Source organism: Drosophila ficusphila, unplaced genomic scaffold, assembly GCF_018152265.1.
Source record: "Drosophila ficusphila isolate 14025-0441.05 unplaced genomic scaffold, ASM1815226v1 contig_414, whole genome shotgun sequence".
Classification (NCBI taxonomy): Eukaryota; Metazoa; Arthropoda; class Insecta; order Diptera; family Drosophilidae; genus Drosophila; species Drosophila ficusphila.
In genome coordinates this window covers 13,700,513-13,973,906 of record NW_025064328.1, presented here as the reverse complement: position 1 = coordinate 13,973,906, position 273,394 = coordinate 13,700,513, and the positions used below count along the sequence as shown (strand labels likewise).

The following is a 273,394-nucleotide window of genomic DNA, read 5'->3' as shown; positions in this document are numbered from 1 at the left end:
TGTTGCGGCAGATTGAGCAACAAAGGCCCATAATTGTGGCAGCCACACAATGCGACACATTCGAGGGTGAGTCCCTGCCTTCTCCTTTGTGGAGGAGGAGAGGCTCTAGTCAGCTGGCTGCTGGCCAGGCTAATGAGTGGCCGCAAACAAACCGTAAACCAGTCGGCGATTTAGCGCGGTCCTTCCTCAGGCGGCAACTCGCTTTAATACCACTTGACACTTGGCCAGGATCGAGGATCGAGGATCGAGGATGCCCGCTCCAGCTCCAGAATTTATGTTCGACAATATTTGTGAAATTAAATCATTGCCGCTGACAGTTTTATGGTGCGGGGCGTGGCGGGGATGGGGGTTCGTTCCCACAATGACCTCTCCCCCCCGCGTTAACCCTTGAGCCCTTAACCCTCGACTGCCGAACGGCACGAATGAGCAAATTGGAAAAATGTCAATTATGCGCAATTTTGCCCAAGCAATTGACATTCGTTGTTTGTGCGATTGCACGCATACTTGGGCAAATAAATTGACAAATAGGATTTGCGTTTCCCTCTCCGGCTTTCTGCCGCTGGCCATTTTGAATTAATAAATTGCCGCCAATTTGCCGCTAGCCTTGCCGGCGTGGAAAAGTCGACAGAAATCGAAAAGCACAAATCTGGAAAATACCTATCAGAAGGCAATTCTACTGCGTACTTCTGTACTTCTGGCCTTCTCGTACTCCTGTACAGTGTGCCCTCTCGCCTCGGATCGGAGTTTGTGCCGTGTTATCATTTGATTGCCGGCCAGTAATTGGTTTAATTGCCCCGATCCGCGGTGAGACTCGGCCATTACATAAACCCTCAGCCGACTGATTGATTTCGCTTTGATCTCTGCTTTTCTTCTGAATGAATCCGCAGCTGGTGGAATTTTGTATACTAATATGAGAGGAACTTGTTTTGCCAGCGCTTGTTTCGATGGAAGTTTGCCAGTTGAGTCATGGAAAACCTCGATTGCTTGTTTTCCCCGCTGAAATAACTGAGTTCTATATGCTAAGCAGTTGGGATGGAGCCTATTTTTAGGGGCAGCTGAGATTACTGAGTTTAATTGTACGAGTAGTGTAACTATTTTAATCAGTCCAAACTTCACCCTTTTGGATCCCACTCGACTGCAGTAGATTAAAGATCGAGCGGATCCACCGCACCACTCGCTCCCCAGCCATCCGTGGAATCCATTCATGAGTGACCTCGGCCAGACCAAATCAGACCGAAACCCAAACCCAAACCCAAACCGAAACCCAATTCCAAGCCCAAACCAAAGACCTTTATCGCGAGCGCGCAATCAAACGGAAGTTGCGTTCAATTTATGGGTGAAATTATCCAGCGGCCGGGAGAATCGGCTCGTGAAGATTTGCTGAGCTGTGGAAATAAATGGAGATCGGAGTTTGGAGTTCGGCGATCGTAGATCGGAGATCGGAGATACCTTTCCCGGTCGCCATTGGTTGGCAATTGAATTAGAAGCGCTGGCCAGCAGGACTCATGAATGGTGAATGGGAATGGGAACGGGAACGGGAAGGGGAGTGGAGAGCTGGAGCTCAAGACGACGGGGCATGAGATCAGCAACTAACCAACCAACCAAGAAACTAAGAAACCAAGAAACCACTGAGCCCATTTTCTCACCTGTTAAGGCTGTAAAGACTCGAAAACAACAATTTATCGCTGTCGAGATCGTCGCCTGCCGCTCCTCGAGAGGCGAAGCCTCTTCGATTGACTTGGGTAACCGGACCATGCGACTCTCCTCCTCATGGGCTCTCCTCATCGGACTTCGATTGCATTTGGGATTGGGCAGCGTCATACGATTTAATTGCTGCGATTGTGTCAGCAGTTTTCCGTAGCAGCAGCACCACCAGCACCAGCACCAGCAGCAGCGGACACATGTGTCCAAGTGGATGTGGTCCACGTCTTCATCAGCGGGCATTTCGCTGCGGAAGGGGGCGTTTTGTGCCAGCTCCGCTCATGGGCGCTCAATAATTTGACGATCATAATCAATGCCCCTTGACTGACATTCGCTGCCCGCTTACCGCTTCCCGCTCGACTCTGGATTCTTTTCGGCACCTCCGCGCCTAACAAAAGGCTTACAAGCCTTCGTTGAAAGCCGTTTGATCCTTTGACGAGTTCAGGAGGCGCTGCTCCATTGATCCCGGCGCAGATGATTTGGCCGAAAGTCAAGTGTTTGTGCAGCCGCTTGAAAGGAGGCCGCCAATTTGTCCTTTCCCATTCCCCCTTTCCCTCTGGCGATCAGGATAACGAGCGTGGGAGTGCCTGGCCTTGCCTTTCCTTCCATTCCATTCCCCTCCAATCCAATCCAATCCAATCCTCCTCTTCGATGGCTGAAAGGTCTGGTTCGCTTCTCCTACAATTCGATTTCTGTGATTTCCACTCCGCGGTGGACGCTTCTCCAACTCTAATGCTCGAATCGCATGCGTAGGTTTTCTATGACGATTAAAACCCTCATGTGTCAACCCATTCGGCCCATTCATCATCTCGGCCAGACGGAGGTAGCAAACAGTCGCCAGACACTTGGCTGATGAGCTCAAATCTCGTCAAGAAGTGTCTGGCTGGCGGTTCGCAGGCATGTATCTCTGTCTGTCTGTCTGACTGTCTCTATTTTGGGGAACTTGCAGCACCTACTTCACTCGAGCTCAGCCCGACGTGATGGCTTAATTCTCGCTGCCCCTCTGCACTGAGAGAAACCACTGGAGCTCGAGTGGGGAATGCCGGTGCCAGTGGCTCCGCTGGGAGCCCCGCTTTCTGGCGGTGCCTTCGGGCACCTCTAACCCCCGATCGGATCAGGTGCCCGAGCTCGGAGCTCTGAGCTCAGAGCCAGTCGCTCTTGAGCGTCACCGCAGTGACACACGCAAGTGCTGGCCTGTCCCCTCTCCACTCCTGGAGCACCCTGCTCCAGCTCCATCTGCAGCCGGAACCCTCGTCATGATGCAGCACTTTTCGGAGGAGCTGCCAGCGGAGTGAAGACGTTGCCCGCCGAGTACTTGCCTCGATCCGAGCGGTAGCGCCTGCGCAGCGGATGATAAATCTATCTTTTATTAGCATTTCAAACACTCCAACGAGTTGCACGTGTTGCGCTGCGCTGAGTGAGCTGTTTGCTGTTTGCCCTCCTAATCCCAATTAAAACCACATTTTTCATCGATCCGATCCGAGCCAGATTCAACCGAAATCGTTAATGAGTCTTGGCCCGATTTGTGGGGCTCGTTTCCTGGGTGTCTGCTCTGCTACATATTATATTATATATTCGTACATAAATCGCGTGCTGCACTGGAGGTCTTCAAAACGCTTACGAGTTGCAGCCCGCGGCGGCCACAACCCATCTCCAACTCCAACTCCAAGTCCGATTCTGATTCCGATTCGGATTCGGATTCCAAGTCCGAGCATCCGATTGGACCTGGGTGTTGACCAGTCTCGGACTTCGCCCGGGGTCATCTGGCAGCTCCTGTCTTCCCGCCAGAGTCCGAGGGCCCTGGACTAATGACGAGCACGGCCCTCCGCTTGCGGAGTTGCCTTAGTTGGTGCGAGTGTTTGGCCAAAACAAGATTGATTTCCTGAAATCGAAACCTTGGAACGAGACGAGCGGCGAAGCCAGAGACACGCAAGGGGCCCAGATCGCAGTGATAATGATGTCCAAGCCAGTTTTTCTCGCTGCTTATTTTTTTTTGTTTTGGTCTGGGGTGGCGGCCATATCATGGTCGGGGTTCTGTGTTCGGTGTTCGGGGTTCGGGGTTCGGGGTCCGCGTCCCCTTCAGCGAAATGCAAAAACAAATTGTTTGTGGGTCAGCCTGTGCGGAGGGAGGGCCTAACGAGGGGGGAACGGAGGGGGTAAAGGGGAGGGCGACTCCACTGGCCATGGGGGCGTTCCGTTGTTTCAAGGAATTCAAGGGAAACAGAAACAGAAAAAGGAAGAGGAAAGAGGAAAGGAAGAAGGATGAGGACGAGGAGCCTGCCCGGAGGCGGGGAACGACCTCGTCTGCGGCTCTGGACTCGCATCTCTTCCAGGAGACCAGGAGACAGCACACGGAAGCCTAATGCCGCCATGTGATTTGTGATTCGCGATTTGTGCTCTCGGGGTGGATCTTCTGGATCTGTTTGGCCGCGGATTCCCTGGAAAGCGCGCCGTTCTAGGCCCAACTCCTGGCAATGACAAAGCGCTGCTCGCTGACTGGAGCAGCAACAACAGCAGCAGCAGCAACAGCAGCATGCTAATTTATGAAGTAGCAACTTGCAGCGACATGGATGCAGTAATTATAGCTTGGCAACTTGTTGCCAGCCAGGCCCAACTGCATGAATGGAAAGAAAGCCAGGCCAGCCCGCTGTTTTCCATGCTAAACAGAAGCCGTTCTACTGCAGCAGCAACACAGCAGCAGCAGCAGCAGCAGCAGCAGCAGCAGCAGCGGCATCAGGTGAACATGGTTGTGGATGTGGACGTGAACGCGCCCACTCGGTTAGTCCGCCGGCCTGCCAAGCGAACACCGAACAGCTAAGAAAGCAGGGGAAATACTTTGTGAAGTCGAAGCACCAAACACTCTATCTAAACCTTAATCAATAATATGGCAGATAAACCAATCCCCCTTTAAGCTAAACTTTGGGAGAAGTACGATATCAAGGGGATATATTCTTTAGGGGAATTAATTTGAACAGGCTTTTCCTCGATCCAAGATTTCTCCCTAGCTGCAGTAGTACCTGATCGCAAGAACTCTTTGCTAGAGTAGCCAAATAACTGGCTCAAAAAGCTAAGAAAAAGGTCCTACCCCGTGGCGTTTTGGCTGTTGATGGGTTGGCTCTGCTGACTGCTCGCCAGCGACAACAGCAACATGCAGCAACAGCAACAGCAACATGGGGCAGCGGCAACATAGTTTACACACCTACCGGGGAAGCAGTCGAAGGCGAAGTCGGAGTCGAAGTTGGGGGCTGGGCTCCGTCTGCCGAACCCTCTGGCCAGCAACATGCACTTAACTGGTAGCCACAATGCACTTTATAATGCCCGGGAACATGGCTCGCAACTTGCAACTCGCATCTTGCAACTCGCATCCCGCATCTGGCAACTGGCAACTCGCAGTTCGCATTTCGCATCTCGCATCTGCCCCTCCTCGCAGTTGATAGATGCTGCTGCTTCGTTGGACTCCCGGAGCGATCTACCAGGGGGCGTTGCTGCCGTGCTGCAGTGCAGCATTGCAGCAGTGCAACATTGGAGAATGAAGGGGGAGGGGGAGGGGGAGAAGCTGCCGCTGCACCGTTAGCCAACTCGCGAGATTGGGCCTCATTTGCATCGGGCCACAAACTCGGTGGCCCAGTTCTCTGCGCACTAACCCGAATCCACATCCGAATCCGAATTCGAATCTCAATCCGTCATGGGAATCCTCATCCGGATCCGAGCGCGAATCCAATTGAGGAGAACTTTAAGCCGGCGCTAGGCAGTGACCTTGGATTAGCCAAATCCGTTCGGCGTCCGTTCCGCTGAGACTCGGTTAATCCTTCCATCCTGCGGGGCGGCTCGTTAGCCACCACCACCCACCCACACAACCAGGCACCCAGGTAACCCGGGACAAAGGACGAGGGCCGAGGTGTTTGCGCCGTGCACCAAAATATAATTAGCGAGCCGGCAAATCTCTTTTTAATGCCGGCCAGTCAGCGGGGTGTTCTGGTGTTCCGATTGAAATTGGAGCGTAGCCGAGGCAAGTGTGAAAAGTCGATGCGAATTTCCGAAAAACTGGAAACGGGAAACGGGGAACTGGAAACAGAGAGCGGGTCGACGAGGCTGGAATTAAAAGCGCAGCCGCCTCTCATCATCATCAGCATCAGCTTCGGCATCGTCTTTGCTTGGTCCCAGTGGCGGATCCAGAGACGATTCTTGGGGGGGGAAATTTAACTTATTCTTCGATTTGAGGTTCAAACTTATTATTGCGAGAAATAAAGTACAAATTATAAAACAAAAATTATCCATCCCAATTTTTTGGTAAACAAAGTGGTTATATTTGAAAAGTCAACCATAGCAAACAAGCAAAAATTTCAGGTTCTGTGGTTCCAAGGGGGGGAAATTTCCCTAATTTCCCCCCCGTGGATCCGCCACTGTTGGTCCTCGCAACACTCACGCACACAGGGAATTAGTTGGGTTGCCACTTCTCAGTTCTGAGTTCTCAGTTCTCAGTTCTGAGTTCTGAATGTTCGGTTGCGAGACATTAAAGACACCGCCCGTCCGAGGATTCTGGATGTGGCGCCGGCCAGGGAGACAGTATAAATCATATCACTCGCACACAAAAGAGCGGAGGAGCGGAGGAGCAGGCCATCCCCTCCCGCGACCGCTGCCTTTGTTAATTAATTGTGCAGCACCGATATGGACACCTTTTCGGGTCTGAGTTTCCCTAGGGTTCGAAAGTCAAAGCAAACTTTGCATTTTTCGGAGGAGGGTCCAAACTCTACAATATTTTCTACTCAACTGAGGGGTCTGCTGTTCATGGGGTGTATTTCTCAAGGATCTGAAACAGTGCTGATGCTCATGGAAAGGAGTGATCGGGGGGAAGGTGGCGCCGAACTGGAGGAGGGCCTCCTCTCCGCCAAGGGTCCGCCCCACCACCCCCTGCAGAGTGTCACCGCCAAGCAGCCGCACCTGCCCTGGTGGTTCACCCTCCTGGAGAGCCTCTTCCTCTTCTTCCTGGTGAAGCTGCTCCAGCTGTAGCTCCAGCTGTAGGTGAGCCAACAGTCAGCAGTCAGCAGAAAGCAGCTCGCGGTAATTGCCGCTGATGTAAGCCAACAATGGAGGCGACAAATGTCACACATGCTGGCCATAAATCGCGTCGGAAACCGTTTTCCCCGCTGCTCTTGCCACACATGATAATTTCCCGGGCCTAGGTGCTTCTAATTAAATTGTTCAAATGTTTTCCAGCGCGCTTTTGGGCCTGGCGCTGGAAAATCGCTGACAAATGTTTCCGTCAAAACACAGAAAAAGTTTTCATTTTGTTTTGTTAGAGTCCAGGCCGAATAAAACTAAAAGGTGGCACAGTGGTATCGAAATGTATAGAAAATTATGGCAGTAATAGCTAAAAATTCAAAAGAATTACATTTTTGTTCAAGCAGTTTTTTATTGAATTAAAATACATAATAAATATTATATGTGAAGTAGCATTTCAGAACTATTTTTTGTATTGTGGCCACTGTTCACCTGTTCGAACGGGTCGAAATCAGCACCCCCACCGTGCCATTCCATGGCAAATTAAACTTTGCCTTCGAGGAGCCAACGAGCTCTTCCGTTCGACTAAAACCGAAACAAAACGAAAAAAAAACCGCGGCCACGAAATAATTTAAAACGAATTAAAAGCGCAACCGTTTGAAACCTCCCGAACCCAAACATCCGAACCGAAGGCATCCAATTGAAAATAGCAACAAGTTAATTTGGGCAGTGCCCTCCCCCATTTGTTCGCTCCTTTTGGAAAGTCATTAGAAAAAATGTCGAGTCGCGTCGAGCAATTTGAGTACTCCCCCTCCGATCCGATGGCAATGTACGCCACTCCGGATTCCAGTGCGACTCCGACTCCGCCGGTTAATTTAAGGTGATAATTGCTTTTTAATGTGACACAACTAAATTTTTCCCATTTACATACTGCGCCCGCTCCTGTTGTTCTTCTTGTTGTTGTTGTTGTGCCGGAAGTTTTTCGGGCCTGCGCATGTGCAGCCAAGAGTTTGAGGAGGAGAAGGAGGAGGGGGAGGAGGAGGGGGAGGGGTTCGGGAGCAGACACTTGTTACTCCGCTAGCACAACAACTACAGCAACAATAATAAAGTGTCAACAATTATTTTCAAATTTCCAAACATTTCATTTCGTTTTTGTTCGGTGTTAAGTTTTTTGATGTTTTCGGGGTTTTGTTGATGCTCCGCGGCTCCGTGGCTGTTCCCTCCGAGTGACGCTGCTTAAAAGGTTCCCAAAGTGTGAAATTGCCGATTCGAGCGGTTTCTGGGGTAACATCCGAGCGGCCAAAAGTCGTAGCCTCCATGAAATGGGTCTATGTGGTAAGGTAATATTACCTAATGTCAGCGTACAAATATTCACCACTAACCAATAAGTCAAAACATTGTAAATGCAACAAAGGTGATTAAAGTTAGCAAAATAGAACTAAATTAGTAGCCTGACCATCAATTTTTTTGCTTAAGTCTTTCGTTTTGGTTGGTGTTTCTTTGACGTTAATTTTTCCAATTTAAGAGATTTAAGTTGAACACTGCAGGAATCAATATTAAGGTGTTATTTTAAAAACTGATTCCAATTAATTTTTGAAAACGTGCTATTTCCCCAATCTCAGATGAATGAAGCCATCACCATTCAAATGACTGAAAACCCAATCGAAATTCCAGGCCGTCGGGGCAACCAGTTTTGCACTGGAGCCATTTTCCGGCAATTGTCTTTCGGTGGCTAATTGGCGCGGCTGGAGTCCGTGCTGCGTCCAGTGGCAGCTGGAGGATCCAAGATGGAATCGAGCCCAAACGAGTCACGCGTGGTCCGCCGCCGCTCCCCAGGAAAAGAGCCACAAATCCTAGAGCTCAATGAATACATCAACACTCGTTCGGCGCTGCCGATGGCCTGGAAATTTATTGGCCGGCAGTGTCGGTGCTGCCAATTAACGCCAGGATGAGAGCCAACTGTCGAGAGCGGAGCCTAAGCCATCGCCACCAGCGTCGAGCTTTGAAGGCTGCCGCCTGGAAGCGACTGTGGAAGAGTGGGGCGATGAAGTCGTTGGCTCCGCTGGAGTCGTAAACCCTGATTTATTTCGAATTGAATGTCAATACACACAGCCCCAGTTGGCTCCATGTGGGTCCGCCGAGCAGCGGCGAAACGGAGCTCCGACTCTGGCGAACCGCAGGCGGTCCTGACCCAATTTGGCGCCTGCTGCGGCGCTTTCATTAGCCTCCTCGTACATCATAAACAGATTCATAAACCTTCTCCCCCTACTGCCCCCTGCCCCCTACCTTTCCACCGCATGTTGCACTTGGCGGGGCTCCACGTTCGCGGCGTTGAAAGGCGCATCGAATGGGCAGCGCTCCTTTTGGGCCTTTCGCTCCCCCGTTTCCGAGGTGAGGTCAGCCTGCAGTTTGATTTTCGCTAGCCGGGAATCGAGCGACCAACCGACCAACCGCTCACCCTCCGCCGATCCGGACTCATTAAAATGTAATTTGAGCGCTCGCCTCGCATTTCATTTGACTGAAGCGGAGGAGAACGCGGAGATGGAGACGGAGACGGAGGCGGTCAAGTGAGCAGGCCATCGAATGTGGCCCGGAGTCAGTTTCCATTTCATTGAGTTGGCCAACTGCTCGCCAGCAACCCCCCAGAAGCTAGCCCTCTCTGTCTGATTTATGCCCTCTCGCTCGCACAAGGGTTCAGCTCACTCGTCCCGTCATTTGTGGCACATTATTATTTAAATGATAAATTGTGCTCGGCCGGGAACCAAAGTTCTCTTGGCTCGGAGTTTCGTGGGTGTTTCCGTGCGCTTTCCCCCTTCTCTCCTCTCCTCTCCTCTCCTCGATTCCTTTGCCTTTTCCTTTGCTTTTCCTTTGCCTTTTCCGACTTGTGGGCGTTCTGGCCGCTCGTTCGAGTTTTCCGTTGGTTTTCCTTGAGCGGTTCTTCTCCTTCGGCTTTCTGTGCCGGAAAATTAATCGTCTCATTTGTCCAAATGCCCTCTTGGCTTTAATTTGGGAATTAATGTTGTTTGGTAACAAAATCGATTTGGCTTCCGTATTTGCTCGCTTCTGGATTTCTCGTGATTTCTCGCCCGAGTGAGATATCAGAATGGGAAAAGCTTAGAGGCCTGCTTTCTTCCTGTTTGTGTATGGCATTCAATTTAATCAAGTGGCGTAATGTTAAGTTCTTTGGCCACGAGGAAGGCTAATTGACGAGTAAGGTCAAATAGCCGGGCAGCGAGGGGAAGTGGACTAGGTCACAAGGAATGTTGGCGAGATAATAGTTCATTAGCCTAATCTATTTGTGTGGTCCTAATAAAATATATACTCGTATTGCTCTCTTATAAGTTTGCTTTCAATAAGGTGAACAATAAGGTGAATATATTGATTTTACTGGCACAAACCCTCTTATGTAAACAGCAAACGAATTTATTTTCCCAAGTGTGGGGATTACTTCGGTCAACAGAACCCGCAAACACAAAAGTTACTACAACACATTTTGAATGTAAGGAAGGGACTCTGAAGTAATATTTGATAATCTCACAACCACTTAAACCTAAACTGCCTTTAAGAACATTTAAAGTTAAGAACATTGATTAGTTTACTCGACTTCTTGATTGCGGTAATCCATGTTAACGATGATCAATATCTGCTGATTGATCTGGCGCGGGTTCATCTGCGACAAGTTGATAAATTAATTCGCGCGGCTGATTGACTTGCAAACGTGTTTGTTTGACATATTTGCACGTGTCTCGTGTGGCGGTAATTTGATTTTGATTTATGGCCAATTAATCGCGGCCCAAGAGGGGCACTGTTACACACACAATTGCCCGAGCGACACACACAGTTCGGGCGCCTTAGTGGGAAAAGGAACAGTAGCTGCCCCTGAGCCCGGTCTAATCATAATTTGCATTTAATAAATATTTCATTAAGTAATTGCAACAATTACGTGCAGTTGAACTGTTCCCTTTGAATTAGTGCACCGCGGCCGTGCCGACCAGGTCAGAACAGCAGAAGGTGGAAGGTGGAAGGCGGAAGGTGGAAGGTAGAAGCAGATCCGGACGAGGGGATTAGCATTTCAGTCAGCGGATCAGGCTGTCTGCCCGGCGTACAATTACCGCTGGATGCTCGATATATGTATTTATTTTTATAAATAAACTTCATTCGGTTTTTTGTGGCACTCGCTGGCCGGGTTAATTGCGCCGCTCCGACTCATGAATATGCATATTTTCCACTTCTAGCGGAAATCCTTCTCAGGTGACAACTGCCCCGCTTGTGGAAGGGAAGGGAGGCGGCGGGCGGCCGAAGGGAGCCCGCTGTGCCGCCGCTCCAACTCCCAGATAACTCCAACTCGAAAAGGTGGAAATTCCGCGTTCTCTCCGGTCTGCGACTTTGTCTTGTGAATGAAAAACTCCGCTCGAATGAATGGCCTGTGTCGCTTGGCCAAAGCCACAAAGCGACATTGTGCTGTGAAAGGACGCCATTTTGAATCGGACCTGCGCGCGCTCTCCGCTATCTCTCTCTCCCGAGTGCTGGGGCGGGGCGAGAGTGCTTCCGCTCTCAGCAGGGGGCGTGCTGGTGCGCAGGTATGTGTGTGCCCGTGCGAGGCTGTGTGTGTGTGTCTGACAGGTGAGCAGGTTGGCCCGTTAGACTGGTTTGCAGCTGCCAAAGACGGACACTAGGTGGCGCCAAGCTTACCAATCTTTAAGGACTCGAAAATTAAAGCTAAGCCTAGAGGGCTATAAAACATTCAATAGCCAGGTTGTAGCCCGAGTAACCCACGCACCAAGTCTCCTTTTCTCGTGCAAACAAGCACGGTCAGCAGTTGTAAAACGTAAACAAATCATTAACTTAATTCGTCTGTTGTCCGCAACTGTTGATTAGCCTTCGAAATGCGTGCGCCAGTTTCGATTGAGCCAAAAATAAAAGCCGAAACGGGCAGCGGTTAACGAAGAAGTCAAATTACAGGTTCAACAATCAATTTAATAATTGAGACCTTTGCATTTAATCAACATTATTTAAAACGTCAAAATATTTGCACTTTCCATGGGCAGTCCCCCCTGGTATTTGCATATAAATGCTGTAAGTCCCCGAAAATCCCTGGGGTGGCGGGGATTGGAGCGGGCAGCGGGGAGCGGGGCTCCAGGCCACGCCTCAATCTCGATGCGGCCCTAGACCTAGACAAGGCTGACGAGAGCTGCAAACGGGCCCAGAACCCAGCCCACCCCACCCCCGCTCGCCCCTCCGCAGGCAGATTTATGGTATTGGTGCGGTCCGAGCACCACCACACAGAGACACCACCGAGCAGCCGGGAAAACCGGTTGCGAACCACCCGATTGGCGACGCTCCGCGAGAGCGCCTGCCAGAGGTCCGGGCCACAGCAGCCGTCCCGCTCCGACGCACGCGTATCAGGCGGCAGCCGCACCGCTCGCACACCTCGGCTACAGAGCGGCAAAGCAGCGCGGCGGCAAAGCGACAGCGCAGCAGTCGAAGTCTCGCGCAACCGCGCCGCTGAAACCTCACCTAGTCGTATACGCACTTTGTTCGTGGGCAGTCGTCGCCGCTGTTGTTGCCGCTGAATTGCCGTCGATTCCGATTCCGTAGTTCCGTCGATTCGTTGCGTTGTTCCGTTGTTGTGACCTGCGACTTGCGACTTGCGACTTGCTACTTGCGATCTGCGTCGAGTGCTGGAGATCCGTCGCGACTCGAAAGTGATTCCCGTTCGATCCCGGATCGCAGTTGATTGAAACCGTGTTACAGTTGTTACAATTACAGTTGCAGTTACAGTTACAGTTACACAGTTACAGTTACATGAATATGCACACCCACAAATCCAAGTGATAAGAAAGCCGAGCTAGCGGGCTGCGGAGAAAGCATTCCAAAGGAAGTGCTATCAAGTTGAGTGCCAGTGCCGAGAAAAGTGCCTCCTCCCCGCCAGCCGAAAGGATTTACGCGCTCGTTTTCCTCAAATCCCAACAACAATCCGAACTGAACTAAGCCAAGACTTTGCCTGCGAGCCAACTGCCGCCACCCGAAGTGGACTCCCATAGCTGATCATTGCCACCGGATCTGCGAACCTTCCCTCCGCGCGCATCCCCCGGAAAAGCCGTCAACATTCTTGATAAAGTGGCCTCAATAGGCGCCAACACGCTCAATTTCACGGACCTAGGGAGCCCCTACGAGGGGCCTCCCAGCACCCCCCAGTCGGGCATGGACGCCCCCGACGCCCCCCACACGCCCAAGTACATGGACGGCGGGAACACGGCGGCCAGCGTCACGCCCGGGATCAACATCCCCGGCAAGTCCGCCTTCGTGGAGCTGCAGCAGCACGCCGCCGCCGGGTGAGTGTCACCGAGACCGCTGGAGCGGCCACAGACTCTGGGGCTCAGCTCCTCTCGCCCGACTTATCCGAACCCAATCTCGTTGAGGAGCACTCGCCGCACCCGAGCGAAAACAAAGGAGTTGTTGCCAGGGCGTTCCCCGAACTCCAATTCGAATCTTTTTAATGAATCTGGAGAGAGATATATACACTTAAGCATATTGGAGTTGCGGTTCAACTCCTATTTGAATAGCTTTTAATATTGGATACAAAGATATGAGACAAATGTGTTATATTCTTTTTTTTTATTTAAATCCTTTAGTTCCTTGACAAACAATATCACCAAGTGCTTAAGGAATATATAACTTACTTCCAAAAACAACTTGTTCATAAAATAAGTCAATAACCAACTTTTAGCTGTTCCATAAATATATTCTAGTGCAAAAAGATTACAAATAGGTATTGTTAAGCATTTTTGCTTTACTTTAGAAAAAGGTTTAACTGAAAGTGTGTTATGTTTCTCTCCCAATCAATGAGTTCCTATTAAACCATTAGGTATCCAAGTATTAAATACTCAGCCTCACCCTCAGCCACTTCCAACTTCATTTACTCCAGTGGAGTCCGCTCCAGCTCTGGTGATATTCTTTGGATCGAACCCGTGTTGGGGACCCGCGTTATTATTTTTGATTAAGAAAATCACTTCAGCCGCATTTTCCGGCTTGCAGTTCATGCTGGTGCCTGGCCGGCAAACGGAAGCCAAAAATAAATTCAATTAAGTTTAGTTGCTCCCGTCCGAGTGCCAAATGCCAAATAAAGCGCTCTTTCGGAGGGTTCTGTTTCGGTCCGATCCGCGTTCTGAGTTCCCTGTTCAATGGGGGTAGAAGGAAGGGAAGGTGCAGCGGTCTTGTACCGCTCACTCGACGAACTGTTGGCTGCCGCAAATGGTTTCCAACGCACGATTCGATTTTTTCATTATGCGAGTACATATTTCATTGCATTCTCGACTTGCGGTTTTCCTCCACACCGAGCTCTGCGTTCTGCTGCCCTGTCACTTGTGCGTGTTGGGCTCTTGGCTCGGAATGCTTCGCTGCGCCGGCCCAGCCCTCCCAGGAGTTGTCTTTCCCGTCACCGGACTGTACTGGCTGCCATCTTGTCCGCTGTCCGTCGCCCACTGTCCGTTGTCCGTTGTCCGTTGTCCGTTGGCCGCTGTCCGTTGCGGTTTCTGCTGCTTCCGTTTCCGTGTTCGCGGGGCCAAGAGAGCATTGAATATTTCATGCAGTTCGCCGGACCGGGCCGAACATAATGCATGGGAACTTGCTCAACTGTTTCGCCCGCAAAGTGTTAACAAAATATTTACCGCAAGCGAGCGGGACTTTGAACGGAACCCAAGTCGGAGCCCAAGTCGAAACCAAAACAGAGCACTCCGCTCCGACATTCGTATTGATTTTCCTTTGATATATCAAGCCGCATCAAGTTCGGGCTCTGGTTCTGGTTCTGGGTTGGTCTTGGTCTCCGTTCGGTTCTGTCCTATTCAGTTCTGTTGTGTTCAGTTCTGTTCTGTTTCTGGCCTGGTAAATGAAGTCATGGCAAAAGTTTCCTGCCTCTCCGCCAGCCTAATTTTTTGTTGTGAGAGAAAAAGTTTTCGTTTCGACGCTTTCTGCATTAAACATGAAACATTTTGGGCTCACTTTTCGATATTCTCCTGGCCGTCCGTTTGAATTTCACAGTAGTTAGTGAATAGTATATAGTGTATATAGTGTATAGTGTATAGTGTATAGTGAAAAGTGTAGACAAAACACGCAAGGAGCAAAAGTTGTGTCCCCGGCACGATTCATTCACAGCCGGAGTACTCCATTTCCATTTCCACCTCTCCCCGCATTTTCACATTTTCACATTTCCACTTCCACTGGCATTATTGATTATTTTCCTGCTTGTGCGGCATTCCAGGTACGGCGGCATTCGGAGCACCTATCAGCATTTCGGACCGCAGGGCGGCCAGGACTCCGGCTTCCCGAGTCCGCGCAGTGCCCTCGGCTACCCGTTCCCGCCCATGCACCAGAACTCCTACTCCGGCTACCACCTGGGCAGCTACGCCCCGCCCTGCGCCAGTCCGCCGAAGGATGGTAAGTACTCCGTACTAAGTTTCTTTTCCGATACTGTTCCTGCTCCCTTAACTGCTCCCTAATCCCCGCGTGGATCGCCAAGGCCACAACCCCTCGAAGATCTCGCTGGCGGCTTCCTTGTCTCTTTTTGGCGACACTCGAACTCGAGGGCCCAGCGCTCGTCGAGCACCATTGTCACGGCTTTGTTTGCTCGTCGACTTCAAGTTTGACTCGTCTCAATTAGGCTCGCGAATTCATTGTTTTTCACTTTTATTATGTTTTCGTTCGAGGCGGCTATTGAGTTTGCTGGTCGTCGGATCGCGAACATCCAAATATTATAGCTTCATTTGGCATTAAAAACCTACTCCGAACTCTTAAGTACCTCTGCGTTCCAACTGTGTTTGTGTAACCATTTCTAATATCTGCTTTTCATTTCAATTTGTTTCGTATGACAACTTCATTTATTTTCCAAAATTCGTTTGGTTCTTGCACCTTAAAAATAATTACACTTTCAGTTGGATTGTGAGTGCAACACTTACGGTAAAGCTAAAGCCGAGTTTTGCATATTAAATTTCCCCCATTGGTTACTATTTTATTTGGCTTGCATTTTTGTTAACGTTTAAGTCGCTTTTTGCTTCCCATAAAACGGATTCTATTGAAGCTGTGGGAGCCTCTTTGTTGCCCATCCACGTACGGGCAATTTTCCCATTTTATTTATTTTCACATCTCCGCTTTTCGTGAGTTCTTTATGTTTTTGCTTTTTTGGAACATTTTTCCCAGTCTCTGGCATAATTGCGCGCTTGACTGTGACAATTCGCCGCTGCTGCTGCTAATGCGGCAGTCTCTCGATTTTGTTGAACGACTTTGTTGCTCTTCCGATGCGTTTCGGTTGAGCAGCTTCGCTTTTCGGCGAGTGAAAAGCAATTCATTTGAGCCATTGTCGCGGGATGTGAACAACGTCAGCACAGCAGAAACAACGGCAAAAACAACGCTAACGCGAATGCGAATGCGAACGCCAACGCTTACGCTCCAGCCAGATTCAGCTAGACGCAGCCTCGATTCGCTGTCTTTGACTCTCGTCACTCATACGCAACGTGGGCCAATTAACCTTGGTGCACTTGCTCTTGAATCGGGCTCCGCTCGCAGCTGGGCGATCTGCAAAGCAGCTGATCGTTAGAAGGAATCCCCAGATGGCTGCCCAACTGTAATTGCAGTAATTTGGCTTTCGTTTGCCGTAATTAATTGCTGCGATGGCCAAATGGACAGGACACAGTGACCAACACATTCAGTGACTAATGGCAGCCGTTCGCCTTCTCTGTCGCTCTGTAATGGCCATTTTGTCACCGGAGTGTGCAGCACGTGCTGTCCAAAAATACACGGCGAGTGCAGCACTCGGAAGGCGGCCAAACACACACCTGTGGCCATATTTGGCACTCGATAATAGTTCGTGGGGCTGCGAGTGCTGGTCGGAACAATTAGTTTCTGTCGCCGCTCATTGAACTCGAGCGGCATTCGATCATCACCTTTATGAGCTCCATGGGCTTCAACTCCGAGTGGAGAGCTCTGAACTTTCGGTTCGCAATTAACGCTAATTCGCTGACATTTACAAGTTACTTAACGAATCGATATCCGATCCGAGGGGGCCGGCCCGCCGATTTCTAAGCGATGCGGCTGCAATTAATTCAGTCCATAAACGCAGCAGTTCATGCATTCCAGCTGCCGCGGGAATGTCCTCATAAATATGCATTTGGTGCACGCTCGCCCGCAAAAAAGGGCCGTTCTGGCCATAATTTCATAGCCCGATTATAAATTCATCGTTGCCCGCTGGCCCGCCATTTACAGCGATGCAGAGAGTCTCCGCCGCTCCTTCCATCTCATCATTCCCACTCCATCTCCATCTGATCTCTGCTGATTCCCTTCTCTCTCTCTCTCTGCAGACTTCTCCATCTCGGACAAGTGCGAGGACTCCGGCCTGCGCGTCAACGGAAAGGGCAAGAAGATGCGCAAGCCCCGCACCATCTACAGCTCGCTGCAGCTCCAGCAGCTCAACCGCCGCTTCCAGCGCACCCAGTACCTGGCCCTGCCCGAGCGGGCCGAGCTGGCGGCGAGTCTGGGCCTCACGCAAACGCAGGTGAGTCTGGTGCTCCACTGAGGGATGCTCCTCTAAGGAGAGGTCACCAAATATTGGGGATGAATATCCAAAAGGGGATTCGACACTCGAACAGTTTTATTTGGTGTGATAAGCTTAACTGACTTGAGGGAATACAGAAGCAGCTAAAACTAATCTTATTTTAATTGCATAAATTGTGAGTAACGTTCATCCTTCTTCAAATGAGTTACATTACCTCTTTAAACAAATAGTTTTGGCATATCCATCCAATTTGCGTCATGTTGGCTTGTTTCGCAGTCAGGAGTTGAGGTATTCATTATGCAGGGTGCACGCGGCAAGGGTGCCCTCCCACTCCCCACAGATCCTTCGGGCCTCTTCCGCGGGTAGTTAGCATATCCCAATTGAATTGCTGACATGTCTCTAATGCTGACTGACAAACGAGCCAAGACAACGGCCGCAGCGACGTAACAATAGCAACAACGCGAAAATAGTGAACATAGTGAACCTCCTACGCCTGTGACCCTCTCACTCGACAACACGCCACTCGGGCGTATGTGCAATATGGCAGTGTTCAGTGTTCAGTGTTCAGTGCTTTGTTGCTCCTCCACGTGTGTCAATGTCAGTTTTGTGAAAAGTTTTTCAGTCGCCGTTCGGTTTTTGTCCCCGCCACTGCACGCGCTGCTGGCCACGGAAGGGGGTTCCCCACTGGGGGAGGGAACTGCTGAGGGAACTGGTGAGGGGGGCATTGTCACTGGCAACACCCACCCAGGCCAAGTACTCGAACCCGAACCCAGTCTAGTTGCCACTGCTCTACTTAATGGCTTTCCAGATGAGCCGCACAAACAGTCGCAAAACAGAGCCGTGAATGAGTCTCGTGTTTTGAGAAATTTATTGATAGTGGGCGTGGGCTTCCTAATTGAATTAGTGTGCCACGAAAGTTCATGAGCTCCGCGAAAAACGAGGCGGTAAGGCGACAGAGGGGGAGAGGGGGAGAGCGGCAAGGCGGGGGAGTCGCTGCTAGTAGTGAAACTAGTAAAACGAGTTGAGGACCCTGCAACGCGACTCTGTGGTTGCAATTGTGGTTGTGGCTGGCGGGCCTTCGCATTCGTATTGGTGGCGTGGGTGTCGCTCCGCCGCGAGTTGTTTATCAAGATACACATTTGAATATCGGCGGGGCAGGGCCAGAACGGGCCTCAACGGGCGTGCCGCACGGCGGCTGTGCCATAAATTCTCCCGGCAAAGACGGAGCCATGTTGGCCGCCCCGCGGAATCGGGCAGCCCTGATTTCCCGAGTCTCGAGCCCGCGACTCTGGCAGCTGTCAATCGAGGCGGCTAAGCAAATAGCCACGCCCCTGCCCCCGGCGACACAATCAACGGGCGCTATCGCCTCCAAGGGTTAAGCGGTTGGCCAGGAGCCGAATTTATGGCTGCACTTGGGGTGCAACTCGCCCGCTTTCGCTTTTCCGCCTGCTTTTGGCTTTTTGCTCTTGGCTTTCGGCTTTCGGCCGGGCGTTAATTAAAACCGCCCTCGCCGCTGGGGCAACGGCAACGGAAGTTTTTTATTGATTTGGCCAGGTTCAGGACCCGGCCCGCTGGACGGGCTAGTCTCTGGAAGTCGCTACACGCCAATGTTTGGGACGTGCAAACAAGCCATTGTGCGGCCCTAAGATTTATGCGTTGCACAAACACCAGGCCCGCTTAATGGCCTTCAGCCCGCTCGGCTGGGGGGCGGTGGGCGGTAAGGTGGTCTCTCTGTTTTTTTCGGGGCGTGTTGTACAATTTGGCTTTGCTTTTGGTTTGGCGTCTTGCAGAACTCTCAACTCTCGCAGCTGACAGCAACTTGTCCGTTCCAACACCTGCTGGCCAACAGCGGTTACCAGCGGCCAATAGCTGTTCCCCCCTCCCCCTCTTCACCCCCCTTTCCACCCCCCTTTACCCCCCTGTTTGCAAAGCGAGTGCAGCAGGCCGAAGTCGAGAATATTAGCGGTGGAAAACTGTGGCATACTGCTTGCTGTTTTACAGCTTTTTTTATAATTATGGTAATTTTATTATGATTTAGCCGCTGCCGCCAGTGCCGCTGGGTCTTCAGCGCAAAAACTCGTTTGCCAGTTGCATCTTTCACTCGGCCACTTGCTGTTCGCCCGATTTGAAAGTGCATCCGGTGACTGTTAATGAGCTCGCCTGCCCGTGTGCCGCACACTCGTACGGCCACAGCATTCGGAAAGTAATTAAGTTTCAATTAGAGCAAAATCTCAGCTACTGTTTCCCCAGCAAGCTCCCTGCTCCCTGCTCCCCCGCTCCCCTGTTCCCCGCCTAATTGAATAATTACATAGAACGCCGAGTGGCGGACTGCCGAAAGTTCCGCTGCCCGAAAATCAAGAACCGAACTCAGCTGACATGTATAGTACAGTCCGTGCGAACCCCTTTCAGCGATCCGCGATCCCAAATCCCCGATCCGCCATCCGCACTCCCGAAAATCGAAAAGCGAACCAAACCCGGCGAGCCAAAGTGGAATAAAATAATAAAAATACTTTTAAACTGCGTGTTTATGAGCTCGTATCGGCGCATTTTGATCTGGTTCCTCCGAGAAGGGCGCAACAACAACAACTGAAACAACAACAGCAACAACAACAACAACAACGACAACGGCCACAAAGCCACGAAATTTGTAGGAGGCCACGCTGGCTGAAAACAAAGGATTTGGCAGACGAACTGCCAAAACGGCGCTTGTGGGAGCAAAAGGCGAAAAAAGGGAAAAGGCGAATAGGGCCAACACAAAATGTTGGTAGTGCATTGTTCATAATGGAATGGATTGTATATTAATTAAATATTTTAATAGTTAAATAAGACACATTTAAGAATCAGTTGTTGCTCTATCAGTTCGTTATAGAATGCCTCAAGAGCAAAGAGCTCACTTAAAATGTTGTTGATATCTGAGGTGTTCGGTGGCTCCTTGTTGTTCCACTAACATTTTGCCGTGGGTCTTCGGTTCTGCCCCGGTCTGTCTTCAAAAATCAACAACGCCTGCTTTATGAGTTCGCCCGCGAGAGTGTGTGTGCTGTGTGTGGTGTGTGTTGTGCCTGAGTGTGTTGTCTTGAACCGCTGCTGCTGCTGCTGATGTTGCTGCTGCTGATGTTGCTGTTGTTGCTGTTGTTTCTGCGATCGCAGGCAGACTTGCTCTGATGACGACGCAGACGCATCGCCCACGGTGCACACCTTCGCTCGGCGGCGGGTTGGGGCTCCTCTGCCGGCTCCTCGGGAACGATAAGTCTGCTGCTCCACCCCTAACGTGAGACGTGGCCAACTCTGTGGCTGTGGCTCCGCGCAGAGGTCATGGACTTCGCGGAGAAACCCACTGAAACAGCCACAGCCGAAAAGCCAAAACCCAAAATGATACTTCGCTGGAATTCCAGGCCAAACAAAATACTTGTAACGAAATTAAATTAATTTCCACATCAAATAGTACACACAGCGACGGCGGCAAAAAATGCGCGCGTTTTTATTGTATTAAGAAAAAAACTAGCACAACTTGATTTAAATAATACAAGTGTCTAGTTAGTATCAACGGCTAGGCGAGAAAAAATGAAAAACTGGCTGACCGCATTTAAATGCTCAGCTCACGTTGTTCGTTTATGCTGCGGTCAGCTTCGCAGCAGCAGCAGCAACAACAACATTAGCAGCAACAACAACATTAGCAGCAGCAACAACAACAACATGAGCAGCAGCAGCAACAACAACATCAGCAGCAGCAGCAACACATCGTATATCAGTTCGGTGATTGCCTGATTTACGCGAGCAATGTCAATTAAATTATGGCACATAATACGATGTAACTAAGCAGCCGCAGCAGTCGCGTCTTAATCGCACGCATATTGCAGCAACATAGCCGGCTATCCTCCCCCCTTACCCACCCCCCCTTGCCCCTTCCCCTTCGCCATCCCACTCCCCCTTTTCCCCTCCCGCTTCTCAAGCGTTTCGAAATTCGCAGCGCTGCTCGCGCAACAGGAACTTTGAATTAAGTTTGATCAGTGGCGATGCTGCTGGTGACTCTGCTGCTGGTGATTCTGCTGGTGATTCTGCTGGTGATTCCGATGGTGATGCTGGTGGTGGTGGCGCAGTGGAAGCGGCAGCATCGGCGCAACACAACAAGTTGCCATTAACAATGATGCATTGCCCGGCGAGCTGGATGCCAGGCGGGCTCGTTTCTCAATTTCTCGCCAGCGGTTCTCCGTCTCCCTCCCTCTCTCTCCTTCCCTCTCGAACCTCCTCCTTCTCCGCTGACCGCATTTGCATTTGAAGAGAGCCAATCTAACGCCAGTCGAGAGCTCCGAGATGGATTCGTCTGCGATGAGCGCTTACGTTTACGTGTGGTTGTGCAATCTCGATTGCAGTTGACACAATTCGCCGCGGCAGGTAGCGATCCGAGCCACGAGATGACCCACAAAGCGTGCGAGAAGAGCTTCGCAGTTGGCTGAAAGGCTCGTGCCAAAAGGTACACATAAGAGCCAAAAGGTCTAGTTACAGTTTGCTAAAAACATTGCCATGGAAAACTAAGGCCAGTGCCTTAGGAAAACCCCAATGACTCCAGCTTCCTCTCGCTTCCACTTGCTTTCCAGCCAGCCAGCAAACAGCGAATGGAGGTCCCTCCGGCGAGAGCCAGTTTCGCGTTTCATTCACAACATTGGCAGCTTTCAAAATGCCCAAACTGGCTCCGACTCCAGTTGCTGCCCCATCCGTCAGCGCCTCGATCAAAATCGTACGCAACGCTCAGGAAATTACAAAATGCCTTGGCCAGCGGGGCAGCTGGCAAATGGGGGAAGGGGGAGGAGGGGGGCCAGTTATTGGCCTGGCCAAGTGAGAGTATTCAAATAAATAAAGTTTTACGACTATTGCGCATAGCTGGAGTGCCGGGCATACTGGCTGGGTATCTATCTGACTGAATGGATAACCGGGTAGCTGGCCAGCTATCTATCTATCTGGCTGGATGGATGGATGGATGGATAACTGGCTGTTGGCCAAGAGCACGGGGGTTAATTACGGTCTCATTTGTTGACACACGGCGGAAAGGCAAACAAGCCTGGCCAGATGGGCCGTGTGGGGCCAAGGATGCCCCTGGTTGGCCTGCCCGATCTCTCCGATGCGATAATAATAATAATTATTGTTTTATTGCCGCGACTCGGCGGCGGAGGCTGCGGCCAACTGGTTTGGTTTGGGCCGCGCCAGGAGATGCCTCCGCCAGATAGCCACATAGCCACATAGCCAGATATCCAGTTAGCCAGTGTATCTGCTTAGCTGCTCCGGTGGGTGGCTCCTTGACGGAGCGGTTTCATATTTTAATTGGCTCTCGAATTTGCAGATGATGCAGGGATGAGCTGAACTAAGCCAAACAGAGTCGCAACCCTTCTGCACTTGCTGGCCTCGTAAACGCGATGCCAATTAGCCGGGCTCGAATGTCCTGCCGTCGGCCGCCCACCCAAAAATGGCCTGTACTCCGACACCAATTAAAGCGGGATTTTCCTACGAACTACGGACTGCAAACTGGGGGGTGGGGGTTGGGGGGTTGGGGGAGTGGTGGGAGATCGGAAATCAACGTGGCTTAAATTCTCCTTGGAGGTTTTCCCCCGAAACGACAACAATAGCGAGACAACAAACTTTTAACGCTTGGTTAACCCTCGGCTCTTTTTCTTTTTTCCACTCTTTTGTTGTTGCTGGGGGACTGGCGTACAACAACAACAACAACACAGCACTATCATGATCGGGCTGTGAAAATGCATAGGAAAACTGTGTGTAAGCGACAAATAATAGTCAGTTGACCATGATTTCATTTTGCCGACTCAGAAAACAAAAAACGAAATACAGAAAACAAAAAACAAAAAACGAAAAACAGAAAACGAATAATATTTAAATTACGAGCCCCGTCGAACGGACAAAAACGAAGCCACTGAAAAGAATGCGCTTATATTATATAAATTGCACAATTAGCCGCCACACTTTTTTGTTAGCGTTTTCCCCCGGTCGGTTTTGTTTGTCATTATCTGGCCGATGGATCTGACCACAGAAGCGATTTGCTTCCAGCCGACGGGGGTCAGACTCTCGACTGTCCACTGTCCACTGTCTCCTCACTTCATTTCGCCCCGAATCTGGTTAGCCGTGCGGAAAATGCCCCTTCGAGTGCACTTCTCATTCGCTTTCGGCGTTCGGCATTCGGCTTTCCACGGCTACTTGGCCACTGGTCGCTCATAATTGGGCCATCTAATTGGGGCTGATGGCTGGGCTGGTTAAAGGGTGCTCCTTTCCCAAGCTCCCAGCTCCCATTTCCCAGTTCCCAGTTTCCAGTTCCGATGGGACTTCCCGAATCGAACGTATGCACCTCTATTGTTCGCCTCCAGAACTTTGTCCAAGCGATTCCGATTCCGATTCAGGGGAATCGCATTAATATTAAACGGGCTTGGGGTTTTGGGGGTTTCCCCCGCCTGCAGCTCTGGCCGAAAAAGTTAGTTGATAGTTGGTGACTGGCCAAATTACCTCCACTGCCACTTGCTACAAGCCAGAAACCGAATTAGACGTGACTAACATTTTGCAGTGACTGTAAGGCAAAAACGCTTTAGACTGGCAGAAAGTCTGAAAGACTGAGTAAGCGAGTCTTGCTCGAAAGGCGGCTATTCTATATACTATATCTTTGCCGAAGTATGTATAAACTTATTTTCGAACACGCCCCTCTTCCGCCCCTCGAGCGACTACTTGGAATTGCACTTGTTGTTGTTGTTGTCGTGATTGCTGTTATTGTTTTTGTATCTGCTTAGAATCTCACCTTGACAATTGCTGATCAAATGCTGCCGCCGATTTATTGTTGAACAATTTTCGTACGTCAGCTGCGAGTCAGTCGAACTCTAGTGTTTCTGTTTCTCCTGCTGCTGCTGCTGCTTATTTTTTTTCCATCATAATTTCAACTCTGCTGCTGCCGCTGCTGCTGCGGCTGATGGATTACAAAAGCCAAACTGAGTCAGTGTTCCAGCGCGAATTAGAATTACAAAATTTCAAGGCTTTGCAGGTGAATCAAAAAAGCAAAGTTCTCATTCGCGTTCGCATTCGAGTTCGCATTTGAGTTCGCATTGCATGCCAGTCAGTCAGAACCGCTTTGAGCTTGGCTTTGCCTCGCTTTGCTTCGGCTTTGCCTTTGCTTTGGGGCGTTTTTCAGCGATCAGCAGTTGTTGGCTTTTAGCCTTTCCCATTCGCGGCGAACATGGGAACAGTTTCCGGATTTGACAACAGCACTTTGTTGCACAATGCTGCCGGATGAGCGTCATGCAGACGCTGCCCATCCAGATTCAAATACAGAATCAGCTCCAGAATCAACTCAAGATTGAGATCCACATCCCAGTTGGCCAACTGCCAGCTGATGGCGATCGATCGGTAATCGATTCCCTGAACGCCGGCTCCCCAAATGGCGGGCAGGCATTCTCCCGGCCCGGCTAAGCACTAATTGAGTTAGTATAATGCTCGATTTGTCCTTGGCCGCTCCTCAGTTTGGCAGTTGGCATGCGGCTGCACTTGTCGCTCCACTTAGCCAGAATCCCAGCTCCAAGGCAGCCAAGGCAGCTGATGAGCCAAGAGGCCCGGACAACATAATCAATATGATCCGAGCGAGTTGGGGTCGAAAGCTCGACGCAAAGCTGGTGAAATGCTGCGACCGGCGATTGAGCAATCATGGCTATATAGAAATTAGATCGATATCTTTATTTATATACACGCGGCCGTCTATAAATTGTTCCACTCGTCGCTGCGCGATTCTCATTAGCAGCCGCCGATGGCTCCACTCCATCCATCCGTCCATCCCTCCATCCATCCATCCATCCATCCATCGATCCATGGATCCATCCAAGTGCACGAGTGCAAGTCCAAGTTGGAGTCGGAGTCGCAGTTAATTGCTGTTAGAGTGGCTTTGGAGCAGGAGGGACGTCCTCTTGCAGCGCCTCGTCTGCCTTGCTTAATTGCATATTTATTGTTTATTAAGCAGACTCTGCCACCGCCGGCGGAGCTCATAACCGGCAAGGAGCCAGCCCCCCCATCCCCTTCATCTGGTATCCCCCTTCCCCTTCCCCTCCTCTGCTCTCACTAACTTTTACGCGCCGCACTGCCTATATATGCATAAATTAATGAATCTAGCCACGATGGCCGGGCTCGGAGCTTCATTCATGGCAACTCCAGCAGCTCCATCTCCTTGTCCGGCTCCATTGATAAAGATCAATGGCATAGCTGGGACAACTCGCGCTGCCCCCGGGGAAAAGCGCAGTGGCGGTGACCCAAAAATGGTCAGTCGACCGCATGCTTTGCATCCCAATGCCCGATGCCCATTGAAACCCACTGGAACCCACTGAGTCCCACTGAGCCCCAGTGGAGCCCACTGAACTTTGGAGCGCTGCACTAATAGGAAATTAATTCGTCTGTGGCACGGCCACAGTAGCTGCCCCACGTGCGTGCCGCCAACGAGCTGCCGCGAGTTCACAACTTGCTGCGGGTCAGCGGTGCAGCGGTGCAGTGGTGCAGTGGTGCAGCCACGTGTTTCAACTTTGAACGTGGCATCGATTTGCTTTCAATTTGCTTGGCCGCATCTTAGGCTTCAGCTTGGGTTCGGACCAGGCCAGGTTAGAGCAGACCGGATCGGCCGGTGTTAACTTGCGCTCATTTGCTGCCAGCGATTCAGAGTTGGTCCAGAGTGGAGTGGAGTGGAGCTGGGGAGCTGGGGAGCTGGGGAGCTGGGGAGCTGCGGAGCCGATTCAAGGCGTTGTTGCGTTGCGTTGCGCTGCGTTGTTGGCCTTGAAGCCTTCGAGCGTTTTTTGTTGAAACTCTGTTGCTGCCGCTTTCCTTTCTACTGTTTCGGCTCCGGCTTTCGGTTTTCGTTTTTTCGGGAAGGCGTTGCCCAAAACAGCCCGCAACGATTTTATTTGGAAATCACTTTGGTTGCACGTCTTCGCAACGGCGAGCCACTCTGTTTGCTCTGCCACAGATACACAGATACAGTCGCTGCCACACTCTACAGCTACAGCAACAACAACAACAGCTTAAGCCATCGCTATCGCTATCGTATCGCCGTCCCTTTCCCCCGCTCTCCTGCTAACAAGAACGAAAGACTTAGGCAGCGAACTTGAACTGGCTTTAATGAGCTGAAAGTTGAGGCTGCGACTGGGGATGGATGGAGCATGAGGCATCGAGCATGGAGCACGGAGCTTGGAGCATGGAGTGTGCGTGACACTTGACTCTAGGGCAGGTCCGACACACGGGAAACACAAAAACCTTTTCAAAGAAAACTTTTTGTAGCGTTTTTTCCATTTTTTGCCACGACATGGCATTGTTGTATGTTTCGAAGTCATTGCCTGCCAGCGGCGGTTGTTGTTGCTGCTGCTGCTGTTGTTGTTGTTGCTCCTGCTGCATTCAAAATTATAAACAAATTTTTTGCTGAGCTGCTGTTGCTGCTTGTGGTGTTGTTGCTGTTGCTGCTGCCGCGGAGCGTATAACAACAAACAATCGCATGCAATGTACAAATTTTCCAAGCACAATGAAAACGCCACCGACAATGCGGAGAGTTTATAATAACAATAATAAAATGAAAATGCTACGGCCGGCAAGTTGCGTAATCCGTCAACCATGGCAGTCAAAAGAGCATGCAGAGGAGGAGAAGGAGGAGGAGGAGGAGGTGGAGAAGGGGTTTGGGCCAAGAAGCAGCAGTGGCGGTGGAAGAAATATGCTGATGTGTCTCTGGTCGGGAGGGTGAGGGGGGGAGGGGTCTTCCGACTCTTCTGCCGCTTTTGGGGGTGTTCCCAACCCAGCCAGTTGCCTTCAGCACACGCAATAGTTGCCGTTGTCGCTGCAACAGCAACATAAGCAGCAGCAGCAGCAGCAGCAACATAAGCAGCAGCAACAGCAACAGCAACAATCGCTCCCGATCGCGCGTTTGCAATCGTTTCGGGCTGAGGGAAATATATATTAAGTGCGTTTTGTTGGCTTTTACTTTTTCGCTTTTTACTGCTCGCAGATAAAAATCAGGCATGAACATGGGTTTACCGAAATACAGACACAGTGAACAGCAACAACAACGACAACAACAACGACAACGACAACGGCAACAAAATCAAAAGTGCCACGCGGCCGCTGCTTTTATGAATGACTGACTGACCGACCGACGGCGAGTGAGTTATACTGGCCGAAAGCACTTGTTGCGCCAACAAACTTGTACAGCAGCTTCAGCAGTCCGGACAGCAACAACAACAACAACAGCAACAACAACAACGAGAACAACAAACACGCTACTTGCCGTCGCCGGCTGTTGACGAACAACTTCAGCGACAAGATCATAAATCAAAATTTTATTTCGCGCAGCAGCTCAGATTTACCTGTCCCTCTCCCTCTCGCTCTCGGCCTCTCGCTCTATCGCCTATTTAAATTTTTATGGTTCCTGTGTTTTTTACGATTTTTCTCTTGTGCATAAATTAAAAATTGCCGCGCGCGCGGGTTGTGCGCGTTTCGCTGGCGATTGCAGCGCGATTAAAACCGTTTGGCCAGGTGGCGCGTGCTGCCGCGGCCCGGAGGAAAGTGGTTGACCATAAAGCGGCCATCAGGCTGGGTCGCAGCGAACGAAAGTGATCCGGCTGATCCGGAAAGTGATCCTCGGCGGCTGCGACCCACCGGGCGTATGCGCAATGGCCCGTTTGGCCAGCGAATTGGGAGCAGATCTCGAGTTCCGCCAGATTTGGCGCCTGCAAACGCCGATCGGAAATCGACAATCGGCCGGGCGGGCAATCGCTGGCGGCCATTAATCAGCGGCTAAGACAATGCCCCCGGTTTGGGACGTAATTCAAAGCCACCGCTGAAAGAAGCCGCCGAAAAGTGTTTTCATGTTAACCGCTTTGGCCAGCAAATTGAAATTTCTCGCACCAAAAATGTGCTGCAAAAATGCTAAAATCTTGTTGCACGGAATTTATGAATGAAAACCAGAGCCGCAGCAACATCAGCGAACATAACAAGCAACAAGCTGAGAACAATGAGGGGAAAACTCCGCTCGGTAGCCATAAATTTGTGGCAACAAAACTGAGACCATTTCATGCCTTGCCAATTGTTGTTGCCGTCGCCTTTGTTGCTGCTATTGCTCCTGCTGTTGCTGCTGCTGTTGCTGCTGATGTTGCTGCTGCTGCTGGTGCTGCTGCTGCTGCTGGCGGGGAAAAGCCATAAACATTTTTGTTGCTTTTTAGTCAGACGTCGTTGGCGGGTCGAGTGGAAATGCATTTGCAATACTGGAATAGTCGGCCATCAAAGGAGGAAGCCCAGATACTCTATCGAATCGGAGGAGGTTCGAGTGCGTTCAGGGGAGAAACTCATCTCAAAGCCAAGAAAACCGGGATACCATTGGCAAACTCTCTTTGCTCTTTCTAAAAAAACGAAGTTTAAGACCTTCCACATGCCCAGGAATCCCCAGAAGAAGAGGGTGTCGAGCCCCATAAGCATCTCTTCCTTCGGAGAGCTCCTCCCTCCATTTTGGGGGCGGGGTCGGTGCCATTAAGCCGAGGCATCCGTGTCCGCCGTCTTCACTATTTACTTAGCCCAGCGCCCTGGTCGCTCGGCTAATAAAGCCGTAAGTTTCGGCAGTGGAGTGGGGTCAAAGGGGGCTGCTCCTCCGGCTTTGGGTTTATGGCTTGGCAGGGGGGCGGTCGGCTCGTTGCGGCGTGATTTATCAGGGAAAATACGCACGAAAAGCGGCGGTGACGTGAAGTGTTTCCGCGGAAAGCGGAAAAGCTCGCGGTCGGGGCTCCCACACAAATCAATCGATGGATTGGCCGGCGGGCAGGGACTGGCTTATCTTTTCCCACGTTTTAAATGCTCACCTGTCAAATGAATTAGAGTCTGTCTGGGGCCCGGGACACATTTGGCAATGCCCCGCGGAACCAGTTGCCAGTTGCCAGTTAACAGTTGGCGGGGCACGCAGGTGTCTCTGTGGCCGGCTTTTATCGCTCCAACGGCAAGTGCTCGCAATTAGAAAGCTCCTTCTCTTTCGATCTCTCGATCTCCGGTTCTCCAGATCACAAGATCTCTGGATCCCCAGATCACTGCTCTCCAGGCAGCAGGAGGAGCGCATTGGCGTCGTCATAAAAGCCATCTGTAATCTGCCTCCGACTCGCAGCCACAGACTCAAACGCAGACTGGAACTCAGACTGAAACTCAGACTGCTGGCGAGCCATCAATTGTGCGTTCGACTGCATAAATTATATGCCAAGTGACACGTTGCGGAAGCGATCAAGCAAGTGCTGCTGCTGCTGCTGCGGACCGGCCATCTGACCACCGCTCGCAGAAGTGGGTTAAAAGGATAATGCCGGGCAGACAGCTCCGCTCCGCTCCGATCGGTTGTGGTTGCCGGGAGTTGGCACAGTGACATGCTAATTCCTCCTCGTTTTTGCCATATTTGCTCATGCGAAAGTGGTACAAATTTAGAAGGAGATGGTTGGGGATGGATGGGGGGGGGGGGAAACATGGCATAGCATAAGGCTGATTGACATTTGACAGTCTGTCGGTCGATGCGAAAGACACTTTTACTCTCATGCGAACTTTTGTCGTCGTCGTTTTTAAGAGGGGAACTTGTTGAGTTGATACCACGCTATCTGCTGGGGCATTTATTTGTTTATATGTATAAAGAGGCTCACTCGTCTCAAAGCTGACAATTGAGAGGCTGCTGACCATTAGTTTTGACACTCGCTGGCTTTGCGATTTGGCAAATGACACAGAAAAGTGTTTGATTAAATGTTTCCAAAAGAGTGACTATTTGTTCGAGACCTCGGCAGCGTTTACCATTGAGCGCAGATTTCTCGCTTGGCCTGCCTTGCGTAACATTCAAACAAAAAAAAAAACACACGAACACATTGAGCACTGGGCACCGAATGCGATTCCTAGGACTATTCCTCTCGATCTCTTCTTGAGTTCAAAGCCGAATTTTGCATTTCGAAAGGTATTCCCCGAGAGCAGCTCTGTGGAGTGACATAACTATTCGCGCTTGATTGAGCAGCAAAGCGAAATGAAATGGAAATCGCTCGTGTTTTCGGCTACCGAAGCTCGTTTGCCAATGTCAATGATCCGACAATGGATCCCAATGGGAATGAGATTGGGATTTTGATCGGGATTGGGATTGCCGACAGTAGTAGCTATCGCCTAATTGAAATCGATGGGTGGAATGCTCATTAAAGCCGAGTCTCCTCCGCCTGCTGCTTTATGTTTTATGGGCAAAAACCGAAAAGCCAAGCGCAAAGTCAGTGAAATTCGCCAAAACACAAAAAGCGAGCTGCGCGGCGCTACAAAAATCCAGCCAACCGCGAAGAACGACCTTGGGCGAGTCTGGCCGGGTTTATATAGTTAATACCTGTATATATAGTATCTATAACGCCGAGTGCGAGTGCGAGTGCTAGTGCTGGTACAAGTACATGTGCATAAGCCCCTTGGCGGCGGCTCTACGTGGACGCCATGGCGGAGTCAACGTGCAGATTGCAGGCGCAGATACTCGCGAGCGGCATTAGATACGCGCCGTTACTGCCAGTACGAGTATCTGGAGCCACACTTCTGACTCACTCGCGGATCGGAGTGCGGATCCAGCTGCTGGCTTTCAAAAGTGAAGTGCCAGCTCAAAACTCACAGCTCACAGCTCAGCGCACAATTAGTTCTAGAAGCGCCGGAGCTTCGAATGGAAATCGAAAGTATCTGCGGATAGTTTTTTCGGCCGCGGATTCGAGTTCGTTTCGCAACTGATGAAACACATCTCGGCACTCGTATGTGTCGCACGCTGCCAAAATCCAAAGTTTATAGAGCCATTTTCCTGCCAGCCGCTTTTCACGAGCGCTCACTCTTAATTTCAGCTGAAAGGCTGTTTGAAAAGCTGCCAACGCAGCCGCAGTCCGTGTATCTCATGGATGCACTGGTACTGGTAGATGCAAATGAATCTGTTAGCGGGTTGTGCCCCGGTTAAGGATGCTGTCGCTATGGATTAGCCGAGTGACTTGCTCTCAGTCCGATTCCCACGATAATGCCCACACTAATCGAACGATCTCTGCTTGCAGGTGAAAATCTGGTTCCAGAACCGGCGCTCCAAGTACAAAAAGATGATGAAGGCGGCCCAGGGCCCGGGCACCAACAGCGGCATGCCCCTGGGCGGTGGAGGGCCCAATCCCGGCCAGCACAGCCCCAGCCAGATGCACAGTGGTGAGTTCCATCCATCCATCGGGAGAGCAGTTAGAGATAACCCCAGAGCTAACCCCATTCCCCGATTCTGTTCGGATCTCTCTCAATTCGCAGGCGGTAACAACGGCGGCGGCTCGAACAGCGGCTCGCCCTCGCACTACCTACCTCCCGGACACAGTCCCACGCCATCGAGTACGCCCGTGTCCGAGCTTTCCCCCGGTGAGTTTGCCTCCGCCTGCCGCCCGGCCACCCCCACCCAGAGTACCCATCATCATCCGCCGAATTTGTGCCCACAGAGTTCCCACCCACGGGCCTCAGTCCGCCGACGCAAGCGCCCTGGGACCAGAAGCCCCACTGGATCGACCACAAGCCGCCGCCCCAGATGACGCCGCAGCCCCCGCACCCCGCGGCGGCGCTCCATCCGCAGTCGCACCACCACAACCCGGCGCCCCAGATGGGTGGCTACGTGCCGCAGTACTGGTACCAGCCGGAGACGAATCCCTCCCTGGTGACGTGAGTACTCCAGCTCCCAGCTTTCACTGCCCACCACTCACCTTTAACCTCTCGCCTCCCCCTTCCATCCACAGAGTCTGGCCGGCGGTCTAACAGCATCCCCACCAGCTGCCCGGAGGGGCTGCCTGGACGCAGCACCACCACCAGCAGCACCACCACCACCACCATCACCTCCATCAGCAGCAGCAGCACTCCTGCCCCGTCCAGCTGGAGCTGGACCAGTTGGAGCAGCTGGAGCAGCTGGAGCAGGCGGAGGCGGAAGCGGAGGCCCGGCACATCCTGCAGCGGCAGGACCTCGCCGGCGGGGGCGGGGCCTTCGGCGGGGGCATGGACGGGGGCGTGGCGGGGCGGGGCGTGCAGCACACGATATCTTAGCCAATAACCCATGATAGCAACCTGTAAAATATCCATGAATATGAAACGCCGATGAAGAAGCGCGATCACTGGCAAGTTAAGCGTGAATTTGTACATTTTAAACGTAATCGAATATGTTTACCAACGTGAATACAGTCGTTCTACAGTGTAGTCTAGCTAAGAAGGAAACGCAAACACAAACACAAACACAAACAAAAAGAAAACAAAAAATACTTAAGCAGAAGAAACATTCCTCAATCACAGAAGAAGCGCGGAGAGAGTATGAAACGTGTCCTTTATTTTGTTTAATTTAGCGAATTAACTATGTATAAACCTATCTATATGAACGTAAACTATATGTAGTGAGCAACAACAACAAAGCATAAAGCGTAAAGTACATCGTAAATAAATGAAATCAAACAAACGAAATCAGCTGTTGATCTTCAGAGTTTCTTTCGAGTGTTCGAGCGTTTTGTTCTTGAGTAGCAACAGAAATCAGTAAAATCAGATCTCAAATGCAGGTGATCCCAGGTGATCCCCGAACGTATTCCATTTCCATTGTATGTCTCATTGCACCTTTGTAGAAGAGGAGCCCATTTCGTTCTTTTTTTGATTGTGCAATATAGTCTCTCGTTGAAATCAGTTAGTTGCTTCAAGTGTACATTTTGTATAGACCGCATTTTAGACCGGGGAAGAACCCTTTTTACCCTTCTTACCCTTCTTACCATTTTTACCCTTTTTACAACCGAAACCCAGGCGAATTCAGAGACTCGAAATCCGACTCGCTGCTGTAGCCGTAATTATGGATTAACGTAATCTAGTTTAAGCGGTAATTAGTGCGTGTGTTTCACTCTAGTTTAATTCAGCCACTGCAAGTAATTGATAGTTTTACACCTAAAGTGCGAGTCTGTGCGTGGAACGAGTGTCTGGGTGCGCGATTGTTAGTACGTAATATGGTACATATGGTACACAGAACTCAAGATACAACCCAAGCAAATCAAACTTACGAGCGACACAGGAGGCGAAGGCGTAAGAACAAAACATTATGTGCTAGCATTTAAACAATTAGTTTTAATCTAGAAAATGGCAACAAAAAATCACGAAAGAAGCCTAGCGACTCCCCCTCCCCCTCTCAGTCCCCAGACATTTATTTCTAGTAATTAATGTAATTTTTAAATCAAATCAAACAAAGGAAAAAGCGAGAAAAAAAAAACAATAAAAATAAAGAAAATTTAATACAAAACCGAGCTGTGTTCGAGTATGAGAGGAGTAGAAGGCCACTTCCAGGGACATTGGCTGTCCTTTCGGATGGCTAAAGGGGAGGGGGAGGTAAGGGGGTGGGGGAAGGATGCCGACGGCACATTAATGCATCACACTTGAACGAGTTAAGTGGCAAGTGCGTGTCTGTGTGCGCCGGCGGATCTGAGTGTGTGTATCTGTGTGGCGGGCGGAAGGAAGCTGGAAAATCTGTTCCATTAATCATGAAAGAGCGCAACAGGATATGCTTGAGTCGGGCTTAACGGGCTTTTACAGGCCCCATGAATGGTTCCATTATGTCCTCGACGCGACATCGTTTTCTGGGGAGGAGGCCCACTGTGCCATTTGCCCACAAAGTGGGGAAAACACTGATTTACTCGCCTCGCATCTTCGCAGCGCGAGTGTTTCGAGTGTTTCATTCGCTGCCAATTAATTAGCTGGAAAAAGGCTTCCCAGTCAGGGTTCCAGCCGGGGAGGGGGGCCTCGCAAGTATTCCGAAATATCCCAGCCATGTCAATCACCGCCGCATCCGACCGCTCAAGCCCAAGATTCTGAGGATTCACTCAGCTCCCTGCACTTTGGGGGAACGAACTCGCAACATCGCAACATCGAAGCATTGGATCATTCGAACATAGGAGCTTGGGAGCATGGGAGCATCGGACAGGCCTCAAGAGCCCTGAGTTCTGCGGTCGCCTGCCTGGCCCTCATTAAATCAACACCTTTGCGACCCAACGGCCAACGGCCAACGGAAGACAATGGCCGGCGAAGGAATTCCAGCGAGAAGCGGAGAACTTTGCATTTGCGAGCGCTTTTTGCGATTTCAATTTAAAACTTCGGCCGGAATTCGCGGGGTCCGCGTGCTCGCTCAATGGGCTCTAATTGAGGGGGCGGCGGGGGGTGGGAGGGGGTTGCGAAAGGGGGAGTGAAGTGCAGCTAGGACTGTACTTAGCGTGTTTACATAAATTAGCAGCAGGAGCGGACTGCTCTGGCCAGAGTCGGAGTGGACTCGGACCGGAGTCGCAAACTCAGAGGAATTTCCTTGTAAAAATGACGCATACCAAACTTAGACACAACGGGGACATCCAACGTCCGACGTCCAATGTCCAGTGTCCAGAGTCCAGCATCCAGCATCCAGAATCCAGCAGCCAGCATCCAGCATCCAACGTTGTTGCTGTCATTCGCCGGCCTGCGTTCCGAAACTCAACAAGGTTTCGTGTCAATGCCAAGTCCAGGCTGCAGGCTGCAGGCTGCGTTTCCAGCTTCAGCTCCAAAACGAGTGCACTGCGAGAAACGCAGCTCTTAGTTCCATCATTTCGTAATAATTTTATAGTTAGGAAGAGCAGCCAGTAAGCCACATTTTAAGGAGAAGATAAATACTTATGAGTATTCTCCTCCAAAAGAGATTTACAAGAAGGTAGTTGGGTTGTTTATGTTTTCACCAACTTTATGATACATTCAATAGAAGCCCTTCCACACCCTTTTTTCCCGAGTGTAGTGGTTTGTTTGCGAGTCCAGGCCAAATACTCGTACAATAAATAACGCAGGCAGCAGCCGCTAAATAAAAACAGAAGAGCTGCACTGCAGCAGCAGTTGAAGTTATTTGTGAAATTCATCCGTCAAAGTCGCGGCCTGGCCCTGGGATCCTCATCCTCGGCCGCTCCATCCAGCCTCATCCTCGGCAGCTCAAGTCCAAGCCCAAGCCCAAACCCAAACTCGAGTTCGAAGCCGAAGCCGAAGCTGAAGCGAAGTCCCAGCCGCAGACATTGGGTCTTTGGCGTAAAACTTGAAAAGCGTTCCTTTCATGGCTTTGGCCCATTGTCTTGAACTCGGCTACTGGTCATGCATAGCTCCTCCACTCCGCTCCACTCCTCCGCTCCTCCTGCTCACCCCGCTGCATTCCTGCGCACCGTCCGCCTGGAATGATGAACGATGTGTCGCTGATGACCTGATCAAAGTGGAGCATCTGCACGCATATCGATTGCAGAGCAGTGAGCAGTGTCCAGTGTCCAGTTCCCCAGTTCGCCAGTTCATCGGGGACGTCGCAGGATGCTCGCTGGCTGCCCTGTTGCAATGCTCGGGGACATGACATTTTTTGTCGTACCGTTTGCTAAAATAACTTTGTTAAGATTTTTGCAACTCGCTTTGGGCCCGGCCTCCGGTTGCCCGCTTCTCACAGGGCAGACAACAAACGGGCAAATGGCCAAAAAAAGGAAGGGAAAAGGGAGGCGAGGCTCCCGCGAAAAAGGGACAAATTTGATGTGGCAGGCAGGCAGGCCCTTCTTGAATTGCATTCCCAATGAGGCACATAAATCTTGGCCCGAACGAGTGACCAACCGACCGACCGACCGACCGGCTGAGCAGTAGTCGCTGTCTCTGACCGATTTTATGACAAATGTATTTTATGAACTGTCAAAATAGGTGTTGAAAATGAATTAATTTGCCCGCTCACCCGCTCCACTCGCTGACATTTGGCGGCGAACATCAGACCCGTTGTGCGTAAGGTCGCCTGACATTTGTAACGGAGTGGGCTTGTGTAACGAGACCCGGCGGCACCTCGGCCAAGGGAGGCGGGGGGCGGGGTTTCAGCTGCGCCTGCGCGGTATACGAAATCCGAAAGCCGAAATCCGAAACTGGCAATTAGACGCAACTGCAGCTCGCTTTTTACCTCCGCCAAGCCTAGATATGAATGTCTGGCGATTGTCGCCGGAGCACACAATCCGCTAATTTAATCAGCCGGGGCGTGCCACGTGAGGCACGTGAAAAGCGGCCTTTGATCTGGCCCACTCAGCGGAGGCGAAGCGCAGCTGCCCGACTCAATCTGGATTTCGGGGGAAGCACATCCTTCTAGTGCGGATCTAATCGCCCGATCCTATATTGCCTATTTTCTCGGGCTTTAATTTGCTAACTACTCAAGACACTTTTCGAAATATGTTAAATCCAAAACTTGAAATCAGGATTTTTGGTTGAGTAATACGAACATTCCCCGCTCGTTCTTGGTCGTATCTTGGTCAAAACATGTCCCAAAACTGAAGACTCCACTTTTTTATATAGCTGACATCCAGAACTAACAACCCCAATCACTCTTCTGCCTATTTCAAAAAATACATTTTGGGCTAATTCTCGCATTTTTGGTAAGGGGTAACATCATCATTTTTTGCGAAAAATTACCAAAATTAAATTTTTCAGATTTGAATGCCAGTCGATGAAGAATGGTAATAGGAGCTTAACAAGGTATAACATTCCAAAATATGACAATTTTTGTGGTTTTTAGAGCAAAATTAGAACTACATTTTTGATAAGGGGTGACATCATCATTTTTTTGCAAAAAATGGCCAAAAATAAAATTTTTTGATTTGAATGCCAATTGATTGCAAATGTTTTTACGAGCTCAGAAATATGTTACATTCCTGAACCATTTTTTCAACTAATATGGCCTAAATACAGATTTTTCCAACTAATAAACCGCAAAAATACGATTTTTTTTTGAGGGTTTTTCGTTGATAAAATGGTCAAAAAGTGTACTACAATTAGCCAGACCCCAATTTATTCAGACCACTTTTCGATACAAACAGTCATGTGGGTATAACATGGTTTTCAATTGAAATGCCAAAAACAATATTTTTAACCAGTAAAAAAATGATTTTCTCGGGTATTCCCTGACGTATCTTGGCCAAATAGGATGGCTAAACAAGAAGAATTACTGATTTTTACAGCTGATGATCTAAGCTAACCAATTTTCGAATTTTTTTGTAACATCATCATTTTTTGCTAAAAATAAAATTTTTCAGATTTGAATGCCAGTCGATGGGAAATGTCATAACGAGCTGAAAATGGTACAATACTTCATAATATGTCTTTTATGGATTTTAGAGCAAAGTTACGGCTATTTTCGTCGCTATTTTCGGATAACGCAAAACTGTATTTTTGTTAATCATTTTTTGCAAAAATTGGACAAAAATAAAATTTTTCAAATTTGAATGCCAGTCGATGAGAAATGTCATTACGAGTTCGAAAAGGCATAACATTCCAAAATATGTCAGTTTTTGTGGTTTCTGGACCAAAATTGCCAATTTTCCCGTTGGAAATAAGGATTTTTTAAATAGCTGACGACGAAAGTTAACGACCACAATCATTTTCCTGCTAAATTGTAAAATATCGGGATCTGATAGACCTTCCTTGGAGGCTTCCGGCGATTTCCCCAATATCGGGACAAACAATTCAGAACTTTATTGCGACACATGTTAGATGCGAGCAACTGGCGAAATGTTTATTCCGCAAAAGCTAATCTTTTATTTATGGAGTTGGCATTAGGGCGGGTGTAAGCGGGGCGGGGGGCTGGCCAGTGGCCAGCCAGCATACGATTACCGCTGATCCGCGAGATCGCATGACGTTTTCATAAATACATAAATAAATGTTAAGGAGCAGCCCAAGTGCAACCAGTCGCTTTCCCAAGCTTCTGGCCAGGCGTGAAACGCGTTTTGTGTCCCCTGGCCGGGGTCCACTTGGCCAGCCTCATGTTTAATGCGAAAGTGGCGAGCCGAGCGGATCAAGAGCAGGCCGGATCGAATGTGTTGGCCGCGACACCTAACACAAGTCCGCAGCTCCAGTCCGACTGCATCTCCATCTCCATCTGCGGACGAGCTCTGTCCGGTCCCAGCTGAGACTGAGAGGCAAGGCTCTGGGGACATCGGGCATACGCAATAAACACATTAACGTGTTATTTAGTTGTCAACATGGTCAGGAAGCTGGCCTCGCCTGGCTTTGATTCGGACCGCTGGCCATCGGGAGAAGGGCAGGGGCTTCTCCTCCGATCTCCCGATCTGCGGATCTCCCGATCTGCGGATCACGGACATGCTATGCTAAATTAACTAAATCCCAGCCCAGCCCGCATGGAAACGTTTGAAATTCTCGCCAATTGTGGGTGCCCCCTGCCCGCTGATCCCGCCGAGCCCTCTGATTGGAGACAAAGGAGCTCCACGCGAAACAATGCTCTGTGCTGCAGACACTGTACAGCCGGAGCAGTGGTTCCCAGGTTCCCAGCTCTCCAGCTCTCCATCTCCCCAGCTCGGAAAGTGCCGCATCATCCGCCCGGCTTGAGATCGGTCGAGTTCGGGTCTCGAGCGGCTGAGGCTGAGGCTGAGGCTGAGCTGGGGATATGTCATAAATTGATTGACCCAAGTGCCCAAGTTCGCCCGGCTTTGGGAGCTGGGCCCTCGCTCCGACGCTCAGAAAACTGATTTATGATTATTTCGCAGACAATTAAGACAAATAAAACGCAGCAACAAGCCAAATTCAATTAAATCCATTAACAGGGAAGAGGCTCGCTCGTCCATCTCTTTGTCAGCTTGCTGCTGCGGATCCCAGACTCCCATAAAGATTGCGATTGGGGATCGGATGAAAGAAAGCGTTCCATGGGGGTGCCAGCCAAGCCAGCCACAGCGACAAAAGGGAACAGCTTGACCTCTGGAGGTCAATTAAATTGACTCGGCTGCGGACAACTGCCGAGCGGCGCTGAAACAATTCGATTACCACAACTGCCAGGGGAGGCAACAACAATGCGAGCCGAGAGTGTTTGGGCTAATCAAGATGTGGCTCATGCAAACAACTTGAACCTAAGGTCGCCCGGCAATCGGTGGGTGCCAGCCGAATCGGTTGACAAATCAAAGTGTTTGGGTATCGTGGCGCACTGGCAGTTTACCATCCAGACAACCCAATTTAATAATGATTTTCCGGAGAGCCTCGACGGCCACCATAACCTCATGACTGGCAAAGCCAATTACAAGTTTCGGTAATGAATGCTCGTCCCAAACTAGTTGCCCAATCGGTAGATGTTTGCCTGCAATTAAGCCATTTTAATTTTAGAGGGCTTAAAAGCCCGTGTAAATGTGACAGAATAGTTTGCTGCTAATCCGCTTTAAAGCAGCCCCTGCTGGCCATCGGATTTGATATGGCCATTAAATTCCATTGCCTAACCGCACTCGCTATCGATGACATTTCCTCCCCCTCCCGCGGCGGTGACCTCCGACCTCCACTGGCCGACCGCAAAAGTTTGTGCAAACAATAATGGCAAATCCATTGAATGCCGCTCATCGATCCCCCCTCGCCCTCCCCTTCGCCGCCACTGTTCTCTTTGACGCACAGGAAGGAAGTCCGTTTGCCAGGCGATGTGTTTGAAATGAAAACTTTTGCATTTCGCAGCCAGAAGGAGAACGCTGCTTTGCGCAGCGAGTAAATTAAACTACGTGATGGCATTGACAATAAATAACATTAACAGTAACAAACAACAGCAGGCGCGGTAAATAAAGAATAAAGAGGTGTCGCCGACTGTCAATCAAACTGAGCAAACTGAGCGGGACTGCCAAGGTGCGGGGCGCCCCCTGCCGGGCGGACTGGTAAACACAGGTCGGATAATGCGAGTGCATCTGGATTTGGAGAGCGGCGACCACGCCCCCGGATCGCGCATCCTTTGTCCGGGGCATGTGCACTTTTGCAGCGGATTATCGATGTCGCACTTTTTTTGCTAATGGATCAATTTTCAATCAATATGCATTGGCGCAGCGGGCAGTCAATGGATCGAGGGATCGAGGGTTAAGGGAGGGGAGGGGAGGGACAGATACCGGGCCGAACCGCAACTGCAGTCTCCCACAGAGAGCGGGCCCATCTAATTGCCGCTTCAAGAAGCTGCAGAAATCGATTAAGAGCCCACTGGAGTCGCCGAGTGAGGAGAACCTGTCCAGCTTCAGCTCCATCTCCAGCTCTAGCTCCATCTCCATCTCCAGCTCCAGCTCCACATTCACATCCACATCCACGTCCACATCCACGTCTAAGTCCACATCTACAGCCACGACCACGCGGTCAAGCCCATTCAGCCGTTGCTGCTGCCGTTGTTTTATTATTATTACTACTATCTATTGATGGCGATCGGGAGATCGGCGATCGGCAACCTGTTGCTGCGATCGCATTTTGTAATTTAATGCTCGGCTTCTGGTTAATTGCCACTTTCATTGTTCAGCGGACGTTTGAGTTGTGCCAGCGCGCCACACACAGCAGGCACTTCATTGATTCGGCGCAGATTAACCCATGGCTGCCCCAGCTGCCCCAGTTGCCCCATCTGATGTGTGAATGGGTTCGAGCTTTGGCCCGGCTTAGTTTTGATTAACTTGGCCCGCTGTGCGGTGCCCGGCCTTCCTCACCTTTCGTGGCAATGGGGAAGCTTCTGATGCGGCTCTCGCATTCGATTATCCACGCTTTATATTCTTATGTTCTGGTGGACCCATTTTGGATCCAGAGTGCCTCTGTGACAGACGCTCTAATCGAATTCGCCATGCTAGCCCAACTTCCAGGAAACAATAATAGGTTTTTCGATTTCACTCACTCGCTTTTGTGGGGCAAGGCTAAAGATGTGGTTCCTTCATGGGTAGCAAAACAGTCAAATGGTTAAGATTATGTGAAAGCTGGCTTCACAGCTTCTTTTAATCAAGGTCAGTTCTGGTGTGAAGGGATTAACAAGCTTATCGTTTCCCTTCCCATCCAGAAAGTTGAATCCATAGTTACACCACCTACGCTGGAGTTTGCAACCTCCGAAGGTCACCAGACACGCGAAGTCCAACGAGCTGAATCCTGCAGCTGCTCAGCTCCGTTAGGTCCTCCGCCAGATGCAGGAGTTGCCATTGTAAGAGCACCCGGGGAGTGAGCCGGCAATCCGAGCAGTTGATCGAGTTGGGGCGGGCAGGATAGCGAAGGGAGAGGGGGTTACTCCAGCAAGGGGTAACCAGTGAATTGCAAGCACCCTTGAGCACCCTCGAGAGGGCGCAACAAATGTGGCAGTGGCAAGTTCAAGGCTTTGTTTCGAGCGCTTCCGGGTAGTCGCAATAGCAGTCGCAATCGCAGAACGGGCATTGACAATTCAAATTGGATTCCGCAGTCTCAAGACTGTCGGCGGCACAGGAATCGTGCACCACGGCGCTGGGCGGAACTCGCCACTCGCCTGCTGCTCGCTGCCTCCTGCCTCCTGCCACCAGTTGGTCCGTCCAGGCTGCTCCTCTGCGGAGCCGGGGCACTGAACAAGTAAAATCCGCTCACCTTTCGCTCGCTGCTGCTGGCATTGTGTAATCCAAAACGCGCCGGAAATCAGCTCGGCAGCAACGCAAGCAGGCAGGCAAAAAAAAAAATAAAAAAATAAATAAAACACAAAACTCGAGAAGAAAGCGGCGGCAGTATTTTCGGTTCACGCCCATTCGAATGTTTTGAACAAAAAGCCGGGCGGGAAAAAGCGAGAGAGGAGCCGAACAATTGCATAAAAAGCGGTGAGTGGCGAAGGTGCAGCGGCGCATGAGAGGAAAATGTGTATCCGCGTATCTGCAAGATACATGCGCAGCAGCGGCAGCAGCGGCAGCAGCGAAACTCTAGAAGGGACCTTTGTGACCGTCCCGCCCTCCCCCGCAGGATTGCCATCTCCTGGCTCGGATTTGCGGATGCTCGCAGCCCTAAGCTGGCAGGGTGCACTGGAAAAAAGCAGATTAACTGATTTGCATTTCAAAATCCTTTGAGAAAATACAAACGACTCCGAATTGGAATAGCTTGTGCGTTAAGTTACCCCAAATGCTGCCAGTGGGCGAGGAAGGTAATAGCTTATCGATCGGATCGATTTTCTCTCGGTGTAGCAGTGTACCTCTGAAGTAGTAGTCGAAGTAGTAGTAGCACCCCGTGTGTTCTGGCATCCCAGTACGCAGTTGAGTGTCTGTCAATTGTTTGCTCTTTGTTCGCCGCTGTGTCGGATCAGTCAATTACGCAATTAGAGCGGCCACTCTGCTCGCGGAGTAACTAATTTCTGGCCACCAGTCCTGGCACCTTCCCCGCTCCTCCGCCCGCCGCCCGCCGCCCGGCTGACGCGATCTACCCCGCTAGACGGATTGGGGCATTTCACTTTCAAGGTCACCAGACAGTCTATAATTTGCTTTTTTCGGCCGCTCGGTCCGCCGCGTGTGTGCGCGTGTGTGTGTGTGTATCTGTGTGTGTCCCGTTCACCCATTTGGCAAACATTAAATTATCGTGTTGCTGTGGCCCGCGTTGTGCTGCGGCTTGTTGTTTTTATTTTCGGGCCAATTTGCAATTATGTTGTTGCTGCACGGCGTGTATTATTATTATTACTTTCAGCAGACTCGTTGTCGGAACTGCGGAACATCGAACCTTCAGTTGGGATCGAATCCCCCGAATCGCCGAGGCAGAGGGCCGCCAAGTGATTGACTTCTGATTGACTTGTTGAAATGCGGAACAGGTTAGCTCGTCCGCTTGTCCGCTTCTCCCTGGGAACGAGAACCGGAGACCTTAACCTCGTAATTAGCCCAACACTTGTCCGTCAATTTCTATTGCAATTAGCCCGCACATCGGAGAGCCTTGCCCCAGTGGCCAGGTGTATAATTTGGCAGAGCTGCCGAGAGATAGCCAAAATTATGGCGGGTTGGCCGGGGCAAGAGAAGCGCTTAGCTGGTAATGGATGGGAAATCGAAAACATGAATCGGTGCTACAATGTAACTTTAGGTGATAGCCAAGATTCTCAATACTGTGACTTTACAGCCAACAGATTCATCTGCTATTGCAACTTTAAAAACACATTTTCCCGAGGACCCTCGACGCCAAGTGGCATCCACTACGCACCGACGTGGCATCTGTCGGAAACTGTTAAACTCTGGAACGTGGAAAAGCGGTTTGCATCTGGCGGACTGTCGGACTGGCGCCCAAATTGAAATCAAGTCACGTATTTGATTAAACATGGCGACCGGCCATGTTAGACGCTGCAAATTTGCTGGCCGGCTAACGAGGCGAGGCGACAGTTGCAGGAGCGTTGGGATCCGACACGATTCACTCCACTCCACTCCAGAGCAGCTTCCAGCTCAGCTCCACATCCGCTGGAGCTGGAGAGCGGACGGAGTCGCCGTGGAGCTGGCGGACCATCAATGGCCTAATTGCACTTATTACGGACTCACGGGGCTAAGAAGTCATTACGAAATTTCTCATCACACTTTCAGTGGCGGCCGTTACTCGCTGCTCCGCTCAGCAGTTGGCAGTCGGCAGTCGGCAGCCAGAGGTTCGGGCTTTAAATTGAAACTTGGAAATTAATTGAAAACTTCATGCAGCTAATTTGAAATAGTTCAAAAGCCTGAGAGCCTCGAAATTAGCTTTATTAATCACAATCTTTCTGGGGCTTTTGCGTAGGCTTCAATAGCTCTGCAGCTCTACAGCTCGGCAACTCAGCAACTCGGTAAGTCAGCAACTCAGCACCTCGGTGCAGCTTATCCAGGGTATAATTTGTGGGACTTTGTTGCACCCAGGTCTCCGCCCCCCGGGGGTTTCTTTTCCACCCGAAGACCCCTCCGCTCCCCGTTCCCCGCTCTTCGCTCTCCACTCCGGCTTCTTCTCAACCGCAAAGCCAGCCAAGTAAGTTGTATGCGGTCTTGCCTCGCCATCTTCACTTGCACATGAAGAAAAAACACGCGATACGTGTTTAATCTTCGGCCATTAGAGTAAGTAGAGTTTCAGAGGTATATTAAAACTTAATAGGATCCACATTGTAGGACATCCTTAGAACAAAAATCTTTGGGGATCCGTGGTGCTCCTGTTTCTCGTAAGTGGCACTTGGACACGCAATTCTAAAACAATCTTTTAAATACTATTTTTATTGTGAAGTTGGGAAACCTTAATACACATTTGACAGCGTACTTGAATTGGTTTTTCGGAGTGTCCGATTTCGGGGCTTTGCTCGGGTGGCTGCCACGCAAAGCAGCAACGTGAGCAGTGGAGGGGGAAGCCAGGAAAAGAGCCACATGGCCGCACTGCCAGATAGCCATGTATGTTGGCCGCAAGCGTTCGCGTCGGCCATAATGCGAAATGCGAATGCGAATGCGAATGCGTTACGTGCCTACATACATAAGTACGTATGTATGCAACTTCTGCTATATGCATGCAGCTGTACATATACATACATACATACACGTATGTACAGGCGAGTATGCATGTTTCTGCACGCGTACTGCACGCAACATGGCGTCGCCTCTGCACACACACTCGTGCAGAAGGAGAGAAAGAAAGAGGAAGCGGGGAAGAGAGAGGAAGGGAAGGAAGGAGGGCGGGACGGAAGACGCAAGACGCAGCAGCGCTTTCATCGGAATTTGGTTGCTGCATTTTTGTTATTGTTTTTGTTTTTGTTTCTGTTTTTCGTTGCGGCATCACGCTCTCTTCTTCTTCTTCTTCTTTGCGGTTTGGGGCTTAGCGTTTTGTAAGCACTCGGCATTGTTTTCGTTTTTGCGATTTCTGTACCTTGGGGCATTTAGCAGCCTGCATACTTGATGCAAATTTTTAATCCAGAATAAGGGGTTAAATGGGCGGAGGAGGAGGGGAGTGAACATAAAGTATACGCAAGCCTGCAAAAGCACATCAAGTATACGCCGCCTTGAACGTCAAATAGCTTGATTACCCACTGATAATATTGTTGAAAGTTCCAAATTCGCTTATGAGTCCTTTCTCTTTTCCCCCAAACGCTGGCAATCACTTAAAGCAGTTAGAAGAGATGAATAATAGAGTTATTTGATTTAGCCCAAAACAGTGTTTGCATTATCTACCAAAGCATACTGGTCATCAGTGATTATAGGCATTTCAATCTGTATAATCTTGTCCAGCCTCCCCTGCTATTCCATCGCCAAAGTCGGACTTCACTCACACATGAACCAGCCATTAGGCCAATCGCATGGTGGCTTTCAGCCCCTCCCTCCCACTTCCACTTCCACCTCCACTTCCAATTCCATTTCCAATTCCATGGCCAATCCCCAACCCTCAATCCCCAATCCCCAATCCCAGGTTTGGCTCGCTCGTATTGCCAACTGTGGCAAGTTTGCGACGATGAGCGTATTGATGGTGCAGCTGTCTGCGGCGGATTCGGATTCAGGCTGTGATTCAGATTCCAATTCCCACTCTGATTCTGATTCTGATTCGGATTTCGATTGCGACTCCTCGTCCGCCTGCTGACGGAATGCCATGTTAGATGGCAGCAAACACGCCGCTCGATGGCAGAGTCGGCCGGGCGACTTAATTGCATATTTGCATAGGAGCAGAGCAGAAAAACACACGGAGTGCACACACACACACACACACACACACACACACACCAGCGCACTCGGCGCACTCGCTCCGTAAGTAGAACACGACTAAAAAACCAAAAACAGCGACGCTGGGGCGCCTGCCTCTTGCCTCTTGATGAGGCAGGGGAGGGGATGGGGAGGGGAAGGGGGAGGGGGACTCGAGGGTGTGGCCCGTGGAGCCGACTGGGGAGCCCATTTGCATGCTGCGGCGGCGGGGGAACGCTGCAACGCAACTGCAGCGGCAAAGAAATGTGCCACCTATTTCTGCCTCTCCCCCCTCGCTTCCCTCGCATCCCTCTTACCTTCCCTGGCTGGCCGTCTTGTTGGGAAACCAATACCAATCCCATTTGGCCAACCAGCCAGGCAGCCAGGCAGCCAACCAGCCGTGTATCCATCAATCCGGCCTGCATCTATCAATGCAGCCAGCAAGGCATTCGCCAATCCATTCATTTCCATAGAAATGTGCGAAGATTATATGTTTCGTCAAACGCGAAATTGCGCACGAATATGCCAGCCCCCTCCCCCTCCCCCTCCGGCTTCGAGGAACTCCCCCGCTCCTTGGTGTCATGGTTGCTGGTCGGTGCCCGAGTTTGCTTTCGAGCTGCACTCGCATTCGCACACATGGCCCGCTCGTTTGGCTGCCATTGTGGTTGCTGCAGCAAAACGGGGCGTATGAGTGCTTTCGGCCATCTTCCCGCCTTCCCGCCAGCCAGCCAGACACTCTCTCTCCCTCCCATGGAAAACCCGCTGAGCTCTCACATTTTTGGGCTTGGTTTGATTTCTACTGGAGTGCATTTACAGATTTACAGGCGGGCGAGTTAGGGGATCCCATTATGTGTAAGTACTGCCAGAAAAACTCATTTGTACATCAGCCCTCTCTTACAATTGCAACTTCTGTTTAAATATCTTGAATCTGAAAATTGCAGTTGACTGCCCACAATTAGTGCGAGACTCAGAATCGCTTAAGAGCTGAATACTTATGAATTTGTGTGCTCCAATCGATGGGAAGATGAGACCATGGAGGCGTCACATCACATGGCCTTTGTTAATACTGCAAGCCAATTTATTTTCAAATTGCAGACACACACTGTGCAAAATTCTCATGTTTCTTTGCCTCCGGTTGCTTTGCATTGTTGCATCCCCCCTCCCCCTCCGGATGCTACGACCTTTGGAGTGTCTCCCTTCGCAAGCAGCAACACCTCCCCCGCCCCTCCCCCTCGCCCATTCCATTGTGCCATGTGCTCCTCTAGTTTTTGCTCCACTTCTGCTGCTGCTGCTGCTCCTTAGTTATGGGTTTCGCTGCTGTTTTTTAGAGCAACAATTATTCCTTAACTGCACTTTAGCAGCACAAAATGTCAGGCCCCCTGGATGTTCATTATAAAATTCCATCGGCAGTTCCTTCAGCTTCGCTTTTCCGAACCCGAAGGTTGCAAATTGAAATGGGAATGGGGAGGCGGAGGGGGGAGGGGGAAAAGCGTTCGATACCGAGGTGGCTTAGAAATGGAGAAGGGGCGGCGGCGCTGAACGTATGCAAAGAATAGAAAATGTATGACTGCGGCGAGGGCATTACGTGTCTGTCAAACATTTCCGCCAGAGCCAGAGGTTCCCGCTCTCTGTGTGATGTTCGCCATCACGGAATTCGAGCCAAATACAACAGCGCGCCGCATTACAAAAACACAAAAACACAAAAAGCACAGAAACACAAAAGCACAAAAAGTAGAAAAAGGCACAAAATCGCTCTTATCTCGCGCACAAGAAAAAGGAGTGCATGGCCGGGCCGAAGCCCAAACGTGGCCCAAAGGGACGGACTGGGGATAGAGAGGGGGGTGGGAGAGGGGAGGGGGGATGACGTTAACCCTCCATGGCCGCCATCATCGAACCGCACGAAGCGTTCGCGACTCACGTCCAATGCGCAGCGCGTTCTGATTCGCTTCGCTTTTTGCATGACTTGAGATCGTAAAAAATTCATATTTTTTCTCTCTCTCGGTTTCCGTACTTTCGGTTGTTGTTTTTGTTTTTGGTTTCCCCGCTGTTTGTTGTTGTTGTTGGCGTTGCGTATGGGGCAAGCCGTGGTGCAAAAAGCGGGCCTTTCAGACCTGGTCATAATATTTAACTCGCCGCTCTCCCTCGCGGGGTTGCTTTTCATTAGGTTTCCGCCATGTTGCCACGTTGCCTGCCGCAGGAGCAAGAAGCAAGGAGCAGAGAGTAGGGAGCGGAGGGGGGACATCCACCATCTTGGCTCGCCTCATTTGGTTCGTTATTGCTCATTTCTTTTCCCGGCCTGCCAGATTAATGGGTGCGATAAGGTCGCCGGCCGCCAGGAGGTGTAGCCCGGCCCAGACGCCCTGCTTTCAGCCAAGTCCGGACGCCAGGAGGCCTCCAAGTCAGCCGAGTCGGCCGACTCCAACCCAATGTGGTAGCCCTTCTTCTGGTGGGGCTTCCCTCCGCGGCGCGGAATGCGCTGTTTTTGGCCAAGCGAAGCCAAAGGGCACTGCCATCTCCCTGACTTTGACTTCGAGTTCGACTCTGCGAAGTCGCATTCTTATCTGCCGCCAGAAATCTCCAGCCAATCCGCCCCGTTTTATGACTCACAACGAGCAGACGCGGGCTCCATTTGGGTTTTTGTGGGGATCTAAAGGTGCTGATGGCGGATAAGGAGCTGGACTGCGGCTCATGGGCTCTGGAATGCGTCGACTTCAAGGGAAATTTCTTGTGGTAAGAAAGTTGGTTTCCCTGGCTTTACTTGTATCACTATCTGCTTCAAACTACTCGTATGATAAATAGAATTTTTATATTATATGTAATTTTATAATTAAAAAAATAATATAAAAATATATATATATAGATATATATTCTCGTATAATAAATAGTATCACTATCTGCTTCAAACTACTCGTATATTAAATAGTATTTTTATATTATATGTACTTGTATAATTAAAAAAATAATATAAATATATATATATATAGATATACATTCTCGTTTAATAAATAGTAGCACTATCTGCTTCAAACTACTCGTATTTTAAATAGTATTTTGATATTATACTTGTATAATATGGCTGATCCCCGTCTAAAGTTAAAGTTTGCAACTTTTGAGTATAGAGAAAAATAAATAAATAAAATATGTAAATATTACTATTTATTTCAAGCTACTCGTATAATAAGTAGTATTTTATTTAACTGAGCCATTCATATATTTTGCTGTTTGTTTATTTAATTGTTTTCGCCACTGCTTTCAGAACCAGCATCTTGAACTCCATCACCACCTGACCTTTCCCAGTTGTGCGTGTTGCTCTCGCCTGATCTAGATCTACCCAAATCGAATATCTGTTTTTGCCAACACCTCAAGGTCATTGCGCACATGTTGCCACCTCGCGACTGTGACCCACTCCCACTCCCACTCCCACTTCCAGTGGAAAGAAAGGTGTTTGCTCAGCTGAAAGTTCTGCCTCCCCAAGAGCGTTTCCCCAGCGATAAAAGCAGCAGAGCCACCCGCCGGGCGACCAGATGCCTCCACCATGTGGCGCCCTCTGCTGCCGCTCCTTCTGCTGATCCTCCAACTGCTCCTCGGCCTGGTTGGCGGGCAGATCCAGCCCAGGATCGTGGGCGGCACCGCCACCTCGCTGTCCGCGGTGGGCGGCTTCGTGGTGAACCTGCGCTACGACGGGGCCTTCTACTGCGGCGGCTCCCTGGTGAGCGGCAGGCACGTGGTCACGGCGGCGCACTGCCTCAAGGGCTACCAGCCGGGCAGGATGACCGTGCAGGGCGGGGTCAGCAAGCTGAGCCAGGCGGGGGTGGTGCGGCGCGTGGCGCGCTACTTCATACCGAGTGGCTTCAGCAGCTCCAGCCTCAACTGGGATGTGGGCGTGGTGCGGCTGCAGAGCGCGCTGACCGGCAGCGGGATCAGCACGGTGCCGCTCTGCCGGGTGCAGTGGAACGTGGGCGACTACATGCGCGTCTCCGGCTGGGGCACCACCCGCTACGGCAACTCGAGCCCCTCCAACCAGCTGCGCACCGCCACCATCCAGCTGATCCGCAAGCGGGAGTGCCAGCGCGCCTACCAGAACCGCGACTCCCTCTCCGCCTCCTCCTTCTGCGCCCGCTCCGGCGGCAAGGACAGCTGCTCCGGCGACTCGGGCGGCGGGGCGATCTTCCAGAACCAGCTCTGCGGCATCGTCTCCTGGGGCCTGGGCTGCGCCGACGCCCGCTACCCCGGCGTCTACACCAGCGTCCACCGGGCGCGCGCCTTCATCCTCCGATCCATGAAGAAGTAGTGGCAAGTGGCCAATGGCAAGTGGGAAGTGGGTGGCGGAGGTAGAGGAGCTGCGCCGGATGCCTCCGCTATTAATAGTTAGTTAAAATATTAATTAAAATCGTTAGGAGCAAGTGCTGCCGTCGCTGGCCGCCAGGAAGCCCTTGGCCCGGCCCAAACCGGATGACCGATGGCTGATGGCTGATGGCTGATGGGCGATGAAGATATCAGCTATTGCTTTGTGGCCGCCGCATGTAAATTGGCAGATAATTCACAGTGCTCAGTGGGTTGGGAAAAGTGTGGAAAATACATCTACTTTAGTTTACTCTTAGGCTTGTTTAATATTTTCAATGGAACCTACTCTCTTGGACAGAACACAAAAGTAATGATAATTTTTACCCTACGTGATTAATTTGGTTTTAAGATTTCAAATAATTCCTATACATTCATTCAACTGTATAGATACAAGAATTGAACTGCTGCTGAATCTATGGGACCCACTGTGCGTTGGAGAGCGGTAAAGGGCCCGCGATCGATGAGCGGCCACTTCCGACTGTTGACTTTGTTGTCGCGCGCTAATTCCAGGGCGATTGCCTTCCGATTTGCATTGATTGGCCATCAACAGAACGGGAGGCAGGAAGGTTCCTGAACCCAGCGATCGGCGGAAGGAAGCTAAGCCCCATCCACCGATCAACGATCACTGGGCGCTGACCACCGCGGTGGCACAGGTGAGACAGGTGGCACGGGTGGCACGGGTCACCTCGGCCAGGCAAGCTTTCATATCCCGTCGCACTGATTGCCGCCATTCGAGGCAAATTAAGTGCAGTTAAAGCGCCACTTAACACGTGCTGCGGCGCCGAGTGACCAGCTATCTGGTGACAGCGGCGGATCGAGCGGACCGAGCGGACGGCTCATTTCTGTAATTGCGCTCTGACCGCTCGCCGCCCTGGATGCGTTTAGATAAAGTGCTTATTAATGAGCTAAACAGCCCGATTTCCATAACGGTAGAGCACCGCAAGTGCGGCCAATCAACGGGCTATCAATCGGTGATTGGAGCGATTGCCAGTGCATTTCTTGCGCCTAATGAGCTCCCGTTTGATTGAGCACTTAATGGGTTCGCAGTTAATGCTGCCCCATTCGACACATCCCATGCGAGCGGACACCTTTCCGCCGCACCAGTTCGCCTGAAAGGCCTGAAAGTCCGGGGTCAACGGCGGTGTGTCACCCGAGTCCAATTCAATTTGCGCTAAGTGCTCCGAAAATAAGGTGCTAATAACTCTGCGCTGCGATTGGCGGCCGAAAGATCTCCCATCCGATTCCACATCATCGACAGATTGACAGCCACAAATACTCGAATTAGCCAAGGCCCGAATGGCTGTGAATGGGCCTAAGTGGGCTGAATGGAACTGAATGGGTGGAAACGAGCCGAGTGGCACGGCTAATCAGCTGGCCAAATTATTATTATTAAACTCGTTCGCTCATGCCGGCCAATTAGCATTCCTACTAGCAGCGTGGCTTCCCCTCCAGAACCGCCGGCAGAACCAATAAAAGATTGAACAAAACTTTTGCCGCGGCCACCGACAATTGAATTGCAATTAAGGTGCAGCCAGGTGGGGCAGCCCGCCGCGGTGCTTATTAGTTTATTACATCAACAACAAATCTCAACGAACGCTAATTAAGACACAAATAATCGAACGTGCCAACACCGAAGCCAACTGAGGCCGACAATAAGCCATGTTCCCTGTTCTACGGCGGTTTGGGGTGGCTCAACTTTTTGGGGTGGTTCTCGCCAGCGGCTTCTAATGGCCGGTGGGGCGGTGTCGGCCGTCCAATAAAGTTGTCCCGGCCAAAGGACCCCGTGCAACTCGACAAAGGACTGTGCAAACGTCTGGGGCTCGATGAGCGATGAGAAACCGGCTTCAAGGAAGCCGAAACTAAACTAACTAAAGTATTTCATATAGTTTAATAGATTAATAGACTAATAAATCAGTTATAGTCAAAACCTTAACTATTTAATGATCGATTTCATTAAAACAATAGAATAAGATACAATCGAGTTTAAGAGGTCTTTCCAAGATCTCCTTGTTTTAGAGTTAAGTTTGAATCAAGTAACTTTTTAGCCTTATAAGCCAGTCCTTTTTGGCTATCCTACCTACCATCCTGTTTCGGGCAGCACTACTGTCTGCTGTCTGCTGTTTGCTGTCGAGTCCCCTGGGTTTTGGACTCTTTCAAGCTTGCGTGAGCAGTCGGCGAGGAAGCGGAGGATTCGGGAACGGCAGGGGGTGGGGGAGGGGGAATGGACGGAGTTGGGCCACCCACGGGCTGCGGTATTTGAACGACACGCCCAAATTGTACAACTTGCACTGGCGCGGCAAACTAAAACATGGAAAAGGTTCGCGACGCGGGAAGGGTGTTTACTGTACAGGGGCCACCCTGTCGGAGGGAAACCAACCACCGCGCAGCGCGCAGAGCGACCGCAGCCGCAACCTGTAAAAAGTAAACAGCAGCGGAGTGGTGGCCGAGGGGGTGAGGTGGTAGTGGGGTGGGGTGGGGGGTGGGTGGCAGGTCATAGGTCCTTGCAGCTCCTGCACCGGTGTGCGTGCGTGTCTGTGTGCCTGTGTGGCTGTGTGGCAATGGCGCGCAGTGGCATGAAAACGTAACCGCAAATGTGGCGGCGGTGGAAGCAGGAGCGGTTTTCCGTCCGGAGGAAGCGGGAGGGGAGATGAGAGAGGGAGAGGTGGAAAAGGGGACGGGGGGAGGGGGAGGGAGAGGGGTAGCGGTGACAGGAACAGGCGTTTGCTTATGTAGTCCGGCTGTCTCTGCGTTTGTGTGTGTATAGGTGTGTTGGTGTATAGGTGTGTTGGTGTGTAGGTGTGTGTCCTCACAAAAAGGTCCTTCGCCGGGAGCGGGAGGAGGAGGAGGAGGAGGTGGAGGGGGGAGGGGCGGAATCTTTGCCGTTCTTTGGGGACTCCGCCGGAACGGAAGTGAGTGGCACATTATGCTGCGCTGCTCGACGTGGCCGTGTTGTCGGACTGCTGTCGTCATCCGGCCGGGTTCGCCAGCCGTGCTGCGGGGGTTAATTGGGCGGGCAGGCGGAGATGGAAAGGGGGAGGGGTTCCTGGCCATTATGTACTTGTACGCACTAGGGCGACATAATGCGGCTCTCCTCGGGACGGGCGGCATTCAAACTGTTTAAGAACAAGTCGAGGCACTCCAGTGCGGTTAAAGTTCCCCGACGGATCCCAGAGGATGGACTCCTTTTTCGTGGAGCGGCATTTCGACAGAAAACATGCAGAGTGGATGGTCGAAGAGGGGGTGGTGGTGGGGGAAGGGGAAGGGGACAACGGCAACATTGTCATCATCAAAATCCCATTAGCAACGTATTCAAATGCGCTCGAGTGTAAAACAAGCCACATTCAATGCACGCACACCACAAACACACACACACACACCCTCACACACACACGGAGCAGAGTTGAACTCATTCATTTGCAGAGGCGACATTACGCATCCGTTTGTCCGATTCCATCAGAGCAAGGACCCTCCCCTCGCACTCGTCCAATTTGCAGGACTCGGGCGAAGCGAGATCCTTTAAGCAATGCTAGCCTACTTATAGGCCCGGTCGGTCCACCCGCCCAGGCCACCCGACACCAGCAAACCCTTTGGAGCACCGAGTGCCCCGTCCAATCAGGCGTCCCTTGAATCCAATTACAAATCCAAATCCAAATCCGAATCCAGGCTCCCCGCCCGCTCCCCTTGGAAATGTGGAGCACTCAAATTAGCATTTGGCAGAAGGTGGAGTGGGAGCGGGAGGATCGGGTGTTGGGTGGGGGGTGTGCGTCCCGGCCGAGTGTCCAATATTTCACCACTCCCGTACTGGATTTCAAGTGGCGGCATAGAGGACTCTCTAATTTGTAAATTCGGTTATTATGCTCTCCCAAATGCGATGATTGGCGATCTTGTTTCGGGGCAGCCAGTAGTCGCCCGGAGCAGGAGGCCACGGAAGTCTGCTGTGGGTGGGAAAGTAATAACAGATAACAACATAATTAGAATCTAGTCCTACCTCCACATTCTTTTCAGCTACCTTTCTAAGTATGTAGACAAATAAAACCAGATGATTTTACCTAATCTTAAACTACCTACATTTGTTTCTTAGAACCACACACTCATATCAGCACATGTATTTATTTTTTCCAACTTATACTTGATAGACATAATAGTTTTTTTTCCCCCAAAACAAAATAAAGTTGCCCAGAAAACCCGGTTTTTTTTTAGCAATATCTGAGCAAGTACTCTTCCAAATAAGGAATGGCTTCAATCGTTGAAATCGTAATAAAATTTCGAATCTGATGGAATTCACACCTGAAATTTTTGAAATTTGACCATTTTTATATATTTAATTTAATGATAATTAGGTTCTTTTGGACCTAAGAACACCAATTCCTGCGTTTTTTGTTATTATAGCTTTATATTTTTGTTTCTGAAACATATAATACATATTATTACCGTTATAGGCAAATGCTATTTAAGGCCTTTGCTAACATTCAATTGATTAAAATAACAACTTTAAAAGGAAAATTAAAAATTTAGGCACAAAGTTTGGAGGGAATCTCAATGGTTGTTCCATCGACGTTCGTAGTTGGTGATGGGTGGCAGCTACTGTTCCTCAGCATTTTCGTCGTTAAACACTTGTATGTTACGACCAGCATTACGCATACAACTCGAGCTTGGAGCATCCGTCTAAAAGATAGAAGTCGAGTTATTTAGAACAGTATAACTGCCATTGGAAACATCGAATACAATCCCTTGGTTGTAAATATGCTCGTAGCCCTCGATCTGATCCTGATCCGTTTACTCCTCCATCTACCAACCACCGAGATAAGGTGTTTGGTTATGCCGACCTCCCCTCAAAATGTAACAAGAATCTTACGAGTTTGATAAAGAGCTTGATGAACCTCCTGTCCTGCCTCTACCGCTCATCGTCCTGGAATCGCGCAACTTTGCTGGCGACGATCCCCTTGAACCATGGTATAAGTACATCTGCTGGATCGAACAGAGTTATCCGGTGCGGGCAGGTTCAAGGTTCCTTCGCATTGTCAAAATCCATCCATCCACTTTAAAATGGATGTTGACAATGTAAAAGAGAACACCCAGAATTATTATTGAAACAATTAACCAACAATTCGCGCCGAAGGAAATGCTAAAGATGAACGAACTGATCTGTTAGGGAGTCTGTATTAGAGATGCCACGAATGTAAATCTAGTCTGTGCAATTTCTATGTTAATCTCGGGAATTAACTTTATATCAGTTCATATATATTTCTAACTATTGTAAAATTATTCAATTATAAACGAAAAGTTCAATTCAATTTTACCGCCCTGCAAATGCAAACCAGCAGATGTCGACTGCGTTCTTTTTTGGGTTTTTTTGTTTTTTTTTTGGGAGTACCTAATCGGCCACTTTGTTTGGTATTCGGTATTCGGGCGAAGGGGAGATTTTATTTACCGGGGCGGCAAAATAAACACTTTCTAATAAATACAGATGTTTGGAGCAGACCGCCAGTACCTAATCTTGTGAGCATAGGTGTACCGCTGCAGTTAGATATCTCTAGTCCGCTCTTCAAGCTACTCTAACGTTTTCTTGTTATCTCATATATCAGCTTTATTATCTATGTCGCCAAGCTTCTCTTGCAAACTTCTTTATAAAGTAGCCACCCCAGAAAAAGCATACCACTTATCTCGCCTACATTGTTCACATATTTCGAAAAAACATAAAACGAAGAGTTGCAGCTCCAAAAAATATATACTTAAATTAACTAAACCTTATTGTGCGTTCGGCATATTCATATGTCTTCCCCACAAACAAGAAAAAAAAATTTCATAAGATTTGGACAATTATTTCTTTAAGCTGCCATAGAAAAGATCGAAACATATACATAAATAACGGAAAAAAATTATAACGTTGTTGTTTTTAATCCCATGAATCGAGGAAAATTTTCATTAAAATCCGACAACGTTATCATATAGCTGCCATAGGAAAGATCGAAAAATCTATATAGAGATAACGGAAATAATCAGACGTGCATGACTTTTGGAATATAGAGTTTTCTAAGGATTCTTGAATTACGAATTATATTTTATCAAAATCGGACGACTATATCATATAGCTGCCTTATGAACAAAAGTCGAAAATATTTAAAATGTTGTTTAGCCTTTATACACTTTGATTGACATATTTGATGACTGCAAGGGTATATAACTTCTTAATACCGAAGTTAGCTTCCTTTATAGTTTTCCATCAATTTTGTATGGGTTTTATGTGTTATGTATTTATGTATTTTGTTCGACATATTGGATCACTGCAAGGGTATATAAGCTTCGGCTTGCCAAACTCCCAATGTCACAGGATATTGCACGATTATTATTTAATAATAAGTACAATTAATAAATCATAGCTTCGCCCGTTTTTATTGGCTCTTTATCATAATTTCGAATGGATTGGAAACCATTTGGAAACCGCTTAGATATTGAATTAAACATCGTAATCTAGCAACAACCTTTTGGCCAGAGGATTACGACGCTGATAGCAATGATTACGTATTTGTGTGGAGGAACATAATGGATATATCTGAGTCCCTCTGCCGGAACAATACAATCATTATTGTGGAGGCAGAGAGCGCGGAAAGTGCGAGTGAGCGAATCAATGGAGCGAATTACTTAACGATGTCATTGACGAGGCTGTGTGTGTCAACAAGGACGCACTATCGCGGCGACTTCCAGCCAGCGACCCTGAAAGGCTTTAAAGCGAGTTAGCGGACCACACGCGTCCGCCCATCTCCCATCTCCCACCTCCCACCATCCACCTCCCACATGCCACCCACTGGCAACCCACTGCACACGCCCACCACCTTCCATCCACTGACGAGCAGTCGCTGATTGCAGGGACACAGGAGCAGCTTGGTCGAGCGAAAGGGGGAAGCAGCAGGAGCATATGCCGAAGGTCCTTGAGCGCCGCCTGCCATCCCGCTCACTCCTGTGAACGGCTATCGCCGCTCTCCTCGCTCCCGCGGCGCTCGGCATATGCGTGCGATTTTGATTTTTATTTGATTTGATTGCGGCGTCAACTTAATTAAGCGACCAACTACCAACAATGGGCAGCAAATTGAAACAGCAGTCGCCGGCGTTTGAACTCCGGAGGGGAGGGGGCCATACCCCCCACCCCCCGCCCCCCGTAAGACATTTGTAATTCCTTTTGTTGCCTTTATTCGCTGCCGCCGAGAGCCATTGAAACGTGTAATCTGCAGCACGTGCGCAGCGAGGCAGGATCTTGGGAAGCTGCTCCGTCGGAGCGCCTTTAGAGGATGTCCTGCGGGGGCGGGGCGGGGGCGCAATTAGCCGGCGGCACAGGTTGCCTTCGCCTCCTCCGGATGAGCGCGCAGGCGGGGATGCCCAGGACCTCCACTGACGTCGCCGCCGCCGCCGCCGCTGCCGCCGCCTCCGTGTAATTAGTGTCAGTTGCGAAGTCACATTTGGCTGCCCTCTGCCTTGCCAGTCGCCGTGCCGGTGAGTCGGTGCTGCATCGCCACGCCCCCAAAGGCCGGCTGGGCGACCGGGAACAAGATGGACGACGAGGACCGGGATGCGGATGTGCCGCAAGGACAGGCCGCAGGACCTGCCCGCCCTCCTCTCCCCTGCTCATTCATGCATCCCTCCGGATAATTATTATAATTACCTGCGTGAGTGCAGGTTTCCATAGACCAAAAAAGGACCCGAAATGTGCGAGGCCAGGCAACTCCCGCAGCAGCAGGAGAGCAGTACAGTGGCACAGATCGTGGGAATGCGAGGACTTCACAATAAGTCACTCTAAATTGTTTATCTGGATATTGTAGCTCTTCGTGTAGGGACAATCTCTTCATATCGCACTTCTTTCACAATTGATAGTAATTAAATATATATATTATATGTCAGAAAGTGATGTTTGTGTTTATGCAATGTAATAATTATTTATTTATATATATTTATTAGAAATTTATGAACCATAAAATGAAAGCACAAGTAAATATTATATATAGGAAAATGGATTAGATTTGAAATATCAATCTCACAGCTTGATTTGGATGATTACAGTGCGTTACTGAGCTCACAAAGGCTTCCCTTTTCCGGATCAATCGAGCGATCGCACACTCGAACGATTTGCTAAATGCAATCCTGGGCAATCTTAAGTAGCATCTCTGCCGAGGGAAACCCTGGCCGATCTGGATAGATTTTATCTGCCTTGTGACCACTGTGCCTGCCGGCCGGTAAACAAAGGTCCAGTTCCGAGGAGCGACCCATTTCCATGTCATTCCCCCTCTCCTTCCTATCTCCCCCTCCTCTTTCCTCTGCTCTCCGCTTCTCTCATCTGCCGCGCTGCCTGCGTTCACTTGGCGTTTCGCCTCGCCTGACCCACTGTGCGTGTGTGCGTGGGTGCGTGTATGTGTGTGTGGGAGTGCGTGTCCATAATTATCGGCCGCTAATAATATTCAAATGCTCCTAAATATATCCGGGCTTAGTGGCTAAGCGCAGCCATTGTGTCTAATTGCGGAGGTCGAAAGATAAAACGGAACGGCGATCGGAACTCGGTCAGAGGCCAGACTGCTCTGGCCAGATGAAGATGGCCGATAGGCAGTGGACCCTGGAGGCCGGAATCCGGTGCCCGATCGCCAAAAAGGTTAACAAACCCGGCGGTCGACTGCGGGGAAGCCCTGGCAGCTTGGTCAGCAGTTCGTCAGGCCGAGAAGCTGGCCGGGAGATGGGAACTTGCAACTGGGAACTGAAGCTGAGTAGCTGAGTGGCAAGAAGGAACCGCTAACAAACCGCGCGGGCACGAGAAATTCTTATCGTGCCACGGCACTGAGAAACGCCAGCGGAGTCGTCCGCGTTCGCAGTCGAATGTGGCTTTGAAGTGCTGCCGCCAGTGCAGAGATGAGATGTCAACGTGGCCAGGCCTGGTCTTCTGGACTTCTTTGCCCTCGTCCTCGACTCGCCCGACTCGCTTGACTCGCCCGACTGGCCGAAATTATTGGATGCCCCCTCCCATTGCTGCCCGCGCTCCTTCGCTGCAACTGAAAGTTTGCATTCCACTTGTTTGTTGTTAACAAAACGCCGTCCGCCGGCCACAAAGGAAATTCTCACCATTCCCCTCGGCAGCGACGTTTGATTGGGATTTGAAGTTGAGCGGCAGCTGGAGAGGAGTCCAACTGGTTGCAGCCAGTCGCAGAGGCAGCCGCGATCCCCTCAATGAGGACCGCGTCCAGCTGGAGGACGAGCTGAATGAATGCTGGCCAAATAGCTTTCGACAGGCGTGAGTACATGCGGTGGAGCCGCCAGAACACGACCGATCATCTCGTCGCGGACGCGGATTGGCTTTCAGCCGGCATTGTGACACCATTGACGGCTCGGTGCCGAATTGTTGCCCCTGCTCGCCATCACTCATAAAAAACTACCAGCAGAACTGGCAGGTCTCGTCCAACTATGGAGCGCAGGAGCAGCACCACTTCAACTAATTCGCGAAAGCGGGGAGTCACTTCTTGTGTTTATGAACATTTATTGCGAAGGGGAAAAGCGTTCCTATTGGTAAATCATTGCTACTTTAACTAATCGTAGGTAAACGCCATGCAATGCCATGAAAATGAACCATCCCCACTCTCATTTGATTCAAAATTCACCTATTATTTTTACAAGTGCAGTGGCGGGTTGGATTACCACTGTTCCACTGTTCCATCGGCATTGCGACACGTTTCTTGCGGAGCGGGGAGCGGGGAGGGGGAGAGGGGGATGGGGAAGACGCACAAGGCCAGCTGTAACCGTACTCTTCCTTGTTCCTCCGGCGGGGGCATTTGAAAAATGTCACATAGTTCGGCGGCTGAAAGAACTGGGATCGCCTGCCGGCGGAGCAGCCCCATCCCGCCCAGCTTGGCGGCTAATGACTTGTTTTTGCCCCAACACCTGGCTGATTCCAAGTTGCTCTCCGCTCCTCAGATGGCCGACTGACTGACCAGCTAATTTGTTCACACGCCAAATCGCGTCCACCGTTGTCGGGCATCAATTAACGAGCATAATTAATTTATTAGCCACTGAAAGTGTCGCAAGTTGGCGACTCTAGGAGTCATTGCGGTGCTCAATTACGAATTTCTGTTCTTTTAGAAGAGTCACACAAAGTGAGCACTAACTGAAAACCGATAGCTTACCATGGACATTTCTTAAGACTTTTTAATATTCCTCAGGAAATAAAATGTGGCCTCGGGCAGACTTCACAAATTTAAGAACAGAGTAAAAGTGCGTTTTTCCCGTTTGTAACCGTTTCACTGCTTCGACTGCTTGATAACTGCTTGCCAACTGCTTAACACAGGACATCTGGCAAGCGGTGCACGCATTGGCGGGAACTTTGAATTGAAAGGCATTAAAAGAACAGCAAATCTAAATAAGTTTAGAGGGGAAGGGGTTTTAAAGAACATTTATGTCAGGACAAAAATGTCTCTCATTACTTTTTACGGCCAAAACCTTTCAAGCTAATAATATTGGCGAGCCTTTAAAGTGGAATCGAACATCAAAGGAAGGCACTTTCCTAGAATCAAAACCGAAGGCAATACCTGGTATTTCCCAGAAACCAGGGGGAAGCCAAGCACGTTGCACATGGTTTTTATTATGAAAATTATCCATAAGCAATGCGGACTGGACAATGCAAATTGCTATAATTGGGCGTCAATATTTGAACAAGTTTATGACTTCCCCGTATTATGAAATCCAATGGGGGGCCACCTCCGACTGGATTGAAATGGGAATGGAAATGGCAACGGGGACGGGGACGGGGATGGGGACGGGGGCAAGACGGTGGACACACACAATTGTTTTAATAATTTAAGCAAATTGAATTCTAGTCCGAATGGAATACGCACTGTCGCGACTCGGGAAAAGCAGCACCAGTCGCAGATCTCCTGCCAATGTTACGTCCAGCGGCCTGAATTATTCAAAGTTCCCCTGAGCGGGGACACCTGTCCAGATGTCATGCGAATCCAAGAACGCAGAAGTACAGAGGGGAACTTGTATCCACATTTTGTTGACATATTTTGGGAAGAATTAGTTGGGATTAGTTGGGAGTTCAGGTAATGCAACCTAAAATATATGGTAGAATCGATCGATTCAGCGAGAGCTAAGTATGTTGGACGAGATTTGGGATATATCATTTCTGACTGATGGCTTGACTTGTGCCACGATTCCAGCCAAGTCAGGGCAATTTACCAAATCGTCGTCAGCGAAATTTCGTTGACATTCTAATGAGTCAGAGAGCAAGTCGAACCGAACGATTGGCTTCGATTCGCTGATGGCTGATGTCTGATGGCTGATGGCCTCGCTGTGACAGTTGTACCGCAATAATTTCAGCAATTTCATGGCCCGAAAAGTTGCTCCGTGGGTCCGGGATGCGTATGCAAACGCTAACCATGAAATGATTGCCGAATCGAAGCCCGAGAGCCGGGGAGCGATCTTCAAGATCAGCCACTGCGACTGCGACCACAGCCCACTTTGCGGAGCGAAAGAAACCCGGCCAGAATCCAAATCGCCGGCCACTCCACTTAAGTGCAATCAGAGTCCCTCCTCGCGGGTCGTGTGGCACACTCCACAATCCACTCTGCACACTCCACACTCCAAAGCGCAGCAATTGCAGCTCATTACGGTCGTCATCGTCATCATCGTCGGAGCATTATCATTACATCTTATTCGATCTTAAGCGGTTGGCAGGCGGGAAGGAGCCGCAACTGGAACGGGTCCTCAAATTTGTAACACCAATAGAGAGCGGTGGGGCTCTGGACGGGGGAGGCATTCAAATTGCTCTCGAACTGGTCGCCGGACCACCTCAATTGGCACTTGGCGCCAAACGCGGCTCGGATTTCACTTTCCTCGCTTTCCTTGATGGCCATCGATTTTCGTAGGCTCATTTGGGGAATGTCCGACGGGTGAGTCAGCGGAATGGAGAGCTCCCCGAAGAGTCACAACCTCTTGGCCCTCCGTTCGCTACACCCACACAATCCTGAGATCCGCATTCCCTTGCCCCGAATCCCCGAATCCCCGAACCCCAACGAGCGATCCCAGCTGCATCTTCGCAAATCAACACCTCGCCGAGATCTGAGGCGGAGGCGCAACCAAATGGTTCCGCACATCAATTTCTCACGCACTAAGTGAGCCACTTAGCGCACATCAAAAATCAATAATCGATTAAATAATTAGAAAATTGTGAAAATTACTGTAATTTTGAAATCAATTCGATGCATGCGACCGCAGCGATCGTCGGGTGTCAAACATCCGTCTCGGCCGGAGCATAAATAATCACATTATAATAAAATAATGCAATGCCCTCGCAGGAAGGCATAGGCGTCCCTCATTCCAGGCTCCACCTTCCAAGCTCCAAGCTCTCGAGCTCCAGCTACGGATTCAATTTAAATGGAAAACACTTTCCTACGGAGCCGCTCCAATTAATATTCGCGGCGTGCCGCGATCACCGCGAGCTGATAAAGTGCGGCTCATATATTTTGTCATAAATTTCAAACGCGCTCGACAGCTGCTCGACTCATCAATCAGCCCCAGTCCACTCCACTCCATTCTTGGTCGGATCGGATCGGATCGGTTCGGATCGTGGAGCGTGCGGACTTTGGCAAACACTCGATTAAAATCAACTTCAATTTGTAATAAATCAAAAGTCCTATCAAAACGAATCCGCGGAATACCACGGGCCGATCGGGGCTCCCAAAGGGCTGCGATTGAGGAGGAGGTCCGCCAGAGTCCGATGAAGAAATTTGCAGCGGCCTGCATCCCGAGCAGGCCATCCGTCCATGATGGATGGTTATTGATTCGAGGGAACCGCTGAGCTCCCAGCTGAGTAGCAAGTTCCCCAGCTCGCAGGAATCCCTGTTCTTGTAGGCGGATCCTTTTTAAGGCTCGCAGATTTAAGTATTTACATGCCATTACTGGACTTATCCACTCTTGTGAATCCAGTAGATGGCAACGAATCCCAATCCACTCCTGGCTATTTGCAGGTATTTTGTAATCCTCAAAATGGATATCCACATAATTTGTAATAAGGTTTATTACAACGTTTAGCAGTTTATAGTGCTATCATTTGAATCCTCTGAATCTTTAGCAGCTTCCCACAAGATGATTGCTTTGCCGAAGTGGTAAGTAATTGCAACACAGTTTGTGCAGCAATAACCACTTAGCATTTGAATAGAATGCGCATTCCCCCGCCTCTGACTTCTGACTTCTGACATGTGTAATGAACTAAGACGCCTCGGGATCTGTCATTTCTTGCATTCCGCGCTGACTTATGATTGGATCAACACGCTCTGCTGGCGGCTCTAGGAATTAACTCTAGAATCGAATCGGAAACTCAATCAGAAACAGAAACCGAAACTAAAACCAAAACCTGTCGTGGCGAGCAACTCATCAAACAGACACTCAATAAAAATGTCAGAAGCAGTTATTGTTATTGTTATTGTTATTGTTACTGCTGTTGCTGTTGATATTGCTGTTGCTGTTGCTATTGCTATTAAGTGTTGCCTTTGGAGTGCCGTAGCTGAATCCCAATCCACGGGTGCACCAGGCAACACACATGGCTCCACCACCGCCAGAGTGTTGGCGCTGATTTGCGGACTTTGCATTCGCATGACTCATGGGCTGCGGCTGTCGAGATGTCGTGAGTTATTTGCCGTTTTTCAGTTTTTCCGTTTTCCCGCTTGCAACTCGCCGAAGGAGAGCCGTGCGGCAGTTGGTTATCTTGGCACGAAACGTGGCTGCGACTCTGGGCTGTCGAATGCCAATTTCAATGTGAAATGTTGCCTTACAAAATGCCGCGCGTCAATATGCAAAATACATGCCACGAGAATCGACGGCGATGGCGAATTGAATTGCAACCTCGGGCAGTGGCTGCAGATGTGAGTGAGTGTGCATGTGGATGTGGCCAGCACGTTGGGTAGATGGAAGCGATGGAAACAACCAACCAGGCCAGGGCGTTCTGGCCGCAGTTAGCTAACCGAAAGTGAAAAATAAAGCAGGGGAGTTCCTCGGAAAGCGGATAAGCTGGTGGCAGGGAGAGGGGGTGGGAGAGGGGAAGGGGGAGGGGGAAAAGCTGGCACGATTCCGTGTGATTTCTTTCCTTGAGCGATTGCGGCAACGGCAATCGAAGACGCCAACGTCATCTCCATTGAGCTTAACCCTTTAAGCTCTCGGGAAATAAATCAGGAATCAGAATGGGTTCTTAGGCGGAGATAAGCCCCTTTGCAGTTAAAGCTTCTTGTTTGGATAAGTTAATAAAGAAAGACAGCTTCTTCTGAGTCTTAACTCGTATTGAAAAATGGCTGAGAATGAGAATAGTTCGGCTAAAAACCGAAGCACCCATCACAATTCCATTGGGAGCCATTGCCATTGCCTTTGCTTTAGTGGGTTAAGGTTTCCGCGGGCGCTTTTCCTCGAATTTTCCAACACCCCGTGGATCATGATTCGCCGCTTAACGCCAAATCGCCGAAAATATCGGCAACGCAAATCGAGCTCCGCAATTAGCCGATGCAAAGCGGCTTCGATTGGAACTGCATCAGATCGCAGATCGCATTGGATCGATTGGATCGCAGGCTTTGTCGTGATGTGATTTACTTCGTGCCCTGAGCCCAGTCCAAAGCCACAGCCACAGCCACAGCCGCAGCCAAAACCCAAAGCCAAAACCCAGGCCGAAGGCCCAAAAGCCAGAGAACCTAGGACTGTGCACGCAGGATGGCGGATCGGCTGGCCATGCCCAAATTAAAGTGTCTGCAGACCGCAAAACGTCCATCAAAGCCGCAGGAAGGGCGAAGCGGCAGGGCCCCAGAAATAAGCCAATAAAATTGTCATGCATTGACAAATAACATGGCCGGCCGAGCGGGCTTAGAAAACTAGAGTCGCAGTCGCAGTCGAAGTCTGGGTTCTCTGGCCAAAAGCAAACGAAGACGAAGTCAAGGGGAAAATGGCGTTTGCCGCAGACAAAGGCAGAAACTTTAAAACGTTTTCCTCCCCCTGCTCTTCTTCCTCCCTATCCTCCTCCTCCTCCTCTTCATCCTCCTCCCTCCCCAACTTGCGACCAGAGTCTGGGTCTTGGCCCGAACCTCGGCTGCAATGCGGCTCCCACGCCTTCAAAACACTGTATGTTAACAAACACGCTGCCAAGTGGCTGACAGCTTGCGGGGGCGGGGTTAGCCGGGTTTGCCGAGGTTTCTTGTGAAGCGCAGACCAACTGCAGTGCGGCCAAGATGGAGGAGAGCCCGCTGCGTCGTATCTCTTTTGGGTCTTCAAGGGCTGCTGCCCCTTCTCCTTACCATTCCCCCTGCCACCGAAAGATACAAAGCCAAGCCATCCAAGCAAAGGCGCGCATAATAACCTGGCCAAAACGTGCGCAGATTTGCAGCCGACGATAAAGCACAACGAGAGGCAGGCTCGGCCAGGCCAGAAAACGAGCAAAATAAGATGAAAAATAAGCGGGACAGGACCAGAGCCATGGCATCCATGGCCGCCTCGACTGGGGTCTGAGATTGGGATTGGGATTGGGATTGGGATTGGGTCCATGGCTGTGGCAGCCATTTTATCAGCTCTTTCCATTTTTTCCGTCTGTGGCATTCAACCGAACCCGAACCCGCAGCTGCACTCGCATGCAAAGCTGTGAGCTGTGAGCTGTGAGCTGTAAGCTGAATGCTGAATGCTGAAAACTGAAAGCAGCGGCAGCCCGGCCAATTTGGAGTTTCAAGAACACACAGACAGCTGGATGGACAGACAGATTCTCCGCTGGTGCTGTTGCTGGTGCTGGTGCTCCGAGTCTGCCGGATGGATGTGCCGCATCTGCCTCGCCGCGTTTCCTCCTCCGCAGCTCCTCAGTTCGCATCGATCAATGTTTGCTTGAATTCGCTTTGAAGGCCTTTGTCTCCGACTCCTCCTCCCGACATTGAGGGACACCGACACCTCTCGACTCCTCAGCTTGAACTTTGACTGGCCGACTGGCAGTTGGGCATTCCGAGCGACTCCCCTGAACATTCGGCTCACTGAGGCAAAAGCCAGGCCTACACGAAGTGAATAAAGAATCCAATGAGTTCCTGCGTGAGTCTCTATTGACACTTGAATTGGGTTTAGTCCAGGTGGGTTCCTCCTCCAATCTGTAGTTGGGCATTAGTCGTAATAAGGAAGTTATGAGATGGGGCAATAAAGGGCGCATTCAGCCCAGCGAGGCACACGTGCTGCAATTCAATCTGCGATTCCCAATCACTGCAATCGGCAGCACGAGCTATTAGCCAAAGTATCTCGGGGATGTGAGTGAAATGACAAGCCCGGCTAATGGCTAATGGTCAATGGCTAATGGCACTGTCATCCGAGCAGGCTCCTTCGAGGCTCGAGCTATTATACGTACAGTGGCAGGCTGCAGGTCCGCAGCTATTACCTAATGGGCGAGGAGCGAGGATCGAGGAGCGGTGGAGTCCGCATCCTAGGCCTTGGGCTTCTGGCCGTGGGCCGCTCCTTTCGGCCACTAGCGAAATGCGTGTAATTAGCCGGGCCATTTCAAATTGCAAACTGCAACCTGCAACCTGCAAACTGAAAACTGCAAACTTCGGCGGCAACCAGATTGCACTCGCTCGTATAATTTCCGCTGGCGAGTCCAGCGCGGCGTGGAGCACCTCAGCTGGAGCCCGGCTTTTGCGTCTAATGATCGGCCTCTCGGTGTCTCAGTGCACACAGTACACACACAGTCTGGAAACAAGTTGGCCGATACATCAATTAAATTTGCATTTTAATTTGACGTTTCGTTTTGTTTGGCTCGGCGGGCTTCGATTTATATGTATGGGAGCGGGACTGGAGCAAAAAGCGGTTGATCTTGTCGCGGGGTTACGATCGCCGATTGCTAGATCGCTTGATCGGTCGATATCTGGGCAGCCCGTCTGACGAGAAATTGGCTTACTCGCCTAACCCAGCTGCAATGCCATGAGCTGTCAGCATTTCCGCCGCCGCTCGAGTGCGAAATTCGGGGTGGAATGGCGCCCGCCGCTGAAATTCGGGGCTGGGCGGTGGTTGCCTGGTTTGGGGTCACAGACGCATGCAATTTGAGCCACGGCGGCACAAATTGTTGCATGTTAAAAGGAAGTTAGCCCACAGCCCATAAACATTTGCTCGGGCAAAACAAAAACTCCTAGCTGCTGAAACCACAAATGGAGGCGCGCAAAGACGTTTACATAACGGGTTAGCTGGGCAACCCCTCCCCCTCCTCCCCTCCCCTCCTCATTGCACAACTCCCACCGAAATGGCAGGCGGGCAGCCAACCAACGGAGCCCTCAGTCAACCGCAGACAGGTCCCGAAAACAGCGAAAACAGCGAACACCGCCTACAATCCGCCAGAGATGGGCCACTTGGACTCCCAATAAAATGGATTTAGAAATATAAGCAAATAGTGACTCCCTGTAAAGTTACTATTTCATTGAAATGCTCTCTAAAAGAGAGTTGCATTCATCAAATACATTAGCATGAACATTTACCCTATAAAACTTACTGCTTTAGATTTACGTATATCGATGGTTTTGGATTGTGCTAACTAGAAAGCAAACACCACAACCTTTGGTCCGACCGCTCATCACTGGCAGCTCCGACTTTAACCTCGACACCTCGATCGCAAGGGGCATGCATCTCTGTCAAAATGCAAGGCGCGAATTGTAAATTTGCAAATGCCGGAAACGCAAATTTTCCAAACTTGTTACCAGCTCCGCCGCGGCGGCAGTCGGCCGACAACGACGGCCAACTTTTGGCCAAATATCAAGCCGCAGAAAGAGTCGAATCCGAAATTGGCCAGGGAGCACTGCGTTGGCGTTGCAAGTCGGCATGGAGAACTTTGCATTACAATTGGCCGCCGCTTTGGGTGATGGCCTCCTGGCACGCAACTCCTGCTGCTCCGCTGTCCTATGGCCGTTCTGTTCCCAATCCGGGTTGTCTGCCACCCAAAACGACGTTTGCTGGAACTGAGGGAACCGACGGAACCGACGGATGCATAAATTTCGACTTCCAAAATAAGCTGGACAATTAAAAGGCTAAGTCTAAGCCGACGCCTCCCAGTGGACAGGCGACCTATCATTATGGCCGGCTCGCGGATGATGCACTACATCCGCCGCGGAGTTCACCATAACTCTTAACCCCGATCAGCAACCGATCATTAGCCATTAGCCTACGCACGAAGACGACCCCTGATCCGGGCAGACGCATATATCACCTCTGACAACCGAGGGAGAATTACGAGTTGCGACTCTTTGCGCCGAGGGAATTCCAGCACGTATCAATCTGGAAATGGCGAGGAACCTTTGCATACCCGCGAATCCCCGGCTGTTTCTGGATCTGCTTATCCCCATCCCGATCCGATCCCGATGTAGGCCATAAATCAGATATCCTAGTGCCGCGGGCGCTGCCTGCCAATGATGTGCATATTCATGAGTTTGATTGAGCTTATAAATCAGGGCCGATCCATTGGAACTTGGGGAGAAGGCAGCCGGGGATTCGGCAGATGCTCCGATCCGCGATCAGCGGTCAGCGGTCACCTGCTCCGTTGACCCCTCGCAACAGAACAGAACAGAACGGTTGTGCCAGAAAACTTAATTAATTTGACATACAATATATGAAGAGCCCTAGACCCTCGGCTTTTTGCCACCAAGGAAGAAATGCGCTAATGAAGCAAGCTGGGAAATATGTTTTGACTGCGACTGTCGAGAGGCCGCCAAAAAGTCGCCGGGCCATAATTAATCATGCAACAACATTCTTTCTGGCCCGGAGTTCCGCTGTGTGTTACCTTTTTCTGCGGCTCTTTCGGCCGGGCTAACTGAACTAAAACGCAGTTAGCCAGAGCGCAAAAACAAAAGCAGAATGGCCATAGCTGCGAGTGATATTAACATATCATTATGATAGCCATTAGCACTTTTAATTGATGACTTTTGCTGCCGTTCCAGGCCGCCCGTCCCGTCCCCGACCCCCTGGTTGCCAATCATTTGTCAATGGCTTTGGTTCTGGCTCAAAGGCAGAGCCCGACGGAGAGTCGAGATCGAAGCGAAATGGCCGCGGGTCGCAAGTTGGTTTCGTGATCTGCGTATTTCGTGGTCTTCGGGTGCGTAGAATCCGCCTTGGGATCTCTGAATGGGGTGAGTGCGATGGAGTTGTCCAGGCGGCTCTTCAGCTCAGAACAAAAGCTTAGAGAAGGTGTCAAGCAAGCATCACAATTAAATAAAACGAGCGATCAGCTAGTATTTGATTCGAATTGTATTTCCCTGAAAATCAAATGCGAGTAAGTCATAATTTAGGTGTAGCCCTTTTAATACCCTGTAACTACTGTCACTGTAATTTGGCTGTTGAGCAGCACAGGAAGTGTATATCACATCATAGGTATCAGTGATATGATAAAGTTGTTGCCTCAAGATGTTAAAACATTTCAATTATGGCTGGCAAGGTTTTCACAATAACAGACGGATAAGGCCGCAAAATCTTGCCTGTTTGCCGATCATAAATACACCTTCTATATGGGGTCAACACGAAGCTACTTAAATTGCACTAACATGAATTCATTATACCTCGTAGGCCAAGACTAACGAGTGTAGAAGAACTCTATGAAATTCATTGATGAAATCTGGCTGAATTCGAGTTAATGGGTTGGCTCAGTTTGTAGTCATTATGACTGCGGCCATCAATTAGTGAATGAGGGTGAAAATAGTTTGGCCATTTAGCAGATAGTTACACCTCTCACCTACTGGAGCCGCGGACTCAGTTGGCTCTTGTTTGCCTGCCTCTGTGATTCACCTCCGCGATTTGGTGGCATGTTGCCTGTGCCTTGCGAGGTTCGCAATTCCGATGAAGTTGCCCTGCAACTGGCAATTAAACAAATGTCTAAGTTGGAGTACCGTTAGCGCTGGTCCCCAAAAGGTCCAAATGCCCCAGAGCCAATTCCCAATCCCTTTTGAAGGGTTCGTTCCTTGGCGGCTTTAGTTGCAGGCTTTCTTCGGAGCAGAATGTGCCGGGCACATGTTGGACACAAGTCTCGGGCCCGCGGACCCGCCCCAGACGCCAATTATGCCTGCCAAAAGCAGCCAAAGGATGCGTCTCCTGGCCACAAACTGGGCAGGATGCTAGAAGCCGTCGGCGGCCGAGGAGCGCGGAAAAACCCGAGGAGGCGGCAAAAGCGAAAGTCCGACCAACTCTTTTCGCCAGCGGCCTTAACGGAAATGGAAATGGCGGAGGGGTGCCGGGGGGATCGGAATCGGGATCGAGATTGGGACCGGGCTGGAGATCGGGATATCGGGACGGGCTGGGCAATTAGGCAGCGCCCCGCCGACGTGAGCATTCAACTTGGAGCCGAAAGTGGCAGATACATCAAAAGTGAACGCAATCCATCATCCAGCGAATCACGGCGCGATGAGAGCAGCGCCGACAAGGCCCCATCCTTTGGCTGACGAGCGGGAATGGAGATGGAAATGGTGGACGGAACGGCGCGTTCGCAGCACGAGCTAATGGCTCCCCCGTTAGATAATCGCTGGAGGGGCTGGGGGCTGGGGGTTGGGGGCTGCTCCAAGGTCACGTTTAATTGGGCCGGTTCAAGACAGCTCCACCACAGCCTCCGCCTCTTTCTAATGCCGCCTGGTCTACTTTCGCAGCTCCAGTGCGACCTGCAGAGGGCAATTAAAACAATTACAGGGACTCGGAATCGGAATTGGAATCGGATTCGGACGCGGACGCGGACTAAGACTTGGACTTGGACTGGCCCAGAAAGCACTGAAAGGCGGCGAAGAGGGCTTTTCGCTGGAACCGCACGCCCATTAGCGACAATCAATCTCGGCCACGCTGGAGCGCAACCAAACTCCGGCTCTTCGTAGTTTCTTGCCGCTTGGGTTTTATTATTTACGAATGCCACTTGCCAGATAACCCATAATTATGAAATTATTATTGGAGCGCCGAGCAGCGGCGGCAGCGAAATCTGTCTGTGTATCTGCAGCTCGGAGCCGCGATTCTGTGTGTGCCGTCGGAAAAGCAGAAATCATTTCGGGCCGCGGCGGCGGCACAGGAAGTCTCATTCGGGCCCCGGGCCATGGAAGTTGTCCAAAACACAGCCACCAACCGCCGAAGCAGCCACCCCTTTTCGGGCCTTTAAAAGCGATCGGTGTCCATTTCTTGGCTCTTTCACTCGATGTAGAAATTGAGATACCAGCGGGAAATAAATAAAACTGTTTGCTCCCCGTCTCCTGCCCCGCTGCTCCTGCGAAAAGGCTCAAATGAGGCAGGCGAACTCGAATAAATTATATGCAAAACTGCCCCTGGGGAAATGGCAAACAAACAATGTGTCCAAAAGGCAGCGGGAAAGTGAACTTGGGCAGGAGAAAACAAATGTTGGGCGTTCTAGGAACTCCAGCGAAGGGGCATTCGGTTTTTGAATATTCATAAAAAAATGAAGATCCCCTGACTGGCGGACCGGCAGGATCTCGAGTCCTGCACATGCCGTTGTGAGCGGTCCTTGCTCCTCGCTAACGATGTCCTGCGGCAGGCAACCTGCCTGCTCGCCAAGTTGGCCAAATTGATACGGTCAAACGTTTATCGACTGAAAGTGAAGGAGAATGATTATCACACCAGCAGTTAGACGAACTTCAAGGGAAGTTTCAGCAACTCCAAATTAGAACCATCCTTTATAGCAACAGGTTAGGCAACGGGCAATGCAAAAAGTTGAATGGATAGAGAAATGCTGATGGGTCTCTAGAATGTGAAAACGAAAGTTATGGACCCGAGTTTGGGTTAACTCCAACTTCAACTTCAACCACAACTTCAATAAAACACTAGGAAACAATTTGAGATTGCAAATGCTGGGCTCTAAGCGAAGAAACTGTGAGACTTGGCTGTATCTGTATCTGAATCTGAATCCCCCCTTGGACAGCTCGATCCACTCGATTCCGACCAGAGGACCGACGGACGGCAAGAAAAATGGCGATGCTGCAGGGAGATGGTGGCGAGGAGCGGACGGCGGGCGGCGGCGATGATGGAACCGGGGTTGGGGATGATACTTTGAATGCGAGCAGGAGAGAGATGTTCGTCGGAACGCATGTTCTTTGAAAATTGCCCATAATTATGCGAACGAACTTCAAACTGATTGTTTCTACCGGCAGCGGCGCAGTCCCCGAACCGAGAACCCAGAACCCAGAACTCAGAACCCAGAACGAAGAGCCGAGAAGTGAGTTCCGAGAGCCGAGGACCTAGGAGCCAGACTCGGCAGACTCGGTCCCTGGCAGGAACCCAACTCCATGGACCAGGTTGTCCGAAAAACGCGCCTCTGCTGCATGCAACCACGGGCATGGGCATGGGCATGCCATGGGTAGAGCTGTGTGGAATAGCTGCAGTGAAAGAGAATGACTGTAATTACGCATCACTTTTTCTTAATTTCGTGCTGTGCATCTTGGGCCCTTCCTCCTCGGAATCGGCGGGGGATGGCTGGGGAGGCGAGGGGGCCTCCATCTTGTCGCCTGGGAACGATTTGAGCACTGAACTTGACCCACAAGACGAGTTTGCCGCTTTCTGTGGGGCTGAGTTTTAGAAAATTGCCCGTTTCGTTGCGTGCAAGTTTCCCGAAATGCGAGCGACTCGAAAACATTTTGCGTGTTGTGTGCTTGGCTGTCTGTTTTATGCTGCTTCCTTCAATGAGAAATCTAATTTAAAAGATACAAATTTTAAATTATGGGGTTTTCTTGGCTGCCAAAAATGTTTTCGTTGTTTTTCAGCCTTTTCTCCCCCTCTTCACATATGATTGCTGCTACGTGCTGCGAAAGACTCGCGGCATTTGGGATGCGATGGCAGATACGCAATTTCGTGGCGGAAATGCTGGATGTCAAAAGTGGCTGCCTTAGATAGAGTTGCATAACAACAAAAAGGGCAGTTGCGGCCCAGAACGACAGACTGTAAGAGACATCAGGCATCGTGTTACCGCGGAGATGGCTGAAGCTGAACGTGCTGTGTTTATGTTTTAAAAATTCGCGGGCTTCGACACAGAGTTGCTCTGTGGCAACACGGAATCGATAACACTTACTAGCTATTAGTGATGCTAGTCTAGGGCGAAAACTGGGTTTCTTATATCGGATTTGACAGCACTGAAGCTAGTCTATTTACTTGTTTTTGATCCAACTCCCGGCCATGGACACCTCCACGGACATGGAGGACCTAGCCAGCGTTTCTTTCGCCGACTTTGAGCCGAAATCCACCGAGGCGGACATTTCCTGCTACCAGAGCTTCCAGCCACAAGGGAAACACGACATCTCGCTGGACCTTTCGCTCGGCCAAAAGTCGGAGAACTTATTCGTCGCCGACCAGACGCCCACGCCCACGCGCCTGATCAAGAACTGCGACGAGGTGGGTCTCTTCGAGGACCTGCAACACGTGAATCCCTTTGACATCGGCTTCCAGCGGGCGGCGGAGCAGAACGTCAGCGGCACTCCCAATCGTCCAGAGGGTCCTCCCCTCGATGGAGAGTCCCTGCACACGCCGCAGGTTTACCCACTGGAGACCAGCGTGTCAGCAGTACAGCCTGCCAATCCCGTCAGTCGGAGCGACAGCTGCGGCACCGTGGATGTAGATCAGCTGCTGGCCTCCACTGGAGACACTGCCCCCGCCGTCTGTGGAGCGGGTCCTCCTCCCCCTGCAGCTGATCCAGCCGCAGGTAATCACGTGGGTGCTGCCTGCCCAGTCGGTTCCCGTTCCCCTGGCAGCAAATGACTGTCCGAGAGGGAAGTCCACTGGCGCCAATCGCCCCTACATACTGCCCAAGCCGAGTGCCCAGGGATCGGGCTGCGTAAGCAGAAGGCCTGAGCCCATTCTGGTCGGCTCCAACCCACCACCCGAGCCCAGCAGCGCCAGCCTAACGCCCACCTCACAACTGCCCATCAAAGAGCGATTAAAAGCCATCCTGCACAACAACAACAAGAGACGTCACTTCTCCACGCCGCCTAAGGCATCAAAGCCAAAGGATCGCAGTCGGGACGAGGACTGCATGGAGCGGCGAAGGGCGGCTGCCTGTCGATACCGCACCAAAATGCGAAACGAGCACAAGGATCTGCTTAAACAGAACTCCCAACTGCAGCAGGAGAACCAAGAGCTGCTTGAAAGAATCGCGCGACTGGAAAAAGAGCTGCAACAACACAAATCCCACAGCTTAGCTGGTGGTAAGCCCAGAACATCCTCCACTGAACACATTCGTTAAACTGTCTATATTTCAGTGGTGGCCAACCAGCTGCAGATTACTCCATCCAGCATACACCTTCTAATTAACGTACCCAGCATGTTAGTGCCCGCGTCTGCCAGCAGCAGCGTTGCGGACAAAAAGTAGCCAGTATGCCTTATTCATTTATTTATTTTTCGGTGCCATGTAAATAATCCTAGCTTTATATGTACATATGTCTGTACAAAAGGCATCAATTTGTTATGCTAGTTGTTAGTTAAGAATATTGCTCTTGCATCCCCTAGCTGTCGTCTCAGTAGTTATAATTTCGGTAAACTCGCGCTGGATTTCGAGAATGGAGTTCTCGATATCCACAAGATGGGGCTGAAATTGCACGGAAGTGGCGGGAGTTTGCAGGTGCTCCATTGTCATCTGTCGGAAAAAAAAACAATCAAGATTACAAGATCACATATTCGCCAAACACATACATCACGCAGGTTCTTTTGCAGCTGATCGCGTTGGTTGCACAGCTTTTGGATGTTATCGAAGTACTTCTGGGCCAACGGAGCCCCTGCCGTCTCCGAGTAGTAGCGCTGGGCGAGGAGCTCCATCTCCTGGTTGCGAATTTCATCCTCGGCCAGCTGCATTTGTTGGTTCTGTCGACGACGCTCGCGTTCGATGCTGTGCATCAGCAGGTCGATTTCCTTCTCCATCTCGAGAACCTTTCGCCGCTGCTCCGACTCTTGCAACTTGGTGATGACCTCGCTCTTCCGGCGGCGCACCTCCATTTGGTAGGTGAGAAGCATCTTGCGCTGGCAGGTGATCCGCTCCTCTTCACGGTAAATAGTGTCCTGGTAGAGCTTCTCCATTTCCTTGAGGCGACGAGCGTGCTCCTCCTGCTTAAGTCCGTTTTCTAGGCGCTCCATGATCTGTACCTCCTCCAGCTCGAGGTGGCGTATACGGGCATCAATCTCCTGGTTGTGCTTTATCAGCGAGATTGCCTGATCCTCCTGCTGTTCGATCCACTCGCTGGGATACTTCAGGAACTTGGGATACACTCCCTTAGGAATGCCACTAAAGCGATGCATAAAACGCTGTGGATGTAACGCGAGCTCACACCTAGCCATCAGTCTGCGGGCTTTGGATAGAAGTTTGCCGACGTCCACCGGATTCTGCTCGTGGAAGAAGGAGAGCACTGATCGCTTGTCCGGCAGGCGTATAATGACTTCTCGATTAACTAAATTGTAGGCAACCACCAGGAACACGGGGAACCAAGGCTGTTCCGAAATTATGTTGTCCCACAGCGAAAGCCACTGCTGTTCTTCGAGGACCTCCGAAAAGGCTGTACTCAGAAGGGACCAAGCGAAATCCTTGGCTAAGATCTCCTGAGATTTGTAAAACCTGCATAGCTTCCCGTCGCAGTCCTGCAGGATATTTTCGCACATAGCGAGATAATTTGAAGGCGGCAGGGGATGAAACTCAAACCACAATTCAAAGTGATTGAGAACTAAAGTAGCAATCACCTCAAAGGAAACCAGCCCGTTCTTGGGCAGCTGCTTCACAAAGGGGTAAATGATATGCGGCATAAAGTCAGCGTGAGCCAGTACCTTGCACCACTGGGCTAGGCAGCTCCAGATCTTAATAACGCCACGCCGCTGGGCTTCGTTCTTAATCTTAAGTTTCTTGGCCTGGTTTCTGACCATGGGCGGTGGGCCCAGTTTGATGAGCGCCTGAAACTGCGTCCCGTTGCAGGGAAGCTCTAAGAGGGATGTCCATATGAGGAACCTGTACTTCTCCGGATAGCAACCATATTCCTTGAGCATGGCTCTAAGCCGCTCTGGCTTGAGCAGGTGACGTACTTCCTGGTTCACTCCTCGGCTAACACTGCAGGGCGGCAGAGGCTTTAATTGCTTAAACGTCGATTTCATCTGGCCAAGGCATCGGACCTGGGCTTGCAAGGCGTTGAACAGTCGGCAGGTAGACCACACATTCACCTCTCCGCAGCGAGAGGTTACACTCAGCAGCTTGCCATCCCGGCTAAGAGTCAGATCGATCGCGTTTTCACGCTGCACGATAAGCTTGTAGTCTGTATTGGTCAGATCTAGCATGACCGCTTGGTTCCTGGCCGTTATCCCAAATACTATGCGCTCCTTGGGCTGCGCGAGGAAGGCCATTTGGCGTAGAGTAAAGTCGGTTAAGCGGTAGAGCTTCTCCAGATCAAAGGATGCCACGTTTAGCAACAGGAGGTATCCATCCAAGGTGCTTAGACACATCTTGTTGCCGTCAGGGGTGAAGCAGTAGCTGACTAGCAATCCATCGGCATAGTCGTGGTCTTGGCAATCGAAAGTCAAGTCGTCCTCCATGTCGCTGTTGTCAGAGCCTCGAAGAACAAATTCCGGAACAGATTCCCCTGATGGCATCAGTCTCAGCTTGCGGTTCCTGGCCTTAATAGGTTGAGCCATCCGCAACGTGCACAAGGAATGGGAAGACCACACATGCAGCGAGTCGTTAGAGAATCCTATAAGGAACTGGTCAGAGTTGGGTAGGAAGGCGGCAAACTTCAGGGTGTAGCGCGACTCATCGAAGTCCAGCTGATGGGAGACCTCCAGTGTACGGAGATTCACCAGTACAGCGTCACTGCCAAAGCGCATCAGAGCGTTCGAGGTGCATGGATTCAGAAAACGATTGCTCCAGCTTAACTCTTCCAACGATGCGTTGCCAACCTCTCCGCGGGGGCCGAGAACCGAGTTATCCACGTCTATAATGAACACTTGGCCCACTTTATTGCCTACGATGTAGTCACTCATGTGCAAGGGCGATGGACGAACCAATTTGGCTCTGGCTATCCGGAATCCCAGGCGCCAGTAGCGTTTATTAACAAAATCAAACACGAAGACGTTGCCACTGAATAATGTAAAAATCGCATAAATAAGTGGATTCCTATATCAGTCGCAGAGATGCTTACCGCTTGTCGATTATCACCAGTTTGTTGCTAAGTTCGTTGAAGCAGCAAGCGGCGATCTGAATGCGCAGTTGCTGACCCCCTTCGTTAACAGTGTGATGTACGGTTAGGATATTGCTGGAAAATAGGAATATTTAGCCTTCTGGGATGTTCTGAAATCGCGCACACTCACCCGCTATCGTTTTGCTTCAACTTGAAAGGATACTTGCGCATGGGAGTATTGCTCAAGGGCAGGCTGCGCACACTTTTGGCCTGCGTAATGGTTGCATCTGAGTCCTCCGTGGGGACATCCTGATAACTGGACTCCAGCTCCAGGTGCTCCTCCGTGAAATCCTCTTCTATGTCCGCTTCGGAATCAGTGTAGTCTGCCTGCTTGAATTCATGCAGGGTCACAGAAGGAATTCCTGTGACATCCTCCTTTTTAATAGGTCCTACAATACCATCCATTTTAACGGCAAAAAATAAGGCTAATCTAATTCTCCATATGTCAATAATAGTGTACTCTAGGCATTGAAAAAAGTATCGACCGACAGATCTTGGGCGTAGTTAAATTACTAAAGGGACAAGGATGCAATACCCCCTCCCTTCGTTCCTTTTTTTGAACCACTGGCTATCGAGGAGCGGTTTGGTTATCGAACCACCAAGGAACCGGAACGCAGCCGACTTTTATTTACTAAGTTTGTTTATTTCGTTTGTGTTTATGTTTTCTGGATACACTTGATAATATGAGATTGAGTGATGACTGCGAAAAAAGCGTTCAGCATGAGTGCTTATGGGTAAAGCCAGTAACCTCAGAGTGTAAATGCTTTCCGTTCTAATTCGGCTGCGTCGATTACTGGTCATATACATAAGCCTTTAGACGGCGGGTTCTCTTTAAAACATACTGCCGTAGGGTTCGTCATCGCGCATGGCGTACCCAAGGATGGTACCATAGTTGATGATGTTGCTAATTATCGTAAGGATAGACGCAGTCCACGAGATCTTTAAGGGAGAGCAGGGTAAATAACACTCCATGTAATTCCATTTATTAGCTACAAATATCAACTCACCACCGATGCGTGGGCAAGGACGATGGGCAGGGCAAAGGCGCTTAGAACCATGCCTGCAGTGAGGAAGAGGGCCAACTCAGACTTCGGATTGGTCTCGTTGCCCGGAGTCGTCCGCTTTGCAATAAACACCGGCAGCACGGACAGTGCGTAGAAGAGCAGCACGAAGAAGGGGTAAAAGATTTTAGGATTGGGAATGGCGCAGGCCAGGATCAGGAAGGTCAGACCCATGCACGTGAGAAATGCGCAGATGAAGAGGCTGCAAGATAAAGGAAGTCATTTGAGAGGTTGGCCTGGAGGGGTGGGCGTAGACTTACGCTGCACGGTGATTTTTGAACAGGTGGTGCGGGTTTCGGGCAATGGCGGAGGAAAAAGGCAGTGTTAGTCATTTGTTGTGGGATAATAGCACCTTGTATAACTACCTTTCAAAGTGGCCATTGTGTTTGTTTATAATTTTTCCTTTGTCGTTACCAAAAATGACTCAGATGCGTAGCTCCTAATGAACCAGTTCATCAGTGGGACCGCAGCTAAACCGCTTGTCTATTTGGTACTCAAGAAAATATACCAAAAATACCGTATTGAGTAAACTGTGTATATTCCGTTAAAAGAGAATCGAATTAAATTCGAATTGGACTCGGTAGCTATTTATTTTACCATGAGATCCGCCTGTGTATTCACTTTATTATTTATAAAACTAATATTTTACGCTACTTCCCTTGAGGTTCAGGATTAAGCTAAGCTTACAGAGCTTTCTCAAGACCTCTTTAATAGAAGCTTTTGTAATAAGTAGGGTGTATTGCACCCTTTTATGAATGGCTAATCCATTAAAATACTGGAACAAAATTAAGATAATCGACAGGACTTACAAGTTGTATTCTAATAGTTCGCGATCCATTTTAAAGTTTATTCCTAGTATTAACCATTTAACTTCCTTTTTTCCCGTTAAGGACCGTCCATAACTCCCACATTCATTTCCCGAGAAAAAAGCTCTGCTCTGGCAATTCATTGATAAAAATAAAGCGCGCCCTACCCCAAGCGAAAAGCTACGGGAAAGGGAAGACTCCTTGCAGGAGGAAGACGGATAAGGGGTCAAGAGGGTCTTGGGGACTTGCGAGTGGCAGCCACCTGCTAGCTGGCCGAGAGCTGGCTTGGCTCGGCTTTTAATGAATGCCCGTGTTTACTCAACGAGCCGCGGACGTGCCGAGCTTTCCACCTCCATTATGCGCAGGCGCCTCTCACACTGTGTGCCCCCTCTTATTGTTGTTGCTGCGGGGCCTGCCCTAAAAGCTGCCCGCAACATTTAACAGCGCGGGGGCGGACATAACATTTGCGTCACAGCTTCTGCTTCTTCTCGGGCCCAGTGCTTCGTGTTGCTACTTTTTGCCGCCGCCAGGCTCATTCAGTTTCTTCAGTATAACGGTATACGTCGATGGCACAGCAACGCATTCCCAGAAGTCGAGTCCCCATCCGTATTTGTCCACACATCCATATGTCCATCTAAGGGTTTTCGCTTGCAATCTGTGAAAAACTGCAGCGTTTGACATTTTCACCAGTCGGTACCAGTGCATAGTGCCCCCCTCTTAGGACTTAAATAACCAAAGGACTCGAAAAGTGCCGTTAAACAAGTGGAATTGCAAGAAATATTGCACGCCCACGCGAAAAGTGCAAAAGACAGTAGGGGAGGCGAAAAGTTCGGAGAGCAACCACCAGCAGCTGCGAGTGTGGGAGTCGAAAATCAATAAAAACGTCGACGTCGTCGTTTTGGCCAGATCCCCATTAACCGGCCATATGGCAGCAGTGGTCGTGCAGTGCTAGACAGATTCCATTCGCAATTTCCGAACAAGGGCCATAGTGCAAAGAAATTTCGCAAGTGCAACCGTTCGCCAAGTGCAAAATGGCGGCCCGCCTGGAAATCACCGTTAGCTTCGCACTCGCTGCAGCGCTGCTCTGCTGCATATTGGGTCAATGCGAAATGTCCGTTTATCCAGGTAAGCCGAAAATAGCACACTTCACCCATAGACCAAGCCGTGGTGTCGGATTGGAGAACGGTGGATGGCGCAAGAGGGGCGAATGGGGGTCACCTCGTTTTGTGTATCCCCTGCACTAGATACATGCATAGTGTGCGTCTAAGCGAGGTATATGTCCTGCGAAGTGTTTCCGAACCGAACCAAAACACCCACGCTCTCCGCTTCGGGGAAATTAAAAATCAAGTAAATTGCAGCGTCACAAACACACAAAGCGCTTTCACCCTTACAGGTGGAATTTCGTAGAGCTCGATGAGGAGTATCAGAAATCTCAAGAGGCCCAAATCCCAAAAATAGGTGTCCGAAAATCAACTAACTATTTTTTATAGCCTCTTTTTAATAGATTTAAACCTGCTGGAAGTTCCTTGATTTGATGTGCTCAACAGTCCACAACAAAAACAACCAAGCACGATAAAGTTTCCGAGCACGTCACAGGCCTCAGTTCCCAGACCACCGATTGTATATTGGTCTCCCTCACTCTACCGCGATTGGCCGCTTTGACCTGGGCGCGTGTGTAATTGGTCTATTTTTAGCCTCTGGCAATAAAACGGACCTTTGTTTGTCTATTTCGAATCCTTTCTTGCGCTTCGGGGTTACCTCCATTCGTGCGGCGCTATTTTCAACCTGGCTCTATTTTTCGACTGCTGACACGCAGGCCGGGCTCATTAGCATTTACCTAATCACCTCGCCCGCGCCCACAAATCAATTGATCCAATCCCAATCCTTGCAGGACTGCGCCGCCGACCCATTCAGGCGCCCGTGATGGATCCGCAGAGCGAACAGGAGTACGCCTTCCTGTCCCAGATGATGGAGCAGTACGCCCGGCGTCGGCTCCAGCAGCAGTTCGACCAGCAGTTGCAAGAGATCAACCTGAAGATGGACCGCCAGCGGGAGCTGCTGGAGCGGGAGCGCTACCGCCAACGACAGCAGGAGCTGGAGGTACAGCGAGAGGCGGAGGAGGACTACGAGAGCAACAGAAACAGCCTCAATCAACAGTACGACCAATACGACAACGCAGAAGCCGAGGCCAGCTACGGCAGTCCGCTAGAAGGGGTGCCGGATGTCCAGAGTCCACCGCTGTACCTGCCCCGCCTGCCCAATCTGCCACCGCTGCCCAGTCTGCCCAATCACCCCGGCTTGGGAACTCCCCGAATCGCAACAGCGTGCTCCGCGAGCGCATTCCCTTCGCCGTGGGCCCCAACGATGCCCGCTTCTTCGATAACCCTAACGACCCTTCGGGGGAGCTGGATTCCCGGGCGCTGGATGACTACGAGGAGTACGCTCCCATTGAGCCCACGCCCGAGGTGGCCACTACCGCCAGCAAGACCAAGGTAGCTACGCCAGTGCCAGCTCCCGTACCCGTCGATCCCCCAAAACATCTGGACGCCGCCAACGCCAACTTCCACCGCATCAAGCCACAGTCTGTGGCCGCCGCAGCCGTGGCGGGAGTTAATCTGCCCCAGACCAAGGACCAAACGCCGCACGAACTCAATGCGCTGATCAACAAACTGCAAAAGCAGAGCAAGTCGCCAACCCATCTCAACCTAGTTAATGCCGGCGATTCCGCCCAGGAGCAGATTGTGCTTCGTCAGCACTTGGGCATGAACAGTGAGATGGGGGTGTACATAGTGGCACTGATCGCGGGCGTTAGTGCGGCAGTGACCGTTGGGCTGCTGGCCCTCGGAGTGACTTGGTGAGTAAACTTAAAACGCATAACAGTCTCGGCAGAGGTAACAAATTCTTTATCGACAGGTTCCACAATCGTCACAAGGCGGCTGCAGACGTGGAGTATCCCGCCTACGGAGTCACTGGTCCCAACAAGGACGTCTCGCCGTCTGGCGACAGGAAGCTGGCACAGAGCGCCCAGATGTACCACTACCAGCACCAGAAGCAGCAAATCATCGCAATGGAGAACCAGGCCACGGATGGCAGCTGTGGCATGTCGGACGTCGAGAGCGACGATGACAACGAGGAGGGCGACTACACGGTGTACGAGTGCCCGGGTCTGGCGCCCACCGGCGAAATGGAGGTAAAGAATCCGCTCTTCCTGGATGAGACGCCGGCCACGCCAGCCAACAACTTGTCGTCGAAGTCCGCTGGAGCTGCAAATGCGACAGCCGCCACAAACAACAACATCACGCAGGCCACTCCCCAGCAGCCGGCTACCCAGAAGAAGGGTACGGTCAAGCCGAACATGAACCTCCAGCTCGTGAACGCCGCCGCCACCGCTGCAGCAGCCTCATCGGCATCAGCAACGGCCGGAAGCGAGGAGCCGAAGCAGAAGCGCAAGAGCAAGAAGTAAGGTGGCTGGTCTTTGATTTCCCTCATGGGGCAATTGGTAAAGTTTGACTGATCCATTGTCAGCCAACAGACACATCCTCTCACACAGATTCAGAAACAGATCGGACTAGGTGTAGAAGCATGTATTCCTAAAAGATAGTCCAGGGAATCTAATTCCAGGAGCGGAGCCAATCACATACACGACACGCAGTCCACTGTCTCTAATCTTCCCTAAATGCATAAGTCCTGTATTGTAATGTAACCGCATCGCTATGCCGTAATAAGAGCTCCCAGCACGCCTAAGCCACTGGACCGTAAATCCCGTGTGTCCCATATCCATCCACCCACTTTCCGCCCGCTGTCAGTTGCACAACGCTGCTGATTCCATAACGATCCGAGATGTGTATTTTCACTTGTGCGGAGCAGCGGGAAGAGTTATTGTATATCAACCTTTTTTGGACTCTGCGATTTGTTGGAATACTTTAAGGTGTGGAGAAAAAAGCTGAGGAGAAGCGGAAACCAACCAAAGCTAACTAACATATTATATTATTATAAATATATGTATACACACACATACATATTTATATATAGATATATATTCATGTAATTATTGTATCATATACACGAAGGCGGACCGGACACCTTTTTACTAACCTGTCTGAGTGGTGTACTATCTTTTTCTCATTTTTACTACGCTTTGTGATCAATCCTAAATTATCTGTGTCAATTTAGAAATACAATTCTGGTAACCAACCTGTATGCAAGCAAACATATTTAGTGGAGAAGGAGACGCGACTGGAGGAGAAGAGGATTATTTACAAGTAAAACTTACAATAATTTCCCTGCACATTCATGTAAAGTAAATGAAAAACGACTGATAACACACAAAGAAAACACGCGTCTATTGTACAAAAAGAAACGAAACGAAAGAAACAATTTATTTACTGATTAGTGAGAGATTAGCAAAGAAAACTATCAACGGAAAAAATTCCCAGACCCCAAGTCAACTATAGGAAACTGTAGCGAACATTTAACTATATTATATTCTCAATTGCTGTAAATAAACATGAAACATTGGGCGAAGAATGAACGTTAGGAACCATTACGGCCGAAACAATACACTGAATACAACAGAATTGAAGAACTTGCGAGTTCAAAAACTAGCTAAACAAAACAGAACACGAATTATATTACTATTGACTAGTCGAAAATGCAAAGCATCATGGAGCATTGAAAATTGAATTTGAAAATCGAAACTGACTTGCCACAATAAAATGCGCGTAGCATACGAATGTACGTTAAGCGTAATGTTGAGTTTGAAATATATATTTTATGGTGTTTTCCACAGACACAAGAATATAGTCCGAACTCAATCGAGAACTTGATACGCGAAATTGCGAGCGGAGCAGCAGAGAACCCACATATATTGTGAATAAAAACCATAATTTAATTTATTTATGTATGATAACCGTAACAACACAAATTATACAATATGCATACATAATAAACTAAACTAACCGAAAAAACTGCGCTGTCCTTTTTTTGCAATGGCTTCTTAGAAATAAAATAAGGTAATCAATAGTCAGTAAATTTGAATCGCGCGCCACTTAGTTGCCTTGTTTGTCAGTATTCTGGGTTTTATGGATGGGGTCTGCTAAACTATTGGTTGTGTTGACTGCTGGGAAGTTATGATATTTGTAGGCTGATAGATAACAGTTAAAACATTTTTGTCGAAATGAACTAGATAATTGTCATATTAGAAATTTTTATATGAACATTCTTGATGTCTGAGTTTCAATAAACGTTTTTATTTAATTTTCAATCTTTACTCGGCAAGTATAAATTCAATTATTTGAATATCTGGTACGATTGTTTGGTATTTTTTGATGCACTGCCGTATCTCGAAGTATTTTTCCACGACCCAGACACGGTCACTCCTCTTAGTTTTCAATTGTTTTTTTCCCGTTTCGTTCGCGCACTTGTCCTGTACGTAAGTTATTAATTTCCAAAACTATTAAACGTCGTGTCTTTGTATTATGTAAAGTGAACTGGGCTAGATATCGGCTCAAAACTAATGGAAAGTTAACGCATATTCTTTGGCCCATCGAGTTTATGTGTTAGTCAGTGGAATGTGCGGTGGTCAGTGCCTCTGTGTGCGTGTGTGAGTGGGGCTTCCGTGTCGCAAGCGGAAAACAAATGGAAATGAGTTTTGTGTTTGAGTCATATTCCAGTGACAAACAAAGCGCGTCATGCGTTGCCCATTGAATTACTGTTTAATTTGATTACCGGGTACAAGTGAGTCTTCTTCCAATCGCTGATCGCTTATGTGGGGCCACAAATAGACATGGCGTAATGGAGATGCGGGAGCTTCTCTGGCTGCGCTGCTGTGTCTGTGTGCTAATTAATTAATTGCTCATACTTGACCTGGACACTAAGCAGACGCTGTTGAAATCGACAATATATGAACGCCTAAATGGAATGGGCGAAAAAGTGCGTGTTTGGTTTAAGTTACGTGAGCCCCTCGGTCAGATTGTGTTTGTAGTGGTAGGGAGAATTATCGTGCACAAGTGTGCGTGAGCAGCAATGTTGAGATTGGAGGTGCCTATGTACCTAATAAAATAAAGAAAAGCATTTCTCCCTACGACTAGCCTTATATTGCCTTAAACCGAATATAGGATTTTGCTTTTTTTTGCAACTTCCCTGTAATTGATTCACTTGGGTACTTGCAAACTGGTAACTTTCCCAGCACTGACTGGCCAAAGTTAATCTTGGTAACGCGGTTCGTTTTTTTAATTTCTCTTTATTTACTCTCGGTTCACACAGATCAGGTTTTGTTCGGTGCAGCTGCATTCTTTCTCGCTCCCACCCCTGCCCCTGAAAACCTGCACCTGCGTTCTTAAGGAGCGAACGAGAGGCAGAGATCCAGTGCGGCACTTGCCACGCTTGACTTGCAGCAGGTCTGCAGGCAAGGCGGAAATGCCACAAGGAGCCAACGCTACTGCCGCCGATAGCCACAAGTTCCAGTCCCGATAAGGCGACGATAGACTGGAATACGCAGCTAGCTGGAAAGCAGATAGCGAGGGGAGAGCAGAATTATTTGTTATTCTAATTTTGAATGAAATGACGATGTGATGGGCTCGTGCTCGTGTACGCGGCGGCACTTTTTGCTGTCAATATGCTTCCTGCAAGTGGTGAGTATCGGCGATTCGGTCTGATAAGACCAATTCTAAAACCGACTCCCCATCGATCCACAGATAACAATAATCGAGCGCCAGGTATTCGACTTCCTCGGGTACATGTGGGCGCCCATCTTGGTGAACTTTTTCCACATATTGTTCATCATATTCGGGTTCTACGGCGCCTACCATTTTCGCGTTAAATACATCATAACCGTAAGTGGCCTGATTACCATATCTCTGCGATAACCCCAATTTTTCCGTGTGTCCGCCTGCAGTATCTAATATGGAACTTCCTGTGGATCGGCTGGAACGCGTTCCTCATTTGCTTCTACTTGAATGTGGGACAGTTGGACAAGGTGAGTTAAATTACCTATCAAAACGTGTCCAGACTTACCTGATCCAAATTCCACATCTTAGAACAGCGACCTGCTCAATCTGGGCACCGGGAGCGTCTCCTGGTTTGAGGCGAACGGATACGGCTGTAAGCCCACCTTTAACATGACCGCAGAGGATCCGTTCCGGCCCCAGCGGCCAGAGAATGTTGAGGGTTGCCTGCTGGACTACCCCCTGGTAGAGATCATACACTCGGGGGTGCAATGCGCCCTGGCGGTGAGTACCCCTCTAGCTTAAGTGCCCCGAATTGTGTAAATTGTCTCGTCCAATCCCACAGATGCTCGGCATACTCGGTGCGATTCTGATCAGTTGCATATTTCTTGATGAGGACGACAGATGTAAGTGGCGCTTTCTGATTACGAACCATGCTCGTTTGTCATGAACCCCACTAACCGGGATCGGTCATTGCTAACCCCTTTCCTCCTCATAATCTTTCACTTTTGGGTATCACTGTGCACTGTGTCTGGTAAATTGTATCCCTTCCCATCTTGACTTCATAATTTCCCCTATGTGTAATGAATTCTTATGATGGCATGAATTGACATTGAGAAGCCCGTCGAATGTTTATTGTTATTGTCGAAATATCAGGTTGTCGATATGTAAGCTCTAGCCTCCCCACCCAAAACCCGCACCCTGGAATGCGATTGTACCCATATAAAATGACTCTGATTTAAACATATTATATGTTGTGCCCTATATTAACCACCATTGTGAATTTTTCTTGTGAATTGTGAGAAAATCTACATACGCCTAAACAATATACATACATGCCATATACTAGTGTTGTAATCCATGTTATGTCTAAGTCATTTACTCATAATCAAGAAAACAACAACATTGTATTTGCTTATCGACAGCGACACTGTGCAGCGAAAAACAAAGTAGAACAACATCAGGACGGGTGCTCCGAAAAATATCACTTTAAATTTCATTTGTAATTGGAAAATTCGTGAAGTCAAATAAAACGTGATGGCTATGCACACATACATTTAATGTATGCATATACGACCAACAATTGTTCGCTCAACAGAGCGAGCGACCACTGGCCGTTTTGGGTTTGACCTGCATTTAGTTCAAAACTTGTGACCCCTGCACAGTGTCCTGCGGTATTCGACGTATTCTTCTGGTTATTGTTAAAGCATCTTAATCAATTTCTGGTTTACAGTCGATTTCATGAACGGCGACGCGAAGAGTCCACAGCACACCGTGGTGCACCCAATGTACGTGAGCTATACAAGTATACCCACAACATCCGCAAGCGCCACCATGCAATCAAACAAGCATCTGCAACTGCAGCAGCAGCAGCCGCAGCAGAACTCACTGAAACTCTATTATCATCAGCAACAACAGCAACCCAAACTACACCACTTCAACAAGAACTACCAGCTGAGCGGCAGCAACAATAATACACTCAACAATAATGTACACCCGCGCGCGTCCTCGCTGCTGCCGCCAGACACGACAAATAACCACAGCGCATCATTCCAATTTCATAGTCACCCTTCGAGCAACCATCTAACCCAGCGCACAGGCGGTGAGGGGAGCAACTGCAGCAGTCTACGTCGCCACCGGCACCACCATTCCAAGGCACCCATCAGTCCCAGTCCCATGTCCGCCCAGACCACACCCTCGCTGTCGTACGCTTCGCTGCAGAACTCCAATCCCTACCTGGCCGGCAATTCGCTGAGCAACAGCAACTACAGCATCTTCCAGAGCCCCGAATCGCTCCAGGGCACGACTCACTTCGCCCGCATCCACCACAAGCCCAAGCCGCCCAAGTCTGGCGTCCCTGTTTTGGGAGAAGTAGACTCCCATCCGACTCCCGGCCTGGGAATGGCCTCGCCCGTCCGTCCGCTCGAGCGCCTGTCACGCAATCTCGAGGAGGACGAGGACAACTTTTCGCTGCAGCAGTTCGCTCCAGGCGAGCACGGCGTGACCTACGTCCCCTTCCAGAGCCCCACTCCGAACAGCCTATTCCTGGGCGAGAACAACAACGCCCAGCCCCATCTCGTCTTCCGCTCCAACTCTCGCCCCAGTCCCAACAACAACGCCTTTCCCTATGACCAGAACGGCCTGCCCTCCCCGATTCGGCTTGGACCCAACTCAAATTCGCGACGGCCCACGCACATTCCCCTGCCCACGGTGCCCCTGCACAGCTGCCTGGAAATGCAGGACGACGAGGATGCGGACGGCGATGCGGAGCTAAATCAAGACCAGATGCTAACGCCCCCGCCTCCACCGGTGGCACGGCCGCACATCCATCAGCGTTTGGGCCAGGCGCCCTATCTCGATCTCTCGCCGGAGGTGGCGGAGCGCTACGCCATGCCCAGCAAGCTAGGATCCGTCCCGTCGGCTGTCCAGATGCCCCTTCCCGTCCCACATGGCTCCCCCATGGTGCGTCGCAGTAACCGTCGGCCAAGGCCCCCGATTCCCGTGAACTTTTGCGATCAAATCCGCGCTCCTCCGCCGGGATACGTGGTGCGGGCACAGAGCGACGATCGCCTGGTAGAACAGGCGGAAGTTGAGGCCGCACCCCACGTGAATCGCCGGAGTGGTCGCACTGCCAACGGACAGAAGTCACGTCCCCGCTCCTTTTGTAACTCGATCGTGGGCGTGCAGGCCTAAAGAACTAAAGAACTCCCATGACTTAAGTACGTCCCGCTGCACTTGCTCCTCGTCTCTCTCTTGCTCAAGCTCTCTGCCTAGGCAGGATGCCTGTTACTAACTGTATCAGGATCACTCGGTCCCGACACACCCTTCATACATACATACACATAGATGTTGCTGTTTCTTTGTTGTGCCTAACCAGCCTGCTAACGTGGCCAGGAATAGGGCCTAACCCTAGCTTCCCGAGCGTGCGTTTAACGATTCGGATAATGCCTGATGCTGACTTGAATTATGTAAAACTTAGTAACCATTCAAACACGTGCAAACAGTTTTAAGAGACTTTTCCCGAATTGTGATAGAAGGCGTGAAAAGTCGCAGCAGAATGAAAGTCTAACAATTTTATGTTGATCTGTGATAACTGAAAACAAACATGAGCGAAAAACGATTATTTAAAAACGAAAATGTCACAAAATCATTATCAAGCGAATGATATGAAAATTTGTTGAGAACGCAAGCGAGATAAATGAAATTTAGCGCCAATTGCAACGAAATGCCTTCGGTGAATGACGGAATAGAGATTAGAGTATACAACACATATATAATATATACCGATGTTATGTGCGGGAGAGCGCAGCCTCCCCAAGAGCTGCCTTTTGTTGTTTACTAATATACGATCTATACATACATACATATTTACGATAAATGGCGAAATGCCATTGCACTACGATGCAAACGTTAGTTGTCGGACACAAACAAAAGTTGCCTATTGAGTTAAGTGCGAGATTCGTTATACAAACGTAAAGAAACAAATTTATAGAACTGTTAAGTCTAGTATTAAGCTTTAAGCCACACATGCATTAGCAGAGCAGATCCAAATCCAAATCGAAATCCATGTAGCGTAGGCACTATTAACTGTTTAGATAGATCCACGGTCTTGATCTTTAGCCATGCGAATTTCGCTGATTGGTGCCAATTCCCGACGAGATTCGAAGCGTTTCCAATAAAATGTTCATTTACACCAAACTGCGGGATCTCTATATGTATAACTCGGAACTCCTTTTCGTAGCCGCCTATCTTTCTTAGTTCCTCACTGGTAGCTGGTAGCTGGTAGCTGGCTTTCGTAGCATTTGTGGCTCTAACCAACCGCTAACTCTCGTCTCTCTCCGAACGTAGCTAATCCAACTTGTTTAACAGCTCCCAATCATAAGCACAAACTCAATGCTAACCCCAGGTAACTCCAAACGTTCTTTCCCACGGCTAAGTGCTCCTGCCTTTCACCTACTGATCCAATATTGTTCTCCCCGGCGCAGTGAAGCATATTAACAAGCAGTCCAAGCACCGCCAGTCGCTCTACTCCATTGAGTTCGGCAGCAGCAGCGACACCATCCGGCACGGCGCCCACTCCATGGGACTGGGCTTGGGCGATCCCCGAAGCGACCAGGACGGCGGCGAGCTGAGTCCCAAGCCGATGACACCCCGGCGCGTCAAGCGGCGGTCCGTGATGGCGCGCGGCACCCAAGGAAGACAGTCCAGCGGAGGAGGCAGCAGCACCAGGCGTTCGCACCACGGTTCCAGCGGCACCCTGCGATCCAAGCACGGACACGGCGGAGGAGCGGACAGCAGCAGCGGAAGCTACGTGCGCAGCAGTACCCGCAGTTCCCGTCGGAAGAGCCACCAGAGCCCGGTGACCAAGATCATCGACCAGCAGCTGCAGCAGTCGCAGCCGCACCTGGGCTCCTTCCACCGCCAAGACAAGCTCTCTCTGACCGCCTCGAACCTGCACTCGCTTAACAACGACATTCTGAACAACACAAACGCGTCCGGCAGCCAGCTGGGCAGCTTGGGCAAGAGCAACCGGCACTACTACCACAGCTACCGCAAGAACATTCCGCTGGACCCCATCTACTACAACACCAACGGCCAGGGGGCGCTGGAGGAGCCGGGCTCGCCCACTCTTCCGCCGCCCCCGCCATTGCCGTCCGCTGCCGCAGCCTCCACCCTGCAGGCGGGTGGCGGGGGCCACTACAACCCCAGTTACCAGCACTCCACCACCCACCTGAACGACGTGGGACACGCGCCCGACGAGCTGTACAACAACCGGCCGCCCTCTGTGCGCTCCAGCTACTCGAACTTCCACGGCTCGCGACCGCTCTCCACCGCCTACGGAAACGCCGCTGGCGAGAACGTCTTCGCCGGACTGAACGGGGCCAGCGCCAGCCCGCCGCAGCCTCCCTGCACGCCGCCCCTCTACCAGCAACACCCGATGCACCTGCAGCAGCAACACCAGCAGCAGCAGTACCTTCCGCCCCCGCCGATGGACCCCGCGCCTGCCTACGTCAGCGCCATGTCCTTCTCCAAGCGGACCGCCTCGCGGGAGAGCATTCGCTCGATGGCCTTCCTCAACAACGGGCCGCCCGCCTACAACCTCAACTACCACACGCCGCCCGACTCGGAGACAACGATGTGAAGTGTAGGTGCGTGTGTGTGTGTGGTGTTTGCTCAGTCCGTCCTCCGCCTTCACCCTCGAGCATCAACCTTCATCCCCATGGATCTCGGAGTCTTACAAAACCATCATCACGGCCATCGCTATCGCCCAACCGTATTTATTTTTGAGCAACTAGCCACATGGATAGTTTAAACTTCATCCGTAATGTAATGATAGGTGTAGTGCTTACTGTATTCTTAAGTTTCTGTCGTTTTACCAAAGTGCCTTTGTAAATAAATATCTAAAATATGCGATCGATTGTTTACTAATTGATTGAATTGAATGTTCTTATATATTTGATTATTCTGAGGTTATCGCTTTACGGTTAGATAAAAGTAAATTATGTGCTGCACTTGGCACTTTAGTCCTTGCGGCACACTGAAAAGAAATAAGCGAACGTCAGTTAATCCAGAGCTTATGGTTTCTGCTCCAATCTCACATTCGTCGGCATCCCAGCCCGGCTCGATGTCCAACTGCTTGTTGCGCTCCTTCAGCCAAGTGAAGAGTGGGGCAAAGTACTCCAGGATTCCGCGTCCCGTCAACTTCCGTTCTCCAGTGGCGATCTCCATGACATCCCGCCAGTGTCGAGTGGCCCCCAGCTGCATCATGTCGCGCATCTTCTTGCCCGCCTCCTTGCTGTCGTAGAAGTCGCAGTTGTGCAGCGGGAAATCCGGATCGCCCGGCTTGTACTGGCCGCTCGTGAGGCAGAAGGAGCGATAGAACTGGAATCCCAGGATCTCGGCCAGGAATTTCCTGTGGGGGAATCAGGGGGATAGAATATCCTAGGCTAACTATAAAAAAGAATGCGAGCAGACTTTGTGTTGGAGGTTTCCGGGTTCATGCCGCGGTAAAACTTAAAGTCCATATCGAAGTCCTTGTTGTAGCGCTGCGAAGGCGGCTGAACACCGGCGAACTTATCCTGGAGGTCCCAGTAGGCGCAGTTGTAGTCCTTTGCTCCGATTCGACCATCCATCACGTCCACCAGGAACTTGTCGTTGATGAAGTACTGCGGCACGGCGATCAGTGTGTGAACGCCCATGCGAAAGAGTCGGTTCAGGGACTGCTCCTCCGTTAGGCTGTCGTTCAGCAGGATGTGCAAGTGGTGCAGATGGCGCGGTGTGCCTGAGGCCAGGACTACCGTTTCGGCCAGGGCGGCGCCGAACCCAGGACACGGCTCCGAGTCGAGTCCGAAGGGCAGCTGCACCTTGTAGAGGTTGTACTGCAGTTCGGCCATTGTGCCGTGGATCTGCATCATCTTCTTGTAGTCCAGTTTTGGGCAGTAGCGCAGCGCCACGTCCGGCGGGAAGTAGTACACCTGCGACTTGCAGTCCGCCCCTCCCTCGTCGTCTTTCATCCGGCGAGAGAAGCGATCGTAGAAGTTACTGTAAAATAGTTTAATTTGTAGTCTTTAAGGATAATGACAAGGCGAAGTCTTCAGAATAAGTTATCTAAAGGATTTTTCAGCTAAATAAATCTTCTTTTCTAAACATCAAGTAAAAGCTTATACGATCTCAGAAACCTTTAACAGCTTTTAAAAGGACTTCGACTTCGACTCACTCTGACATTATGTTGAGGCCTAGCGACTCAAAGAACTCTGCGGCCTTGCGGTTGATCTTGACGGGCGTGACCAGAACCTCCTCCAGACGGCGATGGACCGAGGGCAGCTGGTGCTGCTTGCCTTGGTGGGGCGTGCGGAAGAACTGGTGCGGGTACCAGGCCTGCGACAAAATCTGGTCCATGATGGGCGCGGAGATGGCGCCGTCGCTCTTGGTGTCCGCCTTCGGGTAAGCCGCCTGCACCTCGTGGCGCAGGTAGGCGTGGAGCTCCCGGTAGAGCGGCATAATCTCCCACAAGACCGCCTCCAGCTCCGCCTGGAAGTTCTCCGTGTCGTAGTTGAGGTACCAGGTGCGCGAGGGCGTCACGTGGCCGTTGTAGGTCGCCGCTATCCTCAGCAGGCGCACGTACTCGATGAACGTGTTCTTGGCCGTCTCCTTCTCGTTGATGGCCTTGCGCCAGGCGACCCAGTTGGAGAAGAGCTCCTCGTACAGCTTGCTGCGCATGTTCTTGTTCACGATCTGCGGGAACATGGTCAGCGGGCCGTGGGCGGAACAGTCCTCCTGCAGGCAGACCAGGGGCCCGCTGACAAAGTTGTGTGTTTGCCGCAGAAGGTCCTTGGCCTGCTCGTAGTCTTTCGGTCGCAGGCCCTGCAGCTGTAGCTTAGCCATTCGCTGAACGCGCCTGCGCAGGAGCGGATCGTCCAGGTTGGCCACTGGCACCACGCTCAAGTTGGCCGCCAGCTCGTAGAGCAGTCGATAGGTCTCGGCATCCACCTCCTGCTTGACGTTGACAACCTGTCCGCCCAGCGGCGACTTCCCCTTGTCCGTGAGCTGCATGAAGATCCTGCGCTGCAGGCCCCACACGTTGCGCATGCGGGCGGTGGCCCTGTCGAAGATCAGCTTGGTGGCCAACTCATATCCGGACGAGTGGTTGGTTCGGGGGTTGCAGTGCCCGAACGAGACGGTCAGCAGGATGACCAGAAGAGGTACTCCGAGCAGGGGCCGCATTTTGGCCCTGGACTGGCTTCCGTTTCGCCGCGATAAGCTTATCTGTGTGTGTGTTATAATCCGACTTCGGCTTTGCTTCCGACTCTGGCGGAATCTAAACTCTTACTGCGCGGCTAGTCAAGCTACGGGCTTATCGCTTTAGGGCCGGCGCTCTGAGCTTGTCTGCAGTTGCGAAAGAAAGAACCCCAGTCGCGATCTCCCCGAGCAAACGTTGCGTATACGTCACGTGCTGATGCTGACATTACGTATACGCTGTGTGTGCCAGCCAGTAGGCGGGTCATCCCTACACGATTTTCCACCGACGAACGTCCGCATGCGGCTGGCTTTGTTAGCCAGTGGCCCATATTCAAGCTTAATCATTTTGACATTTTCTGTGCGGGGAGAGCGCAGCAGCGGTGGAGGTCCTATTGCCCGCGGTGCAGCAGCAAAGGATTCGGAATGGAAATCAGAATTTGAATCGGAGGAATAGGGGGAAGTTCGCCAGAGCGTGTAGTCGGTTCTCGGTCCTCGTGTGGCATGTGGCATGTGGCACGGCATTTGTTTATGCCGGCTGACCTGCAAGAAATCGCGAGGGCGCAGGGGAAGTACCTCGCGAACGGAGCGAGAGAGCATTTCCCCGACGAGTCCTTTTTCGCCAGAATACTGGGGAAATTGCTTTGTGTGTTTTTTCATCGCTCTGCATCGCGGTCGCCCTGCAGATTACGTCAAACGGAAAGGAAAACCCGTTAGCCGAGCTCAGTCGCCGACGAACCTTAGAACCGAGCAGTCGCCATGCGAGCGCACGTGTCCCAGTGGCCCAGTGTCCCAGTGTGAAGTGAAAAAGCCAAGGAAAATGGTGAAAAGCAGTGAAAAGCCTGAAAAGGCCTGAAAAGTAACGCAGAAAGGACCCACTCAAACACACAGCCGTACGCGTTACCAGCACAAGTGCATTCAGTGCGAGGAAAATTCTTCAGCGCCCAAAAATAGAGTGAAATGTGTGCTGCATGTTGTTGTTGCTGCTGCTGCTGAGGGGCGGGGGGAGGGGCCACGGTTGAAACTAACCTACATTTTCGCGCTCTTTCGCACGCTTTTGCGCACACACACACGCGGGCAGGGAGGGCACTCGGCTGTCTCGCTCGCACTCACTATTTGGACAGCGAAAGAAATCAACAGTAAATTGTAATAACACTTCTCAGTCCGCTGGTGTGTGTTTGTGTGTGTGTGTCGAACAATGTGCGTGCCCGAAGTTTTTGCTTTGCGTTGTTTCTGTTTCTGTTTTTGTTGCTGGTGCCGTTGGCCCACCCCCATTCCACCCACATTGTTGCACAGTTGCGACTAAATAAAAATGTAATTAATGTAAAATAAAATCAAATAAAACAGCAGCTTGAACAGAAGCAGCAACAACAGGATCGGGAATAGAGTAGGTGTGCCAGTGTTGAGAAGTGGAAGTGTAAGAGTGGTTGGCGAAAGGAAAGTGAAGTGCAATAGTGTGTGTGTGCGTGTGTTGCAGGCCCAAGAAAGTGAAATACGAAAATAGAAATAGAAATAGAAATAGCCGTAGTGCAAGCACACAAGCGATTACATAAAGCCCTGCTATCATCCCGGAACATCCACCAGCAAGGACAAGAACTGCAGCCAGCGGAGAGTAAACAACCTACGGCTAATGTTTAAAGGTAAAATCGAACATGGAAATGCGTGTGGGTGTGTGTGTGGGGGAGGGTCAACACAACCACAAGGCTTATGCCATAAATTAGCTCTTGATGTGCACTTAACTAGGCGGCCACACTTTTGCTTCGTTTCGTATCGCTTCGTTCGCGTTGCTGTCGTGCGAGCGCTAAAAACGGCGGTGGGGAATCGAGGACCAAAATTTGTAGCACAACTTTAGGGGCCAACTGGTAAAGCTCTGCCAGCCGCACTTTTATGGGCCAACTTTAAACCCAACCACTGGTCACGCCCTGAAACAGAAACAGAAACTGGAACTGAAACTGAAACAGTACCACAAACAGAAACGGAGCTCGACCCCAAGGGGAAGAACCCTCCGTAAAATTGTAAGCCAACAACACATTGTTTAATGTCTCCAGCGCAGCTCTTATTGTTGTAATAAAAGTGTTTCTGCCGATTTGTGTGTACTGGCGCGCACCTGCAAATGCAGGTGGATCTTCTACGGGGGCCCAGCCTCCGGGCCTAATGGCACATCCCTGCCAGCGAATTTCCGCCAGCAAACATCACTTGCCATAACGGGGAGGTGGAAACTTGATATTGAATATTTTATGGGTGCCTTCATCTAACGCTTTTCCATTTTCGCTGCCAGTAGCTTGCAGACGTGTCAAGAAGTTTGCGAAAAACACAACAGGAAGCACAGGCCTACACAGACAGCTACCCGCACTCATATATGTGGGGGAGGCGCAACAATGCCGGGAGCACCAGCAACAAAGCGCTGAGCAGTGAGCAGCATCATCCTGCCACGCCCCCTCCCTTTCGCCACTGCCCACGCAACCTCATTGCTTTTTGTTGGGCGCCCATTTATCAATTCTTGTATCTTACTTTGGGTGTGTTCGTGTTCGGAAAGATGCTAGATTGTGTGTGTGCCCATAATGTTAATTAACTTTATCTCGCTCAAGCTTTAAGACTTAAAGCAGTGCTCATTTCCCGCCTCTCGTCTCAGGCCCTCTGCCATCCTTCCTCTCAGGTGTTTATCTCTTCCGTTACGCACATTAGTCGAGTAAGTCGTTACGGTTCATATACTTAGTGCACTCGGGAAAAATGATTTTCAAAATCTTAAGATAATCTGTTATGAGGTAAGTGATTGAGTTAGGGATAACCATCACAAAAGTATTCAAAAACTATTGAGTTCAAAAACAGTAAAGAAACAAGTTGGCCCATAATCTAACTTCCCAAATAAAATCTATTTAGAACTGCTTCAATTTAGCAAATGATTTCAAAAATTTTTAATAATGGGCACTTTTGTTTATATTTCAAAGATATTTTTTTGATTATTTATTAAATAAATCTTTTAAGTCAGGCCAAAAATTACAGTCAGTTTTTTAGTGTAACGTGTGTGAGTGGGTGTGGGCGCTCTCGGGGATTAGCGTGCTGCCAATTACCGTTATACGATGCGACGCTGAGCTATTGCGGGCAGAGGCGATTTAATTTACTCGCTTCCCCCCACTTACATAAGCTTAAATCTCTCCACTCAGATCAATTTCTTTTTCTTCATTTCTCCCATTTACAAAACAGACGCATCGCAAAATGTAAAGCAATAATCAACACAACAAAGCCAAAGCCCACAATAGAAGCAGAAGCCGAGGAGCGAGAAGGCGAGGCGGCGAGCCGAGGCGATGCCAAATGCCATTATTGGAAACTGTCATAGTCGTAGGATTTGCATAGCATAGCAATAGCAATTGTGATAGCAATAGGCACCATGAGAGCCCCCAGCGTGATAAGCACCACGACAACAGCATTAGCAATAGTAGGCACTACGCACAAAATGGTTAACAAAGGGAACGGTGACAATATTCACGGTAAACTGAGCGATCCGCTCGCCTGAAAAGTGAGACAGACATATGCAGACCAGTGTTCGAAAATCGAGTGAGAAGCAAGCCAAGAGAGAGCAAGCCATGCAGCTGCCCTAAGGACATTAGCAAGGACGCAGACCAACAGAAACCAGAGGTAGCAGCAGCAGCAGCAGCAGCAGCAGTAACCAACCAAACGACGACAATCAGTCAAGATGAGTGATGATCAAACGGCGTCCAACGATGAGAAAGGTGAGTCCCGAACCACTAAGCCCTGCTGATACTGCCATTGATAGTTTTCCAAGCCACCCGGCCTCATAAATATTATTCTTGAGCCGTCCGGCGGGAGTGGGGCCACGTTGGGTGGAGTTGGGGGTGGGTATGGGGATGGGAGGCCATCAAATCTGTATCCGAGGGCATATGCATTGAAAGGCCAGGAGGCCAGGTGTCAGGGGGCGGGACTCCTGCCTCCGTTCTCCTGACAGCGACACCTGCACGCCAACTAAGCGAAAGTCGTGCACAGTGGTCGTGGCCACAGAGATTGTGGTGTACTGGAGTCACATTGAAGAACGCATTTCCATCTGTTATTGAGCTACCCATTGAGCTAACCTAATCCACCTAAAATATTGTTTACGGCTTAACTAATATGTAAAACTCTTAACTCTTACTTTGTAAAGTTTTCACTAAGAACAAAATAATAGCTCGATTCATTTATATTATTTTTTTTAGTAATACTAAGAAATAATTATACATGCTTATTCTTTATTAGAGGCAGTTATTTCCGTATTTGTGCCGGAGGTGTTTTGTTTTTACATAAATCGTGGAAGATGAACCAGTATTTCGCGTTATTTTAAAATATGTATATAAGTTGGACAAGCTGTAAGCTCAAAGATGAGCATCCATCATCGGGTTATTGCTAGCACTTCGGGTTCACTTTGCTGGGGAACCACCCACTGTGCGGGGCAACAAATTCGGCGATGGAGTGGTTGGGGTGATTGGGGTGGGAAGTGCGGAGGCATTTGCTTTTTGTGCGTGTTGTGCCTTTTCCTGCCACTTCCCGGACTCCTGTCCTCCTGGCCAGTCCTGCTCATCAACATAATTAAATAGCATTGCTCGTTGTGTGCTGGGCGATTGCTTGGTCGCCTTTTGCCTGGTGCCCTGGGTCTTGGTTTTGGTCTTGGCCTCGGTCTGGGTCTGGGTCTGGGTCTTGGCCAATAAAACGAGAATGGAATCGAAGCAGCTTAATGGCGAGACAGGCCGACCCTAAGGCCGTTTAAATAAATGATAAACAAATCGAAAATGGGAAGCGTTTCTGCTGGACGCCAACGTTTCGGCTGACGACTGGCCATAAGTTACGCAATCGTTTTGCAGGCGCCGATAGAGAGCGCAATTTGTCCTTTCGCTCGCCGGCGGGGTAGGGGAAGGGGGAGGGGGGAGGTCCTGGTGGGCGGATGGGAGGTCGGTGGGAGCCTTTGTCAGCGGAGGATATTCATTGGGGAGGCGAACAAAGCACAAAGGCCAGCAGGCGCTGCCAGCTGCGGATTACGAATATGAACGGAAGCGGAAACTAATTAAATATGTAGAGCAATTGCTGCTGCATCTCGCTTTATGCGAATCCTCCCGATTCACTTTTTCACTTTTGTTTGTACCGCATCGGTGCAATTTCTGCTTCTGTTTCTGTGTCGGTTTCAGTTTCAGTTTCGGATTCGGTTTCGGGCTCTCCTTGGGATTCGGCTTGGATTGCCTTCCCTTTCGCCTCGCCAGCCTCCAATTGGATTTGTTTTTGGACAGGAAGCCAGGAAGCGAGTGGAGAGCGCCGCATAGAAAGTGCCTCCGTCTGCGAGGGGCGTAATCGCCCCGCCCCCGCAACCCCGCTTCGAGTAGCAATCCCATTTCGATTTCCATTCCCGTTCCCGTCACCATTGAACTTGTGCAAAGGTCTGCGCAGCTGCAACTGCAACCGAAGCAGCAGCGGCATTGCAACTGCAACTGCAACAATGAATTCACTAGCAGAAAAATGTAAGACTTGCCATCAATTGGCGAATAGGAAAGCCAGCAGTTTAAACACTCCAGTTTTACTTTGCTTTAAGAGCTGTTCTCAGAGGAATTGTTGAGACCTAAATGAAGGGTTCCTTTTATCGGAATTATTACCCTTGAGGAGTGGAATATAGTGAAGCAAAACCTCTCCCAATATGTTTATATTTCATCATATATCATACATCACAACTTATGAACCATATTAATGTTGATTAAAAAATAAAAAAATACAGCTCAGAATAGCTTTATTTATTTTGCGATTAACCTAACTAATTTTATAGGATCGCTTCTGGCATTATTTGAGTACAAGTTTTTTACCGTGTGGGGATGCAACTGGTTTTTTGGGAAAACCACGACATTGCCCGTTGCTAGTTGCTTTTTAGTAGTTTTCTGTGCCTGTGTGCAATTTCCTTTTTGTTTTTGGGCGCTTTGAGAATGACTTTGCTTCCGCGTGAAGATGCAGCGGCGACTCGGGAGTTTCGAGTCGCGAGCCCGGGACGATTATGCAATACGGGGAAGATGTGCGTCTTTGTTGCATCTGATGTTAATGTGCGACCGCCAACCGGTTGCCCATCGTCATCACAGTCATCGCCGTCATCGTGGCGGCGGCAGAGCAGCTTCATCATCGCGAGCGCGGCCCTCGCTGGCCAAAGGCAGCGGTCCCCGTGGAGAGATGCTCTTTTGGTATTGAAATTGAAATGCAGCCGAGTGAGTGCTTTTGCTCCCAGTTCGAACTTGGTTCGCGGGAGCATCGTGATTATGATCGTCATTATGCTTTGATTGGCAACAGATTGTTGCGTCGGAGTCCCGCTCGCGGGCAGCTAGTTCCTTATGTAAGCCCGCTTTTGTTTACAACCCGAAACAGTTTAAATGTGTATTAATTATTCGGCAACGACGGAATCTGCCGAGCTGCTCAGCTGCTGAGCTGCCGAGCAGTCAGTTGCCTAGCTACCCAGTCGCCGAGAAATGATAATCAGCTACGTAATCGAAATGGCCGGATGGCCCCGATTCCGATGATTCGGATGAAAACTGCGGCCCACACGCTGGCCCAGTCACTCAGTCACTCAGCGCTAATGAAAACTGTGGCTAATCAACGGCGAATGCATAACAGAGGGCGGTGGGTGGTGATGGGTGAGTCGCTGGTATTAGATGGCCAGTGGCCATGACCTCTCCGCGCTGCCAGTCCGTCAGCCAGCCGGACGTCTTGCTGATGTAAGAGCGAAACAAAACCCACGGCAGGTACTTTTTCGCCAGTGTTGCAGCGCCAGAGCATGACAAGATATTTTTGATGCTGCTGCAGGCGAGGCTTAACCCAATAATGCTCGAGAGCCACTTTCCCAGCTGGCTCACAGAAAGGAGAAGTTTCGGCGGCAGCGCAGCGCAGCGCACTGACCTGGCCCAATCCGAAGAACAGAACCTGTTATGTTCCGCTGCCCCGCTGGCCCACTGCCCCACTCCTCGCGCCAGCAAACGACATTATCAGGCCAATTTCCGGCGGGCGGCGGCCATCAATGGGTTAATGAGAAACGACCCGAGCAGCTGCCAATCCAGCCAATCCAACCCTTGGCCAATCGTTATGCAAGTCCGGACCAACAATAAGGAATTGCCAATAGGAAGTTCGTATCTGCATAAACAACCATGCATAAACATGAACGTCAACAAAATACCTAACGGTTAACTTCCAGCATCGGCGATGTGATAAAGTGGCAATAACAACGCGCTCTGGGCCAAAACTGGAACCGGTCAAGTTGCATATTACCTCAGTTTGAATTCCGATACTAACCATTTTCGGCAGCCAGCCCACAGAGCTTAGGGCCACTCAGATTTTCTCTCAAACGAAAGTGGAGCAAGAAGCCAATGCTCCTCGGGAGAGAGTGAGCTGCTACACCTAGAGAAAAACTGGTAGCTTATGTGCTTTTAATAGACAAGATATTAACAAATAATCTTATCGGATGATAATTTTTGGGCTTAAACTATGATTGGTTGGTAAATTAAAAATATTACATTATCATATGCCGCGATACAGATTCCATGTGAGTTTTTTTCGGGTGACTCCCAGCGATCTTAAATGAGTCTAGAGAACCTGTTTTGTTCCTCGTCTAAAATATTGCAAATGAAAAGCCAAACACTTATAATACACTTACGTTGGTAACACACCATTTATGTAAAACCGTCTTTGCGTTTTAAAATAATTTGGCACACAAAATATAATATAAAATTGTCCGCTCCGTTCTCATCGTGTGAGCAGAGAGCCCGGTTCGCAAAGGGCACATGCTGGGGAGGATGTGAAAGGTCAACACACTGGCGGTCGCGGAAAGGGAGAGTGAAGAGTGGAGAGCGAAGAGTGAAGAGTGGCGGAGAAGAAAGCACCGCGAAGACGCGGCCATGTGGCCTTCAATGGGTCGCGGCCGTGGAGCTCCAGAGGGGCTGCTCCACTCGATTCAGCTCATTCAGTCGCCGCCGAAAGAGATTATCTCTGCACTTGCTCGACGGCGGCGCGACCGCTTATGTAACCCACGGCTCCCGAGTGGGGAAGAGGGCTATAAAACGGCGCGCAGCCACGATTGCCGAATCATTCCCAGTCGGTCCAGAGACGAGCTATCATCCGAGAGTCCTTGGCAACGAATCCAGAGAATGGCTGCCCGTTTCATAGTGAGTTCGCATCGTGGCCAGATCGGAGCAGCTGGATCCTAACCCCTTTTCCCTTCCCTTCCCTCCACTCCCAGATCAGTGCGCTCCTGCTGGCCAGTCCGGCTGTTTGGGGCAAGCCCACCTTCGGTCGCGAGCACGTCCACATCCGCATCCACCTGCCGGAGAGCGGTGGCGACCACGGCGACCACGGCGGCCACGGAGGTGGCGACTTCGGAGGCCACGGAGGCGGTGACTTCGGAGGCCACGGAGGCGGTGGCTACGAGATTCACTCCCACGACGGCGGCTACAGCGGTGGAGGAGGAGGAGGCGGCGGCGGCGGCCATGTGAACACCTACGCTGTCATCACCGAGAGCCACGGATACAGTGCTGGCGGAGGCGGAGGCCACGGGTCCAGCGGCTACGGCTCCGGGGGATACAGCTCCGGCGGATACAGTTCCGGTCACGACGATGCCAAGATTGCCGCCATCGCAGCTGCCGCTGGTTCGTCCTCCGATCACGGACACGGACACGGCCATGGAGGCGGAGGTGGAGGCGGAGGACACGGCGACGCCCACGCCATCGCCAACATCGCTGCCATCGCCGCCAGCTCGGACTCCTCCGCCCACGGAGGCAGCGGCGGATACTCAGGCTACAGCGACGGCGGTCACGGAGGTCACGGCGGTGGAGGCCATGATACCCAGGTGATTGTTGCTGCGGCCGCGGCTGGCGACTCGCACGGCTCCGGCGGGTACGGCGGTGGCTCCTCCGGCGGATACGACAGCGGCTACTCCGGCGGCTACTCCGGTGGTTCCTCCTACAGCAGCGGCGCCTCCTACAGCGGGGGCTCCTCCTACAGCTCCGGCGGATACAGCGGAGGACATGGCGGCGGCTACAGCGGCGGTGGCTACAGCAGCGGCGGTGGATCCAGCTACGACACCCAGGTGGTGGCTGCAGTGGCTGCTTCCGGTGGCGGCGGCGGCTCCTACGGCGGATCTTCCGGCGGCGGGGGGCGACGGTTACAGCTACTCGGCGCCAGCCTCCGGCGGCTGGGCGGGATCCAGCTCCAGCTGGAAGTAGGCGGCAATGCCCGCCTTGGCCATCTGGTCGTCTAGTCTACTGCTCATGCCCCCCAATTCACACCGTCCACGGGACCTTTAACTTATATTCGACTCGTTCGCTCATCCATATTCCGCGCATCCTCACTCGAAGCTGATGTACAAATAAACCATGTTAGTGTAATAACTTAACTCGGCCTGCTGCCCATGGGCGGGACTGGCGGGACAGGGGGCTCACCTGGTCCAGTTCCACGATGAAACGGGCAAGTGGAGACTACGTCTTGCCGCGCTTCTGGCGGCCCTTGTCGGGCTCCCGCAGAGGAGCGATGTAGTGGCGCTTGAAGAGGTCGTAGATGGTGAAGTAGACGGCGCTGGTCAGCCCGGCCTTCAGCAGGGTGGGCGACATGCCCTTGTAGAAGCCGCCGATGCCCTCCACCCGGAACGTGGTCGTGATGCAGCCCAGGAGCGTGGGGCAGTCGGGGTTGCGGCCGAAGGTCTTGCGCTCCTGCTTGAAGGCCATCAGCTGGATGCGCTTCTTGAGCAGGTCGGCCGGGTAGACGAGCATCTTGGCCGCCACGCCAGACAAGGCGCCGTTGATGAAGAGGAAGGCGCCGTGGATCTCCTGGCGGAGATCGGGCGGCTTGGCCGCGAGCACCAGGGCGTTGAGGTACTTGTAGAAGAAGAAGTTGGCGCCGACCAGCGGGAAGATCTGCACCAGGGTGAAGGACATTCCCCGCGTGAAGCCGTCCCAACCCTCCGTCCGGTAGACCCGCCGCAGCCCGCTCCACGTGCTCATCTGGCTGCGGCGCGAGGAGGGATCGGCGGCCACCATCTGGGTGCGCACCACGTCGAAGGGCTGGGCAGCGCAGGCGCCCAGGCATCCGGCCAGGCCGCCGCAAACGAAGAACATCAGGAAGGGTCGCTCGTTCCAGAAGACCGACTGGTGGGCCATGGAGCGGAGCTGCTCGTAGGACCAGAACTGCACGAGGGCGTAGGAGATGCTCAGCACCTGGCCGGAGTTGTGGCCCCGGAACATGCCCCGCATCCCCTCCTCGGCGTACACCGAGCGGAAGGCGTGGAGGATGCCGCGGTACTTGGACCCCTTGCGGTTGGTGAGCGGCTCCACTTGCATCTGGAAGCGGATCTTGAGGACGTCCAGAGGCTGCGTTATGGTGCGCGTGGCGGCTCCGGCGATTCCGCCGCCGACGGCCTGCATTACCTGGATCAGCCCTGAGTTGTCGGTCGTCGGATGAGGCATCAGCGGAGGACGGGGCCACAGACGAAGGGCCATCCAGCAGTGCAGGGCCTGGTCAAGGTGCACACGAGACCGATATGGTGTGTTGTCATTCCGCAAGCTAATTTTATGAAACTGTAAAAATATTCAAGTGAACATGGGCTAAGCAAGTTGGTTTAACTCTGCGTCCATTACTCGAAACTCTTTTAGATTTAAATAAAATACAAATATGTCAAAATTGAAGTACAAAATAATTTTCTGACAAAAAGAGGAGACCTAACTTTGGGAAATTTGGCATCTGATCAAGGCTGCCACGGTATTATATTATATTATATTGCATAATCTACGTAATCTGACAGACTTTTATAGAAAAAATCATTACTGCAATTAACTGTTTTTTGAATATAAGCAATTTTCAACTTTAAACTGCTTTCACCAGCTTTACTAAAAATGATAAATTAATTAATTAATTGCCATGTTACTTCGTACCTCAATGCGGGTTCTTAAAACAAGATGGCTAACACACTTTTATTTATTTATTCAAGCAAAGTAATTGGAAAAAGGTCATGCTATAATTGTTCGGATTTTATTTTCACACCGATATGGTTTCTCCGAGCACTAACTTCCTCAATCTCTTCCAGCTGTCGCCAAGCACCAGGTCGTCGCGTACACGCAGAAGTCGCAGGTCAAGCACGAGAACCGGCACATCCAGCTGGTGCGGGAGTACGGCTTCCACCCGCGCACCAAGGCCTCCGTGGAGGATGGCGACGTACTGCCCCGCAAGTTCGAGCCCTTTCCGGAGCACATGTACGGCAAGCCGCTGGAGGAGATCGACACCTTCATCTACGAGGAGGTGAGTGAGAACGCTTGGCCGCCCATTGCATGTAATTAAAAAGTCACACGGAGGCGACCCAGTCCTGCGAGTCCGGACTCTCTAGGGGCTCAAGGGTGGCCCGGTGGATGGGGGGATGAGGCGGAAATGGAACGCGCGCGGGGCTTCGGCTGCTTTTGTTTTGATGGCTTCGTTTTGTTGCATTCGCGCGGCATTGTGGGCACAAGTGGAAGTGCACTTTGACGGCAGGGAAACCGGGGTTAATGGAAACGCCTAGAACGGCCCTCGTGGGCCCTCGAAAACCGAAAAGGAAATCAGCGTAAATGCCGCGCGCTCGTTAAATTTCAAAGGCGGGAATAAATTTTGGAGCTACATCAAACAAAGGACACACAATTGCGCGCACGTATGGCCACCACCGAGTGTGGTGCGATGTGTGTGCTCACTGGCTGAAAATATGGGTCATGTCATGCACAGGGCTCCGGGCAGCAAAGTTGACAACCGTATTTACGTGACTCAAACAAACTGGCCGGAGTCGCTGGCGCAGCAGCCGCAGAGGACAAATTATAGGCGAACATGCAAGTGTGCTCAAGACTTGGCGGCTTCGGCTTCGGTTTCGGGCCACGTGTCGTGGCGAAATAATTCCGGATAGCGGCCGAGGTGGACTGGGCTAAATAAACATGCAGGTGACCAGGCACACAGGGCTGCAATCTGGACGGGAGTCGCGGGGAGAGCCGAGATGAGCGTACCTGTGACGCCGAGTGATGTGTTTATCGATCGACTGGATATCCCACTAAGTCCAAGACAAACACACTCCGGCAATCTATAATTAAATCTTATTGGCCAGGGGGTGGCAGTCCGGCAAAATTCAGCTGCAAATAGCGTTGCAACTTGTGGGTCACAGCGATTCCTGCGGAGTCTGCTGCTACGTTGTCCCACATTCTAAAATTAAATCCTATGATGGTTTTAATGGTTTCCTAAGTTTTGGGGGCTCAAACAAATGGTTTCCGGCCAGTTGCTGAAAGTCACTTTCACAATGATCTGAGTTGATCTGAGTCGACCGAATTCAGCCAATTCCCAAAGCAGCTTTATGTTCCAACCAGTATCGGCAAGTCGAAATCTAATACACATATAAAATTTATAGTAGTAAAGCAAAGATAAAACAATCTTAAAATCCCATTATTAAATGCTAATAATTGAGAAACTGATCCAAGCAAGAACGCATTCATTTCTGGGTAAATGCCCTGTTAATTTGCTTTGTACGCGTCTAGTGATAACCAAATCGCTTCCAGCTCAGCTCCGATGGAAACCAGCTATTGCAGCGAAGGGGATCCAAGTGCTTAATTGCATTTAATGACCCATTTCTGGCAAACAAGGCCCGCCTGCTCCTCTCTGGCGACGTGATAAGACACAGGCGCCGCCAGCTTGTCCGGAATGCCGAGCAAGGTCCTACACAACTTTTCATTTCGGGCACTTAAAAGAACACACGCTTATCCTTAAGCTCCTTTCTCCGCCTCCTGCCGCCAATTCTAACCGCATTCCGGGCAAGGGATTCGGATGGGGGACATGCAAATTTACAGCCGAGTGAGGCCCACAAAATGGTAAATGGCAAACTGCCACCCAATCGTAATTTTTGCTTGTTACATTAAAATTTCTGCTTACTCGGCTGAGCGACGTTTATGTGTGTATTACAGTGACAAACGACCTTCAGGCAAGTGGGCTGAGGGGAGGGCTGGGCCGAAACATCATCCTCAGCAGGCACATCTGCATATATAATTGAAGAAATCAGGGCGCTAATGAACAGCTCAGTTCGCCCAGGCAGCTGCTTCAGGTTTAGTTTCGGTTTGGTTGGCACACAAATCGATACTCCGAATGTGGCCAGGCCAAGGAGTTGAAAGGAAAGAGCAGGAGCGGAACGCCATGACGAGCGCGGGACACGCGCTCCCTGGGGCAGCAAGTCCTTCGCCTGATTGCGCCTTGAAAAGCCGTGCTATCCGACTCCGTGGCAATTTACTGCCCTGCCTCGAGCTGATCAATGTTTAATGGGCCTCCCGACTTGGCGCGCTCAAGCTCCTCTCGCAGGTCCATAGATCCAATCTACCGGCTGGCCGATTGCCGATTAGCATCCCTTTCGGGAGGAAGTGGGCTAGAATCCAGATAACTGAAAGGCGAAAACGCTTTGGCAAAACGTGCTCTCACGCACATATAGACACACGATTCGCGAATGTGGTTATGTCGAAGAGCACGCTTGCCTCGGCTCTCTCCGTTTACTCTCACTCTCATTAATAAGACATGCTTTTTCTCTTGGAACCTTGGCGAAAATCCAGTAATTTATTAGAATCAATTTTTACGTGAAAAGGAAACGTGAATTTTAAATGCACATGTACGTTTGTGTGAAAACTGGTTTTGCAAAATTACATGGGGGCCCTTGGGAAAGGGTGACCCAGTCGGCATGTTTCGGTGCGTTGTGAGGGCATCAATCAAAGGTTCCTGCAAAATAACGAAAACCGAATTATAACATCGCGTGCGGCGGATGGGGCTTTCAGGGGTGCTGCCGGGGGCATCGGCCAGATGAACTCACCATTTAGTGGGCGATAGCGCTGCGATTACTTGGACCTTGCACGCATCTTCCTGCGCTTACGCTTCAACCTACGCATACGCTTCTTACGCCACTGCAATGAAAGAAAACACGGTTAATGTTTCTTGCCGGTCACTTCACTATTTCTTCAATTATATTCACTTGTCACCAATTTTTTACCTTAGCTCTCATTTTCCTTCTGGTCTGAACGACGGTTTGAGAACGAAAGAACGAACGACGAGCGGAAGTCGGCCTGCTAGCCTCGCGTGGTGGTTTGACAGCTGGCGCAGGGTTGCTTCTGTGCGATAGGTGGGCCACCGATAGTTGGGCTGCCCCCTTATTGTGCTGCCACTTACTTTGCAGGGCTGCCAGATGGGACTCTGCTTTCGATTGTTAATTTAAATCTCAAAAAATTGTTGATAAAATCAACTAATTCAACTGAAATGGCACACAAAAAATGGGTGCCTTTCTGCGGGTTGAGCTCCGACCCTGGGGACTGGAAGTCAGGCAGTCATCCGAAAAGCACCCTGTACTCTACCCGCTCTTTTTAAATTACAGACCTTTTGCGTGGTTTCAAAACGGTTCCGCAAGAACTACATCCACCGCTTCACAGGAACCAAAAGCCTATTCCTCTTCTACCCATGGAGCCCAGCACGGCGCGTGTGCGTCTACATTGCCACTAACCAGTTCTTCGACTACTGCGTCATGGCCACCATCCTGTTTAACTGCATCTTTCTGGCCATGACGGAAACCGTGGAGGAGGCGGAGTACATCTTCCTGGCCATATACTCCATCGAAATGGTCATCAAGATCATTGCTAAGGGATTTCTGCTCAACAAGTACACGTATCTGCGCAACCCGTGGAACTGGCTGGACTTTGTGGTGATCACCAGCGGGTACGCCACTATTGGCATGGAGGTGGGTAACCTGGCGGGGCTGCGTACCTTTCGCGTGCTGCGCGCCCTCAAGACGGTGTCCATTATGCCCGGATTGAAGACGATCATCAACGCGCTGCTGCACTCCTTCCGCCAGCTGGCGGAGGTCATGACCCTGACCATCTTCTGCCTCATGGTCTTCGCCCTCTTCGCCCTGCAGGTCTATATGGGAGAGTTGCGCAATAAGTGCGTGCGCCAGGTGCCCACCGACTGGACAAACGTCTCGCACGCAGACTGGCAGATGTGAGTAAAGAAGCAACAGCAGCAGGACGGAAAATCAAGCTAATGGGGTGTAATCTTTTCCAGCTGGGTCAACGACACCGACAACTGGCTGTATGACGAGGATGAGCTGCCCGTGTTGTGCGGCAACTTGACCGGTGCCCGCCACTGCCCCTTCGAGTACGTGTGCCTCTGCGTGGGCGAGAACCCGAATCACGGCTACACCAACTTTGACAATTTTATGTGGTCCATGCTGACGACGTTTCAGCTGATCACACTTGACTACTGGGAGAACGTCTACAATATGGTAGGTGTCCTTAGGTCATTTCCGTATCGAGCCTTTTATCCAGTGCTTTCTTCCAGGTACTGGCTACGTGTGGCCCCATGAGCGTATCATTCTTCACAGTGGTAGTGTTCTTTGGTTCATTCTACCTGATCAACCTGATGCTGGCTGTTGTGGCTCTTAGTTACGAAGAGGAGGCAGAGATTACAAACGAGGTGAGTCTTTCAAGTCCCTTACGCGAATATATTGTATGTCCATTATGTTGTCCCTGCAGGAACGAAAAAAAGACCTTCTTGACCATCGAGACGACTCCACGTTCAGCTTCGATCCCTCCGTGCTGAACGTAAAGAAACTAAACAAGAACAACAAAAAGAAAATCGACTCCCGAAAGGGCGTGCTACTGGCCTCGTACAGCAAGAAAAAGACGCGGCGAAAAAAAGCCAAGGGAGGAAAGGAGGGCGGCACCAATGGCAACGGGAGCGGCAGCAACGGGAACGACCCTAAATCCCCCTCAGCCACGCCCAGTCCGCGCCCAAGTCCCCGCCACAGTGCCACAGAACGGCCATCGGCGCTCACTCTGCAGGCCCAGAAACAGTACCAGCAGATGGAGAAGGAGCACCAGCTGGCCAAGACGACTGGTGGCGACACCAATACTGCCGCCACGGCCACGCCTAAGGCGCGCATCAGCTTTCAGGACAGCGGCGTGGGCGTGAAAAACCCGAACATGCTGTACCCCTCGGACTACAAGGGTCAGCTTATCGCCAGCAGCCGACAAGCGAGCTCAAACTCCAGTGGTGTGAACCGCGAGTCCTCGCAGGACGACTCCGGTGTAGTGGACGATCACGAGGAGCAGGATGCGACAAACGAGCTGGGGCACGTATCTACCGTGGAGTTGGCACTTTCTCCTCGCGAGGTGCGGCTCATTAAGTGCAACGGGAACATAGCCCGCATAAGGAACCACAATGTGTATGCCCTGCACCAAGAATTCTCCTCGGAGGTGGTGGTAATCGGTGAGTTCTAAAGGCTTGCCAGTGACTATTATTTAATGTGGAGTCATGTAATTTCCAGACGATTTGCCTGATCGGAACTGCGATAGATGTGTTCATTGGTGTACCGACTACGAGAGCTGGCTTCAGTTCCAAAACTGCCTTTATAAAGTTGTGCGGGATCCTCTCTTTGAGCTGGCTATCACTCTGTGCATCGTCTTAAACACCGCATTCTTGGCCATGGAACACCATGGCATGAGCGAGAGTTTTCGCAACGCCTTAGATGTGGGAAACAAAGTGAGTTTTGCCTTCACGTCCTCAAAGGCGAACTTTAATGCTTTTTATTTTGCAGGTATTTACGTCCATTTTCACGTTTGAGTGCATTGTGAAGTTGATGGCGCTATCCAAAGACTTTTTTCTGTGCGGCTGGAACATTTTTGATCTGCTCATCGTCACGGCCAGTTTATTAGACATCATCTTTGAGCTGGTCGATGGTTTGAGTGTCTTGCGTGGCTTGCGATTGGTAAGGGGGATTCGCCAAGGTTATGTTCTTGTATTTATTGTGATGTGTTTCAGCTAAGGGTTTTAAAACTAGCCCAATCGTGGACTACAATGAAGGTGCTTCTCAGCATTATAATCTCAACGATCGGCGCCCTCGGCAACCTCACGCTAATCTTGGTCATCGTCATCTACATTTTCGCCGTCATTGGCATGCAATTGTTTTCCAAAGACTATACGCCCGAAAAGTTCGACCCCGATCCAGTTCCAAGGCAAGAAACTAAAGAAATTGAACCGGACTATAACATTAATTATTCGTTTACTTTTGAGCAGATGGAATTTCAATGACTTCTTTCACTCGTTCATGATGATCTTCCGCATTCTGTGCGGTGAATGGATCGAGCCCCTCTGGGATTGTATGCGTGCCGAGGAGGAGGTATGAGTAACTGACCTTTTGAAAAATTTAGATAACAAACACACCAAAAACCCCACAGCAAGGAGCCTCCACCTGCTTTGCCATATTTCTGCCGACGTTGGTCATGGGAAATTTCATGGTGCTTAACTTGTTTTTGGCCTTGTTGCTCAACAGTTTCAACTCTGAGGAACTCAAATCGAAGAAAGAGGCAAGTTTGGCTCGTTGATCGTAATTCCGATCCTGATTATTATTATCGTTTGTGAATGTTTATGTCTATATGTCGATGTGTGTGTGCCAGAAAAGTTACTTAAACAATGAAACAACTAAACTCGAATAGTTTGAAAATCGACAGGGGAAAGATACCGCTCTCCCCGTGTCATAAATAATTCCCTAAAATGGTTAAGACGATCGATGGTTCGATCGATTTTTAATTGTTCCATTTAAGTTTGTCTTGCAATTGATGTGGTTTTCGGTATTTGTGTGTCTCTAAGTGTGAGATCTTAGCTTCATCATGATCCTGCGATGGCACCCTGCAATTGAAGTACCTGTTGAATTATACACTATATGATCTGTGGCACTCTTCTGTTTCAAAAAGCAAAACTTCTTATTATTTTCAACTTTTCAAATTTCCCACTAAATTCCATCGCTCTCTGCATTGTGTTACTAACTGTGCTAAGTGTTTATACTAACCTAACTTTAATCTAAAATTCAAATAACCAAACCCAGCACAGGGATGTTTTTACTCCCTTTTCTGGGTTTTTCATTTCGGCTCTGTCCGAAATCTACTTCCGTGGGGATTGTTCTGAGGACATTATCATACATTCAAAACTGCATCCCACTCAGACCCAGAACAAACCTCATTAAGTATTCTGCTTAAGTCTCAATGTAGGTCTACATGTCAAAACAATCTTTGAAATGCACTAAGCGTACTCCAATTAACCAAATTTCTGTCGTCAACTCTGCACAATGCGTTTTAAATCTTAACTTACCCCACAAAACACACCCAACACTAAACACAAACTGATAACTAATAACCCAACCGAAACTAAAACAATTTAAATACACTGAAAACGTTAAACAGATTTTCAAGAAGAAGGTAATTTTTCCAACTAAACCAATGTTACTTGCTTTAAACTTGCTTGCCTCGTTTGCGTTAACCAATCCGTATCTAAATCCAGATATACTTGTAAATACTTATTTATAGAGTAGTGGAAAATTGATCAACCTGTATATGTACGTTGTAATCTTTTGTGTTGCCTGCCTTTGCGTAAACCGTATTCAGTTATGTATGCATTGGATCCCTAAATCGTCTATATCGATGTTTATTCAAAAAGAATCTTGTAGCGAACTCTTCTGTTGAGTTTCCCCTGAGCTCCACTGTGTTCTAATCTTGTCACATCTCTGTCCCAAATAGGAAGTGGGCGAGGAGTCAAAGTTGGCGAGGAGCATCGAACGCGTGCGCGACCTAATTCGTAAGAAGCGACAGGAGCGCAAGGATCGCAAGGAGCGTAAGTTTGCGGAAAAGTTCCAGCAGATCGTACTGGACGCTCAGCAGGCGCATGCTCAGGCTCACCCCCAGCAGACTGCCGTGAGTCTGGAGCGGGGCGAGAAACCGGGTGTGCTGGCAGAGACCAAGTTCCACAGACTGAGCTATCAGGTGAGTGGTTCTTAGAGACTTTTCGAGCAGTTGAATTTATTTATCCGCCCTTAGGAATCAATGAATCGGCCAGTCTCCGGTTCAGACTTCGGATTCCAGATCCCCCTGCACGACGGCTTGCACACCATTGTCGATGGTCTCGAGTATGACGACACGGGAGACTTGCCAGAGCAGATTCAGCTGCAGGCGCATCCACTGCCACCCACGTCTGACTCGCTGCCACCCACCTACGAGAGCGCCATGATGGCTGCCGCGGCGGCTGCCAATGGAAATGGGAACGGAAACGGGAACGGTCAAAATCTGACCCCTTTCGTCCACGCAGAACGCCGGCTGCAGCACCAAATCTCGTCGGGAGTGAGCACCCAGCAAAACGACTCTCGGGACGAGGCGACCTACACAGAGTCCATCGAGCTGCGCCTGCTGGGCCAATACAACTCCACGGACACGGATCCGTATGCGAACGACCAGCGGAGCGGCTGTGGCTCCTTTAACCGCGGCGACTCGCTGCAAGATAACTCCTCGCGGCGCTACGGAAGCGAAGAGCACGACGAGGCCTACCTCAAGTACCAGAAGTCCCTGCTGACTCGATCGCCGAGCTACCGCAAGTCGCTGGACCGTCTTTCGCAGTCTAGCGGGCAATCGCAACGGTCGTTGCTCAAGTCGGAGGAGGCCGAGATGCGGCGAAATTCGAGCGGCCAGTCGCTGAACTCCATATCGATCGAGCAGGACGAGCTGCTCTCGCAGCAGGGCAATCTGCGGGAAGAGCTGCTCAATTGCGACCAAAAGGAGCTCTTTCAGTTCCTGCAGGAAGAGGACGAAATTCAGAAGGGGACCAACCTGAGCTGTATATCGAACGCCATTAGGTCGCGCCGCCCCTCCAGTCAAATGGGACAGCCAGATAGCGAAGCACTGGTTGAGCACTCTGAGTTTGACAACATCATTCAGAGTTTCGAGAAGGAGCTGGAGGAGATCAAGCGCTCAACGACGTCATTGGAACGCAAGCTGTCTAACCTCTCAGAGCCCTCGCCGGCAGCCGACGAGGCCACAAAGGCCATCATGGAGCACATTGCCATCATCACGGGTGCCTCAGAGCGCTCGGCCGCCGACGAGGTGGTGCACCCGTTGAATCCCTACGACAGCTACGACTTGTCAACCGTGCCACGGCGTTCGCAGTCTGTCAGCGCAGCAGCTCAGCGCCAGTCCGTGAAACTGAAGCGGCGCAGCCTGGAGAAGCAGCGCAAAATCGACGAGGACTTCAGCATCTCCAACGAGATACGCAAAATCTGTGATCAAATTCACGCCCCTTTCGTGGCCATGGAAGCCATGGCCGTGGCCGCCACCAGCGCCAGCCAGACGACCCAGTCGAATCAGTCGCCCTTCCTCCGACGCAAAATCGATCCCTTCACGGTGCAGTTTGATCGCTTCAAGCGCCTTTCCCTAATCGAGCGCGTGGAGGAATTACCCGAGGAGGAAAAGCCCATATCGACACTGCGCATCGAGTCGGAGAAAATGCCGCGCAAGTTTCTCCACGGTCACGACCAGCTGCGCCTGGACAGCCTCTCACTGAAAAGCACGAACTCGTATGAAAACCTTTTTGATCCAGAAGCAGAAGCTGGGGATGGCCACGCCTCCCGCCGTTCCCGCCACGCCGCCCACCTCCTTAAAATCGAGCATAGAGCCACCGACACTGGCGCAAATTTCATCGCTAAAGACCACCCCGCCGCTGGCTGCTCTGACTGAGCACCAGCAGCACTTTCATGCCACGAGCATCCAAGCAGCACCCACTCACGGCCACGCCCACGCCCATGCCCATGCCCACTCCCACTCGCAGGCACACGCGCATGCAGGGGCTGGGCCGCGGCGACGCCCGGAGCATCCACAATCGACGCTAGACAAAGCCGCATCCTTCCAGTCCGCGCGCACCGAGTCGCACAGCTCGGGAGCGGCCGACACGAGCTCGGCCTTGGCCCTGGCCATGGCCCAGAAGACTGAGCAGTCGCAGTCGGCGGCGCCAGAGGCCACGCAGAAGCCGTCGGCATTCACGCGACTGACCGAAAAACCATGGCATTGTTTGGTTTCCTACGTAGACGATCTCACTGTCGGTGGGAGACGTAACTCGCAGGGAGCTTACAATGATCCCATGACTTTTCCGAGCTACGGGGCCAACAAGGCACCCAAGGTGCCCGACGACTGCTTTCCGCAGAAGTGCTACGATCAGTAAGTAGAGGCGCGATCCCCTCCATTTAACCATCTAATGCTTGCTCCCCTTCAGCTTCTATTTCCGCTGTCCCTGGTTTATGAGCTGCATGGACACGCAAAGCGCCAAGCACTGGACGCGAGTGAGGACGGCTGTCTTGACGGTTGTCGATACTCCGGCCTTTGAGTGGTTTGTGTTGGTGCTGATCTTTGCGTCGAGTATCACGCTCTGCTTCGAGGACATCAACCTGGACAAGAACAAGACGCTGAAGCGCGTGCTCTACTGGATCAACTTCTCCTTCTGTCTGATTTTCGTCGTGGAGATGGTACTCAAGTGGCTGGCCCTGGGCTTCTCCAAATACTTCACCAGCTTCTGGACCATTCTCGACTTTATTATAGTGTTTGTGAGTAATCTTTTGGAACGTCTGATCAGGGGACTTCCTATAACCAAGGCTCTTTTCTCCAGGTATCCGTTTTCTCGCTGCTCATTGAGGAAAATGAGAACCTTAAGGTGCTGCGCTCGCTACGCACCTTGCGAGCATTGCGCCCGCTGAGAGCCATCTCTCGGTAAGTTGAGCAGCCGCTGGTCTCTTGATAGGCTGCACCACAACCTACTCAGACATCGTGCATCCGGCGATGAAAGGTCTCTGCGTAGGACATTCCGCCTATTCTTCTCGCTGTTTTTCTGTCACCACTGATTTCCTGTGCCTCTCTCTTTTCGGGGAGGAGTTGGTCAGACCGAGCGATGCGATCCAAGTGTGCAGTGTTTAATACAATCTCGTCTTCTTTATGGATTTCGAATAGAAATACGTACTCGTAGAACACGCATTGCATCGTCCTCGCCTCCGTCCTTGTCCTCGTCCTCGTCCTTGTCCTCCAATCTGTGTAGTCAGTAGTTAGAATCTCGACTTATCCTCGGCCCCTATACTCTCTGTATATATTTTAGATGTGTACATATGTGTAAATATATCCTAAGCTAGCCTTAAAGTTGACAAAGCAGACGAGATCCGCTCCGTCTCCCATCCATTAGCACAGCCCCGGCACAGTTGAGACGACCTGCGTCCATCCCGTAATGATTAGCATTTCACCGTCCATTTCTATTCCAGGTGGCAAGGAATGCGGATTGTAGTAAACGCTCTCATGTATGCAATACCATCAATTTTCAATGTGCTTTTGGTTTGTTTAGTTTTTTGGTTGATCTTCTCAATAATGGGTGTTCAGTTCTTTGGTGGTAAATTTTTCAAGTGCGTTAATGAGATGGGCGAGCTACTGCCGATTACTGTGAGTATCTTTGGCGGAGATGCAGCTCCAGTTGCAGCTCCATTACCGGTCCCCCGGAAGAAACTAATCCCTGCTAATTCTAGGAGGTGAACGACAAGTGGGACTGCATCGAGCAGAACTACACGTGGATCAACTCCAAGATCACGTTCGACCACGTGGGAATGGGCTATCTGGCCCTGCTTCAAGTGGCCACCTTTGAGGGCTGGATGGAGGTGATGGCCGATGCCGTGGACGCCCGCGGAGTGGACTTGCAGCCGCAGCGAGAAGCGAACCTATATGCGTATATTTATTTTGTTATATTTATTGTGTGCGGGTCGTTCTTCACACTCAATCTGTTCATTGGAGTTATCATTGATAACTTCAACATGCTCAAGAAAAAGGTAAGTCCATTGGCCTATGCCATGCTATTGCCAGGTCAGCTTCTCTGCATCCACCGTGAATCACCTGTACATACGCCAACCATCCCATCGATCCATTTCTGATATGATTGCCGTACTCGTATTTCGTATTTGGTTCCAAACGCCGCCATTATGTGTACCTCTTACCGTGTTATTGTGTTGCTGTGTTGTGACCATAGAATATGCTAGCATACCGCTTAGTGTGTTACATAACTGTGGATTGTATATATATAATTAAATGTTCATTCTATTCTCATCACTTTTATAGTATGAAGGAGGAGTGTTGGAAATGTTTCTCACCGAATCTCAAAAACACTATTACACGGCTATGAAAAAATTGGGACGAAAGAAACCACAGAAAGTTATTAAGCGACCTATAAATCATTTTTTAGCTATGTTTTATGATTTATCCAATTCGAGAAGGTAAACAAACCCGTCAATCCACCCTTAAACCAACCAATCTCAATCTAAGACCAGCAAATTATGTATATCTACTTATAGTTTGTGCTTAATATTAGTCCTACTCTGCCTCGTCTAAATCTAACTTTTACTCTTGTACTAACTCGTATGCAAGCGCGTAGTTGTCTCGGTTAGGCCCACGACACATCTCTATAGAATGTTTCTGATTTGGTGATAAAATTCATTTGAACACTTGTAATTCCCGGCATTTTTGGTCAGATTCGGTGCTTGTTCCAAGCAAGCACCGTCAAAAGTGCCTCTATCTTCTGTATTCTTTTCTCTGTATCCTAATTGCATACTCCTTAAAGTTCTGTAGAGCACCTTTTACTATGATACTTGACGACTGATATGAATTAGATACTGTCCGAAATATCGGACCTACGCACTGTGGGCATGTTCTATCTTTGGGATAAGTAGCTGTCCTTTGGCCGTCCCTTCGGGAACTCACCCCTCCTGTAAAACCAGCATGTACATAGTTAGCTTTAGATCTCGTTTACTTTTTACAACTTAATGTGATGGTGCTCCCCGCAATGCCTGTACATAATCCCCGTCGTTGTGAATTTTTGAGGAGCACCTCGACTTCGGCGAGGCCGAAGTTTGGCAGTGTCGATCAAACTTTAATCGAATCCACTTTCGTGATGTGCAGGTTCGAGATCGCGATCTTTGTACTGATTTTTCTCAACATGCTTACCATGGGCATCGAGCACTACGATCAGCCGCACGCGGTCTTCTTCATCCTGGAAGTGAGCAACGCCTTCTTCACCACGGTCTTTGGCCTCGGTAAGTTGTTGAACCAGATCTCCTGCCAAGTTGTCCCATCGACCGAGTTTTTCTTATTCTTGCAGAAGCAATTGTGAAGATTGTGGGCCTGCGTTACCACTACTTCACGGTGCCGTGGAATGTGTTCGATTTTCTGCTGGTGCTGGCCTCCATATTTGGAATTCTGATGGAGGACATCATGATCGACCTGCCCATCAGTCCGACGCTGCTCCGCGTGGTCCGAGTCTTCCGCATCGGACGCATCCTGCGCCTGATCAAGGCCGCCAAGGGAATCAGGAAGCTGCTGTTCGCACTGGTGGTGTCGCTGCCCGCCCTCTTCAACATCGGAGCCCTGTTGGGTCTGATCACCTTTATCTACGCGATCCTGGGCATGTCGCTGTTCGGAAACGTGAAGCTCCAGGGTGCCCTCGACGACATGGTGAACTTCCAGACCTTCGGGCGCAGCATGCAGCTGCTGTTCCGGCTGATGACCTCCGCCGGATGGAACGACGTGCTGGAGTCGCTGATGATACAGCCACCCGACTGCGACCCGTTTATCCATGGGCAGACGAACGGCAACTGCGGGCACCCCTTGCTGGCCATCACCTACTTTACGAGCTTCATCATCATCAGCTACATGATCGTGATCAACATGTACATTGCCATCATCCTGGAAAACTTCAACCAGGCGCACCAGGAGGAGGAGATCGGCATTGTCGAGGACGATCTGGAAATGTTCTACATTCGCTGGTCCAAGTAGGTGTTCTCTCCCTGGCAGGGGACCTAGCCGTAGGACCTCGTGAAATCCGGAATGGCGAGCTTTGTGCGACTGAAAACTGATGACTTTTCAAACTGATTTACTTGCAGATATGATCCACATGCCACCCAATTTATACACTTCTCGCAACTGTCCGATTTTATTGCCTCTCTCGATCCACCATTGGGCATCTCGAAGCCCAATAATGTCGCTTTAGTGTCATTTAATCTGCCCATCTCTAAGGGCAATAAAATACACTGTCTCGACATTTTGCACGCGCTCGTGAAGCACGTGCTAGGTCATGTCGAGGAGACCGATAACTTCAAACAGTTGCAGGAACAAATGGATGTCAAGTTCAAGAAACAGTTTCCAACGCGCAAAGAATTGGAAATTGTTTCGTCGACGCGGATCTGGAAGCGCCAGGAAAAGGCGGCCAAGACCATTCAGACGGGCTGGAAGGAGTATTTGCGGTACTGAAATTACACCACCAGCCATTTCCTCTTGATTTCCGCAGCTTTCTAACTCTGTGATGTTTCTTCACAGGCGCAAGCGGGAGAAGGAGCGCTCCAACTCCGGGGACAGCGCTACCCAAACCTCCAGCCCAGGCGGATGGCAGTCCAAGCTCTCGGCGTTGAACTTCTTCCACCTCCAGGTAGGCATCCTTCCAGTCAGCTCGTCAATCCCGATTCAAAGACTGGTATTTTGCAGGTGAGCCGTCGGGGAACCGCCTGTTCCAGTCGGGCCTCGTCCCGGAAATCCTCGCGTGCCTCCGATGCCTCCGACCTCAGCGAGCTGGCCGGGCCCTGGCTTAACCTGCCGCTGATGCTCGTCTCGGGGGCCGACGACGTGGTCAAGGACATCAAGCAGCAGAGCGACGAGATGGGCAAACGGTACTTATCCTGGCTCCAAACGCACCACCCACCCACACCCACATCGAAACACAACACACGACAAATACACAATAAAACACACACACCGACACGTAGCCATTCCATGTATGTTTGTGTTTCATGGCTGCGATGAATTTGAAATGCAATTTTTAGACGAAAACGAAAGGCTTTCCATGCTCATGCCACCATAACATGCAACAAGAACATAACCGTCGATCTGCGTCGACAAATTAACGTTTTGTGTGTCCACAGTGTATATGAACTTAAGCCCTATTTCTAGCAAATCCTCTTGTATCTCCCTAAACTATGAGTCCCTGCTCGCAGACATGGTCACTGCCGTTCTCAGAAGTGGCTCGCAGCCTAGTGGCTTGAATTACCTAGGTAAAGGCAATCTCCCATCTATCAGCTGCTTAGCTTAGCTGCTTAGCAAACAATAACCTACTACTTACAATCTTAATCTAACAACAATCAGAACAATCAGAAACCCTATCAGTATCAGTATCAGTATCAAAACAAGAGCAACAAGCAACCTTACAAACTTCGTTTTTAGTTCTCGACTGTAACTCATCCATACTCGTTGTATATTCAGCTAGATTAAGTATATGTATCTATTGAACCAACCAACTATCAGTACTTGTACCAGTCGACCACTTATAAGTATCCTATCTAGTATCTCCATCCAACCTCAACTCTCAACTCAATTCAACCCAACTCAGCTCATTAAGCGAACGCAAAGTCTGCAAAGAAGCAAAGTCTGTCAGAAACTCATTTGCCGCCAGCAGCTCTCTACAGCAACTCTCTATTCAACTCTTATTTGACAACAATCAGAACAAGAACCACAGTCAATTGCAGTTTAAGTAATTAAGGAAGCTAACTTCGGCGAGCCGAAGCTGATATACCCTTGCAGTCATCAAAAATGTCGAGTAAAAGGCATAAAGGCTAAACAAGGCTAATGACGATTTTTTTTATAAAATAAAAAATGTACTAATTATGCAGTTCGTTAGAAAATTAAAAGATAAACTTTAAGAGGTATGCCACTTAAAAATTGGATTAAAAATTAGAAAAATTAGTTCCATTGACATTAGTCAATTTTCAGTAAACCCATAACTTTTCTTAATGATGTCTGATTTGGGATGGTATATATAGAATTCTTGTAACATAGTCCCCCAACTGCATCCCTAGTTTGGTTGCGATTTTTGGATCGATCTTTTATGAATCAAACACTGGTTTGAGCAACTTATGATCAAAGTTTGGAAGCCCACTTTTTGGACGATTAAACCAAAATTCATTTTTCGCCAATTTTCTGGTTTTTGCTAAGGGGTAACATCAGCCAAATTTTAACATTTTTAGGCGAGGATACCATCAGATTCAGATTTTTATGGGGTCTGAGAGGTCTCCTTCACTGCAACGCGCAAATCTCTGACTGAAATTATATTACGCTCTGCAAGGGTATAGAAATCCGAAAAATGTCTTAACAAGATCATCTGTAAGTAGCGGCCTTTCTGGAAACCTTTGAAAGCAATTCGTAGACCAACCATTCTGACTCACCCGACTCGTCGAAACTGATTTCCGATGGACACGTGAATGCGCAATTTAAGTTTGTTTTGATTGGTTGCTTGCCCCTTCTTAGATCGTTAACATAGTTTGGTTATCTATAAGAACTCTCATCTAGTTTAAACGTAGCTTACCGAACATGTCACCAGGTAATTGGAACTCCTAGACTAAATCTCATACAAAATCGATTCTCATCGCCATCCATAATGATGTACAGCTTCTTTAGTGTCGAAAGCTTTACCTTATTTCCTTTGTTATTTCGTCAAAAAATTGCAGCTATCGTTGAAACAAAACAATCCTCGATCTTTTATGTGAACCGACCTACCTAACCCAACATTCTACATCCAGATAAATGAAATTTATGCTTATGATTGTTAATGTTATTTCAACTACTAAACTATTACTATTATTAGCGGTAGCATATTTGTGGAAGCGCCTAGAGCAAGTCGTCGCCGAAGCTTTTATAATTTCTTTTTGCGTCATCAGGATGCTGTCGATGACAGCTTAACCTCACCTTCAGTACATAGAAAAAGTAATTATTGACAAGTGCCTATTCGCCCACCTGCAATCCACTCAAGCCACTTACCAACCCACTTACCCACCTGTTCACCTGCCCACCCACTCGCCCACCGCCCTCACCATCCCCATTCACGACTCTTGCGCTATTTGTAAATACTCTCTGTACATAGTTACCGTTATCGATCGTTACCGTTACCGCCCGAAGGGGCAGCACCTTGAACCACCCTGCACCACTCTCTGATCTCAGTCAGCGCACCCACCTCACTTGTTTGTGGCCTGGCCTCCATCGAGACGCATTCCATCGAAACCAACTCTTGCATTCTAGTTGTAAGCTTTTTGTTCAGACTCATCATCTACCGTTACTCGCAGCGATCTCTCAGTCTTGAGTCTTTCAGTCTGTCTAAATATCTAACTACCTAACTATCTGTCTGACCTTCCTGTCTGCCCACACAACCTTCGTACTTGTGCGTTGTGCACGACTGCCCGACACTAATGCGTGCCTCTCACCACAGCAGCAGCTATGAACAACACGACCACCACCACCTCAACCTCCGCCTCCACCTCTGGCACGACCTCCTCCACCGCCACCTCCTCAGCCACTGGGTGTGGCCCGGCAGCCACCTCCGCCTCCGACGGCGACCGACACCAGGCGGTGGGGGGTGGGTCGGCTCCCTCACGTAAGCGCGCCTCTAGTTTCATCCGCAAGAAACCGCCCCTAGAAAGAGGTTTGTCAGCACAAAGCGCTTTAAGAGTAAACAAGAACGCTTTTGTCTGTATGTGTGAACTGTACCTTGTCCCCGTTCGAGCAGCCCACTAAAGTCCTCCCTTTTGCCGCCTTTCAGCCGAGGCGCCCGCCCCCGAGGTGATCGTCACCCGGCCCTCGCCGGACCAGCAGCCGCACCCGCACTCGCTCAGCCTGCGGCCGGACAACGCCACCCTGGTCCACGTGCTGGTGCACCGCGAGAGCGAGGAGTACAAGGAGGAGGACGAAAGCGGCACATCCTCACCCGGAAACGGAAATGGCAGCGCCAGTGGCAGTGGCATTGGCCTGGAGAGGCTGGCCAAGCAGGCGCCGCCTCAGATTCGCATCAGCACGGGCTCCGTGGAGAGCCCCATGGACACGTGCGCGATGCCCACGGTGCAGATAATGGTGGACAGCCCCAAGGAGCCGCCACGTGGCGACTTCAGCGCCGAGTTCGCCGCCCGCGCTGTGCCGGCCGTCGAGGACGTGGATGCGCCCATCGACGTGAATGTGCAGGGCGACACTTCGCAGGTGTTCTACGACTACAATCCCGACGAGGGCTCCATTTGCGACCCGCTGGACGAGGAGCAGCAGAAGAGTGCGCAGGACGAGGCACTTCCGGTCAGGCAGAGATGACCTCCGGTCAGCACTCCGCAGCAGGACTCGGAGCAGCGCTCCAGCAGTGGCAGTGGCAGCGGTTGCAGCAGCAGCAGCAGCACAAGCAGCGCCAGGAGCAGCTCGTCCTCCTCGTCGTCGGCGGCGTCGGCAGCCGCTCCTCCGGCGCAGCGTCCAAGTTGACAACATCCAGTCTGAGTGCGTATTCGATGCCGTTTCCTGTGTGCATTTGTGTCAGAACTCGTAGTTTCTTAGGCTTAGGATTAGGCTTAGGCACGGGGCTCGCCTCTTTGTTATCATAGTCGATTACCTATATAATTATATACTAGTCGCTTTATACGATATACAGATATACACATATACAGATACGGAGCTATCCAAATTTATACATACAGTATCAGCCTAAGGAGGAAATCAATATTAACTATGTTAACAAGAACGTGCATTAAACCGTTGTAGTACTCGAATCAAATCAAAAATCCGAGTGAGTCGGAATCGGAATCGCCATCATTATGGTTATCGTCACAATCAGAATTGGGAAAGAGGAGATCTGTCGGTAGTTTACTGCCCGATTTAGTCTTAGTCAGATGGGTCGACCCACAAAGGAAAGAGCTAACGAAGGGTGTTGTAATAGCACTTTTCCTTTCGTGGGCCGGCTTTCTTGAAAATTTCGAAGGTTGTTTTTGAACTATACAATACACAGAGATTGGCATTACATGCAGACATTACACGTGTAACTAACTATCGCGGTTAGACCTAGGCTCATTACTGTAGTGTTTGTTTTCTCAATAACCGACCTGCGTACACGGAGGTGTAGGCAAGTAGTATCTAAATACATTTTGTACATATGCCAAAGGAAGTATTTTAAACTAAAGAGCTATTACTATAGTTACAGACATATGACATTAGTTAGAGAAAATTTATTGAAATATTTATGAAGGTTTTTCGTTACGATAGCGCATTAAATTGCCGATTACCCATACGATTACGCTAGCGAATATTATCCATACCCGATCGTTCGAAGTACAAAAGCGAAGTATTAGTAGATTCGAATATCATTATATTGTATTATTGTATTGTACATATCTTACGGCCCTCCCCGATCCCGCGCCCTTTCTCTTCTACATTCAACGTTAAAAGAACTAAGCCAAAAAGCATGTGAGGTGATTTTGTACTCAACACACTCACTTATTCAAATCGAACCTAGTCCCAGTCGGGATCTACACTGCACTATAAATGAAAGCGTTACGAAACGAATCCAAGCAAACACTAATCAATCAGCAATCCTACCTAAGTACCAACGAGAGTGACTCTTACCATTGTGTCGCGTTTAGTTAGTTTTCCAATTAGTGTCTCTGAAACAGCAAATCAAAAGCAAGATGCAACCAGTGTGGTCTCCAGTGCAAAGAGCAACCAACAAGCTTCCACAAGAACTCTATTTTAGCAAACTAATTTGCCATTTACACTCGACTTCTTTGTACGACTCTTTGATAATGGTTAGGTCGGGCCAAGTTTCCAAGAAACTCGCCTTGTTTTGTTACTTTTTAAGTGTTGTTCTCTCTCTTAAGTCTCCATTGTGATCGCATTAAGTTTAAACATCGAACGGGAACAGAAACAGGAAGAGGAGTTAATATGTGCACATTATATACTCCAAACGGAGAGAATAGGAACAAATACCGAGTTACTTCTGCACATCCGCGCCATCCAGGGCACTCCACTCGAGTTAGGTCGAGTCAACGCTACTCTTGCTCCACTTTCATAACTTAACAACAGACAATCAGACAGCGATTGATAGTAAATTGAAATTCTATGGTACCAACTAAATCGTTTTCTCCAGGAACAAACCAAACAACCAAATAAACGTACACACAAAAACTTAATTGTGATTTTAACTGCAATTTTTACACGAAAAATAAAACAACTAAGGTCATAATTTTTAATTAGAATTGTTAACAAAGGAAACAAAACCAACAACAGACCGAAACCAAACACTCGTCAATTAAGTGATATTTAATATTGGTACGTACTCGTATTCGATTGTACATAAACGAAAAACGATTATGATAATGATAACGAAATAGCAATAGAACCTAATCCAACCACAAAAAACAAACAGAAAACCAAACAAAAAATTTGCTTGAAAAAAAGAGAGAAAGCTTTAAATTTAGTTATCTTCAGCAAAAGCGATTGAAAAGATATTACGATTAGTGGCGAGCCTAGACGAGTAGGAGCGAAGCAACTGATGAGGGATGTTTAATTTAGTCATAGAGTATAACGACAATAAAACGAACGAGGCATACTCAAATATATAGGCGCGTGTTCGAGGCGTCTTCGTTACCGAATCCGAAACTCAAATTAACAGCAGGCACCACACCAACCGGGGTAATGACGAAAACCTAGCTCTTAGATATTATTATCGAATAGAACGCGTAACTGCATTAGATGAAGCTTTGCTCCCAGTCAAGTCAAGTCAAGCCCATAGCGAAACGAACCAATCGGCATCAGAAGGGAGGAGAACCGAACCGAACCGAGTCCTGTGCATTTAAAGTTCGCGGCCCCGCAGGCAGGACATCAGGCAGGACATCACGACCCCAAAAAGGAGAAGGAGCGAGAGGTGGATGCAGGCAGGCGGTGCACGAATAAGTACACAAATATACCTATAGTTAGCAATACGGCTGGTTTGATTAGACATGCCTTACAGAATACACGATTTTATTTATATATACGTATTTATTGTTGAGATTAAAGTATATACGAACGGTAGGAGTTAGCGTTTCATCGGCCACGCTACCAGCAGCAGAATAAGACGAATATACAACTTAAACCAAGAGCTAAACAGAAACCGAATCAGAATCAGAATCAGAAACCAAATCAGAATCAGAATCAGAAGTAGTAGGAAGTTCAACGCGTTCCGAGAACTAAGTCAATTATTTTGGTTTGCCGCTTTTAAGGTCCTAGTCCTAGTCCTAGTCCTAGTCCTAGCCCTGTAACAAAGACAAGAGCAAGAGCAACTAGAGCGATATTAAGTCGAGTAACTAAACTACAGTTAATAGCAATTCAAATTCTAGCTTAGCTTAGCCATTGCTTGCGCTTGAATCCAACAACTCTGACACTTCGACACTCTGTCGTAATTTACACGCTCCAACGGATCAAATCAAAATTCTGGCCCGCACTCCGCCGCAAGCTTAGTTTCCGTTGCTGTCGGAAGCCGTTCGAAACAATAATTAGGCTGAATGGTAAAAATGGTTAACAAATTATAGCCGCATAGTTCGCATAAGTTTCCACTCGGATTTCCATTGCCGTTGATTGCCTCGTTAGCCCGCTAGGTCCGTGAAATTCGATTTGGTCCGCTACGCTCAGTTCAGCTCTGACTCAAATAGGAGATTTTTATAGGCGAGCGAGTCGCCGAGTATAAACGTTAAGGATCCATTAACCATAATATGTGGCTAACACACATTTTGAACCGAATCATATCAAATCAAAACCAAACAAAAACCAAAAACAAAAAACCAATACAAAGAAATCCAAGTAAAGGGAATAACTAAATGAACTCTCTAAGAAGCGTAAATCTAACATTTGAAATTAAATATTTACTCGGGTACAAATGGTACAGTAAAGATATTCGTTTATACAATATTTACTGTCTATATAACCATTATATACTACTTACTTACTGACAATTATTAAGGGTTTTGTTCAATTTCATTACTCGTATGTTAATAAAAACAATTTCCGACTAACTCGGCTCTTTAAGCTCAAAGTTAAATGCGATGCGATCCCGGCAGGGGGTTAGTCTAATAAATACTATTGCAGTTCGAGGAGGACCTTTCTTGGCTCCAGGCTCTAGGATCAGTTCCGCTCCTGGAGCAGCTGCACCAACTGCTCCAGCTTGTGCTCGATCACCTTCAGCCGGCTGTCGTGGATGTGCTCCTGCCGGCGCCTCTGCTCGGCGCTGTTCTTCTGGTCGATTACCGCCAGGGCCAGCTTGACCGTCTCGCCGTTCATCTGGGCGCACTTCCCGGAGAGCATGGGGCAGCAGCAGGGCAGCAGCCGCAGCGGCGGGTCGAGCAGCTTCTTCTGGGGTGCGGCCGCACTCATGGGCAGCTGCTGGAAGCCCGTCTTCTCGCCGCCCTTCAGGGTCTGCATCTCCAGGGGATCGCTGGTGGGGATGAGCACCTTGTTGCCGTCGTTCGGCAGCACGGAGATCTGGCGCAGGCCCAGGTAGTTGGGGTAGATGTTCACCAGCCGCTGGCAGACGACCCGCAGGCAGTGGCTGCCCATCAGAAAGCCGGCTCGTCCGCGGCTGGACAGCACCTGCTCGTAGCGGCTCAGCACGTTGGTGCGGCAGATGGCGCCGTTCAGCTCCGCCCGCGCCTTGATCACCTGGTCAGAGAGAGAGGGAGAGCGCATGGTAATGAAAGGGTAGGGTTACGGGGTAATGAAGCTGGTCTCACCTGGGTGTCGCTCACGGCCAGGCCGTTCAGCAGGTTGAACAGCACGATCGTCATGAAGAGCACGAAGAGCAGGAAGATCAGGTAGGTGTAGATGCTCGTGAACTTGATGTCCCCGGCGTCGAACTCGCCCGTCAGCATCACGATCGTCTTGATCAGGGCCTCGATGGGCTTGGTGAAGGTATTGAAGTCCCCGTCCCCGTCGCCCCCTGCCTCTCCCTCTCCCTGCTTCGCGGGATCCTGCGCCGCCTGCTTGCCGAAGAGGATGTAGAAGCACAGGCTGAAGGTCAGCACGAAGATCGAGTAGAGGGCGAAGCTCTTCACGAAGGTGTTGGAGACCGCGCGCAGCATGAGCATGTGCGTCGAGATGGACAGCACCGGCAGGGAGCCCACCAGCAGGCAGAACTCCAGGGCGACCAGCAGGATGGTGAGCACGGCCAGGACGCGCTGCGTCTCCCGGTCGTAGTTGGCCTCGATGCAGGTTAGAATCGACAGCAGGATCAGCACCAACTCCATCACGTTGGTGATGGACTCGAAGTACCGCAGCGGGGCCATCAGCAGCTGGAGGGCCTCCCTTACGACCAGGTAGGCGATCCCCATCCAGGAGAAGATGCCGGAGAGGGCGGTGAGGGCCCGCTGGTCGCTCTCGTGGAACTTGAGCAGTATGTGGGCGATGATGGAGGCGGTGAAGAGCGAGTAGATCAGGAAGTTCAGGTAGAAGATCTTGGACAGGCGGTGCCACTTGAGGAACAGGAAGCTGGAGATCAGCGGGTGCTGCAGCAGGTGGCGCATCTCCTTCGACTCGGCGATGAAGGCGATGGGGGCCATCTCGTCGTGCAGCTGGTGGCACTCGGCGGGCTCCTTGCCCCGCTGGCGCATCAGGTTCTTGTAGTCCATGATGATCTCGAAGTTAAGCTCGCCCGGCTTCTCGCCGTTCGTGGTGATGCAGGAGTCGAAGTGCTCCTCGAGCACCTCCGGCGGCATGTCCTTGATGGGCAGCGTTCCGAAGGCGCTCCTCGAGCCGATGTAGGCTCCCTGCCGCAGCAGCTTCTGCATCGCCGCCGTGTTGCGGTACTTCACCGCGTAGGCGAGCGGCACCTGCCGCCCCGCGTCCGCCTCGTTGACGTCCACGCGGTCGCTGTGCAGGAGCAGCTCGAAGCAGCGCTGGTGGTCGAACCCCTCGAAGGGCGGCTCCTCCAGGTGCCCCACCACCGCGTTCAGCAGTCGCGCGTCGGCGGTCAGCCGCAGGCTCGGCTCCTCCAGCAGTCGCTCCAGGGCCTGCCAGTTGCCCACAATCACGGCCTGCTCCACCAGGCTGGCCTCGTTCGCCCTACCCCTGCCCCTGCCACCGCCCATGCCGTTGACGTCGACGCCGCTGGCCAGGATGGCGGCGAAGGCCCGCTGCCTGCCCCGCTTGACGCTCTCCTGGAGCAGGCCGAAGAGCTCCTCCTGGTGCGCGTTGGCCTGGTTGTCCGGCGAGCCCTCGTGGCTCTGCAGGAACTGGGCGAACTGCTGCTCGAACAGGGCCTCGTCCCCGTCGCGCAGGGTGCGCTGGAGGGTCTGGCAGTCGAGCTCCGGCCCCGCCCGGCGCTCCTCCGGCAGCCGGAGCTCCGGGAACTGCTGCTGCAGCAGGCGGCGCACCTCGCCGTTGCGGTAGCTGTCGATGTCCAGCTCCGGCTGGTCGAGAAAGAGCTGCACCAGCTCCAGCTTGCCCACCCGCACCTTGCTCTTGCGCAGCACGTGGTGCAGGGGCGTGAACTCGCCCTGGTCGACGCTGTTCGGGGAGGCGCCGTGCTGGAGGAGCAGCTGCGCGCAGGCCAGCACGGCGGGCGCGTTCTCCTCGGTGAGGTTCTTGGCCAGCGCATTGAGGGGCGTCAGCTGGCCGTACTTCCTGTCCACCTGCACCTTCTTCCCCGGCCGGAGTTTCAGGAGCGCCGCCAGGTTGCCGGGGTCCCTGGAGTCGGCGGCGAAGCTGACGGCGGCCTTGTTCAGCTTCTGGTTGATCTGTGGAACGGACACTTGGGTAACTGGGTAACTGGATCGCACACCGGCGACTTCGTCGGCACTTACATGGTTCACCTGGCTGCCGTGGGCGATGCAGGCCTCTATGAAGTCCGCGCAGCCCGGCGTGGAGAGCGCCTTCTCGTAGACGCTCGTGTGGCGGTCGTCCTGCAGATCGGCCTGGGCTCCGTTGTCCAGGGCGGCGAGGAACTGGCGGATGTCCTTCTGGGCCAGGGCGGCGCCCAGCTGGGCCTGCGGGTCCACGAAGCCGCAGTTGTTGAGCTCCATTTGTGTTTCTGCAACGAGTGAGCGGGCACGGGGCGGATGAGTAATGTGAATGCGCAGCTCTTATTTGCGCCGCATGGTCAGCGGTCAGTCGAGACAGAACCCGCATGGCTCACGCACTTCTGGCCTCGGGAAACCTTGAAGAGCTGGCCAACACAATGCGGCCAAAAACGGCGTTTGACATCGCTTCACGCTACGATGCTTTTCACACGGAGCGGGCGAGAGGCTGGAATGGAGCCATAGCCACAGCTGTAGCCAAAAGCTGCCCCACAGGTTTCGCGAGGGCAAGAGCAAGAGCTCCGTTTTGGGGCAATTAAAGAAAGCGTCTTAAGTGGTTTCTGTGGTACCGCCGCGGTCCTAATTTGCTCCCCCATGTAGTTATTAAATTATAACAATCGGAGCCAGAGAAGACAAGGTCGACGACGGGGGCGGGGAAGTACTTGCGCCGAGTGGCCGCTGTCGGAGTGATCCGCAGATTCGAATCAGGTTTGGCCGGGGTATCAACGTCTAACGATCGTAAAGAACAATCATAAAATAATCGACACATCAGTATCAATTAGCAATCAATTTGTTGCGCCTCACGCTTTGATAACTCTTCTGGATGGATATTAGTGGGCCCTGAGGGGGCGGCTCTGCGATGGGAGTGCTGAAGTCGCAAGATTTATGGGCGGCTTCTTGAGTAAATTTCAAGGCGGCTTCTCTGCCTTCTTCTGCCGCCTCTCGTCTCCTCTTGTTTTGCTGCGATACTTGAAACGTGTGAGAAATCGGCTAATCACACGCAGACCTGGCTAATTTGAATACGCCACTGCTGATTATTTATCAATAGCCAACGAATTGGTAATCAGGAAACAGACACCCGTCCGTTGAAGAGCCTCTTCATCCAAAGTTGTTTGGCTACGCAAACAAATTGGCTGTTGTAAATGACCCCCCAGGAACCGAATTCGGGCTGATAAGATAAACAGAATCGCACAATCACCTTCTCTAATTGGCCCTCTGTTCGGTTTCTCTGTCTCTGGTTGTTGATGTCCAATGGACAAACAGCTTTATTGTTTGCCGAGCGCTGGCACAAAGTCTTAGGTGACAGTTGACAGAGTGGCGTAATGGGAATTAGCAGGTACTCTCGTCAGTCTGAACGGACTCCAAAGCCAAATTCTTTGCAGCATCCACCTCTGGAATGCACTGGGTAACTGCCAAAAGAAAACCCGTCGATCAGGTTTGCCCAGGAAAAGCAACTAAAACCAGCAAATAATTGCACTTAACGGAAGTTTTGCACAACTCTCAGCTGCAAAGATCTCAAGTTTTTCGAGGAAGCTCGAAGCAAGAAAAAAAGTATTATATATACAAGGTATATTGCACAAGCCTGGCAGCCTCTGATAAATACAAATATTTACTAAACAAATTCGAATTTTTAGGGTATATAAAGTACGACTTTCTTCGCTTCCTGACTCCCAATCCAAAATAAGAACCGACAACGTCTCGACAAGCGCCTCATCCACCAGAAGGGGAAACGATATTAACTCTATAAATACTTTGCAGATAATTTCTCAGGACTCAAGTAAACACGCCGGAAGACTTGAAGTTGTTGTTCCACTGATTACGTGCTGCCTCATCGAATAAGAATATGAATTCCAAGGGTGGGCGGACTTTAAGTAAAATAAACTGATTCGCTTGGCCATAAAGTCTGTTTATTGGCAAACTGGAGATTTTGTTTACTTAATTTAGTGCGTTTTTTGCACCTAATGAAAAACAGACGGTTGCCCGGCTGTGTTTACACTCCAAACGATCGCTGGAAAACAAAGGCAAGTAGCCAGAAATTGAATTTCTAAAAAATGCTTAGGAGTGTCAGAAATGCGGAGATCGTGATTGGGGCCGCCAGTCCGAACTGGGGTTTTTGTGTGTACACAACTTTGGCCAAGCTCAGCCCGAAATTGTCATCGTAAAAAAGTCATAATTAAGATGGATGCGTGCGGAGATGGGGCTGAAGATGTGGATAGAGCTGTGGACGGGCTGACTTCATGGTGAAGTGAGTTCGTGAAGCATCCGCGAAAAAACAACAGCAGCGGCAGCGGAATTCTGTTGTGTTTGGAAAACTGTTTGAGCGAACAGCCAGTGGCTACAGCCACAGACACATGGACAATATGCCCCGACTAAAGTGGATAGAGCTGTGTGCTCTATATACCCACTGTGCACTTCATAAACAATTGGCTGGCCTACATCGTGTGCGCAACAAAAGATTTGGGAGGGGTGTCCAGAGTGGGGGGCAGAAGGCAGCGCTCCGCACGACTCAGTAATTTCAAATAATTTAATTAAACACACTCGGACAGAGTGTGCACAGTACACACGGGTGAGATCAGCCCGGGAAAACGGACGAATATTAATTGTGCGGGATACTGGTCGAGTTCCTCAGCAGAAGAACTCACCACCTACCAATCGGCTCGGCAAAGTACCAGTTCGACCCCTCCGAACCCACGCCCCTGTGCGTCACGAAAAGTAGAGACGAATAAACAAACCTGATGGGCGGAGTCAAATCGGCGAGCGAACGAATCCGTCCATGCATTCGTGAGTGGATCGGAGGGGCTCCAGCGGGTATTAACACGCCGCATATAGCCTAATCGATGGATTACTTAATTGTAATTGGCAATAAAAAATGCAAATTCAGCTGTTTGTGGAAGGGGTCGGAAACACTAGACGCCTTAATTCCATGCAAATGCTGCCATTGCTCGGAGGGAATTGTCCCCAACCCAGTTCCCGAGTTGGGCGAACATGGAGCTCCGTTTACCGCTCTTACACGATGTTGTATAGTATGAACGCGCCTGGTCAGCAGAACATTCGCCTTTAGTATAATAACAAATTTGAGAACTTCACCGAGAACTGGTCACCGCAGGCGATGCCTTTTAGGGCACGGAACGCCAGTTCGTGATCTGCCCACCAGGCTTTTGGAAACCGTTTTTTGACTCCGATGATGTCACAGGTCGCGCATAAGATTCAAATTAATCATTTGTCAAATGCAACTCAATCAATTTATTAGCTGTTCTCGACGTCATTAAAACAAAGCAGTTTTTATTATATTTTTGCGAGTGCGCCGCGGGCGCCGTTTTCTGCAGTTTTTTAACCTTGGATCGTAAATGTTTTAAAACTTGTTTTTACGGCTGCTGTTTTTGTTGTGTGGGCCGAAGGTGATCTTTGCAACTGCGGTTTCACTCACGCCTCCGATATCTGCATTACACATGAATCATTCAGAGTAACTAATTAACCATATTGGTTTCTCCGCGAGTCATCATCCTAAGCTCAGGTTTTGTCACAGCATCAACCTGATTTGCATAACCCACAGATGATTCACTCGCCCAAAAGATCACTTATGCACTTCGAAAAATCACTTTTTAAATACTTCTCGGCCCCTCGCACACACAATGCACGTTAGTTAGCCTTCCGCGATCATTACCTTCTCCGAGTATATCCAGCACTAATCTGATCCGTGAAAGCGATCTTCAAAGTGGCGGGCAACTAACAGGAATTGAAAGTCAGCAGAAAGCTAACAGGGGGCCACTGTTAGCTTAACAGAGCTCCATCTATCGATAGTCAACTTTTTACGTTTCGACATGGGGTTACACTTTGGCGCCAGTTAAAATGAATTTTGCCTGCTTACCAATTTCGAAATGAATAACTTTTAGTTGTCTTAATTAAAAATAAAAATTTAGCAACATTCCGAACCATTCGATTTTAAATCACAACAAAATTTTAATTTACCATAACTTATAGCTTATACTTTAGATATCAGCACGTAAAATGTAGAATGTAAGCAATGAGATTTTACTTTTGCAAATAAAAGCTTCAACTACTCAAAGCTATGTCGATTTTTCCCTAAAATATGTGAGGTCAGCTAGTCAACTCAATCGTTAAGTTATAGGATCCCTTTCTCAACATTAATTCCTTTAACTTTGAAAAAATTGATATTCACAAAACTCGGTTATTTTTTGTATTAGACAGTCCAATACGTATCCACCGTGGTTTTTCGTTACAGAAAGAAAACTCGAGGGTGCGATATTAAAACTTCGTTTATTTTACAAACAACACGGCTTGTCGAAACAAACCAACGATTTCAAAACACCTGAATATTTTTGAACTGACTTACATAAACCTTTTAAAAGGCACTTGAACATTTAGGTACGAAAAACTTGAATCTTATCCCAAAAAGAGTGAAGTTTCATTTGCTGGTCAGAATTCCGTTTCTGACCAAATCGATTACTCCCAACTTGTGAGAAGTCCAATACAGAAGGCCTGAGAGGATTAGGGTTTTGCAAATGCGGTCCAAAACATACATGCTGGAATGGAAAAGCAGGGGTTAAGAGCAATAGGCGGTGGCCAGAGACGACGTACAATCTCAACTGTATGCGGGACTTGGGCAAACTCGTCAAAGGTTCCTTCATAACATACTGACGGCCCCCCAAAATGCTGACCTTCATGTACTCATGGTCGTCCACATCGTTGGTATTGATCTTGAATCTGTTCAGAGCAAAGTGTTTTCATGAAGCAATTGAGTGCGAGTACGTGATACTCACATCACTCGGTCTGTTTCGCCCAGTTCCTTGTAGATCTGCTCAAAGTGCGTCGACTTGAAGTCCCAGCTCCGCGTGGTGAAGAACTGCAGCACCTCCAGGCCCACGGCGATCTTCGTTTGTACCCGGATCATGCTGGAACGAGACAAAACACATTGACCACCAAGTGAACCCAGGCAACTTTAAGCTGGACTCATACAAGCGACGCTGTCCGAAGACCAGGAGCAGGAAGTCGATGAGGTACGCCGGCAGCCACATGAACAGGATGGTGCAGATGGTGTGGTAGAATTTGCTGGAGGTCATGTTGCCGTCGGGATACCAGAGCCCCACCTCGAAGGGGTACTTGATGCCCAGGTCGCGGCCCACGTCCATTATCCACTTCCAGGTGCGCTTCTTGGCGTCGTCCACGGTCAGGTTGTACACTGGTATCTGGAGCGGTCTGCAGGGAAGGCAATGCATGCAGTTCGCTGTGTGGTTGGCCAACCCCGGACGACTCACCTCTTCTCGGCCAGGCTGTTGTGGTACGGCAGCAGAATCAAGCCGTTGATGGCGATGTCCACGGGAATGACTTCGGACTTCAGCTCGCCGTTGCAGATCATGGAGCGGATGACGCCCTTGCCGGCGCCAATGAGGACACCCGTGGGTCCGTTCATGTTGTCCACCCATCCCGGCAGGGGCTCAGCGACAGCTGGAGTGACTGCGGGAACAAACAACAGGTGAGGTGAGCGGGCTCACTTTGCAATGAAGGGGAGGATTCGGGGAGAGAAACACGGGGGGTGGAGACATGTGTCATGTGTTCAGCAACCTATGATCGTTTTTTATTTGGATTCAAAACCTCGAATATGCGTAACTAAAACTAAGCTAGGATTAACTAAATGCCTGTGACCACCAAACCAGTGCGAGTCCGCCGTGAACTGGAACTGGGAGCTCAGAACAGGGCCAGCACCCCCGTCCACTTGAGGAGGTAGTAGAGGAACAGACCCACGATGAGCGTCTTGCACACGACGTCCACGACCCATTGGCTGGAATAAAGGATTGACCATTGATTAGATGGCTGATTGCCGGTCCCTTCTCGAACTCACATCTTCATGTGCACGCGGGCCCTGGGAATGTCCTCGTCCTTCTCTTTGAGAATAAACTTGCGCGCGCCCTTGGCGCACTCGATCATGTACTCCTCCTCGGTGTCCGTGGTGTTCATGTTCATGTTGAAGCTGCAAGGAAGCACGGATTACACACCTGCCTGTCTGAAGCGAGTCCAGGCGCACTTACATCGCCTTGTCCTCCTCGTTGAGCTTGTCCCAGAGCGAGGCGTAGTTGTCGGACCGGAAGCACCAGGCGTTCAGCGTGAAGAACTGCAGGACCCCCAGCCCAGTGGAGATCTTCTCCTGCACCCTCAGCATGCTGCGGACATTGGAAGGGTTAATTGGAAGGGCATTCAATTAGGCGCGGCTGCACTACTCACAATCGCTTCTGGCCAAGGATCAGCATGAGGAAGTCCAGGAAGTAGGCGGGCAGCCAGTGGAACAGGGCCACGTTGAAGCTGTGGTAGTAGTGGTTGGTGGTCACGCAGGGGTCCGGGTACCAGAGGCCGGCGTTGAACGGGACCTGCTTGTTGATGCGCTTGCTCATCTCGACCACGGTGCCCATGGGCATCTTGCGGTGGTCCGCGTTCGTGATGTTGTACACGGGCACGTTGGCCGGGCGCTTGGCCTGCTTGTTGAACTCGTAGGGGATGACGAGCAGCCCGTTGATGGCGTAGTCCACGGGTATCACCTCGGCCTTGTTCTTCTGGTTGACCAGCACGGACCGGATGACGCCCTTGCCGCAGCCGATCATCAGGCCGGTGGGTCCGTTCAGGTTGTCCACCCATCCGGGCAGCGGCTCGTAGGCAGCCGGGGAGACTAGAGGGCGGGAAGAAGAGAGATTACTAGGGCTCGCGCTCCAGCTGGAACCAGTCTACGTACCACGATCCCAGGTTGATGATCACCGCAGCCGATTTACATAGGTGTGTTAATGTGTGTGTGGTTTAGTGTAATGTGGTTTGGTGTAATGCGGTTTGGTGCGGTGTGGTGTGGTGTGGTGAGGTGTGGTGTGAGTGGATTAGGTCTTAGTCGAGGATGAGTGTGCGCACTTAGAGTAGTTCTGGTGTTCTCCCCGGTGTAAGGGGAAGGGGAGGGGGATGAGATCAGTGTGTGTGCGGGTCTGTGTGTGTTGTTCGTGTTGTCTCGCGAGCGGTTGTCCTCTGCACTGGATCAACACTTGGACACTGAAGCACAGACACATAAGCTCGGTACACGGACTTTATTCTCACGTAAATAATGGTCGTAAAATGGACTTAAACTAGGAATGAAAACCAGTCCGGGGCCTCACTCGAAGAGGTGCCCCGGAGTTGTGCCCCAAAGCGAACCTAAGCGGAGATTGATTAAGAAGAGCGCGCGAATGAATTGGAGATGACCGGTCGCCGGCACCTCATACGCCCAGCAGACGGGCCACCAATCCGTAGGTCCAGTAGCACAGCAAGCCCACGATGAGCGTCTTGCACGCGCGGTCCAAGATGTACATGCTAGAACGGAACGGAAGGGAACGGGTGCTCAGAGCTCGGATCAGGGATCAGAGTTTGGGAATCGGGGATCGGGAGCCGGGCGGCGCTCGCTTACAGCTTCAACTGGAGACGGGCGCGCGGCAGGCTGTCGGGGGACTCCTTCATCAGGTACTGGCGGCCGCCCTGGACACACGACTCGATGTACATCGGGACGGTCTCCACGGGGTCCATGTCCATGTTGAAGCTTGGGGAGCAGCGGTTCGAATTCAGTCAGCAGTCAACGGAAACGCACTCGCGCTCTACGTACTTTTTCCTGTCCGCCGCGTTCAGGATGTCCCACAGCGAGGAGTAGGCGTCCGAGCGGAAGAACCAGGCGCGCATCGTGAAGAACTGCAGCACCTCGAGGCCCACGGAGATGCGGTTCTGCACGCGGATCATGCTAGGGAGAAACGGTCAGGAGCTGTGCCTCACTGCCTCGGCGCCACTCGATGACACTTACAAGCGCTTCTGGCCGAGCAGCAGCAGGACGAAGTCGATGAAGTAGGCGGGCAGCCAGTGGAAGAGCACCACGTTGATGCTGTGGTGCAGCCGGTTGGTGGTGATGCACCCGTCCGGGTACCAGAGGCCCGCCTCCATCGGGTACCGGTAGCCGATCTCCTTGCTCATCTCGATCACCTCGCCCCACTGCATCTTGCGGTGGTCGGCGCACGTGATGTTGTACACCGGCACCTCCGTCGGCCGCTCCGCGTGCTGCGCGAACTGGTAGGGGATCACGCAGAGCCCGTTGATGGCGTAGTCCACCGGGATCACCTCGGACAGGTGGCGCGTGTCGATCAGCATCGAGCGGATGACGCCCTTGCCGGCGCCCACCATCAGGCCGGTGGGTCCGTTCAGGTTGTCCACCCATCCCGGAACGGGCTCGTACGCCGACGGCGACACTGGGCGGGCGGGAGTGGTGTTCAGATCGGAGTGCTCCTGCCCCGTGCCGGGGGTCAGGATGAGGACCAAGCAGATGCGGATGCGGTTGCTATGCAGATTGCGATTGCGGCGAAGGCGGGGAAAGCGGGGGCGGGTTGGAGAGGCGGTCTTCTTCTGTTTTTCTATTGCATGCTCACTGAACTTGTTGGTCAATGACGACGGCGTTTGTGTGCAGTGGCAGATGTGGTTGGTTGTTTGTTTAAGCAGTGTTTTATGCCACACGCTGAGGTTGTTGTGGCGGCGGCAGCTTGGCGGATCTGAATGGCTGTGGCTGTGGCTGCGGCTGCTGCTGTGGTCATGTGCGGTGTTCGGATTAGGAAGCGCGGCAGCGGAGAGGCGGGTGGCAAGCGGGTGGTTCCGCCCCGGGGAGGCGGACGCGAGATCGAACCGGTGGCGATGTCGGGAAAACACACGAAAGCGAAAAACACTTGACGAATTAGCGAAAGGCGGCAAGAAGCCAAAAGCTACACCCAAGCAGCCCATCACCATCTGCTGAAACCGCGAACTGCGAGAACTTTGCTCGCTAGTTAGCGGCAACCGTCGCTATTGACAGTATTTATTGGTTGTTTGCCCAACTAGGGGGTCACCGCTGCCCTGATCCCGCGATTCCCCCAATCAGCTAACCCACCATTAGTTCGGACTTCGGAGGAAGCAGTCAGCGGAAATGCCTAATCACGACCCAATTGGCTCTCCGAATTAACTTAGTTTTACTGCTTTCAAATTGTTCAACCCTTTAGGAAAATCAAAACAGGTAACACTAACTAAATATTTGTTAACTATAATTTTTAGTTTAATTTCATAAATAAATTGTCATCTAAAGTAGCGTAATCTTTATTCAGTCTTCACTATTTTCTCATTAAACCAAGACTCAATCACAGACCGCCCTTTTAAGAGCAGGTTTCCCACAAAGAATTGTTTTCCTATCATATAGATTATAACTCTTAGGAAACACTATACCCCACCATTAAATTACCCAAGGCAGTATTTTGCAGATCTGCATCAAGCCACGCGAACGGGTTTCGCCCGACAGCTCAGAGTTTCTCTATTTCCCATAAATAACGACCCCTCAGGTTGGCCAAAATTGCTAATAGAAAAGTTTAATTGACTGCCAGCGCAGACAAATCGTACAGTTCGGCGGAGGCAGTCAAGAGTCGCCAGGTGGCCGAAAAAGAAATAAATAATAAGCATAGACACGGGCACAGGCGAGATAAGCTGAGGTGGAGGTGGAGGCGGAGCGGAGGAGCAGGTGGAGCGGAGGCAGAGGCAGAGGCAGAGGCGCGTGATTAGTTAGCAGGGGACTGGCGGCAATTGCAGGCTCCGTTTCGACCATTAAGCAAGCAAGCCGCGGGCGAGACGGGGGATAAACTCCCGCTCGAAAGATAGCCAGCAACGGCTCTCCAGTGGGGTGGGGGGCAGTCAAGGGTCACTTACCGATGCTGGGACGGGCGATGATGACGGGCATGGACTCGTAGTGGTCGCGCACCAGCAGCTCCGCCAGCCGCTTCGAGTAGGTGTAGGTGTTCGGGTGCGGCTTCAGCAGGTCCGGGGTGATCGCGTCCAGGGTCTTCACGTCCATCCACTCGGCCAGGCGCATGAGGTCCTCGGGCTTGTGCGGGAACTCGTACACCTTCTCGTACATCACCTCCTGGTCGCAGTTGCAGAAGGCCGTCGACAGGTGGATGAAGGCCTCCAGCTGCTTCATCTCCTTGGCCACGTTGAGGGCGCGCCGGGTGCCCAGCAGGTTCATGTCGATGGCGTCCCGGAGGTTGCCCTCCAGCTTGAGGGTGGCCGCCATGTGGAACACGATGTTGGTGCTCTCGGTCACGTGCTTGAGGCTCTCGCCGCTGAGGCCCAGCTCTGGAATCGCAATCGGAATTGGAATCGGAAGTGGAATCGGAGGGAGGGCCATAAGGGCTGTGAACGGGTGGAGCTGAGGAATACTCACGGTCAAAGGTCACGTCGCCCTGGTAGATGGTCACCTTCTTGAGCATCTCCGGTCGCTCGTCCTTGATGCGCTGGAAGATGGGCAGCTTGAACATCTCCTCCAGCCGCGTCTCGGGTGCCTTGCCGCGCTTCGGCCGGCAGATGATGATCACCTCCTTGAGCGAGTGGCAGGAGTAGAGCAGCTTCTCCAGCAGCACCTTGCCCATGAACCCGGACGCCCCGGTGATGAAGATCGTCTTGTCCTTGTAGTACTCCTGCACGGGCGATAGGTCCACCGTCATCTTGGCTGTGGGGAAGTGGGGAGGGCAGAAGGACAGCAGTTAGCACAAGTCCGATCGAACGAGAATGGAAACGCGGTGGCGCAAAGCATTCCGGGAAAGCGAAACCAGTCAAAGGAAAAACTAGTGATTTGCAACGAGTGGCGCAAGCGGGCTGGAAAAACTGGGGCTCATTCTACGCGTGCCCCTCTTGCCACATCTGGAGTCCAAGTTGGGAGCCAGCGAGCTGCAACCCGCCGCAAACTGGTTCCAGCTGGACTTTCGGTTTCTATTTGGATTTTCGATTGCGCCTGCGGATTCGCATTTCTTTGCTGGATTATGCAACGGCGGGGAGCTGGAATCGAACCCGTCTAGCGTGCCAGGCTGCCTTCGAGTCGCCCCCTCGGCCTGCTCGGCTGGGGGATTGTTGCAAGTTGCAACCCGATTGTTGCCAGTTGCCCAATCTGCATGGCTTCAATTGCAGCTGCGTTACACTTGGCCACATCTGCAGTCTGGCGCGGCCTGCGGCTGTGCCTTGCACTTTGGCCATGTCATGACATTTCGCGCAAGACTGAGCGGACGGATTTGTTTACCCACTACCCAGCACAGCCGTATCCATTACAGTATCGCCATTCGAGGTGGCGCGAGAGTGTTTACCTCCGCCGGCGAAGACGAATTGCAAGGAAGCATGACGCTGCAGCTCCAGCTTCAAGCGCACCTTGAACTACAAGCTCCAATCTGGCCGAGGAGGTTTCGCTGGGCCAACTGCGGTTCTCCTTCATCTCTCGGCCACAGCCGTTAGGGGCTAGTTACTTAGCCCCAGTTTCGGGCTTTATGACCAATTAAAACGCGTCCGCCGAATGTGTGAACAGGCAAGAGAGGCGCCGCTGGCCGAGAAACAAGCTCAGATCGCTTGCACTTATGCAAGCATTGGAATACATACGTTGAGCCAAATTTTGAGAGCCGGGTCGGCGAAGTTGTCAAACCCGAAGCCATAAGCATAAGACACACTCTGCTCCGTCGAAACTGAGCAACTGAACCTAAAACAACGAAGCTTCATTTGGTTGAGTGCAAACGAAAGACTTGCCCAACGAACTTGATCCGTTTAAAGACGGAGGAGGAGAAAGCTGAGGGGAACTAAGCGAGTGCTGATAACAACTGAATGTATCTATCTATCTTTTTTAACGTACTCACAACTTGCAATTGTTTTCTTAAAGCTATCCAAATGTTGCGCAACAAGCAAATGACCCTTTTCAAAACGACAAGACTCTTTAATTTCAGCTATCCGATCCCCTCCTCCGTTTTGTCAGAGTTTTATTAGAGCCCAAACCGGTATGGCAGTTGTAAGTAGAAACATATTCGAATCTTTAATTAGCCTGAATGTAGCTGTGTTTATCGATGGTGTGTTCCTCTTGCCTACACACAGCCATTTCTGATCAGAAGTAGTATTCGCAACGCGATTGCGACTAACGATGATGGGGGCCATTAAAGTTTTCCAATGCAAAGTGAAGCCCCCAATATGTCTGCAGTTTATAAAGCCATTGCACTGGCGGTTTGTGATTGACTGACTGCCGACTGACGGACTCACTGACCCCTTTTCTAAGGCTACTACGAGTGATGTAAGACGGAGAAGAGCTGCGGCTGCGACTGCGTCTGCGTGGAGGATCATTAAGAAAGCCACTTGAGGCTGAGACATTAAACCATGAAATCGAACAAATTTTAAATGTTGAGCAATTTTTCCATTCCATTGCCCGTTTCGGCCTTTGGTCGAGCAGCCTCACGAAAGATACAGAAAAAAGCCCCTCGATATGTAAATATCTTTTGTATTGGATCGGCTTCGATACAAATGAGATGAAGCCCAGACACATAAAATTAACTCTGAGGTTCAGGCCGAGGCTCGAATATGTATTTCGGCAAAGGGCCACACGAAACCAAGGCGTTCGAAATGGAAAATATCAAAACATCAGCTTTGGCTTTCTGCCAGCCCCTGCAACAGGTCATGACACGACCCTGACACAGACGGGGGTTCACGAGCGTATCTTGGACGCAGACTGAGTAGGGCATCTACTTGATTACGCCACGATACGGATCTGGAGGGGCATGCTTTATAATCCCCAATTAAATGCTTCGCTGGGCAGGTAAATGCCCCGAATTGCAGCCTAATTGCCCGAATACAATGAGGCAGTCAAGTACAGAATTGCTGGCCGATCTTGTCGAGAAGATGTCGGACTGCAGGTTGGTCCGCAGCGAGCATTTGTATCTGGCCCAGTCAAGTGTTTCAATTACCTCGAGAGTTTCGGATTCTCCTCCTCACTTAAAACACTTGCAATATTTGTATCAAACTCGACACTCGCGCACGCGAATAAATGCGAGACTTTAGTTGTTCGGATCGGACTGAATCGCTCGAATCGTGTTCAGAAAGTGGGGGATCAAATCGATGTGCCCGCTGCGACGCTCGAAAGAAGACTGAACGCCGCCAGCCAGGTGCTTGTCAATATGAATGGGTTGCGGAGTATCTGGCGCGCTCTGGGATGTGGCAAACCAAGCCGAAGCGAAGCAAAAACCACTGGCTGCAGGCCGTGGCCGGGTAGGTGTTGGTACAGACATAAATATCTATTAGCTTGGCTAATCTAGGCGGAACTATCTGGCCTAAGAGGCTCGGACTGGGCTGAGTACTAGGCCAAATAGTTGTCTTTTTGGCACTTGGGTGGGGCTGGGTCAGGCGAGATGCGAATCCCAGGAAGACTGGACTATGTTTGGTGCACAATTAGCTAAGCAATTTGGCTCTGCCGCCTTGCATCCAAAGTGATATACCGACGTCATTATGAATGCAAAATTAGCCACGGATGGATATGGTTTCCATTACACAATGGTCCAGCTTTGCATTGGTAGCAACCACCGCGGTGATTTCCATTTTGCTGGACTTAATTAGGTGGTTATCAATCTCCTATGTAAATAACTCGTTGCCAAATGTCGCGAATATTTATAATGCTAATCTTTGCAGAGTCTTTCCTGCGATTTTTGCACATGCTTAATTATGCACATTGCCAATATTGTTGCAAAAAATTAATTTATTCGAACAAGCTCCGTTTTTACAGAGTTTTTAAATACGTATGCAAAATACAACACCGTTCGCTGCTATTGAGAATTTGAAAAAACCGCGCAACGATCGAAGTATCGATTTGAAGCAGAATTCGATAACGATGGATAAGTTTGAAAAATTATTGAAAAAGCATCCGCGGACAAAAATCAATTTCGAAATTCGAAAAACAACGACTAAATCATTAAAAACATCGATGCATCAAATAATTTTAAAATTTATTATTTTGTGGAAAATCAACGGTCCGGTTCGTTTGCCAAAGCAAATTGTAAGTGTATTTCGCAGTGAGTAGAATACCATTCCCATGAAAAAAAACCTGACGAACTAAAAAAGATTGCGTTCTTAGGCTGTCAGATTATGAAGGCGAAAAATCTCCAAAGAAGGAGTTATGTTATTGTTAATAACTAAATAATATTATTTTTTTTGTGGTATATTTATGGTATATGTTATGTTATGTTATGTTATGTTATGGCATGTTAAGAGTATAAAAAGTACATATTTTCAGAGCTGGATGGTTGAAATTATCGATAGTTTCGCGGTCACACTGCCGATGTTGTTGCAGCTCTAGCGCAGAGTTGTTCTCTAAATTTCCTGTCGCGAAACTTTATCATTTATAATTAATTCGCAAGCCATGGCCGAGCTAGACGATTTCTTCGCGAAAAAGGACAAGAAGAAGTCGAAGAACAAGACCAAGTTCGTGACCGCAGATGAGCTGGTGAAAAACCTAGAAGATGGCAGCAAGCGGGAGGCGGTCAAGCCAAAAAAACCCGAAGCAGTCGCTGGCGGCGTGGCAGTGGTGGGCGAAAACGAGAACAGCGGCACCAAGGTGCCAGAGACCCCGGTGAGTCTGGTGAAATCGCCGCCCGTCGGCCACTAATACATGTATGTGTTGCGTACCGCCCGCAGCCCGTTGAGGAGGAGTGGAAGGAGTTCGAAGAGGAGCAGCGCAAGGACTACAGCGGCCTCAAGATCGGCCAACTGAGCACCATGTGAGTTTTCGCTCAACTTCAGTGCAAAGAGCACGACCAAAAGCCATTGCTGGTTCTTGAACCTTTACCATAGCACAAAATACTATCTACAGCTCTCCCACTCATTTCAGAACTACCCAGGAATCCGCCGAGCGCGCTGCTCGGGTACCCTCCGCTCAGGACGGCGGTTCCCACGACGAGGAAGAGGAAGACAGCAACGGGTATGACAATGCAGACGCCAACAAAGAGCGCGTCGGGCATGGCCCCTGGAAGAAGGTCATTCCGGCCGAGGAGGTGATGCAGATCCCGGTGCCGGTGGAGGTGGAAAAACCCTCATCGAAAACTTACGTTTCACCCGCGCTACGCTACAGTGTAAGTAGATAAGGTACCTCAATCCAGAACAAGTCTTATAAATCTCTGCAGCAGCAGGCCGGAAGCGGACTGGCAGGTGGGTCTATCGGCGGAGCCCTGCGTCCACGACGCGCAGCCCCCGACATCACCAACACCGAGTTCTTTCCAACGCTCAGTGCGGCGCGTCCAGAGGAACAGCGCAAGAAGAAAAACGAACCCGCCTTTGAAGAAGTCCGCCATGGGGGCCGCTTCCAGCGCGTGCAGGAGTCGACGACTGCCCCGGTAGCGGCCTCTAACCGATTCCAGTCGCTCGACGACGAGGCCAGCTAGGTCCGGACACGCCCAGGGTGCTGATGCTGGCCGCGAGGTCTGCTTTCTACCACAGTGTTGGCTGCAGAGCTTAAGTCATCCAAGGGCTCTGCGCCAACGCGTTCAGATTTTCTAGGCTTTTTGATTCATCTTTACCTCCTCCACTGCTACTCCTACCCTACACAAACCACTATTGTTCATTTCGTTTTGCATTTTGAAGTATGGAATCAATGTAATAGAATACGAATAACAGCCATGCGTTGAAATCCGTTTATAAACGTTACTTTTTTATAAGCTTCCGTGTATCAGTCATCAGTTTCGAGGTCCTCCGGTCGGCTGTCTTGGTAGCTGCAAGATTGGGGGGGAAGTTGCGTCAGTAAGAGAGATCTTCTCTGGCTGGAACCGTGCGCACTGACTTCTCACTGTACGGCTGCACCGGCGTGTTGTGGTACGAGGACAGTAGTGGCTTCGCCAGTATCTTTTCTGGAAAGTTGCGGATAAGGTACAACCAGCACTGGATAGTCCTGCAAATGGGCGCCGAAAGTGAGGGCTTATATAAGGCAGTTACAAGATGCCCGCATACTCATTCTGCTCGGTTAGTATGGCCTGTTCCTCGCGGTCGTAGTAGTCTGGGTAGTCTTCCAGCTGGTCCAGTTTGCCGAACATGGCCTGGTCCACCTCGTAGACCTCGCCTTCTATGTAGTTCCCCTCGCCGGGACGGGCAAGCAGAAAAGGAATATTGTAGCGTGTACCAACCACCAAGGGAAACTTCACCGCCGTCGTCCCCTTACCAAGAAACCGGGCCTGGCCATTCTCCTTGTTGGTCAGCCAATGATGGTTGGGTTCCCCGCGCTTCAGGGTGCCGTACACAAAGACTCTCGCCGCCATTCTGTGCATAACTACTGCGCTTTCTGTCACCGAGCTTATCTCTACAAAGGGAAATCGTGCTAACAGATCCGCCCATAGTTTGCCCAGTCGACATGACCCGGCCACTCTTCTTCTTGCTACCATTCGCAGCGAAACACACTCCCGTACACCGCGAGAAATGAAAGATGGCGGTGGAAAAGTACCAGACCCCTTGGTGTACCATGCTATTAAAGCGTTTATGTAAGAGACCAGCACAGGCGGTTACTTCGAATTGCTTTTGTTTATTTGCTTTTTGTTTGTCGAAAACTATGAAATTACAAACTAACTTTGCTAAAACCTAAATAATGCGTATGGTACATATCAGTGTATATCATTTGCCAATATATGCGCGAATAAATCGCTCAGTACATCTGCGTCTGCAGGTACGGTCTAGAAATGCAACTACGGTAACATAAGACTGTTGGCCAGGCTGGCAGGGCTCCCTCTAAGAACGATGTTACTAGTTCTGCGCCTCGTAGGTGAGATCGTCCTGGGCCGGGTGCTTGTGGGTGCGGCGGTGGCGCATGATGTAGGGATGGGTGGTGGAGTTCTCGTAGCTGGACAAGTAACGCAAGCTGAGCAGGTTCTCCGGGTACTTCTGCAGCAGATACACCCAGCAGGGAACGGTTCTGCAAAACGGCAGAAAAAAAAAAACGGCAACCGATCAGACCAGATCTCAGAAAATGACGTCAGCTCTGATAAATGCTTACCCCTCGCCAACACCGATATTCATATCGTGCATCTCACGCGTGTAGATCTCCTCACAGTCCTCCAGGTTGTCCAGAGAGTTCAGCATGCGGTCGTCCACTTCGTAGATCTCCCCCGTTACGTAATAGCCCACTCCGGGCTTGTTGAGCAGGAAGGGAATGTTGTAGCGGGTGGCGATCACCAGCGGAAGCTTCTGGGTGGTGGTGGCCTTGCACCAGAACTTAGCGTACCCATTTCCCGAGCTGGCCAGGATCGAGTTGCTGGGCTGTCCATACTTAAGCGCGCCATACACGAAGAGCTTGCTCAGTGCAGAGGAGATTTTCTGCGGAGTACGTGGTGGGTGGGCGTGGCGATAAGATGCGCAGAGAAGTAGGGTTAGGTTAGTGATCTGATAAACAGGTGGTATCTGGTGTGTGATCTATTAATATCTATCTATCGCCTGGCTTATCGGAGATCTGAATATTTTCCACTGGCAAAGCCCCCTGCTAAGTTTTTGATAAGGCGACACACGCGCCGTCTTAGTCTGCTCTTCCGTTGTGATTACGGTGGTTTCTCTGCGTTTATATTCAGAATCTGGAACTCTTTTAGAGCAAAGTGGGAAGGCCCCAACCGGTTTCCTGCATTTGCACTTGTTTTTTTTTTATAGCCAGGTCCGGTATTGTTGTTAATATAGCATTTTGGGGCTTTCGTGCGTGCCTCACAAATTGCGCAGCAGCAACACCATCCCAGGTATGTACAAACATATGTACATATGTGCTTTTATATCGCAAAGTACATACATATACCGCGTGATTAGGTGCATAAATAATTGCTTAAATCGGCCTAATCATTGCAGTAAACGGGGAACACACGCAAGCCCAGACCCGCAAGGCGGCCTTTAATCAATGACATTGCTGACGGGCCGTTGCATCGAAGCATCTTGACAAGTCAGCTTACATAACCCCCAGAACAGGCGGCATCACACAAACAAAGGCGTACTACCAAAAACTAAATAACACTTATGTATGTAGGCCGATATCCCGTTTTTCATTGCTTTGGAGAAGTCTCTATTAAGTAAAGCTAAGCGGTTATCTAAATTTTCCACAGTTCCCTTTTGGGGTTGCCAACTCGTCAAGGACCAAGGATGCGTATACACATGAGAAATTGTGCTTGTTTGTGTGCGAACGCTTCCATGTGTGCTGCACTTCTGATTCCGCTTACCTTTGCTTGGCCCATTTTTATTGGTTTCTTTTTCCCGTCGAACTGCCTTGCAGATAATTAAAATTTTAAATTGCTGCAGTTAGCAAAAAAGAAAAAGTGCTTTCCAGACTGGGTTCAGGAGCTCCAGCTAAAGATTCGACCGCGTCGATGGACAGAAAAACTCCAACTGAAACGCGATGGAGAACAATCGGACACGAGTGCTGTCGCCGCTGTTGTTGGCGCCGTTGTTGTTGCTGTTGCTGCTGCCGGGCACAGTGGAACTTACCCCACTAAACATTGGATAAGCTTATGACGTTGTTTGGTAAATAAATATATAAATATTTTTTCTTAAACTTATCTAAAAATAACTTACCTACTATATTCTTCTGCATTTATACCATTACTGATTTGTATTAATTATTTTTTGTTTGAATAAGCAAATAACATAATTAATGGTTGGGAAATATTTTATTTTTAGTTACAATGACCAACAACAATGATTGTTAAACTGTACTTGCTTTTTTATTTATTTAGAACACTGTCCACTGTCGTTGACAGCAGCAAGAGGCCCGCCTCCCATGGAACAACAAAAAGTAAAACAAAAACACGCCACACGCGCGAAGCTAAAAATGCCGCCGTCGACAGCGCTGCTTTTCTTGGCTGTAGCTTTATCTAAGAAATACCCTGTGGGCGGGGTGTGGGTCAATAGAAATACCCTAATTTTGATAGGCTTGGCAAACATTGATACTTTAAATTTAGGAGCTTTTAGGAAAACATGAAGCAGCCAAAGCTGGGAACTTGTAAATACACTCTTTTAACTGATGCACCCGTTTTTGAAGCCCCTCCAAAAGGTTTTATTCGGAGGCGACGCCTCTGAAACGCACGTACGCATGACTGGTCTTCCTCGATTGGCGCTCGTTCCTCTGCCGATCTATAGGATATCAGATAAATACATATATGTATATACATGTATATATGTATGTATGTATATATTATATTCATGTTAAAGGCGACAGGCCTCCCATGTGTTCGGTCTGTTATAAACAATAATAATCAGTCTGTAATTCGGCGTGGTAAGAGCGGCAAGAACCAGTTAACAGCTCTTTTCGCTCTCAAAAATCAGCGCTTGTTCCCCTACAAAGTTAGTGCATTTCAGTTTTTGGACTCAACTGAGCAGATATACTTAGCCTACTTTAATGCTTAGTTTTTTTGTTTTTTTTTTAAAATATTGAATAAATTTTTTTTATAGTCGCCGGAATCGTTCAGGACCATTTGAACATAACCGTGCGTTTAGAAGATGGGGTGTGTATGGTACATATGGGATATGGGCCTTGACTAGTTTACAACGTAATTTAAAAGATTAAAGACGGTATTGTAGCACTTCAATTGAAATTAAAAGTTTTTTAAGTTAAATTTATATTTCAAGATACGCGTTAAAATAAAATGGACGAATATAAGTTTGGTAAAGCTTCAGCGAGATACATACATACATACATGCATACATATACAGGTTTAAAACGGAAAGACTAGTTGGTGTCTGCTCAGTTGATAATTTATAACTTAAATTATTATAGCTTTTCATATTTCGAATCAAATAAATAGTTTTTAAACATAAAACCTTATTGAGAAATAAATAAAATTATCAGGTATCGTCAGGGGGGGCCTAGAACAGCCCCATGCTTTTCCAGCTGGCGCCCCATCGTCAATAGTCCCGGGAGCAGACGCCGTTGTGGGTATAGTGATAATGCTTGTGCCGGCAGGCGCACAAGTTGGGGGCGAAGCAGTAGGCTCGGGGTCCGCAGTTGCTGAGGGTTTGTTCTGCGATTAGTATGGAGAAGGAGAAAGAGCTCCCTACTTACTGATCACATAATGGCATGCATTGTTGCCCGTGGAACAGACTGGTTCTCAGCTCGTATCCCTGGGCACAGATGCACTGACCGTCGGAGGAGCATCTGCCGTGGGTGCAGCGCCTGCAAGGTCACAAGGTAAAGAGACACTTCTCCTATCGGGATCCAACTTACCCAAGGCAGGGGTCCAGCAGTCGTCCAACCCTGTGACGGCACTTTTGGGATAGGGGATCAAAGTAGTAGTACTTGTCATTGCGGCACACGCAGAGGTCGGGGGCGGCACAGTAGCCGCCAGCTGCCGTGCAACCGGGAAGGCATTCGGCGGCACAAACCAGTCCGTCTGGATTCCCTGCTAGGTACTGATCGGCACAGGGACAAGATCCGTCCTCGAAGCAAACCCCTTCCCTGCAAACGATGTTGCAGCGCCTTACGCACTGATGGGTGTTGACCACCAGCATCTCGTAGTCGGAGCAGAGTGGCGGCGGATCGTTGATCTCCCAGTAGCCGTAGTCGTAGTAGTGGCCCTGCACCACTGTCCACAGCTGCAGGAGGAGGAAGACCATCCGGCGCGGCATGATGGAGGACGGTAAGTGATCTGCCCGGCGGATTCTGTTCCGTCAACGAGAGTGAGAGTGAAAGTAATTTTCGCGGGCGGCGTAATCTGTGTGCGGATCCCATTACGGCCTCGGTCACGATTGCTGTGTACAAACAAAGTGCAGATGACGCAATGGCCCCCAGCGGACGCGGCCAACTGATAACCGCCCAGCCGGAGATCGCCTCAATCGGAATTACACATGATCAGAGCATTTGGATCGGTCGAGGGTGTCCCACGTCGCATTACTCACCCAATCGCAGTGGGGTGGAGATTGAGGGGCCGGAGGGGAGTTACCCGATCAATCCCGCGAGCAGAGAGCGAGGGAGAGCACTTCGAGGTCCGATTCTGGAATGTCTGCATTTCCACGCTCTCATATTGCTACGACGGCGCCCATACCCACACTGAAAATGTTTATGGTAATTTAAAATATGAACAATAGCCTCCATTGCTCTCCCCAAGTCTTAAAAAAAGTGGGAAAAGTAAATGCAGTTTTATTACACAGTGATTAGGTGAATAAAACAAATAACATATGTGTATGGAAATATTTAATTTAAACTCATCCCGAGATACTAACATTAAAAAAGCAATATTTAGCTTGTTCCATAATTCAGTGCTGTGCATTAATTTTAATAGATGCAACATTTTTCCCAGTGCTGTGATAGGGGTCTGGCTTTGTCTGGAACTGCAGCTGGCTTTAATGGGCCCATTCATTCAGTCGGTTGGTGTCGGCGAGAGATGACGCAGTGGGAAAACGGCAGCGGACACGGCGACGCCTGCGCGATCGGAAGACCAGAAACAGAGTGTGGCACAAAGTTGCCAAATAGCCGCTTGGGGATTAGCGAAAACGCCATCGAGGCAGAGTTCTTTCTTCGCGCGTCTCTCTTTCTTTGCTTTGACTGCAGCCACGAAGTGAGTTCTCGGCTGAACCGCGGACTGGGCGGTCTGCCGCCTCGCCTCACCCCCCCCATTATCCCCCAGCCACCCTCCGTGCGCGTGAGTGGGGTGAATAACATAAAACAGACGGCAGAAGTTGAGCGCATAACAGCGAACGGCGAAAGCATAAAATAAACAATTCCATTTTGGGCTGGTCAGCTGTGAGGAAGTGCTGGCCCCGCTCTGCTGGTGGTGGCGAGTGGTGCGAGGGTGGTGGTGGGTGACGGCGAAGTGGGTGTGGGATGTGCGTGCCCAGACAAAGCCAATACGCTTAGAGTCTATTATCTATCCGACAAGTGCTGACGCGCTGTAAGCTCCCGCAGTTGATCGTTGAATCTGTGACTTGCAGCGAATCTCAGGCATCGATATGTGCTACGTTATCATCACCAGTGCCAGCCTCGTGTGGTTCCTCTGCACCTTGGCGGCGGACATGCTCTTCGCCGTGGCCCTGGTTACGCCAAAATGGCTGGTGGGCCGCGCCCAAGAGGTCAACATTGGTTCCAGCCCTCATCGACAGTCCTCAGAGGGAATTTATACGCGCTGCAAGACAATGCACGAAGGGGGATTTAACTGCGGTCGCTTCGATCTCGATGGACTGGCCACGGACAGTAGCATTTACCCCGGTGAGTGGAAGGCCGCCATGTTCTTCGTCTCGCTGGGGTTAAGCCTGTTGTCGGTCACGGTGCTGCTGACCCTAATCACCTGCTGCCGCCAGTCGGCCTTTGGAAAGAGCATCCACAACATGACGGCATGCGCCCAAGTAGTGGCAGGTAAGAAGACAACGAATCTTTCCATTTTTAGCAGCGGAGTATAAGTTGTGTTCCAGGAATATGTGTGATGTTAGCACTCTTTCTGCATCCGATGGGTTGGGGAGCAGCCCGGGTTCAGCGACTATGCGGTCCGGATGCAGAACCCTTTTACCCCGCCGACTGCAGCATAGGTATTTGAGTTAAGCCCCTAATAGATGCAAACTAAACTTATCTCTCGCAGGAATTTCTTTGTACTGCGGAGTCATCGGCGTACTCCTTACATTCGTCTCCCCAGGCATCAGCCTTAAAGCGGAATCTTCCAACATGCGCTACCACGTTCGCCTGCGCGTGGAGTCCGGCAGCAAACTCGTGTGCATTCCGTAGCTGCCTTCAAGTAAAATAAGCACAACCTTTGACATAGAGCGAGCATACTTAACTTCATTCTCGAATTAACTTTAACATTAGCATAAATAAACGTCTAACATTTCTACAATATAGATACAAGATTTTTCTGAATTTCGTTCGGATCTATTTGTTCCGTTTTCCCTTGGCTTTGCCAGAAGGCTTGCCCTCGACATCTGGCTTTGCCTTGGGAATGTAGACGCCATGGTTCGTCTTCTTGAGATGCGAAAAGAGCTTGTTCTTTGAATCAAAGACGAGACGGCAAGTTACGCAAGTATGTTGAGGCTTTGACTGGTCAAGATCTTCATGTGCACTTTTAGGAACCGTCGCCGTCTCCTCTTTCGGATCTACTGGAGTGGTTTCCGGAACCCTTTGCTCTGCGGGCTTTGTCTTGCTTGCCGCTGACTTTCTATTTTTGGACTTTTTAGCCGCCTTTTTGCCTTTGCTCCAGTTGTCGTCCTCCGATTCGCTCTTAGTGGTCTTGAGTTCAATGTTTTCGTCTGGTCCATCGCTGACTTCCTCTTGTACTGGCTTAGCTGTTGATTTCTTGGACTTTTTGTTCTTTTTACTGCGCTTGGACTGGTGGGACTCCTCTTCACTTAGGGTTTCTTCGCCGGATAACTGATCGTCGGAAATTTGCATATTATCCAGCGACTCCTCGACTTCGTTTAAACTGTCTGCGTTGAAAGCCTCCTCTTCCTCCTCCATCTGTTGACACAAGCGGTCGGTATTTTCCCTGTGCTTCTTGCTCTCCTCGTGATTAGCTCGTGCCTTGGCGTTTTTGAATGTTTTGTTGCAAGCCACGCAATACAAATCGTCCACATACTCAATTTCCAAGTTCTCGGCTTCCGGATCGTCTTCGTCCTTGGAATCTTCGCCGACCCCATCGTCTTCTTCGTCGTCCGTGTAGTCGTCCGACTCGCTGCCATACTGCTGTTCCAACTGCTTCAGCTGCTCCTCGTAACCTTCATTAAAGATTTTATTCACTTTGGCGGCAGCCAATTCCTCCTGGCGCTTCCTTAGCTGCTCCTTCCGCTTCTCCTCCTGTTTAAGGCGATTGGCCTCGGCCCGTTCCTCGAGCACGCGCCTGTAGTTCTGCACTCTGCGATCCCGCTTGCGCACAAAGTTGACCAGGTTGCGAACCTAGGATACAAAGTAAGAGGGTGAATTCCTTAAGTTACTACAAGGTGAAATGGACAGGTTACCTCTTCGTTGCGCTCCTTGCGAGCAGCCTGCACGATCTTTTTCATTTCCTTTTCCACCTTGCGGAGGATGAAGCGCTCCTTAATCTCGCGGACATCGTACGGGCACAGCCACTCGTAAGTCTTCCTAGTGCTATAGGCTTGCCAGAAAGCGTAGAACGGACCCACCACTTCCTCGTAGCTGCTGTTCGAATGACCGAAATCCGGTGCCATCCCCAACCGGTCGTCCTCATCCATGAACTCTATGTCCTCAGCGGCAATTTGGACGAAGACGTTGGTGAAGACCCGGTAAAAACCCTGTTCGTCGTCGCCATAGCCCTTGTAACAGGAGCTGGTGAAGAACTGAAACACATCCAGGCAGTTTTCCGAGTACTCTGAGTTCTTGCCCCGCAGGATCTGTTCGCGATGGTTGTCGTACCATGCTCGCTCTTGTGGATCAGAGAGCACCTCGTAGGCCTGCTGGATCCGCTGAAACCGCTCCGTGGCCTCCTCCATGTTGTTCTTGTCCGGGTGCCAGCGTAACGCCATTTTGCGGAAGGCGGTCTTAATTTCTCCATCCGAGGCGTCTCTTTGGAGCTCGAGCTCCTCATAATAGCAGCGCATGTTTTATTTTTCAACAATTACTTTTCACACTATGTAGGTTTGGTTAACGCCAGAAGTGACCAACAGCTGCTACTCACGATTGCGTTTTCTATGCCAGTGTTGAACAGCGCGGAGCGTGAAAGCAGTTCCACAAATATATAGCTCACTTTTCGGCTAAAAGCATTTTATCTACCGCTTTACTGGGAAAAATCATCGCCTATATTACGAGGAATTTAAATTTTCTAAGTCTGCTCTTTGACAGATGGCAAAAAGCATGAACTCCTAATCCTGCGTAACTGCGCATCCCGTCATTAGCTTTTCTTCTTTCGGCGGCGACGGACGTATCCTTCTTTCTGTGTCCGCGCATCAAACATCCGTTAACTTGATACTGCCACACGCTTTTCCTGCCACCACCGAAGTTTATATACCGCATACCCATACACATCGTCAAAAAATGAAAAACTAAATCTCGAAAAATTCTAGTGAAAAAGAGCCATTTGACTACACACAGCTTGCGGTTATTCCCCAAAGGCAGTTGTGCTTCTTTCCTTATAATTTGCGCAAGCGTTTTCAAATAATTTGCATTAAACTCAAATACGCTGACTTAAATCGAAATTTGGATTTCGCCAATCAGCCATAACAATAGAAGCAAGTGCAAAATCATCGCAACGCATAAGAGTCTGCGGGGCAAAAATAAAAGCTTGCCATAAAATTTACAGTTACGTGAGACTTACAACCGAGAACAGTTACACACAGACAACCCACACAGGCTCACTCACTTCACAGCTTAAGTTCACCGGAGGAGGGGCAGTGGAGTCCTTGAAGCATCTCGGCTGGGACCAACCCCCAACAACATTGGGTGCGTCGGCACTCGGCTTGAACGTAACGGGAGTCGGCAAAAAATAACCATCAACAAAAAACAAACAAACACAAACACAGGAAGCTGAAGCTGTCCGTGAGTGTGCGTGTGTCGTGTCCGTGTGTGCTCTGGTGTAGATTCACCGTTGTCCTTTCATCTTTTGCCTGTGTGTGTGCGTGGGCGCCACAGTAAACGGAGGCGCAAAGGATATTATGAGGGGGCAGACAACGGCGGCCGCATTTGCGAATAAGGTAATTTCGCATTAAATTCCAGCACAACCTTCCCCATACAAACTATAGATAATGCGACCCTGCTGAAATGTTGTTCGGCTTTTGTGCCGTCATAAATGGATTTCCTTATCTGCGCAAAGTGGTCCCAAGAGTCCGCTTGGTCCATTGTTGCAGCTGAATTGCACTTGGCAGCAAGCTTAATAACCTTTCTTTTCAGTCACTACTATCCGTCCATTTTTGTTAAGACTAGAGAATCCACCATGTTTGGATCCAAGCTGCGCTCCTGGATGGAGACGCACATTGTGCGTCCCCGCAAGAAGGGCAGCAAGCACAAGCATACGACCGCGGAGGTTGCCAATTCCAGCTGCAATAATTCAAAGAAAGCGGGCACCCTGCCCCCACAGGGGAGCAATGTCACAAGTCCGGTCCTGACCAGTAGCGGAAGCCACAGCATCGCCAGTCCGGTGCGGAGGCGCGAGGTGTCGCCCATTCAGTGTCACGTAAGTGAAATTCCCTAGAAGTTTGCCACTGCTTACGTCTTTCTTGTTGTAGCCACCCAGCCGACGATATGGCTGGCAATCCCCCGACGACGACTCGTACGTAATAACTTCGCCAAAGTCGGACAATTTGCTGTACGCTCCGAAATGCTATCAGCCCCACCAGCAGCAACACCAGTCATCGCACCACTTGAGTGTGCCCAACAGCAAAGAAAATTCTTGCACCGAGAAGTCGCCTATCAGGGTAAACTGCTCCTCATCCTCCATATCTTCGTTGTCCTGGTCAACAGGATCCAAAGAGCCGTCATCTGGCAAGCAAGCTACATTCCGGGAGCAGGCTTTGAATGAAGAATACCACATCCCACCCGAAGATGAGGTGGAGTACGAGGAGGTCGGAGCTCTGCTTCTCCGCCCTCCAGCTCCTATCCCAGCAAACCAGCAACGCCCGCAGTCTGAGAACTTTAGCGCCATGCGTCTTACGTACGAGGAGGAGCCTAGGAAAAGCAACAACCATGTGCGATACGGCCGACTGTTGCCCTCCAAGCTGGCGACAGCTCAGCTAGCCGAGTCTTTAGACAACCTGACGGCTACGCCCCCTAATCCCAACGTTCCTCCTTCAGGATCACGGATGCGAACTCCCCGGGGAATGCAGCGCAGCAATTTCATGCCGGGACCACGTCCTCACAGCTTGCCCTCGCCGGAGAGCGCCTACTCGACGGGGTACTCCACAGACGGCACATCACCGTGCGCCGCCAGCAACTACAATCCGCCTGAGTACTACATTAACATGCGCTCGGGAACGCATTACTTTCCAAAGAGCGTCAACTCCCTGGCCATCGAGGCGCAGCGCTACAAGTTCGGGCTGAACCGCATTGAGGAAATGTCTCCTATGGATCCGCAGCCCAAGAGCAACTTTGCAAGTGCCAATCATGGCCTGGAGTCGTCACCCAGTCCACTGGCTCTGCGACAGCAGCCAAGGCTTTTCGAATGTGAGTGTCGGTGTTATTAACCCGCCCGCCGGCAAACTGAGCAATTAACCCACTTAGAGTCCCGACTTGACTAAAGTGCTATCCCACACCGTTTCTTTTACCGTATGTTACAGCTCCATCGCCTAGACAGCGCTGTCGCATAAGAACCAATCCTTGGTACAACACGGCAGAGCACTTGCCAGCCTCTTCTGGCCCAACGCGCGTTGAGGTGGATGCCGCCAGCATCACTTCCACGACTTCGTCGGGCATTAAGTCAAGCAATGAGCTGGAAGTTCCGGTGGCCAAAACAACAGTAAACAAAGCAGAAAAGGGAGGTTCTCATACAGCAACCCCCAACAGCCGAGGCACTCCCAGCAAGTCGGCCAAAGTGGCGGGTGTGGACACTGTTGGGGGAGGGGCTGGCGGTTCAACTGGAACTGGGGTCGCTTTCGAATCCGAGGGCTCTTCGTCGTCGACTGAAGTGGAAAATCTGCATGCCCCACACACCATAAAGCGACGTCACCTGGATCAAGCCGAGACGACAACAACTTCAGCTCCTGTGGCAGCTGGTGGTGGCGCAGGGGCTACCACTACTTCCTTCGTGCTGAGTGATGATGAGGCCACCCTCAACGAGATGATTGGGAAGTTTGACGAGAGTTATATCTACGAGAAGGAGACTGACATACTCAGGTGAGCTCCAACCCTCCACTGTTCAACAAAGCAATTCAACTGGCCTGATCACTTTGCATTTGAATTTTTAGCAGCGATTCGGATCTCACTGACTGTTGTGCATCTGAGCTGGACACTGGACAGGATGCCGGCGATGAGTGCGACACAGACGAGTTGTTGGATATCGACTTTATCGACACTTCTTCCATGCAGGAGGTGGTACTCGACCGCCAGGAATTGTCCCGAAATTTGGGAAGCTGTCATTATTATGCCAATCAGCCCATCAGTCCCTTAGTTAAACGCAAGACTTCAACCCGACTTCGTCGTAAGAGTGGCCAGGAGACCGGGGAAAGCTCCCAACAGCGCCGACGCAAGCGGTTTCTTAAGACGCGCAAGAAAAGCTGCGAAAACCGAGAGAAGCTTCCTTCCTCACCTCTTCGTGCGTCTCGCGGGTCCCGAAGTGTGGGAGGCACACCCGTCTGTTTGCGCCGAACCCTACTAGGTCCAAAGGAAAGGTAAGAGAAAACGCGAGGTGGTTTTCGCAGAATACACAGATTTTTATTCGCAGGATCTTTAAAACTTCTCCACTGTCAAATCGCTCCAACTCACTGATATTTGGTAGCGTCAATGAAAAAAACTCGATGACTATCGCAGAAAGCGAAAAAGCTCTTTTTAAGGCAGACTTGGAGGCTGATATTAAATACAAGCAGCTCATCATGGAAGCTGAGTCCCTGCTTGAATCTATGAAGAACAGCTTGCAGAGGTATCTATTTATTTAATGTGTTTAAATCATGTACTACTAAACAATTTATTGCAGTATACCCAGGGACACACCAGTCGCCAGTCCGCGGCGGTTAAATCCCTTGGCCAACAAGCGAGTGGAAATGCTCAAAAACAGCGAGGTGGACCCAAAAAAACAGCCGCCGCTTTCTAATACTCCTCCCCTGGAGCATGAGTTAGCTGCAGCGATAAATAAGCGCATAGAGATGCTCAAGTTTGAGACTTCGTCAGCCTCTTCGCCACCCAACAGTCCTAAGCCTGGACGTTGCAGTCCTCGCAAGACTCACCTGACCAACTTTATGAATCAAAACGCCCCACCAGAGCTGCCGCCACGTAAAATAAGCGCCAATACCCCACCAGCTCCGCTCTCGCCACAGCTGCAGCTAAATGGAAGACGATTTCAAGAGAGTCCTAAAGAAAAGCGACGCATAATGACGGTGACCTCCACTACCACAACAACGGTGATCAGCTTCAATGGCAGCGATTCTGAAATGGAGTGCATTGCAGTGGAGGATATTGGCAATCATAACTACTTGCCACAGCATCAGCAGTCGGGCCCAAAAACAAAGCTGGAGGCACCATCCCAAAGCCAATTGCAGACAGAGTCACAAATTAACAATAACTTCTATTGCCCACATAGCGAGCCCTTGAAACGCAAGGTCTATAGGGGAAGCTCTTCGTTTGAGCGTATAAAGAAGAACTTCGACTTGGAGTTTGGTAAGTAACTGATTCTTCTCTTATAAGTGTTCCCTTTTTAATTAAGTAAAATACAGATGCGGGCGGGCGAAACAAGTTGAATAAGCGTTCGCAAATTAAACTCTCTACCTCCGTGTCAGCCAAGAGCTCTATGCAAGACGTGACCGTCGACGAGGCTAAGGGCCAGCCAATGGGAGGTAGTAATCGTAAGCAGCAACTCATTCTTAATACCATTGTGGATCTGAAGCGTAGCTTGGAGCATCAGAGCCACCAGCTGAGTGGCCTAAATGTTGAATAGAACTGAGAGAAACAACTAATAGGGCTAAGATCATCATCATACTTATTCATCAAACAATATTTAAACAGTAACTAGCTCGCTAAGACGTAAGATAAAAGTCCAACCGAATCCCTCAGACTAGACACAGAAACTGAGCGCAATAACTTTCTAACTGATAAGAAGAGACGATTATTTACACGAATGGAATAATACTCAAGGGCCGTAGTAGAATAAGTACTTAAAGGCCGTAATTGAATCTATGGACTGGTGCAGAAAGTAATGACGAAATATCTATAGCATGTAGAAAACTGTTTTTGATGAAATTTTTATATCATAACCGCAGTAAGCCCAGCGAAATTTTTTGTTTATTTATTTTGGAGTAATTTTTACCTTTGAAACGTAACTTGATATATTACAGATTTTTTGAATACATTTTTTATTTACCTTCACAAATAATTAGGAAAACATATTTTTTTTTTTTTTAATTTTGAAGTTATTCCAAATATGTTCTTATTATATGTTTTGGATGTGCCAAGTTGAAATTGTGTTTTAAATACTAAAACGTTGGTACTTCTCATTTAATTATCCTACCAACTTATACTATCCTACCTTAGCTTTAACGCGTGAATATTACTATACCAAACTACATAAGTCAATAACAGGCGATATTCCTTAGTTAATTAACGAGTGTGTGTGTGAGTGCGTTAATGTGAAACTACTAAATGCATATCTCAAACAAACTCAAAGAATTACTAGACTTGGTAGAATCTTTCACTTATTCAAAAGTAGTCCTTTAAGTAAACCATATTGCTATCCATCCAAACGAAAATTTGTTAGCCCAATTGTTTGTAGATTAATGAAGAAAGACTTTGTTTCACTGTTTCTGTTTCCTTAGTAAAGTAGATCAAGATTATTGCCTTTTCAGTGCCAGATATTGGACGAAACAAGGCAAAATTGAAATGCACTTCAATTGGTCTTACTATGAATTTAATATATGTTGTATTGGCAAGTTTTTAATGATTTACAATTAGGGGTAAATTGGTTGTAATCGACTCATGTAATTACGAATTATGTTTAAATTGTGTACCCGATTAATATGCATATAAAAGCTGTAGAACCCACACAAAGAATACATAATCTAACTGTAACGTGATAATAAACTTAATGAAAGCCCCAAGACCAAAATCGATATATATCCAAATAAAAGGCAGATATGTAAGTATAAATTAGTCGCATATAGAGTATATCTCATCAGTTATGTTTGTCGTTTATTGTTTTACACCTGTGTACTTCGTAGCTTTACGTACTTGTTTCTCATTGAAATTGCAATTAGTTTTCATTTTCGCTTGCGTACTAGTGCCTGCTTTTAGTGCCTCACGGCAGGAGGGGGGTAGTGGTCCGGTATGCTGCGTTAAATTTACTTAATTAGTTTCACCTGCGACGCGACACTTGAACATCGAACACGGAGCACGGAGCACCGACACCGACCGCTGGCCTGCCAAGCGAAAGACGCACGCCGCGAAATCAAAAATCCAACTCGATATTTTGAACTTTAAATGGGCCGCTAATGCGCAGTTCCGCCCAGCCCACTCTGGCTACTCGGACCTGCAGCTGTAATGGGCTGGAAATTTATGCGCCCTAGATACAATTGGTTTTCCGATTAAAGCGACCTTAAGACAATCCAACGAGCTTTTGACAACACGATATACTGCAGATTCACTCTCACTTCGGGGATTTACACCTGTTTCGGAAGACTGAAAACTGAGTACCACGTGTAAAGTAGATGGTATTCGGTGTAGCTGGATATCCATTATCCTATCGGTCTTAACTTATAATTACTGAACCCATGTACTTTAAAGCCAATAAAGGATCAATTTTTTGAACTCCTCCTATCTTAATTGCTCTTTCACGGTCGATCAAAAGGCTAGCCATCGTGGAATTTCCAGAGACGCCGATCCGATCCCCGTTTCTTGTCATCATGTTCATTATTATGTGAGGAGGTAAAAATAAACCCGCACTGTTCTAAAAATCCCCAGAGAAGCGTCGACAATGGAAAATTAGCAGACAGATCATGGACTGGCAGTCCGCTGCCTCCGCCGGTGCTAATTGTGCAAATGGGCCAGGGAGCGGGACAGGCGGGGAACGCCTGCTCGGCGGAATACCAATTGACCAGGCCACGCTTGAAACATCAAATCAGCCTTAAGTGGGCAAAAACACGCCTCAGACAGGCTCCAAAGTGGCCGGTGGCCCAGTGAAGGAGGCGCGACCCGCTCTGGCTGCGCCGGAGATGCGCCCTATATGGCCAAACTGGTTTGGCTTCCACAATCTGTGCGCTGGGGCCACTGGCCAGGAAGAGGAATGCGATCCGAAAGGCAGGGGCCGGTCCTAGAGCACACTTCCACTTTTGCTTCGTTTCTCTCTAGAAAGGTATAAAGGTTCCATGCCAAAGAATGCTGCGAGTTAATTTTGTTATTTGTAGTGACTGCCTAGCTCCAGTTCCTTGGCTTCCGGGTAGGGTATTCCTTATGCGACTTGGCCCAACCAATGCTGGGCCGATTTGAGGCAGCAGTGCAGCTTTCGATCTCGATCTCGAGCGGCCAACGCGCCAAAAGCTTTGCGCCGAAGGGGCGGGGGCTCCGTTGTTGTCGTTTTTGTTAGCCGTCATGTTGACTGTTGACTGTTGTGGCTGCTTTTAACGTCTTTGTCGATTATTGTTATTATTATTAGTGGAATTCTTGTTATTGTTGACGCTCTGGGTTTTGGCCGTAAAATGTTACTTTAGAGTTGGATCGGTCCGCGGCGCAGTCGCCGTCGCCGTCGCAGTGGCAGCGCAGTCGCGTCGCCGCAACCACTGTTTTTAGCCATGAAGGTCAGACCCAGGTGTGTGGCATTCAGATTCACCTGAGCCCGGACCGAGCCGAGCCGAGCTAGAGCCACAGCCACAGCCAGAGCCCGAGTCCAAGCAGAAACCGAAACCGAATCCGAGTGGGGCCAAGCCGAACTGCGGCTGCGCTTGCGCTCAGCTCCAAACAGGTGGAGCAGGTGCAAGGGGTCGGGGGGGAGGAGCACGCTGTTGTTTTGGCAGTTATGAAACTAGTCCAATGACTTCCCGCCTGTGTGTGTGTGTGTGTGAACAAACTCCGAGCTTTTGCCTTTGCCTTTGCCTCCTCTTCTTGTAAGCATGTAATTACCCACACTGGTGCACAGGGCGTATGAGTGATCTGCGGCATGGGCCTTTTGTGAAATGGGCACAAGTGCGGCCTCTCGTTCCTTTGGCCAGTTCTCAATGTTGCGTCAGCCCCTTCTTCGCAGTTTCGCAACGTGGGACAAGTGTGCGCAATACCAAATCAATTGACGCCTCGACCAGAGGGGAATTGGTGTGGGGTGCGGGGAGCGGGGTGCGAGGCAGGCATTTGGGATGAGGAGTCGCCAAAACCGAGTTGACAAAGGAAAATGCCCCGTCATGCGGCAGTGTGCAAAAATTGGCTCAGTCTGCTGCGTAGCTGACGGTCCGGTTCCCATTCTCAGCTCGCCATCGGGGTGTGCGGGGCTTTCTTACTAGCCCCGATTGAAGCCCTTGAACCCGAACGCCTCTCCATGCGGCTCTCCAAACAGGTCAAAAGTGTCTGGTAAGAGTGACGTGCAACTGAGCGGTGCCACTTTCGTACAGATCCCTTAGGAAACAAAGAACTGGACCAGCCTTGCCATCTTCGATTGCTCTGGATACAAATTCGTCCCCGATTAAATTCCTTGTACACAAAAACTTTTACATTTTAAAACTATATATGTATTTACAATTGTTCGCAAATAAAATATTTAATAACAATTTTCAAACTGATGTCACATCCCTCTTGCTTTTTGTGTACATTTGAAGTTTTACAATTCTTGGCTTCCAGTGACTCCGCTTTGAAAAGCATCTGACGTCACGTCAGCTCTCCGAACTTGGCCCACCTTTCTGCGAATGTGAGCTCCCCTTTATGGATTGGAGTGGAGTCGAGTGGGTCAAGCTAATTAACTTCGAGGGTGCTCAATTAGCGCTTGCTCCCATTCAGGCGGAGATGAAGTTGATCGCCGGACTTTGAGAGGAGGTCGCTGCATCCCAGCCGGGTTTTGGCAATTTGGAAGCTACCTCCGCAGAATGTTCGTGAATGAATATCTTTGGCGTGATTTAGAGCTCTCTGTAATGTCTGCCGTGTGAGCCCGAGCTCGGCTCTGGCCGAGTGTGAGTGTGAGTGTGGAATTTCGAGTTTTTGGACTTTGTACCAGTGGCTAGCCATGAACCGACGTCGCCGAGCTGGCCGCCAACTCAGACCGGGCCCCCGCGAATACCCGCGGCATCGAATGCGATGTTTGCGCTTGGCTATTCATCTACAGCCGATCGCAGGTGGGCCGCGGATGGGCGTGAGGACGGGGCTCTAATTATTCAGCAATGTGACGTACCAGCTGACAGCATAACGCGGAATCTCGGGGCCCGATTTGGATTTGGGGCCAGAACAGAACCTCAGCCATATCAGCATCCGCAAATGGAAGCAGGAAGTCGCCTCTGGGAGAGACGGCCCTAACTGAACCTAAGCGCTATTAGGTAATCCAGTCGAGTCGAGGTCCGGCTTGATTAGGTTTCAGCCAAGATCTTTCAGCTTCCGCCTGCGAACGTCGATCCGCTCAGGGGTCAAACGGAAGTGTTTCTCGACATTTTCGAACCTTTCATGCTAATCTCAGTTGGAGCTGAGCGGAGTGCCGTTATTAATTAAAATCTCGTTTCAATATGCAAGCTGAGTTATTTTTGGATAGCGGCAGTGGCACGTGATAGTATTTGATTCCGACTTTGCTTCTACAGCGGCTGCGATTAGTGCAGCTCAATGCTGAAGAGCAGCTTCAGCCTTGGCAGCTTGGACCTTGGCCAGTTACAAACGGCCAAAACTGCTGACTCACCACGACACCGACTTTCTTTTGGGGCCGTTGGGTTATGCTAATTCTGACGACTGGACAGGAAACCGGAGACTGGGGACTGGGGAGTGGAGGCTGGCGACTGGGGAAGATTGCTCTGAGCTGATCGACTGCTCAAGGTTCAGACGCTGCCGGAGCGGACGGGGTCAATAAACGGAAACGAAACAACGCAACATAGCCGTAGTATCGATCTCCACTGAGTTATGATACTTCCGTCTATCTCGGCGCTGTCCGGGGTTAAGGCGAGCAGATAGCCAACAACAAGCGGAAACCGAAAGCGGGCTAGAACCGTAAACAAGTTTTACCTCACAGCAGCCGAATCTCAGCCGATCCACAGCGCCAAAACAAATGTTCGAAAAATAACCAACACCTAAACCGAGACTGCGACTGGCGCAGTTTGCAAACCGTTTTGGCCAACTACCCCCCTCTCGGCCCCCTTGCGATGCGGAAGCCTTAGCAGGGCGCTAATTGATTGGACGAGAGTTGATGTAGAGTCCCGAGAAATCCCCCAGAATCGCAGCCGGATTCGATTCGATTACATTCGCGTTAGGTCTAGAGAGCCAGGAGGAGGAAGACCTTGGAAACCAGTCAAGTGGAATCTGGTGATAAGCACGAAACAAGTTCATGGCTTCAATTAGACTGCTCGCAATTCTCGTCACCACGATGATAAGGCCACGTCCAAGAGCACAACCAAAATAGAAACAGAAACAAACAGTGGCTAGCCGTCAAGTGGCCGCGGCGGAAAGCACAATTAACTTGGCCCAGATCCATACTTACCAGAATGGTTTGACATTCTAAAATCAGATTTCACAGCACTCCTCATCAAAGCACAATCCGAATCAAGATATATACCATTTGAGAGCCGCACCATCACCATTTGCATAGGTCACGATTCGAGCACGTGTCCAAGAACCAAAGAGCCGTCTGCCTGGGTCTGGTCCTTCCCACCTTGAACTTGACCGTGGAGTAGTTATGGCCATGAGTCAGTCGATGGTTGATCGTTGGTTGTTCACGGTCACAGGCTATGAATACGCCGGGTGGGGAATTATTTGGTAATTTCAGGCAAGCTTCGCCTTTAGCATTACTTAACGATTGCGTAGATAAGGTTGTCTATCGGCTTCACCTGAAAGTGGTTCGAGGAAAGTTTCCTCCACGCTAGTCACTCCCAATCGAAATCGCGAGAGGAATAAAACCGGTGACTCTTAAGATGTGGCACGCGTTTGCTTCCATTAATATAAGTGGAAATCTGATTAGATAAAGGAGTATCCGGTTTGTGTTGAAAAGTTAAGGTTTACTCCAAGATCCAACCAACAAAGCGAATTTCGGATAAGAGATTAGACACATTGTTTAAAATAAATATGTTTTTAGATTTGTTTGGGTTAAAGGGTCAGAGAATATTGGAAGTTCTGCTGATGTTTGGTTTTTCAATATTTCTTAAACAAAAGTCGAGTAAAATGTCATATCAACAAAAAATTTCAGCTAGAAATAATTAATTTAAAAAATGCCAATTGATCACATTGAACACACAAAAATATATATCCGTCCAAGTGCGTCAAATGATAAATAAACTTTTCAGTGAAAAAGGGACAAGAATAACAATATTTATCTAATTGATTTGGGGAAAGATTAGATAACTTTTTCATACGTACATATTTTAAAGTACACTTTTTAAAGGCTTGGAACGGAAAGGTATGGCAATAAAACACTTGACATGCATTTTGCACAAAAAGTCGATCGAACTCGGTTACCGGGTATCCACTGTAATCTATATAGCGCATTTACAACGGCCATTGCCACCTTTTAACCGCTCGACTTTAGCGATCTAAGCGGCCTTTGTACCCATCACACGAGCCCCAACTGAAAATTTAGCTCCGTTGGCACTTTCTTTATCGTAGCCCAGCCCCAAAAGAAGGGCAGCGATGGCCAGGTGACCAGAACGAGACAAAAGAAACGACAAGTGGCATATATTTTCTAAGTAAAATTTATTTATTGTGTATAAATAATTCTCTTTTGCTTTCGCACAAGCGCTATTAACGTTAGTAATTTACAGTTTGCTCTTTGGTCTTCGATGCCGAACCAGCGAGATGCAGGCGGATCTCCGGGCGACTAGCTGTGACGTCTGCTAGAGTTCCCCATCCCCATCTCCTCACCGCCGGATCGCCTGGAGGCCGCTGGTCGGTGGCGAAGAGAAAATCAAACGAAACATAACGGCACAAATTGGGCTTAAACAATTACAATAACAATTGTGGAATATATCAATTTGCATACAGGCTAAAAGTGAAGTGGTCGCCCACAACCGCTTCCGCTCCGCTCCCACTTCACTTGTGTGTTCGTATCGTAGTTTAGTTAGAAATTAGATTTCTTGTACTTGTTGAACATTGTTTGCTTTAGTGTTGTTTCTGCAGTTCCCATAGCTATAGCTATCTATCCAATACATATACGAAAATCAAATTGCAAAGAATAGGGGATATTTTATGGGTTGGAGCCTCAGCAACGCAATGGATAACGCTTTTGACTTGGGCGCAGTGGACCCCAACGGCTTCAGAAGGAATGGCCGCGACTTAATTGATTGGCTTCTGCGATTTCTGTTTCGATTCGCTGCCCCTTTTAAACCATAAGAGAGACACAACGAAGAGGTTACAATTTTTACAATAGAACTTTGCTTGATTTGTTGCTTTAGGCGCTGCTTTATCCATCACTATAACTACCAGTTGTTGTTCATCATCCTCAGTTATACATTTATACAATCCTCATGCACACATACGATCTCCATATGTCTTACTTAGCACCCCCTCAAGATACACATACATATATATAATCATATACATAGATATAGATATACAGATACGGTTATAGTTATAGTTAAAGTTAAAGAAGCCCTCCCACTTGGTTCCCTTGATACTAATGAGAGAAAAGACCCGCCCGCGACTATGTTATAAAGGTAACCCCGCCCAGCTCGAAAGGAAGTGAAAGTTTGGGAGTAGGAGGCATAGGAGAAGAGGGTCGAGAAGGCGTTGAGTGGCCGTCCTAAACGGGCCCAATATCACTTTGGTATCTGGCGGTCAGGTAGTTGGCCGCCTCTGTCATTTGTTCCAAGCACTGGTACAGACCGTTCAGATGTCTCCGGCAGCGCTGCGCCAGCTCCGTGGCCTTGTCTCCGGAGCCCTGCTTCGACTTGGCCACGTCCACGATGTCGCTGCCGTCGCTGCTCTGCGCGTTGTCGCTCTTGTTGCCGTCCGACTCCAGGCCCGAGTCGTTCTCCTGCGAGATGTCGGAGTCCGAGTCGCTCATGTTGCTCACCGAGTTGGTGGACATCATCGAGGCGGTGGAGGTGCGGCGTACGTGACCCTTGGCGCTGCCCGAGGCGGCTGTGTTTGGGCTGCCGCTGCTGGACTCAGTCTTGCTCTCGGTGGGATTGCAACTGGAAGCGGAACTGGGGGTGCCGCTGAGCTCCTGGTGTGGGTGCTGCTGCTCGTCGTCCTCCTGGTTGGCGGTCCAGAGCAGATCCTTCTTTAGCGAGTTCAGCATGTTGTACAGATTGAACAGCTCGGAGGCGCTGAGGAAGTCGTGCACGTTCTTCGAGTGCGCTGCCCCCCGCTTTCCGTGGGCACTGGAGCTCAGTGTCAGCTGGTTGGCGGTTGAGTCCTTGCCGGTGGCTGGGATGATGTCAGTGCTGTCGCCGATCTGCGAAAGAACCAGTAAAGGGGATGGATGAGTTCGGTTGCCTATTGATGGGCTGGCTGCGTGGAGGGGGTGCTGCGTTAAGGGATTGCTCTACACACCTGTCGATCCATGAGCCTGCATGGCACCAGTATGGTGTCGTCCATAATGTTGACAGTCTTTACAAACTTCTCCATCACATTGACGATGCTGTCTTTGGAGAACTGCTGCTCATCGTGACGGGCGATGCGGCGCAGGCAGTTCCTGAAAAGCAGAACAATCGAAAGATGAGCTTGGGCCAGCGCACAGAAAACCAGTAGAGCGTGTGCATGGGGAACCAGTTTGGACAATAGACGGCGTGATTGGGGATTGGGGACCACGCCGCATCACATCAAACCCGACCAAACACTGGCCGTTCTACAGCGTCGTTAAGTCTGCGGCGCTCAGACTTCCGCCACTCGAAGACTTCTTTCTTTGATGCTTTCGGCTTGGGCTGGGGCGACCCGCCGGCGGTAAACGTGGCGTATGATAGATATGAATTGGTTTCTATGCAAATCAGCTATTCGCTGCCGTTGTCGCAAATTCAATTTGTATAAAATAGAAAACCTGTTGGTGCTTGGGTACCTGACAGTGCTCGTGTGGCTCTAAAAACAAAGCCCGGGCGGACGGACGGACAGAACGATTTCTATTTCGGTTTTCAAAGCCAATTTAACCCGTCCACGTGCTGTAAAGAAGGAGATGGTGGTGGCGAAGCGGGAGCCAGAGCTTGCTAGATCCCAAGTAATAGTTATACAATCCTCGCAAAGCTCATTAATTTCGTTTCACGACGAGTTCGCGTAACATAGTCGGGTCAAGCCCCATAAAGCTGGGCGAGTCAGGCATTAACCCGCCGGAATGGAAGCTAGTTTCTGGTATCTGGAGTTAAGCGACCAAAGTCAAGAGGCCTGTCATGGCTTATCACCGCCAGACGGTTCCCAGACGGAGCTGGAGTTGCGTATCTCCCGTGCTCTTATTTAAAGCGGCCAGATTGCCCAGCCCGGAATGTAGCCAGCCAGTGCGGGGCCGCGTGATCGCAGCTAGTTGACTGAACGAGCGCCGAGCGCACTGATAATTTTAGTTTTAGTGACTGCGCCATTTAAAGACCTCTACCCTACAGTTTCGCCGCCACCGCCTCAGCCAGCGCCACCGACGATGCCCCCGCCCCGCTGCCCTGGCGAACAAACTTAGAGAATCTAGATATCGATGGCCGAAGTGTAACACGGAGCCAACGGGGGTGGGGGTGGTCACGCGAGTGCTGCGTGCTACGTGGTATGACCGACATCGGCGCACTGGGGGCCACAAGCAGAACAAGATCTAGATCTCGGAGCTGCGCCAGACGGGTGTCAAGGTTTTTTTCCGCTGGCACGGCCAGACGTCGTGGACGTCGGAGGAGGATTCCCAGTCACTCGGATTCCCAGTCACTCGGTGACTAATTAGGCTAATTGCGATGAATTCCACTGATGGAAATCAGCGTAGGAATGCCAAAACAATTACCATCTTATCAACGCTTTTCGCCCGGCCGCTCGGCCATAACAGATTACTGGGGTGCCGCCGTCTCATGGAATTCTAAGCAATCACCTCAACTGAATTTCAATTAATGTTATGTGCCCTCTGACCACGACTGTTTGCATAGATAGTTCTAATCAGTCGAGGCTCGAAAGCTGGCCACGCGCCAGACCCACTCATCGACGGGCGCCTCGGGACCCCTGCTATTGACCTTTTCTAGCGGGTACACCACTTCTTTCCCATTGATCTCCTCCCGAACCGCTCCCGAGAGCTATAACACGCCACCGGCCGTCAGCCAATTGGAGACCTCGAGCAACCAGCACACCTGCCGACTGCTGACTGCTTGCTGCTCCCCGATCCACCCGCCCTTTCTGACGTGGGAATTGGGCTAAGCTCGGTTAGCGTCACGCGACATGCGCGAAAAGAGGGCCGGGAGAAAAGGGGCAGATACACCGGGCATACACCGCCGAAATCAGGCGACTTTTCATTGAGCGGCAGCTGGAGGGGTGCCTGGGGGTTGGCTGGTGGGTGGGTGGTGCTGAGCTGAGCTGGCCTCATGTGGCAAGCGAGAGGCCTCTCTTGCGGACGGCTCTCTTCCCATTCGTGCGATTTCTCTTCGCTGGCATGTGGCGTGATGTTGCCCAGAAACTGTACGATGTACGATGGCCGGACCAAATTGAGAGTCGCCACCATCAGCTGAGCGTGATGAATGAATCGCTGGCGGTGCTCTGCCGCTGCTGCTGCCATGTTTTGTGGTATTTCTCGTATTTGCAATGTTGGGCAATGACATATACATACGAAAACGCACTCTTTGAACCGAATTGACCAATATTTGGCTTGCTTTGGCCGCGCGCCACTGTGTTTGGCTGCGCTTCGACCTCCAGCATAATCGATATTTGATCCGCCCGCAAATTAGATATTCTACCTACTCAGTGGCTCAATGGCTCAATGGCCGGGTTGTTTGGCCATTGGCGGCCGTAAGTTGCCGTTCAAGGCGACACCTGCCTCAAAAATGACACACTGCCAGTGCGAGGTGAATCAGAGAATTTTCTGTGATTTTAGGCGGCCAAGGAGGGCGAATATTTGCCAGATACTAGCACCGAATGAGTAATGGCTATTACCGATAACTGGCGGACGAGTGTCACTTGGCTAATGAGACCTATTGAGGAGGGGAAGTGCGATATAGATAGCCTTATCGCTCATCCGAAAGCTGGGCCTCTGATTTGCCTCTGTGGGCCCACTCGAAACATTTAAGCAAACAAACAGTGAAAAACGCCAACATATTTCTGTATAGGTGTACAATATATAGCCGATTGTGTCATATTAGCGAACGGCGCTGGCTTGGATTTTTTTCTTTCGTGTTTGAATTGGTGGCCGTCTCTCCGTCCACCGAAAATCGTACGATAAATTTCTTGTATCTCGTTTTTCGTTTTGTCGGTGCAAACGAAAGAGAAAACGCACGCGGGGTGCGGTTGGTTCGCATTCAATTTGAGAGTGAGTCGACCGAAGAGAGCGCCAAGAGGCAGGGGCGGATCGAGGAGTGGGGATCGGGGATCGGGGGGCCAATTTAGCATCACTTTGGGAAAATTGAACTTAAACGCTTTAACTAGCGGACTCGGACTTACCGACTTGTCTCCAGCTTGGTGAGGTCTGTGTATCCACTCATGATGGCTTTGGTTCAGATGGTGATGTACTACTGACACCGCTGCTGCAATTGATACGAGAAACTGTGTTTGCTTTGGCCGCACCAACACTCGCGCACTTTCACTCGCGTTCGGAATATTCCTGGATGGGATTACGAAATCTCCACAGGTGATTTGGCTGAGTTGGCTTCAGTTTAGCTGTTTGGGTTTGCGGGAGTAGCTGCTGTCCCGGCGAAACTGCTCTGACTAGTGCGCTGCGGTCTAAGAAGTCGCGGCTGTTATATGTCGAAAATTTGCATGCGTGCACAGAGCTCGATAAGACCACGACTTTGGCCGTCGATCTCGTCCGATTCAATTAATATATGTAGGAATTCTAAACAGTCTGCACGCGCACCGCCGATTCGATTTGATTTAAATTTAATGCGACGACTACACCACCACAGCCAACGCCAACGAAGAGATTTTCCAAAATTTACAGAGAGGAGAGCGCTGCGAGTTGCTTATATAGTGCGGGCCAAGCCAGGGCTGCAGACTGGCGATGGCACTATCGATTACACGGCTGGTCAAACCATCGACGTTCAAACAGCTGTTTGTTCAACGTTTTAATTTGAGGTGTGGAAATTTATCGATAGTCCGCGATCTGTAGCTGAAACCATTGAGTTTACCACCAAGAACATTGTTTATATTTAAGCTTTGAAAAACATTTATTATTTGGTTAAAAAATCAATGATATATTTTTAATAGCCTCAGTTAAATAAATAAATAAATAACAATTTTAATGGTAATGAGGTTTAAATAAATAGTACATTTTCATCAACTTGGAACTGATTTTAAACTATGTTATATTCAACTTTTTAGTTTTATGAATTTGTAATTTACAAATTTGAGATTTTGTTTTTGCTTTCAGTCTGGCACTTTGATTTTCCGTCCGGCACACAAAATGGTCTCCTTTCAAGCCGAGGAACGATGAATGTTCCTCTCATCCTTGTGGCCTGCGGAAAAATAAGTAAATGAATAAATAAAGGCATAACAAACTGCCAAGAAAAGGACATACTAAAAACCCGAAAAACGACATTCCGAGAGTAAGGCAATTGGCGGGGTCTCCTCAACGCGTCTGAGATCCTTCGCACACATAGATACATTTCCTTCACTTGGTCTGATGTTAACACATCGAGCATATTTAGCTCGGGGTCCCAAAAGAAGGGTAGAATTCCCTGTCTTAAGCACTCAGTCAGGTCATCGAACATCTGGGGGAATCAAGAGCTTAGTTAATAATCACTCCAGAAGTTTAAACCTAAAGACACTTTATGCTTACATCGGGCAAAATGTCTGTAAGCGGCTGCTGCCAGTAGGTCTCCGGTACATTGCTAATCTTCCAAAGAAATAAAGTCTTAATATAGTAGCTTTTAAGATTGCTCAAATTGGTTTTAACGTCACGGAATTTCTTCATAAGTTTAATTGCATCCCGGCAGTTCTCGTGCTTACCACGCAGCATAGCCTTCTCCGCAGCGTAGAAGGAGGACCGGAACGAGATGCTGCTGGTCGGGGTGTGGGTTTTTAGGGGCTTGGGGATCGCCTCCCAGTGGGAGAGACTTGCGAGCTCGAAGTATCTTAACGATTTCGCGCCCAACACGTTTTGTTCGGCCCGCAGGAGGATGGCGGGTACAAAGTCAACCGAGTACGTAAGCTCGCCATCCACGTAGATGGTGTGGGCCGGCCCACAGGTCTTGTATTTCAGATGGGACACCATGCCATCCACCTCCAAGCGATCCTCCATCCGATTGAGGGCTTTCCTAAAAAGGCTTTGTAGCCAAGAACACAGTTTGCCCACGACGAGGAAGTTCTTCGCGTCGACGAGTTGAGTCTGAAGCAGTTTCCGAAGGCTCCGATGATCCTCGCGGGGATCGTCCCTAAGAAGTTCGAGTACGCGAGTCATGTTGAGAAATACGTTGCCCGGATTATTCGAATCTCGCGTCACGACGATACTTTCGTAATACGGAATTTGTAGCTTAAATACCAAATCGAATTCGTTGGGTTTCGCGACTTTTAATTGATCACCCGAGCTCCCTGTGAATTTAACGAAAACTACGCGGTTATATCGGTTAAGGAACGCGGCGCGGCACGAGGGGAACGCGGGGAAGATTAGGAGCACGGGCACGAGAATTCGCGAGGGGCACGGACCGGAGCACGGGCACGAGAATTCGCGAGGGGCACGGACCGGAGCACGGGCACTCGAATACGACCGGATTTATCAGTAATAATATAAGATTTATCTTTACAACTCGTTATCGCGTTTACAAGTACTCTGAGTCACTACGAAATCGGGATTCCAAGAGGTATACGTTTTGGTTGCAGTAAGAACGATCGAATTTAATATTAGATTTATCTTTAGAACTCTGAGCACTAGTATGTATACATTTTGGTTCCAGTAAAAAAGACTAGCGGGTCCAGGGCCAAGCTCAAGGCAGGGAAGGGCACCTACTGGTAAGGCTACCTGAACATACCTTCCAAACTGTATTCCACGATGAGGTTGTCCAGCAGTGGGTTCTTTGATCGCAATATTTCAAAAATATTCGAAAACAGAACCTCAAAGTGCTTACCGAATTTAACGCTCTCTCGCTCCGGAATGGTTACATACTTACGTTTGCATATATCTATGCATTCGCTTAAGAAATTCTGATTATGCATTTTTTTTATATAAAAATTTCTTTTCCCGTTCTGAAGTTGAACAACGAATGATGAATTCTATTCACGAATGTGTTCGAATGACAACAGCTTTCCACAAGCAGCAAAGCTGAAAATGAAAGCTTTCATCGCCTTTTCTGTTAAAATGGTTTTCATAACAGAATTTAATTCTTACGTTAATCATTATTCAAAAGACTGCACAGTTAAGTACAAAAATTTAAAGGGGTGTACGGGAAAAAATCCTGTCTTCTCCGTAATTCATCATCGCCGTCACATTTGACCTCGCGTAAATCCTCATGCTGCTATAAAGGTCGAGGCTCAAAGATCCTTGATGCAAAACTATTCATGTGTATAGGCATAAATATAAATATTGCTGAAAAGGTTTTCTCATCTTAAATCGCCATTAAGAAGCCGAAGCATTTTACGTCTGTACAAAATCATTTCAGCCAAACTAAACTTGTTTTTATTCAGATGACAAACAGTACTATTAATATGGGTACCTCGACTCGCGAGGCCGGACTGCTTAATGACCCGCGGTGGCGGCCTTGGCGGCGATCTCGTCCTCCTTGGCGTGCAGAGCGATGAGCTCCTGCTTCTTGGTGGCGATGCGCTCCTCGCGGCGCTTGCGGGCCTCGCGCACCTTCTGTCGGCGGGCCTCGGCCTGGTCAGCCAGCATCTTGCTGCGCTGCTTCTCGGCCTTCTTCTTGTGGATGTACTCCATAAGGACGCGCTTGTTCTTGAACACGTTACCCTTGCACTTCATGTACAGGTCGTGGTACAGGTGCCTGTCGATCTTCTTGCTGTCGCGGTACTTTTTCAGAAGGCGACGCAGGACGCGCTGGCGCTGCATCCACAGTAGCTTGGTGGGCATGCGGGCGTTAGCCGTACCCTTGCGCTTTCCGAAACCGCAGTGACGGCCCTTGCGACGCGCCTCGGTGTTCTTGCGCACACGGTAGCGGGAGTGGACCACGACGGGCTTCTTGATTATCAGACCATCCTTAATCAGCTTGCGGATGTTCTGACCTGCAACGGAGGCGGGATTGGTGGTTAGTTGGGCTGCTTGCTGTAATCGGTACTATCTCTACTTACGGGAGTTTGTGTTGGCGATCTCGTTGATTTCATTGGGGTCCAACCAGACCTTCTTCTTGCCGCATCGCAGTACGGAGGCTGCGAGCCTCTTCTGGAGCTTTAGAGAACTGCAAATAAGGGGTACTCGTTAGTCGGTCATTTTGAAACCATCGGGCTCGCGACTGTGTGTGTGTGCGTTGGAGAGCGGCGCACGTTTTGTTATTTCACAATTGCCGGGGAAAACTTAATAACACTCGGACCACTAGATAGTTACAGGGCCAGCTCCCGCCCCAGCGCACTTTGCACACATTTTTGCATTGCACATGCGACATTTCGCGCATATTTACAATCTCAAATCTACCTCATGCTGTCGACCCTTGCTCGTCGTGGCTGGGAAAGAAAGAAAAATTTGACAGCCGGAAGTCAGCACCATTTTTTGGTGGTGGCAGGCTATCGAAGTATCGATAGGAGCATGAAGGTCTGGCAACGCCTCTTCCCAGTTCAAATAATTTGGGAAGGTTTTTTTAACCCTGCTGGCCAAAATTTTAAAATTTCCCACTGAGGAGAGTTTATTCCATCTAAAATTATGACTTATCGCTAAGGTTTTTGCTATATTACGTTGGTTCAAATTCAACGGCCACATAAGAAATTGGATTGTTTGGACGAGCCACCTGCGGTCACACTTAATTGCCGTGCAATAACAAAGTAATTTTGTAAGCCCCGATTGCATTTGCTAAAAGTGTAAATTTCGCAATGCAGCACACGATTAGACGCTGTCTGGGCATGGCACGGTCCTCCCTGACGCGTCTGCAGCCCAGAGCAGCAATAGTCACGTCCACGACCCAGGGCTCGGGCACCATAACGAATCACACACAGCCGGCCAGGCGGTCCTACGCCTCGCTGCCGCAGGAGCAAGACAAAAAGGAGCAGGAAGCCAGGGAAAGCCCCAAACGACTGCCCCGCCTCATGGATTTTCCCGAGATCGTGTGGCCCTCCGCGCTGAACACCCTAAAGAACTGGATCACCATCCAGTTTATCATCCGCCCCTACTTTGACAGCGAGTTCCAGCTCAAGGACTTCATATATGGCGCCAAGCAAGCCCTGCAGGTGGTTTCCTCAAGACTGATGGGCGGTGACCTGGACTCGCTCGACAAGCTGGTCTCACCCGAGGCGATCGCGGAGCTGCGGCCTGTCATCCAAAAACTGTCTATGACGCAGCGGAGGCAGCTGGAGATCAAGGAGAGCGACATCTACCTCAGTTTCCCCTATCAGGTGGGCATAATGTTCGACGAGGCCAATGACAAGCTGCAGAAGCGCTTCGTCGAGATCACAATGGTGTTCCACGTAATGCGCGGCCTGTCAGAGATGCGGGAGCGCGGTGAAGAGATTCCTTGGAACATGGGGTAAGTTGGATCGTCTGCGCTTCAGTAACCCTCTTACTGACTATTTCTTATTGTAGGACTTTGCCCGAGTACCAGGACAAGGTGTTCATATGCAACTACCGTTTCGTAAAAGAGTTTACCGCCGGGCAGCACTCGGACTGGACCATCAATGTGGCCAACCAGTTTCGGCCCATCGACCTGATCAACGAGAGCAAATAACATCTGTTCAGGGGGTTAATCCACCGCCACTATTCACCGCCTTCTACTAGCCGATATTAGTCACGCCCTGGAATAAAAGTTTTGTTTGCCGCATTTAGGTATAAAAAACTAACATTTTTACTGTGGATCTCTGATTTAAATTAGGTTTAAATGAAATGAGTGCACGCAACTGTGGATATGTGGAGTGTTTAGTGCGCATGCTTGGCCCTGTAGACGCCGTTGGGGTCGTACTTCTTCAGCAGCAGATTCCACTCTCCCGCCCGGTGAGCACGCAGGAAGTTGATCACCTTTTCGGAGTTCCGGCGCTGGACATCGGTGCACTTGGAGCAGTCGGACTGCAGGGCGTCGGGCAAGAGGCGCTTAAGCTCGCGTCCCTCCGGCGTGCAAGGACCCTTCTCCATGAGACACTTAAGATAGTTGTTCAGCACTCGGTCGTTGCCGAGAACCTCGTCAACGTTGACGTTGTCGAACTTGCTAGTGTACTTGTTGTCAGGAGCGGCGGCTGCCAAGCCGGCGACCACGCAGAACACAATGGCTAGCGAGGCTTTCATGTTCAAAAACTTACTGCAAAGACAGAGGAGATATTCTGGTTAGAAAGGATAAAGAAACCGACAGAACAGAGCTTTGGCCAGGTGGCGGATAATCAGCTTCGTTTTCTTCCAGACGCCTGCCGAGATAGTCATCCGAGGCGATCAGTCGCTGTCCACTTTGTTCATGCATTATTTATGGCCCCTGGCTTATATATCGCATATGCATACTAATTGACGTTCGCCTGGTTTTGATGCCTAAGAAAGATTTCTCAATTTCACAACCACGTCGCCCTAGCCACTTTCGACTTAAACTTGGCTAAACTGGGGCTCCCGGCCGCCCTGTGTGGGGTCAGCCCGATTCGAGATCAGCAGCGACTAGAGACGATGGGTCTAACCCGGTTAAGCCAAACTCGGCTAAGTGGCTTACTCACTTTTCTTCCGGAGGGTTTCGGTGGCCTGGGTGGAGCTGTGGTGCGTACGAAGGCGCAGCTTGGATTGCGAGCTGTTAGCCTGTTGGCCTGGCTTTTATACCAGGAGCTTTAACGGCTCCTACACTGAGCGCAATGGCCAGCTCTCTGGCGGCGGAAGCTTTTGCAGGCGGGGGGCGGCGGCGGTTTTGCCCAAAGTCGCGGCATAGTGTCGACTCAAAGCTGAGCAGCCGAACCGGATTTTCGATGACTGACTTAAGGTTTTTTCAGCTGAATTTCGGCAAGTGGCCTGAGAGTCGGGCCAGCGGTTCAAAGGGTGGAATGGGAGTTTTATCACAGATTTATCTCTCACACCCCGATCGTTTGTTTACCCGTTCACGTACGAAATTCGTAGGAAAAGCATTGACGTACGTGAAAATTGAATTTTACATGTTGATTTTGCCAGTCTTAGTTCGGTCTTAGTTGCTCCAATCGTCGCGGAGTGGTGTGGAGTTCGGTTTCCGACTCTTTCCCGACTTAACGAGCGCATTTGGTAGTGCTAGCGTTGCTGCCGCTGTGTTGTAATCACTTTTATGCATTTCCATTTCCCTTTTAATTATCTTTGGCGTCATGAATCGCACGCACCAGTCTAGACTCAACCAGATTTCGAAAGCTCTTCGGGTGCGGTGTGTGCGATTGGGTTTTGTTTTGGCGCAGTCCGATCGATCCGATCGATTCCAACTGGTCTGCTTCGAGCTGTTGGGATTTACCCGGCCAGGTGGACATTTCGGACACCGCGACATGACTGGCCTTTTTCACCCAACCCCTGCGCTCGCCGCACTTGGAACAGAGCTCGCTAATGGGGCCCAGGTTCAGACTGATAATTCTAGTTCGGAGGGGGCAACAATAATTGGCCATAAAACCAAAAATACACTTTATATTATTATGATGAGCGCTTTTACTACTCTGACGCAGGCGATTCTACAGACGATCCGTCGCGGTCGGTCCGTGCCAGGCAGGTCAATAAATCACCCGGATGGCCCTCCACCTGTGACATAACTCTCGTGCCAATTATACAAACAGCTTTCGGCTTGACCGCGCAATTAACATTTAAATTGGGGCATCCTTAGCCCCGAGCGCTGGGGGTATCGATTTATGCAAATCGCAAATCGCAAACGGCGAGCGCTGTAAAGGAAAAAAACCGCCTGCCGGGTGGCGGATGGCGGGTGGCGTGACAGGGAAGAGGGCCAAGGGTGGATTACCTTGAAGCCGGGCAGGGCATCAGCTTGCAGGCCGAGGAGATCAAGACACATGTGCAAAGTTCAGGTTCAGGAAGAAGATGGAGATGGAGAGGTAAACAAGGCGAAGCAAAGTAAACAAACCGCAAAGTCCCCAGCAAAGCGGCTCAGAGGCCGAAGAAATAAGTACAAACAGCCAGCAGTTAATACACAGATCGAATAAAACGCAAAATAAATCTTCGGTACGTGCCCAAGTTTTCATTGTCACGCCGCACGGCTCAAGAGGCGGGGCGAATCAAACAGAGAGCCGCGACCTCAAACTCAAACCGCCGGATCGCCGGATCACTGGATTGCCGGCTTGCCGATGGAGGAGACGGGCGGCCGGCGGAGAGCTGCTTAGACCTGGCCGTTTGGCCGTCTGACGGTCTAGCGGTCTAGCAGTCTGGCCGGCTGACAGATAAGGTGAAATGAGGCACATTCAATTTTCCTCTTAATCGTATATTGCGCAAGACGAGCTGCTGATAGTGCACCACCAGCAGCACCGCCAGCCTTAACCTAAGTCTTGCATACATATATACACGGGTCCAGTCTGGGCATCAATCACGTCGCCAGACTTTACTTGACAGCCACATCCAGGGCGGGCGCGGTCGCCGGGAACTTGGTCTCCAGCGCGGTGACCGTGCCCATCTCGCCAGGGCAGAGCTTCCGGAAGAGAGCCCCGTAGCCGAGGTCGCCGCCGGCCACCCGGGCCGCCTTCAGGAGGCTCCACAGGGCCACGACCAGGAACAGGCACATGCAGAAGGGCTGCGCGCGGGGCACCACGTTCACGTTGATCCACATCAGGGCGGTCACGAAGCCGGGCAGCTCGCCCATTTCCTAAAAGAGCGAAGAGTGTGGCAGCCGTTAGCAGACGCCCCTCGAAGATGGGAGCGCGGTGCTGGGTGCTGGTACTTACGAACTCGTACCAGAAGCTGGGGATCATCATGTGGCTGAACCTCTTCAGGTAGGGGCTGAACCTGCTCAGGTTCGGGATGGGGATGTTCGACTGGAAGCGGTACTTCTCCGACACCGGGATGCCCGTGACGGGCTCCAGCAGGATGTAGGGCTCGTGGTCATCGGCGTTGGGCGTGTACCCCTCGTAGTGCTCGCTCCAGTTGTAGCCGCTCCCGTAGAAGTGCGGCATCGAGAAGGCGGATGGGGCGCCGTCTTGGGAGAGAAATCACTGGGTTAGCCGGCTATCGAGGATAGGGTGCCAGGATGCCACTCATACGAACTTATCACACACTTGGACACGTCGAACATCCCGTCGGGCAGCTTGACGCCGTAGCTGGCGCCCAGGCAGGCGGGGGGCTTCTGGTGGGCCGGGAGCAGGGTGTAGCGGAAGGTGTCCAGGCCGTTGAATCGCTGCTGGCGCTGGTAGGTGAGCGGGAGGACGCGGCAGGACTCGATGGCCACGATGTCCAGCGGCGTCTCCGGCTGCACGAAGGGCGGGAACAGGGAGTTGTCCAGGGCGCCGGTCACGTTGAACGGACACGACTCGGAGTCGTAGCGGTACGTGTAGGGCAGCTGCTCCCGGATGATGACCTCGTCGTTGAGCGTCTCGATGCGGAAGAAGTTGTCGAGCCCGCGCTTCGGGCCGATGTTCACCGTGTAGACCTCCTCCTTCTCCTGGAGAGCCTGCGGGGAGATTTGAGTTGGGAACGCAGAGCGCGGAACGCGGACAGTCGGCTAGCACTTACGTTGTGGAGCACGGCGACGTTGGACCGCAGGAAGGACACCTTGGAGATCGCCTGCAGCAGCGGACGAGTGAACTCCCACAGGAAGTAGTACACGCTGTCGGTGATGAAAATGTCATCGAGCCTAGCGATGGCGTCGAAGCCAAAGAGCGCAAGGAAGCTGTCGTGGCTGAGCTTCGCGGCCGCGCCCAGCAACACGTTGTTGGTGGAGGTGATGGTCCAGTTGAGGACGTCGGGGGCCACGCTCTCCTCCGGCAGGAACTCCACCACGCGGTAGCGGTGCTTGCGGTACTTCACGAAGCTCTCGTTCCGCTCCAGAATGTCGTTGTAGCCGACGATCCGGTACACGATGGGTCCGATCTCCTGCACCTTGAGCCGCGAGTCGCGGCCACTCCAGAACTCCTCGGCGTTGGTCACGTTGAAGACGTAGTTCTTCAGCTTGCCGAACGGCGAGTTTATCCAGCTGTCCATGGTGGGCATCTCCTGACGGAAGCGCACGTGCTCCCTGGCCACGAGAGTGGGGTAGTGCACGGAGCAGGACACCGCGAACAGGTAGACATTCAGGGCCGCGAGGACCAGGCAGAGCACTACCTTCACCCACTGAACAGTCCTCATTTCGTCACTAGTGGCGGGTTTGGCGGAACGAGCTCCAAGTCGAGAGTGATTCGCGTCCGGCCGGGAGGAAACACGCGATCCGTTTGAGTCGAGTTCTAAGCGCTAACGGCGAGCGCCCTACAATCACTTATCACGCCTCCTGCTCTTCTTGCCTCATTTGATTCATTTGATTCGGTTCGAATCGCAATGTTTATAAAACCAAATAACAGAAAGGTTATCACCGAGCCCCGATAGCAGATTCAGCCGACTCAGGGGAATAACAGCGATAACGCCTGACCTCTGATCCGAGCATAGGCATTAGGCACTTCCAAATACCTATATCTATCGAACCATCATCATCTGCTGCAGGCCAGACTCCGATGTGCAGAATGGGCACGGCTCCTCCGAGCACTGCACTGCACCGCCCTCCATTTTGGGCAGGTCGGACCCCCCCGGGCGGGATATCGCTCGGCTGACCCCATGGAGCAGCAGGTGGGGACGGCCTGCAGCCGAGTGGAGGCTTTGTCCTGGGTCCGGCTTGGGTTGCCTTATCAGGAACAGACAGAGCAGTGGCTCTTATCAGTGTCTCCGGCAGTCAAACGTGCAGCGAAACAAATGACTTGCCATTAAAGTCTGGACTCAGCTCGGCTGTCTGGTCTTGTCCAAGCTCGGCAGAGCGTATTAATAGACGTATTAATAGCCTCTTCTGCCAAATCCGGTCTGGACCAAATGTCCACTTTCAAGGTTCGAGGACAAGTTCGTAATGAAACCACTGAAAGTTTTGAACGGTGATAACGGGCCCTGGGGGTCCTAGTATTTAGTTGGTTCAATTGATCGCTAACCTGTAACCTTATGATACTATGTATATTAATATATACTTAAAAGCCCTGATCACACAGAAACTAGAATCTCGTTTGCATCTAATGCCTTATTGCGCCATTGTGAACTCTGAAAAATACCTGCAAACGTTTTAATGTAAATGATAGTCATCACCAGATTCACTTTTCTTGGAACCACAAGTTTAAGATTGCATACTTTTGGGAAGTCGAATCAAATTACTGCAGCTATATCACCTACTTGAAAATTGCTCAAGTGACAAGATCCCGCCAAATACTATATTAAGAAGTTCAATCCACGTTTTGTCGGATACTTGATATTCGTTTGTATAAAAATTCCATTCCACAATATTAACAAACCCACCAGAAAAACTTATTGGCAAAGAAATGTTTGCAGAAGTATACTATAATTGCGAATTAATTTAGTGTATTTAAGGATAACCTTCAATTCCAATCATTATCAAGCTTTCGAAGCATATATGGATTGTGGTTGGATAATTGAAACAATATCGTTGTTTATGGTACACATTATTTGCAATAGACATTTTCTTCGCCAAGTTTGTATCGCATTTTGTCTAATGAGGCACATTGCTATTCGAGGACTGAACTTGGCTTTATTTGAGAAACGTTTCCACTTTTGTGACTGGAATGTCTGGACATAAAATTTCAATTTCAACAGGGTAGCAAGCAGGTGTGGGATCGGCTTCTGTTTTGGTATAACAAATCGAGTTCTAAGTCGAAGCTTTGAGCCTTTAAGCGATCACGACTGCTTCGTAAGGCTACGCTTCAAAATTTTCATAACGCTTACTTACAAAGGTAACCTACATACAATACAATAGATACAGATACAGATACAGATACAGATACAGATACACATACAATACATACAAGTCTTCCCAGCTCCATTTCAGCTAAACTACAGAGACGCACATTCCACTTCGGGGATGGGATGGGTTAATTGGGATGGGTTGGGATGGGTGATTGGGATTGGGTGAAGTGGGTGGAAGTGGGTTCCAGCTCCTAGCTAACTCTTAACCTAATCTAAGACACCCAGAGACCCTCGGACTGCGACCAGATCCCGACTAGAGCGCCTAGTATCTGGCGGGTTGGTTATCCTTGTTCTGCTTCTTGTTCATGTCCACCTGGGCGGTGGCCAGGTAGTTGGAGCCCTCCAGGTGCAGGGTGCTCTGCCGGTGCGAGTTGCGGATCAGGCAGAAGGTCGACAGCAGCAGCAGGATCGCGCCCAGGGTGCACAGGCCCACGATGAGCGCCACGCGGATCTTGGGCGGCACCTGCTCGGCGAAGCGCATCAGGTCGGTGACCTCGTTGGGCAGGCGGTCGATGCCCTCCTCGAACCAGAGGATGGGGAAGATGATGTCGGGGAAGTTGGCCACCTGCTTGATGTCGAACACCTGGCTGACGGCCAAGTTGATCTGGATGCGGGCGCGCACGCGCAGAGTGGTTCCCATTTTCTGTGGACACAGAGGATTAGAGACTCGAAACGGGCGGGATGGGGAGTTGGGTCTTACGGGCTGGACGTCGAAGAAGAACTGGTGCTTTTCCTTCATGGGCGGCGAGATGCCCTCCACTTGCGTCCGCAGGCTGTCGTCGGCCAGGTAGAAGTGCGGGAAGCTGAGCATGATCGGGGAGTCTGCGGAGCACCTCGTGGTTAGCAATTATCGGAAAGAGCTTTTCCGAGTACTTACCGTACTGGCACAGGGAGACGTTGAAGAGTCCGTTGGGGGAGCAAGAGGGCTTGCCGGCGGGGCAGAAGCACATGTTGTCCGGGTGGCGGTCCACGTCGGCGAAGACCCACTCCGGCGGGGTGAAGCGGTAGCCGGGCACTTCGTTGGCGGTCATCACCTCCTGCTCGAACACCAGCGGCAGCAGGCGGCACAGGTCCTTGTCGTACACGTACAGGATGCGGTCGTGGTCGATGTGCGGGGGAAGATGGAGCCGTCGGTGCCCGCCAGCGAGTTGCACGTATCGGTGGTCCAGTGGGGCAGGTGGGTGCGCCCGTTGAAGTTGTCGATGATGCCGTACCGCTCGATGTTGTCCACGCCGGTGTTGACGGTGACGCGGTCGGAGGAGGTGCCGTTCTTGCCGTACAGCAGACCGAACTCCTCGTAGGGCAGCTTCTGCTCCTTGGGCACCACGTCCTTGGCCAGCTTGAGCAGCGGGTCCTCGTAGCCCCAGAGCAGCTGGCCCACGGACACCTGGACGAAGGGCTTGATCTTCAGGATGTCCATGATGCTGGCCATGGCCAAACGCAGGAACCTGAACTCGAACGGGGGAAGCGGGAAGCGCGTTGTTAGCCACAACTCCTACTCAGAGGGGGGATCAGTGGGTCACTCACCTGGCGGCGTGCTTGCTCTGCGAGGTGGCACTCAGCATGGGGATGTTGGGCACGATCACCACGTCGTCCTCTGGGCCCACGGAGAGGTCCTCGCGGAAGGAGTAGATCTTGCGCAGGTTGTAGCTCAGCGTGCCATTGTCGTTCTCCACGATGTTCACCTTCTCCCAGGTCTCACTGCGGGGTATCGTTTGAGAGGGGATCGGATGAGAGGGTGTCGGATGAGAGGGTGTCGTGTCGGATGAGGGCGAGACCACCTACCTGTAGACGTAGGGCCCCACCTCGTCGACAATGGCCTTGGAGCCGTTGCTGAGGAAGTCGTCGGCGTTGGTCACGTTGTAGATGTACAGACTGATCCTCGGCTCCACCGGCGGCTTGGCCCACCAGCCGAAGGTCTTGGCTCCGGGACGCAGGGCCACCATGCGGTCCACGACTGCGTCGATCAGCACGGAGAACTCACAGGCCACCACAATGCCGCCAATTATCAGCGTCGCCGCTATGACGATCGTGATCCCTGCGAAATCAAATCGGATTGTTCAGCAATTGTTCACCGCACGCATAAATTACTGGGTGATTGGGATGAGTCACTTGGTATTGGATGGGCTCGGCTGCATCCACTGGATGTGCGACATAAATATTTATACAGCGCCGATCGAACATATCGAGTGAATCACTTACCCTTTGACCTTTAACTATCGGTTCTGAGATAGCCTATTATCTATAAATACGCCCAATTAGTTCTGATTGAGTAATTGCAAGCGAATTATAGAACTGGAAAGTCTACTTAGAACTATAACCGGATCCGGAGTATCCCTGGCAGAAGACCTCTGGAAGGTTACGGCACGGAATGTACATGTCATAAGTGGGGAGTAACTAGCAAAGGTAGCTAGGGTAACTAGGAAGTTATCGGACATCCAATCCATACCATACGTAATTTATAATAATAATAAACAACGCTTCCACTCGCATACCAGTCTAACCAGTCGGACAAATCGGACAAATAACTTCAAGAGCAGAGCGAGGCACGTGGAATTTTGGAACTCGATAGAGTATATGATGTATTTGCGATTCCATGGGAAAAGTGTGGTGCAGTTATCCAATTATATGCTAAGGCTTAACACTCAGGCTTATCTAGCAGGGGAATACTTACACCATTTTCTTAGATAGGTGCTCGAGAGCTTTGTGCAAAACTTGTGCTTAGGGCCGTTCATGTTGACGCACTCGATGTTTGGGGCGGTCGGGCTGGTAGTCGATAGCAGACCGCCTTGCAGTTGTTAACTAAAATGCAAATCAAAATTATATGAATACCAAATCGCTTTGTTTCCACGGAGACCTAGAGATACATGGACGGACTAGCCGGAATACCGGTTGAATCGTAGTCGCGACTCGTTAATCTCTAATTGCCAGTGGCAGCCAGATAAACAGGAAAGTAATCATTCAATACCACATCTCGATCAGTGCGCTGTGCGACATTGGCTCCCATGATCACCCCCTCTACCCGCACTCTTTCTTTTCCCACTCTGCCACCAGAACTCAGAGATGCAGAGGCCCCAGACACGTTTTGGGGCGTGCAGCCTTGAGCTCTTTTGACATCGCGTTGTGGCTGTGCGAGCGATTCGGCCGAAAGCTGATTTGCCACAGCACAATGGCGAAAAGCCGATCTGGGGCCGACTCCAGAACCTTCGACTCGGCGCTCTTGGTGCGCCCTTCCTGGCAGGCGGACCTTGGGCCATTAAGCGCTTTTTAATGGGCCGACAGGCTCTAACCCGAAGACCTTGACTGCTGCGCAATCGCAATCGCAACCATACATCAGGCACTTGGCTGCTTCGTGCGTAGAGCAAAACGTTTTACTATCGACATTTCCAGGCGGAGCGCGTCTGCCATTATTCATATTCATAAACGGAGCCGAAATAAATAACAAACAAGAAAGGAAGCTAGCTTCGGCAAGCCGAAGCTTATATACCCTTGCAGATCTCAAATATGTCGAACAAAATGCATAAGGCCTAACAACATCGAAGCTATGACGATTTTTCTATTCATTTTCCATATTTTCGACTATATGGGAGCTATATGATATAGTTGTCCGATTTTGTTCAAATTTAATTCGTAATTCAAGAATCGTAACAAAACTCTATATTCCAAAAACCATACTTGCCTGATGAAAAACAACGATGTTATAATTTTATTTCTGTTATTTCAATATAGATTTTCCGATCTTTCCTATGGCAGCTATAAGATATAGTTGTCCGATTTTTATGAAATTTTTTTATCAATATAAGAGTAGTTAAAAAACTTGATATTCAAAAAATCATGCTCGTAGGATAAAAAACAACGATGTTATCAATTTATTTCCATTAATTCTATATATATTTTTCGATCTCACCTATGGCAGCTATATGATAGAGTTATCCGATTTTGATCAAATTTAAACCGAAATTCAATAGTAGTTAGAAAACGGCATCTTGAAGAATTCAAGTCGATCTGATCAAAAACAACGGCGTGAGAATTTTTTATTTCATTCTCTCGTATGGGAGCTATCCGATATAGTCGGCCGATCCGGCCCGTTCCGACATATATACTGCGTGCAATAGCTACACAACTTTTGGGAAAGTTTCAGCAAGATAGCTTTAAAACTGAGAGACTAGTTTACATAGAAACAGACAGACGGACAGACGGACAGACGGACAGACGGACAGACGGACCGACGGACAGACGGACAGACGGACAGACGTACATACATATTTCGATTCAGATGGTGATGCTGATCAAGAATATATATACTTTATGGGGTCTGAGGTGTCTCCTTCACTGCGTTGCAAACTTCTGACTGAAATTATAATACCCTTTTGCTCTGCAAGGGTATAACAAAGCGCATAAGAGGGGCCAAATGGATTTCGGCTAATGGCCAGAGGGCCATTCGCAGGCGTCGCACGGCCGGAGACAATAGAAGCGCTTTAATTGCGGCTCACTTGGGTTCGATTTGAGGCGAATTGCATACAAACGGCCGCTTATCGGGGCGGTGGGATGGTCCAACTCCAGATGGAGCCTACGGCACGTCCGCCCCTCCGAGAACGAGCTGCGATAATCGGACTCCGATTCTTGGATGCCCGCGGAAATGGCCAGGGGCTTTATGGCTTCTCCGTCGTTTCAGCTAAAAGCGTTAAACTTTGTACTTTGAGTTCGCTCTACCCTATCAACACACACACACAGCCGCGAAGTTTATTATTTGCCGAGTTTACTGCGCTTTCGGAGCGCCACAAGGTCGCACTTCTACGCCGCTGCCGCCGCCTCCGACTCCGCGAAGCTCGCCGAGCTCAAGCTGGCTCAAATGCCTGGCTGGCTGGCTCATTGAGCAGGGCGTCGGATCCACCATTGTTGGCATCGCCGCTGCCGACGACCATTGAATACTAATTAAACAATAATTATTTCACCTCAAATGAATTTTCGGCGACGATCGCTTAGCTAGGCCATCAATCAGTGATTCGATATTCGGGGACGGGGCCCCATATTCTCAACTCTCGACTCTCGGCCGTTTGTTTGCCTGCTAATTGGCATCTGCGTTCACGGCCCACTGGGTGGCTTTGGTCCGACCCTTCGGATTGCTCACTGCCCGGGATCTGAGTAGTCGGTGCAAGTGTTTGCCCAGACCCCTGGCGCACTGGAGTGACTCAACGCGGACAACTGTTTACGCTTACTCCAGAACTTGAGCCGCTCTTATCAAACTCCGAATGCAAATGCAAATCCGGCGAATGCGAAACTCCACTCCAGACCAGAGGCGGCAGTCCGGTGCAACAACAACAACACCTTGCCGCAAATAACGCCTGGCTTTTCGGCATTCCAACGAAATGCGATAGCTGATGTAATAGTTTCGTTTATTTTTGGTTTCACTTGTTGGGGCCGTTCAATTAGCAGCTGGCTGGCTGGCAGCCTGACTGCCTGACTGGCCAGAATCCAAACTTCAATAGAAACTTACTTTCTAAACACACGTTTTGTATGAATTGAACTGAAAGCGGAATCGCGGTGAAGACATCCGCCGCTTGCTCTGATCGGCTTGGTGGCGCAGAGATCGCAGATCGGGCTGAGCCGTCTTACAATTTCACTGCGTTTAAGTGTTGCACAAAGCCGCAACAACAACAACAATAATAACAACAACAACAACAACAACCACAAGCGGTAGTAGCTATTTAGTGTAAGCAATTACCCTGACCCAATTTGGGATCTGGTACCCTAGCGAAGGGTATCACGGCTGGTCGACCCACCAACTGTGATGGTTGTCAAGAAACCAGTGCTAGTTTGAAATTGGTCATTTTTCTATGGGTTGGAGGATGTTTCTGGAATGATTGTTTCATTATCTACAAGACGCTTGCATCTATCGACTCCGGAATTTTAGATTTTATGAGGGATGAACCTCAGCCACTTCAGTGAAAACTTGAACCTGGCTTGATAGCGAGTCGTTTTAGAGGGTATTTGCGGCTTTGATTCCCCATAAGCCTTGACTGTCGCTGATTATGGCTACTGTGACACTGACCGTCCGAAAAAGCGGCAATTCACCTGCCAGTTTGTCGTGCCCGGGCTGCATTTGCTGATACGCAACGAAATGTGTTTCCAATTGGGGCCCTAAACAGCGCGGAGTCGTCGCCGATGGCGTGACAGACATGTGCGGCCTGGAGTGGCTCATCTTGGACCCGCAGTGGGTCAGTTCGCCGGAGGGGAGGTGCAGGGGCAGCGTCTTGATCGCGGCTGCTTTCGCAGTGAAATGTGTCAACAGCAGGCGGAGACAAAGCCAGGCCACTGTCACCTCAACTTTATGACCAACTGGCCACAGCGGCCAACCAAACGAGGCGATGAAGATGGCCCAAAGCTCTTGGCCGGGCTGCTGCAACCTTCGCATAATCGTCATCGTTATGTGGTCAAAAGCTTGCGGGCCCTCTATTTATTTATTTACGAGTATTTATCTTAGGGTTTCTTGCCTGCGCATGCTTAATTTCGGATCTCGGATCTCGCGACTCATCGTGGATGTGTGTTTTGGCTAACTTTTTACTTAACGCCGCTTTGAGCCGCTGCTTCGTGGCAGATCGAGTGGAGTGCAGAGCGAAATTTCACTTTTTCCACACAAGTAATCATAAAACTATGCACGTACATCAAATGCGCTTTTGGCAGGGCCGCGGACGGCGTTTAGCCGCGGAGGCAGCACAGAAACACAAACAAAAACAAGACCGAAGCCCCCAAAGCATAATTCAATGATTTTCCGCTTTTGAGCGCTGCCAAGCGAACTCGCTGTCGAAGTGGTTTCATTTTGGCTGACTGGGCAAGGTCTTGCTCAACCAGCGCTCCGATTGAAGTCGCTTTAGCAGTCGCATTCGCAGTCGCAGTGGCAGTGGCAACAAGAGTCGCAGTGGGGGGCAGGGACGCGACTGCTGCTGCTGGGGCCAAGGGCTTGCCTCCGATCGGCCGGAGACGGCAATCGAACTCCGGCTGCAGTCCGGCGGCGCCCAGGAATGCGACTGCTGCCCCAGCACTCTTGATCGCTGCTCGCTGGCTGCCACAGCGCGTGGCTGCTACCTGGTGCGGCAGGTTTCGAAGGCACTGCCAAGTGGCCAGGCCACACTCACTCACTCACTAACTCACTCACTCACACTGGGATCGGCGGTTACACGGACTGGCGGCGGTCCGATCGATGTGCAAGCCGAGAATCTTGGACCCGGACTGGAGCGTGGAAGGTGCACAATGAACGGTGAACGGCTATCAGCGATCGGTGGACGGTGAACGAAGAACGGTGAACAGGGAACAGCGAACAGTGAGCGGCGAACGGCGAACGGCGAACGGTGAGCAGGGAATGTGGAGCAACCGCCGGAAAACGTAAACGTCTCGATCGCTAGCAGTGCCGCCGAGTAACTGAAGTCGCCGTCTTGGAGTGGCCCCCCAACGTAAGATGTTCAGGCGGCGAAAGCTCGGCCAGAGCCAGAAGCTCGCTTCGCGTGGCGTTGCGACAAAGCGAAACTCAGAAACCTGATAAACAGGTAGGCAGACCGCACCACAGCCCACCACCACAGTCCGTCGCCCGTCGCCAGTTGGCAGGTAGCAAAAGCGAGAGTAAGCCAGCGAGCGGGAGCTTTGCTTAATGCAGCGCATGCGATCGAAGCTCGGGCGGATCGGCATCGGCTCAGGCAGCGGCTTAGGCATCGGCATCGGCTTGGGCATCGGCTGAGGAATCGGGTGAGGCGGCCCATGCGGCGGCCGCTGTTTTGGAGTTTGGCCCAGGCCGATAAACAAGTTTGTTGCCTTGCATTGAAGTCTTTCGTTTCGTTTAGTTTTGTTGCGTTGCGTTGCGTTGCGCGTTCCGTTTATGCTGCTCACTCCGAAAATCCCATTGATTGCCTCACTAACACTCGTCCACCAGCTGCGATTATGATATGAGCCACTGCTGCTGCTTTTCTCGTGGTCGCTGGTTAGTTGTTGGTTGCTGTGGCAAGTGACTCACGGGTGGTTGCCAAACCCAGCACCACCGCATCCACTTGCCAGCGAGCGACGACAGGTTGCAGCCAAAGAATGTATGCAAAGCTGACGGCTCCGGCGATCGCAAATTATTGTTATTGCCAAAGGAGCTTTGTGCCGCATTGCGAAAGGCCCGTGCTGCCTACTCAGAATCGAAGCATTGCCAAACAGCCAGGCTGGGCGTAATCGGGTTCGGGAAGTCCGCCAACCCAGCTGTGGAAACAGCAGCAACAGAAACTCGCTGCATTTGCCTAACAAATCAGCTTGGGGAAATCAATGGCACTAACGCTATTCAAGGAATTGCCCAGCTGCTTTTATTTCCACAACTGAAGTTCTGGGTAAGCAGGTGAAATACTTTCCCAGGTGAATCAGAGTTTATATATTATTATATATATTCTTGATCAGCATCACAATCCGAATACGAAATACGTCTGTCCGTATGTCTGATTCTAAATTAGTTTTAAAGCTAATTTGCTGGAACTTTACCAAAAGTTGTGTAGTTTTTTCACGTTTTATATAAGTCGGAACGGGGCGGATCGGGTGACTATATCGGATAGCTCCCATACGAGAGATCGAACAAAAAACTGCTATCGAATTTCGAATTAAATTGGATCAAAACCGGTTGACTATATGATATAGCTGCCATAGGAAGGATCAAAAAATATAAATAATGGAAAAAATATGTAGTTTTTTAATAATTCTTGAATCAAGAAAACAAATTACAGCCAAACAAAGTATAGTTTTGGAAATCAGAGAAGCCCAACTATCTATGCCACCGAATGTAATTTAATTGTCACTTTACTTATCCTTTAGTTAGTTGAAAAAAACTGATTTGGAAAAGAATAGTTGACAATTTTAGTAAAAAACACTATATTTTTACGGGTTTTTTGGTTGTAATATGGCCAAATATTGACATACAGCGGAAGCAAACACGGGTTTGAGCACCTTATGACCAAAGTTAACCAGCCCTATCACTATTTGGATGATTAAAAAAAATCATTTTCTCCCCATTTTCGCATTTTTGGAACGCCAAATTTCAACAATTTTAGGTGTTATTCAGAATTGTATTACGAATTCATCGGTACATGACATTTAATATTTAGCTCAGTATTTATAGAGATATAGACAAAAAACAAAGCTTTTTTAATGATTTTATGCAATTTTTTTTGGAAAAAATTATACCATTGTTGTTTTTTATCAAAACAAGCATAATTTTTGGAATGTAGAGTTTTCTAATGATTCTCGAATTTCGAATCAATTTTGATAAAAATCTGAGGACTATAGCATATAGCTGTCATATCGTTAAAAATGTAGAAACTTAATAGAAAAATCGACATAGCTTAATGTGGTTTGTTCGACATATTTAAGGCCTGCACGGGTATATAAACTTCGGCAATAAATAGTTTTTCTACAATTTTTATAAAATATTTTTCCTCTTCACTTTTAGTTATAATGACGACTGATACATATCGGACAATGAGACAATCTTTAAGTTGATTATCAACATGATGATTTTTAACCGTTGAAACAGCTGACTTTCCCTATCATCTCTGCCCCATCCTACATAATTCACAATTCTAGATAAGCTGAGCAGTGGCTCTGGCCGAAAAAGTTCGTGACATTCCACGCCAAGTCCAACCACACACACTCGGCCAACTGGCGACCCGTATCCGAAGCTTGACTTGGCGGCGAGTTTGCATGTCAATAAGGCTAACCGGGTTGCATGCGACCTTTCTGTTTATGTAAACTGCCGTACGAAATGGCGCACTTGTTGCTTTAAATGATGCAATAAATAATAGCAGAAACACGGCGACAACAACGCCGCATACGCATATGTTAATTTGGCTGCGTGGCGTGTCATCAGTTGGCCCACCTAGGCCCCTAAAGCAGTGTCAAACTCGATCTCGTTCAAGGTTTCGGACTTACTATGCAGAATGTTGGCCACCTGCATGGCCAACGATCCAGTTCCATTAAGGTGAGCGGGAATGTGTGTGTGGAGGCGCCTTCGGAACCGCTCGATTTCCACAGTCGTCGGGTTGAAAGCTGATGTTTGTGAGAGTTCGGGAAGTGTTTGGCACTTGACTGCCCGGCAACCAGGTTGATGATAGGAAGCCCGACCCAGTGATAAGGCTCCTGTAAGCGGTCGTCGAGGAACTGGGCACTAGCAGATAATGGCCCCACTCATTTTCACGATCTGAACGGGCAGCTGAGCGAGATCCTAACAATCTTCAGTGAGTTAGGCCACTTACGCTGTCAGCCCAACAATGTGCACTTTGGAGCTCAGGTCCCAAGGGGGGTGCTCAGGTACGCACTTCAGGCAGCTCAGCAGTATTGGGAGGCTATTAACTGGCACGACAGATCGAGCTGCCGCAGTCCCATTCGCGTCATCCGTTCGGGGGAAAACAAAAAGTTCAGGGGCTATCAGCCGCGCTGATGCGAAACCCGATGGTGGGGCGGGGGCCACTAGGCGGGGACTCCGGCGGGGAGAGCTCGAAACGGCGGATTGTTGTAAGCTCTTGACGGAACTGATAACTAGCAAATGCTGAGCACACTCGCTGGGGTTCAATAGCACAGCCCTGGCGGGGGTACTTTATCTTCCGGCCTTTCTGCGACTCCAAGAACTGGGGATAAGCCAGTTTAAATACTTCCAAGGCGAAAGTTGCGAAACGAAATCAGAACACGAGGGGCCACCTTCGGATCGCCTGCACTTAGCGGATTGCCTGTGCATCTCCCCCGATAATTGCTTGGGTAAACCAAATGCAGGCCCATGGGAGAACGGTGCTCAAGTACTTAAGTGATAATTAAATTGTTTTGGGAGGCAGCGCACACCTATAAATAGGCTGTGGGTGGGGAAACCAGAAGCCATCGCACAAAAGCTTCTAGAATCAGTGTGCCGAAAAGGGAGAAAATGTATTATAAATGTTGTAGGAGCAATTCCATTGATAAGTGGTTCCGAATCTCGGAATTTTTTTGTTATTAATGATGTTGTTTATTTTTGATTTTATACGTATTCATTAAGCCAATGCTATTATACTATCAATGTTTTGTTTACTCCCCCGGCTAACAAGCCCTTCTACGTTTCAATTTCATCAGTTCAAAAGAAGATGTTCTGCCAACAAAGCCTGTTTGTGGACCCCCCTCCCCCCAAAATCGGCGGGCGAGCCTAACTCGATAATAATGATGCGCAAACGAAGCTGGAGCGGAACGAGCAGCTGGCTGTGCTGCATCTTTCTCCATCTATCTCCGCGCCGAGTGGCTTCTTTGTCTCCGCGACGATCGACGATCCAGTTTGCACTTTGTCCCGCGCGCACGCACAAAGCTGCTACGTAGTAAACAAGAGGTCCCGATTTTCGGGCAGCGCAGTCGGCGTAAGCGCAAGCGCCAGCGCCGTCCAGCGGTTATCACGAATCGTAGCTGACCACCCCGACCGCTTATCACTGCGGTCGAGGCAGAGTTGAGCAGAGCGGACAGAGCAGAGGCAGCGACGCTACTGCGCAGCGGAGAATGAGGAAGGAGGAGCTACTGCGCTGCCGGCGCAGCCAGCTCGCACTGATTCCGTCCGATTCCGACGTCGTAGTAATAACTTGTTTTGCGGCCAGTACGCACCGTCGTCCAGTCCAGTCCAGCGCAGAACCAGTGCCAGTGTCAGTGGAAGTGCCAGTGCCAGTGCCAGTTCCAGTTCCAGCCCGCTCTCTAATCCCGCGAAGATCGGCGCGAAACGGGCGAAATCTAATCGGCTCGGTAGGGTTGCCCTGCAGGCAGATAATGCGTGGGCAGTTGCGAGCATGTAGCTAATCGCGGCAACCCAGCAACATCAACCGGTGGCAGTGGGCCACACTCACACTTCGACTCCAGATAAACAAATTCCGCAAGGCAGTCCGTCTCCGTCTTTAATTGCTGCTGTTCGCTGCTCGCTTGGAGTGGCCTGGGAAGCTAGGAAACTAGGCACTCCAGATACGGAGCCGCTCAGCTGGGCAGGAAAGTGCAGCTCGGGCGGAAAACCAGCTCGAGCGCAAGCTCCAGCAGCAGCTATAGCTCTACCTTTAGCTAAAGCCACAACAACAACAACGGGAGGCAGCGACAACAACGACTTCATCCAGCTGCAGCTACGTAGATCGAGACAAGAGCCAGTGCGATCGGGTCCACAAAAGAGACGGCTACAAAACAAAGAAGCAGGCGAACAAAGAACACAAGGCACAGAAAGAACGGAGCAGAGAGACACAGATACAGCAGCGCCAGATGCCCCATGCAGATGCAGATAGAGATACAGATACAAAGCGGGTCGGTCGCAACATAGATACAGAGCATAGGTAGTGCCCGTCGCAGGAGCATCGATCGTAGGGGAGCGGGTCGGGAGGCCCCGAAGAGAACCACCAATAAAGTGAAGCGCAGGCAGCGTAAACACGACGAAATTGTTAATTAAGACGCCAAATGTTTGGCAGTCGTCGAAAGTGCAAAGCGGGGAGCCGAGTAAACAGCGCGCGAGAGAGAGAGCGACAGATAAGCGTGTGGGTGCAGTTGGTCTCTGGGAGAGCGGTTCCGTTTCCACCGTAGCGCGCACGCCTGCGTTGCCCCCCTGAAAATCAGCTGGTGCCGCGGAGCTCATTTCAAGTGCACGCTGGTCGCGAGATCGCGCTCTCCTCCGCCTCTCCGTCACGTCGCGAGCTCTCTCTTCCGCCAATCCCCTGGTAACCCCACATCACGTTATCAGTCAGCGCCACTTGCTGTAACTGACGAAACCCTCGGAAAGACGTCTTCAGCTGAAGCGATCGAAGGCCCTCCAAGGGTAAGTGAAGTGGAGAAGCATCCAGGAAGCACATTTAAAAATTGTTAGCATTAAAAAGGACTTTGTTCCTGTAATAGTTTTCATTAGCTAGTTACGATATTCAGGGGGATGCAGGTAGCCGAGCTGGAATAAATCTTTTTAGAGTAATGAACCTGTTACCGAAAGTAGACAGATTGTAGTTATCAGCTCAATCGTTTGCAAAATTCCTGTTCTGGTTCAAGATCGAGCGGACATCGGAAAATTTCAACGATCAGATTATAGCCTGTCGGTGACCCGATTTCAAAGTTGGCGAATCCGAACATACCCCATAGTTGGCAAAGCTCAACTCTAAGCATGTACATACATATATTCATGTGTTGATTAATGAATTAATGGCTAGTAAGTAAATACCAAGCATATAGACTATAGGAGCTGCTGATAAGAATTAAGTAGATTCAAACGAACTTTGAATTCAGCACGGGCCGATCCATCGCCGGACCAACAAAGGCACTTGGAATCGAAACGCCGATTAGTTCGCGAGCACATCTGTAAGCGCATGGTTAAATTCGTTCGTCGCGAAGGATTGAACTTTTCTTAAAGACTAAAGATTTAATGACTAAATAGTTGTCCATTAAAGTGACAATTATACAATACAACAAACGGTAGTATTTAGTATTAATTAAGTCAAAAACTAATTGTTCTAAGAAGGAGTGCCTTTTCCCACTTATGTGTTCAATGAACCCCCAGTTACTAAATACGTGGAGTCCAGCCTGATAAGCTTATAATCATGCCAAACAGATCACTTTGGGCCACGTGTTTCGCCTTTATAAAGATAACATTCTATATTGAAACATGAATGAAAAGGTTCGGATTTGCAACCAACTCGATGCCTAGGCCACGAAGCATTACAAATAGGTTCAGGGTTGTGGGCACAACAAAGTAACAAGGGCATGATAAGAGCAAGTCATTTAAACAGTTACAACATATTTTCAGCCACCCACGACAGATTGTCAACCCCCCACAGCCACAGGACATGTCCCGCGTCGCAGAACCTGAGGTAGCCTCGCCTCATAGGCAGGAGTCCGATCGGCCGGTGCCCCCACACATAACAAAGTCCCTCACACTGAACTCCACTCGGAGCGGAGTGGGCACGGGAAACTTCGGAGGCTACGTCATGTCGACCGGACCCGAGAAGCCCACTGTGCTGCAGATGATACTGGAGGCCTTGGGGCTGCGCAATCAGGCGCAAAACCGCGAGCCAACGTCCAAGGATATCGCCACACTGATAAGTGAGTAGAGCACTCGGAAAAGCCAAGCAAGCTCGCTTAATCCGCTTTGACTTTTCAGTGCTTGGCGTAATGTTCTTGCTCTTTGTAATCGGCGTGACCGGATTCTTCGTAATGTGGTTCACGGAGTACTATAACAACACCATGCTGGAGGTGAGTTGATTCATTCGTATTCGCACAGACTTCCCTATCTCACTTTTCTACAGCAATTGGTTCTCGCCGAAAACTCGGATACCGCCAAAAGTTGGTTGAATCCCGACCCCAAGTACGATACGTTACTGAAGGCGCACATCTTCCACTATCCCAACATCGATGAGTACTTGGCTGGGCGGGCCGAGAAAATAAAGGTCGTGGATGTGGGGCCGATCACCTACCAGGAACACACCATCAAAGACGAAGTGTCCTTCAACAAGAACTTTACGGTTAGCTTCCGGGTGAGTCGGCTCTAAACACGACTATTTTGATCGGCTTAACAACGTGGTTTTCCAGGACCGCAAGTCCTACAAGTTCCTGCCAGAGAAGTCGTCCGTTGGGGAGCACGAAGTACTCAGGGTGCCCAATGTGCCCCTGATTTCTGCCGCAGGACCAGTCAAGCGCATGAAGCCATTCGATCGCCTGGTTGCCTTTGGTTTTATCTCCCAGTTCAAGGAGCCGCTCTTCAAAAACCTCACAGTCTCCGACTACCTGTGGGGCTATGAAGACAGCATTATCAAGTTGAAGTCCCTGGGCAGAGGCAGGCGGCGATTTGGCCTCCTACAGACGGTAAGTGGAGTAAGGTCAGTAAGGTAAAAGGTTGTTAACCCTGATTCTCCACCAGCGGAACGGCACCAGCGTGGATTCGGTGCAGCTCAACACGGGAGAGGACGACATAACCAAGTTTAGCATCATTACCCAGTTCAATGGGATGCCCCAGCTGGACTACTGGGAGGGGGAGGAGTGCAACCGCATCGACGGCTCCGAGCCGTCAATGTTCTCACCGCATTTGCTGCAGGATCGCAGTACGGTGAACGTGTTCCTCCAGGTGCTGTGCCGCAAGGTGCCGCTGCATTTCGAAAAGGAGGTCACCATCTACAACGACATCGATGTGCTGCGCTACCGGACACCGATGGACGTGTTCGCCCATCCCTCCGAAAACCCAGCGAACAGCTGCTACTGCCAGAACACGGAGCTCTGCCTGCCCAGTGGAGTGATCAACGCCACCAAGTGCTACGGCGACGCGCCAATCTTTCCCTCATTCCCGCACTTCTTCACGGGCGACCCGGTGCTTAACGAGGAGTTCGATGGCATCAAGCCAGACGCAGACCTCCACCAGACCTATGCCGACATCCATCCTCGATTCGGCTTTCCTATTAGCGGAGCTTCCCGTGTCCAGATCAACATCATGTTGGACAAGACGCCAATCCTGCGAAGTAAGTGCCAAAGATGGTTCTCGTTTCCCTCGTCCCCGTAATCTTATCTCATAATATTTGCTTGTTTCAGATCAGGGCGAACGGCTGAAGAACGCCACCATTCTCCCGCTGATGTGGATTGAGATCACCTCGGGAGACTTCTCGGAGCAGGTCCTCCAAACGCTGTACATAAGCACCTTTGGTCTGAATGCCATTCAGGAGTGCCTCAAGTACGGCACCCTGCTCGTATCGGTCACATCGTTCAGCCTGATCGTGGCCGGGGTGTACTACCTGAACAGCAGGCGGGAGGAGCAGCTCCAGGAGAACAAGTCCTCCGCAGAGCTGGAGGCCTTGAACGGCGAAATCGTGGTGGTGCACCACATCGACATGCCTGTGCCGTTGCCTGTGCAAGAGGGGAGCAGCCATCGAGCAACGTAGGTCGTAGGATCGAATAGTGCCATTAGATTAGTGCAGGGCGGGTAGGGGGAACTTCAGTGAGATTTTCGAATTTGTCAGTGCTTATCTTAGGATAGTTATTAAACAAAGAGTCGCCAGTTACCTTTAGTCTGTAGTCATTCTATGTACATATGTAAAAATTGAATAAACTTTTTATCGACCTTTAAAATTGTTTCTTTAAAAGCTCCTTGCATATTCATTTCTTCATAATACAATTGGTCTACCCAAAGAAAGATCAGTTTTATGTAGCAAATATTTTATTGTTTAGTTTTAAACAAAAACGAAATTCGTATATTAGTTGCGTGTTCAACATTTGATTTTCTGTTCTGATCTGTTTCTGATTGAAAACCTTTTAGTTGTTAAATGCATGAATTACATATTGCATTGAGTACTTCTATGGGTTCTATATTAGGTTATTAAAATGTGAAAATAATTAGTGTCCTGTTGAATTCGTCTCTCCCGATGATGTGGGTTTGTGTGGTTCAAAGTTAATACGTTTCTTGGTTGGTTTTTGTGTTGCATAAACTTAATTTTATTTCGTTGCCTGCTTTTGTCCGCAGCCATTCGAGGAATAGCAAAATTCATGTGTTTATGTTTCGTATAGAGTGGGAGAGTGCTTTACAACATTGCTTTTGTTTTACGATTATGTTTTGTCGTTATAAAAATGTTGGTTTGTTTGTTTAAGTTTTAATTTAAGTATGTATAATAGTTTATATAAAAAATAACAGAGAAATTATATAAAAGAAACATTAAATATACTCGTTTATTTTGCTCCTCATCTTTACCTCCTTCATCCGCTTCAACCGTGTCTTCATCTAATAATTAACGCGTCAATTGCCAGAATCCTCTCCATCTAATGATTCATCCTGCACCGATGAGTCGTCACCGCCGCCGCCCCCGCCTCCTACGGCGCGTTTCGATGAAGGTGTGCCCGTGAGCCGGCTGGAGCTGAGACCCATGCCGCCGGTGCGTCTAGGAAAGGGAAGATACATTTTATTAATCAACCGCTCGCTTTGCAGTAGATTCATCTTTTTTGGGTGAACGTGCAGTGCAGGGGCAAAAGACAAATTAGAACGTCTGGGACGGACTTAGGGCTAAGAACTATATTGAGGAATTTGGAATAAGGAACAAGTTCGCGAGTTTGGACTCAAAGGTGTGTTCTGTTCCTAACATGCAGAGGCAGTCGTTGGTTGGATGCTGGGTGTTCAGTTGACATTAACTGGTTCTAAGGATCACGGCCAACAGCAGCACTTACAGCCTACGAGAAGGAAACGAAGCGAAACGAAACCTAATGCAGACCCTCACAATTCATAATGAGTGCGGCATCCTTTTTGGGCGAATACGCCTTGGCCTTTTCGGTCTCGGCCACTTGGATGGAGCTTGAACCAAAGATAAATTGCAAACAATAATCAAAAGTAAGACCCCAAGAGACACCTACAGACAATCTCCTCCCGATGAAAGGGAAAGTTAGGCGCAACGAGCCACTACTCACCGAAGTTTCGTTTTGAGTGAGTTAATCTCACGATTCATGGTCTCCTGCGATTCAATCATATCCTCGCACTCACGCTGGTACTTGCGCTTCTGTGTCTTCTCCTTTTGCAGCTCCTCCTCAGTCTCGTCCAGGTTGCGCTTGAGCAGTTTGATGCGGCTATTCAGCTGTTAAAACAAAAAGATAACTTAAATACCGATCTTTGACTTCACCTGCTTCCACTTACCTTATCCATTTGCTCCTTGTGCTGGTCGACATGTCTCCGTTCGTCCTCGATGTTCATCGTAAGCTCCTTGATCTTCTTGTCCATCTTGCGGTTGGTCTTTTGCTGCACCAGCCGCTCCTTGCCCTCGTTCTCTAGCTGCTCCTCGAGGTTTGCAATCTTCGCCTCGAGCGTGGCGATCGTTGCCTTCACCTTGGTGCGCTGGGCCGTCTCGATCTCGGCAAGCTTGGCCTTCAGCTCCTTGTTCTGCCGTTCCAGCAGGGCACGGCCGTTCTCGTTCTTCTGAGAGTTGGATTTCTCATTGGCCAGCTCGGTGGTCAACTGTTCAATTTGCAGTTGCGCTTTGCGGCTGCGATCCAGAAGCACCTCTGAGTTGGACTGTTCCTCCTCCAGCTCCTCCTCGAGAGTGGCGATGCGGGCTTCCAATCGGCGCTTCTCGTCGACCATCAAGGAGCCCTTGTTGGCATTATTGGCGATTTCCTCGGCCAATTCGTCCCGCTCCGTTTCGGCAGCCCGGCGAGCCCTCTCTGAGCTGGCTAGGTCCTCGGTCAGTTGTAATACTTCTGCCTCCAGGGCCTTGACCTTGCGCTCGGCCTCTTTGCTCTGCGCCTGCAGTTCCTCCTTAGCCGCCTTGGCCTCCTCTGCATCGCGCAGCGCATCTTTGACTTGTGCTTGCAGCTTCTTAGCGTGCTTCAAGGCATCCTCCTTCACCTTATTATGCATTTCCATGGTGGTCTCGATCTCCTTCAGGTCACCCTCCAGCTTCTTCTTTGCCGCCACGGCGGCCGTACGCTGCTTGCGCTCCTCGTCCAATTCGGTTTCGAGATCCCGTAGCTGCTTGACGAGCCCGCGTCGCTTTTCCTCGGCTCCCTCCTCCTTAGCGAGCAGGTCGCGCTCGAACTGGGAGCGCAGAGCCTGCATGTTAACCTCTAGGCGCAGCTTTGCATCTTCGGTCAACTGCAGATCGTCTTCAAGCTCCTCGTTTTGTGCTTTCAGCTCGGCCAGTTGGGACTCAAGGGCACGCTTCGCCTTCTCCAGTTCGTGGACGTTCTTGTCGGCGGTACCCTGTGTGTTGGCGAGGTCATCGAGTTCGTTTTGGAGGGTCTTGCGCTTGTTTTCAAGGTCTTCTATCTTGTCGAAGGCTTCGTCCAGCTCGCGGGAAACCGACAGCACCTTGGTCTCCTTTTCACGCGCCTCCCGCTCGGCAGTGTCGCGCTCCTGGGCGATCTGCTCTGATATGGCTTTTTCCTCGGCAAGGATCTTGTCGAAGTTCTTTTGCTTCTTCTCCAATTCGAGCACCTAAGTCCGAAAAGTTATTTGAATGAGCAAACGTTTTGCAGATGGGAAACCACAGACTCACCTTCGTGCGTTGCGCCTCCAGCTCGATGGTGGCATCTTCCAGCTCCGACTGAATCTTCTTTTTACTCTTATCGAGGCGGTCATTCTGGGCAATTAGTTCCTTGACCTGTCGCTCCAACGCCTCAATGTCCTTGTTGAGTCGCTTCTTGCCCTCCTCCAGTTCCTTAGCCAGATCCGCGTCCTCCTCGGCTTTTTTCTTGATGTCCTGCATTTGGGCTGTGACCTCAGCCAGCTTGCGCTCATAGTTGCGCTTGGCTTCATCATCCTCCTCGAGCTGCTCCTGTAGCGCCTCCTTTTCGGATTCGATTTGTCGCAGCTTCGAGCTGAGGCCCAGCTTCTGGCGCGTTTCCTCCTCCAGCAACTGCTGGGCTTCGGTGAGCTGCGATTCCATGTTGCTGGCAGACTTGACGGCCGCCGAGGCCTTCAGCTCGGCCTCCTCCAGCTGGTTTGTAATGTTCTCGGCCTCCTGCTGCAGTTTCGTGCACTTCTCCTGCAGTTCCGAGCGGGCGCGTTCAATCTCAGCTAGTTTCACCTATGAATACAATATACAGATGAGCTATTCTTCCTGGATTTGAAACCCAAAAACCCTAGCTTTGCCACCATTTACCTGCAACTCAGCAATCTGTGACTCGGCCTGCTTGCGACGGCGATCGTTCTCTTGCCGGGAGCTGTTGACACTGCGCAGTTCTGTGGCCAGGTCAGCGTTCTCTGCCTCCAAGGTGCCCTTGGCTTTCTCCAGCACAGTCTTCGCTTTGCGCAGGTTCTCAAGCTGGTCGTTGATGCCGTTCAGCTCCTGCGAATGCTTGTGCCGCATCTCGGCCAACACGCCTTCGTGATTAACCGTCTCCTCCTCGAGCGACTTCTTTAGCGTGGCCAACTCCTGCTCGCGCTTAGACCGCAATTCTTGCTGGGCTGTTTGTCATACGTATGTTTTAATTAGCTTTTGATAAATCGGATTTATATATGTATATGTTTACTTACCGGCTGTGGTGTCCAGGGAATCGAGCAACTCGTTCTTGAGGGCCTCGAGTTCCTCGCTCAGATCGCGCCTCACCTTCTCCGCCTTTGCACGGGCTGCCTTTTCGGCCTCCAAATCCTCTTGGATCTCGGCCAGCTGCGACTCCAGCTCGCGCTGAGCCTTTTGGGCGGTGGCCTTGGTTGCCGACTCCTCGTCAATGCGCAGCAGAGTTTGGGTGAGCTCCTCCTCGCGCTTGGCCAACTGCGCCTGCATCTCCTCCACCTGCACGCGGCGCTCGTTGAGCTGTTCCTTGAGGTCGGCCACTTCTGTCTCGATCTTGCGCTTGGATCGATCGGACTCCTGCCGCTGCTGCTGATCCTTGTGCAAGCGTTCTTCGAGTTCGGCAATGGTGGCTTCGTGCTTGGCCTTCAGCTTCGCCAAATGCTTGGCCTTCTCCTCCTCCTCGGCCAGTGTCTGGGAGAGGTCGTTGGCCCGCTCTTCCAGTAGCTTCTTCTCCTTGAGCAGTTTTTGGTTCTGATCGTCGGTGAGGGCGAGATCTTCTTCGTGTTTCTTAATCTTGGCGTCGAGCTGCACCTTTTCCAACTGCAACTTCTGACGGGCGGCCTCCTCTTCTTCCAGCTGCTCTTCAAGGTCCTGGATGTTCAGCTCGAGCTTCTTTTTCTCGCCACCTAGGGCCAAGACGCGTTCCTCCTCTTCTTCGATCCGCGTCTCCAGCTCCTGCATCATGTCCTCCAGCTCCTGTTTGCGCGCCATCAGCCGTGAGCGTGACTCCTCGGCCTCGGCACACAGCTCGATCTCAGCTTGCAGCTGCTCAGCGAGAGTGGTCTTCTCAACCAAAGCCTGTTGGTACTTGCGCTCGTACTCCTGCGTGTTCTTGGCCAACGTGTCCAGCTTTTCGCGCACCTGCTTCAGCTCGTCCTCCTTCTGCACGAGCTTCTCCTCCTGCTTGGTCACCTCCAGCAGAGGCTTAACCTTCGTGTACAGACGCCACCACTGCCAGTTGCGGAGCTTGAGGTAGGCGGCGCAGTTCCGCTGGATGATGCGAATTGCGTTTAGCTGCTGCAAGCGCTTCTGGTAATTGCGACGCGCCAAAAAGCCACGGCAGAAGGCCTGGAAGTTGACGATCAGGTCGGAGATCTTAAAATCACGCTCCTCCTCCAGGTGAGCGAGAACGCCAGCGCGGAAGAAGATCTTCGACTGGCCCACTCGATAAAGATTCGAGTCGAGCTCCAGCGCCTGAATCATCTTCTCGCAGGCCTTCTTGCCGTCCATAAAGCCCTTGGGAATAACGTTGGGCGTGAGCAGTTCGTAGCGTTGGCGGAACTCCTGGAAGGGTATGCGATTTGGAAAGCCCTGGCGGCAGATACGAATGCCCTCGAGCACGCCGTTGCAACGCAACTGGTCGAGCACCAAGGGGGCATCGATCTTGCCGGCGCGCTTCTCGTGGTTCGGTATGATACAGCGCACAAAGTTCGGGTTCGTGTTGCGCAACGTGTCCATCAACTTGGCCAGCTGCTCCTTGTACAGATGCGACACGGTGCGGAACATGCCCTTGCGGGTGCGGGCCCCGAACTGGGTATCAGTCAGGGCCTGCTGTGCCATGCCAACGATCTCCGCATCCTTCCAGATGTTCACCACGAACGGGTCCTGCGATCCCTGCAGCAGCGACACGATGTTCTCGTTCAGCGGATCCATGTTCTTCATCAGCCACTTGGCCGCGGAGTAGTCAACCCGGCCGGCGTAGTGCACGATGGCGAAGTCGGCCACTCCGCGGAAGTCCGTCTTCATGAACTTTGGGTGCATGGAGTGGGCCGAGACGAGCTTGTCGACGAACGTCTTGTCCGTGGCCTTGGGGAACCAGCACTCCTCATCGAGAAGGGCCATTATTCCGCCGGGCTTATCGATCAGGTCGATGGTGGGCTGCAGATCGAGCCCGAAGTCGATGAACTTCCACTCGATGCCCTCGCGCTGGTACTCCTCCTGCTCCAGAATAAACATGGTATGGTTGAAGAGCTGCTGCAGTTTCTCGTTGGTGTAGTTGATGCACAGCTGCTCGAAGGAGTTCAGTTCGAAGATCTCGAAGCCAGCCATGTCGAGGATTCCGATGAAGGAGGCGCCCTGGCGCTTGGTGCGGTCCAGGGAGCGGTTGATGCGGTTCACCAGCCATTTGAACATGCGCTCGTAGCACGCCTTGGCAATGGCCTCCACGGCGAACTCCACCTGCTCCTTTGTCTGGGCTTTCGTGACGAAGTCGCGTCCCACTTTGATGCGCGGGGTCAGGAAGGCCCGAGTCATGTCCGTCACACTGAGGCCGAGCAGGTGGGCGATCTTCTGGGCCACCGTGTTGTCGGGGAGCGTGGCCTGGTCGTTGTTTCGCTCCTGGCGGAACTTCATGCTGCCGAACAGCAGAACGGCGCTAACGATCCGGAATATCGAGTTAAAATCCTCCGATGTCATGCCCATGATATTCATCGACTTGACCGTTGCCTGGAACTCGGCGTAGTCGTCCACGCCGGGCACGGGCAGGCTGCCGTTGGACAGGAATGCATACGACTTGACGTCATCGAGTATGAACTTCTCGCGCTGCTCTGGCGTGGCGCCCGCCAGCAACTGGTAGAAGATATGGAATGTTCGTTCGTCCTTCGCTTGACGAATGGCACGCGACTTCTCCAGCAGGTAGGTTTCGATGTTGGCCCCCGAGATGAAGCCTGAGGCGTCGAAATTGATACGGATGAATTTGCCCTGCAAGCGATACAATAGTTAGTGAGCACAATAGTTCGGTGGAATGTAAAGCTGCTACTTACGAAACGCGAAGAGTTGTCGTTTTTAACGGTCTTGGCGTTGCCAAAAGCCTCCAGTATGGGATTCGCCTGCAAGAGCTGCTGCTCCAGCTCGCCCTGTTCGGAGATAAGGAAAAGTGTGTTAAGTCCATGTGATTTAAAGGCTTAAAGGTTAGGGGTTAGCCACAAACATACGTAAAAGCAGTCTACACACACTATAAACAGTTTCGGGACAACAGTGACATCACAAGCGATACAACGATTCTACACAACTAGATAAGATTAGTCTAAAAGCATGCAGAAGAAGCCAAAGCCAAGCAAAACGAATGACAATAAACACTGGACGATCTCCTACAGCTTCTCACGATTGATGCCGAGGCAGCGGCTTCATCCGGAGTTTACCTCTGGCCAATCAGAATTAACTTCCACCAACTTCAATCCGTTGGCTACCTCGATTGACTGATTCTGACATTGAGTCCTAATCTTGACCCTTATGTACTTGTTTGTGTTGACCGAGAAGTTCTGCAATTAGGTAGGAACGGGATTATGGGACACGGAATGGATATCTGGGACAGTCTGGAGGATTTGCATCTTTCACGCGCTTATGTCTCACAGTCTCAAAATCATACGAAGAATCAAACTAATTGGCTACAAAATAAAACGTCATACGCATCATACTTTTATTGCAAGTGATTATTATATAATACAAAGGTTAGGGGTTGGAGGTTGAGCATACTTTACCGCAAATGTTTCTTGATGACTACTCTAAAATTGCGTTGGCATAGGTAGTACAAAGAGGGAGTAGAGCAGATCGGATCAGAGCAGAGCAGAGCAGAGAGATGAGATTGAGTAGATGAGTGTTGGCTTGGGTAGGACGACAACAAGGGAGACAAAACGAAGAGCAGGGAAGAGTTCATTTGGAGAGGGTTAATACTAAGATTCAGGTCATAGTTGATGAGATGCGAAAGCAAAATCGTTGGGTAAACAGAAATTGTTTTTTGGAAACAGATTGGGACGAAAATGAACTTAAATCATACATTAAATGGGGTTAACAAAATTCGTGTTAATTTTGAAACACAAAGTGGAATACAATTTTCGGATTGTGAGTCCTCCAATACTTACAATGAGCACGGCAGGATGCGGCACCTGTTTGGGTCGTTGTCAATTGGTTGGAGTTGGAGGTGTTGAGGTTCAGTTTTGGTTGTTGGATTTTTATGGGTTGTGATTGCCAGCCAGCATTTTATATAAATAATATATACAAATATACAAATAAACAAATGTATAGCATATATTGAGCAGAGTTGAGAGTGTAGACAACAACCAGAGTCCAATGTACAGGGAGTGTGCGTGTATTTATAGGAGTGTGGTGTGGCATTGTGTGGTGTGTTTGTGTGGTAGGACATGAAAATAAAGAAGATCAATATATAAATAAAAATTTATCAGTAATAAACAAATGTATATTTGCCTTAACCTCAGCCTCAAGCAAAAATTAAAAAACTTTGTATAGCAAAGAGTCGATAAATTATTTTAGACAAATGCAAAGTTATGTCAATGTTTGCTTCGGTTCTGCTTATCGCTCTAGTCTTATCTAAGCTTGATAGAGAATGCCATAAAACACACTTTTTCCAATCAAACCGACCAAATTTCCTCCATTCTGTTCTACAAAAAAACTAACGATGATTCAATGCAGTCGACGTTGTTTACCTTCGCGATATATCATCTATCATCAGCGTCTATTTCTGGGAATCGGAATCAGAGGTAATACCTAGTACAAACATGTACTGTATATCAGTTAAGGGAATTAACTTTTACCTGTTTACCTATTAATCAGTAAAGAGTCCTAGATGGTAGGAAATACATAACATCAAATGCAAAAGTAACAGTCATTTGTTTAATGATATTTCACTATTTGTAGGCCTTTATTTCTACTGTTTGTAGAATTTGTACAAGAATATATGAATCATATCACGCGAACAGCTGCAAAGTCAGCTCAACTCTGTTTGAAGCCTCAACACAAGGTTCATATAAGGCAGTAGACGCGTAAAACACAACAAAATGTGTGTTTGGAGCTCAAGAGCAGCTTGTTTGAGCGTAAAAGGATTTACTGTACAGGTTAGAATCACACCAACGAAAAATCTGTTTGCTTTTCTCCCCAATTATGGAAATGGCAAGCCCAACAGCTGAAACTTTTGTAGAGTAGCAGTTTCTGCCCAAAAAACTCAGTACATGTATCAATTTTTCGCGATTTCATTGTTTTTTTTTTTTTTTTTTTTTTGGTTTGTAACAATTGCTTCTCTTCTGCAGTTTAATTTTCGATTCCCGCTTTTTTATTGTGTTCATTTTATTGCTGCAAATGAACAAATTTGTCAGCGAATGTTGATTCTTGATTAATGAAGTGTGCTTCGGCTCCCCTATAAAAACACATAAACCAGTTGCCAAGTGATCAACCACCCAAATATTAATGCGTAACCCTCGACCATCCACCATATGGGGAGCATCAGTGGAAGGCTTTCAAACTGAGCATAAAGCTAGAGCTTTTTTATGTTCTCTTAGGTCTGTTATCGGGTATTGCATCTCGATAATTTGGGGTTTCAGAAACTATACTCGTACAATGGAAACTGCATAAAATTGATTTAATTGCTCCGTCCCACGAAGAAGTCTAGGCCTCGCAGGCGTATTAAAGACACTTTGCCGACAATAGACACATATGTACGTGCTCGGGCATCTCTCGCGAACGTTGTTTGTCTAATTAATTAGGTAGCAAACAATACCAATAACAATTGCCGGGCTTGCGTGTCATTAATGTGAGTTTAATAAGCATAATCCAGAGGGGAAAAAAACAAATGGAACTGTATCTCTGTCGGCGCCGTCGAACGCACCCCCTCACACTGGTCGACGGACACAGCTTTGCATTTGCTTCTGTTCTCAGATGGAGGCAGTGCTCTGCGCCTCTGCGCTTCTGTACTTACCGCACCCGAGCCCTTGGGCTTGGAGGCTGCCACGTAGGCCAGAAATTGGATGACCTTCTTGGTGTTCTCGGTCTTGCCAGCACCCGATTCGCCAGTGCACAGAATCGATTGGTCTTCGCGATCTGCGGGGAAGAAAGGGGAATGTGAGTGAGTTGGAGAAGAGCATGTGATAAGACCATTGAGCAAGTGACACACTTCGCTTCCGCAGCAACGGCTCTTACCAACCAAAAGTTAAATTAAAATGTAAAAAGCCAAGCTAAGCTTGAAGTTACTGTTGACCCAAATTTAAGCTTTAAGCGGGCAAAAATAAAGACAAAGAAACAGCCAAACAAAAAGCACTGAGTGGTTGCGAGCGGGCGAAAAGTGAGACATACATCAATTGAAAACGAACACAAAAACTGTTCATTCCAGCCTATCTGAAAGATACGAACGGCAACGGCAGTAAATTGCTGGTGCCCATAGCTATTGATATGGCGCCAATGATCCCATCTAGAATACAGCGAACCAGGCTTGCCCTGCACCCCATGATCGCCCCGCCACTTTGCAACCTCGTTATACGATCCAGTGTTAAGCTAACCACAAACTGAGGCAGAGAGACGGCGAGTTCGATATATCCACTCTGATTGGCATAGATTTTGAGGCACGGAGCACCACACAGCTTATACATCACGACCCCGTACTTGTTTATTATTATGGATAAAGCCGGTCGCATATTTATACATACAACATTCAATATCAAACCATAAATGGACCGAAATATATATCCCAGCACCTCATTTGATGGGAACTATTCGATTATTTTTTGTTTCTGGTTTTTGACCTTTTATATAGTAATGATGTTAGAAATGACGAGTGCGCCCGTCGGTTGTCAAACAACAACGATTAATAAGTTCTCTCAATCCATGGAATTCTAAGGATTATGGCCAATTTATTTCATTGTTCGAATAAATTAAAGTGATGCTTTCAAGAGCTTTCATAAACATTTGAAATGGTGTGCAAAAAACGGTTATTAAAAAAATTTTAATTTAAATTGCTTTACAATTTCACGAAAATAACTTCAAACAAGTAAAGAGCGACTCTCTTGGAATAGGATACAAATTTATCAAAAAAATCTTACATAAACAATGAGTCAAAAAATCGACCCTCTTGGAATAGAAAAGTTTGAATGCAATTGGTATTTGGGGTTCGAATACAAACATTATGAGGTTTGCCACTTAGAAATCGGACTAAAATTGGTCAAATTATGGTCACCGGAAGAGCAATTTAGGGTGACCTTTGCGTAAACCTTACAAGATGATCTGTTACAGATTATGTCTAGATCGGTTTAGATGGCGGTGCTGATAAAGAATTTATATTGCCTTCCCTGCGCTCCAAACTTCGTACTGAAATTAATACTCTTTGCAAGGGTATTCAAATTAAGTTGAAACAAATAAAATATCAACACAAACCATAGTTGTTAAAAATAAAACAAATACATATATTAAGAAGGGCAGGGTATGAAAACAAGGTTAAGCTGCGGAATGCAAGGTATCGATCGTTGTCAGGTCAGCTACTTAAAATTTTTTTGCCGAAAAAATGTTTAGATAATTTTTACGCTTAATAAATGTGAAATAAGGGACCGAACTCTCAAAATAAATTTCTGTTAATACAACTGGGAAAATACAGATAAGCAAAACATCTGTCCCATCGCAGACCTTTCCCGATGGTTGAGCAGCACTGCATATACATGCAGTTGCAAAATAAATATATCTATATACTCGTATATATGTATACTGTCAAGGCGTGCCATTTTATCATGAACAAGACTCGTACGACATTGGCGCAATATGAGCAGCGCGAAATATGCTTGAAGTGGAATGCCATAAAAATTGCAGTTCAACGAAATCGGGGATTTGCGATTGCCACGAGTCGGGGGAGTAGCTAAAGAAAACCGAAAAGATAAAGGTGTGCGGCGATTGTCCGGCTCCACAGTGCCCAGATCGGCTTGAGGCCGATTGTGCTGCGTGTTTCATGGCAGTGGAGTCAGAGGCGATGGGGTTGGGCTAAGATTATTTAAAGCCAGCGAAATAAATCAAATATACGGACACTCCCCGAGGGAAGGGGTTGTCGTTGTCGTTGCTGAGGCAAACTTCTCACAAAAAGCATTTCAAGGAAATACAATCAGGCAAATGTGCATAAACAGAAATTTATTAAGCGTCAAATATGGTGAGCCGGAGCCAAGTGACGATTTGTTTAAACTTTTCAACGCCAGCAACAAAAACAGAGATGATGATGGGGCAAACAAAGTGGCTTGCTGTTCAACAGCGCCGAGTTCAGTTTTGGATCCAAATATGGTAATGACACGTATACGCAATATTAGTTAACCAAACTCAAGCAGGGGAAACACACACACACATGTAGGAGCCCATAAGTATATCCACACGAGATATGCCTGGCATCGGAATGGCTGGCTGGAGTATCTGCTGTGGAGCCGCCACTGGGTGAGTCACCGCCCGGCGCGACGTTACGCTTGGATCGGACATGCAAACCACTGAAGCTCACTGAAGCCCAAACTAAAGAGCAGCAGCGGCGAAAAGGAGAACTGAAAAAATCCCATTTGAAAATGCAGGCCCAAAAAGGAAACCAGTTTGTGATTAGAAGAGAGCCGGCCACTGGCGGGGCGGTTGGCTGAAAAACATTTGCAGATGATTCACTGCGATTTTTTCAGCTGGCTTTGGACTGCTAATGCAGCTCCTGCTAAAGCGCTTCGTGGAAACACCCTGCTCCAAAGTAAATTTGGCCTGGTGTTATCTTATCAGCCGGTCTGGGTAACATTTTCATTTTCGCTTGTTTATGCGGAGAATGGAATTCTCGATAGCGACCTTTCTGGTCGAGCTCTGGAGAAAACAAGAAGCGAAGTTGATAGCTGATAATGCTTGCCTTTCCCCTTCAATATCAGTGTTTACCCGAAGCCGAAGCCAAAGGGAAAGTAAGTGCAGAGGCTGAGATACTTACCACCCAACATGTTTCTGTAGGCGCTGTCCGTTATTGCAAATACGTGCGGAGGCACTTCGTGTCGCTTTATGCCCTTATACCGTTCCATTATCTTTTCGGTGTAGATCGGTAGTTTCTTGTACGGATTGACCACGACGCAGAAAAGACCGGAATATGTCTGAAAGAAGGAAGAGTTTTGAATATTATTCTCGGCTGGTTTTCACTTCATTTACAAATGTACAAACCCCAAAGTTTCCACATGTTTTTCTTTTACTATTGTTTGATCGTGGTGGTGATCAAAGGACTATGCACAAAGATTGTAATAAGATGTAAAATGCCTAATTTGACTTGAATATAAACCATTTTGTATGCTTCTTAGGTTTGCTAAGGTTATAGACTCATAATTTTCGAGTTGGCTGGGCTAACAACTGCCCAAGAAACCGGCGACTGATGTTCAGTGGCCTAGTTAATGTTGCCCAAACTCCACAAACGTTCGCTCGACTATCGAACAAGACATGTGCTTTAGAGTTGACCAGCACCATAAACAGCGAACGCATGTATCTGTATCCGCCGTATCTGTATCCGAATTGGCATCCGTTGGTGGTATCTATCGAGCGGCAGCCTACATAACTGCGATTGCGATTGGGTCGGGGACTGCGGCGTGGGCACTAAGTATGCGGCTTTGCCATTTGTTGTGCCTTTTAAATATCTAGGCAAACATTTGATGCGAATGCTGCAAACTTCACAGCGGCACGAGCAACTTTATATGAAAGCAGGAGGAGAAGTCTGAATGCCTCCCACACAGACAGAAATGGAAAGTACCGCAGGTACGAATCGTAGTAGAAACAATATCTTTAACTCTTTGCCACATTGGTGAGGGCAATGGAGGGGCGGAAAGTGACAGAGCCCAAAATCCACAACAAAATCACGTCTTGCCAATCAGCCAGCATGCCCGTTTACGTGTGTGAGTGTGTGTGTGTGTGTGTGGGTCAGGCATCCAAAAATGGCGTAAGAAATTGTATTTTCGGTTTCTGTTTTTCCGTCGCTGTTTTTGGCAATCATTTAGAAGCGACCGTGACTCATAACTTTTTCACCTTGGTTTAACTGGGTTGAGTCATTATCCTGATGCAAATATCCATCAGAGACCGCGAAAGAGATCTACATGGTCACCTGGAAAGTAAACTCATGGAAATGATCAGGTTCAACCAGCGGTAGAAAGGCAATTACAGTCAACGACAATTACCCGGGGGGAAGAGAAAAGGATCGTGACAAACCACGGTGGACGTGAAATGTTTAATAATAAGACATACTATACGCGCAAAAGCTTCAGAGAGTTGCAGAAAAATTTCGATCTTGTTGGAATTTGGAAACCAAATTGGTCATTTACTCAATCCGCTTTTTGTCGCGGCTTTCTGGCCTTAGCCTTATGTGGTCAAAAGACGTTCTGCAAGCAGAACAACGCAAATAGGGGCGACAGCAGCGAAAAGCAGAGCCAACAGCGGCGCCTTTTATGTTAATTACGTGCCTTAGAACACCTCTGTCTGCCCCACCGGGCGCCCATTTCAACCCCCTCCTGGTCGCCTGCTACAAGTGGCAATATTGGCGAGCAAATTGCCCAGCTGATATGCGAGGAACATAATTTATTTGCCACACAGAGCACGCTTCATTTGGCTCATTTGCCGACACTGTACAAATCTGGCCAAGCGAGCGAGCTGGGTGCCACAAAATATTGCTATATTAATATATAATACGCTGTTCTGTTCAATTCGGCTTGCCATTTCAATTAGCGCAACTAAAAGATAGTTAGGAGCGAACGGAAACCGAGATGGCACCAGCTGCAGAGGCGCCAACGTCATCATCTCCCTGTCGCCGCTGTGTTGTCAAGTGCGATTCTTTTGGCTGCCAACGCAGCTGAGCAGAATGCAAACTGAATATCGCTGAAACACATGCTGCACTTGAGCAATTGCACTTAGTCACCCGGTGGACATAAATCAATTAATTGCAGCAACAACAGCGGCGGAAGGGGAATGTTTTGTGGAATATTTCAAACCCAATTTCACTTGAAATAAGGCGCATCAGAAAAAGGAGGCGAAACGTGTTTGAAAAGGCTTTGAGAAAAACTCAATATTCTGTCTATAGTTCAGGCGTGGAAATTTTAACTCTATTTTTATTCTTTTGATTTCTCTACCTGGTTTGAAAGATCTGGAAAATTAGTAGTTATACGTAAAGTATATGTAAGGTGCTCGATATTGACAGGGGAAAGCATTCCTCCATGCCTCGAAATCGATGAACATTTTCTTGTCGAACAAATCGGCCGAACTCGCAATAGTTCTTGTTGCCGCTTTTGCTAACGTGTTGATAATTTGATTTGCATAAATCCATGAGCGTATTACCATGGGTGTGTGCTGGTGAGCCCCGTGTAAGAGTCATTCTTCTTGTCGACGCATATTAATTAGGCTACAAGCTACCGGCAGTTGGCAGCTGCCCGACGAATTAATTTAAATGAAATTTAAAATCGAATTAAATGTCAACAAATTATAATAATTATGCCGTTAAGTGCAGCCCCCACAGCACAGTGCCGCGCTCCGTCCCGCAGTGCCCAAGCAGTGCAACAAGTTAGCGGGCAGAGCGCGTCAGCAACAATTGGCAAGCAAATTAAGTGGGACAAGCCGTGGTAAGAGAGAGACAGCGGCGAGATGAGTGCGTGGCGCGATTGTGTAAACGGCGGAGCGGCACACAAAATTGGCCAACAACAACAACGACGACAGCTAGAGTCAGAGCCGGAGAGCCTACAACGACAATGGTAAGTGCGCTGAAGCATAGCCGGCCAACAACAACTTATACAAATTTAAAGCAGTTCGCGCCCACACCAAAAAGAAGCAAAGGCAGCCGTTACCCGTTCCGTTTGGGCATTAAATTAAAACCCCAAAGCGGGAATGAGCAACACCGCGATAAGTAGTAGTCGCCGTACATAAAATATGTAAAAAGCGGCATGTTGTTTGTTAAAAACAATAAAAAGAAAAACCCCAACCTGCCACATGGCGGCGAATAACTGTAAAGGGAAAGGGAAGGACCAAGGTAAAAAGCTAGAGCGAGAGGCAATCAAAACACCAACAAGGTAAGACAAGTTATTTGGCAACATTTCCTAACACTGAATCCCAGTATTAAAAACGGGCTTAAAACTGATAATGGTTCAGTTGGATAAAAACCAGCCAAGCCGATTCACAAAATGGCAGATAAATCAATATCAATTAAAGACTGCCACTTCGGACGGTTATTAAAAGATTTATATAAGAAGAAAGTAAATGAAGGGGAGGGGCGGGGGGCGCGCTGGAATTTATAGCCCCGAATTCAAATGCGCCACTTGAAATTCGCTTCCCATCGAATCGAAAATGTACTTTTGCTGCCTTCTGCTCAGAGCAAAACGCTTTTGGCATGCCAATTAGCAGCGGATGTGCTTCGCGGGGACAGTGGATGGCGAAAGAGTGACTTAATGTTTATAATTCATTTGGCCTGTGACGAATGCACCGAAGGATTGAGTGATTGAGCTTCAGAGTGTCAAATATTTGCGCTGCCTTACTTAAATAAATAGAATCGCGACGAGACAAGACGCCTCGACAAGGTTTGCCTTTCAAATTTCCAGCAAAGCCTGTTTACTTAGAGCCATCACCATTATGGTGGTCGTCACATTGCCGACAGCTGGCGCGGCGGAAACTTTGGGGCAGCCAACAGCCAAGAAACATATGTATAAGATATGGACTATAACTCGTGGTACTCACATAGATCAGGCCAGAATAGTATCTGTCCTTGATGTTGTGCAAAACGGAGGCCTCGTTGAGGCACGTCAGCTCGGCCATGTCCTCGACTTTGTCGAACTTTGGAGGATTCATCTTCTGTATGTCGTCGCGTAGGATCATCACCCGTTTGCCGGTCTCGGCCAGCTCCACCTCGACCTCGTCGCCATGCTCCCGCTTAATACTGGCGGCCACGAAGCCCTGTAAGGAAAAAGAGTGGATTAGTTACGGTGCATTCATTCTTAGCGGTTCGGGAAGGGAAAGTGGAAGGGGAAGGGGTCGTTATGCAAAACACAGATTGTCTGTGTTTTCTATCTCAGCGGGTAGGCGATAAGCACAACAAGTGCAGCCGCGCTGCATGAGCCAAGCGCCAGAAGAAGAGCCTCTCAGCCTCCGCTCTCTCGCTGGCAAGTGAAATGCCGAGGGAAAACTGCAACATTCAAGTGGCCCAGGCAGACAGAACAGAACAAAAAGCGAGCCAGCTGAACAACGGGAGGCAGATGCAACTGTCTGTCCGCCTCTTGGCGTCCTCCGATCCCTGCTGCTCCCTAAACACCGCAATGGGAAACAAGTTCAAGGCGTGTGTGATTGCGGCGTGCCCATTATAGAATTTGGTAGTGAGCTTCTGTCACCAAAGTAAGCCAGAACTGCGCTGGGTGCTAGGTGCGATGCACTCCCATATTCTCTCCGGGTCAATTGATCACAAACAACTGGAAAAGGCTGCGCCAAGAACCAAACGGATTTAATTAGCAGCGTAGTGGAACAACAACATTGGGGAGTCGGGAGCTTGAGGCACGCTGCACGCTGCATGCTGCACGCGGCGCATTGACATTAATCAAATCAGGGGCAACCCGTAATTCAGTCATTAAAGGGTGGAGTGAAGTGCCGCGCTGCAAACCAGAAATGCATTAAGACCAACTGCAGTCCGATACGGCAGCAGCAGCAAGAGCATCTGCAACGCATCCCAGCGCAGACCGGCTCCATTAAGTTGAGCACGCACACGCCCCAACGATCGGATTCCCGCTCTCGCTTCGTGCGGGGCTGCCTGTGTTATCTTTCTGGTTTTCCGGTGCCACGGGTAAAAAGCCATAAGAAAGTCGTTATTCTTGAGCGGATATGACGGATATGAAACCATTTGGAGCATGTAACGAGTCCGTTCAAATGCCCAACATTCAAGCGTGCAACAAACACGATTAAAACAGGCTATTTTATTAGTTTACAGCGATCTACGATTTGCATCAGGGAAAATGCATAGGAAAGGGAGTACTACTCATTCATTCTCGAGTACTTTCGCTGTGCCAAAACTCATTTTCCGCCGAACCGCCCCCTCCCAGGCGAATGTCTGGTTTCTGGGCAGCCGCTGTCAGCTGGCAAAGCATTAAAACGTTTGACAGTTTGGACACACCAGATACAAGGCTTTGCGCTGCGACAACGGCAGAGAGGCAAAAATACGGCAGATCGAAATGCTGTAACTGTCGGTTCATGAATCACGATCTTGGAATGCCCTGCAAGAGATGAATTGGAGTTATCGAGCCAGGGAAATTAGCCCAAGGCAGGCACCGAGAGGCGGTGGCAAGAGTTGGGCCATATGAGGTCATCAGTCTCGGATTCTCGCTCAACGGCATCTCAAGCATTCCGGGCGATCGGTGGAGCGAAGCCAAAGAAAATAAAAAACAACACCTACAAACAAAGCGAACGGCAAACGACGAACGGCGAACGGAGATGACGATGATGATGATCAGGGACGAGGAATTCGAAGGAAGTTGGGGAGGCGTGGATAAGTCAAGTGCAGGAGCCGCCGTTCCGGGATGACTTTTTTGTGGCTGCCCAAAGGCCACCTTGAACTTGCCGGAGGATCAGCGAGCAGCGCTGTACCCATTATTCACTCTTTGGCAGCCTAAGGCTTTCGCCAACTTCTTTTGTTTACACTAGTCGGAAAGCGTAAATACGAAGCGAATAATAGATCGGATCCCCCACCGAGTCGCCATCCCTCCCTCCACCGCAATCCAAATGCGAACAAGAACAACGTCGGATGGATGGGCCCATTATAATTTGTTACTTTTATTTTATTCCTTCGTTTAATCGATCAGCGCATATGCATGTGTGCTGGGGAGGGCGGGGAAAGAGACGAATATTACACATACGTGATTCGAGATACGAGGCGCAGGTTCATTGACCGTAAACCGGACGGACGAGAGTCGAAAGCTGGCTACGTTTGTCGTTGCGGTAACCGCCAGCCAAACACTCACACTCGCGCGGCGAAGGCATCTCCTCCAGAACCCAGAGCACAGTAGAGCGCTGGCGGGGAGCGGAGTGGGAGTGGTCACAAACAAACTCCAAAGTGGTTTCTGTTGGTTATAAATACAAGCAGCACACAGACACGCTCGAAAATATCAACAAACGATACCGGGCGCATGTGTGGGTGTGCAGAGACCCCTTGATGATCGGCGTTCGTCACAATCGATTCGATTCTTTGGGCATGACGAAGGTTAAGCCGACTTTAATTTGGCTAACAACATGGAGAAGTCTCGAAATTGTTTTGGGGGATGGAAACAGATTGAAACTGAGGAAGGGGGCAGACGAAAAGAAAATATTCATTAGCGTAGATTCAGTGAGATTATGTAAGAAGAATTTTATAGAACTTTTTGTAAACATAAAAACTGCTTCCGTATCCCAATATTTGTAACGCCACTCTTCGATGAACACAGCGGTGAATCACAGCACCGAAAAGTAACCACATGACCAGGGAAATATCGCTGATCAGTAAACAAATAAACGAAAGCTACCCACTAACAAAAGGGCTCCTTGTGTATCTACAAGTAATTATCTGGATTCGGACAGCAGCACGTACGCTGCCATTGTTCGGCGAATTCCCTTACATTGTGCAAAGTTGGAACAGTTGCTGAGAACGAAACGAAGCTAGCTTCTTGGCCGAACCGAGTGTTGACACAATTGGCGAATACCCTTTCAGCCAGGTCCGTTCCCGTTACCCGTAGCTGTACTGTATCTGCTGGACGTTTCAGCGAAGCAACACTTTGTGCTATATTCAAATTCTCTACGCTTCTCGGCCGTCTCATGTGGTGTGTCCCAGCGTAAGACAAACAACTCATGACAATCGAGCGTTTGCGCTTGTTTCGTTATTTTCATGTTTATTTCTTGGCTTTATCTTTGCCGCTGCCTTTTTGTGAGATTCCATTGTAAAGTAAATGTCTGTTTAAGTGATCGCGTAATTACTCAAAAATGTGAAGTTTTGGCCTTTGTTTTTGTTGCTTCCTTTGTTGGATGAAGTCACCCAAAAGTGCTACCATTCTGTGCCCGGAATTATCTCTGGTAAATAAAGCAATTACAGACTGCGCCAAGGGAGAAAACGGCGGGTGCTAATTTTATCTGTTTAGGTTTATGGTCTTGGAATTAACTCTCAGGTATGCAGTTGAATGACACCTGAATGAAATAGTTTTAAGCAGACGAAGAGAACAAAAGAACAAACAAAATTAGCAAAACAATTCAGTTCCCTATCTTCCAGTCCGACCGAATTTTCAGATCAGATTTTTCGACCCCGCTCGATTCCTCGCTTGATTGGCTGAAAGTATGTTTGAGGGTCGGGTGCCCCATACACGCAAATCGAACACACGAATACCGGCCAGATTAAAAACTTGTTTTGGCCCGCTCTCGCCGAGACCATTCCTGCTACCACTCTCCCTCGATGGTGAATCAGTGAGTCAGAGAGCGTCTGCATGCAAATGGTTAGCTGGCCAGGCGAAGCTTCTTCGCGGCAAATGCTCGCGGATTTGACCAAGTAAACCGTTAAATCGGGCATACTAATGCGGCGAGGTGATTTTAGCGTCACCGCAGGAGAAACGAATGATTCAGCATCGACGGATGTTTACTCAATTTTATCACCGCGGTGCGAAAGTAATGAAAAATTCAAAGAAGTTGGCCCGGTTAAAAATAAAAATAATCGGAACAATGGAGCGTGATTCATGCTCGATTGATGAGTGAGTCGAATGGCTCGGAAAGGTGCTGGTGATAAGGAGCCAAAGCCGGGGAACGAAAACTACTCGAAACGAAATGATTAAAAAACATGTACGTACAACTGCGACCAAAAATATATTAATTCTTCGAGTAAATTATTTCTGTCACGATTTTCATGTTTAGTAAGTAACATTTTCATATCAAATGTTTTTTTTTATTAAATTAATGATTTTAGAAATTAATTTGTACAAAAATATAAAAAGAATTCCCTTTGCTATTATTTTGACCGCAGCTGTAGCTATTCCTGTTGCTCTCACGCTTATGGGCGGGGGCTATCAATAGGTTTTGTTCCAGGTAAGTCGGCGTTTCGGGTGCGGTTCTCACACTGAATCAGCCCGGCTGGAAAAAGCCGCGGTTTGCGCAGGCTTAAGCGGATCTCCGCTGAGGACCGGGCTCTACAGGTAGGGGCCGACGGACTCACCTGGTTCTCGTGTGGCACCCACACCAAACGCTTCTGTGTCCACTCGGCCTGTGTGGCCGGATCGTTGAACTGGTTGCGCTCCACCGAAAGGTACTTGAGCTCCGGATCGTTGCGATCTACTTCTTCCGACATTTTGGCGGCGCTTTTCGCTGGCTCCCTCTGTTTAGGTTCCTGCGGCGAGTGTCTAGTAATTCCTTGTCTGGCGGCTGTTTTGCGTGGTAAATAATCAGCGGCTTTGGCTTGAACGCACTTTTCTGTCGGACAAAACAAATCGATGAGAACAAATGAGTACCGTTGTTGCGCTCGTGGCCAGATACAATATTTCGCATTTATCTCGCGCGTTCTTTATCTTCGAAGTGCGGCACAAAACGGAGGCGGCGAGAACAGCGCGCGGCGAGAGTTTTAAAAGGGAGAGCGCGAAAGAAAGACGGAGCGGAGAAGAAAAAATATGGCCACACATTTTCTTAAGCCAGCGTCGGCCGTGGGCGAGTAGGGGCGGAGGAGCAGTAGGTGGGGATAGGGGATTAAGCGGAAAATAGCGTTACGTAGCAATTAACCAGTTTGCATTTCCGAAAACTGCAGCTAGCCAAACACTTTCGGAGCCTCATTTTCGGATTGCAGCCACTCCAATTTCGACTCCGCTTCAGTTTTCGGAGCAGGTATAAGCGCGGCCATCATCCTTCTCTCTCTTTGCTCTCCCTCTCACACTCTCTTCGTTCTGCAGCACCGACACACACACGCACACACACATCGCGCTGGGAGCGAAGTTTTCGCATATTTCGCACATAAATGTTGTTTTTCGGTTTCTTATGCTCCCATTTCACCGCGTCAGCACCGCGTTTGTGCAAATTCAGCTGAAATCGGTCCTGCAATTGCTGCATTTCTTGCGAGCGGCGCTCTGCCGGCGTTGGCGTCACGTCGCCGGCGACTTTTGGGCGTTGAGTCTTTGTGCCGACAAGTATTTCTACGTGCAACTCGCTGTTTTCGGCCTTTCAGCTGCATTCGATCTTTTCCCGCTTGCAGCGACCTTATGTACGCAAACTGTGCGCTTTTCATTTCTTTTAGCGACAGCTGCACTTCCAGCTCACAGCTCACTCACACACAGTCACTCACAGAGACTTCGACCGTTGATCCAACGCACGTCTTTTCGCTCCAACTTATTTTTTTGAACTAAAATCTAGAGCTGCAACAGCGTCGATGTCACAAACGATAGTTTCGATGTTTCACTATCGGCAGTGTTCCCAGATGGGGAAAATTATTTTCCCCAAAATTATGGGAAAGTAACGAGAATACCTAAAAAATCAAGTTGTGCGGCAATGTTACTCACGAACCAACTGGTTGAAAGCCCAGCTAGGAAACTCTTTTGCGTCTCTACATTTCTGTTAGATAACAGGCAAAAAAAAATATTAAATAACTCTACCGTATTTCGTGTTCAGTCTGTTAACGATCGGGGGGCTCTCTCGGGATCACTCAGAAAATGTACTTGCTTGGGAAAAATTTCCCATTGTAATGTTTCTGTTAACCAGACTTAAAAATGGACCTCTAGCGGACAGGCTCGACAAACATTCAAATATAATATCCGATGGTGAGGAGATTGACTAAGGCCATTTTAAGCCACATGCACCGCATAAGGGTTAAACAACACTGTCTATACCTGTCACCTTCGCACTTACGGGAAATACCCATTCACTCGCACTCGCACTCACAGACTGACGAACCCGACGAGACAACCTTATACTTTTTCCACCATGGTTTTCAACAGCCCTACCGTCAGTTAGATTTTTTTATTCGAAACGAGTGGTTCGCGTTGATTCGTAAGTCTACTTCGAGTTTAAACAGCGCAAGCTGAATGGTTGGCGCGCCAGTCGCGATTTGTTAATAAACTGAAATTGGCTGGCGGACTTCTGGAAACCGTTCAATACTGGGAAACAATTTTTTCTACTTAAAACAGTGAATGCATTGGAAACAGTAAAATAAAGTTTCAATAACAAAGGGCGACAGCGTCCTGCAGCATCCTTGGCAGTGACGTCATTCGTGACCAGTTTGCCAGCGTTCGTGCATGTGTGAGTGAGTGTGCGTGTGTATGTGTCGAAATTAGAGCGCAATAGCGAATTCAAATTGCCTTCGCCAAGGAATTAACTGTGAACCGTACCGCTAACCGACTTCGATTACTACCGCGGGTGACCAATCAATAACTGGACTCACGATTTGTCATTGGTTTCTCGTTTCCAGGATTTCGAGCGATTGCAGGTTGGAGCATTGGATAGCGAGCTAACGGTGCACCAAGGAGTTATTGATCCAGGTGAGCCTCCATTGCAGCCATTTCTCGGCAGCTATCGAAATACCCGAGACATCTGGGTCAGCCAGCACTGATAATTACCTTCTGGCATTCACTCGTCGGTTTTCTATTGAATTTCTCGGACTCACAATTTTAATGAAAGGTGAGAGCGAGCCCCATCTGCCTTAAGTTCTGCACGAAGACCAATAATTTCCAGCTGATGATGAATTTTTGATGAGTGCTGAGACCGCAGCCAGAAGCGCCCCTTGCTTTTCCGGCGATGGTAAAAAAAAGTAAACCCTCGTAAATTCTACTGGCACAATCTTCAAAGGCTCGCCTCGGTGGGATAGTGCTCTCTATCTGCGTTTTCGGGAGGCTGTAAATAATAAAAGACCAGACGCGCAACAGACAAAAAGGTACACCGAATGGGGGGAAAGGTCTCGCCGGCTCCCAAAGGATACCGGGAGGACATAATCAAAGGCTTTTATTGCGCCATCGAACCGCCAGAGAGCTGCCGGCTCAAGTGACGGTTGGCCAGGCTGGAGTCGGAGTCGCTACTGGGACCGGCCGGAAACCGTGGCACAGACAGTTTCCTGGCCCGGAGTCTCGTGACAGGGCACGTTCGACCTAATAAGCACACGGACGGGGGTTCGTTGGGCAAATGGGGTTCCGCAGAACATGGCATTTGGACGCCGTAGAGCGCTGAGGGTTTCCGTGTTCCCCCCGAGGGGAAAATCGATTTTCAATGTTAATCGAGTTGAATACCCTGCAAATTCGCTTGAGCCGGCTCCACGTTTGGGGGAGCGTTTGTTGAACCCGGTCTTAAAGGCCCTTAACTTTAAGTTTCAAACTTCAGTTGGCCAAAGAAAAAAAGGCTTCTATTCGTTCTCTATTTCCGAATCTCGTTGCCATTCGTCTGCCATCCACAAAAAGTTGTTTGATGTTTCTGATTCGGTTTAGTTTGATCAGCGATTCTTGGCATTTATTTGTTCTAGCAAATTTACATTTTTTCGAAACGAGTTTCAATGGCTTTTGCATTGAATTGTTTTTGCGCTTGTTTAAACACAGTGTGATATCATCTCCAATCAACACCTTTGTCCTAATATTTGATTCTCTTGTGTATATACATACATATGTACCTCTTTCAATCTAATAATTGCACCTCATTACTTAAATTTTAGTGACAAAATTACGATGTCAAGCTGTGAACATGTATCTTATCTCTTTTTTAATAGAGGAAATTAAAAACTTTTCTTCTAGTACGAGGTTGTAAAAGTAAATACACATTTGTATTTCGTGTGTCCTCAAAACATCTGACAGTCGACATAAACACCGAAGTTGGGTCCCACTGAAGCCTGGCGGCATTGAAATGGCGCCAACTTGGCGTTTGCCCGGTTGACGCCTCCTGGCCTCTTCGACCTCTCTGCTGCAGAGCTGGGCCAAAATGGGTGGCAAACTTATTCGACGCCGCACGCAAACATCTGGGCCAGGGAACCCCACACGAAAACAAACAACTGCTCAAGGAGCAGTTAAACTGTATAAGATGCGGAGGCGGCAAAGGGGATAGCCAGATAGCAGGATATGAAAAATACTGCTGGTAGTTGATTCGTTCAGATGTCCTGAGGAAGGTCGCAGGACTCGCTAGAGAAACGCACAGTGAGTCATCCTGGGGCAGGCGAAACTTCCATTCCGCTGTCGGTTTGTCGGTTTGTCAGTTTATGGCGCAAAAGGGAGTCGTTCGTAAATTTGGCACTGCCAGTAGTTTTTGATTATGAAATTCTATTCGCCGCACAATTAACTCTCTTCGAGCACGCGATGGCCCACATAGGCGATTAGTTCGCATGGATATTATATGCATAGACCGATGTCGTTCAGTTGGATTTCGAATTGCGGTAGGTTGGCCTGGTTGCTCCCTAGGACACTAATGGGCCTCGGATTCGCTTGTTTGCTTGACGGAATGGTGCATCTAGTTCGGCTGGGTGGAAGGAAGACCTTCAAGCACTCCCGAAAATAAAAATCGATTCAGCTTGATGGACACCAGGCATGAGAGGTCGTGCACTCCGCTGTCAGAGGTCAATTTAAGTGGTGTTGATGAGTTTCTTGTTTGTCAGGGGTTGCCTTGGCAAAGGGTTAGGCAGGCGAAATACAGTTTTACAGGAATGAGGGGGCCTTCTATCATGCCTCAGTCAGGTTTACATCTGACTTGTATGTGCACAACTACGACATGAAATCGTCGTACTCCTGCGTTCGCCAAGCTCAGCATAAACTCACTTAATTAAAATACATACATATTTGCACATGAGTTCTCGACTATGTGATGTCATCACTTCGAAGATTCATAGAGAACCTTGGACCGAATTCCGCTTCCCCGCCTTCGCCTCCCGTCGCCTCCGGCGAACATGACTCAGTGTCATAGAACAAAGTCAGATGTAAACAAGTCGGATTCGCCTCCTTTTATGGCATTTATTTTCTGGCGGGCCTTCTTGATTGCATTAAATTGATGGATATTAAATGATGATTGGATTTGGCTAGAGGTAGCGACCTGTTCAGCATCTTGCCTTGGTTTCCAGCTCAAAGTGGAATAGCGAAGCGACGAATACTTAGAACTCGTGCAGGAACCAATTACGAAGTAAAATTTCTCGGTCTATTCAAGGGAATAATTTTTATAGAGCGATTCACCTAGAAGCCGTTCGGGGATTGAACTCAGCAGACAAACCAGAGCGAGTCGCTGGCTTCTGCACTTGATTTCTGAGACACCATGAATGAATCACGTTCTGTGGGACTTTGTATTTTGGCTCCGGGTTTCCTCGCAGCCCGACGAGCTCAAAAGGGGCACGGCCCTGTGAAGGAGATGAAGGGGATTCAGCACAAGGATAGGGATTTGGTACGAGGACGAGGACGATGGTGACGCGCCGAGACAAGTACGCAAAAGAGAAAAATGCGAATGATGCCTGCGAGCCAACTAACAGCAGCTGCTTCTTCTTGTGGCATTGTCCTCTGCCCCCCGAACCCGAACCCGAACCATCCTCGCCTCCGTGCCACGGAGGGTGGTTTGGCCCAGCTTGGCCTGGTGTCTGGCCCTGCTTACGGCGTTGCACGTTCCCTGCTCTTGTTGCCACTCGCAAATCGTGGCTTCTATTTTCGGGCGGCACATCCCGCAGACTGGCAGAGCGGGGGGTTGGAACGGGAATGCGCTTTACTTACTTTGTTATTTTATTATTTCGCTATTTCTTTCTCTATTACGCCTTTGTCGAGACGCAGTCCTTCGCTGCGTTGTTTGGTGTGCGTGAGTCGAAAATTTGAGTGAATTTGCACTCCCTTGAAGCAGTGCTAGCTGAAATGCTGAGTGTTTTCCCTTGAATACTGAAACAAGCTAAATTTGCAAATCGACCTTTAATTTTTTTTGCCTGTACGGACTCCCAACTGAGCCACTATATCGGAATTTTATCTGCATATCCGGCATTTGGCAGATAAAGTGTTTTTATCCGGTTGAAAGAACTGGCTTGGCTTAGAAGTCGGGAGATTTCCTGGTGTTCGACTTACCCATTCCTGGGAATCCATGAATGCAACCGCAATATAGGGCCGCAGGGTGTGAAATTCATGAACCGCACGTGTCCCGTTTGCAGATCCTGGATATCATTCCGAAGCGCCCGTTGTGCGGCGCCCGCCGCCAATGATTCCACAATTCTGTAAACAAACAAAGCAAACAGCGCGAGGCACATAAAATAAAAATTAATTTCCACACAGAAATCGTTATTTGGACCGACATTTCTCAGCACCGACCCGGGGCATTCTCCACGCTTATTCAGATAAAGTCCTGCGGCGTTCGTAGTATCAAAACCACCCCGCCAGAGCTCCGTTGAATGCATTCCCCTCGACGAAGCCTTTTGACCCTCTGTTGTGATAAATTTTCAAATTGCCCACACAATCGTCGGGCTTATTGGCTGCGTTCTGAGGCGGTAGGCTTCCTCGCCCGCTCCTCAATCCATCGTCCAAACACCAGTCACCCTTCAAAGCCGTTTCAGTGAGGGAAAAGTCACATGGCTTGCATTCCGGCCATCAATATACTCCACACTCTCGCACTTCCCCACCCCAAGTGCCACGCTGAAGTGCATTGCGTGCTTTTGAAGCCGTGGCTTGTTGCTATTTTTAAGGGTTTTCTTTAAGCGCAAACAATTTAGCTTCTGGGCAACCTAGGCTGGAAGATTAAGGGACGAAGCACTGATCATTGTGCCCATTAACTTCCGTTAACTTTAAATCAACTTTAAACGGACCTTCGCCAGAGACGCAAAACCAACTTTCAACTTTCCGCAAAGAGCTGAAATCTTTTGCTCAGGTGGTGGGCACATTCAACTCGTCGGCCTGCGGAGCGATTACTTCCAGCATCGGCGATGAAAACCGCTTTAGCATTAAAAAAAGACGGATGCGAGACTTTTCACTTTTCCTGGGGGGCGGTAAATCCTGTAAGGCAGGGACTACAATGGAGCAGCAAGCCCGCAAGTTAACGCTAAATTTAAGATACACAAAGCGCAGAACACAGAACAGGCCCCAGCACCCGCGGAGGAGTGTGTGCACAGCTGTTGCCAGTCGCAATCAGGGCCAGGTTCAGGGTCCAACTCAACCTGGAGAAAACTCGAACCCGGCTCCTTCGCGCCTCAACTCACCCGCAACTCAACAACGTGAGCCTGAGGCAGCGAATTCGATATGCTCGTCCTCCTTCTTTTCCCATTCCTCTTCCATGCTGAATTGCATATTTCCCGACCAGCGCAGACGATTGCAGATGGAATTTATGAAGCCTCGTCCACAGCAAGCAACACGACTCGATGCGAGCTGCGGCGGCTGCTGATAAGGGAACCTTAGCTTCCTCTGGACAACCTGGGTGCCCGCCTTTCAAGATCCCACATAGCCACCAGGGCAGAGCAAAAACTCAAGCGTACTGGGTATTAACGTTAAGTGCTCGACAACAAACGCCAGAGTGACAGCACAACATGGACGAAAATGTCCCTGGAACAATGGAAAATCAATAGAACACTACGCAGTTTGAATAGGGTGTCCCCCTGAACCCCCTGAACTCCCCGCTGTCACCGCCGTCCGATGGTTTCTGTTTGTGCTGGCGCCATGTCATGTCAGCAAGTGCCTCCTGTTTGGGCTCCCACCCTGCGACTTGACATGGTGTTGGACTAGAGCACGTTGTTGCCGCAAATTAAACTCACACAGGTTACTCCGACGCAATTGCTCCCGTACAAAAAGGCACATACCGCGCTCTCTGGAAATGCAGCTACTGCGCCATCGGCCGCTGACCGTACAGATTTTCCATGCGGATGGCCAGCAAAACTAGGCAGCTGCGGCTGGACGCCAAGTGGATCCCGGTAGTTGGTTGGGTGCCAGCCGGACCTGGTGTCGTGGCCATTTCGATCCTGGCTAATGGACTGGGTCACTGCAATCGAGTTATTGATTAATACTGTTGATGAACTGTTTGCGTTGTGGCAGGGACCACAATCAGAATAACCAATTTCGGTTTCCTGCACTACTTGTTTTGTTTGGATGACCAAGCCTCTACTTGAGTTTACCCTGCCCACAAAACTCTGTTGCTCCCGATATTTTGCACAGCTCTGCTGGATTTGTCAGGCACTCGGGGGAAGGGGAAGGGGAAGGGGAAGGGGACTCGGATTACATGTAGAGTGCCACATTTCTAAGCGTCTGCTGCGGACATTTGCATGGTTTTGTTTGGAATTTCAGCAGAGCTCGAATCTCGCACACACGAATGTCAGCTTCAATTTAAATGCCGTTTGTTTGTTTGTCCATTCTGGACGTCGAGAGCCCCGTAATAATGGACTTCCTCTGGCCGCCTCCAAAGTGCAAGCAAAAAGTATGGCGCCAAACAATCAAGGCGGGCCGCCTGATGCACATCTGCATCGCCACGCGGGCGTATCAGCCATCTGTAATTAGCCCCGAAGCCAATTAGCGCCACTCATAATTCGAGAACTTTAAGGTGCGTCCGCTTTTGGGACGGATTTGCCGCCTGTCAGCCCTGGTCATTCAATGGAGAGCGGAAAACTGGCTGACCTAAAAACGATGAACTTTTCACACCTTAAATGGCCCTTAGGGAAATGTCAACGAACTTCCCCGCATACCTAAACATCATAAAATTTTATAGCCGTGCCATTAAAAATACCTGTGGTTTCATAATTAATTAGCAAATATATCCTTTATGATCCTGCAACTTGACGGCCATATGTATGGTATTTATTGCCTTGTGTAGACGGGTCACAAATGAGCTGATGTAAAAACAGCCATTTTCGGATTGATTAGAGATTGGTGGAGGATAACCCTAGCTTCAGCTAAGGTTAGAACTCTACTACTAATGCCACTACTTCCCTACATCTAATGCATGGTTGCTTAAGCCCACAGTTGCATTTTCCCCTCATAAGCCTCGGTTTCCTCTGGGCGGCCTCTTTGTTCCAGCGGCTTTTTGGACTTGGCCTGCCCCACGTGCAGCGAAGATTACGCTTGTTGACTTTAAGCAGAGAGCTGGAAGCGGCAAACTGGTTCTTCTTACCACATGTAGCATATAGCATATAGCATGTGTGCACACAGCCAGACGTTGCAATTAGTCGGGCAGAAGTCGTGGCTAGCGGTACCCCACTTTCCAACGTCCCGCCGCGCCACTTGGAGTTCATAACTATCAGTTTGTTGTGCCCAGATCTTTAATCGCATCGGGCTCGTGAGATTAAGCCTCGATAGTGTCGGCTCAAGTGATAGATTACCATGTGCAAGCCGCTTTGGCCCCCTCAGTGGCTTTTCTTAAATTTGTTGAACTTTTGCCGTGGCTGCTTCGAGGGGGAATCACGCTTTTAATGGCTTTTCAGTGTTTGGCTTGTCCCATCGAACTTCGAAATGTGAAATAATAATATTATTTTTGTCTATTCGCAGATTAATTGGCTTTGGAGTGAACACAACCGTCTGGTGAGTTGATAAACGTGTTTAAAGATTTTTGACAGGAAATGTGAATCGAGAACCCAAGGAAGTAGAAGTTATTTTTAACAATTTCTAAAGTCTCGAATTCAAGGGAATAATTTTGAGTTTCTTACAAGATTAATAACCTTATGAGATAGCACCGATCTGTGCACTAATTTCATTGACATGTGGCTTAAGTAACTCATCAAAGTGGACTTGCAGGTGCATCGGCAACTCACCTGCTGCCGGATTCGAGCATTCCCTTGTTGGTAAACACCATCTTGGGATCTGCCATTGCGGCTCCTTATAAAGTTGAGCAGCGGGCTTACCGAGTAAGTGTGCGTTGCCGGACGGCTGCTTATATAACGTGAGCGGTCAATTAGACGCGATGACGACAGGCTTAAAACGGCTTCATTACCATCACTCTTAATTGAAAAATCATTGGGACTGCTTATAAATTCAGTGAGAAGATGCCCTACTACCGCTTCAAGTTCCCCGCAAGGCCCGCGCTGATTTCCGATCCTCCACAACTTAAGTGGTCAGAGTTATGGGACAGCCCCCGGCAAAAAGTCGCACATGGAGACAAGCCCATAAAGTAGCTGCGATCCCGCCATGTGCATCTCTGTATGCACGGTGTATCTGTATCTGCTCGCATCGGACTCTGCATTTGCATCTTCGTTCGACTGGCTTTCCCAGCCTCTTGCGCGTTTCTGTCTCGTTTTGTGCCGAGCAAATTGTGGGCAATCATTGTCAATTTGCAGCGCACATGCAGAATGGCTTTGTCCGCACTTGGTGCATTTGATAAAGAGGGAGGCCAGCCCTGGAGAGGATGAACTCAAGCTTCAAGTCTCCCTTAAAGCCAGTTCCCTTGGCACCCGTTCATCTGTCGGCCTTTCGACAGTTCAGCAAAGCACCTTGAACTATCAGCAGTGGCGTCATGGCCCAAAACTGGTAGAAACACTTGGCAAAAAGTGGCAGGCATTTTGATATGCTCTAAGATCTATACAACGTTCTTTTGTAATGAAATCTGAGGGGTCGTCAAGACGCTTATACGATCAAATTTAAATATTATTAAACTGTGATATTCACCAGTGATTTCTTTCTGTGTATCGTGACGAACTCTTGCTTACAGCGAAGGCGAATTTCGTTCTCTTTTCAACGACACTTATCCAAGCTGTGAGATCAGCCTGGGTTCTCGTCGCTCCGGGGTCGTTCGCTTTATTTACCTTGTCAGGGAAGTGGCGGAGCCTTCCCTTCTCCTCGCCACTTGTTTTGAGCTTTCTTATTTATTTGGTCGTTTTTGTTGGCTCGAATACGAATTTGTATTTTTTGTGCGTCTGCCTTGGGGCAGAACTATAAATTGGGCGAATAAATAGTTCGGTGGCGAAGGAGGTTCTCGCGAAGGAAGACCTCCAAAAATGTTGGCCCTCTGGTGATTTGATTAGTTTTCGCAATGGGTTGCCTTGCATTTGTGGATGAACATTTTAATAATGGCAATAGGTTAAGTGTTTAGCTTCGAGAGGACGTCAACATAAAGTAAGCTCTTGCCCTTCACTTCAATTCGGTCAATTATTGTGGTGGCACACACTGGTGGTTCTGACCCACTGAAAGACAATAGGAGTGCGTGGTTTCTTTTCTCGATGGGGACAGGGGGAACCACCGCTTATCGCGCTTAACGCCCCGTATCACCGCATGTGCCCACGCCTTCCATCTGGGAACAACGGACCACTCCACCCACCCACGCAGGCAGAAGCACCGCACTCCAGTGGAGGAGCGGTTACAGGTCATTAGGTGCTTGCTCGCATCCATGGCATGTTGTCAAACGATGTCATCAGCAATAGATGCCGAACGATGCTGACACGGAGCGTCGTCAGTTTTATTTCATTTAATGTTTAATGTCAAGTGTCTGACACACATTCTGTGCGCTCGGCAGCCTGGCTCTCGCATTTCCCATTTCGCATTTCGCATCTCACAGATCATCGACTATGATGGCTGGCAGACCTTAATTAGAAGTGCAGTGACTTCATCCCGACTCAATTATACAATTACCCTGCCTGACATTCCGCCACTGCAGGCAGGAATCGGACGGAATGCTAATTGCCATTCGCCATTTGGCCAGGGCGAGGCCGAAGGAGCCCAGTGCAGCAGGAGCTCCACCTGCAGTCCATTAATGGCTCAAGTCGGCATGGCACTGCCACTTCAATGGTTTCCATATTGTTCTAATCGTTTGGCACATTGGCGAGCAGGTATTTTCCTTGTTTAACAGAATACTCTGGTAAATTGCTGTTCACAAAGTCTGGGTCACAGCACTTTTAATTTGCATTTGTTGGAGGCTTTTGTGTTGAGACTAGTTTTTCTTTTCTATCAGTTGTGCTAGCTTCAGATAATAAAACACTGTTAAAACAACGTAAGATAATTGTAGGCCTTTTTTTTATCATTTTGTTAGAGAAATTGCTGGGTTATTCCAGAACTACATAGCAGAATTTTTATAGTTGATGACCTCATTGACGGACACGCTCCATAAATCATAAAAACAAGACAAACGGAACAGAGATACACACATTAAACTAACTGCAAACGCGAATTAAATTGCTAGAAATTGAAAGTGACATTGAGCACAACGCACGAGCTTAAACTCGGTGCAGACCATTTCGAGCCTACAAATTGAAATATTCTTTCAGATAAACAAATTTTGAGGAATTTGGGGCAGATGCAGCCCTGAAGTTGGTCGCCCAGAGAAGCCCATCAACTTTTTGCTTAAAGGGTCGAGTGCGAAAGTAAAGAAAATGAATTTTACTAAAGTAAACATGAAGGGTTGCCTTGGGGCAGTTAGTAGGAACCTGGGACGAATGCAAATTGTTAGTTAATTACTGTGAAGGGGAAAAGGGCCGGATCAAATGACCAATGGGTGCTGGAGGCTAATTGCCTTGAGACACTTTAAAAATACAAATTATGGAAATTCTGAAGGAGGGCCAACACTTGAAACAACCTCGATTACAAACTGAAAGTCAAAGGAGCATCACTTGGGCTCATCAAGCTGTCATCACATGGGAGTCCGAGCTTTGTTCGGCGGTTATTGATGGCCTGTCAAAAGTCAATGCCGAGAGCTCAACAAACACTTGTAGTGGATGTTGGTGCTTGCATTCCGCGAAGGCCGGCTGAAGAAACATGGCCAGGTTCTACCTCTGGGATGAGTCCGGCACGCGATATGGCAGTTGGGTGGGTCCCGCAGCCACTGATGCAGTGCGTCCCCCATGGCAGTCTGGTTTGCAGTCTGGTCTCTGCGATGTGCGTAACCCGATGCCTCTTCGCCTGTCAATGAGGTGCTAATAGAGCCCTGCCATTGAATCGCGGCGTGCCGTCGCGGCATGCTGCGTTTCTCTGCTCCACTGCTCCGGCTCTCGTTCATGGTGTACGAGTGTGTGTGTACAGTTAGCTGGCGTGTCCGCCACAACCGCAGTTGCGACTCACCGTGTGCAGCAAAAGTGGTTAGTGAGCTCGGCTGCAGCTTCTTCAGCCACTGCAACCACTTCCTACAGCCGCCATGGAGTGCTCTTCTTTTGGCGTAATCCGAGAAAGCGCAGATCTCCCAGAGAGCTGGAAGACGTGTGTGGTTGCTTCTGAGCCAACATCTTCAGATATGTAAGCCCAGATATTAGTTCAAACAGCGAGCCTCGCGATATACAAACGTGAGAAAACATTTCACGTCGTAATTCAAACGGAGCTCCACATCACGTTCCATATTTATTCCACATTTAACCCCATTTCAATAATTAATTATCTAAATTGCAAAATAAACGGCTGCCTGTATAGCAGCTCGTTAATAGGGGAACATAATAAAAGTGCCGACAGTGCCCAAGGTCTGAGCCAAAGCTGGCGTGACGTGTTCGGCATCGAAATATTTAACAATAGATAAGCCCCGCTCACGCAAATTATACTGCGGAATTTAAAACCAAGAGAACAATACTCCGCTGGACGAGTATGTACCATTTGTAGCCTTTTTGGGTGGCTAAACAAATACATGAATCTGAATAAAAGGCTTTCGGAGCTGGCATCAATGTAAAATGAAACACTTCCAACATATTGGTTAAAGAGTTGCGTAAGTGCCCTTGATATTGTAAACAAGCTGTAAAGATATAATATTAATTCTGAGATTTGCACAGAGCACTGAGCAATTGATTCTCCTCATCACTAAAAATACTTTAGTGCAGCCCATTGGGAAAACCAGTTCAAGTTTGGCTTTTCGTTTCTCTTATATTTTTGGCGGTAGCAATGTAGGATCAGCACGTGGCTTGCTGGCTTCGAGAACACTGAGCAGTACCGGTTTTGGTTTGTTGTTTTCTCTGGCCAGTTTTTAGTACTTGGACGATGACGTAGCCCTCGGAAACTCGAAGCACATGTGGCGTGCTCTCAAACGGCCCATGACCAATTTGGTGAACTGCGCAATCTGTAAGAGGGGTCAACGCTGGGGAATAAAAGAAATAGGGAATACAAAATACACCATCCGAAAATCGCGTATTGCATTATTGAATTCAATTAGACTTCAAGAGCTTCGAGTAGACATTTTGGTTTCGGTTCTTCGTGCATAATTAAAAAGCAATTATAACAAATTGCTGCCAGATGCTGCTGGGCTTAAGAGCACTTGGTTCTCGCTCCTTTGGCTTGGCCCTGCGCGGAATGCTTTCTCAAGAATGGTTGGCAGACGTTCTCCGACCCTTGAGATGATGATGTACATCTTAGATGCCAATCATCGAAAACTTATTTCATCATGGGAGAAGAAATAAAAATCTGCTGAAATCACGATAAAATTGTATTCAAATGAGTACACATTAGCAAAAAAAGTATACAAATAAAAAAGCGTGCTGTTTTGAGTAATTTACGTTGAAGCAGCCAAAAATTCGAAGTATATTTAAATGTTATATTAAATTTTTATAAAATTAGCATCGGGGTATTAGAAACAAATTTAATAAAAATGTAAGAGCATATTTTTTTGGCATTGCAATTAATCATATGGTCATGCTGAATTACAAAATCAGTTTTAAATTGACTCTTGTTCAGTAATGGAACTAAATCCCTTATAAGTATATTGCCATGACTGGCACTAAGGGCGGAATTAAAATTAATGACCAATTTATTGGATATTGGAAAAAAATTAATTTGCAGCTTATTTGCCTAATTGCGATTTCATATAATTTTAATCTATTTAATATGTGCCTTTGGAAAATGTTGCCTTATTAAATTTAAAAACTGGTTGATATGTAAATAGAAATTGAAAAATTAACATTTTATGAAACCCAATTGAAAAACAAAACCAAACTAAACCCGTTTAATTTCGAAAAGTCAACCAGTTTTTAGATGTTTTGAAGCATTTACAAGTAATATGAGTGAGAAAAACTTTATACTCCGAGCACTAAATCTCTCGGTGGTGTCTACCCAGGTGGCAATTAGTGGATTGGCCCGACAGTACAACACCTCCTAACCTGTTGTTCGGACAATTTCGGTTCTCCAATTAAACGCGGCGATCAATTGATCCATTAAATAAATTGAGTGTAGTGAAAAAGCTTTGCAAACAATGTCAATTCTGGTTCAGGAGAACGATAAGGGTGGGAGGCGGTGCGGGTTGTCCATTGTCACGTGCCCCTCGTACAGACTGCATTCAATTTAATGGACTCTCCACCCACGCCGGCAGCTGACCCAACCTGAGCTGAGCTGCTCCAGACGCCCTAATTGATGCAATATGCAAATGGGCCTGCTAAGTTGAGAGGGGTGGCATCGGAGTGTGAAAACTTCGGGCCAGACTTGCGCCACATGTGAGTTGTGGTGTTGCTGGACAAACATCACAGTTTCTCGATGAGGGGTTGGGGTTATTGGACTGAATTCGTGAAGGGAGAGCTTAAAAATGGATATGTACATAAATGAATGTATGATGTTCGTCGAGAACCGAAAGCTTTTTGGTAGTACTGGAAGTCGCTACTTAAAATGTGTAAATAGGTATCAACTTTAAAATCAGAGCTTATCTTATTGTCTTCGCAGCCGCGACTTGATTTCCAAAAGGTATTTTAGAGAAACCCCGGGATCAGCACGTGTTTTGGGCCCTGTTCTGTTCACTACCCCTTGTTCTATTGCGCTTGACTCTTTAATTAAGTTAACAACTGTTTTTGTAATGCAGCGCTGGAAGCAAAAAGCAGCAGCATGGTAATTTCCCCTTGTTTTCTCGGACACAAGAAAGACCGACCGGCAAAACAAGCACTGCGATCTGTTACCTTGTTTTGGGCCGTGCTTGGCTGGTTAACTGTTTAGCTTGGCTTGGTGGATTTGGTTTGGGTTGGATGGCTGTCTTCCCAGGAAGGGAAGCGGGGAAGGCACGAAGAATCGATGGCGTGGGAGGCAATCTGAAAATTAAAAATGTAATAAGCTTACATTATATTAAAATTCGTATCTGGAGGCAACTCGTTTGAATCAAAACAAAGGCTTGGATAAATCTTAGTGTATTATGACTGCGACTATTGAGAAAACACGAAAGCTGTCTTTACCATCACCAATTAAGTCGCCTGGAAGACGGAAAATAATATAGGTTTTGCACAACAACTTCAACTTATTGCGAGCATGCATTTTTAAACTGGAATATCTTGGAATTAAAATACTTGACACAATTATTCAATCGGCTTTCAATCAGAAAGAGAAAGAGCGGGCATAAGACCGTTTGTAGAGAAATTAAATAATTAACAGTTACTGTCGTAACAATAGTTGCTTAATCGTTTGGTTTTAAATGAGTTCGAAAGCAATTACCCCGAAGAAGGAAATACCTTCCATACTGAATAACATATATGGCCGAGATTAGCTTTCACGCTAGTCAACTTTTTCTTATTCATTTGGATGAAAATGAACTTAAAACTTCAGTAATTGAAGCTGACCCAAGTAACCAAAGCACTTGGTCGGTAATTCGATAAGGTGAAGTTATCCCAATACTTAGTTTATTTTTCCTCCCCAGAACTCAAGTTTGGGAATCCGTTTTGCTGTTAGTTCACATATAATACTTTAAAAATCGTATCCACGCTGTTTTTAGGACAGCATCACGTTCGGACGTTGCGGTAAAGCATTTGCCGGCCGTAACCGGTTTTTAATGGTTTTCTAATTCATTTTGTTTACAAGTATTTCAAGGCGAAGCCAAGTGCACTGAACTGCCGTAATACAAGCGATAATCAACTGCGAAGTGAGAAATCAAGTGTGGAATCGGGCGGATCATTGTAATGTCAAAGTCATAAAGCACGATGCTCAATTGAGCTGATTGAAGCGCGGGTCGGGCCCCCATAATGGTAATGGGAATGGAAATCGGACTGGGAATGAGAACGGGAGTGGTTGGCGTAGTTGCTGCCCGAACAGCGACTACAATTCAAACTGACTAGCTGAATCAATTGTAGGCAACCTCGTGTTGCACATGCATGAGCAACGGCCACAACTTGTTGCAACTTTCGTGACCATGAGGGTCAGAGTCAAAGTTCAATAAAATCCAATTAAGCCGCCGCAGTCCGTCCCGCCTCCCCTGCCGCTGCGGCAGAACCCGCAGACCTTTCACCAGACCCTGCTGCTCGTAAATCTAAATAAACCAACCTGCAGAGGAGACTTACAACTCGAACGCCGCAGACAAAGTTGCGAGCGATGTGATTTAATAAGAGGCCACGTGAACTTTCACCGGCTTCGGCTGGGCTCTGGTGGGGCTCCTCCTCATCCACCTCTCCTCCTCCCGGACTTTAAATTCCTCCTCCTCCTCCTGTGGAGGCGGATCGGTTATCGCAGCCCGATTGCCGCGCAGCGCCCAATTGAACGAATGCAGGGCGGGAGGGGCTCCTTCATTGTGCAACTATGCTGGGCCTTAAATAAATTATTTTCTCCGCTGGCTTCGCCAATTCGCCGGGTCTTCGCTTCGGCTATTTTTAGCAAATTTATTGCATGCACAAAAACAGGCCCACAATGCGGTCGGTGACCAGGGGTCAATTTATGCCTTGAAAAGTGGATCTCCATAATTTGCTGCCTCCGGCCGCACCCGGCGGGGTCTTATGACAGTTGCTTCCGGCGATGGGCGGTGGAATGTGACTGTTCCGCAAGTGCCTCGAGTAACCAGTGGTGCGTCAGAGCGGATTCCTTGACCGGCTGCTTGACTTAAAAGAGGTCCAGCCAGTGCTACCGGAAGAAGAAAAATGGTTCCGCATTACGCCAGTTTGTAAGTCGGCTTGCAAACAGGGTCTGGTACACGGTATCATTTCTCAGAGTCATTGTCAACTACTGCGTTCATCGCTCACGAGTTGTCCGAGCCAACAAGCTGCGGTGCCACGCTCTTTCTTTCCCTAGCAGCTCATGCATTATGCAGGTTTTCACCCAGGGCACTTAAACTCCCGACACTCGAAAGTTACTTGGCCCCGGCAGACGCTCACCGTCCTGAAACCCTCGGCCCCCTCACCGAGCCAGCCTTTGAAGCACTATCACAATAACACATCATTTGTCAGGGCAAACAAATGAGGTTGCCTGTAACCTTATCATCTCATATCCGTTGCAGACAGTTACGTTACGGTTCGGCGGTTGGAGGACGCTGACGGCGGCGGAGGTGACTGCCGGACACCTAGGGTCAAACGCTCTGGGTTAGATTTGACCAGCGTGGAGAACTCTTTACAATAGACGACACTAGACGAGGAGAAAATGTAGCCATGCTGCAGTAGATGTCGTTAGCACAATGGTTGCTAATGAATAAACATGGCGACGAGTCACTTCCGCTGCAGCAAACCTCCGTAGCACCTCCTCCTTTCTCCTTCTCGCCGGCAATGAAGTTACAACGTAACGTATACGCCGTGTGGCCGCACGAAAGTTAAGCGAGCGAGCGACAAATTTATTGGGAATCCTTTCCATAGGGACGGCAGGCAGACATACGACATGGTGCCCCTTCTCTTGGGTCGAATGGGCAGCTGTGGATGGTGATGTCGACATTGAAGCTCCCCTTTAATCTGGGAACAACAGATTTCTTACTCCCATTCAAGCTCTCCGTGGAGGAGCGTAGTATTCGTTGGCAACAACAATTCAGACACGGCAAGGGAAAACACGTATTTTTAATAGCAAACAAATCAAATAAGTTCTTCTGGACAATGCTGAATTTAATTTCCGGAGTTGCGCCTGTTTGAATGGATATAAAACTGATTTGAATACCTTACTTATGTTTTCAGATAATTTCCCACCTCTACCGGGCACAAACTGGAATGACGAAAGTCAGAGTCCAACTACAACGAAGTACAATCAGCAGGATGGCCTCAAGCAGTAGATTAGTTTTGCTCAGTTGCCTCCTGGTCATCATTCAAAGCCAAGCCCCTGCGCAGGCGGCAACGCACTCAGTGTTTACCCACAAGAACGCGTCCTCGGTCTTGGGACAATTGGTCACCTCGAGCACCCTGGTGTGGGAGAGCTACGATCCCAAGGACGCAGCGCAGCTGCAGTACGCCGTGGAGGGCGGCAAGTACGTCACGGAGGATGAGCACTACCCCATCTACGTGTGTCGCGTGCCCATCGACGGCTTTCAGGTGTCTGGCCATACCGAGAAGATTCTGCAGAGACACGTCTGTGTCGCGGCCCACTACAAGCATGGCAAGTACGACAACTTCGATGTCCTCATGAACAAGGGTCACCTGGGAAAGGTTGGCTGGCGACACTGGCGCAAGTTTGACGCTGGTGTTCCGGTGGGCGCCATTCGCATTGGAGACGACGCCTACATCGGACGGCACAGGGCCCCAAGTCAACCGAACAAAGAGGGAATTATCACCCACTGGGGTGCTGACTTCAACCTGGGTCACCTGGAACCTGTGGGCCTGGGTAAAATCCGGGTCATTGAGAGCGAACGTGAGAAATACTATGACGATGGCGAGGTTCTGGTAGAAACGGAGCCTTTCCGCTACGAGCTCAGGGATATCAAGTTGGACCGCTTGCGCACCGATATTCAGGAAAACCTGACAGAACTGGGTGAGTTGAAGCTTGTACATGATTATTAATTGAAATGATTAATTCTTTTAACGCCTCCCAAAGTCACTAGGAAGCTGGAAAACCTGGAAGACAAGTACAGCACTGTGGAGACCATTCTTAGCTACAGCTTCGACTATATTCAGTACTGGGGATCCCATGAGGGTGTGGCACGAGGTCTGCCCACAAAGATCTACGAGAAAGATGTGACTGTCCCGGCTGAGATCAACTGGGCTCTGAAGCACGCCGAGCGACGATCGGAGAACAAGGCAGTGCACACGAAACTCTGGCCCGGCACGGCCATTAATGTTACGCTCCGTGGCAACTATGTGACCCTGGAGGCGCCGTACAGTGGCAAGCTGTTTGCCTTCTACTACGGCAGCGACGAGAGTGTTTCCCGGAAGATCAGCGCGGAGGCAAGTAGTTTAGTAGCTTAGCCTTTTCAAAGAGTCCCAATTCTAATCTAATTCAACATGCAGGTACGCAAGAGCTACTTAAAGGATGTAAAGCTTGAGTTCAGCCCCGTCTACTGGATTGCAAACGGAACTTTAGTGCCGACAACGACGACCACAACGACAACGTCCACATCAACCACGACCCATGCCACCACTACCAGCACTAACGAGCCCACGCCCATCAACGAGCCTCCGCTGGTGCATATGAAGGATAAGGGCGTGCAGCACTCGGGTCCAGATACTCTGGAGAAGACCTTGCACGACTCCCCGTCCAGCAACGAAGTAAACTCGCACGAGGCCCCCGAGAACATGTCCTCCAATCCTGGCAAGAACGTCGCGCTGGCAGGCTTCGGGGTCAACGGAGCGGGTTCGACTGCAGGGTCGGCTCTATTGACGCTTCTTCTAACGGTTTTCCTGACCCTGTAGATGGCAATGAGCTCCGGACTTAGTATAGCGTTTAATTGTTGTTGTTGTACCTGTTGTACCCGTCTTTGAGAGCAAAAGCAAGAAGTAACAAGCAGATAGGCATTAAAGGCTCCGCATGGAGTTAGGCATATAGGAAATGGCGGTTCTCAAACTGGGAAGGCCTTTGATGTGAAAATGGAAAGCATAGTCGATATTTTTTATACTTGTCCCGAGGCTTATTCTATAACACTCATGCAAGTAGCAGAAGAAATTGAAAAACCAAGAAAAATGTAATACATTCCTACAATAAATCCCTCACAAACGGAAATGAATCAAAAGTATAAACTTAAAATAAACATATATATATTCATGTATACTACAATCATGTAGAAATATTTTCAAAGTTTTTTATTTGCAATGAAAAAGATATTGTCTTTCCATTCGAATGGCTTTTCATTTGTTTAGTTGGTAAGCCGCATTAATAGAGAGTAGAAAATGTACTAAGAATGAATTGACAATTTATGTAGGGATGATATTGCAAATCGCACTCTCTAAAATTATGTATGTATATGTCTTAATTGTAAACCTATGTATAACATAAGTACGTATGCTATTGTGTAAGAAGAACACTCCAAATATGTAATTTAGAAACTTTTCCTTTCCTTTTGAATTTAAATATGATTTGCGTTTCCTTACGGTCTTTTTTCGTATTGGTTAAACTTTCATTTGTATTGTATTACGTCGAAGAAACAGTGAATCTCTAATTTCTTATAAAAATAAAGCTTGTAAATTTAAAATTAAATTTGATTGTTTTTCCTACGCCAAAATTTGTCATCTGTTGGTTAGTCGACTGCATTTAAGTTAGTACAAATGAGAATAAATCAAATGTCTTATGAGCCCTTTTTTTGGTTGCGATTAACACAGTTTCTATTAGAACCTATTAAAATAAAATATTTGCCAGTATTGATACAGATCACCTCATGAGCTCGTTCTGCACTGTTGATCAACAAAGACTAAACACAAAGTCCCCGAAAGCGGCATATCGTATCGCGTTGGAATTCCATATATGTACCTATTAAAACAGCGACACTTTTGTAACCGTGATTATATGATCGGTCTCAAACGAGCTTTGAGCTGGACTGGAATTAAAGCCAATTGTTGGCATCATACGGTTTACCGATGAAACGATTCAGGCTTCTGGGCTTTGTAAGAACTGTTTGACAGCCGATGGCATATTGTGACCAATTACAAAATCATCGAAAAAGGTACACAAAGTCGTAGTACGGTAAACCATTGATTTAGAAACTTAATTTGCCAAATGCGCATAAATTTATTAACATGAATGGAAGTGCGAACCGACTGCTGCTCTGGTCTGCTGGCCAATTCGCTATGCATGGATTGTTTGAAACAAAAGCAGGCAATACCGCAAGCCGCAACCCCTTTCCTTGTGGACCGCTGACATGTTTTTGCCATCCGGCCGTAACGGCGGGAATGTGCCTTCTCCGCTGAGCGGCCCGCCATGTGCAGTACACTTTGCATTCTTGCATTCAGGCGTGACGCAGTAAACCCCCACCGAGCTTGTCACTTCTGACGTAGAATCACGAGCACTTCTCGTGCAGCATTGAGGGATCTGTCCATAACAGCGCCCCTTGCAGTGCCGTTTGCTCGGTGGCTAAGTTTCAACCTTGCTCGCTTCCTAACTTTTTAATTCAGAAAAACTATAACAGAACAAGCTTTAAAGAATGTCTAGGGTGGTAACTAACATTTGGATTGGGCTGCAGCTAAGGAAACGAAATGTATAGAAATAATTCTTGGCATTTAAATATTTTGTATTTAACAATTTAAATTGTTTATTAATTTTGCTCCTTTTACCACATCCTGAAGTCCAAACCAATTCGCAACGGATATTTTGCATCCATTTCGCAAAAACACACACAAATGTAATATGCCAAAGTCTTACTGATTTCTAGAACATGCTATATTAACAACATGTTTTTTTTTTAATTTGCTCATTTCTAATTTCCCATTGAACGTTTTTATTAAAAACATAAGAGATGTATTTGTGTTAGACAAATCAACTGACAGAAAATTGGTTCAGTTTGTTTGAAAATTCAGTCTATGAAATTTTGTTATTAATTAGTTTCCAAAGTCCAAAGTTTTTACTTAGAAATAGCGAAATAAATTATCACTTTGCAAGTTTTCGTGTGATACATAATTAATTGCCTGCCCATTTAATAGTATAATCAAGTTAATGATATAGTAACTCAGACTAACAAAAATGGAAAAGTATTTTAACACTGCTTGAATGTATTTTAATATTGTCATTGACTATAATTCTGAATTTAATTATTTAAATAAAATGTATAAAACGTAAATGCAGTGCAGAAAATTTTAACTAGCTTCGATTTCCACCTCGGGTTTCACTAGCTCGAAATAACCCATAACTTTATTTGAGAGCCACAACATATGGTCCGAAGATGAAACCATAGAGGCTTTGATTGGTCCCTTAGAGAGGTGGGTTGCATGATACAGTGGTCACTGAGCTGGCATCTGCCATCTGGAAAGCGGTCGAACAATCAACCTTTATTAACTGGAAAATTGAAATTGTATATTTTTTTGTAACTGAACCACAAACGTTTTCGCCTTTGATATTTGGCTTCCTTTGTTAAGGTCTTATTTTATACCCTTGCAGAGCAAAGGGTATTATAATTTCAGTCAGAAGTTTGCAACGCAGTGAAGGAGACTCCTCAGACCCCATAAAGTATATAGGTATGTTCTTGATCAGCATCACGATCAGAATTCAAATACGTCGTACGTCTGTCCGTCTGTCCGTCGGTCCTTTTGTCCGTCTGTCTGTTTCTATGTAAACTAGTTTCTTAGTTTTAAAGCTATCTTGCTAAAAAACTTTCCCAAAAGTTGTGTAGTTATTGCACGCAGTATATAAGTCGGAACGGGCCCCATCGGCCGACTATATCGGATAGCTCCAATACGAGAGAACGAAATAAAAAATTCTCACGCCGTTGTTTTTCATCAGATCGACTTGATTTCTTCCAGAAGGCGTTTTCTAACTACTATTGAATTTCGGATTAAGTATTATCAAAATCGGTTAACTCTATCATATAGCTGCCATAGGAAAGATCAAAAAATATATATATAAATGATTTTTGGAACGTTGAGTTTTTTAACCCTTTATATGGCCGTGATGCATATCTGCAACATACCGTTCAAATTCATTTATTTTTCAACGGGCGTTGCAAAACTGTCTAAAATCTTTTTGATGCAGTTCAGAAACTTTCGTTTTTTATATAACAAGTGTTAGTCACTCAGAATTCTGTCCAATACTCAACAGATAATTACTTTTCCCGCCAATTTGGTGAATATGGAAATCTGAACTGGTTGTGCAGTTTCTCATCCAAATATAAATATCAAAAAAAAATGTATAGTTAATTTAATTTATATTTATAAACAGGTAAAAATTATATTTAGTTATATATTTTCGAGTTTTTGTGTTTGTTGCATTATAATACGAATAAATCAACAATTTTGCCTTGTTGCAGATATGCATTAAAATAGCTTTACACATAAAAAAAATAAGGTAAAACCAAAAAAATTAAAAAAATAAAAAGAAGTGTATTTTTTATTTTCACTTATCTACCAAACAAAAAAAAATCAAGAAAATCGGAGCTATTGCCATATAAAGGGTTAAATACCCTTGAATCGAGAGAAAAAATTTAATAAAAATCGGACAACTTTATCATATAGCTGCCATAGGAAAAATCGAAATATCTATATAGAAATAACGGAAATAAAATTATAACATCGTTGTTTTTCACCAGACAATGATTTTTGGAATATAGAGTTTTCTAATGACTCTTGAATTTCAAATTAAATATCATCAAAATCGGACAACTTTATCATATAGCCGTCATTTGAACAATAGTCAAAAATATGAAAAATTAATAGAAAAATCGTCATAGCTTCGATGCTGTTTAGCCTTTATGTATTTTGTTCGACATATTTGATGACTGCAAGGGTATATAAGCTTCGGCTTGCCGAAGCTAGCTTCTTTTCTTGTTAAACTTAAAAATACATTTTTGGAAATTAGTCTATTCATGACCTATCAGACATTGTTGGATTTTTGAGTTCAGAAATCCAGTTTTCGGACTTCTTTTCGGAAAATTTTAGAATCATTGCAAAATCTGACATAAGGAGGGGTACAAAAAAATAGTCCTTCACAAATCTAGGATGCAGTTTTTAAGTGGATACGATTACAAACATTGCCGGACTAAAATTAGCAAAGTTGTGGTATGTGGACCTTACGAATTAGGTCTCCTATTGGCAAAACATCGGAAAACTGGGAAAAACCCGACATGTACAGGGGTCAGAATATCGACCATCAGAAAAGGGAAAACTTTGAAAGGAGTTTCTTCAAGGATGCGATTACCAACATTTAGAGGTATGCCACTTTGGAATCGGACTAAAATTAACAATGTTATCGGCTGCGGGTTTCGAGAATTAAGTCTCCTATTGGCAAACATCGAAAAACTTGGAAAAATCTGGCATGAACAGGGGTGAAAATATCGACCCACAAAAAAAGGAAAAACTTTGAATGCAATTTCTTCAAGGATGCGATTACAAACATTTAGAGGTATCCCACATTGGAATCGGACTAAAATTGGCAAAGTTCTGGGCTGTGGGTCTTGGGAATTAAGTCCACTATTGGCAAAACATCGGAAAACTGGGAAAAATCCGACATGTACAGGGGTCAGAATATCGGCCATCATGAAATGAAAAACTTGTCTTCTTTACTTATTTTAATTTGTCTATTTTTATATCAATGACAAGAATGGGCTCTCAATATTAACAGTGAGATGCCAGCTTGCTTTGCTTTTTCTACCACCGCAGCCACTGTGCAGCCGTTGGCCTGAATACAGAGGGCTCGCTAACATGTAACAGAGTCCATGTCCTGCAGCCGCTATGACGTCATTACATAAGGGACCCACAAAACAGGACACTGCACGCGCAACAGAGAGCCCGAAGCTTAACTATGCCGCCCGCAACTGGAGCAGCGACAGCAACAGTTGACGGATATCCGAGCTCGGCGCTTCGTGTTCGCTCCCGCGAGAGAGCTTATCCGGGCAGGCACTCGGCACTCGGCTATAAAAGGTCGGGGGTCCTGGCCACAGGCAAGCAGTCGAGCAGAGACTTCGAGGCGAGCGTTTCTGGAATAACAGCTGGTGGACAGCAAAGCGCCGCGGTTGATTTCGTTACAGTTTGAATCGACTTTAAGTGGGTGCGAGGCAATTGAATCTGTGAGTGTCAGTGCGTTCGATCCCCCAGTCACGTTGATAGCGAACGGAAACTCAATTAACGGGGACTTTGCAGTTGGACCGCTCCCAGGATACCATCCACGATGCAGGCGGTGCACATCTCCACGCACAGCACTAGGCGGCTGGTGCTGCTGCTCTCCTTGATGCTCAATGCCGTAAGTCCTGGGGATTATATTTTCAATTTGAAATTTGCGGCGCTATCAGCACCATTGGGTTCTGGTGTTTCATGGACCGTGCTCCTCCTGCCTTCCCTAAATTAATCTTTTTATATGTTGACGGGTGCGTTGGGGCATGAATTTTGGCGAAATTCGCTTGTGGGCCCCGGCTTCCCTCACGAAGCAAATGAAAATGCGATATAATCCTCTGGGAGCTAAAAAGATTTCCTTTCTTTTAACTTAACCTAACTTGACCAGCGTGGAATTGTCTGTATCCTTGCTTTAAAGTCCCAATTGTTATAAATTTTACTGCACAGTAGTTGAAAACTTTGTTTCTCTGCTTATCTCCTGGAAAGGCTTAAATTATGCTCAGTTTTCAAGGTCCCGTCCACTGTGCAGTAATTTATATTAGCCAAGCCACGCCCTATTCGAGCATTACGTTTTTGCGGCTTGACTTCTGCAACAGTTGCCGCTGCGGTTGCAACATCATCATTCTTCGCCGGAACAGGACGCGAGCTGCAGTATTTCATTTGCGTTTTCGCTTCACTTCCTTCACACCATTTTGTGTACCCTCTGACATGTGGCGACATTTTCCGTGTTTACGGAATTCGGTATTCCCTTGACAGCTCTTTGTTACAACCGCCATTGGCAAAGCGAGCCTTAGCAACTTGGCCAAATTGTTTTTTCATGGTATACGATAAAAATAATTTTCAGCTGGAAAACTTAGCGTCCTACAACTTTTACCTACGGCGTTTCAAAGTAAAAGCGTGCCTTAAGACATTGTTAGCAAGCCAATTAAAGAGCGAAGAATGTCTCAATTAAAATAATAATTGATATCGGATTTTAGCTGACTGGGTAAAAGTTCCTTTTCCTTTTTCGCATTGTTAATCAGATTGTCTTCCGTAAGCTTAGGGACAATGACTATATAGATGTAGGTTTCATTTTTTTAATAAGGTTGAAAACCCTTCGTGGTGTTCTTTATCAGAAACCTTTTTTTTTCTAAAGTTTGTCAGTGGGTTTCCAACGTCAGCAAGACAACGACGTCAGATGTATCAGTATCGAGGAACGTCAATGACAACTATTGTACACCATGGTTCAATAATGCCTGCTCGTAATTTTCTTCCTATATTAAAACTGCGGTGATGCAAACTGCAAGCTGCATCAGCACTTAAATGAATACCAATATGAATACGACAGAATCCTGTCAGTTTGCCTTTTTCTTTCACAATATATGAAAGATATAGTAAAACTCAATGTCAATCGCGGCGCAGAAATCAATAGCCCTATCACAGACGCGAATCGAAAGCAATAAAAGTTTATTTCACCATGTATTTTATTTGAACGTGAATATCGCGTATACGCACCGAATAAATCGAATAAGTAAGCAAACATCCATTTTATTTAGCAAACATCCAGCGAAGTTTCGGGTCTTTTTGTAAAGGATTTTAAAAAGGGTATTGTTTTGATATTGTCTGGAAAGTTTTTCAAAGAGCGGAATCATTAGGCACTCCAACCTCATTACAGATTTTTCGTATATGCCAATCTGATTGATTCGACAATTTTTTATATTCCAGAATTTTTGTATTTAAATGATGCTGCCACAACTCAGGCCAATTTGCAAGTATAAAAATGTAAGCAGCGAGCTATGAACACGAGCTTTTGTGTATCAATAGCGTATCCTCTTTCCCCTGGCACACCAGCTGTGACTTTACATTTCCATTACAATGACAGAAAGGAAAATTAATTTTATCGGGAACACAACGGAAATCAATTTCATCTTTGCAAACGTTTTGAGACGAAGCTTCCTTTTCTGCTATTACCATTATTTTGTTAAACTTGTTGTGTTCAATGAAGAAAGGGACTTTTTGGGCCCAGCCTGGAATCTCAGCGCCCTATGCTTTTTATTCCCATAATATGTTTTTGCATGCCACAGGAATTTAAGGGAGCGGTAGCTACCACATACCATGTAAAATATTTCGTGAACACAAGCCAGTTTTCATGTGGGTCGATGAAGTTTGTGAAGCTTGCCTCATAGGAAGTGCCCGAAAAAAAGTTACAATAGTCTGCCGTTGCAAGGACAATAACTGCATGTTAACAACATAAACTCATATGAATCTAAATGTCAGTTTTTCCTGAAACTGAAGGGAAATAAAAGTTAAAGAATATACGATCAGCAAAATAACAAAAATTAATTTCTTTTGTTCAATAATTTGAAATTCCGCAGCAGAAAACTCCTTTTCTATATGGAAACCCTTGGAATTCTCTCGGCATATTATATTTGGAATTTGTACATTTTCTCGACTCACCTTCTCTCCGAAATTCTATCAACGAATGCCTCTGACTTTCTGTCCCTCCTAGACCCTCGAAATTCCCGGGTAGGTCAAGCACTTAGGTTTTAATATTGCGTACAGTATTTATTTAGGTAAAAGAAAAAGCAACATAAAATCCAATTTAATTGCCCACGGAGAGCAGGAAAACAGGAGGCTGGCCACGTCTGCGATAATACAATTTGCCTGCGGCTGGGCTCAGGCGACATAAGCGGCTCAACAGGAATTGCGGAATAAAGCGAATCACTGGTTGACGTGAAGCTGCGGGGCAGGAGAACAGAAGCTTTGTGGCCTGAAGGACAGAAAGCTGTCCTTATTGCGCTCCTGGCCATTGCAGATGGTGCATAATATTACGCCTAATTAGGCAGCCGATCTGATTCGTGTTCGATTGGCATCATTGAATGGTCACTGAACAAATGGAAAGTTTAATTGGGTTCTTTTGTCGAGCTTAAACTTAAATAGGACTGCCTTTATTGCGCCTGCACGAGAATACGCCAGTTTTTAAGCTGGATGGATGTTTTGTTGACAAAAGCAGACCAAGTCTACAAGGCGGCAGGGGACTTAAAGGACCTGGCTAAAAGGTAATTAAATTTTGAGGTGGGCAAAGGGTTTCTTATTATGCGTGGAATAATTAAGCTGATTTAACAGCACCGGCTTAAAATTTTAATAGACAATAAAATTTGCGACACGACGCACCAGCCACACAAACTGTTACGCAATCCACCGAGATGCCATGAATAAAATCCTCGGCGCGAGCCCACGCAATTCCACCGCCCCTACATTTTCTCTTGTTTGCTTAGGAATTGCTGGCAACAAGAGCGCTATTCAGTTGAAAAAAAACCTTAAAGCCTCTTCCGTAGTTTAATGCAACTTGGGTTTTTTGTGATACATCTGTGCATATTTCACAAATTTGGAGACTGGACGGCACTGTTTCCTTTTGTATCTGGTAAGCTTTTGTTTGCTTTTTTTAAAGCTATTCAATAAGTGCCAAATAGCGTTGGTTTTAAGAAAACAAAGGTTTTTTTTTTACCAACGTTTTTATCAGTGTGTGTTTTGCAGAACTTCTAAAGCTTTTTCAAATACAAATTTACCCTGGAAGTGCCAGCTCACAAAATACGTTCTCAATTGCTGAGTTTTTTGGCTGGTAAACCGAATCTAAGTGAAAGCAGTTGACTTGACAAACATCTTTGGGTTATTGTTTTAAGGGCTAATAAGAGAGAAAGCTCGGCCTGCAGCATACACGCATGGGTCGTTCAAAAGGCTGTCAATATCTGGCCGAGATTTACGGACCTGGCGCCGCCAGCCAGCACGTCCTGCAACACTTCCTGTGCGCCCTTCCTTCCGCCTCCCATTTGCTCGACCGGCCAGTTATTAAAAGCGGAAACTCTGTTTCTTGGCCACCTTCGTCGGCATCCACACATGCCGATGCTCGCAGGAAGCTCACACTCTCCTGGGACGTGAAATTATCCTTTCAGCTGAGCAGCTATTGGCAAACAAGCTGCTTGTCGTTCGCAGAAAAATACTTTGGGTCGGGGTGCTCGCCTAAACTACTAAGTTCTTACCTTGTCTGACGTTAACTTGAACGGCAGATTAGTCCGTGCGACAGGGTGAAGCAAGGAATTAGCTAATTCCTATTTTCGCTAAGGAAAGCTTCTTCCGCAGTCATCGATGGCAATACCTTTGGCCCAAATGTATTCGGAAAAGTAGAAAACAAGTCAAGATTTATGGCCCTTCAAGACATTAAAACTCCCGAAAAAGCGAGAACTGTCAACACAAATAAAATTAAATGAAATCTTAAGTTATTGCGGCAATTACGTAAAACAAAATGTTCGTTTTCCCTGGAAATTCAAACTCAACTTTTCAGAGAATCGAGTTGTTGAAGCCATGTGTGCTGTGTTTCTCATTCACCTTGCTTGCTTTCAGGCCATCCAGCCACGCTCCATGGCCGTGAGTGCCACCGATGACGTAGCCAACGTGTCGCCCTGCGAGATGGAGTCCCTTATAAATCAACTTATTAACCCCAGTCCCGAGTATCAGCTACACGTAAGTCGTTCGCTCCTTTCTCGGCGTTAAAGGATTTATCTGCGCTCCTGGAAGGCAGCATCTGCCCAGGCTTTCAATTTAAATTGCTTTCTGCCATTTCTACTTCCACTTCCATTTCCATTTCCATTCGCAAATCCCCTTTTTCTCAGGCCTCCGCCTTGCGCAACCAACTGAAGAACCTGCTCCGAGAACGCCAGCTGGCCGTGGGCGAGGAGCAGCCCCTGGGTGAGTACTCGGACTACTTGGAGGAGGACAAGCGCTCGGTGGCGGCTCTGGCTGCTCAAGGTCTCCTCAACGCCCCCAAGCGAAGCCTCGCCACGCTGGCCAAGAACGGGCAGCTACCGACGGCGGAACCTGGCGAGGATTACGCCGACGCGGACTCCGGCGAGCCCAGCGAGCAGAAGCGCTACATCGGCACCCTGGCCAGGGCCGGGGGCTGATGACCTACGGCAAGCGCAACGTGGGCACCCTGGCCCGCGACTTCCAGCTGCCCATACCCAACGGCAAGCGCAACCTGGCCACCTTGGCGCGGCTGCAGAGCGCCCCCTCCACCCACCGGGAGCAGCCCAAGCGGAACGTGGCCGCCGTCGCCCGCTACAACTCGCAGCAGAGCCACAACCAACGCGCCAGTGCCGAGAAGCGTAACCTGGGTGCCCTGAAGTCCTCGCCGGTCCACGGAGTGCAGCAGAAGCGCGAGGACGAGGAGATGCTCCTGCCGGCCGCCGCCCCCGACTACGCCGATCCCATGCAGAGCTACTGGTGGTACCCCAGCTACGCTGGCTACGCTGACCTCGACTGGAACGACTACCGCCGGGCAGAGAAGCGCTTCCTAGGTGAGTTCCTTAAGTGGTCGGTTGGGGTTGATTGGGGGGTTCATTAACTTCGGAGGCAGAACACCCCCTGGTGAACACCTACTCTTATCTGCACCCTGCACCTTAGCTAGTTGCCACGAGGCACCTCCCACGCACAGTTCTGTACATACGTTTATATATTATCCCAAAAGACACCTCTAAGGATCCCGAGTTGTTCGGCATTGAGCACGGCAACGACGCCAATGCCGCTGCAGCCGCCAAGGAGGCGGACGAGGCGGAGGAGTCAGAGGAGGCGCCGAAGGCGGAGGTGGAGTCAGGGAGCGAGCAGTGGCCCTCGCCGCAGAAGCGCCACATTGGCGCCGTCTACCGCTCCGGGTTCCTGCCCAGCTACCGCTACCTGCGGAGCCCCACTGGAGGCGGTGGCTACGGCGGGGCCGGCGGGCGGTTCAGTCGCTCGGGACGGGACGCCAGGCAATTTGTATGAGTAAATGGCGATGGTTCGATGTGTGCTGCTTACCTCTTTGTTTGTTCCTTCTTTGTTGTGGAAATTATTATTGTTTTTCCGTTTGGTTTATAGTAATTGGCTACGAGACCTTTCATCTCTGGCCTTGTTGTGCCTTTCGCTGTCGAGTGGTAGTGATTTGGTTGACACCTTCCACGAGTTGTAGTTGTGATCAAAAACTTGCTGTCGATGTCTCGGTTGCTTCTAAGAAACTGACTGCGATTTGATGTGCCAATTTCGGCTTTATTGTGTAATCCCAGCCCCAAAAATAGTCCCATCAGAAGTAAGGCGTTTTTCTCAGACGTTTCCTTCGGCGAGCCAAATGAAATTTTTTCCATTTAAATGGAACTCGGAAATTTGATTTCCGTGCACTGAGCGCCAATCGTTTGTGCAGGGGCATTAGGCCAATTTCCGGCACTTTGTATGCCTTCAGTTACGCAGAAGTTTCTTTAATCCAAAGAGTATTTTTTGAAAAATAAATAGAAAGACAAATCGTTTAGCAAACTGCTTTTTCCCAAGGTATTTTCGTCTGCAGGCGAAAAGTATGCAGCATTCAAAGCACTTGACGGTCGTGGCGCTCCTCAAATGTGCATGTAGATAAAATCTCAGAAACGAAATGTTAATGTAGAAAAAAAATGCAGTGTGGTTCCTATAAGAAAAATCTTTAAATTAATTTATTTAGAATTATCTGATAAATTTCCTTGTGCTTTCCTTGGTTTCGTTGTGTTGTATCCATCAGTTTGTATTGGCATGTTTAAGCTCATTGGCATGATCTGGTCCAACTGCGGACTTTTATTGTATTTTTCCCGGTTCTGTTGAGTGTTCACTTGTGTTTTGTTCCGTAGCTGCGGCGGCTCTTTACTAAATCGGTTGCATCTTGGACCTAGTGCATTGGCTGCGAGACTGTTTTCTATTCTGTACTCCCGTAGAGCTCTTGTGAAATCCAGCCGGAGGACATGTAATAACCCGATCGCTTTCCTCGCCCTGCAGGTCGGGTACTACCACCAACACGAGCGACTGCGTCAACCCACCGCAGCCGTTTGTAAGCAGTGCTTCATACCCAATCAACCGATGATCAACTGGAGTGGTGCCGGCATAAGCGGTCGGCTGCCCAAGTACCTCGTGGATCCCGCCGGCCCCCAAGCGCGCTCGCCCAGCCTCGCCAGCAACTCGCTGCCGTCGGGACGCCCGCCGCGTCCGCTCCTGCGCTCCGGGGCCGTCGTCTATCCGCCCTTCCACTCCTGGGGCACTCCTCCGCGTATCACAGCACTGCACCGACGCGAATTTCGACGCAACCTGGACAATTACGAATACTAAATATCGACAATATACTCTTTATGAAACGAGCGATGAAGCGATGAAGCGATGCTGATTGCCCCAATACCGTAATCGGAACGTAGAACTTTACTGAAACTACATATTCTAATTTAAGATCAACAAGTTATTGGTCGAGTCACACACAACACCTGCGGCACCAACAACAACAAACGAGGGCTTTCGAGCGAAATCGAGGCCTGCAGTTGAAGGTGCCCCGATTTGAACGATCTGTATTGATATATCTCTCAATGTATAAACTATATTTACAAGCATGAAGTAACTGATATCAGTGCAAAGCGAAAAACGATAAATATCAAACCGAGTCATATCGTCTCTTTATCATTTAAACTCTTGAAGGAATATTGAATTAGTGCCAATGTTGTACCTTGCAAGAACTAGATTCTCTCGAAGAACTTTATCCTTCATCGCTAATATATTGATACCAGTTTAGACTCCCTTTCCCAAACGACTTTTATGTGTATATGACAATAAATATGTACTTCCCCTAGTCCAAAGCTAAGTATTGCCACCAACGATCATTGATATATGAGAGTGTTAACAAACTGCGTCGAAGACAATAAAACTTGGTGAGAAGAAAAGAAAATATCGATTTATATATACATAAATATACTATACATATGTATTCAGACAATAAATAAATATTGACAATAAACCGTAGAAAAGGTATCCAGTATTTCCTTACAAATCATTTAAATTGATTAAATCCTTTTTAAATTGTTCGTGTAAGATCGGAGATCGTAAAAGAAGAACATTATATCTAAACCACAGTGCGTAATAATAAGTCTGATGTCGTCAATAATTAACTTTCTAACCAAAGTAATCCAAAGATTAAAGAAAACTGTAACCAAGTGTTTACTTCGATCATATTTGAAACCTATAGACCCTGGCATGCACTGGGTCAGGCTCTGGATCTGGAACAGGATCAGAGCTCAGTACCCACTATCAATGTTACGTATCTGTAAACACATTATGTATATCATACAATTATAATGCAAGCATATACAAATATTACTGGTTTGTTCCTATACTACAATGTGCGCTGTGTTTTATTTCAGGGGTTCCTTCTGCTTTTCTGAGCCAAGTCGGGAAACCCGCTCTGGTCACAAAATATTCCATTTGAGTCCTTCAATTCAAACAGTGTATTTTTATTATATTAGGGTTTTACAATTTACAAGCGTTCCTTTTGGGAGTAGCCACGTGTTATGTTTACAATAATAGCCCTTACTTACGTTAATAAATATACGTTAATATCTAGCTTTATGATGAAGATGCTGCTGTGAAAACGTTGCCAACCTTAATGCGCCTGTAAGAGCCTGGTGAAGCACATGCAGTAAGCGAGTAATCCTAAACTATAGCTAAGCCGACATTTCCATATTCACGTTCGGGTATAAATAGTTGCCTAACATCTACGTGTGCCTCTGCTGATAATTGAATTCATATAACTAGCTGGGATCCACTGGCTTATGACCACCGACTCATCATGACCAGTACTTGGCCTGGCCCTGCGCCGGCAAGGGGTGGTTGTAGACGGCGGCCGCCGCCGCGTTCCCGTGGGCCGCTGCGGCGGCGTAGTCGTTGAGCTGGTGCTGGGCCACGTGGGCATTGTAGTTGGCGGCGGCCACCGCCGACTGGTTGAGGTGGTAGGCGGCCTGCGACCAGTTGGAGGGCGACTCCAGCTTCGAGTAGTTGTCGCTCAGGTGCAGTGAGGGCGAGATCTTCGAGACGCTGTCGGCGGTGAGCTTGGAGAAGTCGTCGATGGTCAGCTTGGAGTAATCTGCGGGCGGAGAGAACAGGGGTTTGGTTATGGTTTGGATGGATGCGACGTGGCGCTAGATGTGCACCCACCTTGATGGTAGTAGTTCTGGCCTCCGAAGTGTCCTGGCTGGGCAAAGCCCCCGGGGAACCCGTGCTGCGCAGCACTCTGCACCAAGTCGTAGCCACCCATCTGCGTGTGGTGGTGCGCAGCTGCAGCGGCCGCCGCTGCACTGTGATGGGAACTGGGGGCGTGGGCGGCGTGGTGGGCTCCGTCGTTCATGCCCGCTCCGTTGGCGGTGGTTCCCGGCGCAGGACTGTAGCCTGCCATCGATCCGACGCCCAGGGGGCCGAAGCCCAGAGGAGCTGTCCCCCCACTGGGGCCAACTCCCACGCCCACACCGACGCCCACTCCTGAACTGCCACTGTTCATGGGCGAGAGCCCGGAACTGGAGCCACCCGAGTGCTTGCGGAGCCGGGCCCTTCGGTTGGAGAACCAAACCTGGATGCGGGCCTCCGTCAGGGCGGTGGTCTGGGCCAGCTCCTCCCGCGTGTAGACGTCCGGGTACTGGGTGCGGGCGAAGGCCCGCTCCAGGGCCTCCAGCTGCTCGGCGGTGAAGGTGGTGCGGGAGCGACGCTGCTTGCGCTTCAGCGGAATCCCGGGCTCCGACTCCGTGTCGCTGATGTCCGAGTCGCGGCCTGTGGCGATGGGAAAGAGGTTTGGGATTGGGGTCTTTATTAAGGCAACCGAACTGAATTATGAACGCCTTGTAAGAGGCCATAAAATTTTTCACGCCCTTCGGTTCCCCCGAAACTGAATCATGCTCGGCGGCTTGATCTCCTCCGGATTCAATGAATAGGACCACCGAGGTGGATCGCCGGCGATCCCCAGGCCATCCCCAGACCAGCACCAGACCAGCCCCAGACCAGATCGGCTCCATGGGAATGGGAGTCGACGTTCACTGCGCGCCATTGCATATTAATTGAGACGTCGGGGAGCGCAACAAATCTGTCAAAGCCACCGACCACGGACGGTTCTTCAGATCCAGCGGCCTGGCTGCGGGCGGGGCGGGGCGGGGCCGCAGGCAGCTCGTAAAAGTCACAGCATTGACAAGTGACACAATATATCACGTTACACAAGAAGATGATCGGCAAGTTGTCAGCGGTTGCGGAGGAGTGCGCCAATTAACTTCGGCATCTGCTTACAAAGCGAAGCGGGGAACGCCGCCATCATTGGCAACCGGGCTTGAAGCGCGGCGTGTGGCGAGCCAGTCACTCATGGGACCATGCCGAATCGCCTAGAGAGCTCGTTACGCAATCGAAGGGGTTTTCTAGAAGCGGCCGCCCCTTCACAAAAATTATTCAACAAGATCACAAGCTCGTTTTTCAAAATTTCAGATCCTGCTGTTTGTGGGACTGGCGATGAAGCGGAAATTCGTTGGTTTCCGATTGAATTGAACGTCCTTTGACCTGAATGCATTCGGGGACCTTTGTGCGGTTCTTGTGGATTGTGCGGTTAGAGGTGGGGTGATAATCTCTTCGGGTCTGACAGGGGAAATTATTAATGGATCCTCCGAATTAGGTGACTTCCTGTTCCCTTTCCGCTGTGACTAATTGGTGCTTTAAAATTCGGGGCATCTATTCGTGGGCCAACCTGTGCTTCCCAAAGTCGATCAATGAGTGTTGCATATTTGCCGCGGACTTGTGCGCTTGCAAACGTCTAAATCGGATTGGTAAAATCCAGTTTCGACACTCCGCAACTGTTAAACAGTCTTTCGGCACGCTTATGAGCTTCGGCGACCAACAGGCCACACCCAAAATCCCCTCAGGCGAAACCTCCGAGGCGAGGAACGCCCACTGTTTATTTCGGCCTGTGGTCCAATAAAGAAATCTAAAGTTCACATGCGTATTAAACGAAAACGAATGGATATGAATGATAAAATACAGAAGTCGGACTATTAATCTTTCAACACACGAAACAATAAAACTTAATTATACGAAATAAGGGGTCTGGTTCCTGAAGCTGCAGATGAAGCAAGAAGAGGCAAGAAGAAAGGGCTGAGATACAAAGAAATGAAACAACTTCGGAAAAGGCGGAGGGTAGAAAAATCAATTAGTTTTTAAATGTTAAACATTTTATTAATTTGTTGCTACTTGGCCATCCATAGCTCCCCTAAGCGGGAGCGAGACGGCTATACTGGCGGCCAGGGGAGAAAACAATCCAGCAGCGCCAGAGACAAAAGCCTTTTTAATTTTGCACCGCCATCGAAAGCGGCCGGCACCACTTTGGCTACTGTGGAGCTCTTTGAATCTTGCTTTGAGGCTTTCTTTTCGATGACTGCTCGCCGTGGAAAACCGTTTGAGGTCCGAGCTTTGATAAATTACAGCGGTTTCGTAATCTGGGCAGGTATTCCATCATTTTTGACGACGTTTAGCCTGTGTTTTCGGCCAGCAGGTATGGCTCGCACTCTGAAAGTCGCCGCTGGTGTGGCAAAGAGCAAAAGGCAAGAGTCTTTTTGTGGGTATTATTTTTGGAGCCCAAGCACCTTTGATGGACAAGTGCTGCCCAGCCTCTATCGCAGTTGGGTTCAAATCAACCTCCCGTGTTCCCTGTACCTAGCTCAAAGTTGCATTTGGGGGCGAAGTAGGACCCCGGCACTATCATCAATCAACAATTCCGACACCGACCCCTGATTTAAATTGGTGCATCTAATGCAATGCGAAGGAAAGCGAGCAGCAATTGAAAGCAATTCCTGGACAGCGCCCCTCCGCTCTGCGGGGGCAGGGGATCCCCAGCTGGACATGTCAGATGTCAGTTGGAGTCACGCACGCCTTCTGTCGCCGAGAAGCAGATTTGGGGCTCGGAAGGTTTCCGACTATGCGACACTGACTTGGGCCCGGCTCAACTCGACTCAACTCGGCCCGTTTCGATTGGACCTGATTCCAGCGAATGTTATTTCTTAAGCCTTTGGATTCGTGTCTTAAGTTTCATGTCAACGAAAGGATTACAGGAGCTTTAAAGTAATGCCGCTTATATGCGCTAAGTTTAACAAGCAGCCAGTCTCGCTAAAGATGGAATGCGACGGGCCTGTTATAATACTGTTGATATAAAAATCTTTTCTGTAGAACAAATAAAAAAATTAATTTTTTTGGAAAGTTGTTGTATACAATTCAATCGACTCATAAAAAAAGGGCATGCTTCTCTATGTGAGAACGTCTAAATTTTGAAATGTTTTCTTGCTGAATTTTTATTTAAATTATATGATCAATTTGTTAAAAATAATATATGCATGCAACGCCCCCGAAAGGCGAGCTCATTCCATATAATTAGGAAAAGTAGACAAGGGAACAGATCCCTGAATACCATGTTTAAATTCAAATGATTCTTAACTCGGGCCCATTTAAACTAATTTACAAAAGTCTTGGGACTTTCATGTGAAGGGACATCGGAGAGGCCAAAATTAGTTATAACCATAATCCGGCGGCAAAAGAATCGTAATCATCGAAATCGAAGGAGCTGAACACCGAGTCAAAATGAAAGAAACTAATTTAAATAACAATGCATACAAACACTTGATCAAAACAAATCCCAGATGAACAGCCGCCGAACAGTCGGCAAGATCGAAAGAGAAAGAGAAAGAGCAAGGAACGGCAGAGCGAGCGGGACGGAGATGTCGGTTAAAGTGTGATAATACGTTAATAAAATATTTTGTAACTCATCAACACTAACACGAACACGAACGGACTCGGGGGCGCACCAGCACCAGCAGACATACGAGAGTCGGACCGAGACGATCCGGGCCACAATGAGATCAAACAGAACGCTCCAGGACACCCTGGTGGGCATTAAAGAAGCCGCTCGAGATCGGTGCATTTGAAGTCAAGGCGATGCTTTTGTTACGTTGACACTTTTTCGGGCATGAACGATTTTAATGGGTTTTCGAGTCGAACAAATGAGCCAACCAACCAACCAACCGCCGGATCGGGCCATATGTGTGAGATAGGGTCAGCTCCGAGGTCGGTGCTGCATGTTAGGGACCGCACATGCGAGGATAGGGTATTTTTGCGCAATCACTGCCGAGGTGCCTCCCTCGCCCGGCCCGCTCGTCATTTGTCATGTGACACTGCAGGAATGCTCCTCCGACGTCCCGTTGCGAATCATTAGAGGAGGTGTGAACTCCCATAACAGGATCTTTGGGCGGCGTCCGTTTGTCCTGGCCCTTCGGCTCTTTGGCATAGCCATTGCCTTTGCCATTTTGTGTTTTGGGCTTCGCAAATAATTGAACCTGTCTGTGTTTGGATTCGACCAATATCAGCCTGTGCGCTGCTGCCGCATTGTCTGGTCCTGGTTCCTTTGTGCTGGGGGAGAGTGTTTTGTAAATATCGCTGGTCCTTCCCACGGCGGTTTCTCCTCTGATACCTTTGTCCCGGCCACTAATTGCCACAAGTGTTCTCCCCGGCCTTTCTTCTCTTGCCGTTGACTCCTTGTCGGGGTTTTGCCATTTGATTTCATTGTTTCGCGTCACTTTCTTTCTTTGAGTGGGCCGGGTTGCCCTGGGATCGCTCTGGATAAAACAAATCGCACGCGTATTTATCAGTCAACTTGGAACAGATTGGCTATTGTCAGCCTGCCTGGCATGTTTGGCGAGGGCGTTGCAAGCGTTTAGCGGCGTGTTTGTTGTGCCTCTAACGGGCGTGGGGATCAAATTTTTACGGAGATTACCGAGAAGTGGAGAGCTATGGATTCCAAATAATTGAGCGGTGGGTCTTTAGCGGACTTAGCCGCTGCATCTTCGGAACCCGATCCAGCATGGAGCATTTGAATTATAATTTCGTCTGATGTCTCACCTTCCCCACAGCATTTAGTTTTCCGAAAATAATACAATTTAAATTGGCTTTGGGTGAGAATCTCTATCGACTGTATCAGTGCTCTTAATTACGACTTAAGTCGACTCATTTTGTTCGCCTTGGCCGAAGACACACTGGTTTTGATAAACAATTATAAGAGTATTATTGTCACCTAACTTATTTCAGTAGCCCCCACACAATTTCTCTTTCTTTTCGGGCATATTCAGCTATTATTGGGTATTTCATACTTTTCCGTCGATTTTTCGGTGTTTGCGTGATCAAAGCGAGCCGCCGGCAAACGCAGTCAGCGACAGTGGGGCTTTGTGGAAGGTGAAGCTCCAACTGAGACTGGGAAAGAGGCTGCGAGTTGGAAAAGGCGGACATGGTCGTGGAGGCAGTGTCAGTTGAATAAATTGATCAAAATCCAAATCCAACTAAATTATACGCGAAACAAAAGACGGAGAAACATATTTAATAATGCATAATTTTATTTTCGGCGTCTGCAGGTGAGGGCCGAGAATCATTCAGTCGCCGGCGAAGAAGGCGTTGATTACAGGCAACGGCACCGACTTTGTTATCCCAAGACTCAGGTCCCAGGTCCCTGGTCTCTGGTCTCTGGTCCCAGATCCCAGATCCCAAAGATTCCAGCACAGCTGGGGTCTGGCCACTTGCACTTGGGATGTGTCCCTGCGTCCCTGTGTCTTTCCGATTGGAGTGATTGTGATTGTGATTGTGAGTTCGCTGCTGCTTCTGCTGGCCAGCTATAATAGCGGAGATGGACGCGGGGAGCGGGTGGGGCAGGGGATTCAACGCTGATGGGAGGGCGTGTGCTTATTATACGCTTCGACAACTTAATGATTACCCTGGCGTTGCTGAGGTCGTGTTTATTATGCTTAGTTACTTTCTGTGTTTATGCGATTAAATAGATGGAGCACACAGGTGCCGGAAGAGAGCCAAAAGACAAAATGGGAAAGATCACATATCGGAACGTAAACATTGCGTATATCGTTCACCTGTTGGTGCCATTCTCACGCAGCGCCCAAGAACACAGCAACCTTCCAGAAGCGGAAAGACCTATAAATTCTCTCAGGGCAGCCGGACCTAAACAACTTTACAGTATTCTTTGGCCAAAGGGAACCCAGAGTCATTGTCGGCGTGCACGCGTTCAGAGGGACAAGGCCAAGGTGACATTTTTAGGGAATCCCGCCGAGCTATTTTCAGGCGGGCTGTTTGTTGTGACAACTCGAGGTCGGCAAAATCGACAATTGCCAAACAGAGAATACCTCAAGGTAGTTTGGCAGTGATTCCTAATTGAAAAAGTGGACAGAATGAAGATTGCGTCTAATGACCCTGCGAGAGATCATTCAAAACAATTTTCTACCCGATTTCCCAAACGCCCCAAACGAGCAGGCGAGCGGCATCCAAGTTCTCTGGCTAAACGACCGCCGCTTTGATTCCGCCGGTCGCTTATCGAATGACCATGCATATTTGGCCTGATTATTGGCCCCGATCGCCGGACAGGGGGAGGGGCACGGCGGGTTATTAGCTGTGACCGGGTTGTGGCAAAGGAATCTCGGAACTTGTGTACTTTGATTCTCAGGTGTCATCATCTACACCTATTTCGGCTGTGTATAGCCAACAAGCGATCGAGATCGAGATCGTTATCGAATGGTCATTGTAGTCGTTTCTTTCCATTCCGATCGGCTTTTATGTAAGTTGAAGTCGCTAGTCCTAAGACGATCAAAGCCACGCTGCCGACAGCAGTTTGTTGATTTGAGCTACAAATGATTTGAAGATGATTTTCCGAAATCACCAAATAAATGATAGGTGATTTTCACAGCAAGATTAAACGCTCCCAAATAGGTTTCCTATCGCCCATGGCCGCCATCTGGTTTTCTTACCTCCGAGAATTCCGTGTATCGTGTAGTCCTTTCGACCATCCTCGCTGCCGCGATCGTTTCCCCGCAACAGGCGACTGATAGATGACGTCGACGGTGGATCCGCAAAGCCCTCCTGTGTTTGTTAATAAAAACAGAAAGTGATCGAATTAGAAATCAGGTTGCGATTGGACCTATCTTCAGGGTTAATTTAAACGGCAACGGAATCTGAAAACCTAACACACCGAATTCCAATTAAGATAACGATTTTCTTGTGGCTACTGTTGGTCGTCTGAAAGATTTCCATTGTCGGTTTTCCTACAAACCAGACACTGGAAAGCTCTGACACTAATGCTGCGCTGGCCGGGCAGAATTTGTGTTTGGACAAATTTCGTGTAGCTGTCTTGAAGCCCTCTTCAATCTCTTTTCAGCTTGGGCTGGTAATCCAATTAGGGAAATGTCAGGCGGAAAGCTGAGCCAAGCATGGGAATTAATATCTTTGTGTGCCTTTGATCTGCGATTGTGTTGCGTATTCCGTCAAAAGGCGAGGCAAGTGCCGAGATTGTGCATCGTCAAAAAATCGAAGACAACAAAATTGCGAGAAGCTACTCTCTCACAGCAACGATTACCTTAACCTTCCAAAGGAAAATTTGATACCCCAAGCGTAATGAGATGGTGCTCAAAATATTCGTGCTAGAAATGGAGGAAGAAGCACTTGCAAGCCCAAATCAATCCCCGAAGCCGTCCTCTCTTCCATGTAAGAAACGAAAACTGTCAGTTTTCATTAGAGCGACATGTCGACTTCACTGTTGGCTCTCGGTTCAAGCTAATCGCTGCACACGGAGGCGCAACCGTGCGACGCAACATGGCGAGGAGTTGGGGGTTCTCAGATCTGGGGACTGGATGCTGGTGGAAGGTGGTCAGTGTTCAGTGGTCAGTGAGTGACCCAGCCGGGTGTCAGTCTCTGCTCAATCGGAGTGGCATGTGCCGCAAACATTTTCATGATTAATAATATTATATTATTTTGCCACTAACGAAGTTATCGCGGCGCAGGCACCCCTGCCCCGTCGTTGGTGGTGCCTCGGCGAACAAAGGTGGCACAACTGACACCTCATAGACAAGTCAGGGAGCAGACAAGACAAGACGCCGGCTACGGAAACAAAACCTGAAACCTCGTCCACTCTGGAGTGGAGTGGATGCTGGGGTGTCAGCCAGACGGCGCGGCTAACTGGCGTTGGTCTTCTGGCTACCGACTCCCATTTCTATTGAATGTGTCACGCAGACACAACAGAAATATGTTTTGATTTTCAACTGGACTTTGTTGCGTTATTTATGACTTGTGCGGGTCCCCCAAGCTCGAGCTGGGGCTGGGGCCCACCGTACCGGTTGTTTGGCTGGAATGTGTGACGGCTTATCTCGTGGCAACTGACAACTGGATCCCAATCTCGATTCCAATCCCGAACCCCAAGCCAAACCGATCTCGATCTCGATCTCGGTCGAGCCCCCGACTGCGAGACACATTTTTTTTTGCCTCCGCCTGGGCTCTGGCTTAACAATTTCAATTGAAATTTAATTAATTAGTTGACAGTTGGATTGGCACTCGGCTGCGCTTTATACTTGACCAAATCGAGCTGCGCTCTTTGCCTATGTATTGTTCAGCCTGCATATCGAATTTTGGGTTTCTGCTAGCCTCTTGTTTGAGTGACAGCAGCGTTCTGTATTTTTAAATAATTGAAATTCTTGGAAACAGTTTGTCAGCGGGCTGCATAGAATTAGATTTTGAAATGCCCAAGTTGGAGCGAACGCCAAAGGACCAACAGTGATCTCGATTGGGGTTGTGACCAACCGATCAATCACGATCGCTGATGGATACACCTCCACTGGCCCAGTCGTATCTGCAAGATAAGGCGGCCATTCGCGGGCAGGCCTGGAATCGGAGCGGGGGATTCTCCAAGTGTATTCTAATTAGCCGTGAAGCGCCCCTGGGGGCAGTGCTTACGCCCACTAGCTGGCCAAGTCAGCGCAAACAAAGCGAAAAGCATCACACCGAGAGAAATGTTGAGGATCACAAGATCATTCTGAGTTAAATCTTATAATATAGATTAGCTGCTATAAGTTGTGTAATATATAAATGAAGTCTTGGAATACCCAATATTGGTTTTTGTCTTCGATTCTAACTTGTGTAACATAAATGAAGTCTTGGAATACCAGAAATTAATTTTTGCCTTCGATTCTAACTTGTATAATATAAATGAAGTCTTGAAATACCAAATATTGGTTTTTGCCTTCGAGTCTCGAAACTTGTATAATATAAATTATGCCTTGGAATTGCAAATATAAGTTTTTGTCTTCGATTCTAACTTGTGTAATATAAATGAAGTCATGGAATACCAGATATTAATTTGTGCCTTGGATTCTAGTCTGGAAATGTATAAAATAATGTCGGTCTGCATTCTTTCTCTGCAGTGCAAAGTGTGCATCGCGCAGACTCTGGCTGGAGTGATGGCAACTTTGATCCATTGACCGATCGTATCGATGGTCGCCTGAATCGTATCGCCACGTAAAGTGTGGCTAATTGCGGCTTTAAATAAAGAGCGAGACGAGAGCCGCCAAAAGAGGCTGGCGCATGAATACATGAATGCCCGCGTAGATCGTTCGCCTCCTCTGCACTCTCGTGCAGTCTCGCCGAGAGGCAAAGTCTTCGACAAGACCCTGACTGCCGTCAGAGGGCCAACCATCCATCCATGTATCCATCTATCCATATAGACGTGGATCAGAAAGGCTGCCAGGCTGCCAGGCTGTTTGGTGGTAAGCCGAAATCGAAGTTTCCCTCAGACAGCTGGGCTCTGCAAATAAGTTGCTAAGTTGGCGTAGGTTCAACCGAAAGATAAGCCGTTGCCCGATCAAGGTGTGGGCATATGCGATCATCTTCTTAATGCTTTACGGAAACTGGAGGAGAAACAATGTTAGTATTGGCCAAGCGTATTAAAGCAGAGGACTTTTGCACATTTTGTCACTGAGACTCGGTCGCTTTTAGTGTGTTCCCCACTTTCTGCCGCATCGAATTGGTTGACAAACAGGAAGTTTAAAGCGATATCCCGAGGCTAAAAGACAGACGAATATATGTATTTCTTTTTGCACCTTGTCGCCTCAAGGATGAACACAATCGATGCCGATAAGAGAACGACGACAAAGGTGTCGGTCGGCTCTTTATGGTTTAATCGATTTCTTAACGGTTTGGGTGGCAAGTGAGCATTTGTCGTCGCCGTTGTACAACAAAATTGTCAATGAGCGGCCAAGTTCAAAATGAGTCCTTGGGTTATTTCGGCCATCTGTGCAACCAGATTTGCCAGCCGGCAAATGCAAAGGGCCAGTGGGAGACGTGCAACGTGCCACAACAAAGTCAGCGGGCGGCCGGAGACTGCCACGTGACTTTTCGGAAAACGGAAGTGAGCTGATTCGCATTCGCTCGGCATTTGTCTGCAGATAATGGCATGCGGTTACGGCTACCGAAGGGCCGGGCATCCTAGCATCCTTGCATCCTTGAGCCCTCCGGCAGGTGCAGTGCAGTTCGGTACTCACCTTGATCAGCTTCTCGCGGATCTCCCAGCTGAATATCGTGGGGTTCTCCTTGCGCAGCTCATCGATCCGCGTCTCGATCTCGGGCGACGTCACCTTGGGCTTGGATCCCCCGATCACACCGGGCCTGATCGAGCCCGTCTCCTGGTAGCGGTTCAGAATCTTCGAGACGCAGCCGTGGGAGACGCGCAGCTGCCGCGAAATCACACAGGGCCGAACTCCACTCGCCGCCATTTCCACGATCTTCAGGCGAATGTGATTGGGCAGCGGGCGACCATTGATGAACACGCCCCCCAACTGGTTGACGCGACCTTGTCCTGCAAGCGGTTGAGATTTGACATTTGAGATTTGGGAGAAAGGGAACTCGGTATCAGAAATACTCTAAGGAACTGTACACCATTTCCCAACGAAAGCCTCGTTGAGGGGTCAGCCCAGTGGGCATTTTACTTAGATTAAGAGTTGACTGGGGGCCAAAGCTAACCTTGGAAGGGGTACCCCGCGAAGAGGGGCCGCAGTGAGTTGGCGCTGGACATATCCATTGTCCGAGTGAACTGTGCTTATAGATAACTTAGGGGACGTAATGACTCGGCACCGTAGGTCAAGCTTGCTTTGGCTTTGGTTGGGTCAACACAATTGCACGGTTACAACTAAGAAGGGTCAGGATCTCGCAGAGTTTCGCGCAAATCACTAGGAACCTGGCCCAGAACCTGCGCTCCACCCAAGCGTAGCCTGCGACGAGCGGCTTCCGAATCCGACACCGAATCCCACTCCCGATTTTGACTCCGACTCCGACGGAACTTTGCAACTCCCAACCGGTGGGGCTGCGGCACTTTTCTTGGAATTACGCGCGCTTCGGCGATCAGACAGCACGAGACTTGCAAGGCAACTAAAGAGAAGCGCGAGCATAAATTAACGAGGGCCGGCCGGGCGATGACGACTGCTGCTCCGCGGACGGGCGAACAATGAGATCGCTCCACAAACTGGTTTCCGCGCCGCGGTCGAGCCACCACCACCACCACCGTCGAGCCGGAGATGCTGGCAGGAGGAGAGCGAGAGCAGCTTTTGCGCCGCCCTTCGGTGGTTGCCGCTGCCGCTGGAGCGCCACGGCCAGATTCAACATGGCACCGATCAAACTTGCCGCCAGGCTAAGAGAGAGCGCGGCTTTAATCGAGCGAGCTGCATGCCACGCCCGGCCGGCCGCTGATTGGCTGAGCCCGCCAGGGCGGTTCGGCTCCAGCTCGCCCGGCTTTTGATATTGCAACGTCGCATCCATAATCCGTAATCCGTCCGCACATCGCACCCCGTACCCCGCACCCCGTACCCCGCACACCAACCCCTCCTCTAACTCTCGCCTGATCACTCTGAATCCGCAGCTGCCCGTTCGAATTGTATGACTTTTATTCTGTCGCCGGCAGCCAATTAAAGCGTGAAGGCTGCCGTCGGCACAGGACACAGACGGAGTATTCAGGCCGGAGTATTCAGACCCAGCGGCATTACCCAGGGCAGGGGCATTATCAATCGTTCCGGTTGGCATTTTTAGCACCCACAGTTGCGAGTCGTGCGTCCCACTGTGTGTTTATCCCAGCTTCTGGCTAGTTAGGGTGGCTCTTTGTTGCCCAAGTTTATGGGCCCGGCTCGCCTTAGCTTCCTGGCTTATCCTCTCCTGGCGACACACACAATGCCAGTTTATGCCTGTTTACGCCGAGGAAATCGTGTCAAGGCTTGCGGGCATTCCTTATCCTTGCTCGGCTGGCAGAGAAGCTGCATTTGATTAAATGTAATGCAATAGTGCCACCTCTCATTAGCTGGCTATATCCCAATCACGATGGCGGGACTTCGTTAGGCTCCGACCCCAAGCTACTTGGTATCCTAGAGAAAATCTCCCTCCCCGAACTGAGAACTGGGAACTGGGAAAGTCAATTACCGATATACAAACATAAAAATCTATCAACAGCCATTAACGGCGAGCCAAGTCACACCTGGTACAGTCCGGACGGCAGTCTGCAGTTTGAAAAATTGAAAAACCCACGAACAAAAGCGAAAACAGCGAAAGGACATCATCATAATATAAAGAATTAAGCGTGAAGTTTACGCATATTAAGGATACGCACATGCCGCCTGCATCTGGCTTCCAAAGGGCCAGAAAGGGACGGGGGATGGACTCGCACCAAAAATGGCCGACCCTCGCCTTTTGTGCCAGCGTTTAGGAGAGAGCGTTATTGGCACAAGGCCGCATGCAAATCCCCGATCTATAAACATATCACATCCTTCGGTCCAGAAGTGAATTGAGCGAAATGAGCTGGCGGCTGATACAATTAGCCAGGCCCTCCTCAGATGGATTGCATTTTAAAGCCGGCTTGGAGTCCTTGCGTAAAATCAACGCTAATGGAGCGTCGTGAAAATGCCCAGTCCTTCCTTCCAGAGCACTCAAGTGCTCTGCTATGCCTCATATATAATACGTTGCAGCATTGGAGCTGCGATGCAAATGAGCCACACAGGACATGCCCGGCATGAGCATTAATTGATTGCGCCGCGCCCATTTCCGTGCTCAGAGCGAAACCACCAGCACTTGGTCACGATAAACATGAATAATTCCCTAATTTGCGTATTGACAGTTTTCAATTACCAGCGTATCTCATGCGTGAAAACGCCCTCTTCAAAACTTTGATAAAGACCTGAGGACCAAGAAAATTGTGTCCTGGCAAATTGGCTTCCTGTCCTGGAGTTTGAGGAATTTCTTCAGCTACTAGTTCCAACGAAATTCTGTCAAAGAACGAACAAATTCGAAATAGAAGCGAACATACTTTTAATAAAAAACAAAAAAAAAACCCAGATGTAAGGAACCGTAAATATAGATGATCGAGTGGCAGGCTCATAAACTGCTCGTTCCGAAAAAGATTGAATACAAAACATGTCAGAAGTGCAGTTTACACTCTTTGGGACACTTTCCAGTTAACATTTCGTCCATAAAGCCCCCAATTAGCTCCTCATAAACGAGATTCAAAAATCAATGACTTCTACTGTAAAATATATCGAGTCCTCAAAAGGCTTTGCTCGCCGTTAGCCGCTACTGGCAGGATTTTATGAACGCCATAAACTGTGTGCAAAATCCCAGGGACCCAGGGACCGTCTTCCCCCGAATCGGAGCACATGTTGGCCCCACTGCTCAGCAGTGATTTACTGGGGGCTGTAAATTTTGTCGCCAAGCGGCGCATACATAAAACTCGTTCTTTAGATCAATACAAGGGGCAGCCAAAAGCAAGTGTGACAGCCATCGGCAGCCAAATTCATTCAAACTCACGAGATCGTAAACTCCGTTCGAAAGTCGCAGTTGGACGGGAAGGGGACGTGAGTGCTCCTTCAAGTTATTATCCTGTGTATGAATAGGTCAGATAAGTTCCAAGAACGGGACTCTGCATCTGGCATCTTCTGGGGCCAAGGACTGCCAAGTGCCCAAGTGTCCTGGCCCACGGCCCACCACTTGCTGTGCTACCGTCCAGGCGGCCCCCCGTCGAACTGACACCTCCGCCGTCTCTGCCCTGCCACTTAGTCTGGCGAGTCCTGCGAGTCCTGCATGTCCGGCGGGACCAGCGTCAGCGTTTGTTTGCCTAGCAAATTTAGCATGAAGGAGTGAAAACTGTTTGACAACCGTCTTGGGTGTGTGTGTGAGCTCGGGCGCGTGTGTGTGCCTAATTTTCACTTGTCCTCCTCCTTGGTCCTTGGTCCTAGTCGAAATGGTCGGCCGATCTGTCATATGCGATTGTTCAATATTTGTTGGCTCGGCAGTCTGTTTGTTTTGCCTTCCGTTTGGGCATCGGCTACTGACTTTTTCTTTTTAACGGAGGTCCTGTGCATCTGTTGACAGTTTTCTAACGGAGTTTTGATGGATCAGTTAGCGGAAACGCATAATGGGACGGGGCTTGGTTGAAGCCGTCCATGGATGTTCCAGGAAGAGTAATAGTACGGATATAAAAACACGGAGACTACTTCAAAACACTTTCGTTGAGTCGTTTCAAGTTGAGTTGAATAGGAAACCATTTTAATTCCATGCAAACAATTCGATTCGAGAGCCCGTTTCGCGCAGATGCCTCGTAAGGAGGGAGCCTCGTAAAAGCCAGCTCTGAGCAGTGCGAAAAAGACATCTTTAGCCGGCTTTGATGGATCCGCCGGTCAAGGAATGTTAAGCGTGTTTCGCTTAAATGAAGTACCAAAAACTCAATTTATTTGCAATTAAATTGTGAAACCAAACTGCACGGGACCCGGCCCCTGCCTCTGCACCGGCATCATCCGGCATTGTCCGGCGAAGGAGATCACTCGCTCTCTAGCTGCGTCCGCGTCCTTTTCCCATTTGCAAGTGCGAGGCTGCGGCGCGAGCTTTGATCTTGGCCCGTTCACACGCATGGCCTTTCCACTTCACTCCCATCTCGTCGAGCGCTAAGGCGCTCCGACGTGGGCCAACCGGGGACAGGGACGGGACTGCGACTGCGACTGGGCTATATGTCATTGTAACATAAAAGTTCAATTTTAATTGCCGCGCTTGACGTGCTCAAGGTATTTGGCTTGGCATTTTTACGATCACTTTGGCAAATGTGCGCTTCAAAGCCATTTCAGTCAGCAGCCCGCCGAACTCCGGCTCGCAGCACACGTATCTCCGACCGACTTTTGTCGGCCACTTTGTCCAGTCACTGCAGACACTGCAGAGCCATCCCCATCCCCATCTCCATCCCATCCCGTCCCCATCCTCGGAAACTCTGTGTCAAGTCGTAAAAAACATCAGCATCAGCGTCAGGCCAAGTTGTCGTGGTCGCGTCGAGCATGGATTTTACATATGTTCATTTGTTTATATGACTGAGGCTCGGAGTCGGCTCAGATTGGCTCTCAACTTAAGCGATTGCAAATCCGTAACTCATTTCGCCTCTTTTTCCATTTTGTGTTCATTCGTTAACTGCGCACGCAAAATTTGAGTTGCTGACTTCACCGAAGTTTCGCATTTGCATCTGCAAATATTTTCCAATTCTCCGTTTTACTAAGATTCGAGGGGGCGAAATATTGGGTGCTATTCGATAGCTTTATACCAGCAATATCACATGCATTTTCGACTTGCACACAACGAATTTTGTGCAGTGCATTCCGTATATCATTCGCATCAATAACATAAATTAAAAACTCACCCAAGAAGGAAACCCCCAGCGGCATTTGCTTTGAGCGAGCTGCTGACACATGCTGCCTCCCCCTTCTGCGATCTTGGCTTGAATCCTCGGCCCGCAGCCCGCAGACCGCGGTCCTTGGCCCCGTAACCCCACTGCCCCAATCTGTGGCACTCGCAACCTCGGCAGACTGCGTGTCGTCTCCCACATGGCGGGGCGAGCTCTTGGCAGGGAGCAATTTGTTTGCGGCAGCCTCCATTCCGCTCAGCCTCCAAAGACGGGGGGCGTTCTTCTGCGGGCCGGGCAGTTCGTTATAATTTATTTAATGGCCAGCTGGCCCTCCGTCCGCAGGAACCTGGACCAGCTGTTGAGTAATTTGCTAAACATGCAACCGCCGCTCGGTGGAGCAGGCTGGGCAGATTTCTGCAGATTTATGGGCCGGGAGTATTGTATTGTATTGTCTGGGTGTTTATCGGTGGGCATTGGCAGTAAAGCGCTGGCTTATAGGCTGCCGAATGTTTTTTTAAACAGTGCATGCTAAATCAAAGATCTGTGTCTCCCGACCGCCGACTGTCAATTTCCGGCGAAAATCGCCTGCGGTCGCGCAGATAACTAAATTACCGCAAACACAACGACCACAGGCGTCATAATTGCGGTGAGTCTGGCGGGGGTCAGGTGGGTGGATCTGCAACGAGCAACGAGCGAGCATCCAAGGATGCGAGGGCAAGGACACTGCCGCGTACTAACAGACCATTAACACCCGCACCGCAAACCGGCAGCACCAGCACCGGGCTACCTGTTGACGGCGGTAGGTCCTGCCGGGATCTGCGATCCTCCTCTTTTTGTCGCATGATTAGAGGCCATTACAAATCGTAAGTGTTACGCTCCGTCCCTCTCCTCGGCGACTCTCCGTCTCGACTTGGCCAGACTGAAACTGCCGGTGGTCGATGCGACGGGCTTTGTTTGTCCGGTTTTTGTTTCCTGCCTCACGGACCTGTCCAGCCAAATAGACTTGTCAAACTGTGTCCGTGATCGATTTGCCACGCCAACTTAGTCAACTTCTGGCTGCCTATATCCTGCGCTGGCGTTGCCAATCGCTTTAGCAGCGCTTTTTGGCCTAAACGCACAAACAGAGCTCCGAATATGCGGGCAATCCGGTAGATACGCATCTGCTCGTCGACTTAAAAGCCGATGAAGGTGTTGCCAAATTATGCTAATAAAATTAGTGGCTAGGTAGGCAGACACGGCGTTTTTGTGGGTTTTACTGAACGGCAAAATTAGCATAAAGTGATGATAATGATAATGGAGATGTGTTAATCGACCTTATGACGCTTAGACGCCTCTCGCAAATTGATTTTGAACGCCCACTAAGACGGTGAATTATTTCGAGAGTTATCAATAAAAGACGTACGTATATATTGTGCACGGGGAATAACTAAGTAAACATTTGTTGGTAATGAAATCCAATTTTTCGCCAAATCTTTATCGAAGGTGAAAAGAAAGTTGGTTCAAGCAATGATCTTGTCGGGAAGGCGGCTTCTTCAAAACCTTTTCAATATCGATCTCTGGTTCCAGGAAAATAACATCAATTAAATGAGAAAATGGCGCATCTAATCGAAATCTAATTAAATCAACGCAAGATAACATGGGGCTCAATCTTTCACACTCGCCGAAAAGAAACCTTCGGCAAAGGGCCGATGCACTTTTAGCTGGACCAGTCGGCACGAGGCATTACACTTGGCTTAACGGGAACTGGAAACTGGAAAATGAAAACTGGGAGTTGGGCTTGATGCCACAATTATCATCGCGGAGATTTGGGAGCACCCCGTCTTAACATGTGCCGACTGACGACGAATCGATTAAGCTGGGAATAATTGACAATCACGCAGGCCAATTGTCACTTCGGGAAAAATCAACAGAAATTGAAATTGTATCAAATCGATTTCGATATCGAACTGCAGCTGAAATCTCGCAATCTACCTTTTAATTAAAGGTAGAACAGTGAACACGAATATGGCGTTGAATTCAGTGGACCTATAAACCTCTGAGTAATTATTTATTTTCCATTTTCACATGGCACTGCAAACGATAATTTTGAAGATTGGTGGCGGCCTCAGCGCATAACTAAAATGCATTTCGAATGCATTTATGTTCACTATGGTAAATAAATCAAAGCGGGAAAGCAGTGAGCAGTGAGCAGGGAAAATTTCTGCCTATGTGGATTATTTATGTTGTTTGGCTGCAGCTCATAGGCTCATAGGCATGGCTTCGCTCCTCATCTGCATCATCGTCAAAGGATTGATTGCGTTTCGTGATTATTTCGTATACGATTCTTCGGGGATTTCCTCTAAGCGGTATCTCGTTGGGGGCTGGACACTCTAATATTTCAGTGTCAAATTATCTGTAATCATAAGAAATGAATTATTTTCCAAGCGGACGAGGCCTTGGATAAGAAGCGTTGCAACTGAAGTGCATCGAAAAAGCATTTTTTTCGGCAAGCTTAACGGGTGACAGTTGAAAGTCGTCTGGGACTATTCATTTTGGTGAGAATGATGGTCGACTTTGCGTGGTGAGCGGAGGCGATGAAACCCTTTTACTGGCAAGGCGTCATAATTATAATTATTGACTTCGCATTTCGTGGGGCAGCGCAGGCGTTAAACAAATTTTATGGCTTGACGCCATTCAGCACGAAGAGGTAGGCCGTGCAGGCGATCGAACTGAAGCGAAGGAGTCCGCCTTGATGTCCCTATTAGAAGCCGGGCGGAGTGCTAATCAAGGATCAGCTGGAAATTAACAGGAGTGCGATAAACGAAGGCGCTACGAAGCCGTCAATTAGGCGGGTCTCGATCATCATCTTGCGTGTTTTGCTTGGAATTCGAGGAATCCATACTTTTCAGCGGCAGTGACCGAGTCCCAAACGCATTATTTACGACCAAACGCCGACGCGGGCTGTTAGATTTCACACGTCGATGGCGGCGGTCCAGCCTGCGGCATGGGTGTCCTCCCCTGACTCAGCTCACCTCCCCCTCCCCTCTGCGCTGTTCACACTCTTGCCGACAAAGCGCCGCGGACCGGCGAGGGATGGAGGATGGAGGGGTAGCCACAGATCATGCTCGTAATGGCACTCTTTGTGTCGCCATCCAAGTCAAGCGGTCCTTGCGGTCCTTGCGGCTTCGGGCCAGAGTTGTCCTTTGCCGCGTCATCCAGGACTCTTCTGATTGGCTGCCACAGCCTACGAGGTACCCATCGCAATCAGTCCACTTTGTTTTCGAGTCCGCCAACTGGCACTTCACTCCTTGGGGGCGGGCTCCGATCGCACGTTATGAATTCGTTTTTAACCGATCCGAAGGAGTGATATATTTGTACATATTACTCTTCTCACCTCGCCTGCCAACTGCCCGAGCTGTTCGCCGGATCCTCCCCGCCGGAGGCCGCCTTAATTAATCATCCACCGGCCAGGCCAGGCCGACCCGGGATTTCGGCTTGGAGTCAGTTGGAGGCTCTGCTGCGCCAGGCCGCCTCTTTGTGGTAACATTTGCTGTGTAAACAGTTGCGGTTGAGTTTTAATTTAGTTTTCTTGTTCCGCCGCTTCGCCCCGCCAGCTGTTCGAGCGGAGGTTCGGGCGGAGGGGCTTTCCGCTAAGCTGACATATGGGCGTTAGTGGCTATTTTTTAGCTGAGTTTATTGGGAGCGCTTTGGAGATCATTAGCCCAGTGTTTCGGAGGGCTCTTCATTACATGCTAGTATATGACGCTTATGAAAAATTATTCCCGACCGAAAGTCTTTCTGGTAGCAACCTGCATCAAGACGAGCGGCCCCATTGGAGTTGCCTGTCACGGAGCTCACTTGAAGGAAGGAAATTGAATTCCAGAGCGTTTTAAGGCCATCACTCAAGTCAATTCCTTTGGCCGCTCTCAGTCGACCGCCTCCCGGTTTCCAAACAAATTTTCCAACTTTAACTGAAGCCCACAATGCGCAGTTCGACAGCTAAGCAAATACAATGCCGTTGGCCCGACTGCGGCTGCCTTGCTGAAAATATTGGAAAATTCCCGCAAAATGCCAGAGTCAACGCGCAAAAAGTATTTTGCCTTCGAAGGCGTCGGCGTATTTATTTCCAACCACATTGTGAATCGAAAAGTTGGTCCAGCTCAATGCAAAAAACGAATACAGAGAGCTGGATGAACAGGGAATGAGTGGATAAAACACAGGCCGAACACACTTGTCATTTGAATGCCCAATAGATACAGATACAGATTCATCATTCCCGCTGACACACAGCCCGAATCGGTATCTGCATCTGAGGGGTGCCGCCACCGGCGACTGTGCCAATCGCACAGTAGCAGTCTCAATTGTCAGCCGATTTGAACGATTGCCTCGCGGGGAAGCCACACACAGCGCGGCCGTTAAGCAAACAATACACCCACAATTATTGCCAAATGGCACACATTTAGTTTCGCACCCAGGCCGAAAGTATCTCACAGATACACACACGGTGGCTCGGCGAGTATCAAGACAATGGCCGGCTCCAACGACAGTGGCAACACTTTGTCTATATTGTTCACGTCCGCAGCCTTGCCTTGGATATGATGCCGCATAATTTCAATGCTCGCGCACACGGCGTATACGCAACATGGCCAAAACCTCTTTGATTTCGACCGCCAGCCAGCTCGTAGCCAAGGCACTCTCCGAAAATTAAGCAAAAGTCATGCACTCGGAAATGGAGTTTACTTTTCCTCTTCCTTTTTGCCCGTGCGAAAATGTT

At 49.2% G+C, this 273,394-nt stretch overlaps 34 protein-coding genes and 1 long non-coding RNA gene across 49 annotated transcripts; 15 read left to right on the top strand and 20 right to left on the bottom strand.

Moving 5' to 3' along the window:
* The first annotated feature begins 6,437 nt into the window (after positions 1–6,437).
* On the top strand, positions 6,438–7,160 carry LOC108090676. Its single transcript, XM_017189462.1, has 2 exons — positions 6,438–6,723; positions 6,919–7,160. The coding sequence occupies exon 1, from the start codon at positions 6,490–6,492 to the stop codon at positions 6,709–6,711; it is 222 nt and encodes a 73-aa protein (XP_017044951.1). The 5' UTR covers positions 6,438–6,489; the 3' UTR covers positions 6,712–6,723; positions 6,919–7,160.
* A 5,067-nt stretch (positions 7,161–12,227) lies between these two features.
* LOC108090928 (homeotic protein distal-less) lies at positions 12,228–32,729 on the top strand. Of its 2 annotated transcripts, XM_017189860.1 has the most exons (7): positions 12,228–13,037; positions 14,963–15,138; positions 17,055–17,248; positions 31,318–31,459; positions 31,553–31,657; positions 31,735–31,951; positions 32,026–32,729. In XM_017189860.1, the coding sequence occupies exons 1-7, from the start codon at positions 12,907–12,909 to the stop codon at positions 32,042–32,044; spliced, it is 984 nt and encodes a 327-aa protein (XP_017045349.1). In that variant the 5' UTR covers positions 12,228–12,906; the 3' UTR covers positions 32,045–32,729. The 2 variants fall into 2 exon arrangements, with proteins under 2 accessions (XP_017045349.1, XP_017045348.1); XM_017189859.1 differs by lacking the exon at positions 32,026–32,729 and having other exon boundaries at positions 31,318–31,657; positions 31,735–31,955.
* A 16,487-nt stretch (positions 32,730–49,216) lies between these two features.
* LOC108090710 (seminase) lies at positions 49,217–49,972 on the top strand. Its single transcript, XM_017189503.1, has one exon. The coding sequence runs from the start codon at positions 49,217–49,219 to the stop codon at positions 49,970–49,972; it is 756 nt and encodes a 251-aa protein (XP_017044992.1).
* Positions 49,973–73,137: 23,165 nt separating this feature from the next.
* Positions 73,138–74,504, top strand: LOC108090861 (cyclic AMP-dependent transcription factor ATF-2). Its single transcript, XM_017189747.1, is given in 3 exon segments — positions 73,138–73,677; positions 73,679–74,204; positions 74,259–74,504. Coding segments are annotated over 3 exon segments (1,134 nt in total). The 5' UTR covers positions 73,138–73,179; the 3' UTR covers positions 74,369–74,504.
* Positions 74,373–77,740, bottom strand: LOC108090859 (TBC1 domain family member 31). The gene is made up of 4 exons (XM_017189745.2): positions 77,335–77,740; positions 77,166–77,279; positions 74,689–77,104; positions 74,373–74,632 (listed from the first exon to the last, which is right to left on the bottom strand). The coding sequence occupies exons 1-4, from the start codon at positions 77,607–77,609 to the stop codon at positions 74,474–74,476; spliced, it is 2,964 nt and encodes a 987-aa protein (XP_017045234.1). The 5' UTR covers positions 77,610–77,740; the 3' UTR covers positions 74,373–74,473.
* An 86-nt stretch (positions 77,741–77,826) lies between these two features.
* On the bottom strand, positions 77,827–78,740 carry LOC108090862 (vacuolar protein sorting-associated protein 55 homolog). The gene is made up of 3 exons (XM_017189748.1): positions 78,631–78,740; positions 78,212–78,467; positions 77,827–78,143 (listed from the first exon to the last, which is right to left on the bottom strand). Exons 2-3 carry the CDS (start codon positions 78,437–78,439, stop codon positions 78,036–78,038), a joined length of 336 nt encoding a protein of 111 aa, XP_017045237.1. The 5' UTR covers positions 78,440–78,467; positions 78,631–78,740; the 3' UTR covers positions 77,827–78,035.
* An 869-nt stretch (positions 78,741–79,609) lies between these two features.
* On the top strand, positions 79,610–84,038 carry LOC108090860. Its single transcript, XM_017189746.2, is given in 4 exon segments — positions 79,610–80,196; positions 80,963–81,364; positions 81,367–81,925; positions 81,985–84,038. Coding segments are annotated over 4 exon segments (1,605 nt in total). The 5' UTR covers positions 79,610–80,102; the 3' UTR covers positions 82,535–84,038.
* Positions 84,039–84,421: 383 nt separating this feature from the next.
* Positions 84,422–91,427, top strand: LOC108090856 (sodium/potassium-transporting ATPase subunit beta-1-interacting protein). 6 transcript variants are annotated; one of them, XM_043208040.1, is made up of 8 exons: positions 84,662–84,807; positions 85,336–85,703; positions 85,767–85,904; positions 85,967–86,047; positions 86,109–86,300; positions 86,362–86,422; positions 87,250–87,304; positions 90,002–90,125. In XM_043208040.1, the coding sequence occupies exons 2-8, from the start codon at positions 85,644–85,646 to the stop codon at positions 90,012–90,014; spliced, it is 600 nt and encodes a 199-aa protein (XP_043063975.1). In that variant the 5' UTR covers positions 84,662–84,807; positions 85,336–85,643; the 3' UTR covers positions 90,015–90,125. The 6 variants fall into 6 exon arrangements, with proteins under 6 accessions (XP_017045226.1, XP_017045227.1, XP_043063974.1 ...); XM_017189737.2 differs by lacking the exons at positions 84,662–84,807; positions 90,002–90,125 and adding an exon at positions 84,422–84,502 and having other exon boundaries at positions 87,250–89,714; XM_017189738.2 differs by lacking the exons at positions 84,662–84,807; positions 90,002–90,125 and adding an exon at positions 84,423–84,498 and having other exon boundaries at positions 87,250–89,714.
* Positions 91,428–91,437: 10 nt separating this feature from the next.
* On the bottom strand, positions 91,438–93,833 carry LOC108090857 (angiotensin-converting enzyme). The gene is made up of 4 exons (XM_017189743.2): positions 92,734–93,833; positions 91,992–92,558; positions 91,616–91,929; positions 91,438–91,554 (listed from the first exon to the last, which is right to left on the bottom strand). Exons 1-4 carry the CDS (start codon positions 93,738–93,740, stop codon positions 91,538–91,540), a joined length of 1,905 nt encoding a protein of 634 aa, XP_017045232.1. The 5' UTR covers positions 93,741–93,833; the 3' UTR covers positions 91,438–91,537.
* Positions 93,834–94,661: 828 nt separating this feature from the next.
* On the top strand, positions 94,662–126,498 carry LOC108090714 (sodium channel protein 60E). The gene is given in 28 exon segments (XM_043208060.1): positions 94,662–95,392; positions 96,957–97,483; positions 104,830–105,041; positions 108,154–108,773; positions 108,837–109,056; positions 109,113–109,247; positions 109,307–110,042; positions 110,101–110,315; positions 110,371–110,541; positions 110,595–110,788; positions 110,850–110,952; positions 111,011–111,139; positions 112,346–112,588; positions 112,643–114,181; positions 114,183–114,805; positions 114,861–115,188; positions 115,251–115,351; positions 115,891–116,065; positions 116,149–116,445; positions 116,732–116,886; positions 117,569–117,702; positions 117,768–118,437; positions 118,549–118,908; positions 118,982–119,090; positions 119,147–119,328; positions 121,296–121,414; positions 121,914–122,174; positions 122,244–126,498. Coding segments are annotated over 27 exon segments (8,766 nt in total). The 5' UTR covers positions 94,662–95,392; positions 96,957–97,446; the 3' UTR covers positions 122,942–126,498.
* On the top strand, positions 101,431–103,146 carry LOC108090719 (glycine-rich cell wall structural protein 1.0). The gene is given in 3 exon segments (XM_017189522.1): positions 101,431–101,920; positions 101,995–102,903; positions 102,905–103,146. Coding segments are annotated over 3 exon segments (1,248 nt in total). The 5' UTR covers positions 101,431–101,653; the 3' UTR covers positions 102,977–103,146.
* Positions 102,993–104,460, bottom strand: LOC108090718 (mitochondrial thiamine pyrophosphate carrier). 2 transcript variants are annotated; one of them, XM_043208059.1, is made up of 3 exons: positions 104,384–104,460; positions 103,193–104,323; positions 102,993–103,108 (listed from the first exon to the last, which is right to left on the bottom strand). In XM_043208059.1, the coding sequence occupies exon 2, from the start codon at positions 104,243–104,245 to the stop codon at positions 103,229–103,231; it is 1,017 nt and encodes a 338-aa protein (XP_043063994.1). In that variant the 5' UTR covers positions 104,246–104,323; positions 104,384–104,460; the 3' UTR covers positions 102,993–103,108; positions 103,193–103,228. The 2 variants fall into 2 exon arrangements, with proteins under 2 accessions (XP_043063994.1, XP_017045010.1); XM_017189521.2 differs by having other exon boundaries at positions 103,193–104,458.
* LOC108090720 lies at positions 107,314–107,908 on the bottom strand. Its single transcript, XR_001771363.1, has 3 exons — positions 107,776–107,908; positions 107,599–107,689; positions 107,314–107,507 (listed from the first exon to the last, which is right to left on the bottom strand). It is a non-coding gene; the product is annotated as an uncharacterized LOC108090720 (long non-coding RNA).
* LOC108090716 (transient receptor potential cation channel protein painless) lies at positions 126,329–132,977 on the bottom strand. Its single transcript, XM_017189518.2, has 4 exons — positions 132,938–132,977; positions 129,280–129,506; positions 127,213–129,213; positions 126,329–127,141 (listed from the first exon to the last, which is right to left on the bottom strand). Exons 2-4 carry the CDS (start codon positions 129,496–129,498, stop codon positions 126,608–126,610), a joined length of 2,754 nt encoding a protein of 917 aa, XP_017045007.1. The 5' UTR covers positions 129,499–129,506; positions 132,938–132,977; the 3' UTR covers positions 126,329–126,607.
* A 555-nt stretch (positions 132,978–133,532) lies between these two features.
* LOC108090643 (putative fatty acyl-CoA reductase CG5065) lies at positions 133,533–134,749 on the bottom strand. The gene is made up of 5 exons (XM_017189421.2): positions 134,550–134,749; positions 134,251–134,490; positions 134,055–134,186; positions 133,873–133,998; positions 133,533–133,817 (listed from the first exon to the last, which is right to left on the bottom strand). Exons 1-5 carry the CDS (start codon positions 134,702–134,704, stop codon positions 133,700–133,702), a joined length of 771 nt encoding a protein of 256 aa, XP_017044910.2. The 5' UTR covers positions 134,705–134,749; the 3' UTR covers positions 133,533–133,699.
* Positions 134,750–134,840: 91 nt separating this feature from the next.
* On the bottom strand, positions 134,841–142,232 carry LOC108090717 (putative fatty acyl-CoA reductase CG5065). Its single transcript, XM_017189519.2, has 7 exons — positions 142,059–142,232; positions 139,517–139,801; positions 139,003–139,428; positions 135,514–135,952; positions 135,321–135,452; positions 135,134–135,262; positions 134,841–135,073 (listed from the first exon to the last, which is right to left on the bottom strand). The coding sequence occupies exons 2-7, from the start codon at positions 139,794–139,796 to the stop codon at positions 134,980–134,982; spliced, it is 1,500 nt and encodes a 499-aa protein (XP_017045008.1). The 5' UTR covers positions 139,797–139,801; positions 142,059–142,232; the 3' UTR covers positions 134,841–134,979.
* A 1,172-nt stretch (positions 142,233–143,404) lies between these two features.
* On the top strand, positions 143,405–144,794 carry LOC108090814 (protein CDV3 homolog). Of its 2 annotated transcripts, none has more exons than XM_017189671.2 (4): positions 143,405–143,713; positions 143,779–143,861; positions 143,972–144,212; positions 144,267–144,794. In XM_017189671.2, exons 1-4 carry the CDS (start codon positions 143,504–143,506, stop codon positions 144,519–144,521), a joined length of 789 nt encoding a protein of 262 aa, XP_017045160.1. In that variant the 5' UTR covers positions 143,405–143,503; the 3' UTR covers positions 144,522–144,794. The 2 variants fall into 2 exon arrangements, with proteins under 2 accessions (XP_017045160.1, XP_017045159.1); XM_017189670.2 differs by having other exon boundaries at positions 144,264–144,794.
* LOC108090816 (putative gamma-glutamylcyclotransferase CG2811) lies at positions 144,697–145,511 on the bottom strand. The gene is made up of 3 exons (XM_017189674.2): positions 145,084–145,511; positions 144,917–145,024; positions 144,697–144,848 (listed from the first exon to the last, which is right to left on the bottom strand). The coding sequence occupies exons 1-3, from the start codon at positions 145,509–145,511 to the stop codon at positions 144,806–144,808; spliced, it is 579 nt and encodes a 192-aa protein (XP_017045163.1). The 3' UTR covers positions 144,697–144,805.
* A 117-nt stretch (positions 145,512–145,628) lies between these two features.
* LOC108090817 (troponin C-akin-1 protein) lies at positions 145,629–147,488 on the bottom strand. Its single transcript, XM_017189675.2, has 3 exons — positions 147,315–147,488; positions 146,117–146,436; positions 145,629–146,035 (listed from the first exon to the last, which is right to left on the bottom strand). The coding sequence occupies exons 1-3, from the start codon at positions 147,327–147,329 to the stop codon at positions 145,867–145,869; spliced, it is 504 nt and encodes a 167-aa protein (XP_017045164.1). The 5' UTR covers positions 147,330–147,488; the 3' UTR covers positions 145,629–145,866.
* LOC108090815 (wnt inhibitory factor 1) lies at positions 147,315–150,067 on the bottom strand. The gene is made up of 3 exons (XM_017189672.2): positions 149,315–150,067; positions 149,153–149,263; positions 147,315–149,098 (listed from the first exon to the last, which is right to left on the bottom strand). Exons 1-3 carry the CDS (start codon positions 149,713–149,715, stop codon positions 148,996–148,998), a joined length of 615 nt encoding a protein of 204 aa, XP_017045161.1. The 5' UTR covers positions 149,716–150,067; the 3' UTR covers positions 147,315–148,995.
* Positions 150,068–150,291: 224 nt separating this feature from the next.
* On the top strand, positions 150,292–151,914 carry LOC108090813 (LHFPL tetraspan subfamily member 2a protein). The gene is made up of 4 exons (XM_017189669.2): positions 150,292–150,644; positions 151,018–151,438; positions 151,495–151,608; positions 151,659–151,914. The coding sequence occupies exons 1-4, from the start codon at positions 150,369–150,371 to the stop codon at positions 151,799–151,801; spliced, it is 954 nt and encodes a 317-aa protein (XP_017045158.1). The 5' UTR covers positions 150,292–150,368; the 3' UTR covers positions 151,802–151,914.
* On the bottom strand, positions 151,836–153,815 carry LOC108090811 (dnaJ homolog subfamily C member 21). The gene is made up of 3 exons (XM_017189668.1): positions 153,702–153,815; positions 153,025–153,653; positions 151,836–152,962 (listed from the first exon to the last, which is right to left on the bottom strand). The coding sequence occupies exons 2-3, from the start codon at positions 153,622–153,624 to the stop codon at positions 151,946–151,948; spliced, it is 1,617 nt and encodes a 538-aa protein (XP_017045157.1). The 5' UTR covers positions 153,625–153,653; positions 153,702–153,815; the 3' UTR covers positions 151,836–151,945.
* Positions 153,816–154,599: 784 nt separating this feature from the next.
* LOC108090810 lies at positions 154,600–161,206 on the top strand. 2 transcript variants are annotated; one of them, XM_017189667.2, is made up of 8 exons: positions 154,600–154,713; positions 154,910–155,192; positions 155,245–156,178; positions 156,292–156,847; positions 156,922–157,341; positions 157,395–157,589; positions 157,644–158,323; positions 158,380–161,206. In XM_017189667.2, exons 2-8 carry the CDS (start codon positions 154,953–154,955, stop codon positions 158,598–158,600), a joined length of 3,246 nt encoding a protein of 1,081 aa, XP_017045156.1. In that variant the 5' UTR covers positions 154,600–154,713; positions 154,910–154,952; the 3' UTR covers positions 158,601–161,206. The 2 variants fall into 2 exon arrangements, with proteins under 2 accessions (XP_017045156.1, XP_017045155.1); XM_017189666.2 differs by having other exon boundaries at positions 156,919–157,341; positions 158,380–161,204.
* Positions 161,207–165,491: 4,285 nt separating this feature from the next.
* On the bottom strand, positions 165,492–170,883 carry LOC108090786 (dentin sialophosphoprotein). Its single transcript, XM_017189633.2, has 3 exons — positions 170,357–170,883; positions 167,309–167,450; positions 165,492–167,210 (listed from the first exon to the last, which is right to left on the bottom strand). The coding sequence occupies exons 1-3, from the start codon at positions 170,395–170,397 to the stop codon at positions 166,554–166,556; spliced, it is 840 nt and encodes a 279-aa protein (XP_017045122.1). The 5' UTR covers positions 170,398–170,883; the 3' UTR covers positions 165,492–166,553.
* Positions 170,884–171,129: 246 nt separating this feature from the next.
* Positions 171,130–173,036, bottom strand: LOC108090642 (cyclic GMP-AMP synthase). The gene is made up of 4 exons (XM_017189420.2): positions 173,017–173,036; positions 171,690–172,605; positions 171,429–171,621; positions 171,130–171,366 (listed from the first exon to the last, which is right to left on the bottom strand). The coding sequence occupies exons 1-4, from the start codon at positions 173,034–173,036 to the stop codon at positions 171,326–171,328; spliced, it is 1,170 nt and encodes a 389-aa protein (XP_017044909.2). The 3' UTR covers positions 171,130–171,325.
* Positions 173,037–173,478: 442 nt separating this feature from the next.
* Positions 173,479–174,607, bottom strand: LOC108090788 (60S ribosomal protein L19). Its single transcript, XM_017189635.1, has 3 exons — positions 174,489–174,607; positions 174,149–174,255; positions 173,479–174,082 (listed from the first exon to the last, which is right to left on the bottom strand). The coding sequence occupies exons 1-3, from the start codon at positions 174,491–174,493 to the stop codon at positions 173,583–173,585; spliced, it is 612 nt and encodes a 203-aa protein (XP_017045124.1). The 5' UTR covers positions 174,494–174,607; the 3' UTR covers positions 173,479–173,582.
* Positions 174,608–174,703: 96 nt separating this feature from the next.
* On the top strand, positions 174,704–175,840 carry LOC108090787 (m-AAA protease-interacting protein 1, mitochondrial). The gene is made up of 2 exons (XM_017189634.2): positions 174,704–175,530; positions 175,587–175,840. The coding sequence occupies exons 1-2, from the start codon at positions 174,881–174,883 to the stop codon at positions 175,726–175,728; spliced, it is 792 nt and encodes a 263-aa protein (XP_017045123.1). The 5' UTR covers positions 174,704–174,880; the 3' UTR covers positions 175,729–175,840.
* LOC108090789 (ejaculatory bulb-specific protein 3) lies at positions 175,822–176,785 on the bottom strand. The gene is made up of 2 exons (XM_017189636.1): positions 176,690–176,785; positions 175,822–176,292 (listed from the first exon to the last, which is right to left on the bottom strand). The coding sequence occupies exon 2, from the start codon at positions 176,277–176,279 to the stop codon at positions 175,917–175,919; it is 363 nt and encodes a 120-aa protein (XP_017045125.1). The 5' UTR covers positions 176,280–176,292; positions 176,690–176,785; the 3' UTR covers positions 175,822–175,916.
* Positions 176,786–178,385: 1,600 nt separating this feature from the next.
* Positions 178,386–180,382, bottom strand: LOC108090785 (scavenger receptor class B member 1). Its single transcript, XM_017189632.2, has 4 exons — positions 179,643–180,382; positions 179,178–179,580; positions 178,859–179,109; positions 178,386–178,779 (listed from the first exon to the last, which is right to left on the bottom strand). The coding sequence occupies exons 1-4, from the start codon at positions 180,252–180,254 to the stop codon at positions 178,519–178,521; spliced, it is 1,527 nt and encodes a 508-aa protein (XP_017045121.1). The 5' UTR covers positions 180,255–180,382; the 3' UTR covers positions 178,386–178,518.
* Positions 180,383–181,457: 1,075 nt separating this feature from the next.
* Positions 181,458–191,978, bottom strand: LOC108090713 (lysosome membrane protein 2). The gene is given in 9 exon segments (XM_017189510.2): positions 181,458–182,541; positions 182,599–182,720; positions 182,776–183,018; positions 183,021–183,346; positions 183,426–183,599; positions 183,684–183,936; positions 184,573–184,656; positions 184,659–184,700; positions 191,844–191,978. Coding segments are annotated over 9 exon segments (1,650 nt in total). The 5' UTR covers positions 191,869–191,978; the 3' UTR covers positions 181,458–182,160.
* A 1,467-nt stretch (positions 191,979–193,445) lies between these two features.
* Positions 193,446–197,981, top strand: LOC108090712 (scavenger receptor class B member 1). Of its 3 annotated transcripts, none has more exons than XM_017189508.2 (7): positions 193,446–194,703; positions 195,659–195,971; positions 196,030–196,121; positions 196,175–196,402; positions 196,458–196,730; positions 196,786–197,377; positions 197,448–197,981. In XM_017189508.2, exons 2-7 carry the CDS (start codon positions 195,716–195,718, stop codon positions 197,792–197,794), a joined length of 1,788 nt encoding a protein of 595 aa, XP_017044997.1. In that variant the 5' UTR covers positions 193,446–194,703; positions 195,659–195,715; the 3' UTR covers positions 197,795–197,981. The 3 variants fall into 3 exon arrangements, with proteins under 3 accessions (XP_017044997.1, XP_017044996.1, XP_017044998.1); XM_017189507.2 differs by having other exon boundaries at positions 193,452–194,703; positions 195,676–195,971; XM_017189509.2 differs by lacking the exon at positions 193,446–194,703 and adding an exon at positions 195,213–195,344 and having other exon boundaries at positions 195,676–195,971.
* Positions 197,982–198,051: 70 nt separating this feature from the next.
* On the bottom strand, positions 198,052–220,049 carry LOC108090711 (myosin heavy chain, non-muscle). Of its 2 annotated transcripts, XM_017189504.2 has the most exons (14): positions 219,945–220,049; positions 218,832–219,085; positions 214,364–214,579; positions 210,606–210,762; positions 207,612–207,733; positions 205,765–205,788; positions 205,384–205,407; positions 204,667–204,759; positions 201,865–204,604; positions 201,491–201,795; positions 200,885–201,415; positions 199,528–200,823; positions 199,305–199,468; positions 198,052–198,784 (listed from the first exon to the last, which is right to left on the bottom strand). In XM_017189504.2, the coding sequence occupies exons 2-14, from the start codon at positions 218,961–218,963 to the stop codon at positions 198,643–198,645; spliced, it is 5,946 nt and encodes a 1,981-aa protein (XP_017044993.1). In that variant the 5' UTR covers positions 218,964–219,085; positions 219,945–220,049; the 3' UTR covers positions 198,052–198,642. The 2 variants fall into 2 exon arrangements, with proteins under 2 accessions (XP_017044993.1, XP_017044994.1); XM_017189505.2 differs by lacking the exon at positions 205,384–205,407.
* Positions 220,050–220,549: 500 nt separating this feature from the next.
* Positions 220,550–239,724, top strand: LOC108090863 (protein unzipped). 3 transcript variants are annotated; one of them, XM_017189749.2, is made up of 6 exons: positions 220,550–220,645; positions 221,064–221,133; positions 228,043–228,075; positions 237,279–238,065; positions 238,129–238,478; positions 238,542–239,724. In XM_017189749.2, exons 4-6 carry the CDS (start codon positions 237,312–237,314, stop codon positions 238,941–238,943), a joined length of 1,506 nt encoding a protein of 501 aa, XP_017045238.1. In that variant the 5' UTR covers positions 220,550–220,645; positions 221,064–221,133; positions 228,043–228,075; positions 237,279–237,311; the 3' UTR covers positions 238,944–239,724. The 3 variants fall into 3 exon arrangements, with proteins under 3 accessions (XP_017045238.1, XP_017045239.1, XP_017045240.1); XM_017189750.2 differs by lacking the exon at positions 220,550–220,645 and adding an exon at positions 220,764–220,894; XM_017189751.2 differs by lacking the exon at positions 220,550–220,645 and adding an exon at positions 220,764–220,898.
* A 4,403-nt stretch (positions 239,725–244,127) lies between these two features.
* On the top strand, positions 244,128–252,462 carry LOC108090905 (neuropeptide-like 1). The gene is given in 6 exon segments (XM_017189821.2): positions 244,128–244,407; positions 248,658–248,777; positions 248,927–249,212; positions 249,215–249,610; positions 249,781–250,067; positions 251,082–252,462. Coding segments are annotated over 6 exon segments (1,488 nt in total). The 5' UTR covers positions 244,128–244,335; the 3' UTR covers positions 251,409–252,462.
* A 91-nt stretch (positions 252,463–252,553) lies between these two features.
* LOC108090906 (protein gooseberry-neuro) lies at positions 252,554–264,429 on the bottom strand. The gene is made up of 5 exons (XM_017189827.1): positions 263,967–264,429; positions 263,489–263,802; positions 259,931–260,042; positions 253,275–253,880; positions 252,554–253,203 (listed from the first exon to the last, which is right to left on the bottom strand). The coding sequence occupies exons 1-5, from the start codon at positions 264,022–264,024 to the stop codon at positions 252,908–252,910; spliced, it is 1,386 nt and encodes a 461-aa protein (XP_017045316.1). The 5' UTR covers positions 264,025–264,429; the 3' UTR covers positions 252,554–252,907.
* Positions 264,430–273,394: the final 8,965 nt, after the last annotated feature.

Bases quoted from the DNA above. Each gene is read 5' to 3' on its own strand.
- LOC108090813 (XM_017189669.2), top strand. From the start codon at position 150,369: ATGCAACATTTTTCCCAGTGCTGTGATAGGGGTCTGGCTTTGTCTGGA. The intron at 150,645-151,017 runs GTGAGTTCTCGG...TGTGACTTGCAG, and splicing joins GCTTTGACTGCAGCCACGAA to CGAATCTCAGGCATCGATAT. The intron at 151,439-151,494 runs GTAAGAAGACAA...GTTGTGTTCCAG, and splicing joins ATGCGCCCAAGTAGTGGCAG to GAATATGTGTGATGTTAGCA.
- LOC108090789 (XM_017189636.1), bottom strand. From the start codon at position 176,279: ATGAAAGCCTCGCTAGCCATTGTGTTCTGCGTGGTCGCCGGCTTGGCA.
- LOC108090711 (XM_017189504.2), bottom strand. From the start codon at position 218,963: ATGTCGGAAGAAGTAGATCGCAACGATCCGGAGCTCAAGTACCTTTCG. The intron at 205,408-205,764 runs GTAAGTATTGGA...ACGCAATTTTAG, and splicing joins CGCATCCTGCCGTGCTCATT to AGTAGTCATCAAGAAACATT. The intron at 199,469-199,527 runs GTAAGTGGAAGC...TTGTTTTAACAG, and splicing joins ACAAGGAGCAAATGGATAAG to CTGAATAGCCGCATCAAACT.
- LOC108090643 (XM_017189421.2), bottom strand. From the start codon at position 134,704: ATGAACGGACCCACGGGTGTCCTCATTGGCGCCGGCAAGGGCGTCATC. The intron at 134,491-134,549 runs GTGAGTCGTCCG...CCTTCCCTGCAG, and splicing joins AACAGCCTGGCCGAGAAGAG to ACCGCTCCAGATACCAGTGT. The intron at 133,818-133,872 runs GTACGTCGTCTC...TTTCCATTCCAG, and splicing joins TCCCGCATACAGTTGAGATT to CATGTATGTTTTGGACCGCA.
- LOC108090906 (XM_017189827.1), bottom strand. From the start codon at position 264,024: ATGGATATGTCCAGCGCCAACTCACTGCGGCCCCTCTTCGCGGGGTAC. The intron at 263,803-263,966 runs GTTAGCTTTGGC...AACCGCTTGCAG, and splicing joins CGCGGGGTACCCCTTCCAAG to GACAAGGTCGCGTCAACCAG. The intron at 253,881-259,930 runs GTAAGAAAACCA...CCATCGCCACAG, and splicing joins GATACACGGAATTCTCGGAG to GCCGCGACTCGGACATCAGC.
- LOC108090788 (XM_017189635.1), bottom strand. The intron at 174,083-174,148 runs GTAAGTAGAGAT...CCTCCGTTGCAG, and splicing joins GATCGCCAACACAAACTCCC to GTCAGAACATCCGCAAGCTG.
- LOC108090857 (XM_017189743.2), bottom strand. From the start codon at position 93,740: ATGCGGCCCCTGCTCGGAGTACCTCTTCTGGTCATCCTGCTGACCGTC. The intron at 92,559-92,733 runs GTGAGTCGAAGT...ACTATTTTACAG, and splicing joins GGCCTCAACATAATGTCAGA to TAACTTCTACGATCGCTTCT. The intron at 91,930-91,991 runs GTCTGCTCGCAT...ATTCCCCCACAG, and splicing joins CCGGAAACCTCCAACACAAA to GAAATTCCTGGCCGAGATCC.
- LOC108090863 (XM_017189749.2), top strand. From the start codon at position 237,312: ATGACGAAAGTCAGAGTCCAACTACAACGAAGTACAATCAGCAGGATG. The intron at 238,066-238,128 runs GTGAGTTGAAGC...CGCCTCCCAAAG, and splicing joins GGAAAACCTGACAGAACTGG to TCACTAGGAAGCTGGAAAAC. The intron at 238,479-238,541 runs GCAAGTAGTTTA...TTCAACATGCAG, and splicing joins CCCGGAAGATCAGCGCGGAG to GTACGCAAGAGCTACTTAAA.
- LOC108090786 (XM_017189633.2), bottom strand. From the start codon at position 170,397: ATGAGTGGATACACAGACCTCACCAAGCTGGAGACAAGTCG. The intron at 167,451-170,356 runs GTAAGTCCGAGT...TCTGCTTTTCAG, and splicing joins ACCAAGCTGGAGACAAGTCG to GAACTGCCTGCGCCGCATCG. The intron at 167,211-167,308 runs GTGTGTAGAGCA...GTTCTTTCGCAG, and splicing joins GCAGGCTCATGGATCGACAG to ATCGGCGACAGCACTGACAT.
- LOC108090712 (XM_017189508.2), top strand. From the start codon at position 195,716: ATGTCCCGCGTCGCAGAACCTGAGGTAGCCTCGCCTCATAGGCAGGAG. The intron at 195,972-196,029 runs GTGAGTAGAGCA...TTGACTTTTCAG, and splicing joins GGATATCGCCACACTGATAA to TGCTTGGCGTAATGTTCTTG. The intron at 197,378-197,447 runs GTAAGTGCCAAA...TGCTTGTTTCAG, and splicing joins CAAGACGCCAATCCTGCGAA to ATCAGGGCGAACGGCTGAAG.
- LOC108090785 (XM_017189632.2), bottom strand. From the start codon at position 180,254: ATGAGGACTGTTCAGTGGGTGAAGGTAGTGCTCTGCCTGGTCCTCGCG. The intron at 179,581-179,642 runs GTAAGTGCTAGC...ATCTCCCCGCAG, and splicing joins ACGTCGCCGTGCTCCACAAC to GCTCTCCAGGAGAAGGAGGA. The intron at 179,110-179,177 runs GTTCGTATGAGT...TTCTCTCCCAAG, and splicing joins CGTGTCCAAGTGTGTGATAA to ACGGCGCCCCATCCGCCTTC.
- LOC108090642 (XM_017189420.2), bottom strand. From the start codon at position 173,036: ATGCATAGATATATGCAAAC. The intron at 172,606-173,016 runs GTAAGTATGTAA...GTCGTATTCGAG, and splicing joins ATGCATAGATATATGCAAAC to TGCCCGTGCTCCGGTCCGTG. The intron at 171,367-171,428 runs GTATGTCCTTTT...ATTTTTCCGCAG, and splicing joins TGTCGTTTTTCGGGTTTTTA to GCCACAAGGATGAGAGGAAC.
- LOC108090928 (XM_017189859.1), top strand. From the start codon at position 12,907: ATGGACGCCCCCGACGCCCCCCACACGCCCAAGTACATGGACGGCGGG. The intron at 17,249-31,317 runs GTGAGTCTGGTG...CTCTGCTTGCAG, and splicing joins TGGGCCTCACGCAAACGCAG to GTGAAAATCTGGTTCCAGAA. The intron at 31,658-31,734 runs GTGAGTTTGCCT...TTGTGCCCACAG, and splicing joins CGTGTCCGAGCTTTCCCCCG to AGTTCCCACCCACGGGCCTC.
- LOC108090816 (XM_017189674.2), bottom strand. From the start codon at position 145,511: ATGGTAGCAAGAAGAAGAGTGGCCGGGTCATGTCGACTGGGCAAACTA. The intron at 145,025-145,083 runs GTATGCGGGCAT...GCCCATTTGCAG, and splicing joins ATACTAACCGAGCAGAATGA to GACTATCCAGTGCTGGTTGT. The intron at 144,849-144,916 runs GTCAGTGCGCAC...CCAATCTTGCAG, and splicing joins GTGCAGCCGTACAGTGAGAA to CTACCAAGACAGCCGACCGG.
- LOC108090717 (XM_017189519.2), bottom strand. From the start codon at position 139,796: ATGACGGTGGACCTATCGCCCGTGCAGGAGTACTACAAGGACAAGACG. The intron at 135,953-139,002 runs GTAAGTGACCCT...CCCGCCCTCTAG, and splicing joins CATCGCCCGTCCCAGCATCG to TCTCCCCGGCTGCCTACGAG. The intron at 135,453-135,513 runs GTGAGTAGTGCA...CAATGTCCGCAG, and splicing joins ATCCTTGGCCAGAAGCGATT to CATGCTGAGGGTGCAGGAGA.
- LOC108090810 (XM_017189666.2), top strand. From the start codon at position 154,953: ATGTTTGGATCCAAGCTGCGCTCCTGGATGGAGACGCACATTGTGCGT. The intron at 155,193-155,244 runs GTAAGTGAAATT...TTCTTGTTGTAG, and splicing joins TGTCGCCCATTCAGTGTCAC to CCACCCAGCCGACGATATGG. The intron at 156,179-156,291 runs GTGAGTGTCGGT...CGTATGTTACAG, and splicing joins GCAGCCAAGGCTTTTCGAAT to CTCCATCGCCTAGACAGCGC.
- LOC108090718 (XM_043208059.1), bottom strand. From the start codon at position 104,245: ATGGCCCTTCGTCTGTGGCCCCGTCCTCCGCTGATGCCTCATCCGACG.
- LOC108090710 (XM_017189503.1), top strand. From the start codon at position 49,217: ATGTGGCGCCCTCTGCTGCCGCTCCTTCTGCTGATCCTCCAACTGCTC.
- LOC108090815 (XM_017189672.2), bottom strand. From the start codon at position 149,715: ATGCCGCGCCGGATGGTCTTCCTCCTCCTGCAGCTGTGGACAGTGGTG. The intron at 149,264-149,314 runs GTAAGTTGGATC...GTGACCTTGCAG, and splicing joins CTGCTGGACCCCTGCCTTGG to GCGCTGCACCCACGGCAGAT. The intron at 149,099-149,152 runs GTAAGTAGGGAG...ACAAACCCTCAG, and splicing joins TGCATGCCATTATGTGATCA to CAACTGCGGACCCCGAGCCT.
- LOC108090676 (XM_017189462.1), top strand. From the start codon at position 6,490: ATGGGGTGTATTTCTCAAGGATCTGAAACAGTGCTGATGCTCATGGAA.
- LOC108090716 (XM_017189518.2), bottom strand. From the start codon at position 129,498: ATGGAGCTCAACAACTGCGGCTTCGTGGACCCGCAGGCCCAGCTGGGC. The intron at 129,214-129,279 runs GTAAGTGCCGAC...TCCGTTCCACAG, and splicing joins ACGGCAGCCAGGTGAACCAT to ATCAACCAGAAGCTGAACAA. The intron at 127,142-127,212 runs GTGAGACCAGCT...CTCTCTGACCAG, and splicing joins TGGCCGTGAGCGACACCCAG to GTGATCAAGGCGCGGGCGGA.
- LOC108090859 (XM_017189745.2), bottom strand. From the start codon at position 77,609: ATGGATGGTATTGTAGGACCTATTAAAAAGGAGGATGTCACAGGAATT. The intron at 77,280-77,334 runs GTGAGTGTGCGC...CCTATTTTCCAG, and splicing joins TTGAAGCAAAACGATAGCGG to CAATATCCTAACCGTACATC. The intron at 77,105-77,165 runs GTAAGCATCTCT...TACATTATTCAG, and splicing joins CTGGTGATAATCGACAAGCG to TGGCAACGTCTTCGTGTTTG.
- LOC108090814 (XM_017189670.2), top strand. From the start codon at position 143,504: ATGGCCGAGCTAGACGATTTCTTCGCGAAAAAGGACAAGAAGAAGTCG. The intron at 143,862-143,971 runs GTGAGTTTTCGC...CACTCATTTCAG, and splicing joins ATCGGCCAACTGAGCACCAT to AACTACCCAGGAATCCGCCG. The intron at 144,213-144,263 runs GTAAGTAGATAA...AAATCTCTGCAG, and splicing joins CACCCGCGCTACGCTACAGT to CAGCAGGCCGGAAGCGGACT.
- LOC108090817 (XM_017189675.2), bottom strand. The intron at 146,036-146,116 runs GTAAGCATTTAT...GCCGTTTTGCAG, and splicing joins AATATCGGTGTTGGCGAGGG to AACCGTTCCCTGCTGGGTGT.
- LOC108090856 (XM_017189737.2), top strand. From the start codon at position 85,644: ATGGGCTCGTGCTCGTGTACGCGGCGGCACTTTTTGCTGTCAATATGC. The intron at 85,905-85,966 runs GTAAGTGGCCTG...GTCCGCCTGCAG, and splicing joins GCGTTAAATACATCATAACC to TATCTAATATGGAACTTCCT. The intron at 86,048-86,108 runs GTGAGTTAAATT...TCCACATCTTAG, and splicing joins ATGTGGGACAGTTGGACAAG to AACAGCGACCTGCTCAATCT.
- LOC108090787 (XM_017189634.2), top strand. From the start codon at position 174,881: ATGCAGCACACGATTAGACGCTGTCTGGGCATGGCACGGTCCTCCCTG. The intron at 175,531-175,586 runs GTAAGTTGGATC...TTCTTATTGTAG, and splicing joins GAGATTCCTTGGAACATGGG to GACTTTGCCCGAGTACCAGG.
- LOC108090862 (XM_017189748.1), bottom strand. From the start codon at position 78,439: ATGGGTCTGACCTTCCTGATCCTGGCCTGCGCCATTCCCAATCCTAAA. The intron at 78,144-78,211 runs GTGAGTTGATAT...TCTCCCTTAAAG, and splicing joins TCCTTGCCCACGCATCGGTG to ATCTCGTGGACTGCGTCTAT.
- LOC108090811 (XM_017189668.1), bottom strand. From the start codon at position 153,624: ATGCGCTGCTATTATGAGGAGCTCGAGCTCCAAAGAGACGCCTCGGAT. The intron at 152,963-153,024 runs GTAACCTGTCCA...TTTGTATCCTAG, and splicing joins GCAAGGAGCGCAACGAAGAG to GTTCGCAACCTGGTCAACTT.